The sequence below is a fragment of the Pantherophis guttatus genome, chromosome 10 (genome assembly GCF_059756535.1).
Source record: "Pantherophis guttatus breed Tessera chromosome 10, ASM5975653v1, whole genome shotgun sequence".
Taxonomy (NCBI): domain Eukaryota; kingdom Metazoa; phylum Chordata; class Lepidosauria; order Squamata; family Colubridae; genus Pantherophis; species Pantherophis guttatus.
The window spans coordinates 16,737,070-17,004,544 of NC_142072.1; the positions used below are offsets into that span (position 1 = coordinate 16,737,070).

At 41.2% G+C, this 267,475-nt stretch overlaps 9 protein-coding genes and 3 long non-coding RNA genes across 35 annotated transcripts in view; 8 read left to right on the forward strand and 4 right to left on the reverse strand.

Moving 5' to 3' along the window:
• KDF1 (keratinocyte differentiation factor 1) overlaps positions 1–2,556 on the forward strand; it is a 26,713-nt gene extending 24,157 nt beyond the window's left edge. For all 7 annotated transcript variants that reach the window (XM_060691470.2, XM_060691471.2, XM_087876949.1 and 4 more), the window contains one exon: positions 1,700–2,556. In XM_060691470.2, the coding sequence (XP_060547453.2) occupies positions 1,700–1,782 (83 nt within the window). In that variant the 3' untranslated portion in view covers positions 1,783–2,556. The remainder of the gene's footprint in view (positions 1–1,699) is intronic.
• A 9,616-nt stretch (positions 2,557–12,172) lies between these two features.
• Positions 12,173–25,841, forward strand: NUDC (nuclear distribution C, dynein complex regulator). Its single transcript, XM_034413581.3, has 9 exons — positions 12,173–12,315; positions 15,292–15,369; positions 17,672–17,875; positions 18,084–18,170; positions 18,550–18,663; positions 20,633–20,827; positions 21,089–21,172; positions 22,294–22,412; positions 24,449–25,841. Exons 1-9 carry the CDS (start codon positions 12,220–12,222, stop codon positions 24,498–24,500), a joined length of 1,029 nt encoding a protein of 342 aa, XP_034269472.1. The 5' UTR covers positions 12,173–12,219; the 3' UTR covers positions 24,501–25,841.
• Positions 25,842–26,020: 179 nt separating this feature from the next.
• On the forward strand, positions 26,021–32,149 carry NR0B2 (nuclear receptor subfamily 0 group B member 2). Its single transcript, XM_034413580.2, has 2 exons — positions 26,021–28,934; positions 30,903–32,149. Exons 1-2 carry the CDS (start codon positions 28,406–28,408, stop codon positions 31,142–31,144), a joined length of 771 nt encoding a protein of 256 aa, XP_034269471.1. The 5' UTR covers positions 26,021–28,405; the 3' UTR covers positions 31,145–32,149.
• A 3,086-nt stretch (positions 32,150–35,235) lies between these two features.
• Positions 35,236–43,707, forward strand: GPATCH3 (G-patch domain containing 3). Its single transcript, XM_034413579.2, has 7 exons — positions 35,236–35,620; positions 36,821–37,251; positions 38,043–38,220; positions 39,196–39,255; positions 40,080–40,201; positions 41,673–41,800; positions 43,330–43,707. Exons 1-7 carry the CDS (start codon positions 35,269–35,271, stop codon positions 43,541–43,543), a joined length of 1,485 nt encoding a protein of 494 aa, XP_034269470.1. The 5' UTR covers positions 35,236–35,268; the 3' UTR covers positions 43,544–43,707.
• Positions 43,708–45,173: 1,466 nt separating this feature from the next.
• GPN2 (GPN-loop GTPase 2) lies at positions 45,174–53,353 on the forward strand. Of its 4 annotated transcripts, none has more exons than XM_034413576.3 (6): positions 45,174–45,485; positions 46,701–47,138; positions 48,334–48,490; positions 49,646–49,806; positions 50,790–50,920; positions 51,617–53,353. In XM_034413576.3, exons 2-6 carry the CDS (start codon positions 46,722–46,724, stop codon positions 51,711–51,713), a joined length of 963 nt encoding a protein of 320 aa, XP_034269467.2. In that variant the 5' UTR covers positions 45,174–45,485; positions 46,701–46,721; the 3' UTR covers positions 51,714–53,353. The 4 variants fall into 4 exon arrangements, with proteins under 4 accessions (XP_034269467.2, XP_060547458.2, XP_087733077.1 ...); XM_060691475.2 differs by having other exon boundaries at positions 45,216–45,850; XM_087876951.1 differs by having other exon boundaries at positions 45,314–45,485; positions 46,701–46,844.
• Positions 53,354–75,027: 21,674 nt separating this feature from the next.
• Positions 75,028–76,454, reverse strand: SFN (stratifin). The gene has a single exon (XM_034413575.3). It carries the CDS (start codon positions 76,452–76,454, stop codon positions 75,714–75,716), a length of 741 nt encoding a protein of 246 aa, XP_034269466.1. The 3' UTR covers positions 75,028–75,713.
• ZDHHC18 (zDHHC palmitoyltransferase 18) lies at positions 75,028–108,633 on the reverse strand. 5 transcript variants are annotated; one of them, XM_087876948.1, is made up of 10 exons: positions 107,983–108,633; positions 103,542–103,702; positions 102,556–102,705; positions 97,430–97,567; positions 96,711–96,759; positions 95,824–95,926; positions 95,077–95,186; positions 92,744–92,843; positions 83,197–83,280; positions 75,028–76,587 (listed from the first exon to the last, which is right to left on the reverse strand). In XM_087876948.1, the coding sequence occupies exons 1-9, from the start codon at positions 108,234–108,236 to the stop codon at positions 83,242–83,244; spliced, it is 1,104 nt and encodes a 367-aa protein (XP_087733074.1). In that variant the 5' UTR covers positions 108,237–108,633; the 3' UTR covers positions 75,028–76,587; positions 83,197–83,241. The 5 variants fall into 5 exon arrangements, 4 of the variants coding, with proteins under 4 accessions (XP_087733074.1, XP_034269463.1, XP_034269461.1 ...); XM_034413572.3 differs by having other exon boundaries at positions 83,197–83,283; XR_004590688.3 differs by lacking the exons at positions 75,028–76,587; positions 83,197–83,280 and adding exons at positions 85,990–87,662; positions 89,136–89,231.
• LOC148112412 (uncharacterized) lies at positions 78,855–81,280 on the forward strand. The gene is made up of 2 exons (XR_015729551.1): positions 78,855–78,999; positions 80,322–81,280. It is a non-coding gene; the product is annotated as an uncharacterized LOC148112412 (long non-coding RNA).
• Positions 108,634–110,978: 2,345 nt separating the features above from the next.
• On the reverse strand, positions 110,979–128,259 carry PIGV (phosphatidylinositol glycan anchor biosynthesis class V). 8 transcript variants are annotated; one of them, XM_087876943.1, is made up of 7 exons: positions 127,626–127,660; positions 125,318–125,407; positions 124,322–124,404; positions 122,996–123,106; positions 120,795–120,955; positions 116,411–117,571; positions 110,979–114,111 (listed from the first exon to the last, which is right to left on the reverse strand). In XM_087876943.1, the coding sequence occupies exons 5-7, from the start codon at positions 120,879–120,881 to the stop codon at positions 113,809–113,811; spliced, it is 1,551 nt and encodes a 516-aa protein (XP_087733069.1). In that variant the 5' UTR covers positions 120,882–120,955; positions 122,996–123,106; positions 124,322–124,404; positions 125,318–125,407; positions 127,626–127,660; the 3' UTR covers positions 110,979–113,808. The 8 variants fall into 8 exon arrangements, with proteins under 8 accessions (XP_087733069.1, XP_060547446.1, XP_087733071.1 ...); XM_060691463.2 differs by lacking the exon at positions 127,626–127,660 and adding an exon at positions 127,063–127,160; XM_087876944.1 differs by lacking the exon at positions 125,318–125,407 and adding an exon at positions 123,215–123,347 and having other exon boundaries at positions 113,662–114,111; positions 127,626–127,695.
• Positions 128,260–132,735: 4,476 nt separating this feature from the next.
• Positions 132,736–219,199, reverse strand: ARID1A (AT-rich interaction domain 1A). Its single transcript, XM_034413557.2, has 20 exons — positions 217,540–219,199; positions 187,616–187,828; positions 186,365–186,823; positions 184,716–184,829; positions 156,101–156,341; positions 154,704–154,793; positions 154,123–154,290; positions 151,885–152,200; positions 150,931–151,076; positions 150,726–150,835; positions 147,111–147,320; positions 146,475–146,679; positions 142,554–142,686; positions 142,224–142,396; positions 141,769–141,910; positions 141,097–141,222; positions 140,598–140,694; positions 138,550–139,426; positions 137,865–137,995; positions 132,736–135,774 (listed from the first exon to the last, which is right to left on the reverse strand). The coding sequence occupies exons 1-20, from the start codon at positions 218,677–218,679 to the stop codon at positions 134,056–134,058; spliced, it is 6,810 nt and encodes a 2,269-aa protein (XP_034269448.1). The 5' UTR covers positions 218,680–219,199; the 3' UTR covers positions 132,736–134,055.
• A 2,295-nt stretch (positions 219,200–221,494) lies between these two features.
• On the forward strand, positions 221,495–226,700 carry LOC117663410 (uncharacterized). Its single transcript, XR_004590687.3, has 3 exons — positions 221,495–221,634; positions 222,578–222,753; positions 225,309–226,700. It is a non-coding gene; the product is annotated as an uncharacterized LOC117663410 (long non-coding RNA).
• A 26,170-nt stretch (positions 226,701–252,870) lies between these two features.
• Positions 252,871–254,987, forward strand: LOC117663503 (uncharacterized). 4 transcript variants are annotated; one of them, XR_009622508.2, is made up of 2 exons: positions 252,871–252,898; positions 254,180–254,987. It is a non-coding gene; the product is annotated as an uncharacterized LOC117663503 (long non-coding RNA). The 4 variants fall into 4 exon arrangements; XR_009622510.2 differs by having other exon boundaries at positions 252,871–252,892; XR_004590724.3 differs by having other exon boundaries at positions 252,873–253,948.
• Positions 254,988–267,475: the final 12,488 nt, after the last annotated feature.

Below are 267,475 nucleotides of genomic sequence, written 5' to 3' on the forward strand. Positions count from 1 at the left end.
TCTCCACGCGGCCTGTTTTGGATGCCAGGTAAGTACAGGGCTCGCCTGGAGGCTCTGGGAGGGCGAAAAATGGGCCTACTGGAATTTCCGGAAGGGCAGAAACAAGCTATTTCCAGCCTCCGGAGCCCAGGGGAGGCCATTTTCACTCTCCTGCAGGCTCCAGAAAAGCCTCCGGAGCCTGGGGAGGGTGAAAATGCCCCCCCCCACCGTGGTGCAGGAGGCCAACTATGCCACACCCACCATGGCCACGCCCCCCCAGCAACCAGGCAGAGAACCCGTTGCTGAGATTTTTGAAGCCCACCCCTGGAGCTATACCCTCTCAGCTGGACGTGGGAATGGCTGGGTGAATTTCTTTGGTTTAACATGGGCTCTTGGGGCAGGTATAAACAGGGCTGGGTATCCATCACCACGGCGTGGTTAAAGCTGGCTGAGAATGTGAGCTATTCATCTTTCTGGTTTTAAAGCATACATCCCACTCTCTTGGCTACAGAGAGTCTCTTACAAATGGGCAATGGGAGGTCAATGGAATGTGGTTCAAGGTCTTGGAGTTTCTGAGGCTTTAGTGTTCTTTCTCTCGACAAGCAGAAATGGGATTTTTAAAACGCTGAGAAGGGTTTTCCTTTTCAACCAAAACAAGCAGGACCATTTTTCTCAGCATCTCAGTTCTTGAATGCAGCACCTGGATTACGCTGCTAAAAGAACAGAAATCGAGGACTGTACTATGTATTTCTCTTGTCCATTATTTCAACTGTTTACATTTGTTGGAATTTGCACCGTTTGACTGTTGTTGTTTTTTCCTCTTCGCTCGCATGAGTGGCTTCCTGTCTTATCGTGTGTGCATGCGTGTGTGGGTTATTGAAAAAGAATTTTACGTAAGATTAAAAAGTTACAAAAGGGTAGAAAAAAAGAAAACAAATTAAAAAGAATGGGAAAAAGTGAAGGTCAGCAAAAAGCAAAGCAAAAAAGAAAGAAAAGATGTTTAAGGAAGCCATTTCTGATCTCCTTTTTAGCACTTATAAACCTGATAGTTACCATTTGCAGTCCAGTGGTGGGATTCAAAATTTTTTACTACTGGTTCTGTGGGTGTGGCTTGGTGGGCGTGGCTTGGTGGACGTGGCAGGGGAAGGATACTGCAAAATCCCCATTTCCTCCCGATCAGCTGGGAGTTGGGAGGTAGAGAATAGATGGGGGCAGGGCCAGTCAGAGGTGATATTTACCGGTTCTCCAAACTACTCAAAATTTCCGCTACCGGTTCTCCAGAACTGGTCAGAATCTGCTGAAACAGGTTCTGAGACATTTTTATTAGGGGGAAATTATATACGCAGGAGGAGTGCTATTTAGCAGGTTCTAGCAGGTTCTGACAGGTTCTGGAGAACTGGTAGCGGAAATTTTGAGTAGTTCGGAGAACCGGCAAATACCACCTCTGGCTGGCGCCAGAGTGGGGTGGGAATGGAGATTTTGCAATATCCTTTCCCTGGAGTGGGGTGGAAATGGGAATTTTGCAGTATCCTTCCCCTGCCATGCCCACCAAGCTACGCCCACAGAACCGGTAATTAAAAAAATAGAATTTCACCACTGATATTATGCAGCCATGGTTACTTTATTGTTCCATCTTACCCTTTCAGTATGCTTTTTCCTAGCTTTTATTTTTTGTATGTCTATAACTCTTCTCTTCCTGTTTCCTCCCGTTCCCCTGCAGGACCCCCATTAAGTAGAGGTTCTTCTTTCCAAGATACAGAGACAGACTCCTCTGGAGCCCCTCTGCTTAAGGTGTATTGCTGAGAAACGTGGATCTGGCGAATCCCCAGAAGCAGTGAGGCCTTTTAAGTCAGCCTCACTAGAGACCAAGTTCAGAAGCGATGGACAATGGATCCTGATGCAAGCCATCCACAACTGGGCCTTCCAAGGAATTACTTGATTTCTCTTGCCATTTTCCAAGGTTGATCCTGCTGTAGACTTGCTTTTAAGGTGACCATTGGGGCTTTTTGACAATTTCCTAGGCAATGTTGATCTCTGCTTCAGAAGTGAACAGAAATGATGTAGCAGTTACAGCTTTTTGCACATATCCTGTCCTTTAACCATCCTGCTCCCCACTTACCCTTGGCGAATAAGGACTGACCTCTGCATTTTTCCTTTCCAGAATAAAAAGAGATCTTCTGCCTGTCAGGCTTATTCATCCAATAGACTTATCTGTTACTGACTTGCCATTTCGGAATTCAGACTTGATTATTCTCAGGCAGTTTAAGGCCTAGGGCCTTAAAATGTGCACTCTTCGTTGTAAATAGCTCGTCAGAACTCTTGAGGATGAGACTTTGTTGATTTAGGAATATGACCATTCCTCCATTGAAATCTTCATAAACTCTCGCTGCCTTTCCTGTTGTTTCGTTTTATTCTCTTTTTTTTTCCCCTGCCTCATTTGAACCATAGGGGTGCCTACATTGAAAATGCAAAGTCTGGGGGTGGGGAAGCTGTTACTGCATCTAAGGTATTTTGATTCCTACTGTGCTTTGGTGGTGCTGGGTTTTTTTTTAAGCAAATAAAATCATATTTAAACAATTGAATGTTGAAAAGTCACCCCCTTTGTCTCATACAAAGGGACTAATTTAATGGCTAGTCATTGTGAGAGTTGTAATTCCAACAAAACTGGAGAACACACCAGGTCGGAGAAAGATAATTTAAAGGATGGCGTCTGAAGAAGGAATAGAATGCTTCCCCCCCCCCTTTTTTTTTTTTTAGTAAATAAAGATTTTGCACAGCACTCTAGTGGTTGCTTCTGGCTCCATTGGGAAATAAAATGTGGCTCATGTATATAAAAATGTCATTTGGCATCAACAGTATTGCTATAAAGAAGTGAGGTATCATTAATGTGTTCTTACTTGAAAGTTGTTTAAGAAATGTTTCTGCTGTGGCCTAGAGGTGTAGCTCTTGCCTCATAATCAAGAGGTTGTGAGTTCAATCCTAGGTAGAGGCAGATGTAGGATCTCCTGCTTGGGCAGGGGGCTGGACTAGATGACCTACAAGGTCCCTTCCAACTCTGTTAATCTGTTAAATGTTGCCTGGTTCCTTTTTCTACCAAAATGATGCATGCAGCCCATAAAATGTGTCTTACAGGAGCAAATGAACTCTAAATAGTCTAACATGTGGTTTCCCCGACGTAGGAAGCCCACGACTAGCTGACTTCCTTCTTGCTTCCTACTTGTTGTTATTTAGAAGTAGACAGGGGTGATATTCACTTACCTTCGCTACCGGTTCGCAAATGTGAGCATGCGATCATGCGCAGAGCATCAAAAAACGGGACGTGATGGCGTCCAGGCGGGTGGGCGGAGCCTCCCGCAGCCGCCGCTACCGGATTGCGCGATCCAGATAGAACCGGCTGAATACCACCATTGGAGGTAGATCATCTCAAATTCTTAAAAAAGCAGACATAATAATTGTTCACTATAATGAAAAGCTACTAAAATAACTTATTGGTATTATTACACAACTGCTACTATTCCTTCTCCTGCCTTGAAAGGAATTTGTTCTGTGAACATCTTCATTGCCGGCAATTCTTAACACATTAGAAAATCCCGTAAGACAGTCAGCAGTCGTTCCAACTAATCAATAGCAAAGAATGGCATTCAGTCGATATTTCTCTTCATCCGTTAGGTTTAACTCATGTTGTATTATTGCTTGGTAATCTTAAAACAGCTGAATGGTTAGCTAAATGTCTATGAAGATTCTCAGTCATCCATCTTCACGAGCTGAAGAAGCTTCTTGGATGAGAAGCGAAATGTCTTCAAAGAAAAACAAGAAAGTCCAGTTGCCTCTTGAAAAAGCACTTTTGGGACAGCTGAGTGGTTACTATGAGGGGAAGATGCAAAATAACAAAGCTGCTATACTTCTTGGCACTTGGAAGACCTATTTTGCCTGACTCTTTCAGGATTGGGTCAGAACCCAAAATGAACATAGGAAGCAGATGAGTAAAGTTTCTACCAGGGGGAAAGCAGCCCACTCAGAAACCCTGCAAAGATGCATTGTTGCAAACAAAAACATTACTTGGGGGGGGCGGTATTTTATTTATTTATTTATTTATTTTTAAATTTGTATACCGCCCTTCTCCCTGTGGACTCAGGGCGGTGAACAGCCAAGTAAAAGCATAAACTACAAACATTAAAATACAATTAAAAAGATATATATAAATTTGGCCCCATGATTAAAAACAATGCCAACCCTGGCATTTAAGATACACTGCAGCTTCATACCTAAAGCGGGACTAGAATTCACAACCTCCTGGTTTCTAGCCTGATGCTACTACATCAAACCGGCTCTGTAGTGTAGCTGAGCCAGAAATAATATGATTCTAGTATCAAACACAGACAATCATATGAGATTGTCTGCTAATTCTGGAATGGTGGATAGATTGCTATTTTGGCTTGAAGATTTGGAAGTGACCAGTGCCAATTATTTGCAGGGGAATGATGCTGGACCCTACACTGCTCCACAGAAAGTCAGAAACTACTACAACTCCACTATCAAATCTAGGATGAATAAAGTATTAAATATAATTGTATAATATGATTTTAGCAACAGTGGCCTGAAGTGGTGACTAGCAGTCAGAGGGAGCTACTTCTCACGAAGTTAACATGCCTTTTCTTTGAAAGTTTGTTCTGAAAAAAATGGAAGTATTTTGGACAGCAATTTAAGAAAGGAAGGAATTGACTACAGTGCAGGCAGAAATGTGTATCTTCTTCAGGAACATGCTTTAGGGGAATTCAAAGCTTACAGTACCACAAACTTGAAGAACCAGTTTTCTCCCTCTCTATTGCTAATCATATACACACAGACACACACAAAATGACCACCGCTATCAGTATCTCTGTTACTAATGTCTATGCAAAAAGGAGTATTATCAAAGTTCTTTCCATGACGGACACCTTCTTGTCTAAGAAGAAAAACACTGGTCCAGATCCCTCTGTTCATTTCAAATATTGAATTATCACTTTGATAGAATAATGCGGAGGCCAGTGTGATTTTGCTCCCCTCCCAAGTCCTGAGTCTAACTGATCTCCTAGGGCAGGGGTCTCCAACCCTGGCAACTTTAAGCCTGGCGGACTTCAACTCCCAGTATTCCCAGCCAGCTTTGCTGGGAATTCTGGGAGTTGAAGCCCGCCAGGCTTAAAGTTGCCAAGGTTGGAGACCCCTGTCCTAGGTTACATGGGAACAAAACTGGAGGAATTACAACAAACTGCTGAGTCTTTCTTAGTAGTAGCCCTACTTTTTTTTTCTTTTTCAAGGTTGCAGGGTAATGATGCATTCGGAGAGCAAAATGTTCAGGCACCAAGGCCTTGGCTGGACTCCATGCAAACAACCTGCTCTCTCTCTCTCTCCCACTACCATAAAAACAAACACATCCTATGAAAATGGACTTCAACCTTAAGTCCAGCATAAATGTATTTGTCGTTGCTCTCAGCTGCCAAAATGGGTGGAGTGACAGCACTGATTTTTTTTTCAACATCAGGCTCTGAAGAACAAAGAAGGGAGGCGATTTTGACGTAAACATCTCCTTCAGGTAGACAATTCTCCCTGGAGATTGTCCAAATTGGGGGCGGGGTGAGTGATAAGCTGCTTTTTCTGTGTCTTAATCACATCAAGAGGACACTGTCCGGTAGGACTTCTTTTTTTTTTTTTTGGTCAATAACCGGTCAAAAATACACAAGCTGGACTTTGATTCCCATGGACTCTTTATAAAGTTCACCAGAAGAGAGGACTGTCCTGCCTGCTTGGTGCTCTGGGAACAAAATGTTTTATTTTGTGAAATCCATTCTACCTCTGCCCTAGTCTAGGAGAAAGGTTTTAAGTTCCAGGAAGGACCAACACCACATGTAGGGCCATGAATGGCACTGTAGATCTGGGGCACAAGAGCCAGTTTGACATCGCCCCTTCCCAAACTGGAGAAACAAATTAACAGGACATCATAACGAAAACTAGAGAAGTAAATATTTTACCCTGGGTCACTCTAAAAACTTGTTGAGTCTTCGTGCTGTAAAGATTCAAAAAGTGCCTGTTTGAATATACGGTATTTTTCGCAGTATAAGACGCACCTTTTCCCCCCCTAAAAGGGGGTGAAAATTTGGGTGCATCTTATACACCGAATGTAGCCCTTCCCACTGGCTCCCACCCTTTGGCCTCTGCCTCCCAACAATTTACCTCCTTGCAGCAAGCTGCAAGAAGAAACAGCCCATTTCAGCTTCAGCACAACCTAATTAGCACAAGTTGATCGTCCCTTGGATCAGCCTCCCGACTCTCAGCTGTTTCAGGCTGCAGGGATTGCCATTGCCTATTGCTGCGCAGGCCTCTGCTGCTTGCTGCAAGGAGGTAATTTGCTGGGAGCAGATTTTTTTTTTCTTGTGCTAATCAAGCTGCTGAAAACAAAAATGAAAGTAAAGCAGGCTATTTGCTGTTTGCTGCAATGAGGCAAAATTGCTGGGAGGCAGAGGCAGATTTCTTTTTTTCTCACCAAAAAAAGGTAGGTGCGTCTTATAGTCCGGAGCATCTTCTACTCCGCAAAATACGGTAATTCTATCATTTTGTTCAGAAGTCCTTTCTTCAGAATCTATATATACAGGTAGTCAAAGCAAAGTATTTATAGATAGAATAGATATAATTCTTTATTGCCCAAGTGTGATTGGATACACAAGGAATTTGTCTTTAGTGCATATGCTCTCAGTGTACATAAATATATATATATATATATATTCGTCAATATATATATATATTATGAGCATCCTGAAAAACCATGCTAGGACTTATTTTCTGGTTGGGTCTTATTTTGGGGAAAACAGGTAGTAATATAGTCTTAGTAGTTAATTTGACCATGTTGTCAGTGTTGTGGGAATTGGTTGTTTAGCAGAGTGATGGCATTTGGATGGCATCCTTGTGTCTTGTTGTCTTGTTGTCTTGTTGTTCTGGTGTGCAGAGCTCTATAGCATCATTTTGAGGGTACCCTGTTTCCCCAAAACTAAGACATCCCCTGCTAATAAGCCCAATCAGGCTTTTGAGCGCATGGCAATAAGGCAAAGCGCTTATTTGAGAGTTCAAAAAAAATATGAGACAGGGTCTTATTTTCAGGGAAACACGGTAGAAGTTGAAACAATTTATGTCCAGGATGTGAGCTCTAATAGCCAACCTCCTCCAGATCTGTTGAGACCTATAACTTCCAGCATTCCCAGGTAGCATAGCTCAAAACAGCTACTGCTTTTGCCTTTATGCATTAAAGGTCTATTTATTGGAGGGTGTCTTAGAGTTTCTTTTAAAATTGCATTCAAATTATTGTTCCTCGGCTAGGAAATTCCTCTTTTTTAAAAAATGTTAAATTCCTCCAAATGAAATGGAGAGATGGATTCAGCATGGATATCCTTTGTGGAAGTATTCTTTTGGTTTGTGAATGTTTCCCAATCATCAGAATGAGACAATGTTTCTGATCATCATTGGATTTAATTGGTTGTTAAAGGGAAGAGTGTATTGAACTTTACAGATGAAAGACATTCCATCTTGATCTCACAGTCAGGCTTTACGCACTATTATGGCTAAATTAAAACAAAGTAACTCATGTTTTGTGTATTATGTGAACCAGGAATTCATGTTAAAAGATAAGGTAACTTAACATATTGTTTGGATGCAACCTTGTGGATTCTTAACTGGTTTATGATAGAGACAAAAAAAAAAGCAATGATGGCCTATCGCCACAAGGTGGCAAGCTAGAGGTATTTCTGCTGTTTAATACTATTGGGTTTGTGGTAGGTCCAATTAATTACATTTAAATTTAATTTAATTTAAAACTTTGTGGACTATAATACTCCATGTAGACATCTGAAATCTGGATTTCTCTTTAAAAGTCTTAAAACAACAGGTTTTGTCTAATTGATCATACAGTTATGGATAGTCTGCTTTAGGAAGGTTAGATATCCTTATGATTATTTTGACTGCTAATTATTATTCTGACTGTCTTTGCAATCAAAAACTATGAACATTTTAAAAAGTGCCAACCTGATTTATGATTATGTTTCCTTCCAATTTTATGTTATTCGCAGAAAGTTTTTCTGCTAGAATAAGGGATGTTTCTCTCTTTTTCTTATAGGTAGTAAATTACTGTATTATAATTTTATAGTTTGTAAATATTCTTCCCCCTTTCTTTGTTTACATTCTTAAATATGCTTTACTGAGAGTCAGGGAGCCTATAAATCTAATAAATAATTATTATCATTATTAAAAAGTAAAGTATTGCCATGAATAACTTGACTACATTACATTACAATTGAAGAGGTAGGAATTACTACTTTTGTCAGTTTTTTAAAATGTTGCTTTATAGATATTAAAAGTTGGGTACAGTTAAAGTGTGAAAAACAACTTTTTGCTTCTTCATTCCTTACTATACTATTCTGATTTACCAGGGGGAATAACCCCTTATAAATCACTGCTGGCGTTTTGTTTTAAACCATGGACTTTAATCTCGTGAAGTCACAGGACCAGGTGTTTCTCCCTAATGACCTTGCCTTGTACAATTCTTCCTCTAGTGATGACTATTTAATTAAAAAAAAAATCATTGGAAAGCTGTTTTATATTTGCTGTTATGCTCTTGGGGACAAAAGATTTTTCGGAAATTGTACTCATAACAGATTGGACAGAAGAAAACTACTGCAAACTGCAAAGAGGCACTTAATAGCTTCTGTCAATATGCGCTAAGGAAAAAGTGAAGGTATAAAGGAGTCCTTTGCCTAGTTACTCTGGCAATAAACACCATTGAACTGAAAAGGGCTTTTGATGAGTTTGCACTTTGTTAGTTTGTGGCAAAGATTGTGATTTATGGATCCTTCCTAATGCCCTTTATTGGAAACTTTGTCTTTGCCATATCTTTCCATCAGCAATCGGTTGTCTCCAAAGTATAGGTCCGTGAAGGCGAACCTATGGCACACGTGCCATAGGTAGCACACAGAGCCATATCTGTGGGCACATGAGCGTTGCCCTAGCTCAGCTCCAGCACACATGTATGCGCTGGCCAGCTGGTTTTCAGGCCTTCCAGGCTCACTGGAAGTCGGGAAATGGGCTATTTCTGGCTTCCAGAGGGCCTCTGGGGGCATGGGGAAGGCCATTTTCGCCCACCAAAGACTCCTAGAAAGCTTCTGAAGCCTGGGGAGGGCAAAAAATGTGTCTGCTGGTCCCACAAGAAGTTGGGAAACGGGCCATTTCCAGCCTCTGGAGGGCCTCCAGGGGGGTGGGGAAGGCAGTTTTTGCCCTCCCCAGATTCCTAGAAAGGCTCTGGAGCCTGGAGAGGGTGAACAATGGGCATACCAGACCCACCGTCCCATCGCGTGCCAAAAGCAGGGGGAGTGCAGCGGGGGTCGTGCATGCAGGGTCGCATTGAATTATGAGTGTGGGAACACGTGCGTGCGACACCCCCATCCACACTCCCTCTGCTTTTGGCACGTGATGGCAAAAAGATTAGCCATCACTGGTATAGGTGCTGCAGCCTACGGATGTACAAGACAATTCATCAATCGTTCTCTCTGACTCTGGATGAGGTACCAAGACAGACTTGGTGCATAATTGGGGGGTCCTCCAGGATTTGTTGCACAAATTCATCTTTATGACAATTTATTTATTTAGAAAATTTATATTGCTGTCTACTCACACATGGTGACTCAAGGCGGCTTACAAGGATATAAAAACAGTATGTAAAAGAAATAAAAAGAATAAAAAGAAAAATAATAAAATAATAACACCCCTCCCCAACCAGTGGTGGGTTGCTACCGGTTCGCCCCGATTTAGGCGAACCGGTAGTAGCGGCAGCGGGAGGCTCTGCCCATCCCAGACATCATCAAATACGCTCTGCGCACGCGCAGAAGAACCGGTAGCAAAGGTAAGTGAAACCCACACTGTCCCCCACCCCCGCATCCTGGCGACAACGCACATTCATACTAGCCATTTAATGGGCTCCATCCCGTTCTGGGTTCCCCAGGCATACTGGCAGAACCAGGTCTTCAGCGCCTTCCGGAAGAGTGTTAGAGGTGGCCATTCTAATCTCTGGGGAAATGATGTTCCAGAGAGAGGGAGCCACCACGGAGAAGGCCCTTCTTCTGGGCCCCACCAGGTGTATCTCCCTCAGGTATGGGACCCGCAACATTCCCTGCCTCCCTGCTCCAGTGGGTTGGGTAGATATGACCGGCAAGAGACAGTCCCTCAGATAACCTGGTCCCAAGCCATGAAGGGCTTTAAAGGTTACAAGCAGCACCTTGAATTGCACCCAGAAGCAAATCGGCAACCAAGGCAGTTCCCACAGGAGAGGTGATACATGTGCATACTGAGGTCTGCACAAAACCATGCGGGCTGCTGCAATTACACCCATTCCTGGACAGGGGTGGGGGAGTGCTTGTTCATGAACATTCATGCCTCAAGTCATTTTCTAATTAGATTAGTGTGAGATCTAGTCCCATCTTAGGTGCAAAACTATCAGGGTGACCTTGGGCCACTCATTCTTTCTCTCAACCTTAGGAAGTAGGTGCTGGTAGTAAAATCCAGTCTGGTTCCAAGCTGAGAGAAAGACACAGGAGCCAATGAATTTGGAGGCAGGTTGCAGGAAAGTTCTCCATTTATTTAGGAATTAGAAGCAAAGTGACTCAGCATCGGTTCTGGGACAGTTGACAGCCTGGCATGGGTAGCAGAGTGATTTTTATATCCTTTTGGAGTCTTGAGATTGAGATGCCTGGTGGAGTTATTTGATTAAATTAATAACATGCCTTTTTGTATTCTAATGGTCCCTATTTGGTTTCCTGGGTGGTGGTCAGGGTCAAGGCTAGCCTTGGGGAAAGGTGGGGAATGTAAATTCTGTGTGGCTTTGTGTCTTCTGACTTAATCCTGTCAATTCAGCCTGTCTCAGTCTTCTAACCAGGGTTACTTGAGGCCATTCTGGCTGGGAGGCAGGGATTGCTTTAGCTTCTGTGGATGGTTTTTCTTTGCCTTCTCTGGGGGCATGGAAATAAAGGGGGGGGGTGTCTTATGATTCTTCCTACACAGCCAATGGAAAATCACTTCTGGAATTCTGTCAAGAAAACTGCAGTGACTAATCCTGGCAATCGCTAGGAATCAACAATGATGATTTGAAGGCACCCAAATTAAATGCTCTTCATGAGGCTGCTCTCGAAGACCATCCAGAAGCTGCAATTGATTCAGAATGCAGTAGTACATGGACTTTTGGGCACCCTAAGGTTTGTCCAAGTAACACCATTGCTGCATGAGCTGCACTGCTTTCTAGTTGCTTTCCAGATACAATTCAAGGTGCTGATTGAATATTGGTGGAAATGTATCTCCCTGAGGATATCTGTTCATACCACTTGGTCATATATGGTGACTGAACTCCAAGTCTCTTTCCTTATAAATGTTGTCATCTAATCGGGCCTTGAAGGCACACCTTCTTCATAGCCACCCCACCATGGTCCAATAGTCCTGATACTTGAGGAGCCCCTAACATTTAGCCTTCCATGGCTAGAAAGTGGCTCTTTCCTCAAGCATTGAGCTAGGGTGGAGATTGAGTCAGGAGCTTAATAATTTGGTCGGTTTGACTCCTGAAATGGAAGAGTTGATTTGGTTTTATTCTATTGTTGTTATTGTTTACATGAGATCACTCTATTTGAGATGGATGACCATATACGTTTTTAAAATAAATTGTACACAAAGCTTCTGGCTGAGGAATTCTGGGAGTTGAAGTCCACAGGTCTTAAAGTTGCCAAGGTTGGAGACCCCTGGCTCTAATCACTTTACAGAGATGTTGGTGGCGGGGAGCCTAACATGGGGGAAAGAAGCGGGGAATAAAAGCGATAAATTCAAAGCTTCAGTCAGGTCTTTTCAGACATTTTGCGAAGCTACCGGCCGCGGACGTGTATTTTGGAATTTCCCATCCCCCCCCAACCCCATCAGAGGCGGTAACCGTAGCAACCGACGCCAAACATGTGGGGGCGGGGCTAACGGGCCGTCTTTGACTTCCTCTCGTCGCGGATTGAAAGAGCCGGCTGCCAATCAAGGCGGGCGAGTTCGACGGTTGGCCAAAAGCTTTCCGGAACGGGTTGGCCAGAATGCGCTTTCTCTTCCGTTTCCGGCCACCGTCCTCGGGGTGCGTGCTGAGGCGAGCCGAGCGGTCCTTGAAGGGAAAAAGGGAGCGTCTTCAGTCAAGCGATTCCGGGCGTTATGGGGGCCAGCGGGGAAGAGGCTGCCGACAACGAGGAGCGATTCGACGGCATGTTGCTCGCCATGGCCCAGCAGCACCAGGGCGGCGTGCGTGAGGTAAAATGGAGGGCAGGAGAGCGGGCGGTCTTTCTTTTCTTCCTAACGGTCTTCCTTTTTTGGAGCCCCTTCGCCTCGGAGGCCTTCCCTCACGGAATCACAGCAGGAGAGAGATGGGGGTGATGGTTGTCCCCCTTGGGAGCCCCCCGAAGCATCTCACGTGAGGAGAGGGAGAAGGTTGGTCTGAGTCGGCATCAATTGCAGGCCTGCAAAGATCTACGCCATGGCTTGCTTAATTTTTATTTATTTGTTATTTTATTTATTTTGTCGAGTACATATTAGATAATATATATAAGTATAAGTATATTACATAAAATGAATACAATTAAAGGGGAAATTAAGACAGGGACGGTAGGCACGCTGGTGCTCTTATGCACGCCCCTTACAGACCTCTTAGGAATGGGGTGAGATCAACAGTAGACAGTCTAAGGGTAAAGTTTTTGGGGGTTTTAATTTAATTTTAATGATGGCTTTTTTTTTTTAATTTGATTTATATGCCGCCCTTCTCCGGAGACTCAGGGCGGCTTACGATGCGTTAAGCAATAGCCTTCATACTTTTGTATATTTTATACAAAGTCAGCTTATTGCCTCCACAATCTGGGTCCTCATTTTACCTACCTTAGAAAGGATGGAAGGCCGAGTCAACCTTGAGCCTTGGAGAGATTCGAACTAGCAGTAATTGCAGGCAGCTGTGTTAATAACAGGGTGCTTAGACCTCTGTACTATCAAGGCTCTTGCAAGATTTATTGAAAGATTCGGAACCAAACACGCCAGGCCATTGAGGAATGGCCTGTTTCTTGATATGAATCTGCATTCTTTGCTTGCAATTTGTATTATATAGCTATTGAACCCTTTTGGTTATTTATTTATTTTTAATGCAGGTTGGAATTTGCATAAGCACGCCAGCATGCCTACCGTCCCTGTCCTAATATTCCTTTTTACTTACTCTTTTCATGTATTCAAATTATGTTTATACTTTTACCTGTTATCTTATATATGCTTGACAAATATGATTATGATTTAACTTACTCTGTGTTTGTGTACCGCAGGGGTCATTGGGAGCCCTCATGGTTTACTGGTGAAGGTTTGGACATTGACTGGGAGATGCACGTTCAAGTCCATCCTTAGGCATGGAAGCTCCGTGAGTGACCTCTGACCAGTCATATACTCTCAGCCTACCTCACAATTAGGGATTAGATGAAGTATGCCTCCTCAGCGAAAGGCAAAAATACAAATTTAACAAATATAATACAACTCTCCACTGGCCTTTAGATGTATCTGCCATCCTTCCAATAAGGCGCCCTGGGCTATGTGAGATTAATGGGAATTGCAGTTCAACATTTGAAGTATATCCCATTAAAAACACTGCTGTTATTTATTTCCTAACCTCTTCACTGTTGATATTTTGGTGTCCCTGAGTATGTTTCTGTGCTACTCAATTCCTAAAAGATCTGAACAGCTTGCCTACAGTAAAACTAAAACAACATAATGATCATCACAGTGTAACCAACAAATCCATTGACTATATCCCACCCAGTGAAGGTAAACTGTTCTAATATGTATACACACAAATACTTGTTCTTATGTACTGTACATCCCATACTTGTGGGTGTATAATTCATATACATTCCACAGAGAGAGAGAGAGAGACTTTATGATGGCTTCATACATTTAACAAAATAAATTAATAAAACCTGTAGAGTGGGAAAAAATTACATAATTTTGTAAATACGTTTTATATTTCAACAGTAACATAATAGGTTCCAGCTAAAGTCTTCTGGCACCTTTTGCAAATGATGGAATATGCATGAATTCTATAAATTTGACAAGGAAATCTTAAGGGAAAATATGTCACTTTCTCTTATTGCCTAGCACGTGGGGAACTTCCCTCTGCAATACTAGGATTTGCATTTAACCTCACTAAAGTCTTGATAATGATTAAAAGAAATACCTCTTCATGCAGCAATAATGCTATAGAATATCCCACTGCTGAACTTCTAGATAATTTCTAAAAGGCCTGAGGTTAATATAACAATAAAAGTTGGCCAGTGGCAGACATGGAATTTCTTACAGATGTATAAATTAGAATACTAGAAAATTCAGTTCAGAAAGGCCTTACAAAGTCCTTTTCTATTGACTTGGTTCCCCTTACCAGTGGAAGCAGGTTAATTAACCAGGAGATGAAAACCTAGAAACAGCTACATTTAAACAGTGATGTCATCTACCAGATAGGATAGTCAGCCTACCAGGTGGAAACCATGCTTGTTCTGACAGACCAGCTGATCCTTTAAACTGTTGGCTTTAATTGAAAAGGTATAAGTAAAAGTAGTATTGTGCACAACTTTATTAAAAACTCAACTGGGGATCCATTATTGAGATAGCTTGCTCAGAACATTAACAAGCTATTTCAATAATGGTCTACATTATTGTCTGCATTAAGGTGGACTATTGTAGTAAAAAAGTTTGCAAGATGATGTTAAAAATGTTGATTGGTCATTGCTCTAACTTCCTTGAATGGATATTTGTTCTAAAATAATCGAGTCTGGAGTAGTTTATTAGAGGTTGTATCCTGGGGGAGCAGAAGAATAACTAGTACCAAAATAACATTGCTTATATTATCTAGTCTATAATATTTGTATTCTGCCTTTACTTTTGTACGACTCAGGGCAGGATGTATAATGCTCCTACCTCCTATTTTTTTTCCCAGCACAACCCTGTGAGGTGGGCTGAGCTGAGAAAGAATGGCTAGCTATTCCAAAGTCACCTAGTCAGTTTTCCTGCCTAAGGGAGGACTAAAACTCACTGTCCAAAAAGTCAATTTTGATTCCAACACCTTAACCAGTACACTGAACTGGCTGTCCACAAGCAACCTGGGTAGTGGGTCACTTCTATGTTTTTTATGTAAAAAATATACTCATCATGTAGGCTGAAATGTGAACTACTTATCCTTGATTATGGTACTTTTGTTCCTTACAGCTTGTGAATACCTTTTTCAGTTTCCTGAGACGCAAAACTGATTTCTTTGTGGGGGGAGAAGAAGGCGCTGCTGAGAAGGTATATGCTTTGGTTTATAAAGACATTTTTCTGTTTAAGGAAGATTGAAATATTTTCCACAGTGTGCTTTTTAAATCTCCCCTTTATTGTTGATTTTGTTGTATTGCAATTCCATCCCATTCAGTTGCTGGCTCTGGAAAGAAACTGGAGAGGCCACATTATGTTATGTCTGACCTTAATTGAGCAGGTTTATTGCAGAGTATGACAATAATAGATGTTTTGGGTTATTTTGTTTGGTTAAGCTTTGACCAAAGGCTGGTTGGAAAGCTAGCATGTCAAAAAATGTATTGGTCTGACTCAGACACCCGAGGATCAATAATACCATTTTACTTTATTTGTTCTCTTCTGGAAAGTACTAAGTCCACTTCTTCAACAGTGGTTGTTCCCAAAGAGTAGAGTTTTTCTAACCTGATTTTGTTAAATGTTCTACATGATCCACTCTATGCCATGTCACTCTCTATTTTACTGATAGAGTAATGGGTCAGTATGACACATCATTTTTAAATTTTTATTTTAACAACTCTTCTGTAAGTGTTCCAAACAATGTTTTTGAACTTTTTTGGGGGTGAAAGAGTACTTTGTAATCCATTCAGTATGAGTGAACAGTTTAAGTAGAATATTTAATTTATGAAACTATTTAGATTTTAAAAATATGCTCAAGCCATTTTATATATTTCTTCTAAATATTATAATTACTTACAAAGCCTTTCAAAAGTGGCTGTCACATTCCCTGAAGGATGTACAGTGTTGACTCACACCTTTTGTCTTCAAAAGTCAATCAAAGTCTGTTTTTAATGGTGATACAGTATAGAAAATTGAAAAGTAATTCTTACAAGTGTACATGTATATAGTATTTAAATCTTGTGGAGTTAAGTAAACCTATAGGTACCTTAGTACAGCAGAAGTTAGGGAATAGAGGATACTTCCTCTATTGTGCTGCAATAGAAGAAGTATCTAGAAGAGTGCTGTTTAAAATCTGTTTGTTCCTTAAATTAGTAAAATGAGTATTCCATGAAAGGAATAAAACCATTAGAATCTAAACTCAGATTTTGTTAAATGAGGAAGCCAGCAATTACTGTGTTTCTTCAAAAATAAGACCCTGTCTTATATTTTTTTGAACCCCAAAATAAGGGCTTGGCCTTATTATCGGGGGGGGGGGTGTCTTATTATTTTCGGAGGGTGCGAGGCATGTAGGTTGCGTCGCTTGGTCTCCAACTTCTTTTGCAGCCACAATTGGCTGCAAAAGCGGCCGTGCTTCCTGTAGATGGCAGCCTAAGTGGCACCCACGAGTCAGCTGTGAATGGCGGCCTGAGCAGCTCAGTTGATCCTATTAAGGGACCGAGAAGGCCTGAGATGACCAGGGAAGGGAAAGGCTGCCTCCTGTGCTGGACCAGCCCATCCCGTCACCAGGGCTTATTTTCGGGGGAGGGTGTATATGCCCACCCCAAAAATCAGGCTTGGCTTTATTTTCAGGATATATCCTATTTTTGGGGAAACACAGTACTAAGCTCTTATATAAAGGCTAAGATATCCAGTTGTTCACCACTTAAAGAGCATGCTTCTTCGGTCCCTTTTTTCAAACTAGCAGCAGTAGACAAGGTCAGAAGTTGGCATGCGTCTCCAACATGTCACCATCCAAAGGGCAAAATAGATTATGTGTTACCAATTTCAGCACTTCTGTTCACGACCCTTGGCTGCTGCAGTAGCTGTGAAGGTCACCCATCACTGGGAACCCTTGAAATTAAGCCGGTTGTGCAGTCAAATGATTGTGTCACCACTTGGAGCAAACACACTGTAGCCCTGACCTCAGGACTTCTCTAAACTGTGGACAAAGGTGGCCCCTGTTCTTTCCTACTGTGGACACTTTGGAAAGGAGCAGATCTGTTTTATTATTCTAAAAAACTTTCAGCAACTATAAGTTTCCTGTTACAGTCCTTTTTGGAGGAAAAACAAAATTTTAACAAGTAGTGAGTGTGAATCTTTGCCTTAAATAAACTTTACAGGTCTGACACCCTTAGCTCCCTGTAAAAACAAATGGAGAGTGGGGAGAATAGTTTTACAATGTGGGCTACAGTTTTAATTTTTTATGTCTCAATCCTGATTTCCCTCATTGGAGGAATGGGGGGGGGAGCAGGCCTAAACATTCTATCTTTTGAAAGAGATCCCCCATTTGTTTTTTTATCTCTGCCAAGAAATCCACATGGATGCGGTCACCAGCTGTGGAGCTTGAATTGAGATAATTTTTACTGCTTGTGTAATTGAGAACGATTGTACCCATTATATTACTTTTCTATTCTCTCAGTTAATCACAGAAACTTTCAGTCGCCACAACAAACTTGCTCTGAAAGCCCAGAAAGAGAAGAAAGCTCGTCAAGAAGCAGAACAGCGGGAAAAAGCGGAACAAGCCGCCAAACTTGCCAAAGAAACTAAACAGGAAGACAGTGAGCCAAGGATTAAGGAGCTGACAGATGAGGAGGCAGAAAGATTGCAACTGGAAATAGACCAGGTGTGAATCTGCTTCCCTCTATTGGTGGGGCATAATACAACTGCGGTATATTTGGAAAATCCCCTTTTTAATTTTTACATGGCCCATTCAGTGCTACCATTTGTATTGGATATGAATGATGATTTGGGATTACTACTATTGCTAAGCTGCTTAAATGTGCATATCACAAATAAAACAGGCTTATAGAGGTGCTACTCTTTTGAAACAGAAGAAAGAGAAGAAAGAAAATGATGCAATGAACATACCAGTCAAGTCTGCTGAAAATCAAGTGGAATCTTCCGAATCCAGCAAGCAAGTAATGTATTTTTCAAGATTTTAGCTGCTGGCACAAAAGACAATTGCTGATCTGTTTGCTATTTCATTGCTTTAAGATGGTTGAAAATAAGGAAGATGTTAGCCAGAATATTGTAACTACAACATGAAATTCTAGCATTTTTTCAAGTACATGCCAGAGGACACCCCATCCCCACCCTGTCCCCAGATTGGCTTTGGGCAAAAGGACGTTTGCAGTGTATTTTTAAACCTGTCTTAAGCAGAGAAAACTTTTAAGAAAGTTGAACCCATACATGTAGAATAGCTGAATTGCCATCTCTATAAATAATGCAGTAAACAGAAAATATCCATCATTAAAAAGTTCTGATACATATTTTATGTACATTCCTATATTATATAAGGATACCGATGAAGAAGAGGAAGATGAGAAGGATAAAGGCAAACTTAAGCCAAACTCTGGAAATGGAGCAGACCTGCCAAACTACAGATGGACGCAAACTCTTTCTGAACTGGATGTAAGTTGTAGATTTTGAAGTACATGCTACATCTCTGCTGCTTATGAGGAAAATGAATCTGTGAAATATTTAATTGTGATCCATAAGTCTATTTTGGATAATAAAAAAATCTGACTATGGGAATCCACGAATTAATGAATAGCTGCTTCACTTTCTTTTAGAATTGGCCACAGAATGTTCTTCTATGTCAGGAATAGAACAATAAGCAGAACTGTAATGAAATAGATTGTTATAAGTGTAGAGAAGAACAACAAAGATGGTGAGAAGTTTACCATCAATGAAAAAGTTCAGTAACTGAGTATGTTTAGGCTAAAGAAGAGAAGGCTAAGGAAAGACATGGTACAGTAGAACCTCACGACCATAATTCATTCCATAACTTTGGTCGTGACCCCAAACCTAATTTCGAGACATTGCCCAAGCGACACAGCTCCTTCAGATGGAGCCCCTGAGGCTGCGGTCCCTTCCTTGGACTGAAGGCAGCCTTCTGTCTTGCCACCCCCACACCCCCAGCTGCACCTCCATTCCAAGCTGAGGATTGCAGCCAAACTCTCCGAAAGGGGCGGCTCGGGGGTAGCAGGGCTTCTGCGCGAGCAGATGAGTCGGCAGGGCGCTGTCAGAGCCAGTTCCTGGTGCTCAAAGGCCCTCTTCCTCCAGCTTTGGGACAGGCGCCACTTCCTATTCTGTTTCCCTCTGTCTTTCTCTCACACTCTCAGCGCCTCCTGTTCCTGGAGATGCCTGCCATTGGCCTCTCCCTCTCCGAGGTCTCTCCTGCATACTTGCGGGCATCTCTGCCTCGGGCGTGCATTAGTATCTGCTCTGTGGATCCGAGTCTGGAACAGGCGCAGCAAGCGCTCCGTGCCGGCTTTCTCCTCGGCTCTAAGCATAGCAACGCTGTTCACAAGCCGCCCTTCCCTCTGGCACTCGCATCGGCTGCCCAAGGGTTGCTTTGGTGCCCAGAACCTGGGTAGGGCTGCTCTGGATTCGCATGGGCAAGAGGAAAGGGCACCATCACTCATGCCACCGCCAGTGACACCAGCGCTGTTGTTTTCAAGCCTTGGAGAGCCTGGGGCTCTGGGTCTACCCCCCTCCCTAGCTGGCTGGCTCACTTTGTCCAAGCTGGCATTGTTCACTGCACTGAGAAAAGTACAGTGAACCAGTGCCTGGGGCTCAAAGGCCCTCTTCCTCCAGCCTTGGGACGGGCGCCGCTTCCTATCCCGCTCTGTGCACCACTGTGGGGAAGCCTGGACGGGCGCCGTTTGTTGTGTGTCGTAGAGGACAGGGAAATGCCACGCCCTCCCCCGCTTCCTGAAGTGACTGCTGGCGAAGCGCCCCTCTTGTGCAGCCGCCGCTGCAGTTGGGTGCGTGAAGGGAAGAAGTTCCACGCACAGGCTAAGGGCAAGACCTGCGAGTGGGCTGAGGAGGAGAAGATCAGCGGCAACCTGCTCTCCAACCTCAAGCCAAAACAGGGGGGCAGAGTAAACGCATCCAGGGGAAATTGGCTGCGGCCGTGTTTGATCCCCACCTGAGTATGTGTTCATGACCAGATTCAAAAATTTTGTGAATTTTTTTAGTCTGAACCCGATTTGTTTGTGGTCAGAAGCGTTAGTGACCAGAGGTTCTTAAAGGGCTGTCACAGGGAAGGATCCTCTGATGCTTGAGGGTAGGACAAGAACCAGGGGGTGGCAGCTTTACAGAGCAATATTGAAACTTGAAGTAAGGAACACAAGAAATAATTACAGTAACAGTGGAACCGTTTGTCTTGTGAATCATGGGTGCTTCATCGATGGAAGTGTTCAGATAAAGCCATTTATCTGCATTGGTTTGAGGATTCCTGGCCTGGACAGGAGAGTAGATAGAAGACTTCCAAGGTCCCTTGCAATCCTAGGATTCCATTAATAGTGATTTGTATGTCTTCCCTGCTTGAGGTTTTCATGAAGAATTCCTTGTTCTCTTTTCCTGTTTTCTCTAGTTGGCCATCCCATTCAAGGTGAGCTTCAGACTGAAGGGAAAAGATATGGTGGTTGATATACAGAGGCGTCATCTGAAGGTGGGCTTAAAAGGCCATCCCCCCATGATCGATGGAGACCTGTACAATGAGGTGAAGGTGGAGGAGAGCTCATGGCTGATTGAGGATGGAAAAATAGTCACAGTGCACTTGGAAAAGGTACAAAGCAAATGTTTCTGGATTTTAGTTAAAGGATGATTTTGTAAGAGTTCTCATATATGCTGATTGCTTTATATTTCATACTTGTTTAATAGAGTATAGCTAACACCCCAAATAAGATGTATGCAATAATATTGTGATGAGACAGAAGAATATGATGCATCAGGATCCATAAATCACAAAAGTTACATTCTTATTGCATATGCCACATCCAAAGAAGCTGATATATTCTACATAATAATATTTCTCTCTTCACTGTAGATCAACAAGATGGAATGGTGGAACAAGTTAGTCCAAACAGACCCAGAGATTAACACCAAGAAAATTAACCCTGAGAATTCAAAAGTGAGTGATTCTTTGGTCAGGTTTTGTTTTAACTCAAAAGAGTGTTGCTGGACCATTTGTGGCCCATATTTCACTTCTGGAATGGATTGGTGGATGTGGGTGTGACCCATGCAGGCACACTCTTCACATAAACACACGTTATCAGGGATCATTGCATGGCAGAGAATTTTAACTCTGCCACCTCCTCCAACCCCCCCAGCCTCTGTAATTCCCACTGGAAGTAGGAGTTATCCTAGCTGCTTACATGAACTAGGATAGAGCAGATCCCTACTGCTCACCTGGTATGAGTTAAAATGGGTCTGCACCCACAATTCAGAAAATAGGCAACCATACACTGTCTTTACCCTCCTGTGATAGAGAAAGATTAGGGTCACTGCATTTCACAGACTGTTGAAATATTTAATTGTTAGAAGTAGGATGAAATCCGTTACTTTATTGCATTATAACCACAGTCTGTTTCAACAAATGGCAGCATCTGACTGACCGTCCCAGGCAAGATTCCTTTTTCTTAGCCCTTTGAAGTAGGTCAGGGGAAGAAAAAAACACTGGAGATTCCAGGAATTTTATGCTATTGTAAGGTTTATTAACAGTTTGAAAGCCCGTATAACAGCTTACCAGCTCACTCATATCTTTTTCAAGGTCAGCTCTTAATTCGTTGACAGCTAGTACTTGGATGGGAAACCTTCCCAGGGCATAGTTTCCAGACACCCAAGAAGAAAGGAGCGGCAAACTGGTTTTTTTAAAAACAAAAAACTACTGTACAATCTAATGTGTGTTTTCCTAAGCAAGTCTTAGTTTCTTTTTTATATGCTGCTCCTGGCAAGCAAAGACTTCCTCCTTCAAACGTTGAGATAAGTTTCAACGGCTGTCTCTTTGGAGTTCTTGTTCAGTGGCCTTGACGAGCTGCTGCTGCTGAATATACAGCCCTGAAAACTAAGAAATAGAACAGAAGACATTTTGGGTGGTTGTGGAACCAAAGGGGGGGGGAGGGAGGAACAGTCTTTCCTTGCTATGTATACCAGTGTTATTCATGTGACTTTATTAAGTGGTATCTAGAAAGTGAGCCACAAATGTGTCAAATCCATATAAATTTCTCTAATACATTTCTCTCAATTTCCAAGTTATCAGACTTGGATAGCGAAACGCGTAGCATGGTTGAGAAAATGATGTATGATCAGCGGCAGAAATCAATGGGGCTTCCCACATCGGACGAGCAAAAGAAGCAGGACATACTGAAAAAGTGAGTAAGGCCAGTTTTACACTGTGAGGAAGGGAGCAACAACTTGTTTTCCAGACTTGCCTCCTAATGGGGAGGGAGGGAGGAGGCCCTACGGCATTTATAAGGACATCCCAGCAAGTAAGTGCTTTGTGGAGACTATGAAGCCAGGCAGTACCATCTCGGCCTGAACTATGACGTGGTGTCTCTGCCTCTAATCTCCATGTGCCTCCAAGTCAGATAACACGACTCACTAGACAATCATGCATTTTATTGTTTTATTGCCCTGCTTGTCAGAGATCTCTGTAGAAGCTTCTGTGAGTAATTCCCCTTTTAAGGCCAGATAGGGTGATGCGCATCAAGTTGCAAGCAGGGTAACTAAAGGTCAAACACTTTTCATCAGTCATTCTAAATAGCTCAAGCAGAGAAAAGGGATAAAGCCAGAAATGGGGGAAATTTCTGTCTTTTCCTGACTAGTCTCCATAGGCAAAGTGTCACAGCTTGGATATGAGGCCTTTTTCTAGTGTCAGTAGTGGCGTATTCAAACAAGCAGTGTTTTTCAGAAACTGTATAATTTTTGTTCCGGATGTTGCACCGCAGTTTAGCCCTGTCAGTCCACCAAGTTATGAGCTGTTTGCCTTCTTCCTCCTTCCAAGCTCTCCACTGTGTCTCTTCTTTGGGTCTTAGTTCTTCCACTATATGTGATATCATTAAGGTTGTTCTTAGTTAATAATTCAGCTATTTTACAGATTGGCTCATTAAGAAGTCTTGGAAAAGTGCCATTCGGTCCCAACAATATTCTTAATTTGTCTGTTAGCTCTAAAACTTTACCCTTTGCCCTTCTGCCAGGTAACGTTTTCAGATAGTGTGGAAAAAGTGACCCCATGAAGGAGTCACAGGTGTCCTCTCCCAATAGGTTGGCTAAATAACATATCAGTAAATAAAACAATTTGGAAGTGGGGGGGAATGGTGCGCTTTTAGGTGATCAGTGTGTGCTCTGAGCTTAGTAAGTTAAGAGTCAGTTTTGTGAGTTACTCCGTGCCCCTGTTTCTATGTATTTCAGTGGAACAGTTAGTGGGCAAAAGCCTTCTTTCTATAAAATGGGAACTTTATCGTGGTCTTACATGAGTGTAATTGTATGAACTCCACCAATTACATAGACTTCAAGAATGTTAAAGCTTGAAAATAATACTAAGCACTAAACATGATCTAATACTGCTAACTGGCTTCTGCTGAGATAATTGTAATGGGAAAAGTGCTATTTCTGAACAGTATGATTTCCAAAACCTCTAGTAAGAAATGTTCCATTCAAGTGATGCACAAACAAGAATATTTGCTTGCATTGGAAAATTTGTATTTGACCTTGGAGCTAATCGTTCCTAAGGTCAATATTTGATTGATTTGTCATTGCTGGTTTACAACTGTTGGGTTCCATAATAGGACAGTTTTACTGATAGTGCGAAGGACAGAGCTGATGTGATTCTACATAAGTCATGGCCAGTAATGCCACAGTGATGGCTTAGAAATTTGGTACCTTACAAAATGGCAATTTCTGTATTTTATTATTCTATATTATTATAAATAATAATTAAATTATTTATTATTACTTTTACCTGGACTGATCACTTCCCGTTTTTTGAAAGGTACATTCCTTCCGGAGACTTGTGTTTGATTAAAAAAGAAGAGTTGTGTCTGCAACTGGATTTCCCTTATTACCTAATGATGTTTTAGGCATTATCCTTTTAAGGCAGGGCTGTCAAACTCCTGGCCCACGGGCCAGATGCGTCACGTACTGGCCACACCCAATTTAGCGAAGGGGGGGTACGTCCCAATACGTCACATTATGCCACCATGACAACATGAGTTTGACACCCCTGTTCTAAGGTATCTTTTCTGAGATACCTTCTTGTTTTATATGCAGCAGCCAAACTACCTAACATCAACAATTAGAAACTCTTTCTTTCCAATTTAGTGCTGGGGGAGGGAACTGGGGCTGAGGGACATAGATGCTGGTATTCTTTATCCCTGTCAACTAATGCTTATTTCTCTCCTTTTTGCAGGTTCATGGAACAGCATCCAGAAATGGATTTTTCAAAAGCAAAATTCAACTAATACAATTTCCCCTATTTTTTTTCTCTCCTTTCCTGACAAACATTCAAAATTTAAAGAGCAAGAGATACCTTTCGGACAATGCATATACTCACTCCGTTTTGGGGTTAAAAAGTAATTGTACTAGTAACTCCATATAGAATACTGCTTAGACTTCTGGATTTTCAACAGCAGCATCAGTTATCAGAAGTCTGTCCTTCATCTTTGTAAGGCAATATTTTAGGGAGATGAAGGATTAAAATAAATGGGAGCTCTATTACACAATAATTGCTTTCCCTTGGGCTTCTCTTAGTTTTGGAAAATCTGGGAAGGTATCATTTTAAAAAAAAAATTTTTTTAAAAAATCTGGAGTTGATATCCATCCTTGATCATACTCTTGCTCCTAAATAAAGAGCTGGAAGTCCTACCTTCAAAATAACGTCACTCCTTTGTTTCAAAAACCAAGCAACCATTATACAGATATAACTCTGCATAACAACTGGGAACGGCTTCAAAATCAATCAAAGCACTGACAATCTTTAAATCTCTTTGGGATATTCCCTTTGAGCCATCACTCCAAGGTGTAGCAGTGCAAGAGTGTGTGTTCTGGGTAGATACAGGCTGCTATTTAGAGGTTACAGTTAGGAGCAGCTTCATCACAGATCCATGTATCTGACACTAATTACTATTTGTTACTTTCAGAATTAACATGGCAATCATAAGTAGTGAAACCTGGAGTACATTTGTCCAGAATTTGGGATAGATTGCAAGAATGCTCAGATCTTTTAACGTGATACGCTGGTTTTATTTTCGTTCCTGTCAATGTTATTGTCCTTCACTGTTTCCCCAAGCCATTTTGTAACTTATCTCAGAGCTTTGATGGGAATAGACTCCAAGGTTTAGGAAGCTACAAAATGCTTCATTGTTTCTGTTGCAATGTTGAAGTTGGGGAGTTTCAAATCCAGTCCGCATCCAAGGAAAATTAGGGTTATTATATCACTGATTCCACCAAGAAATCTAAGGAGTTATGCTCGTTTTAAGTCAATCTCATGAATGACATGAGAAAATGAGATGTCAACAATAACTCAGGCTCTTTGGCTGTTAAAGGGAACGAAATGAAGAAGCAGCAGGTCCCTGGCTTGCTGAAAATGAGCTGTCCACCTTGTCAGATCTGGTTTTTCCAGAATTGGACATGTCAGTCAAGAACATTTTGTTCTGTTTCCTTGCTTACAAATAGCTCTTATTGTGCATGCACGATTAAAAAGGTGATGCTTTCATGCATTGTGAAACTCATGATTATCAGGGTACCCAGGAGCAAGCTATCCAAGACGATTGGCAGCTCTAAATAAACTCTTCTGTACCTTTCTGCTCTCTTCAGTTAATATGTTTGTCAGTTGTTTGACTCCACTGAAGAAAATGAACAATAATGGAATATAAGGCTACTTCCAGAATGTTAGATAGCCTCCAGCAATGTGCATATAAAGTGGAGATGGGGTGTATACTTTGGGTTTTCCATAGTAATGTCTTTTGGAAGTTTTGGGAGCAGAGATCCCAGCATTTCAAGTCTCCATGGCTGGGAGCTCTGAACCTTGCAGTTGTGCCACATGTGGAGCAGGGGTGAAATTCACTTACCTTCCCTACCGGTTTGCAAATGTGCAAAGCCTTCTGCACATGCACAAGGACTGAAAATCATCACAAAAAAGGGATGTCATGATGTCTGCACGGGTGGGCGGGGCTTTGTGCAGTCGGCCCTACCGTATTGCATGATCTGGATAGAACCAGCTGAATTTCACAACTGATCTGCAGGATTGAAAACATCTGGAAAAAATAGTCGATATCCATCAGCTCTAGACTATCAGATGTTTCAAACACTTTAATGTTTCTTCCCTGCTAGAAACTACACAGTGTTACTTTCTTCTCAGGCTGTGCAGACTAATGACCCAAGGGGGAAAATGTGCTGGATTCATTGGCATGTCAACTGAGGTGGTGTACCTGCTCCAAATTCCCATTTTCTCTTGAATCTGGATTGCTACAAAGCCTTATTTTCTGCCATGGGGCACTGGTCTTAATTGCCTCTTCTTGTGCCATATCCGTGATCGGACGTTGGCGATCATGTTGGCCATCCTATTTTTGTCAACAGCCATATGAAAAAGTGCTGCTGAGTTTTGTCCAAACCAGTCCCTTAGGTTTTGAAGCCATGACCACCTTCTGCCTGGACCTCATTTGTCTTCAATATTTCCCTGGAGGATTAAGTGAAGGTGTCAGCTTTGGAAGCCATATTAGGCCAGAAGCTTCAATGCTGCCACCTTCTCATGTGTGGGAAAACAGGAGGGGGGATTAAGGAGGAGGGTTGTTAGTAGACATAATAGCATTCTTCCTGTCGGTCAAGGTCAGGGTGATCCAGCATCTGGAGAAGGAGTGGTCGGGGCTGGGTCGAGATGGAACGGACGTTGATTGGAGCATGTGATCGATGGGGGGGGAGGGATGGTTTTGGGAGCTTTGACTTACTGAAGGAAAACCTGGGCTTTTTAGTTTCAGGTTTTCCCAGATGTGCCAGTTTGCCTATTCTAGTAAAGAGAACTTTGGGGAAAATGCTTGCTTCTGCGTCTTTACTTGGAGCTGGGGTTTTTCTGGAATGCTGACAGAAGGATGCCATATTTTTCTGGGTGTCACATCGCATGTCCAAAATATTCTAACTCTCGCTTTTTAATGGTTTTGATGATTTCCCTTTGCTTTCCCAGGCGGCTTATGGTCACCACCTCATTTGTACCTAAGAGCCGTCTGTAAATCCACATTTCAAATGCTTCTAGTTTCTTCAAGTGGTTTCCTGTCAGAGACCAACTCTACTCCGTAGAGCAGGATAGAAAAGGTGTAACATCTGACAAGCCTGATTTTCAGTCTTAGGCTTATGTCATGACTGCAGAAGACCTTTTTCATTTAATTGTCTCTGCACACTTGTATTCTTGTCATCTGCTCAACTTTTAGACCACCCTAGCCAGCTTTCCCCAACATAGTCATGTGTATAAATGCTACATGTAGAAAAACAGATTGTGGAGCATTAAGATTCTATGGAAGCATTGTCTACTTGTTTGATGTCTTGCAGGGGAGCCAACAAAAAAAAAAAATGGGGGGGAGGGAAAACCTGCCTGTAACTTTGCCCCCCCCCTCCACCCAATTAAGTTTGGAAATGCCCTCTGTTCAACCTGAATTTGTATTAAATAGAAAACAAGCATGCCACTTCCAGTATCTTTCCAAACAAGACAACTACACCCCGCTTTTAGGCATGGTGAGCCCGTTAGCTCTTTTTTTCTTTTTTTTTTGTCCCTTGCCCTCTTCATTATTAACCAAGAGCAGCTGTCTGAGTTAAACAATCTTCAGATTACATGACTTCCAGGTTGCTTATTCCAAGGCTAAAGCTTTATGAACTGTTTGCATAGGACTCTCTTTGTTGGACTTGGTGTGTGTGTGTGTGTTTTGTGAACTCCTTGGCAGTGACCCCTATCATTTCCTGAAACCTGATTACAGACTGCAGCCTTGGTGCCATGGTACAGGCTGGGTTAATGACTTTGTTTATACTGATACCAGCGATGCCCGTTAAGGTCCAAGTCTTCTGGCACCTTCATTGAGAAAATGGTCCTCTGAGCCACGTGGAGCCCTCACTTCATGCTGACCAATCAGCTCAGGGCAGCCCTTGTTTTTCAATGAACTGCTGCCGCTCATCAGCGGGAGGTCAAGGCTGCTGAAGTGGGTGGATTTATTCGCCCATTCGGGAGCCTTATAAGCAGAGATGATAGCAGCCAAGGAGAGGGCGCAAGAAGCCACAGAGTAACCAGAGCTGTAGCTGAAGGGGGTTGGACGCTTGGCGAAGCAGCAGGCGGGAGGAAAGCACTTGCTTTTGATTGTGCTGAGTGAGTCAGCGTGGCTCTCGCATGAATATGGAGTGTGAGAAGTGTCCTTGCCATCACGAGAACCGTGGAAATGCCATTCTCTACACCCTGCTGAGTGAGAACTTGACTCACCACAAGGGTAGCCGTGGCTCTTCCCAACAACGCTGCTTGTGCCACAAGCGCCGTACCGTTTGCCTTCAGACCCCACAAGCTACCTGCCAGGCAGCTTCTGACGTCTTGGTGAAGACCATCAGCTTCATGAAGAACCTGCCTTCTTTCCAGCTCCTGCCTTGGGAAGACCAGCTCTTGCTGCTGGACAGCTGCTGGGCTCCCCTTTTCCTTCTGGGCTTGGTGCAGGAGATGGTGACCTTTGAGGTGACGGAGACCCCTGTACCCAGCATGCTGGAGAGGATCCTCCTTGATGGCCAGTGTAAGAGACAGGAGTTGCAGCGGGTGCAGCCCACCATGGCCAGCGTGCAGCGCCTCCAGCGCTGCTTAAACTCTTTCTGGAGCCTAGACTTGAGTCCTAAAGAATATGCTTATCTGAAAGGCGCAATTCTGTTCAACCCAGGTAAGTGCCGTGTCCCCATGCACGGAAGGTCATCAGCGGGCCACACTCCATGCAATTTTCCTTATAACTGATGGGAAAACAAGCAATATTCTATAGATTCTCAGCCCTGGCTAGTTTCATTCTTTTTAGTGAGTCAAACAAAAAATTAAGGGAAGAGCATCATAAATTATCCTGCTAGAGGATTTTTTTAAATCCAAAGATTATAAACTTTACATAACCAAAGCAGCATCAACTATTGCCATTAGAACAGTAATCCATCTGTTGAGGCTCTTTCGCCATTCGGAGTCACTTTGGATAATGAGCTGGGCAGTCTAAATTTTAATAAATTCTCTGCTACAGATACATAGCAATACGCACTTTAAAAACATGGAGAAAAACTACGAAGAATCTTGAAAGTGCCCAACAGGACAAGAGTACGTTCACTGATTTGTAAATTAATGAATTTGTGGTGTTGGATCTTTGAGGAAGGGGAGCTTTTCATAGACAAAAGCACTTGATGCTTTATTAAAATATGTGCAAACTTACAGCAAGGCAAAAACTTAGGAGAAGGAATTTTTCTTGTGGATAAAGGAAACTGCTTTTTAATTCTGTGTTCAGCAGTGGAAGTATTAATAAAATACTTGATTGCATCAGGAACATCTTTTTATAGGATTAGAATTTTTAAAAAATAAAATTAATAAAGCTCCAGATTTCTTGATCTCGTTTAAAAACAGTTTCTAGTATTTTTTGAGAAGCAGCCCAAATAAACCATCTTTAAACTAGGAAGTACAGTAGTTTGGGGCCTCCCTTTTCATAGCATGGTGGAAATTCTGAGGCAGCCTTTTAGAATCAGTTTTCTCTTCTAAGAAACCAAGTACTGCATTAGATATTAGATATGAAAATCTGTGAGCATTTTTCAAGGCGATATAAAGATACAGAATGCAACAGTTCACAGTATCAACCACCAAAAAAAAAAAAAAAAAGCCCAGCCTCCCAACCCTTTTAGTTGTCAGCTTCAAAAATCCACAGTACTTTTCCATTTATTTTAGGAATAAAACTTTTCATTCTGTCCACCCACTGAATGGCAAATCTTAGTCATCAGCTCTTTCCAGCTTGAACCCAGATATCACCAATCAAGCAATCTCATTAGTGGACATTTGTATTTATTGCTGTGATATTCTGCACCTCCAATCAAAAAAAGACTGAGGTGGCAAATAGCATTCTTCTCTGTCTTCGATGTCACTTTCTTCACAATATCTCTTGCAGATTGGTTACCCTGAGACAGATGGCAGGCAATACCATCTCTCATGAACTTCATGACTAAAATTAGAGATGCTAGAACCTCTCTCAAATGGGCATCTGATCCTTCTGGACTGTAACTTCCCCATCAGCACTGGAAGATCTATCATTCCTAGAATTATAAGCACTTCTATTTCATTTGAATTCAGCTTTGGTTTATTAAGTTTATCCTTCATTTTTTATCCACCTATAGGCATGTTTTTTAGGAGGGCCCTAAACTGCTACATGGAAATATTAATAGGAGTCAGACAATTACCTGTAACAATTAATCAATCTGCAATGGCTTCATAATGATGTTAAAAAAGCAAGCGGACCATGACAGAACTGTGATAGGTTTAATATAAAAACTTCTATTTTGTGGGGCTCCTTCTTTCAAATGTCCCTATCAAATATCTGTTGGCAGGATACTGTTTCTTCCTGAATAGATTTGTTTTTTTAGGAAGGAAACGACAGAGAAATTGAAAAGAATTATAAGATGGAGGATAATATTAGCTGTACCTCTCATAGGAGAGGTTGAGGAGTAAATAATGAGGAATAAATAATGAACACACTTTAAATCAAATGGGTTAACTTTGCATAATTTAACCTTCTATCACAGGCAAATGAAGGAAATCAGTTCACCTTTTCAAGGATTCTGTGATTAATTTCAGATTCTCTCTTTTCTCTCCCCCTCTCTCCCCCTCCTTCCAGACATTCCAGGTCTCCGAGCTTCCTCGTACATTGAGAGCCTCCAGCGAGAAGCTCAGCAAGCACTCCAACAAGTCCTAGTGCTTCTCCACTTGGAAGATCAAGGTCGATTTGCCCGAGTCCTGCTGAGTTCCTCCTCCTTGAGATCCATTCCCCCAACTCTCATTACAGATCTTTTCTTCGAACCCATCATTGGAAAGACAGACATTCTTGAGCTTTTAATAGAGATGCTGCTGATGAAATAGTTGAAGTAACCATAACATCCTCGCGCGGTTGGGTCAGGGAACCCATACTTCGCTTGGTTTTCGATCACAAGAGATTTAATTTGGGAACACATGATGGACGAAGCATAACATCTTAGCAGACGCTCTGCAGACAAAGAAGGTGCTAGTGGGTGAACTTGTATTTTCTTCCTGGACAATGCAAGAATGCAACGTGTACCCGGGCCCTGTGAAGTATTAGGCTTGTAATAAGGTGTTTGGAGTAGGTAATTCCTGTGCTAACATAGCAGCATTCGTAGCAAATGTATTTGGCACCACAAAACTGTGCTGAGTCCTCGGTGCTCGGTGTCATCAGTTGTAGTTGTTCAAACATGCCTGCAACTCCAAAGTGAGGCATACAGTATTGATTTTTTTTTTACTTCATTTATATTGGCTTCAGTTTCAAAGTTCTATTTCTATAGGAATGTCTTGCCTACAGAAAGATTCCTGGGAACTGCCATTGACTGGAAATAACCCACAGCCTCCCTTCCAAAATATAACCCCAGGATTTCCTAGTAAAAAAAGAGCCAGGAGGTCTTTCAGAATACAACCAACCTTCTCCTAGTTCCTAAAAAAAAGGATATGCATACAAATGCAACTCATTTTTCCAAACAATTTTTAAAATAAGAATAGTGACCTGCATAATCATACATTCCAATCTTCAAGTGCAAACACTTTGCTTTAAGGTATCCTGACTTTTCGTATAGATTTGTGCATTGAGGAGAGCTAAGGTCAGAAAACGTCAATTTCCATTATTCATTTTCCTGCTGGACGGGGGTTTCCCTTCCCTCCAGCTTGCTTCGCATAGGTTGCCTAAAGCAGCTGCTTTTCTCCTCTGCCGTTTATAGTCTGTGCTGTTCTATGCTGGTTTCTGCCCTCTTTGCACAAATTTCCAATGTTAGTATTTTGGGAGGAGGTGCTTCTTGTGATTTGTACGTAGTGAGAAATTTAAGTTATTGTTTTTTAAAGAAAAATAAATAAATAAAAGCATTCAGTTTGTTCCGTGACTATTTATTAATGAATGCTGAAAAGATCTATCTATCTATCTCAGTGGTGAAATCCAAATTTTTTTACTACCGGTTCTGTGGGTGTGGCTTGGTGGGCGTGGCAGGGGAAGGATACTGCAAAATCTCCATTCCCACCCCACTCCAGGGGAAGGATCCTGCAAAATACCCATTGCCCCTTCACCCCTGGGGGAAGGATACTGCAAAATCTCCATTCCCACCATCGTAAGAAAGCCAAGATTTCTTCTCTGCTTTCTCAAAGGGCAGGAATATATGGAGGAATGTTAGAAAGCAGATTGATAATGAAGTGACTACCCTTGAAGTGGTGACCTCTTACTGGCTGGAAGTCTTTCAGGATAGCTGGACATCTTGGATGGAGAATTTTCTACTTCTAGATTTCTAAGAAATGGGCCCCAAAGCCATCTCCAATTTATAATAGTTTCTGTATTGTACCAAACTCTATTTGTTTAATAAAACACCAGCTGGCTGAACTTAGAATTCTTCTACACATTAGCTTAAACATGCTCATCTCATGCAAAAACTGGATGTCAGACCTGGAAGCTATCTTTTACAGTTGGGCCTTCAGGCCTGCCACATTTTCTACTGTGGGAAATTGGGTGGGGGGATTGTATAGAGTATGGGTGATATGTAGTCAAAATAACATTCTTTTCTCAGAGAGTCAAAGCCACCCTGCCCTGCAGCTGCGATGTGGTGACTGGGAGGCATCTTCAGTTTTGGATGGTGCCTGATTGCATCATGTGATGGACATGTGGGTGCTGGGCAGGGACTTGAACTTTCTTTTGGGTGGGGAAAACCTGGAAGCTTTCAGATTCGGGTTTTCCCAGATGTGCCAATATGACATCTTCAATAAAATGGAACTTTGAGGAAATTAAAGTCTTCTTTCGTTGGGGGTGTTACTTGGAAGCCTGACATTGGAATTGAAAGTGGCTTAAAGAAACTGCTGCTGGATTTCAATCTATGCCGCACTGACAGTAGGCAAGAGTTCTGTCTAGACAGACATTACCATAGCTGCCAGCTGGTGGGATTCCTCTACTTCTTTACCTCTTAATCAAGATATGCCAGGAAAGCAAGCACCAATCTCTATACTTTCTGAGAGCAAGTCTGGAGAAGTAGTTTCCATTGATGGTCCTTTCTCATTAGCCCCCTCTGTGATTTGTCCAAGAAATCCACGTGGGAATTGGTGAGGTGGGGGGAACATAAATGTACTATGCTATTATTCCTCTTATCAGGTGGAGGTAAGGAAACTGGCAAAACTCTTGTCAGTTTCACCTGGCTTAAATAAATAGTCCATTGTGGAGGGGAAAAAATCCTTCATTACAGGTAGCCCTCAACTTACAGCAGTTCATTTAGTGACCATTTGAAGTTACTACCGGTATGGCACTGCAAAAAGTGACCTATGACCATTTTTCACATGACCACTGCAGCATCCTCAGTCATGTGATGTTTGGCAACTGACTTTTATGATGGTTGCAGTATCCGGGGTCATGTGATCGCCATTTGCAACCTTCTGAATAGGTTAATTGGGAAGCCAGATTCATTTAACAATCATATTGCTATCATGTTACTATCTTTTAAAAGCTGCAGTGATTCAGTTAGCAGCTGTGGCAAGAAAGGTCATAAAATGGGGCAAAATTCCGGTAACAAATGTCTCACATACCAACAGAAATTTGGGACTCCATTGGGTTGTAAGTCAAGGACTACCTTTATTCCTCTAACTATTGTTTGCCCGAATAATTTAACACCCATCTGGCGAGGAGCTGCTTTGCAGAAATGTGTATCCAAGACAGAGATGGGATTCAAATCCCGGCACTACCGGTTTGCTATTGGTAACGCGTGAGCGTGCAGCACTTCTGTGCATGCACAGAACCTTCTGCGCATGTGCAGAACATTTTTGATGACGTCTGGGCGGGTCGGTGGAGTCTCCCGCTGCCGCCACCGCTACCGGTTCACCCGAACTGGGGCGAACCAGTAGAAACCCACCCCTGATCCAAGATAACAGAAGGAGCCCCTGTAATGCAAAGTCTAGCTAGATACACCTTCTTCTTCAGATGCAGCCCCCAGTTTTGCATAATAACCAATAGGAAGGCAGACCTTGCCCAGAAGAGGCCAGAGCCTGAGCGTCTTAATGGCCAAGTAATTGTAGGAAGTTAGCACTCACCCTTCTCCTAGAAGAATGAAATATTTTAGGAAATATTAAAAAAGGCAGAATATTATATTTCCCTGGATGAGAAATGGAGAAACAAGTTTTAAAGACAAAGCAGCTCCCTGCCTCCCCCACCAATTGTCAATGGGCCATTAAGGCATCACTAAGCTCACTCAATGCCCCAACCTTTGTCAATGGGCCATCATCTGCAACACAATAGGATCCATCTAGCAACAGAAACTCACCACATGGCAAGACTCAAGCAAGCTTGAGAGACAACCTACAAAGTTAGCTAAGACCCCTAGATCACCTGGCACTTTGACAACCAATCAGGATACATTTCCTATACAGGAACAAGAAACTCAGAGGTGGGGCCCAACAGAGGGCATAAAACTAAGGCACTCCCAGCATCTGGAGCTTCTTTGTTTTCTACTCAGGAGCTCAAGCCGTGTGATCCTGTCCACCATTAAACCATCTTTCCAAGCAGTCTCCATGTTTCCAGTGTCTGATGGACATTTCTTCCAACATAATACATCTCAGTTCAGAGACTGCAGTGCATTTAATATGTTATTCAACTCCCAGCCAGTAAGGGTTGCCGCTGAAGTGGAATAACACTAATCTAAATTCAGTCGCTAAGTGAATACTTCCCCAACTCTGAATTCCACCCTCTGACATTTCTGTAAGGAAAGCCTGATTTATTGAGCGTCACAAAGCTCAGAGGATCTAAAGCTCGAGTTTTCTGTAAGCCAGAAATATGTTTGCAACCAAAAAACCCTTAAGATTAACATTGGTGTCTTTTTTTTTTGTCCTATGGACTTTTCTGTACGTTGGCCTTAAACCTATCTCTATGGCCCGTTTCCGTTCAGTTGGTGACGCCATCAATCCGCGTCGCAAAGCCGGGCCCGCGCGAGTTCACGTGACTTATCCCAGGTGTTTGCAAGATGGCGGACGTAGCTCCGGCTTCTTCCTCCTCGGAGCGCGGCGACCGCTACTGCCTGGTGAGCTGCGTTCCAGCCCAGCTTCGCTCTGCCGATCTCCGCTCCTACTTCAGCCAGTTCATCGAAGCCGGCGGCTTCCTTTGCTTCCATTATCGGCATCGCCCTGAGCGGGAGGAGCAGCTGGGCGGCCCTTCAAGGCCAGGAAGGCGGACCTGCTGCTGCCTGGTGGCGGTGAAGCCCGGGTGGTCTCTCCGCTTGGTTCGCATGTATTCAGGCAAACGGTGGATCGACGCGCAGGGGGAGACGCTGCCTGGGCGGTGCGTCATACGAAGAGTCCGGATTTCCCCAGACAGAGGTATTAAGAAGAGACCGAAGGGTCCTGCGACAGACGTCGCACCAGAAGCGGGTTTCGTGTCACCGTTTCTCCTGCTTTGTGTCTAGAACAGGGACCCACAAACTGCGAGTTTGGGAGATGCACAGTTTAGTTAATAATCCACTTTTCGCAGATTGTCACTGTATTGTTTTCATCGTTTGTGTCAGCTCGGGATTGGTTTTTTGGGAGAGGTGTGTACATTGTCACACTAAAGGGAGATGTGATGACAATATGTAGGAACCACTGGTCTAGAAGAAAGGAGCAGGAAGAGGATTTAAGGATCGGATGAATTGTCTCTCCTTGGTTACATCTGCTATGACATCACATCTTGGGATAGGCTTGTTGTGTATGGTTCCCATCTACTAAGGCAGGGGTCGGCAACCTTAAACACTCAAAGAGCCACAAAGGTCCTAACCAGAAGCCCCCGTTCAATTCTGGAGCTGACCGGAAGTCCAGTTCTCCCACCATAGAGCTTCCTCTTAGCACGGCGTCCTTTTTCCTCTACCTATCCTAACTGAAAGCCCTATCAATTGTGGAGCTGACCAGCAACAGGGAGCCACAGCAGAGGGATGAAAGAGTCACATGCGGCTCCAGAGCCACGGATTGCTGACCTCTGTATTAAGGGATGTCACCTGATGGTACCCAGGAAGAAAGTGTTTCCTGCTCTGGCACCTGCCCTTTTGGGGCATTATTACCTAGAACTTAAATTGGCCTGGTTCTTCTGGCCTTCACAAAGGGCCTGAAAGCTTGACTTTGCTGTCATGGTTGGGGATTTGGCAACGGTGGTGTGGAACCTGCTAAATGACTACATTGTTAGTAAATTGGATTACACCCTTGCAGATTATTTTATGATTTTAATAATGTTAGTGTTTGTAATGGTTTCTGTATGTTTGTTTGGGGAGGGGGATGTCTGTTGTTTTTTTCTGTTAACTTTGTGAGCTGTTCAGAGTCATGTATGTGAGATGGGCAGCTATACAAATTGAACAAATAGAAGTTAAGCACAGTGTGAGACCACTGTGCAAACATAGTAAATACTAGTGCTGTTAAATATGGGCTGAAAAAGCTGGAAGACAATTATCATCTGGTGTTTTTTTGCAGCCCATATCCAGTAGCCCTAAATAATGCAAACTGTTACTGTACTAGCTTGCTTTCTTACTTGTATATTTCTGTGTATATTCACAGAGACCGGCTTATTTTGTTATAAAACCAAAAAGGAGTGCCATACTATATCAAGAGACACTTTCACTCAGGATGATTTTGAACGAGTCCCTGAACTGAATCCTCCCGCTGTAATGCCTTATGGAAATGTGGGAACTCCGTTGCGAGTCTTCTTAGAGCTTATCAGAACTTGCCGAATGCCCAGCCGTGTCATTAAAAAACTGCAGTTACAGTTCCCTAAATCTGGCTCATCTCGCAGGTATGGGAATGTACCCTTTTCGTATGAGGGAACTAATATTATTGTAGAAGAGGAGCGAGTTTACACAGCTACAGGAGAAGAAATAACAGAAGGAGACTACTTGCCAAGTGTAGAGTTAAATCAAGATGGTGATGCAGAAGAGGGAGACCATGAAGATCCAGAAAAGAAGGAAACAGATGACTCCGAACTGGATTGCGTAAGTAGTTTCTTCTAATTGTCAAACACAGAGCTATTATATATGTTATTACCGATATCTAGTTAAAGTTGCTAGCTTATTTCTTTTGGGGGCGGAGGGGGGGAGAACATTATTTATTAACGTGTACAAGCTAGAAAGGCATGTGGTGGCTCAGTGGCTAAGATGCTGAGCTTGTCGATCGAAAGGTCAGCAGTTCAGCGGTTTGAATCCCTAGTGTCGCATAACGGGGTGAGCTCCTGTTACTTGTCCCAGCTTCTGCCAACCTAGCAGTTCGAAAGCATGTAAAAAATGCAAGTAGAAAAATAGGGACCACCTTTGGTGGGAAGGTAACAGCGTTCCGTGCACCTTTGGCGTTGAGTCATGCCGGCCACATGACCACGGAGACGTCTTCTGACAGTGCTGGTTCTTCGGCTTTGAAACAGAGATGAGCACCACCCCCCTAGAGTCGGGAATGACTAGCACATATGTGCGAGGGGAACCTTTACCTTTTTACAATCTAGAAAAGATTCTTGTGAATCTAAAGTCAGAACTGATTAGCCGAAGCAACTAGAGTTGCTTTTCTGGCCTTTGGCCTAAGATTTTTTTAGTTTTTATATTCTCAGGAGTGTCTAAGATAATTTAATGGTATGTATTTGAAGTTGTGTACTGTAATAGAAAGATCCTTTCTTTTCACAAAATACACAGATAAAAATAAAAATAAAAAAACCAAGGGGAATGTTAATTCAGACGGGGGGAGCCAAATTTTAACTGTATTATTCTTCTGTTCCTGATCATCTGACTTGTTGCTACAGGAGGATGATGATAGATGTGAAGAGTGGGAACGGCATGAAGCCTTGCATGAAGATGTCACCAGCCAGGAACGCACAAAGGAACGTTTGTATGAGGAGGAAATTGAGCTAAAGTGGGAGAAAGGAGGCTCCGGGTTAGTCTTCTACACAGATGCACAATATTGGCAAGAAGAGGGAGCAGGTAAATTAACGGAGGTCTTAATTCTGTGTTGCTACTAAAGTCTGGATGCTTTTTTTCCAATGATAGCTTTTGTAAATACTTGGCCCCTTCTCATGAATGAAACATATAGAAATGCTGATGCCTGAGGTATGTAGAAATATCAAAAGTAGGGTTAGTTGCTGGCATGCATTCAAACATCTTCCTTTATTTCACAGTTGAGAGCCTTTTAACAAACTGCATCACTGTTTGGTTTGGTGGCAGCAGTGCCTCAGTAGGAAGTTTGCTTCCTGTTATTCAGGATATTGCTTATTACCACTATGTGCTTAGAGCTCAAAGCGTTGTTAGAGACCCCCACACACCACTTTACGGTCTGTTTCTGTTTCTCCCCTCTTGGAGGAGGTTTCAAAATATTTCTAGCAGGACTACCAGATTCTGTAACAGCTTTGTTCCCTATGGCATCCATCTGGTAAACTCACAAGATTCATTTTTCTTGCCATGTACATGTATACATATGAACTACACTGTGTTGTTTCTCTGTGTCATATAACATATGTGGGTATATGTATAATTTTGTATTTATTTTGTCATGTTTATGTCGTGTACATTGGAGGTGGTGACCCTTTGAGAACTGTTTGCAACAAAATTGCAGTTTAATGTATGCCAATTAGTGTACAAAGTGACAATAAAGTTATTCTAAGTTCTATCTTCCTCTTCCTTGCCCCTTCCCCAAAGATTAGGGTAGAATTAGGGCAATTAGAGCAAAGACTCAATAAATATTATTGGTACAGGGCAAACTCATAGAGGAGAGGATATCCTTTTTATGTTCCCATTTTATAAAAAGCTATGAACGAGACAGGATATAAGATCTGGCTTTGCTTCGATACATGGAGCGTTTATAAAGCACTTGGATATTGTAAAGCAGGGGACGGTAACACAGGAAGAGCGGTGGCAATGAGTTGCATATACTTTCTTCACACAGAATTTTTCTTTTGGCAGATTTTGATGAAGAGACAGCTGACGATTGGGATGTCGACATGAGTATCTACTATGACAAAGGTATTGATCTATGTTGACAGGAATAAATGCAATCTGTATTCCAGTGTAACTGGAAGCTTCCGTTTAGCAAGAATTGTACTTGCTCTACTAGCAGGGTGAGATATTACTGTGTTTCCCTGAAAATAAGACCCTGTCTTAAATTTTTTTGAATCCTGAAATAAGCACTTGGCCTTATTTTCGGGGAGGTCTTATTATTTTGGGGTGCGTGGAGGAAACCAGAGGAAATGGGGACCAGCTGCGCATGCGTTTAAATATTTTTGGGAAGGGCTTATTTTCAGGGAAGAGCTTATTTTAGTGCATGCGCTCAAAAGCCCGATTGGGCTTATTATCAGGGGATGTCTTATTTTAGGGGAAACAGTCATCTTGCCCTGGCATTCTGTCAAACACAATTCAAAATTGAAAATATGAAAGTTACCATATTTTTCGGAGTATAAGATGCACCTTAGCTTTTGGGGAAGAAAATTGGGGGGGGGATTCTGCCTCTGCCTACCAGGTATTCATCTGGCTAGCGTCCTTAGCCTGGTCAGCTTCAGCCCATTAGTTCACTGGTTGTGAGTCGCTTTGCTCGCACGCATCTTGTTGGAGTGGATAAGCAAATGCTGAGCATCTAAAGCTGCCTTTACCTAGACTGATACCTCCTTCACTAACTGTCCAAAGTCTTGGTGGACATTTTCCCCTTGCTTTTCTGCCTGGTCTCATTTCACCAGAAGCATCCAGGCCTTCATATGCCCCATATGTAGACAAAGCCTCCCTCCTCTATATCCTATTGAATTTTCTCTTTTCTTGTGGCAAAAAAATTTATATGGGATTTCCATTCGTTCTAGATGGTGGTGACAAAGATGCTAAAGATTTGGTACAGATGCGGTTTGAACAGAGGCTTCGGGAGGGTTTAGAAGATGGGTCTATCCTGGGTCAACGAATTGGGAATTTTGAAAAATATACCAAGGTAAGAACTGAAGTTGGAATATACTACTTGTTACCAATAAAGGAGAATATTTGTAGTTCAGGGTTGAAATGAAGGGTCCTCAGTGCTCTCTGAGCTTGATTGTTTTCTTACAGACGTTTCACTACCCAAACTATGAAATGAAACTGATGATGTTATGGAACACCTGTAAGAAAACAACCAAGCTCAGAGAGCACTGAGGACCCCTCATACTACTTGTCTGAAATAAAATAGATCAGATATTGAAAAGTCATTTGCTGAGATAATAATTTTGCTGCAGATGTTAATGAAATGTATGAGTATAGCACAAGAGGCAAGGAGAATGACAGCTGTTGTATGATGCTAAAGCCACCCCCAACTGCAGTAGTGGCCAAAATTTTGGAAACCTTTTGGGGAAAGTGTATTTTCCTAAAACTAGCTAATAACACCACTTTTTTTTCAGTAGTACCATAAAATTATACATCAATGGAAAGATAATTTAATCAAGAATGTAATGCAGTAACTTTTATGAAGGATTTGCTATTAGAATAGCAGTTATAGTATAAAGAAGAAAAGTGAAACACAGAAAAAACAAGATATACAAAAATGATCACCATAGGAAAAATGAGATATAATTACCACCATGTCAGTTAATGCTTAGCTGAGTAACCTTTAGCATGAATTACGGCCTTACAATGTCTTCCCATGGAGTGAACCAAGTCTTTTAGTTCTGCAGCTGTTATAATGTGAAACCAAGATTGAATGATTGTTTCTATTAACTGGGTTTTATTGCTGGGTTGCTTCTGACTAACACCTTTCTTTAGTCGGCTCATAGATTTTCAATTGGGTGAAGGTCTGGACTATTCCCAGGCCATTCCAGCAGTGGAATATGACTATCTTGAAACTCCAAAAAAAAAAAAGGGGGGGGAGTTATTAGCCATCAAAAATACACTTTTTCCAAAAGGTTTCCACAATTTTGGCCACTACTGTATATTGAACCAAACTAATGGTTCAACATAGAGCCATTAGTTTGGTGACCATTTGAAGTTACAACAGTAATGAAAAAAAGTGACTTATGACTGATTTTCACACTTACAACCACTGAAGCATCCCCATGGTCACACAATCAGAATTTGGGCACCTGGCACGTATTTATGACAGTTGCACTGTTCCGGGGTCATCTGATTACCATTTGTAGCCTTCCCAAGCTAGTTTCTGACCAGCAAACTCAATGGGAAAAGCCAGATATGCGTAATGACCACATTGTTCACTTAACAACGGCAATGATTTGCTTAACCAGTGTTTCCATAAAATGGAGCAGAATTTACTAAATTGAGCAATGGAAATTTTGGGCTCAATTGTGGTCGTAAGCTGAGAACTGCCTATATGCTTCTGAGGATGAGGACACTGTTTCTTTAATTAAAAAACCTGGTTCCTCACTTTATTCTGGCGTCAGTGCTTTGTTGCTTTAGAACTGATTTTCTTTCTGTGCCAGGGCATTGGCCGAAAAGTGATGGAAAGACAGGGCTGGAGCGAAGGTCTTGGCTTGGGAAGCAGCAGTTCAGGAATGGCTGAAGCCTTGGACAATGAGGGACGGAATCCCCGATGCAAGAGAGGTTTGGGGTAAGTGATACGGGTCTCTTTCAAAGTAAGTGCAGCTAGTGTGATATATGCACTAAGTTGTTCGACGTAGTTCTTTTCTCGTATGTAATCTGCGTGAAGTACGTCGTGTTGGTCTCGTAGTGGTGCAAGCAGGCCGAGTTGCAGTAATGTTTTATTGATCATGGCCATACATTTGTCCTCAGGAATAATCAAAGCCTTGTTGAAAATGTCAGGACCAAACGTAACTTCTAATGTTGGATTTTCCCCCTTACCAGAGGGAGCCCCCTTGTGGAGTACTGTGAAATCATTACCATGGCAACTCCACTGTGCTGCACAGTAGAAGCCATTTTAAGGCAGTACAGTAGAAGCCATTTTAAGGCAGTACAGGCTGTTAACAGAACACGCACCCCAAGAGGTGTTAGGAGTGTCTTACCCCCACAGTATTTTTTTCCAGAGAGTAAGTCATCTGTGTACCAAATTTGGTTGAAATTGCTCGAGACGTTCCAGAGTTATGCTGGAACATAACGTACACACACCTAGCCATTTTTATATAGAGAGATTTTATTGAAAATAATTTCAGTAAATATGAAAACTAATACAAACTAAGATGAATAAAAAGTTGACCTATAAAACCCTGGGTAGCTTGGCATTAAGATATCTTCAGATCCTCCTCCTTCAGCCCCATGAAGGACTGGCCAAGAAGAAAAGCCTCCAAGGAGAGACGCCTCACTACGGTAAAGTGAAGGAAGTTGAAGATGAAGATGCTGTTTCTCCATTATGATCCCAACAATGTGAAATAATTCATAATATTAGATTGGCCAGCACACTGCAGGCTTTCTGGAAGTTTGTTAATCTCAAAACTATATTCTATAGGACTTTTGATGGATGACTGTCCCTTTGGTTGTGATTGTTGTCCGTGTGATTCAGATACCATAGTTTGGTATGTGCTGTTAGGATGAAAGTCTTTATACTGTGAATGTCTTATTATTGGCTTTTTTTGTGTGTGTGGATGTTTTAACTGTTGGCACCAAAGATGCTTTAATATTTGAAATGGCTATTTCCATGGACCTTTTAATCATTCTTGTAGTGGTTGTAAATTGAGTTTGTATGAGTTTTTCTTCTCTCCCAAATATGCCTAATTGAAACTTACAAGTATCCTTGTCTCTTCACATCAATTACTGAAAATATTCACACACTAAACATACTGTATATGCATACTACCCTGTTTTCCCCAAAATAAGATATCCCCTAATTATAAGCCCAATCGAGTTTTTGAGCATATGGCAATAAGGCCAAGTGCTTATACAAGACAAGGTCTTATTTTCGGGGAAACACAGTAATAAGCAAAAGCGTTTCTGCCAGATTTCAGAACAGCAGCCCTATAAAATATTTGCGAGGCTCACAAAAGAATTGCATCAGTTGTATTCCTTTTTATTTGCTAGATTTGGGATTTTTTCCCCCTCTAATATACTTTTTATATTGTACAGAGCTGAAAGCAGAATATCTCTGCTTTGTCGCTGAAGACCGACTCATTCTCTGCTCTTCTTTAGGTATCATGGTGAGAAACTCCCGACTTTCACCAAACCCAAGAATCCACGTAGGGACGGCTACGGCCTCATTTCTACCATTTACGATGACCCTCATCCTGTGGACTCAGAAGATCAGCTTCTTCGGCGTCAGCTGCCAATCAGTATGAAGTACCGGCAAGAGGTGTCTTTTGTCCATGCCAGGCACGGCATTCAGAAGAATTCCAGTTCTACATGAAGGATTGGCTAGGAAGGAAGGACTTTCAGATTCTGTCAGCTTTTTCAATGGTCAATTTTTTAATATACAATTTCTATTATTACTGTCTATTATTAAACAAAACATGTATTATAGCAAAGCCAGAGCAGGTTTTAATTATTTATATTAAAAGAAAAATTACCTGGTTCTGCTTCTTGGTACTTTACTATAAAATTAATTGAAGGGTAATTGTTGATCCCACCTCTGCATGTCTACAGTTCACATAACTCTAACCTGTAATCAGTCTATATGAAATCTTCATTTTCATCCTTGATTTAAGGTGTGTCCTGCATACGCCTTTTTTTTTTGCAGTGAAGGGTATTTGGCCGAGCGTATGGTGTAATTAAAGAGCAATGGTTATATTCTGACTAAAAGAGGAGTAAACTTGACCAACAAGATTGAACTCTAGCAATTATATATTAACAGCAATGTTTATTTGGTTAATGACCAGCAAAATTTTAAAAGATACAACACAGAAGTAAAATCAAAAGGATATAGGTTGTTTCTATGTTTTTACTTAGCAATGCTACTCTTACATTCTGTCTCTCTAGCCCAGGGGTGGACAATTAATTTTTCCAAGAGGCCACATGAGAAACTGGGGCTGTTGTCAAGGGCCAAACCAGTAGGGCTTTGAAGGTGCATAGGCATGTACCCATGCATATACATAAATTGGAAAAAAAATTGCCTTCAAAATAAAAGCAATACAATTTTTCTTTTATTGGCCAAGTGTGATTGGACACACAAGGAATTTGACTTTGGTGCATATGCTCTCAGTGTACATAAAAGAAAAGATAGGTTCATCAAGAGTCATAAGGTAAACACTTAATGATAGTCGTAGGGTACAATTAAGTGTTGTACCTTCTTGATGAACGTATCTTTTATGTCCACTGAGAACATATGCACCAAGACAAATTCCTTGTGTGTCCAATCACACTTGGCCAATAAATAATAATAATAATAATAATAATAATAATAATAATAATAATAATAATAATAATAAAAAATAAATAAATAATATTGGGTACATGGCGTACACTTATTTACATTTGATTTTTAATTTTTGATTGATGTCCCATGGGCAGGGCAGGGCAGGGACAGTCAAAGGACCTGACTGCTTTACAGTTAATGACATAACATTAAAGCATAGAAAACCAGCAACCTAACCACAAAACAAAACTGATAGGAAATGATTACTATAATTGCAATATAATAATTGTTTAGCCCAGTGTTTTTCAACTTGGGTGACTTTAAAATGAGTGGACATCAACTCCCAGAATTCTCCAACCAACTGATCTGCCCATCTTTAAAGTCGCCAAGGTTGAGAAACACTGTTTTAAACCATTATTGCTGTGGCAAACTACCAACACACTTCTTCCTTTTGTGACTTGCTGCAGTAGCTTCAACTTGTCATTCCTTCGTTTTTATTACCGTGTTCCTTCTTGTCTGGTCGTTGCTATTCCCTTGGCCCACCCCTAGAGGGCGCTTAGCGAACAAAAAAAAAACACGACGGTCTTCATTCCTTGGCCACATCTCAGCACATCCCATCCTGCAGGGGGCGCCGGCCGGCCTTTCGCTTATACAGTTATACAATAACTCAGAGGTCTTCAAATTTGGCTGCTTTAAGACTTGTGGACTTCAACTCCCAGAATTCTTCAGCCAGCATAGTCCACAAATCTTAAAGCAGCCAAGTTTGAAGACCTCTGAAATAACTACATCACGCCTTCCGGTTTCCTGCCTGGTTAGACGCCACTTACCATCGAGGTAGCCCGAGATAGAGCGGCGGCAGCAAGCCAATGGCAGCTTTTGCGGTTGTACTGTAGAAGAAAGAAAGTGCAGACAAGCCCTCTTTCATGCCTGGAGGAGATCGTCTGCCTGCGTAATGAGTGAAAGCGGCCGGTAGAAGGAACCAGGAGGGGAATCCCAGGTGAATCCTTTATGGGGCTTTAGGATACGCGGATCCCAAGCGGTCGCCAGGCGGATCTGCTGACGGAGGAGGACTGGGACCGGGAGGGCTTTTGCACCGTCCGCCTCCAATCTGCATGGCGTGGCGTTTCCCCCGGTTGCAGCGAGTCCCGCTTTTCTTCTTCTAAGCCCGGCGCGGCGCATTGAGCCGAAGGGTGATTTAGAAGCGGTTTCTTTTTTTATTATTATTTATTTATCAAACACGTATAAGAGTCTTGGTGGCGCAGCTGACTAAAGCACTGTTAAAGTAACACCAGCTGCCTGCAATTACTGCAAGTTCAAATCTCACCAGGCTCAAGGTTGACTCAGCCTTCCATCCTTTCGAAGGTAGGTAAAATGAGGACCCGGTTTGTGGGGGCAATAAGCTAACTTTGTATAAAAAAGAACACTGCTTGGGGGGCCCCGAAAGCCCTACTAAGCAGGTATATACAAAAGTATGAAGGCTATTGCTTAACGCATTGTAAGCCGCCCTGAGTCTCCGGAGAAGGGCGGCATATAAATCAAACCAAATAAATAAATAAATAAATAAATATAAGATTATAGATATAAATATAAACATAATTATGAATACAGGATAAGGATACGAATAAATGGGGACATTAGGACAGGGACGGTTAGGCACACTGGTGCGTTTATGCACCCACATATTCTTCAAATTAATATTCAACCTATTATATTCTTCCTCTGCAAAAAGCGGGCCGAAGCTCTTGCCCTTCCCGGCTCTCTCCAATCCACTCTTTTTTTTTATTTTTTTGCAAAAGGTTTCGTAATGTGGGAATGTAATATGAGTTTATTCAGGGGTGAAATCCAGCAGGTTCTGGCAGGTTCTGGAGAACCGGTAGCGGAAATTTTGAGCAGTTCGGAGAACCGGCAAATACCACTTCTGGCTGGCCCCAGAGTGGGGTGGGAATAGAGATTTTGCAATATCCTTCCCCCAGGAGTGGGGCGGGAATGGGGATTTTGCAGTATCCTTCCCCTGCCATGCCATGCCCACCAAGCCACGCCCACAGAACTGGTAGTAAAAAAATTTGGATTTCACCACTGAGTTTATCATACAAGCGTGTTTGTTATGCATGCTGTGAATTGTTTTTATTTCATGTGGATAGCAACGGGTCTAAACAGCATGGGCTCATCCCTGCCTAACTGGTCTTATTCTTTTTGGTGTCTTGTTTTTTAGGAGAAAGAAACCTTTTGCAGCATGTCAAAAAATGACAAGCAGCCATCGCTAGCCTTCGGGCAGGTAGTGATTGGGCCTCCCGGTTCCGGGAAAACCACCTATTGTCATGGCATGCAGGAATTCCTCTCTGCAATTGGGCGCAAGGTAGCTGTGGTGAATCTGGACCCAGCCAATGAAGGGATTCCATTCCAGTGTGCTGTGGATATCTCTGAACTGATCACCTTGGCTGATGTGATGGAGAATTTGAAACTTGGCCCCAACGGTGGCTTAATTTACTGCATGGAGTACCTAGAGGCAAATTTTGACTGGCTACAGGAGAAACTGGACCAACTGAAAGGACATTATTTCTTATTTGATTGCCCCGGACAAGTGGAGCTCTGCACCCATCATAGTTCTTTGAGAAACATCTTCGCTCAACTTGCTAAGTGGAATTTCAGGGTATGTTTGGTCCAGAACAGGGGTCTCCAAGCCTGGCAACTTTAAGCCTGGTGGACTTCAAGTTGCCAAGGTTGGAGACCCCTGGTCCAGAGGAAGCGAGAGCATTCCTGAAGGCCAAACCTCAACCTCAGTCTGTCCCAATTCACAGCGACTGTATGTGAGAACAGCTGCCTTTTCAAACTAGTTCCCAGTGACAAAACCATGAAGCTGTTGTAAAATATGGTGCATTTTATGTGTTTGTAATGTTTGGTAAGAGGGACGTGGTGGCTCAGTGGCTAAGATGCTGAGCTTGTTGATTGAAAGGTCAGCAGTTAGAATCCCTAGTATCGCGTATGAGCTCCCGTTCCTTGTCCCAGCTTCTGCCAACCTAGCAGTTCGAAAGCACGTAAAAAATGCAAGTAGAAAAAATAGGGACCACCTTTGGTGGGAAGGTAACAGCGTTCCGTGCGCCTTTGGCATTTAGTCATGCCGGCCACATGACCATGGAGACATCTTCGGACAGCGCTGGCTCTTCGGCTTTGAAACGGAGATGAGCATCGCCCCCTAGAGTCGGGAACGACTAGCACATATGTGTGAGGGGAACCTTTACCTTTTAATGTTTGATGGAAATTGCCTGAGCTTGAAAAGAAGATGTATTCAATTAGAGAGCTGATCTGGACTTTAAAAATCCAGACAACCACTAGATGGCAGCAAAAAGAAAGAGAAACCTGAAGGTCGATTTGCTAGCCTGTATTTAACTGTCGGTCTCTATTGTCCATCGATGATGCTATTGATATGTCTAATTTAATGTGTTAATTTGTGTTATCACCAGAGTCCAGGAGGCTTTCAGGTTCTACACTTCAGTTTCAATTCGAAAATCTTCCTTATACTTTATTTTCACTTCACATGAAATACTACTAGAAACTTACATCTCTTTTAGTAGGAGGTGTAATGTAGAGTTTGTACTCTCTAATTATTGCTAAACCATGGTGTGAACAGTATAAAAGGAGTGCTTTTAATTCAGGGTCATCTGAAAGACTACAACTTTCTATTCCCATTCCTGACAAAGAGTCCCGTTTATTGTATAGGTGACTTGTCTGCATATATTAAACCAGGGTTTCTCAACTTTAGCAACTTTTAACACGTATGGACCTCAACTCCCAGAATTCCTCAGACAACATGCTAATTTCTCTGTCCTTTTGTTTGTTCTTTGTAGTTGGCTGCTGTTCATCTGGTAGATTCTCATTACTGCACAGATCCTGGCAAATTCATCTCTGTTCTCTGCACTTCCCTCGCCACAATGCTGCATGTGGAGTTGCCCCACGTCAACATCCTCTCCAAAATGGACCTCATTGAGCAGTATGGGAAGTTAGGTGAGAACAGGCAATCCTTAGAGCAAGGGTCTCCAATCTTGGCAACTTTAAGACTTGTGGACTTCAACTCCCACAATTCCTCAGCCAATCTTAAAGTTGCCAAGATTGGAGACCCGTGCCTTAGAGAACTGTGGGACTGATTAAAGTAACTACTAAGGGCCTATTACACATCGGATCAGGTGTATGTAATCCACTTGGGTCAGCTGAGGGTAGCCATAGTTCATTTATAGTTGAGTGGTTGCCGGAGAAGTTGATCCAAGATCTTGTCAGTCAGACAACCGCTTAGATGAGGGGTCAGCAATCTGCGGCTCTGGAGCCACATGCGGCTCTTTGGGCCCTCTGCTGTGGCTCCGTTGGGCAAACCCACCACTGGCTGGCCCCGCCCCTCGCCCTCCCCTCACAGTCCCTCCTCGCCTGGCCTGAGAAGGTAAGGGCGATAGCGGGGGATGGAGAAGCATCCAGGGCAGAGACATAGAGAGATACAGAGAGAGGGGGAGAGAGAGGGAGGGAGGGAGGGAGGGGACAGAGAGATGTTAAAAGGGTTTTGTGGTTCCCAGTGTTTTTTAACATCTGGTTCTCTGCCCTAATGACTGGCTGGGTAGGAGTGGCTAGGGGGGGTGTCATGTGACTGGTGGAAGTGAGTGACATCGAGTTTGCCACGCCCACCCAGGTTTTTTTGGCTCCTGGTGTTTTCTGTGGGAAATGGGTCCAAATGGCTCTTTGAGTGCTTAAGGTTGCAGACCCCTGGCCTAGATAAATTACTACTCAGACTGGAGTAGTACAAATAAGTCAAGCCTTTATAGCAGAAATATACTTGTTTTGAAAGCAGGGCTAACTATTCTCAAAGGCTGCCTGGACAAGGCCCTGCAATTTTTTTGGCAAGGTTTTTCAGCAGTGCTTTGCCATTGTCTCCTTCCTGGGGCTAAAAGAAAATCGATTGGCCCAAAATCACCCAATTGGCTTTATACCCAAGTCAGGAACTAGCCATAACCACTACACCAAACTGTCTCTTCCTCTTTTAATTGCAACAATTCAGTCACTGGAGCGTTTTGCATTCCAGAAAAAAAGACCCTGCTAAGAAATATTCCAGATTAGCTTGTTCCTTATTCTTTGAATTTACTGAAGCTTTCCTTCCCCCTTTCACTTGCCTTACAGCATTTAATCTAGATTATTACACAGAAGTTCTTGATCTGTCCTACTTGGTGGATCATTTGGCCTTAGATCCATTCTTCAAGAACTACCAGCGCCTGAACAAGAAGCTGGTGGGGGTGATTGAAGACTACAGTTTGGTCTCTTTTGTTCCTCTCAATGTCCAGGTAAGCAAATCAAGGAGCGGAATAGATGAAGCTTTGGTAGTGCCCATCAATTTCCTTCCACCATTTTTACCTACACTTGAGCTGCAAATTACTATGCTTGAGACAAGTGTGGCATGCGCCTGTTAGTGCAGGGGGAATGAAATTAAGAGGTAAAACAATATACAAATGCAGGCAACGAATTCTGAAACTGACCAGTTGCCAGGACAGTACTTCACAACTGGTCAAAACACAGTTGAAAAGGTCTGTGCCCAGTGGGTGTGCATCTGACTAAATGCTGTTATGGAACAGAATAGGGACACGGTGGCTCAATGGCTAAGATGCTAAGCTTGTCAATCAAAAGGTTGGCAGTTCAGCGGTTCGAATCCCTAGTGTCGCGAAATGGGGTGAGCTCCCGTTACTTGTCCCAGCTTCTGCCAACCTAGCAGTTCGAAAGCACGTAAAAAATGCAAGTAGAAAAATTGGGCCCACCTTTGGTGGGAAGGTAACAGCGTTCCGTGCGCCTTTGAGGTTGAGTCATGCCGGCCACATGACCACAGAGATGTCTTCGAACAGCGCTGGCGCTTCGGCTTTGAAATGGAGATGAGCACCGCCCCCTAGAGTTGGGAACGACTAGCACATATGTGCGGGGGGAACCTTTACCTTTACCTATGGAACAGAATGTTTAAGAAATGGAGAATAGTTTGAAGTTAATAGAATGATAATATAAACTGGCTGATGATTTGTTTATTCTAGCATTTGATAACTGTAATCTCATGGCAATGTGATTGCGTATATGGACACTCTTTTGCAATCTGTTCTTCCTAAAGAAAACTTTCAGATTTGAAAGTAAGATTGCTCAGAGGATTCATTTTATTAAAAAAAAAAAAAAGTTAATCTGTTGCTGAGACTTGCCTGCCAAGTAATCAGGCCAGTGAGTAACAGGATGAAATACGGCAGAGCAATCAATTTGGGCGTGACATGTTTCTAATGGTTCCATGTTTCAGGACAAGGAAAGTATGCGGTGCGTGATGCAGGCAGTGGACAAAGCGAATGGTTACTGTTTTGGGGACTCTGAACACAGAAACCTCAACGTCTTGATGTCTGCAGCGATGGGAGCTGATTTTCAATTTACATCGTATCCTTTCTCCTTGCTCTCCTTCCTCTTTGGTACTTCTGTGCTTTAGGAAATGCAGAGGTTTGGGAAATCTGCTTATTGTGATGATGTCATTTATAGAGCATTTTAGACCAGTGGTCGCAATGGGAGGATTATTTTGTGTGCTGCACGCCTGGCCCTTTTGCTCCATGGAATAAATGATTCCTTTTTATCCCATCCGCCATTTTGGATAGTGCAAGTAGTCCTCGATTTACGAGCACAATTGAGGCCAAAGTTTATGTTGCTAAGTGAGACATTGGTTAAGTGAATTTTGCCCTGTTTTTATGACCTTTCTTGGCCCAGTTGTTAAGAGAATCACTGCAGTTGTTAAGTTAGTAACACGGTTGTTAGGCGAATCTGGCTTCCCCGTTGACTCTGCTTGTCACAAGGTCACAAAAAGATGATCATGCAACCCCAGGACACTGTGCAGCCGTCCATAAATAGGACTCAATTGCCAAGGTCACGTGAACCTGGAGATGCTGCAATGGTCATAAGTGTGAAAAATGGTCATAAATCACTTTTTTTCAGTACCGCTGTAACTTTGAACGGTCATGAAATAAAAGGTTGTAAATTGAGAACTACCTGTATGTTTCTCCTGCAGTCAACAGAAGCAGATGGACCAGCTCGGCTTTCTTTAATGCTTTTGGGCTTCCTTTCTCCTTAACTCTCACTCATCAGGACCCTGGCAGTCCAGGAGAAGTATGTGCAGCCACAGGAGAAAACGTTGGAGGAGGAAACTTCAGACATTGAACATGCCAGTTACAGCAGTCAGTGAAGAAGAATAGATCGGCCTGCCCAAAATGGTCTCTCAGGAAGAGCAGCAGAGGGGGAGGGGGTTGCTTCTGCTCCCTCTGAGGTATTCCTGGGCTTGGTGCAGGAATGAACAGGCCACCATCACTGCGTTCCTTCTAATCGTGATGTAATGAGGAGCCAGATGTTTCTGTTAAGAAACTTGTACAGCTGATGACCAAAGAGCAGTTGACAAGGTGATACGATCTGGCACCTGTTAGTTGCCAGAGATGACTATTCAGTGCTAGCAAAGTTGTGGCCTAATGTGTCTCCTTCAGAGCGTTATCCTGCTTTATTTCGCTGAGAAGCTTTTGATAATTCTCTCTGCTACCATTCCACAATTTGGGTGCCTTCCGAATGTTTTTGGGGGGAGGGCCTCTTGCCAATGATATGCCTTGGCCATCATCTCAAAGGGCCTTGTCGGGAAAGGCTGCTCTGTCTTGTCACAGATCACGTTCTTTGTGATCTGTTTGGTGGTGTGATCTGCTTCTGGCCACTTTGAATTGTGATACTGAGGAAAAGCATGGAATCTGAATAATAATAATAATAACAACAACAACAGCTTTATTGTCATTGTACATGTATACACAGTATACACATACAACGAAATTCACTTAACACCCAAAGACCAGGTCCAACACACATAACAATCCCCAAACACACCCCCACTCACCACAAATTCCCCACCCCTAAACCACCCAAACATCCACACAACAGACCAAGTAATACTGTCCAACCGCTCACTGACAGTGGCCCCTTAGTTCATTGTTGAGTGCAGTTATAGCTCTGGGATAAAAACTATTCAGAAAAAGTGTGGTCCAAATTTTAATTGTTCTGTATCTTCTGCCAGAAGGCAACAGTCCAGAAAGATTGTAAGCAGGATGGGAAGAGTCTTTGTTGAGAAGAATATTGTTGAGAAGGGTATCTGCCAAAGATTTTGGATTTTGGAGAGAGGAATGCTAAATAAATAAGTTTTTGAACTTTCTTTTTCCAACTTTGGTGCATTTGTAGGATACTTTATACAGACAGACAAGCTTGGAGCAGGGTGGCATTCCCTCTCTGCAGTATATGGGGCAGAAGAGAAAAACAGTATTTGCAGATGTTTTAAGACTTCAGTGTAAAACACCCAGACTGAATCAGGCCAAAAACATCGAATACCCATGGTTATTGCCATGTTTTCCACGTTGGTGGAAACTTGGAAGTCAACAGCTACTGGCAAAGTCAAGGCATTAACTTTTCAAGATAGTGCCACACCAATAGTGAGTTGAAGTCAACACATCAAAGTGTCCAAGTTCAAAAAACATTCATTTAAAAAGTCCACATTGGTATGTAACCTCTTCCTACACGTGTAGTAGAATGTGAAGTGTTCACTCTGCTGGATTGGTATAATTTGTTTAAAACCTAAATTGCTGCCATTGTTAGACCCACTGATTTTATGCACAGATGTGAAGAAGCATTTCTTTAATCCATCTCAGATTTTTCACTGCTGCTGAACATCCCTAGATTCTCATTTTGCAAGAAAAAGAAAATACCGTAATTTGAATTACTTTCTTCCCATGAAGCATAGTTTGTGTAGCACCATGTCCCTCCTTGCCATTTATTTCTAAATAAAATAGCTCTAAAACATTTGTAATTTTTCTTGGTAGGGTACTTAAGTCCTACAGTATGTCATTCTTTAAAGGTTAACAAGTGTTACTAAAGCACAAACTGGGTAATTATTACACACATTTACTTATATGAAGTGCCATCTAAGGAGACAGGTATGCTAACAGATACAGAGAGGAGAATTACAAATATCAAGCTCAAATAGAGTTATAAAAGAAAGAATGTAATAGAAACACCGTGCTTTTAAATAATGAAACACGCATTCTATCATTGCAGTGAAGCAGCTTACAGGATAGAACTGCATGTAATTTATACCAAATTGACAGAAGGAAGAAACACCTTCTGGTGTTATGTCTTGTTTGTGCAACTATAGCTTATGAAAATTGGTGCTCTTGGCATTTTATCATGAAAGGGAATTTAAATTGCTTTGATTCTAATCTGTAATTCTGCAGATATTTTTATGGTTGTTTTTTTAAAAGATCCAAACCTCATCGAGTACTTTAATAGAATTCTTCCCTCCTTGCTTCATTATCTCTTTTGAAAGATGTTCAAAGGAGGGAAGGTAGGTAGTGAAAGTGTCTAGAATCCCAGCCCTTGAGGTAGTAGGAATCTACTACAGCACTGACTGAGGGCCCCAACACCAGTTCAAAGTTATGGATCTGTAGTCCATGTCACTGGCCCATCAGGAAGATGCACCATTTGGAAGATGAAGGGATAATCACTAGGAAGAAATCTGTTTGGCTGGCAAGAAATAGCAAAACACTTCAGGAAGGATAGAAATGGTGAGGAGATATACACTGCTCAAAAAAATAAAGGGAACACAAGCAGAAGACATCCAAAATCTGAATGAATGAAATAGCCTTATTAAATACTTTGTTCGTTACATACAGTAGTTTTGTGTTCCCTTTAGTTGTTTGAGCAGTATATAAACTACTGTATGTAAAGAACAAAGTATTTAATAAGGCTGTTTCATTCATTCAGATCTCAGATGTCTTCTGCTTGTGTTCCCTTTATTTTTTTGAGCAGTATATTTACCAGCTCAGCAATGCAAGGTGGATTTTATGACAAATATCTTTTTGTATATGCTCATGAGCGAAGGAAGATGCTCCATAAGGATAACTGATCCCCCCCCTCCTAGAATTTACCTGCACACAGTGCAGTTCTCCACCCTGAAAGGTATGGTGATCAAGCAGGAAAACAAATATGAAATCAAATAAATCTATGATGAAATGCAATAAACTTACAGGCGATCATGACCGAGTTACATCTACATTTACAGGATGGCTCTCCTCTGGTGAGAATATTGCTCCTGCAGGCATCCATCAAAACAGCAAGAATATTCTAGCACATTCAGCAACCTTTCTCAGTCTGGTTATGCCCAGGCTTTGATGCCTAGAATCTAGACATTGAGTGTACTAGGTTGGGAAGACTGGAAAATAGCTGATATATGCGGAAAAAGAAAGTTTTGTGTTTCACTGGGAAGAAGTGTGGGATGAATGTTACTGAATGCAAAGAAATAGATGAAATTACAGTATGTTCTTTCGACCAGTGTTCTTGCTTTGTGTTGCTAAGGAACGTGGCTGTGATCCACTAAAATACTTGCTTTGCATTCTGGCTCGAACAGCTTCGCTTTCTGAGGCTGTGTGCTTTGTGTCCGCTATGCTTCTGGGGGATCTCTCAGATCTGTACCAGGAATCTGGGTCTTAAGATGATGGCTAAAATGGGCCACCAGGCAAAGAGAAGGTAGACCTGATCGTTTTTTTTCCAGTTGCCGCCATGAGGTGCTGCTGATACATCAGCAGGGCAACTAAAAACCGTTCTTCTGCACTATATTTCCCCATTAAGAACTATTCCATCAGAGCCACAAGGGGTTGCTCTTAATGCAAGAAATAGGCAAGATGTTAACTGAGTGTATCTTCTTTGATGGTGGAAAAAGATGGCCTTAAGCTTGTTCCCACAGTCTCAGTGTTATTGCGAGTTATCCTGAATAGGGATGGAGGGGGAGAGAGAGAGGGAGAGAGAGAAAGAAAGAGGGAGGGAGGGATGGAAACAGAGGGGGAGGGGAAGAGACAGAAAGGGAGGAAGATAGAGGGAGGGGAGGGAGAAAAAGGGAGAGGGAGACAGAAAGAGAGATACACAGGGGGAGAGACAAAGAGGGAGGGAGGGAGCCGGGGAGGGAGACAAAAAGAGAGAGAGAGAAAGAGGGAGAGAGGGAGGGAAACAGAGGGGGAGGGGAAGAGACAGAAAGGGAGGGAGATGGAGGGGAGGGAGAAAAAGGGAGAGGGAGACAGAAAGAGAGATACAGAGGGGGAGAGACAAAGAGGGAGGGAGGGAGACAAAGAGAGAGAAAGAGGGAGGGAGGTGGGGAGAGACAGGAGAAAGGGAAGGCAGAGGGAGACGGAAGGGGAGGGGGGAGAGAGAGGGAGGGAGGGAGAGAGAGAGAGAGAGAAAATTGAGACAGTTTCTTGTCTTGATTCTCTCTCTCTCTCTCTCTGGGATTTTTCTCTTCTTTTTCTCTTCTTTTCTCTTCTCAGCACTACCCAGCACTTATATTCTGGGCTACTGGCTGAATTGATCCTCTGGCAGTCCTGCTATGATACCTTGCATAGTTTCTGGCATGATCTTAGAGTAGACTTAGCCAAAGTTTCTTTAAGACGATCCAGGTTCCCGGCATGGACGTGATTGTGAAGGTCTCCATAATAGGCCATACTTAGCTATGGATGCCGACTGAAGGGTGGCAGCCCTTAAATACAGTCCCTGAGGCATCCTTAGAAGAATGAGGGTCCCTAATCCTGGAGGATTAGATGCTGCCTAGAAGGACAGGAGAGTCAGTCCTTCAGCTCACCTTTCCTGTCCAGGCTCCTGAAAACGCTGCCATTGATTGCCTTCTCTTGCCTGCCCACTTCCATTGGGTGAACCTTGTGCCTTTGTCTCGGGCGACACATGTTTCCTCGCAATGCACCTGGCTGACCAGTAGGCAGGCCCGTCTCACAGCTGCCGCTCTGCCAGCCTTCAGCAACTTCACTGCAGCTTCAGCAGTGAGGTGGGGCAGGGCTGAGCCCTCGTAGGCCTGAGGCTCTAGTTTGCTTTCTCTTTCTTTCTTTTTCACACCCGTCATGTTCTGTTGCAGCCTGCCGGGCAGGCACTGGGTTCAGCCGCAGCTGGGGTGGGCAAGGCATTAGCGAGCTACTGGCAAAGTCAAGGCACGTTCCACCCAACAGCAAAGGGAAAGGCATGACTTAGGTGGGTGAAAAGAATGTCTGAAGGCAGACGTTTCCTGGGTCATCTCGAGGGAAGCCGGCTATGACTCTGGGTCTATGGAGAAGGGGGGGGGAAATCCCCATGCTTCTCCTTTGCTAGCCAACCTGCAGATAACAAAAGGATGCTGAATACGGGAGATTTGGATAGGGACAATTTGGGTGCACGGAAACAGGTTTCTAAGATCCAACACCCAGAAACAGATTAATTGTAATGCTTATCTTGGCACGGGAAGCTCTTAATCTCTCACAGTTCCACCCTTTCAGAGGTTCCTCCCTAGCTTGTCTTTTTTTTTTTTATGCTATTCCTTCTTTACCTTTTAGCAAGCGTGCAAGACCAGCCATTCCTAATCGGGGGAAACCTATCGCTGCACAAAGGACTGGTTCAATGCCTTTTGATGCTTGTCTCATCTCTGTAACACGTCACGATTAGTCATGTGTTTCGCATGATGTGTAATTAGTGGCTCTGGGGCGAGAAAGTGTTGAGTTCCCCGACCATTATCACATGAAAGCGCCGAGAAACAATTCCAAATAAGGCCACGTAATTCTGCTCTGAACCGAAAACGGCAAGGAAAATGACTATTGCCTTAAGAAACCCTCCATAAATATTTGCTTTGACCGGCCTGATGGGATCTGCCAGGTAACCTCTACTGGGTGGATCAGAAACACACCTGGAATGTCTTGGGAATGGGATATGGGTGTTGGTGAGACTTTCAAAGGCACCCATGGCTGTTACCTTGATGGGAAGTTTCTCAGACAAGGTGGAGCTCCACCATCCAGACACACCTGCTCAAATCTTCTCTTCCCCGGCCTTCCTTCTCCACCCAATCCATGCAGGCAGCTCTTGGCACAAACAGCTGTGTTAGCAAAGCTGCAGCTGCTCGGTGGCTTGTGGGACAAGAACCCCCACCCCCCCCCACCCCGCCCTGTTCCTCCACCCTGCCCAAACTGCTGAGTAATGGCTTTTCCTGCGGGGCCAAGTCCCCCTTCAGTCCTCTTAACCAAGAAGCAATGGAGCAAGCTTTGAGCTTCTGGACTGGCAAACTCGATGTACTGCTATGGGGCTCCCCCCAGGGGTGAAATCCAGCAGGTTCTGACAGGTTCTGGAGAACCAGTAGTGGAAATTTTGAGCAGTTTGTAGAACCGGTAGCGGAAATTTTGAGTAGTTCGGAGAACCAGCAAATACCACCTCTGGCTGGCCCCAGAGTGGGGAGGGAATGGGGATTTTGCAGTATCCTTCCCCCAGGAGTGGGGAGGGAATGGGGATTTTGCAGTATCCTTCCCCCAGGAGTGGGGAGAGAATGGGGATTTTGTAGTATCCTTCCCCTAGAGTGGGGTGGGAATGGAGATTTTGCAGTATCCTTCCCCTGCCACGCCCACCAAGCCACACCATGCCCACCAAGCCATGCTCACAGAACCGGTAGTAAAAAAAATTTGATTTCACCACTGGTCCCCCCCCCTTTATTTTTCAAAATTTGGCAAGTCAACCCCACACTACTCCCTGAGGTAACTCTTCATTGCCTCTTAGCTTTTCAGCTGTGTAAATGTATACAGGTACTCCTCGATTTACGACCATCATTGAGCCCAATATGTTCTTAAGTGAAACGTTTCTTAAGTGGGTTTTGCCCCATTTTACGACCTTTCTTGCCTCAGTTGTTAAGCGAATCACAGCAGTTGATAAGTTGGTAACCTGATTGTTAAGTGAATCTGGCTTCCCCCATTGACTTTGCTTGTCAGGTGGTCGCAAAAAAGGATCACGTGACCTTGGGACACAACAACGGTCAAAAATATGAACCAGTTGCCCAGCGTCTGAATTTTGATCCCACGATCATGGGGATGCTGGAAAAGTCATAATTGTGAAAAACGGTCATGAGTCACTCTTTCAATGCCATTGTAACTTTGAACGGTCACTAAATGAAATGTTGTAAGTCAAGGACTACCTGTATATCGCTTCTTGGAAGAAAAAGGCTTACAAATGTCTATGCAGATTCTCAGTCATGGTTGTCCTAAAGGTGCTTTTTTTCCAAGAGGCAACTGGACTTTCTGGTTTTACTTTGAAGAAGTTTCACTTCTCATCCAAGAAGCTTCTCCAGCTCTGACTGGATGGTGGGGGAATGGAAGGATTCAGTCATCCATCCAGTCAAAACTGAAGAAGCTTCTTGGATGAGAAGCGAAACGTCTTCAAAGAAAACCTAGAAAGTCCAGTTGCCTCTTAAAAAAAAAAGCACCTTTGGGAGTCTCAGCTTACAAGTTTCCCAGCTGGAAAGGCCTCTATGCCAACGTTCAATAAATCAAAGGTGCCACCTTCTGATCTGCACATTGCAGCTGTGGGTACCATCTGCATTTCAAGTGGTGAACCACCAAAACCAAAAGAACAGAAAAAGACTAGAAAAGGATAGGCACACTGGTGGCCACAAATTCCTCAAAGGCTCTTCAAAACAGTTCAAGTCTTCAAAAGTTTCTACAGGACCAAGAGCCACTGTGATATTTCTGGGTGGGCGTCTTTTTTTTTTTTTGACACAAACAAACCTTGGTAGACACTCTTGATGCTTCTTAAACCCCGAGGGAAGTCATGACAGCTAGGAATTCTGGTTAATTTTCTTTACAGTACTTCTATTTGGGGGGCATTTTCAAATGCATTTCTGAGCCCATCTATTATACTTTACCTATAGACTTCAATTTGATGTACATATTGGCTTTTTTGGGGGTGGGTGGGAAATGCACTTTTACTTAAAGTGGTCATTCCTGTTTTGAAAAGAAAGCAGTATATCAGAAGAGAGACGCTGGTGGAGGGTCTGGGGCTTTTTTGTTACTGAAAACGTCCCCCACTCAAAGGCCATTTTGAGACAGTTGAATTGTTTAGGGCAGTGGTGAAATCCAATTTTTTTTTACTACCGGTTCTGTGGGCCTGGCTTGGTGGGCCTCGCAGGGGACGGATACTACAAAATCTCTATTCTCACCCTACTCCAGAAGAAGGATACTGCAAAGTCCCCATTCTCTCCCCACTCCTGGGAGAAGGATATTGCAAAATCTCCATTCCCACCTCAATCTGGGACCAGCCAGAGGCGGTATTTGCCGGTCCTCTGAACTGCTCAAAATTTCCGCTACCAGTTCTCCAGAACCTGTCAGAACCTGCTGGATTTCACCTCTGGGTTCGGGCAAATAACATCGGTGTGTACCAGAGGTGGTATTCAGCAGGTTCTGACCAGTTCTGGAGAACTGGTAGTGGAAATTTTGAGTAGTTCGGAGAACCGGTAGTAAAAATTCTGACTGGCCCCAGCCCCATCTATTCTCTGCCTCCCAAGTCCCAGCTGATCGAGAGGAAATGGGGATTTTGCAGTATCCTTCCCCTGGAGTGGGGAGGGAATGGCGATTTTACAGTATCCTTCCGCTGCCACGCCCACCAAGCCACGCCCACAGAACCGGTAATAAAAAAATTTGAGTCCCACCACTGGTGTGGACAACCCTGAGAAATCACAGAAATCACAAACTCGAGCATATTCAGTGTAGCATAAATACACTGTGATTTAATAAACAGAGTCATAGTGCAAGGGCCAAAAAGTGCAAATAGCATATGGGATAGAATGACTATTTAGCAGTACGGTAGGGGAATAACCCTTCCTCTTCACAATGTAGCTCTAGCTTTGCCCATTCCTAGTAGCTATTGGTTTATCAAAAATTAATCACGCCAAACCAAATGACACATGGATAAATTAATAGTAACCTGAAAGTATGAGATGAATACAATTGATTAATCTAAATCCCCAATCCTCTTTGAAATATCAGCCCTGTTTCCAAAATGCTCTGCTTTGACTGCTGTTATAAGTGCAAATACCAAGCATGGGTCACGATTAGCTTAAGTGGCTCACTGATTTAATCTTCTATCCCTGATTTTCAGTGTCTCCTTCAGTGATGGGATTCACTGCCGGTTCTCTGGGCGTGGCTTGGTGGGCGTGGCAGGGGAAGGATACTGTAAAATGCCGTCACAATTGCTGAATTAAGAATGGGATAGTTTTTACATTATCTTATAGGTGTCAGTACAGCAGGACTTGGAATGGAAGTGCAGAGGTTTCATGAAGCAAAATTAACTTGAGTATCTTAAGGGTCCCCAATCCCCGGTCCGTGAACCAGCACCAATCCGTAACATGAGAGCAACCTCCCCATCCATGGCGTGCAGGCAGCATGCAAAGCCACGCCACCTCCAGTCCGCGGGAAAACTTTTCTCCACGGAACCGTCCCTGGTGCCCAAAATAGCAATAGCACTTAGACTTATATACCGCTTCACAGTGCTTTAAAGCCCTCTCTAAGCGGTTTACAGAATCAGCCTATTGCCCCCAACGATCTGGATCCTCATTTTACCGACCTTGGAAGTATGGAAGGCTGAGTCAACCTTGAGCCAGTGAGATTTGAACTGCCAGATTGCAGGCAGCGGACAGTCAGCAGAAGGAGCCTGCAGTACTGCACTCTAACCACTGCGTCATCGTGGCTCAGTGGCTCAAAAGGTTGGGGGCCACTGTCTTCAGTCATTTCAAAGTGCTACCTAGGACAGTAGTTCTCTACTTTTCTTCACCACGAACTTTTTGTGGCCACGGATCATGGGTAGGGACCACCAAGACTTAACTCAAGACTGAAATAATCACATTTCTTCAAACCCCCTGTGAGAACCACTCTCTAGTCTAGGACATAATTCAACCACCCCAATCCATAGTCCTGCCTTCAATCTCTTACCTCACAGCTGCATTGACTATAGGGGAAGTTTTACCTTGGCTGAGAAGACGGAACACTAGCCTAGCAATTGGATAGTTCCGAACCAGCATGATCAGATCAAACATTACAGATGAGTGAAAGTTGTCAAGATGGCTTCACTTTGGGGGTGGGATTCAGCCGGTTTGGATGGCTTCAGGCAAACCGGATGTTAATTTTACATCCAGCTTGCTGAACCGGTAGTTGCAAGGACTGGCTGACCCCGCCCACGCTGCCCCATCCCTCCCAGGAGTCTCCACATGGCCTGTTTTGGATGCCTATCCGAAGTTCGGGAAGGCCAGAAATGGGCCGTTTTTGCCCTCCTGGAGGCTTGAGGACAGCTTCCGGAGCCTGGGAAAGGCAAAAACACACCCCTCCCCTGTGGTGCAGGAGGCCGACTAGGCCACGCCCACCCAACTGGGCAGAGAACCCCTTGCTAAAATTTTTGAAGCCCGTTTTGGATGCCAGGTAAGTGCAGGGTGCACGTGGAGGCTCTGAGAGGGCGAAAAACGAGCCTCCCGGAAGTCCAGAAACGGGCCCGTTTCTGGCCTCCAGAGGGTCTCTGGAGCCTGGAGGAGGCCATTTTCATTCTCCTGGAGGCTCCAGGAAAGCCCTTCCTGTGGTGCAGGAGGCTGAGTAGGCCACACCCCCACGGCCCCCCCACCCCCCCAGCAACCGGGCAGAGAATTGGTTGCTAAAATTTTTCAATCGCACCCCTGCTTCACTTGCCCGTTCAGATTCCACCAGGAGGGTTGGCATTCCCTCTGAGAGCAGAGGACCTAACGGGTTACGTTGTGACTACGTTTTGTGGTCACACTGACAACCCCAGGATGGAGACTAGGGTGCGCTGTGCCTCGAGTGTTGCAAACAGGGTGAACAGGTTTAGGCTTGAGCAGCCCTGCCTCCCACGACATTACATCAGACAAAGGGAGACCAGGGTGTACTCCCAGGAGAGTCAGTTTCAGAAAAATGCCAAGAGTCTCCTTCCACTTACATCACTAAAGAGACACCTCAGCAATCTGGAGCAAGCACTGAGGTCATTTTTCCAATTAGGGTGTGATGAGTGTGGCTGGCAGTGCTGGCAAGAAAGAAGGAACAAGTGGGAGCATCTTCAGGGATGCCGGCGGAAAGAGGAATGTGGTTTTTAGCACATCAGTTAAGGATGAGGGATCTCAAACCCTGGATAGATCCAGAAAGTCTCCTGCACTGTGGTCATGGAAGGTCTTTGTCTGCACTGACAATCAGATGTGTCTGATTTATAGGAAATCTTCTAGCCGTGCTCTTAAATCCATGTTTTATTTCTATTAGCCACATGCTAGATATGGATATTTGCTAGGGATCTCCAAAGCTGAGCCATCAATGGCCTTCATTTTCTGGAGACCTCATAACAGACATGAATACGTTGGGTGGGTTCTACTTTCCTTTACTACCAGTTCGCAACAGGAGCATGCATGCACATGCACACAAGCTTCTGCGCATGCGCAGATCATCCATGATGACATCTGGGCAGGTGGGCGGAGTCTCCCGCTGCTTTTACTACCGGTTCTCAAGAACCGGACAGAACTGGGAGCAACCCACCACTGGAATACATGCTATGATGGTCCTACCACAAATTATGTATCATTCACAAATAAAAGGCTGTCATCCAGGGGTGGGCTGCTGGGAGTTCGCAGGGGTTCGGGAGAACCTCTAGCTAAGATTCTGTGCAGTTTGGAGAACCCCCAAATCCCACTCCTGGCTGGCCTCACCTACCCCTCCCTTTCCCGGAGTCCCCATGCAGCCTGTTTTGGATGCAGGTAAGTGCAAGGCATGTGCAGAGGTTCGGGGAGGGCAAAATACGGCCTACCCGAAGTTCGGGAAGGCCGGAAACAGGCCCGTTTACGGCCTCTAGAGGGCCTCCGGAGCCTGGGGAGGCCATTTTTACCCTCCCGGAAGCTTGAGGAAAGCCTACGGAGCCTGGGGAGGGCAAAATGCCCCCCCCGTGGTGCAGGAGGCCGACTATGCCACACCCACCCTGGCCACGCCCACCCAGCAACCGGGCAGAGAACCCCTTGCTAAAATTTTTGAAGCCCACCCCTGCTGTCATCTACTACAGGAAAGAGCCTTGCTCAGTTACACAGCAGGGAAAAATCCCCAGTTCATGGGTCCCACCAGGGTGGAAAAGAATTTTTGCCAGATGCTTCTTTACTAGCTCCAGCTCCACCGCAGACATCTGAAAGACCAAGACGTGGATCCTTAGTGCTTCTAAACAGAGGGGAAACATCCTCCCTTGCCTGGGACCAGTGAAACAGCTCAGGTCAAACCAGCATTAATGGCAGCTCCTGATTTTCCCAAGAGATAGCAAATCCAACTTGCTGATTATCCACACTGGTTCTACTACCACAACGATTTTGCCCAAATGAGAAATCAGGGATTAGACATAAACGCCCATTAAAAAAAAAATTAACCTCTGCCATTGCTCCTCAGACCTGCAGCTTCCCAACAGGTAGGAACAGTTAAAGACGGTCTTTCGTTTTGTTGTCACAGCAGAAAATTTGTTCGGAAGAAATCCAAGAGGGAAAAGGGAGCCATCTTCATCTTGGGCAGGCTCTGTTCCTGTTCAAAATCACCCAGGGGGGCTGCTGTCTCCTGTCTGTTCCCCTGCCAGGAACCTGCAAATTAGGCCCCCAAGCACACCCTGTTCCCGCCGCTGGCTCTTATACGGGTTTTTAGGGTGAATCTCTTGGCCAGAGCAATTTCTGTTGTAAAGCAGATACTAAGGGCTGGGACAAGTACCACTGGTTGCGCAGGCTGGAAAAGCATAATGGGAATCTTCCTCCATTGAAAAGAAAAAAAAAATGTCAAAAGTTAGGATGACGCTGCGCTGCGCTTTGAAATGTTTGCCAAGGAAAACAGGCTGTGGCACACCTGGCCCATACCGAAGCATGGTGTGTGTGTGTGTTGGGGAGAGAACAGCAGCCGTTCCCTGGCAGCCAAATGAATGTCTGGGTGGGAAATAAGCAGGGGTGAAATCCAGCAGGTTCTAACAGGTTCTGGAGAACCGGTAGCAGAAATTTTGAGCAGTTTGGAGAACCAGCAAATACCAAAGTATTTAGTATTGGTCCCAGAGTGGAGTGGGAATGGAGATTTTGCAGTATCCTTCGCCCAGGAGGGGAGGGAATGGAGATTTTGCAGTATCCTTCGCCCAGGAGGGGAGGGAATGGAGATTTTGCAGTATCCTTTGCCCAGGAGGGGAGAGAATGGGGATTTTGCAGTATCCTTCCCCCAGGAGGGGAGAGAATGGGGATTTTGCAGTATCCTTCCCCCAGGAGGGGAGGGAATGGAGATTTTGCAGTATCCTTTGCCCAGGAGGGGAGAGAATGGGGATTTTGCAGTATCCTTCCCCCAGGAGGAGAGGGAATGGGGATTTTGCAGTATCCTTCCCCCAAGGAGGGGAGGGAATGGAGATTTTGCAACATCCTTCCCCTGCCACGCCCACCAAGCCACACCCAGAGAACCGGTAGGGAAAAATTTTGGATTTCACCTCTGGAAATAAGGATGGACTCCTGAAGCTTCCGTGAAATGCGGAGAAACTGCAGAGGGAAAACAAAATATTGGCCTTTCTGGTTCTCCACAGGATTCTTGACTGGACCAAAAGCTGCGGTCCCCACCCTCCACTCCCATCACTGCTGCCTGCAGCCATGCAACCTAATTGTCTGGCCCAGGTTTGGTTGCTTTCCCAAAGTCTCACAGTGCCAGGATGCCTCCTTGCCTGGTTGGAAGCAGAACGCAAGTCGGCACTTGCTCGCTCTCTTCCAACACACGTAGATCTTCTTCTTGCACAGCTTGTAATATGTCCCACAGTGTATGGGATGCTCACCTGGGACGCTTCGAAAAGTTCTGTGGGAGGGGGACACCAGGGCCAAGCCCCACGACAGCCTGCTGAACAATTTCTGCCCTGTTTCTAGATAAAAAAGATTGTTCTCGAGGCTGAGTTGAGGTTCTGTTTGCTAAGTCCTCCGAGATAGACCAGATCAAGAAACAGGCATGGAAGGGATTCTAGGGTGCTATTTCTTGTTGTAGGGTGGTAGAGTAATACAGTCTTTAAAGCCTGTTTGATTTTTTTTTTCTATGCCCCATCTTAGGCTAAAGAAAATCAAGTTGTCCTGAGTTTTATATCAAAATGTATTTTATTCTTTCTACTGTTTCCATCTTCCCTTAAAACATTAACAGATTCAGCGAAATGTTGGAAATGCCATCACATACCAGGATCTTTTTATCATATGCCTTCCATCCTTCCGAGGTGGGTAAAATGAGGACTCAGACCGTTGGGGGCAATATGCTATTTAGTAAACTGTCTTTGGTGTAAACCGCCCAGAATCCTCGGAGAGTGGGCGGCATAGAAATAATAATAATAATAATAATAATAATAATAATAATAATAATAATAATAATAATAATGAGAAGGAGAAGAGAAGGAGAAGAAGAAGAAGAAGAAGAAGAAGAAGAAGAAGAAGAAGAAGAAGAAGAAGAAGAAGAAGAAGAAGAAGAAGAAGAAGAAGAAGAAGAAGAAGAAGAAGAAGAAGAAGTAGTAGTAGTAGTAGTAGTAGTAGTAGTAGTAGTAGTAGTGGAGACATGGTCAGAAGCTAAAGTCTATTGGAACAGAATTAAGATTTGGTTAGAGGAAATGACCCAACAACATATTGATTTAAAACCGGAGCTGTTCCTACTGGGTACCCTACCACAGAAAATCTGTAAAGAAAATGTATATTTGATTATTCATATAATAACTGCAGCGAGGATAATATTTGCGCAAAGATGGAAAGGGGAAAAAATCCCTTTGGAAGGGGAAGTAATTAAAAAAAATTTAGACTGTGCAGAAATGAATAGATTAACCTTGATGATTAAAGAGAGAGAAGATACAGAATATTTTAAGATATGGGGGAAATTTTATGATTGGTTAGAAAAGAGAAATAGATTTTGATAACGAAATAGGAGAATATTACATTAAATGTATTGTATTTGGGGGGAAATATTGTAATAGAGAAATGGAAATCATAAGGGAAGAAATGAAGGTAGGAGAAGTAATCAAAAAGAGGAAGAAGTTACTGAAGAAACACCGAGATGACACACGGAAGGATTGATGTATTATGTGTTTGTTTGTGTAAAAAATAAAAAAAAATTACAAAAAAACCCAACAACCAAACAGATTCCATAATGGACTGAGAATCAGTTTCTCCACTAGATCAGGGGTCTCCAACCTTGGCAACTTTAAGACTTGTGGACTTCAACTCCCAGAGTTCCTCAGCCCACCATGGCAGTTTTCCTTCTTTCCTTATCCTGAAGGTCAACTCTAAATTCCCCCTTTTTTTTTTACTACTGCAGGGTTGGGGTTTCCCATGTTGGCTGGGGAATTCTGAGAATTGATATCTACGTATTTTAAAATGGCCAAGAAACCCTGCTCTTCTATATATTCTTCTTCTTGTGCCATATCCGGTAGCGGAAATTTTGAGCAGTTCAGAGAACCGGCAAATACCACCTCTGGCAGGCCTCAGAGTGGGGTGGGAATGGAGATTTTGCAGTAACCTTCCCCCAGGAGTGGGGAGAGAATGAGGGTTTTGCAGTATCCTTCTCCTGCCATGCCCACCAAGCCATGCCCACCAAGCCACACCCACAGAACCAGTAGTAAAAAAAATTGATTTCACCACTGCACCAGCCCCACCTTCTCCCCATCAGATTACAGGCTCTCTTGTGCCTGTACACTCACTCTGAGTAAACTACAGTGATTGTATCAGCGGATAGATCTAGATCTTGATCTATCCGCATCACCTATAAAGAATTGGTTGCCACATCCCTTCCTATCTCGCAGACGGATTCTGAAGCAAGAAAAGAGCAGAGAGAGAAATAATTGGGTCTAGTCTAGCTTTCCTCATTCTTACACCTTCCCAGGTCTGGGAATTCAGCTCCCGTAATTCCTAATCAAGGATGGACCAGGTGATGACGTAACAATAGAAGAGACTCAGGGGTTAACTGCGGTGTCCTTGGTGCTCTCTGAGCTGGGTGACGATGTGTTCCAGGTGTCCCAAACCCCTTTTCATAGGCTAGGAAAGAACTTAGCTACACAATGCACTAACACACTACTTCTGAGAAGCAGCCCCTGGATGTAATAATGTGCCAGTTATTCTTATGCACATCCGTTGTGGCAACTGGAATTTTCCAAGGGGAAAGAAAATGGAGGGCCATACAAGCTTCCTGGGGTAGTGCAAGGGAACCGAAAAGCATCTGCATTGCTGTGAAAGCCCCACAAGAGAGGGCATTTCCCCACTAACATGAAAGAGGCAACAGTCTCTCAGTTGTAATGAAAACAAAAATATTAGGCAAAAGAATCTAATTTACTATTTTGCTAGTCAAAAAAAAAAAAAATGGGATCGTTCTTTCTTAAGTTTCCAATATAAAGAATTAAGTGAAATCTATGCAAGGTTTAGTACATCTTACCTTGTCCTTAAAATCTCCTAAACTCCTACAAATACAAATATTATCCAAATGGGGCTTTGGAGAGTCTCCAAATAGATGCTGGTGAATACACCCTACAAATCCCAGGTTTACACTCTGCTCCAAAATATGGGAAAGACTTGTAAAACTGCCTTTTATCAGATTAAGCTACCTCTGCATCTGGGACTGGTGTGGATCTGTGGTTAGGCATTTGTGCTTTGATATTACTGTTTATTAATCCTTCATTAAATTAAAACTGGGAGTGTTTTACAAATTAAACTTTGGATTGTCTACATTCACAATATTGGTTCTGCCAATAAATCTTCACAATTGCGAGAACCCAACTTGAAAATATATTAAAAAGTAAGCTAAACTAAGCTAAGCTAAACTAAACTAAACTACATTAACTAAACTATTAGTTCTTCTCTATTGCTACAAGTAGCAGCAGTTCAGCAATAAGTTAAATAATTTAATGTTGTTTGCATTATAGATTCTGCAACATTTTTCAAAAGCCTATAAAAAATTAATATTCTAAACAGACTGCAGCATTAATATTTTCATTGGCACAGAACTGGGGCTAATTTAGTGAAGAATTATGGGTGTGGTATTTTGACACCAAGTGCCCAAAATCCATCTTGAACATTGAAAAATTGTGCCATCTGAATGAATGTTAGAGAATCAGCAGAGCAGGATGGAAGTCTGAGGGGGAAGCAATGGACTAATTTAAAGCCAGAGAAACTTTTCCATAATTCCCCACCTAATTTTCTCGCTGCAACCTCAAATCTCCCTCTGTAGCCAGGCACACCTCCCTCTCTTGCTGGCTGAGACGAGTTTGTAGCCGCAGGTGGATGACTGGATTTTGCTCCAATTAAGTGGTCAAGTTGAAACTCGTGAGAAATCCCAACGCAGTTGAAACTGTTGAGCTCCACCCAGGTTTTAAGAGAAATTAAATGGGAAATGGGCCAGTTCAGAAAGTGTTCAGCAATCCCATTTCCCAGAGAAACAGCAGAAAGTGGGTGTGGATCCCTTTTGGTATGTGCTAAATTTTTTGATTCAAGTTTTTTTTTTCCCTGAGCCGCAAGGCTTTAAGCTATTGCTTGGAACTGCATTAATCAACCTGGTTTTTGTTCCATTCCCCTGTTTGGGATGCATAGTTGAGTCTGTTACAGGCCAGCTAGTTTGCATAAATGTCATTTCTTAATTCCTAGCTGAAGTGCCTGTGCCTTCAAAGGCTTACAGTGCTTTCACTGCCTGAATCAAAGGACAATATGATGCGCCTCTCTAGTCCACGTACAGGAAGTGATTGGCGCTCATAGTGTTGGCTATGGATCAGTATCTACAATTCAAGCAGCCAATGGGTTCAGCTGTTTTAGGACCGTTCAGTCTTTCACCAGTGAAGAACCTTTAAAAAGCATGTGTAGCAGGGGTGGGCTGTTGGGGGTTTGCAGGGGTTCGGGAGAACCTCTAGCTAAGATTCTGTGCAGTTCGGAAAACCCCCAAATCCCACTCCTGGCTGGCCCCACCCATCCCATCCCATCCCATCCCTCTCACCCCACCCCACCCTTCCCAGGAGTCCCCACGTGGCCCGTTTTGGAAGCAGGTAAGTGCAGGGCGCATGTGGAGGCTTGAGGATGGTGAAAAACGGGCCTACTAGAAGTTTGGAAAGAGGGCCTCCAGAGCCTGGGGAAGCCGTTTTCACTCTCCCGGAGGCTCAAGGAAAGCCTCCGGAGCCCGGGGAGGGCAAAAACGCCCCCCCACCATGGTGCAGGAGGCCAATTAGGCCATGCCCACCATGGCCACACCCACCTAGCAACCGGGCAGAGAACCCCTTGCTAAAATTTTTGAAGCCCACGCCTGATGTGTAGCCATCACAACCTTCCAGAATTTGCCCCGAGGCAGCCATCTCATTGTGCCTAAGGAAAGGGTTGGCCCACATATCTCGTGAGAATTCCTCCAACCTAATGACCCCAGTTGGGCTATTTCAAGATAGTCCAGTTTTGTCAACTGGAGTATGTCAATCCACACATTTCTTTGAAATGACAAGAACAAACCATGGACCTCTATCCCACTTAATATGGAGAATATATCTAAGTGTGCGGATCATGCTCTACCCAACTGTTCCCCAAAAGGAATGGTGGGAAAGAATTCCAAGTAAGGTCAGTAATTCTATGGGGGGGGGCGTTTCCCCCCCAATCGGTAATAGCCCCTCTGCTCTGGGTCATGCGACCAGGAAGGAGGATCACTTACAATGGAGAAGACAGCAATTTACAAGCTGTTGCCCAACTGTCTTTCCCTCAAGGGAGCACTGGAGGGGAGGAATTTTTCTGGATTTTTTTTTTCTGTAGCGCTCCCAACCCATTTCTGAACTGGATGGTTTTTTCACCAATTTCTCCCTCTGGTGCAAACTGGATCCCTTTCTATCCAGTTTCTGAAGAGCTATTCTGTTGAGGAAGACAGTCAAACCCATCCCAAACCCATTTACATGACTTCTAACACTCTACTAGGTAGCAAATACAAAAAGTACACATACACAACATACAACATACAAACGTACGAAATATAAGGATAAACTTGCCTGCATTCTGCAGGGATACCAGTGTTTCCCCCCATTTAATTTTAGTAGCTAAAATGAAGTAGATGGTAAAGGAAGGAGTAGAATTTGCCTGCTAAATATCTTCTTCCCAGATTGCTGTTAAAAGCATTGGCTCAGGGCTACCGGTAGGAAGAAAGCTTATTTAATTGAAAGTTTTAAGAAATTGTCTTTTTCATTAGCAATTCACCCCAAAGCAGGTATTATTATTTTTAAATGCATTTGTTAGATTTTAATCTCACCTTTTCTCTGAGAGCTCAAGGTAGCTAATAAGGAGGATGTCCATTTTATGCATGCCACAGTGGCCCCACAGAGCAGAAGTGGCCCAAAATCCCCAAGGGAGCTTCTGTGGTTGAGAAGAGACTGGGCCGTGGGTTGTTCCCCAGTCTTAGTGTAACTATCTTAACCACTATCCCTCGCTGGAAATATAACGCTGCAAGCATCACTCCAAGCAGTTTCTCAAGGCTGACCTCACTAAAAGGAGTCTAACCTGTTTGCTTCTTCTCTCTCCAATTCCCAGGGACATCCTCGGGGTGTGGTTCGAAAATTCAGGATGGTGGTGGCCTCAACAGCTCATTGAAACGCTGATAAAGGAGATATATTTGTAGCTCAGGGTTGACATGAGGAGTCCTTGTTGTTTTCTTGCAGACGTTTCAAGGTATCATCAGGACTAGCACTATTTATTTATTTACCTAGTTGGGCTCGTGAAAAGTCTGCAAGAAAACAACCCTGCCCTAAGGACCTCTCCATTGAAGTTCTTCTTGCTTTGTGAGCATTCGCTACATGTAGAAAAACAGGCCGGGCATTTGATTACCCCAGCAGCTGCCCTTGGCTTCCTGCACCATCCCTGGAATGAAACCAAATTGGTCACAAAGTCAGGAGCAAGAAATGGAAAGGCTCATTCTGCTCCTATGCGTTCTGGGTCCTGCCCACTGGGCTTCCCTACTTGTCAACGGTTGCCCTTCCCATGCCTCAAATAGCGTTAATTCCTGCCCATCAAGATGTGCCCATGTGCTGGCATAGAACAGTATGCAAACCAGCTGACACAGGCAGAGAAATAAAGATGATGATACTGGATGGAGCTTATCTTATCTGAAAACGCCATGGGAGGAGACATTGCTTTAATCTACGTAATTGCACAGGTGAAGAAGCCAGATAAGAGCCGAGGTGGCGCAGTGGTTAGAGTGCAGTACTGCAGGTACTTCAGCTGACTGCTAGTTCAGCAGATCAGCGGATCAAATCTCACCGGCTCAAAGTTGATTCAGCCTTCCATCCTTCCAAGGTGGGTAAAATGAGGACCCAGATTGTTGGGGGCAATATGCTATTTAGTATACTGTCTTTGGTGTAAGCCTCCCTGCGTCTTTTTATCCTCTTCTCACCCGGTTTATGAATAAACTCAAGACCCACTTCAATTAACTTGAGAAGAGGTTGACTCCAGGAGGAGAACTAAGCAGGGCACCACCCAGAACCTTAAGGATTATATTTAAATGAAGAAGCGGATGGCTTATCATCCTACACACTGACAGTTTGTAGATTTCTTCAGTTTCCTTTCCTGCACCTGTGAGTTATTACTGATTCGGTTGCGACACCAGTGATCATTCATCTTGTCCGTATGTTGTATTCAGCCCAACAGGAGCCTTGCAATAGAATAACAGGCCCGTATAAAGGACAGTTATTGTACTGAGTCAGCAGTTGCGTCCTTGTGAAACTTTCCATATCAATTTTCCCCTTTGCAGTTAAGAATGTTTAGTGAGCAAAGGCATTCTTTTTCCAATCGGCCACGAGATGGTTGGGAGGTAGGGTGAGGAGTCTATTGCATCAGCTTCTCCAACAGCTTCTTTTGAAAAAAATAATAATATATATATATATATATAAGATAGTTGCAAGATCTTTGGATACTTAGATATTTTCAAAAACTGAATAGTTAGCCCATTTGTGATAGTGACTTCCAGAAATTCAGAGGTAGAGAGAAGATGGCCAGTGATTGTGTGGTTCCACAGAGGTCAGAAGTGTGAGAAAGATGAAATAAGGGACGGATCATTCGAGACTGTCATGTTGTTTTCCAGCCCCCATTTCATTTTGGTAAGGTTTATGCAGAAGCAGGGGTGAAATCCAGCTGGTTCTATCCGGCTCTGGCAAACCGGTAGCGGCGGCTGTGGGAGGCTCCGCCCACCCATGCGGACATCATGACATTGTTTTGTGACATTTTAAGCCTCTGCGCATGCACATTGGCGAACCGATAGGGAAGTAAGTAAATTTCACCCCTATGCAAAAGACCTCCCTGGCACATATGCACCTATTAACCATCAGGTTCCCCAAGTCCTAGAACAAAAGGGAGCCATCTTTTCAGCTACAAGGATTATATAAATTGATATATGTGCATGCTGCTCCAAAACAAACATGTGCAACATTTTTACCCTATCTGGATTCCTTGCTAGAACTCATCCCATCTCCTTTCTCGTATGCTCAAGCACCTGTCCTGCCTTTATGGTTGTTCTTAATAGTGTAGCAGGCGCACATCTTCTCCAGCCTGCCAGAAGAATACCAGAACATTGACTGCTTTCTTATATTGAGCCAGGCCATTGGCTCATCTAATTCAGGTTGGTTGAGGAATTCTGGGAGTTGGGAGTTCACAAGTCTTAAAGTTGCCAAGTTTGGAGACTCCTGATCTCATTCAAAACCATTCACAAGCTTTTAAGGAGAAAGAAATCTCCCAGGCTGCCTGGAGATGTTAGGGAGTAGACTTGGGAACTTTTGCATGTAATCCCGAGACATCAAGATGAAATGTCCCAGTTTTTAACTGCCTGAAGTGAGGCACACCCTTTCCAGTTTCACACAAGCAAAAGCTGCCAACATTATTGTGTGTGTGTGAGTGTGTGTGTGCATTTTATAAAGCAACTGTGTAAAGGAAGGAAATAAAGATTGAGAACGCTAACATTCTATAAGTTTCTCTTGCAAATTGAGGGGGGGAAATCCCTTGCCCTATGATAGAAGTGGTGAAGTTTCTTCAAGCTTGTCTTAGGTCATGATACTGATCTGGGATTGGGCTCAGTTCTTCTCGTAGGATCACGAGCATCTGAAGGTCTTCAGTACCTGAGCTAATTAACTTCTAGCAGAGTTCCTATTCCCAAATAAATATGTGAGGCTACTTTGGTAGTTGGGTGGTTTTTTTTTTCTTGACCTCAAAAATAAATGCCATCAAGGACAGGTGAAATACTTGCTTTCTTCACTTGGTCTGCTAGAGAAAGTCCTAGCCTTTGTATGGGCAGCAGAAGTAAAAATACACTTGCATGATTTCATCATGTATTTCTGAGATTGGATGTTCAAAAATGGATGGTGCATGAAAGATTTCTAAGAATGAAGTGAAAGCTGCATTTTTTTTAAAGCAGTGAAATTAGAACTAGCCTTGATAATCCGTACAGATGTTGGGGAATAATATTCCCCAATGATTCTTTGCATAATAAAAGATTAAGTTTCTCTTAAGAGGAGCTAGTCCATAGTGATCATCTTAAAACAGGAAACTGTCTTAAATTAAATCAGACTGTTGCTCCATCTAGATCAATTAACTCCTGAGGATGGGAACATTTTTTATTATGCTTTATATATTTTTTATCTTGCTTGTTATATCTTTATCCTTGTTTGATTTCTGGCTAAGCTTGGGCAATTATTTTTTTTAAAGCCCTCTTCATTGGCTGGTTCACCAGGGACTGATAGAGGAGTTATTCCCAGCTCTACCTAGAGGTTGAAGGACAGAACATGGGACTTCTTGCATGCCTAATATGTGTCCTCCCATAGCCCACCAGCTAGGAACAAAGAAATCACTCGAAGACCAGTGGTTCACCTTTCTTTGGCATGAAAGATAGATGCTCTTCAAGGTCCCAAATAGACCTTGAGATCCACCTGGAAGTGCTAAGGAAATTAAGCAAGAGGCATATAGATTTTCCTGATACTTTGTTTCCTGAACAATCAAAAAGAAAACTAATTACATTCTTAGTAACAAGTTTTTTTTTTTTAGGAACATCAATAGGCTTTCCTGGTGTTTAAAATAGACCCAATGTGAGCCAAAAGAGCACATATCGTCATAGAACATCCCAATATTCTCTAGTCTAGTGCATAGGGTTGATCTGCATTAGTGTAGGATGTAAAAAAAAAATCCTGATCACACCCAGTCCAAAAAAAAATGAAAGAAAGCATCCATGACTGGGATTTGATGCATGGTTATGTGCTTCCTGAATAAGGGAGCAGCATTTGTGGTCCTGGAAAATACAAGCATGTGCTGCTTTTCTCTTGGAGAAGGGGGAATGCATCCTTTTCAGCTCAGATCAAAATATTCCGATCCTTAAAGCCATTCCTCAGGGCTGCTTTGCAAATTCCGCCCTCCTCCTTTCCTTTCATTGATGAAACCTACACAATGCCGTTCTTGCTTCAGACATACTGTTCTCCCACCTCCACCCCACCCCAAAGCCTGCAGGAGAACCTGGGATTTCAGAAATGTCTAACAGGCATCAACCTGCTCACCATACCTTTTGCTTAGACTTGTGTTCCCACCTCTGAAGTGGCTCTAAGAGGGGTCACATTCTCCCCTCTTACCTGGAAGCAACCAGACATGGAACTGAAGACCAGAACTACGAAAGGCAGGCATAAACGTGAATTTTTATTGGGGAAGAGTATTGCAGCAAACCACCACAGTAAACACCACAGTAACAAGAGGCTCTCTTGAGATTGCTAGCTTTAACCCCTTAGAAGAAATCCTCCCTCCCACATTCACACAAAGGCCCCGTTTCCAACTTCTGGCCCGGAGTGAGAAAACCCCACAGAACAAAAGCACTGGAGAAAGCAAAGACAAGTATTTTTGTTTAACTTGGTTTGGCTACTGTTTTGGTACCTTTGCCATGCAAAATAATGTTTAAGCTTTTGGGTTTTAGTTTTGTTCACAGTTAAACATACAAATTATATATATATATATCCATCCCATACCAGGAGAACACTTGTATTAACCAGATGCTGTACCAAACACAAGAGTTTATGAAGAAGGAAAAAAAAAACAACCCCAAGCAAGGAGTTCCAGGCTGCGGTGAGTCTAGCAGATGTCACATACCAGGAAGAACGGGGCCCATGGACGAAGGTAATCCCAAAGCTGTCACATTGAGGACGAGCGGATAAATGCTTAAGTCCTTTATGAATCCATCCCCTTTTGCTGTCAAAATCCCGTTGAAACTTTCAGGAACTGGAGATGCGTCTTATAAAAAATACCATGTGTTGGAAAAAGAACAAGAGGAAGGGAGATGTGGAGTTACCATCATTCTATTGTCTAAAAAGTTCAGTTCTTTGGCTCTTCGCCCGCTTCTCCACCTTCTTCTCCTGAGCACTCTGCTGTCCATAATGTGAGATTGTCCCTGAGAAGCTGCATGATGAGAGTGCTGTCTTTGTAGGAGTCTTCACTGAGCGTGTGGAGGTCACCCATGGCTTCATCGAAGGTGGTCTTGGCCAGCTTGATTGCCTCTTCTGGAGCATTGGCAATTTCATAATGGAACACGGAGAAGTTGAGAGCAAGGCCCAGGCGGATAGGGTTTGTGGGTTGCATCTCCTTCTTGCTGATATCCATTGCCTCTTGGTAAGCTTTTCGGGCATTGTCAATTATCTGCTTTCGGTCGTCCCCAGCGGCCACCTCAGCCAGGTAACGGAAGTAGTCGCCTTTCATTTTTAAATAGAACACTTGGCTTTCTGCGTCGCTAGCTTTCTGAATGAGATGCTTGTCTAAGAGCCCCAAGACCACATTGCAGACATTCTTCAGCTCCTTCTCAATCTTCTCCCGATATTCATTGACCAGCGGAGCTTTGTCATCTCCTTCCTCCGTCTTGTGCTCAATGCTGGAGACAACTCGCCATGCCGATCTCTGACAGCCGACTACGTTCTTGTAGGCAACCGAGAGCAGGTTGCGTTCTTCATTAGAGAGTTCGGCTCCATCCTCTACTACAGACTTCATGAAATCGGCCATGTCCTCGTAACGTTCAGCCTGTTCAGCTAGCTTGGCTTTCTGTACTAGGTGATTCCTGGCCATTGTGAATAAGCAGTGATAGGGAGCGCTGGGCAAGGAGGCCGATTTGGAGAGGAATCAGGCAGCTGCTAGCAAAGCTGTCGGAATCTCTGCTGAGTTTAGCTGCTGGGATCAGCTTTTGGCTTGGCGTCTCAGCCTGAAGCAAGAACAAGGCGTGGTGAAGAAGCTTCTCCATGAACCCTTCCCCCACTTCCTTTCATGCAGCCTCTCCTTAAAAGGAGTTGCAGTGATTCACCTTGGAGCCAAAGCGGGAGTGAGTGAGTGAGTGAATGAATGCATACCTGCCTAGGATGTGGAAATGCAGCCTTTTGGAAACTTGAGCAAGAGGTTGCTTGTCTAGGTAGAAGCTTTGGCAGGACAGCGAACCAGAGAGGAGGATAGGACTATCCTTCCCCTCCAGGGGGCAGCACAGATATACAGTATTTCTTCAACCTGAGCTGCCTCTGATCCTGATCCTTTCTGTCTTTGCATCTCCTCCACCCTGTGTGTGCCAGTATTCTAGGGAATCTCAAACTTAATTAAATTACTCATCTTAAATTATATTGCTTGTGAAACTGCTGTCTTTCTAAAACATAGGGAACCATGTATATAATGGAATATAAGAGTCCATAAAGTTCAGAGAAATACAGTTAATGGGATGTTCAATTAAAGACCTCAAGTATTTTTTAACCTCAAGGATGAATTCAAATTATTGGCTCAAATTTAAAACAGAAAAACAGTATGTAAAAAAAAAAATCCAGTGCTGTATCTAACAATTACTTCACCAGAATGAGGGTAATATTCTTTGGAGTGGACTTTTTTGAGTATTCTGTGCTGCATGAACATCTGTACAGACCTGCTCACTTTACTGTCTCAAGTGATGATCCATATATATGAAAGACTAGCACCAGATCAAATTGCTTAACGCACTGTAAGCCGCCCTGAGTCTCCGGAGAAGGGCGGCATATAAATCAAATTTTAAAAAAAAATAAAAAATTATCACATACAAAATCTCTCCTACTTATAGGTAGTCCTTGACTTACACACCTTCATTTAGTGACCATTTGAAATTATAATGACACCAGAAAAAGTGACGACTGCTTTTCGCACTTACGACTGCTGCAACATCCCATGGTCATACGATCAAAACTTTGGGTGGTTGGCAACTGGCAACTATTTATGACTGTCCTGGGGTCATGTGATTGCCATTTGTAACTTCCCAGCTGGCTTCTGACAAGCAAAGTCAATGGGGGAAGCCAGATTCCTTTAACAACTGCTATGATTTGCTTAACAACTATGGCAAAAGGTCATAAAATGGAGCAAACCTCACTTAACAGAACATTATCCTACACAACATCAGACTACTGTAAATAGCTGGTCCTCTTCAAGGGGAGACATTAAGTCATCATTCCAGTATATTAGACTGCCACAGTAAGATGGTCAAGAACTAATTTCTATTACCACAGAAGTTAGGGTCATGAATAATTGCTCAAAGTTGCAGCTACTATAAGTTTAAATATACCTCTCAAGAATGGACTGATTTCCCCATAAAATACGGAGTTAGATGGGATGATTCTTGTGGCCCCTTTCCACTCCACAAGTCTATGGTTCAGGTTGCAGTAATCTCTCATTTTCACATTATTTGTTATCTGATCCTTTGATTATGGGGATTTTGAGAGATAAGATCAAAAAATATAATTCAGTATAGTCTCAGTTTGTTGTTCAAAAATCCATAATAAGTTGCATATATAAAATCGTATGTTGGTATATTTGATAAGGGAAGAAATGCTTATTGTTCTATACCGTAATACTGCTGTTGTTCTTTGGTGTGTGTGGTTTTCCCTTGTTTGTTTCTCTTCTTTCCCTTTTTTTTCTAATTTTACATTTTGGTATTCTAGGAGATAGCTTGATTAAACAGTTTAGACTGAAATGTGTAAGTAGTGAATTACATTGGTACCTTGGTACCACTGATATTGGTACCTTATATACCTTGGTACCACTGATATTGTTTAAATAAAGCAATTAGAAGGGATGTGGGAACTGAGTATTAGATCACTGTGAAAACCATGTGCTCTAGAATTGAACTGCGGCCCTTCCTGACTCAACAGCAGCTTATTTCCCAATTTAAAGGATTTGAATGTTAAAATGTGAGTCACACCAAGCCATGCTATTTTTTCAATAACTCATTATCATGCTTTCCCCAACCCGGCACCATCCAGATGTGTCAGATAACAATGGCTATTCTGGCGTGGATTTCTGGGAGATGCATTCCCAATTCATTTGGAAGGTGCCTGGTTAGCAAACATTGGTCTATTTTCCAGATCCCAAGGGAGAGGGATTTACAGCCCTGAGGATCTTATCTTGTAATATAGTGGTTCTGTTACGCAGTCATGACTATCCCTTCCTCCCTCTGTGAATATTCAGTTTAGCAGGAAGAAGAATACACGCATAACTCAAGAAGCAATAGGCTAAAGTGAGACGTTTGCTACCACTCAGGTATCATGTATCATGAAGCTGGCAAGTTCAAGAAAAAAGAACCCCCTGGATTTCTAGAAAGAGCACTACGAAGGTGACGTAACAGAATTTTGAAAACTTACTGAAGTGATTCTCCTATGTAATTTATATCTGGTAAAATCAAGCTGGAATTACTATGAGACTCTTTCTTACACCTCCTTTCACCTCTGGATTCAAAAATAAAGGGATTGTTTCCCACCTTAAGTGTCCAACTGCCCACGTTCCACAGCTCTGTTGAGCATTCCATTGCATCAGAAAAAACTGTGTGAAGCTAAACAGATCAATGATCTGATGGTAAAGGGTGGTATCTTAAAATAGCAAAGATGTTTAATTCATAATGTGGTTAATAATTCATAGAGTAGGGCCTTTATGTAGAGCAGGAGTGCCAAACTCAATTTCATTGAGGGCCTCATCAGGGTTGTGTTTGACCCTGGGGGGCCACGGGGAGCATGGCCAGGGTGGGTGTGACCAGCTCAACATCACTCGTGTCGGGGGCACCTGTGGTGGCCCAAGCACTCTGCCAGTGAAAACAGGATCCTGAGCTCTGTTTTCAGCTGTGATGGCCCTCTGCAACCCACTCTGCCAGCGAAAATGGAGTTCAGGAGGGCCACGTGCTCCATTTTTGCTGGCAGAGGCTGTGCGGGCTGGTCCTTTGCTGTTTGTAGGGTGGCCCCCCAGGCGAGATCTAAGCACCTTGTGGGCCAGATCCGGCCCCTGGACCTTGAGTTTGACACCCCTGATGCAGTGGTGGGTTGCCCCCAGTTTGCACCGGTTCTATAGAACCGGTAGTAAAACCGGTGGGAGGCCACGCCCACTGACCCTGACATCATGAAAATGCTTCTGCACATGTGCAGAAGCTTCTGCGCTTGCGCACGGCCCCGTTGCGAACCAGTAATAAAGGTAAGTAGAACCCACCCCTGCCCTGATGTAGAGTCTTTGGATAGAAGCCTAAGGTACCACCCAAGAATAAATAAAAGTGAAAAGGCCTCCACAACGTTTAGCATTGGCTTAGCACAGCTGATTGCAATTGAAGTGGGACAGAAACCTGAATGAAAAAATGTGTTCAGTTTCAAGATAAATATGTCTTGATTCTTAAAAAGCCTCCCCATAAGAAAGGGCAGAGTTTAAATTACCTAACTACTTGGCTACTCAAAGAAATATGTCTTTTCACTTCATGCCCCACTAACAACAAACATTCTCCCCCCAAATGTCCAAAGCTAAACTATTGGCTACTATTTGCATTCACTGCTTTTAAATAATAGACATATTTGTCTTATGTCTGTCATCGACATAAATGTCTATAACTCTACGGACATTTCACTACAAAAGATTTTAACCAATGTTTTCTGCAATTTGTCTCTGTTTCTTCTCTCTTAGGAAAAAATAAAATAGTTCAGGCTCAGGATTCAAGCTGCTTTCTTAGGAAAAGACCTTCTCATTTCTACCGAGATTTCCATAAAGAAAGGGGTACGGGGTAGGGGAAGAATGTAACACTATGACAAATTGCTTCCAAGCACAGCCTTAGGTGAAATCTCTGAATATGTGCAAGGGATGGGCGAGGCCGATAACTCAGCTGATCCAGTTTGAGAGGAAAGTGTTCCATCAAGAGTGACTCATGGCAGATCTACACCCGGAAGATGAGCAAACCCGGTGTCAGCATCGTAATTCTTAGCGTCTTAAGTAAGTGATTGAGATCTGCGCTCTGATGAGTTTCCCCACCAGAGCGTGAGGAGGAGACAGGAGGAAGGCTTTGGAAGGAAAGAGCTGAAGGCTTCTAATATACCTGGCCACCTCCAATGGCCTTTCAGGAAACATCTTTTCTGTAAGGAATGACCAAATTCACAGATGGATGGAAATGGAAGGACCATGAGACAATGGCTCTCCAGCTTAACATGAAAAATCTGAACTGTAAACATCCCACGGATGGCTATATGCCTTCTGTTAAAGATTTCCAAAAGGACATAAAATGGACAACTCATGGTCTGGCCCTCTCAATTCCTGGCAAATAGATGGGGCAGAAATGGAGGTAGTGACAGATTTTATTTTCCTGGGCTCCAAGATCACCGCAGATGGGGATTGCAGCCAAGAAATTAAAAGATGCTTGCTCCTGGGGAGGAAAACTATGGCAAATCTAGATAGCTTACTAAAAAGCACAGACATCACTCTGCCAACAAAAGTGCATATAGTCAAGGCTATGGTTTTCCCAGTTGCAATGTATGGCTGTGAAAGTTGGACCATACGAAAGGCTCAGTGCCTCAGCCTTTGAACTATGGTGCTGGAAAAGACTCCTGCGAGTCCCTTGGACTGCAAGGCGATCAAACTGGTCAGTCCTAGAGATCAACCCTGACTACTCTTTAGAAGGCCAGATCCTGAAGATGAAACTCAAATACATTGGCCACCTAATAAGAAGGAAGGACTCACTGGAGAAAAGCCTAATGCTGGGAAAGATTGAAGGCAAAAGAAGAACGGGACGACAGAGAACGAGGTGGCTGGATGGAGTCATTGAAGCAGTAGGTATGAGCTTAAATGGACTCCAGAGGATGGTAGAGGACAGGAAGGCCTGGAGGAACATTGTCCATGGGGTCGCAATGGGTTGGACACGGCTTTGCAACTAACAACAACAACATGGTCCATATATTGTGATTATGGTCAGCTTTCTATATTGTCAACATAGGTATTGTGTTAATATTAGCAATATTATAACACAACACTATCACTAAAAGCCTTTGCGGCAACTTGTGGCATGCAATGCTGGCTTTCAGTTGGAGTTGATGAGCAGCTATGTGGCCTAGCCACAGCTATGATTGCAGTCAGTTAAGGCTGCAGAGCTAGGCAACAATTGATGAGAAGCACGGGGGACAGGACTATACAGGTAGAGATCACCAGATCAGCCAGTTACTATCAAGTGAATTAAAGTTATGATCCTATCACTAGTCCCAAAATAAGAGTCAATTGCTGGTGTGTATTAATACTGCCGAGCCTTTTCTTCCGACAGCAAAAATCTTGGGACCTAACAATGGCTTTCCAAAGCAAGCCTTACAGTTTTGCAGTATTAGAACCACTAACTTGATTTTCTCTGCTGATGATCCCCTCTCTTTTCTCATCTGCATCACGCAGGAAGATGCTTATAAAATGTCAAGGTGACACTCAGCTACAGTATTTGATGGCAGCCATCCAAAAAGACAAACAAAACACCCTATCTACATCAAACTTATCAGGTTCGGCAACATGGTGGAAAAATAGGTTTCACTGGAAAGTTATGTTTTAGCCCATCAGCATTTTCATTCTGGCCTTGGGGAACACCTGAAAATATTGCGGGCCCAATTGTTGGTGCCTGAATTACAATTTGGAAAAAATATTTTATATTGTTTATATGAAGCTAAGCCTGTGATCCAGAAACATCAGCAACTTGGCAAGAAAACAACAACAATCCTGCACAATAGGGCCTATAATGTTGCTTAATATGGTTGTGAGGATCAAGAGTAGCATTGGGAATCCTGAGGGTCACCAGATATTGCTAAATTACAACATCTAGCAGTCAATCTTGCATATGGGTAGTCCTCAACTGACAGTGGGCAAGGCAGGATTCACTTAATGACATTTCATTTAACAACTGCAGTGCCAAAAAATATAAGATAGGGTGCGGCTCACTTAACAACTGCTTTGCTTAGAAATTCTGGTCCAATTGGGATTGTAAGTCAAGAATTACCTGTTTACATTCCCCCCAAGTCAACCTCTACATGGGAACTGCTGACCAGTGTACTATTTAATCTTCGTTCCCGAGATCAAGGTGAGGCTCTCAATGTGCTAAGTTAAAATGAGGCCTTTAGGTACTCCGTTTCCTTGGCTAGTTTGGTTTCTCCCTTCTGCAGCTAAAGAAAGGGGCAGAAGAGGTTGGAAGCTGGACAGGATCTGGCCCTTCCCCACCCCAAGAAAACCCCCAACAGTTCTCAATAGGAACACTTCAGGGTTTTTCCTTACATTTTTTTCTCTAGCTTGGAGTAAAAAAAAAAGAATAAAAGAAAGCGAGTTAGGAAGTAACAGCCTCCTTTTAGGGCTGGGCAGGCAGACTGTAAAGATAGCAGTAAACATGAAGCTAGCTATTCCCAGTTTTATGCTGCTAGCCAGTAGAGAGAGGTGACTAAGATGATAGCTTGGTCATTGGCATGCTATATACAGAGCCTTTTGGAAATTCTGTTTGTGAGGTCAACCTTCTAGCCTACTTACTACAATGTGAAGATGTCCCACTTACCATTTGCTGAGGACAGGTCCTCCCAATGGGTCTTCTATCTTGGAGTCAGGCATCTACTGAGGCAGGGTGGAGCCAGGCCAAGCTCTTCTAGCAAAAAAGCAGTGTTTTCCTGAGAAAAATGGAAGATAACCTCCCATCTCAACAACCTGTGGCACATAATGGCCGTGGCTTGGAAGTGATAATCTGCTTGGCTATAATTGGCCTAGCAGCTGTGCTGTGAGACTGCTCGTTGCCATTTGGCCTCCAAGCCAGCACCTGTTTGCAATTTGGGCTGTGAGAGGCACCAGGACTCAATAGTAGTTCCTTTTTGTTTTAAGTGAGTTGACCAACCATAAGATGTGTAGCCTTGAAATTGATTACAATTATGGCTCAATGTATACAAATGGACTTGACTCTTATACTTTTGTAGCAGTGCAGCAATGGCCACTATTTTGGAAGAATCACTATGGGCTCTTCACATATTTTTTAAAAGTGTATTTTATTGTACAGTAGAATATGACTTGGTATAAATAAGGCCTCAAGACACGTTTTTTTTCCTTTTTTGAATAATCAATATGCTGTGATTTGATACAAAATTCAGCAAAGAGTTTTCTCAAAAGCTACCTCTTCAACATTTATCTAGTACTTGCAAGCACTGATGATGCTACCTAGCTGGGTTATGAAATGCCTGAAAGAAAACAACCAAGCTCAGAGGGCATCAAGGACCTCACAGGTCAATCCTGAGTTTCAAATTTTCTCTTATAGTAGTTGCAAATGAGTTGTACAAATTCATTAGCTTGTATGCCAAGAAAGAAAAGAAAAACTTGGTTGCCATCTAAAGATGAATTACTGTAAGTTGACTAGTCAACAGATCAACAATAATTCTAGAAAATTTATGTGGTGGTACTGAGAATACTCCATAGCTGATTATTTCTCTGTCAGATACACAAGCCCCTTTCTTGAATTCCAGCTTCAAGAACACTTGTGTAACAACTTGGCTATACAAATGGCAAACTATTTGCTGCCACCTAGTGGTTAATATATTGATAAGAATATATTGGAACATATTGATATACAGGTAGTCACAACTGTTAACATTAAACTGGAACCAATGCATGAATGTTGCTTTATGAGCAATCCCTCTCCAGATGGCCACTATACAACATTTGCATGACGTAGTGTGAATTGTAATTAATCATAGTTGAAGCAGCCATCCAGAACACATATAGCTTATACCCTAATAGGCTTCAACTATTGTTGACTGTTCCATTTTGATGACAGCCATTTACAAGATCTCGACTTACAACCACAATTGAGGCCAATATTTCTGTTGCTAGGCAAAACAGTTGTTAAGTGAGTTGTGCTCCATTGTACGACCTTTCTTGTCACAATTGTTAAGTGAATCAATGTAGTTTTTAAGGTTAGTAGTGCAATTATTAAGTGAATGTAGCTTTTCCATTGACTTTGCTGGTCACAAAAAGTGATTAGATGGCCTAGGGCAGGGGTGGGTTCTAATTTTTTTTACTAACGGTTTTGTGGGCGTGGCTTATTTTGTGGGTGTGGCTTGGTGGGGAGTAATGTGACTGGGTGGGCGTGGCCATTTTTTTTTTTTAACTTTTAAAAGCATTTTTTCTACAACCTTAAGAGGTTGCAGAAAAAAATGCTTTGAAAAGCCTCTGCCAACCAGGCAACTCGGCTGAGATCGTTAGAGGCTTTTCAAAGCATTTTTTTTACCACCTCTTCGGCCGAAGAGGTTGTAGAAAAAATGCTTTTAAAAGTTTAAAAAAAAAAAAAAAGCCTCTGATGAGGTGGGCGGGGTAAGCGAGCGGCGACTGGGCCAGTTCGGGGTGTGGCCAGCCAATGTTATTACCGGTTCTCGGAACTACTACAAATTTTTACTACCGGTTCTTGCGAATCGGTGCGAACTGGGAGCAACCCACCACTGGCCTAGGGATATTGTAACCATCATAAACACATGCCAGTTGCCAAGCGTCTGAATTCCAGTCATGTGGATGCTACAATGGTTGTGTGAAATAATGGTTATAAGTTACTTTTTAAGTGCCGTTGTAACTTCAAATGGTCATTAAATGGATGATTATAAGTCAAGGACTACCTGTATTTGCTGATTTTCCATTTTTCTTTGCGAATACACACGAAGCCCACAAAAATCCATATTTAGAGATGATGGCCATGGGATGAATAAGGGATGAATATCGGATGAATAAACCTAATCCTTTCCCAGGGCCTTTGCTTTCAAATGTAGCCACAAGGCATGAAAAAGGAAAGTAGAACAGCACTACAGGAGTGGTTCCAGTTTGCCTCACATTCTAGGCCTGGGCTGCTCAATCATAAAATAATCTAAATTAAATCTATAGCTATTCACAAAGTTTTGAGATTTGGGCAACATGACAAGTAAAACTGTAGAGCTCAAACATGTCCTGCAAATGTGAGCACAAAACTTCTAAAGGACAAATTCAGTTCTAAATTGCATAGGACATTTACACAGATGGAAGAGATTTCCCACTTTAGATGGTTAGACTCTATTTCTTAAAACAATGAGATTTTATTGGTAGAGGAATAAGTAGAATGTGCATCTATCTCCAAACTTTCTCCTTGTGCATAGCAATTTCATTTTTAGAATGATGCACAGGAAACTGACACTTGCAAAATCACATAGACACAGACATACAATCTTCTATTACACTGTTACATTCCAGTGTCAGCATGAAAAGGGGAACTAATAAACTACATGCGCAGAAAGATATGGAGAATATGTTTCAATGGATTTGATACAGAAACCAGAGAGTCAGAGAGTAAGATAGGAGAAGTTTTATTGTTACAAAAGTGAAAGGCATAAATGGATTTCAAATTCCAGAAAAATACGGTTGAAGAGGTCAAACAAGTTTGGTTCTGTTGTCTAGAGGGAATTAATCTGGGGAAGTTTGTGCCCTATGCAAAGGTGTTAGATTTTCAACTCTATTTCCCAAGCGGCATGGGGAATGGAATGATGAGAGCTGAAGTCCAACATCTCTGCAGAGGACTTCAAGTTGGGAAAGGCTGGAATAAGCCTTCCTATAAACCCCTGTTCTGATTTACGTCTTGTCCGTCCTAGAAATTATGTGCAATAGGTGAAGCAAGAAAAGAATTCTGATCAGAAACTGTTACCTAATACTACAAAACACTAGTGTCAATAGATTGGGGGAGGGGAGAAGCGGAAGAGAAGAAAAAGGTAGAGAAAAATCTAAGCCACTTCTAAAACTCAAGTTCAGTTACCAGTATAAACACTAAATTAACTATATTCAGAGGAGTACACATACCCCTTTCTCATCTCTTATAGAGTTTTTAAAAAAGTTTTCAATTCAGACTCTGCACAATCTTGCCCTGCTGGCTATAGCAGCTTGAATTTCAGCAGGATAGGTCTATATAAACTGATGTGATCCAGCCCGAACTATCCTCTCGTGATAGTTTGAGGACACCGCAGACCCAAACACTTACGTAGCAGAGCTGTGAATCGTACTGTGCTTAATACAGAAGGAAATACATGTCACGCAAACACACACATACAATTTTGCATCTAGGTTTTGCAGAATAGAAAGGAGGCAAGTTGACTTATTGTACATAAGTTTATAAAGTTGCATAATTCTCATTTTGTAAAGATGGCGAGTGCTAGATCTCCACTTGGGTCAATGGAAATCTAGGTTCATCTTACTTCTGAGATTTCAGCAGAAACTGCATAGACACTTGCAAGCGTACCTTCCAAATAATAATGTTTAGAATTCGCTTGGAGGAGAAAAATTAAAGCAAAATAAAAAGCATACAGTCCCAGAAAGTTCTAGATCCCTTATCCCGTATTTTGTCTACGTTTCTATAGAATCATGCAAGCCACACACGTACGGACACACAAACACACGCATACACAGTCCTGAATACTGGCTCACAGTGCATTGCATTGTTTTTGAAAAGTTGCTAACGTTGACCAACTGCATCACGTTTGGCGCAAGCGTAGTGTGCTTTGGAAACACTGATTCTAGACAACAGAACTGGATTGGGATCGGTGTCATTGATTAGTACAAGGTACCAACCTAGATAACTGTATAAATCGCCCAAGAATTCTGAAGGCTTGGGACATCCCTGAACCAGGTCTGAAATGCAGGAGCCAAAAGAACTTCCTCTAATTGCACTCACAGCAGATGAATTGATTTGTATGGCTTTAAGCTTCAAACCCCAGGGGTAGCAGGAGCACCTCCACTCCAGCCTTGAGGGCTTGGCATAGCTTTTTCCTTGTGCATGGTGGCATCTCCCTATTTTTGCTGGGACAAAGAAAGTGATGCAGCAATAGAAAAATTAGATAGCCCTGGAGGGTTGAGAGGCACAGGTGGTGGCAACGGCTGTATTTTCAGATATTTGACAGGGGTCTCTTGGGTTCGCCTTGAGTTTTGCCACGAGGCGCAGAGGGTCCTCAAAAGATCTTTTGTGCCCTGGACATACTGGATGTTCCCAAGAAGTGGACGGGATTGGGAGAGGGAAAAGGAAGAAGAAAAGAGAGGATTAGTAAATGAAAGCAGCAGTGAAAGAAGGATCATCACAGGCCTAGCATTGGCAGGCAAGCTAGAGAAAAGGAAAGTATGGGAAAAGGAAAGTTAGTACAATGCAGGTAAATCTGGAATATGTCTTTTTAAAAATGCAGCTTTTGCTCTGAAACACTTGAAGAAAACTCTCAGGAGGGGAAATATTAGATGCATCCAACAAAGAAAAGGGAGGATGAAAAAAAACAAAATAAAAGGTTCCTGAAGAATGTTACATGGACATATAAGAGAATGAAAGACAAAAAAAAATACCTTCCCCTGTGATGAAACAGTAAAATTCAGATATATGCCAAATACGACACATACTCCCAAATCTTTTCATGACCACCCATAGCATCCGTTGTAACAATAAATTCTATTACTACATTAGAAATGAGAAATCATGCCCAGAGGTTGGGGGGGGGGCTCTTAAATCACATATGATGTGGATGTTCTAATGGGTTTGGGTATGCATATAGTCAACTTTCATTAGACATGGAAGAATATATGAATGACAGCCCCCTTTAGACTACTCCAATCACAATGACATATTTAAACATGCTGGACTGGCTGTACATTAAGGTCACATGAAAACATGTAGCACCAATTTCTGTATGTTTGCAATGAAGCCTCTCTTGTGCTTCTGGGTTTTTTTCCCCCCCAGCTGGGAATATAGGCAGATGGCTAAAGGTCCAGAATTCTTCCTTTGCTTTGCCCTATGCAAATCTGTTTACGACACCAAAGAGAAATAGTTAGCTTTACAGATTGCTTGTTGTCCCAGTTGCTTCTCCTTTAGATGCCTTCACTTAAATACCAGTAAGCAACAATTGCTTTTTCTATGCAAGAATATAAGAGATGTAAGGCAAGGAAAGAAGATTAATGAGTAAAGTAACTAAAAATATTCTCCAGCTTTGTTCTTTCTTAAGGGGGGAAAGGAGAGGCGGCAGATCTGATGACATGTACTTCCTCACCAAAGATAATAACCTACAGGAATTAATCTCTTGGAGACAGTAATAGCACAGCCATAGCCAAATATATATCATGGCTCGCCAATGACAAAGCCAACAGATGTCTCTTGTGCTAAAATTTAACATTTTCACCCTAGCTCAAGCCTTCCCAATGTTGAGTGCAGCCTTTCATAATGTCCACCTCTTCATCCTGATGTTATTTAGTTATTTATATAGTGTTTTATCTGCCTTGCTCCACAGGTTCCTTGTCTATCCCTCAAGTCCTTCTTGGCACTTTATAAACCTTAGAACCCTCCTTGAAGCTTAAGCCATGGATGGATGATTGACCCGTAACCATGGAGAACAATTCAGACTGAGACTTGGAACACTCATGTGGTGAGAATGAGATGAATCACTGGGTGATGGCGAGGAAGAAAAAAATTCTTACCAGCTAACCTTCAGAGAGCAGTACTAACCCATCCTGTGGGGAGGGACTATCCCATCAGGCAGTGCAAGATATCGCAAAGTCCTGGCAGGCATCCTCCTGAAGAAGATACCAGAGATTATGTATTGTGGCAGGCTTGGGTTTGGGGAACAGGTTGGGATGGTAGGGAAGTGAGAGAAGACAGACATAGCACACAGCTGCTGTGCGAGAGCAGTTAAATGCATTCTTTCTGACTAGCTTTAGTTACAGCAACTCTGAAGCAATACACTAAAACAGAGATCTTCAAACTTGGCAGCTTTAAGACTTGTGGACTTCAACTCTGGGAGCTGAAATTCACAAGTCTTAAAGCTGCCAAGTTTGGGGACCCCTGCACTAAAACAAAACTTCCAATTAACAGGACACAGATTCATCTTTCTCCAATCTCCACCTTTCATTATAAGGAATTATGTCCAGCATCCGTTTCTATGCCTGCTGGGTTCCAGAATCAGCAGCCCTGAAATTGCCCAAATTCAGCTTCTTGGTCTAGAAGATATTCAAATACTAATTTGTCTTAATTTAACAAATAAGGAAAATGGAAACATAAAACTGAAAACAATTAGCTCTTTAAAAAAACATTTTTATTACAAAAGATTTAGTCATCGTAAGAGTGTTTCCCACACAAATGGAACACTTGCTTACAATTTCTTTCCCCGCCAAGTTATACAGTAATGCCTTAGAGAGCAACACAAACTTTTCTTCAATAAGAAACAACTCTTCTCTTTCCTAACAATAAAAACTCTTCCAGAATTATCTTCTCCCCTTCCCTTCTGATTAAATTTCTGAAAGAAATAAGTTATGAACAGCCTTCTGGAGATCAAAACCACATTATTTTGAGCACCTACTGTAGCTCCAAGATCCATTTGGGTTCCATTAGCCAACTTCTCACATATAAGTGATTACAGATAAGGCTACCTCCAAAAAAACACCAACCAGTTGAGAGCCATGGAAGTGGCTGCTCTGGGAACAAGAGCAGTTCAGCTGTTCAGAGACATGCAAGGTGATAGAAACCAGGAGAGACAGATATTGTCTCCACTGAGTCCAGGGATCTTAAAGGGCAGAACCGATGATGTAGCAGACTCAATCTTTAAGTTTAAGCCTACTATTATTAAAATACCCCAGCCTTGGCACTTATCTAAATGGCACAGAATAAAAATACTCTCCCATACATCAGCCAGCATACCATTGGAAAAGACCTCGTAACTGTCTCAGAATGAGAAGTATGCTCTACAGCAGGGCTCTCCGACCTTGGCAACTTTAAGACTTGTGGACTTCAACTCCCAGAATTCCTCAGCCAGCTTTTCTGGGAGTTGAAGTCCACAAGTCTCAAAGTTCCCAAGATTGGAGACCCCTGCTCTACAGTGATCAGAAAGTGGAGTCCTCAGATCAGCAATACTTCTGGAGATTCTGAGAGTTATACAGAGGCTTTCTTAGGTGTGGCATGCATCAGAATATAAATACAATTATATCACATATCACAGCAGCCATATTTAGCTGTTGGAAGCTGCTATGGAAGCTTCTGCACCTCATCAGAACATCTAAGTGGCTTTTGCCTAATGCCTCAGCTGATTTTAAAATCAGACTCAAACTTCAGAAAGGGAGCACCGGTGATATGTACTACCCATTCTTGCAACTTTAATTTATCAGAAAAACTAACCAAAATATAAAACAGGCAAAGAAATGCCAGAGCAGTTAATTGGCTTTGTTCTTCTTCATGAAGTGCTCCAACTTAGAACAGACATGCTGAAGATACAGCATTATTCCTTCTAGTAATGTCAAACATTTTAGGAAGGGTACAAAAATATACCTACAGATGAGCAACCTTACTTCAGATCAGTTGTCATGATTCAGCTTAAAGGATTTGGACAACTTGCTTCTCAACTCAATCTTCCTATCAAAGTCAGCCAGATGCCCAGAGCAATGGTTTCCATTGCTGAATATGATGGAGCTACTCAAAACACAGCCCACAACAGTGAGTGGAATATATTGGCAGAAAGGTGAGAATGGTGGGAAACTCCTGACCACAGTGACTGCATTTTTTTTTCTTTACACAAAAAGGGTGCTTCTCAGTTCTTCTGCAGAAGCAGGATGGATAATACACTTATGTGCTTATTCTTTGTTTTCTTGGAAATATAAAATCCTATTCAATTTCTTTTAAACCCCAGTTTTCAAAGGTCAGTAGGGAGAATATTACTGTTGCATAGCTGATTAACCCATCCAGGCAGTTTCTAGATGTTTTCGACTACAGTACAAGAAATGAAACCTAACACCTTGGATGAGCAAGTTCTACAGGTTCCCCATTTCCTCCTACTGGCTGGTAAAATCCAAGAAATAAGATATAACACTTAAAAAACACCTTCTGGGCACAGGTTTACAGATAGTAAAAATGATCTCTTTAGAAGACAAAATAACATTGCTAGAAAAAAAACTATAAAATTTGTGCAAAAATTCCCAGCAGCTTTTAATAAACACATTTCAAGTATCTAGTTTCCCCCTATAGGCAAGGGCTCTCTCATGCCATGGGATGGGAACTGTGGGACAGTAAGAAAATTCAGCATGAGGAAGCAGGATCCCTCCTAAGAATCTTTAAGAAATGATCAGAGATCCAAGTGAAAAGACTTCTTATAATAACTCTGTTTTGGATAATGCTTGTATACATGAAGGTTTTGCTGAAATGGCCTTTAGTCCACATGCCTTACTTATACAAATCTCCAAACCCAATACAAAAGTGGCTCAGCTGTCCAGAGGCACCAGGTAAATACAACTCATCTGGAATGACATAATTTAAGAATTTCCAACTGATCTCTTTAATTTCATTCCTACTATTAAATAAATAACCTCTAGAAGCTTAGTGTTCTGATCCTGATTCAGATGAAATAGACAAGGACAATCCTGAGTCAATTCCCAGACTGAGAAACAATTTTCTGCTTCTGATTTTGTAGACTTTCTTTATAATCATTTCTAGGGAACTTCTATCTTCTACCCAAAACAGCTACTCAGGCTAATTTCCTCAGCAAGCAGTATTTGCTGGTAAAGCAAGGTAGTGCTGGGTCTTCAAATGATTCATGTTACAGTTTAAGAAGCATCAGTTATTCTTTGCAATATTCAGGCAGAATGGCAGGACAAACAGTGTAACATTAATATTGTTGGAACAAATAAAGTATGCAGAATACTTTAGGAGACAATTCTGTTACAACACCTCCATATGCAAAGTAGCTATGCCTTTTTCTACCAATCTTTTCAACAAAACCTCCAATAAAAGATATTTCTCATGAAGCTGGAATCTCCCAACCAGCTGTTCTAAGTATTTTAACCCTCAAGATGACGGCAGGTCCTACCTAGACCTTAACTGCAGCAGTGAAAAATGGCCGGTTAAGTCCCAAAATATTAAAAAAACCAAACCAATTAAAAATCAATGCAAGAGAAAGTGGCCTCTGGTTTGAATAAGAATTCTGGAGATTCTGCTCCATGAAGCTGTCTGCCTGAGCCCAGATAATGGTAAAAGGTAGGAGAGGCACCAGCTGGAGGTAGGCATAAGATACGTATGTCAGCGTTGCTAAAATGTTGGCTCATACCATGCTGGCATCAGATTTTGTTCCAAAGGAAGGGATTTCACCCTTAGGAGTAGAGGGAGTCCCAGCATCTGCCTGGACAAATCCTCTTCTATCTATTAAACTAGACAATTCAGACAAGGAGGGGAAGAAAAAAGGAGAGAAAAGGTTAGATTACTAATTAATTATGCAAATAAGAAATAATGCTAAAACAATTAAGCAACAACAATTCTCTCATTTACCCCATCAGTTCATTATTAGAGATCGGATGAGAATTCTAACTGGGCTTTCAATCACAAACAAGAAATTTGATATAATTTAGTGAGGAATTACATAGAAGTACAAAGGCAAGTGGTCTATGTAGATTGATCTGATTGTTGATCAGAACTTTTAAAAGTAAATACTATAGTAGGCAGCTATCAAATAAACTCAACTTGTCAAATGCCCATGGGATTTTTCAGGAAAAAGTGATAAATTGTGAGTTGGGTAGCCATATAAATAAATAACCAACATTTGAAAAAATTAATAAAATACCTTCAATGCTCCATTTAAGAGGCAAAAAAAATTGAATATGGTTCAACTCTGCCCCACTTGATTTATACAGTACAGCAGTCTACTGAAATTACTTTAAAATTGCTAAATACTAAACACATTTTGCAGGGTTCCATCAGAATATTATAACTTATTCTCCATTACAATTCTAGAAATAAATGATATATTAAGGTCAACCAGGAAAAATAGCTAGACAGAAATGTAAAACTTCATTCAAATTATCCTTCCAAAATATAAAACAGGAAATCTCTTGCTCAACAATTTTTTGTACATATTCTCCATATAATTTTTAGTACTATCTCAAAATAAGTGTTGAAATAATAATTTGTTTTGCCTAATTCTGCTCCTTGCCACTAAACAAGGATTTATGATGAGATTACCTAGAATATTTACGTTTAATGCTGCATCTGATCTCAAGGAAACTGTATCCTAAGTGAAAATTCCTCATTGCAATTGTCAAATATCAATTTTGCTTAAAAAGCTATAGCCGAACAAGATGGAAATAGAATATTCCATCAGCTCTATTCAAAGATTAGTTCTAAACAGCTGATCTTTCTGAACTGTCTCCATTCCAGCAGGTCATTATAAGTACAGGTAGTCCTTACCTTACAATCATTTGTTTAGTTATTGTTTGAAGTTATGACACCAAAAAAAGGGATTTATGACCATTTTTATTGTTATGATCGTTGCAGCATCTCTGTGCTCACACAATCAAAATTTGGATGCTTGGCAACTAACATGTATTTATGAAGGTTGTAGTGTCTTTGGATCATTAAACACACCTTTTGTGATTTCTGACAAGCAAGCTCAATGGGGAAGCTAGATTTATGTAACAACAGTGCTGCTAACTTAACAACTGCAGTGATTCACTTAATTGTCTTGCTTAGCAACAGAAATGTTGGGGTCAATTGTGCTTGTAAGTAGCGGACTACCTGTGCTATTTTATAGGAGTGTTGAAAATAGTTTATTTCAGAGGTTGATTATACTGGAATGTTCTGGATCACTTTGCCATTCTGGGGATTATAACGTTTGGGAAATGGCCAAACAACTCCAGGAACAACCAGATCAAAGTGGTCTGGAGAAAAACAGAATATTCTATCTCCCAAATTCACACCTGCTTTTATTGTAAGATCTGATGCTTTTGTTGTGTCTCTTCAACCCTTTTCTTTCTTATGGTCTAAACTGTAACTTCACTGGCAGAAATGGCTTGTTTTTATAAAGTCTATGTAAGCCATTTGGCAGAATGAGGTTTTCCGATGAAGACTGACATCATTACATTGTATCCTAACCAATTTCAATGATTAGGACAACCATTAAGCTGACAAAGATAGTTGCCTCAAGAGCAGGCATTAAACTGTAGAAAATTATATTTTTTAGTTAGCGAAAAAAGAGTGAATTTAGAACTTTTGTTTCTGGCAGACAAACACTTTCACCCAGCAATATGTATGTTTTAAAACTTAATTTCTAGCCCTGTCGTTTCCACTTCCTTAGCTCTCTTCTTTCCCCCTTTTTCATTTCTTTCTGTTTTGGTTTTCTAAGTCCATAATTTGCATTGTTTTACACAAAGGGAACTATTTTGTATCAGTCAAGACACCAAATTCCCCCACTTAACTTTCATTTTTACAATACCTATATATTTCTCACTGTGTGAATGAAGGGTCATTCTCATGATCATAAAGTACTGGCTGCTGTTCTCTTTTTTTCTACCTGCATGAATGGCTGCAGAAAACAGGAACAAGAGGCAATTGCAGGATCATTCATCAGGCATTTGAATACAGAGTCCATCTAGGAACATGTTTCCTTACCTGGGGTAAAATGGCCCACAGAGCACTGCACAGCAGTTGTTTAGGACACTTTTATGGCTATAGGGGTTGGCAAATTCAGAACCTCTCTTATTTGACCATGCCCCCTTGAGCTACAATCCAAAAGAGATTAATTGGTTAGGAAAAATCCAGAAAATCTTTTGCTGGTTTGTCTTTACTTAGATGAGAGTCACAGTTAACTATACATCAGATAAAACTAGTCCCATGATATATTTGCATATATATGTGTAGGAAGTCAGGTTACAGAACTGATGCCATAGGTGTCTGCTATAAGGTCCCCTCCCCCCAAAAGAAAGACAAAACATGCAAACTCATATTTGTATCCTGATTATCAGATACAGGTACATAAATGACTGGGTTGTGGTATCGCTTGCCCTTCCCACCACAGATATCTTGAAACATTTATTAATTTAAGTAAAGGCCAGCTGTTCCAAATCATTGGCTATACCACCTAGACATTATGGGAGGCTATGAGTTGTCCAATCTAAAAATTAGAATATTATTCAAATCTTTTCATTAGAAATAAAGGCCCTTTTTCCTTATTTTGGAATGCAGAAATGTCTCTCTTTTCACCAACGATAAATGTTATAGCCACTGTGCTTTAGAACAAAACAAAGCAAGAATATTTTAAACATAATCTTGTGCCTTTCAAGAAACCGATTTAAAGCTGTCATGATGGCTATTTGGAATGTTAAACTTCTATTCACTGAAAACAATATTTTTACTCACATCCTCATTGGTTGTCAAATTGGAGGCAATTAAGTAAGTGTGAAACCCTGAGAGGCCAAAAATAGACCAGACTGAAAAAAAACAAATCACCAATTCCAACAGAGTAAATTAGGAATTAAGGAATAATACTTGTGACTGAGGAGCATTCATTTTGCTGAAGTTCTGCCAAAGTTTTACTCCTACCAGTAGTCACCACCCACCAAATGCATCTGAGCCACTTCAGCATAATTTTTTAAGGAAAGATGATATACAAATAAACCCAAAGACATAATTAATGATACAATAAATTCATCAGGGGAAAATGTATTCTGCACTTCAGGACAAAGAGTCCCCAGCTGTTTTAATACTTTGCTATTTAATCCTATTTAAAAGATTTTCAAAACGGATTTACAGACAAAGCTAAACCATGAGCAATAAAGCAAATGATAGCCACAGAGTGAAACAGTGCAACAACAGCACAGCTACAAGTCAAGTTAAAACACAGATTGAAAAAACCTTGGGGAAATCAAAAAGTCCCCATCTGGCTTTGAGATATTAAATTTGAGACAGGCCTGCCTCAGCTAATCATCACTAAAGGATGACCTCTACAGAGGGCACTGGATTTTTATTTTTACGGTTTTTGAATCACCAAGTTGCATGGACCAAATGAATACCAGATTTTAGGAAACACCTGCCAAAAGGGAAGGGGGACAAAAGGTCTGGGAGAAAGTCTTCTTCATTCCCTAGATCAGCCAACTCCCACTTTACATTCTCTACATGTGTTAGGACTGTCACTCCCACGAACTGCTCAGATTCCCATTTATGATCAATTCTTGTTGAATACATTCAAAAAACACTATCAAGGATTTTTAAGTGGAAGAGGGAAGAAACAGATATTGAAAGGATATCTTGCTGGTGTTGTTTTCAAAACAGTGAGGAAATCGTTTCCCTGGGAGCCTGCAAAGCAAACAGACATTGAGATAAAGGAAGGAATTTTTTAGAGATTTTTTTTTCATCTTGCCTTTATTATTGTTATAAATAACTCAAGGCGGTGAACCATATCTGATATTCCTTCCTTTTCCTATTTTCCTTCTCTAACCACAAAAACGTACAGAAGATTAAACAGTGCTGATCCCCAGCATCTCAGATAGAAAAGAGGTTTTGAGCCATACAAGTAACTCCCTCTTGAAACTGATTTTGTGAACTAAAGATGTTGTAATCCAACATGCTTAGATTGGGAAAGGGTTAATATATAGGATTGCTCAAATTTAGTACATTAACAAATCTATTCAATGTTATTTTTGTTACAGATATTTATAGTAACATCTTTGTTTGGCTACTGTATGGCACACATTCGTTTTTTGATTTATTTATTTATTGTAGGTATTATTATTACTTTCTACATATTTAATAAATGCCCTCATTAAAAATACTATTTGACAGTTTTTCAGGAGATTCCTGGGTTTGTATCTGAGGGTTAGGAGGGGCCAATGTAGATTTGGAATGGGAGTTCATGCATATCTATTCTAAATAATTCTTTCTTCAGTTGTGACTTAAGACACAGTGAACTTCCTCACACTTTCCTAGAGCTCTGTGACATTCAACTTTGACAACAGGCTATACTTACGCAGAGCAAGGTGGGTGATGACACAAGCAAAGATGAAGGCAGTTAGGAAGGAGAGAGAGAGGATGAAGGCATAGAAGAATCGATAGTTCCGCTTCCCCACACAGTTGCCTACCCAGGGGCAATGATGATCAAATCGTTCTGAGGGGAAAAGGAACAAAAACACAGTATTAAAGGGAATGACATTTCACATGCTCAAGGAGGATATATACCGGTACTTGGACTGTACATAATATGCCAATCTGGGAACAAATTGTTCTAGGAATTCAGAACTCTTTGACTGTTTTATTTCCATCTTCATTCACTCCAGAACATGGCACTGCAGGTTTATAGTTTGTTAATCTCTGAAAGCAACTTTTCTGGATCATAAGTAGTTTGAGATGTGCCAAGGATGGTTTGGCTCACTTTTATTTGGTCCAATTTTATTTAGAAAATTACATTCAGAACATCAAGAATCACTTCTGCTCCAGAGAATTTATTTTAAGCATTATACAACTGCCAGTACAACAGTATGGTCCAAAGGAGGTTCACTGTGACCTGGAAGGAAATGAAAAGTTTTGGAATTCCCAAAATGATATTTTCCCAGATCGACACTCTTTGTACACATCCCTCATGTATTTTACAAGTGATGCAGAAAACAATTTTAGAGGATGAGGGTAACCAATGGTTAGTGCTGGATTCCAAAGGACCCCATTCAGGTCTACGGTCAGTCAGTCAGTCAGTCAGTCATGAAACTCACTGGGCGACTTTGGGTCAGTTATTTGTCTCTTGCTGTCTTACTTATTTCATAAAGTTGCTGTTAAAATAAAATGGGAGGGGGACCATTGTATATGTTTTTTTGAATTCTTAGAAAAAATGAAATGTAAACATTGCAAACAAACAATACATTAGGATCAGGCTCTCTTTTGGTAATGTGTATGTAATGAGAGTTCTAAAATATTAAATGAGCCAATTTGGTGTGATTAAGACCTCATGCTAGAAACTGGGAGACTGTAAACTCTAGGCCCACCTTAGGCACAAAATCAGCTGGGTGACCTTGGGCCAATCATTCTCTTTTAGCCCTAAGAAGAAGGCAACGGTAAACCATTTCCAAAATCTTGCCAAGAAAACTGAAGGGACATGCCCAGGGACCCACCAGAAGTCAACACTCACTCAAAGACACAAAAAGAAAGGAATATGAAATAGCCTGTGGTTTTTAAATTTTCTTTTCGCTGATAGCAATCAACATTAGCTTTTCTGCTGAAATATCAACAAGAAGTTTACTGAATTGAGATCTGACTACTAGCTTTAGGGAACTGGTTACCATTGTATTAGAATGAGAGACACATAACTGAATGAAAAGGGAATGAAAAGTTCATTCGCACAAGTCATTCAACCAGAGTTAACGTGTTTGTTCAGAAATTAGGATGCCAGATTTACTTGTAATGCATATAATACTAGCTTCCCTCCAGTATTGAACTGCCAGAAATAGACTGCAGAGGACACTGGGGACAGACAAGATAATAGGCAGGAGGATCAGTTCTAATATGCGTTTCTCCAGAAACCCAACTCGCAGATACGTTCATCAGATTTGTTGATGTAGCAAACAACTAGGAAACTAATTATTTGCAGCTTACAAAGCTATGCATTGGCAAACCTTTGGGGCTTAGGAGTAACAAAGAAGGACTAAGCATTTTAGTAAAATGGAAGCATTCAGGATGCTGAAACAATAAAGTGAAATAATTCTTTTCACTAAGTAGGGAAATGACAGTGTCAAGAACGAGTTGGCAACTAAAGGTAAATAAACTAGGAACTAGAAAAGCATTGTGGTTCTTTGGGCCATGGTGAAATTTTTCCCAGAGGATCACTTTGGAAAAAATGCAGAAAGGCAGAACAATTTCGAATACATCCAAATCAATTCAATGCTGGGATACAGCAAAGAAAGGTCATTCATGAATATCAAGAAAAGGATATATATCTACCGGTATACCTGAGTTATTATTCTACTTTTAAAAATAGATTATCTTAGCTCCCTGACATCTCCCCTTTTCCTTGACACTCCTATCCACATATTTGGAAAAAATCAAAATGCTATGATAAAACCATTAGAAATTTCAATCTGCTTGACAACTGCCAACATTTTGATGGGAATATTAATTCATTTATTACATTAATTTATTAATTTATTTATTTGTCACCCATCTCATTGATACTTGGCGGGGGGGGGGGGGAAGAGGCTTATAATATAATAAATGTAAAAAAAGATCTAGAAAACAATTAAAATGAGAAAAATGGAATAGAAAAACTAAAAAGCAAGATGATAGGTGGCCTGGAGCTGATCTTCTCTGCCTGATCAGCAACCCCAATGCAGCAGGCACCTATCAGGACCCCAGGCCAAATAGCAGAGTCACATTTTTAGGCTCTTCCAGAAGGCCAGGAGTGTGGGGGTAGACCCCACCCCAGGTGGGAGAATTTTCTAGAGGGTGGGGGCCACAGCAGAAAAGGCTTATCGCCTGAACCCTGCCAGCTGAAATTCTTTGGCTGAAGAGATCCAAAGTAAGTCCTTTCTTCTGGAATGAGTGGGATGGGCTAGTCCCATCAGGGTGAAACAGTTCCTCAGATATCATGGACCCATATGAAGGATGAAAGCAATTATCCTATTTTTCGGACTATAAAAAGCTCTGGACTATAAGACGCACCTAGCTTTGGGGGAGGAAAACAAGAAAAAAAAAATCTGCTTCTCCTTTGCCTCCTAGCAATTTGCCTTCTTGCAGCAAACAGCAAACAGCTTGGCCAGCTTCAGCACAGCCTGATTAGCACGATCAGCTGATTGGCGGTTGGATCAGCTTCCTGGAATACCGCCTATCAGCTGTTCCAGGCTGCACGGATCACCACCTATGAACTCATAGATAATTATTCAAAGTCCTATTTCCATCCCACAATTTCACCTTTCAACAGGTAAATTATTAGGAACTTGATCTCAAATCAGTCAACATTTGGGTATTATCAGCTCTGTTAAAATGTGTATTTCTCATTATATAGCATTATTACAGCCAGGCAAATTGTTTCAAGACAAACATTAGCTATCTTACTTATTCAAGAAATGTCAATGCCATTCAAATTGTATGCCAATGCTATCCAAACTTTAATTTTATCCGCTCTATTTGCAGTTTATTGTGTGCTCCCTTAGATACTCTCTCTTCCTTTTCACGATCTGCTTAAAGTACATTGAAGAAAGATATTATACATGTGCCTAAACAGTTTACCATTTCTCATAGCAAAACCTTTTTGTTGGCTTTGTCAGATATGCCTGTCCTCTCTTGCTAGGCAATTTAATCTAACATAGGTGTAGTCATATAGCTCTTGAGTCAATAACTGTGTTCGCTCTATTGTTTAAAACCATGACTATACATGAAATTGGCTGATAAAGTAGATTTCTATTCAGATTGGATTCATTAAAGATAACTCACTGCCCTCAAAAAGAGGGGAAAATGTCAATTCAAGAATGCAATGATCTACTTCAAAAGTAGACTGCCTCACCCACACCTTCCCCTTGCCCTAAAGAGTGATACATCCTGGCAAGGTTTAGTTTTTTTGGGTGTGACCACACTTTGGTTCATGTCTTGATATGCCTGTAACTATTTTCCCCAACTAACATGTGCTACAGGAATATTTCATTATTACAAATGCTTCAAGAATGAAAGAAATGAACATCTCCTTAAAAGTGGAAATGGCTTGCTACTTCTTTGCTCTTTAAGTTTTCAGTAATTCTCATCATTCTTAATATCTGCCTGTCACTTATCCTTGCTTGCAGCCACCAAATATACCTTAGCACATTTAAAAATTCAGTTACCAGTGCCATACATTCATCCAGTCACCTTTTCTTCCCAGTGGAAGCTCTTTAATTAATATAATATATTCATATTGTGACCATATACCGTTTCCCCGAAAATAAGACCTAACCAGAAAATAAGCCCTAGCATCATTTTTCAGAATCCTTGTAATATAAGCCCTACCCCCCCAAAAAAGCCCTAGTTAAAATGTTTGGTACTATATTTCCCCCAAAATCGCATTGTAAGCCACACTGAGTCTCCGGAGAAGGGCGGCATATAAATCAAATCAATCAATCAATCAATCAATCAATCAATCAATCAATCAATAAAAATAAGACCTAACCAGAAAATAAGCCATAACGCGTCTTTTGGAGCAAAAATTAATATAAGACCCAGTCTTATTTTGGAGGGGGGGGAGAGACACGGTAGAAAAGCCAGATATACCTTATATCAGTGGTGAAATCCAAATTTTTTTACAACTGGTTCTGTGGGTGTGGCTTGGTGGGTGTGGCATGGCTTGGTAAGCATGGCTTGGTGGGCATGGCAGGGAAAGGATACTGCAAAATCTCCATTCCCACCCCACTCTGGGACCAGCCAGAGGTGGTATTTGCTGGTTCTCTGAACTACTCAAAATTTCCGCTACCGGTTCTCCAGTACCTGTCAGAACCTGCTGGATTTCACCCCTGCCTTATATCATGTACTTTCACCATTACAGCACCTCAGCAGAGAGACATAGGCTTTCCAATCTGAAGTAGGTACTCTTTTTCAGAGGGATGTTTATTGGGGTGGCAATTTGTTTGACAGACAAGTAGAAAGAATGGTGATTGGGAAAGAAAAAAAAGAATTAACCAAGTCTGAAATCTTGCTGATCTTGAAGCAAAATCATACTCAGCGCCCTTTATTCTTCATTGCTCAGACTTTTCTAAATATTCTCTTGCAGCTCAAAGAAGGCAAGATTCAAACTTTACAATATTACACTCACGCATCCAGGCATATTTTTGAATAGCAGGCACCTTTGGATATTATCACAAGAAACCTTGATAATCCTCTTTTTGAATCACTGTATGTGAGTTTGGGAAGTTTCTACCTGAATAGGAAATCTTTCTACTTAGGAAATACTCCTAAGCACAAGCAGAATGAGAAACCCTCTCTATTATATTCAGAATTATCCTCTGAGGAACAATCAAATTTAAACAAAGAACATACAACACAAAATGTGAACTCAAATGCTTCTGCATTCAACAAAAGCAGAAAAATAACTTAATGGAAATGATAATCCTGATTGTTCACAGGATAAAAGTCTCACTCTGATCTTACCAACACAGTTGTCACAGACACTGCAATGGGAAGTCCTGGGTGGACGGAACATTTTACACGTGTAGCAATATTTCAATTTCACCATATACTTGTTTATTACAACTTCCATGGTTCGGGCAGGTGGCCGATAAGTGGAAGTGCCGAGGTTGTCTGTGAAATCAAAAATATTCACCTCTTAGACTCATCCAAGATTTGACTAATACCAGACTAAAGCAAGGATTGAATGCATATTGATAATCTTCTATCAAGTCTCCATCTAAACTAAGATCCAAACAACCCATCCACATCATTCATTGCTGTCTTTCTGAAATGATAGCATGTTATCTGAACTGTAGCAGGCCACAAATGAAAAATAGAATTCACTCCTGAAGCAATTCTTTCAGACTAATATATACAAATATGTTAATCCTCATATCTAAGCACTGTTATTATGATTTCTGAGATGCACTATAGTGGGATGTTTCAAACAATCCGTATTCAGAATCATTCACTTAAAGTTGGTGTAAATCAATTTTAAAAAGGCCAGGAAAAAGGATGTTTAAAAACTACATTACCTCAAAAATTAAAAGGACAATCCAAACGGACCTTTCTTCATTGTTTCTGTTAATATCTCTGTAGCTACCACTTTAAAAATATGAAAAAGTTGACTGATCATATGTCATTTTGTGAATATGATATCTCTAGGTTCTATATACTATGGTTATATAAGCCTGCTGTAAAGTTTAAGCAAAAGAAAGAACCAGGATATATAAAAGTTTCAGAAGTAAAATGTGTAACTATTAGATTATGGATTCCTATCAACTAGTCAAAGACTAATTATTGGAATTAGTCAAAGACTAAAGCATAAAATGGCCCTGATCTGACACGACATGCACACTTTCTATAGATAATTTCAAGAATGAAAATGCCAGGGTGACAATTCTGGATAAATACCATTAATAGCATCCCTTATATATTTTTCCATAAAGAAATGCAATAAGCCTCACCAATCCATTTCTCCAGATCTGCAGCTTCACTGGGGGTGGCTCTGGGCAAAATACCGGGATCTCTGAAGCTGGTTTGTAGCAAACAGCTGATGACAAAAAAGAACAGGATGCCAGCAATGATAGGAATGGCCATGGTCAAGTTATGAGCCAGGAATGGACAGCTGAAAAGTAAAGAAAACATTATTTAAACTGAATTTCCATTTGTCACACTAATTTTCCACTCATTGCTTGGTTTCTTTTCCTAGCCAAGCTGCTTCCTTCAACTAACAAATATTATATCATAACCTGCTTAGCTCTCTTAAAACTTTTAGGAAAAAGATACAAAGATACCTATCTCACAGACAGGATTTATAGCATATTTCTGGGATAAAACTTGCTAAATGCTTTCAGTATATACTTGTTCAATGATGTAAGTCTTTCTCAAAAACAATACTATATAGATAGCACTTAGAGCATTTTTCCCTTAACACTGTGCCTAACCTAGAATCTCCCACATTATAGTTTAATTTCAGTTCACATAGTCAACTAGGGTTCTATTGATTTTGCAACTGGGTTCTTAACAAATAAAACTAGATCTGACTGTATTAATAAGAGATACCATTCTTTGAATTGGCTATGTAAAAACAATTTTGTGCACAAATCTGAGGAACTCTACTACTAGCCCATCCACCCAGTCAAGGAGTTCAGGCAATACAAGTTTATAACAGCCAACAGTTTCAACTGAAACGTAAAGCCCAATTTAACAAGCAGGGGTCTCATGCCTAGTGTTCTGTGGGGCAGTGCCCCTAAAACTTTCCCAAATATGTCAAATGACAACTGCCAATTCTCCCTACCCAAGGTTGTTGACTCCACACCTGAAACCTTCTTGCAATGCAAGATGTCTTCACTATACAACATTCTAAAACTGTAAACTTTAGTTTTTAAACAGCAGATACAGTATCTTTCTCCAAATGCTTTTTCTCTAGAGGGAAAGAAAATATTTGTTTCTTGTTTTCTCTCCATGTTTGAAGTGAAACATTAGGTATTTTGGTGACATGCTCTAGGGAGGCCAAACAATACTAGAAGATGTCAGCTTTAAAATTTAGACTCTAAACATTTTTTATGCTGTTTTTAAGATTTACTTATGTGATTGTAATGCTCCCCATCTGTCATATATTCTCAAAGTTACAGCCAGAATTGTGGTTCTACCAATCACTTAATTTTAGGATATGACCAAAGAAGAAATGTCAATGTTAAAATGTTATTTCCAGCTAAATGTTGCTCTGAAAGGCTAGTCTTGTATCCAACTAAAATAAACTGCAATTAAAAAATATTGTCTGAAAATTCTAGTCTTTCTTAATCCTCCAGATTATAAAATTAATCACAGCTCCACCCAATTATATGCTGCCATTCTTTCATTATGAACTTTGAAATGTATTTCTTCAAATCAAGAAAGATTTGCTTCAACCAGTTAGTCAAATCAGCTTGGATGCTGTTTTTTAAATTAGTTATAAATTATTTAAACCCTTTGGAGTAAAAGAAAACCTAACATCAATGGTTGTATTTATTTTTTATTGTCCATTAAATACTTGTACAATAAAAATTCGAAGTTCTGTTTTTGCAAGATTAACCTGAACCTATGACTAAAATTCTCGATTTTAGAGACCTTAAAATCAAAGGTTTCTAAAATATATAACTAGAGTTTTGGAACAATTAATGCTATATCTTTAGCCAATAATTTGCTGTAACTTAATGATCCTCTTGATTAACGATGTCCACTTCCAACTGTTTCACATAAACAACTATATAATGGGATAAGATGCCTTATTTTGTCTGAACAGTCACTTTCCTCTTAAATTATCCTTAATTGGAGGACTATTCCTTTCAGGTTTGTTTATTTAAACAATTTGTATAGCTGCCCATTTTATAAGCAAACTTCTGGACAACTTGCAACAACCATAAAATTACAAAAAACAAACTAAAAAGCTAACACCTCAATCATCCTCACAAGGTGCCCCAGCAATCAACCGCAGACTCCCATGACTCTACCTGGATGAAGAGCCAGGTTTTTATGGCTTACAGGAAAACTAAAAGGGTGGAGGCCTGTTGGATTACTGGGGAGGGGGCAGTTTTCCGTAAGATAGGGCATGGTTCTTAAGTACCAATAGATGCCAACATTTCATGGAACGAACCTGGAATCTGCCACTTATCTGATCTAATGGGAAGGGCAGTTACAGTCTAGCAAATAACCTGGTCCCATGCCACTTAAGGCTTTAAAGGTAATAATCTGAACCTTGAATTGCACCTGGAAGGAGACTGGAAGCCAGTGCAACTTGCACATCAGGGAAGTAATCCAGGCAAATGTAGGGGCGTAGAAAGCTGTGCCTGCTTCTACGTTCTGGCTCAGTTGTGACTTCTGGCTCAATTGTGGCTTCTGGGTGGTCTTCAAAGGTAGTGCCATGTAGAGCACATTGAAGTAAACAAAACAGAAATTGCTAAGGTGTGAGTGACCATGAGGAAAGGCATCTTGGTCCAGGAAAGAATACAACTGGCATACAAAAGAAGTTTGTGTAAATGTCCCTCTAGGCAGGACTTCCACCTGCTCTTTGAGCAGGAACCATCAGTCCATTGTGTACTAGAAAAGTCCAGGGGAGTGTAAGTCCATCGACAATCAAAGATGATATAGAACCTTGGGGACAAAAACCCCAAAGTCACTCTGTCTTGCCAGAGTCCAGTTGAAGTAGTTGAAGTTAGTTCCTGCCCATCTAACCATCACAGCATCCAGGCAATTGGTCAGCACTATGATGTCAATTGCCCAGTGGTGGAAATGTATAACTAGGTATTATCAGTGTACTGATGATGCAGCATCTCTTGCCAGCAAACAATCTCACCTAGCGGTTTCATGTAAATATTAAAGAGGAGAGAAGAGAGGCTTGAGCCCTGAGGGTTCCTGTATTACAATGGTATTGGGCTTCATCTCTCCCCCCGAAACACCAAATGCCCACAGACAATGGTTGAGTTTACTAAATGTGTAAGCTAAGACCAAGCAATCCATATTGCAGGTAGTCCTCGACTTACAACAGTTCATTTAGTGAATGTTCAAAGTTACAATGGCACTGAAAAAAGTGACCTGTGACCATTTTTCACAGTTACGATTGTAGCAGCATCCCCATGGTCAGGTGATTTACATTTGGATGCTTGACAACAGGTTGCAGTGTCCTGGGGTCATGAGATCACCTTCTGCAACCTTCTGACAAGCAAAGACAACGGGGAAGCCAGATTCACTTAACAACCGTGTTACTAACAACTTCAGTGATTCGCTTAACAAATGTGGCAAGAAAAATTGTAAAATGAGGCAAAACTCCCTTAACAAATGTCTCATTTAACAACATAAATTTTGGGCTCAATTGTGGTCGTAAATTGAGGACTACCTGTACAGCTTTCCATGTTGCAACGTATATGATTCCAGCTAGAGTAGCAGGTGCCAATTACTATACTGAAATTTCCTTCCTCTTGAAATTATCAGTTATAATGATTGAATATAGGGTATATGTGAAAGGCTAAAACAAATCTAACCCCACTGCAATTCAATTCTAATGTAATATATTTACCACCGAGGACTAGATTCTAATCTGAAGCAACAGGTTCTAGTCCACAAAAGCGTATACCACTAATCCTTCCATTCCCCACCATCAGTCAGAGCTGAAGAAGCTTCTTGGGAGGAGAAGCGAAACGTCTTCAAAGAAAAAAACAAGAAAGTCCAGTTGCCTTTTGAAAAAAAAGCACCTTTGGGACAACCATGACCTGGATGCCTGAGAATCTCCATAGACTTCAATTTCTTCCTGCTTTCCTCCCTCTCCTTCCTCCCTCCTTCTCTTTCTCACTTCTTTCGTTCCTTGCCCACCATTCAGCCAGAATTGAAGAAGCTTCTTGGATGAGAAGCGAAACATCTTCAAAGAAAAACCAGAAAGTCAAGTTGTCTTTTGAAAAAAGCACCTTTGGGACAACCATGACCTGGAGGACTGAGAATCTTCCTAGACATATGCCATTAACTTAGCACCTTACTTAAAAGCCTTATTGACATGACAGGATCCTGAGTAAAACATCTGCAGCAAATCTGGCTACACTCTTGTTATGACCTTACCTAGGAGGAAGTCCCAGAGAATTCCCTGTTTGCCAGGAAACCTTTCCTTGCAGTAACACATTTCAGAATGTGGGGTGCTGTGCTGTCCATCCCACTTTGGTGGCTTCCAGATGGGCGGGGACCACAACAACCAGCATCCCCGGCCGCGGGAGGGAGCCTTTTCGGGGAGTTGCAGTGCCCACCGATTTGGAGACCACCTTATTGGGGAAGGCAGGAAAAAAGGAGGAGGGAGCGACCTGAGGGAGGCATCGTCCATAAAAGCGACGCGGGAGAAGATGATTCACGCGCCCCCCACCCACCCACCCACCCGCGACTCACTCGAAGGCGAAGAAGAGGCCGCTGGTGACCACAATGAGGCCGACCGTGAGGAGAAAGACGCTGCTGTGCCGCGCCAGCATGAGGCGCCCGCCACAATAGAACCGGTTGCGCCCGGGGAAAACCTCCCATTTGCGGCGGGGCCGCGAAGCCAGAGTCGCGGGGGCGGTGCTGGTGGCTACGGAGCTCGGGGGTCCAGATGCGGTGGGGGCAGCCGGGGTGCCCGGCGGGATCTGCCGATACTCGCAGTCCTTCATGGCGGTGATGGTGATGGTGATGGCAATGGCGGCGGCGGCGGCGGCCTCCCCCGCGTCCGGACCCCCGCGGGCGGCGCTACCACAGCGCCGGGATGGCAGAAACCGGGCCGCTTTGCCTCTCCGATACAGAGAGAAGGAGGGAGCCGAGCACACACGCGCTCCCCACACCCGCCTTCCCAACGCGGCCCTCCCGGCGCAGCGCCCCCTCAAGCCGGCCGGGAGCCCGCACTGCAGGGCCGCGACCCTCACCGGGCCGCTCCCGCCAATTCCCCTCAAGAGGCGGGAGGGGAGGTGGAGGGGGGGGGGAAGATGCGCGCCACAGAGAACGCACGCGCGCGTGCCCGCGCTCCGGCCAGAGCGACCGGCAGGCTTTCTTCTTCCCCCCACCTCCTACGTTGAGGTACCTCGCGGACGCCGCCGAGATATAATCGGAACTCGTTTGCTGGGAGGACCGACGGGGCCTTCGGCCTTCCGGATTTTGTAAACTCTTGGTTTAGAAAAAATCGGTTTGGGAGGGAAATGGGGGTTCCGTTTGCAGGATTCGTTGCTTTTGATGGAGATGGGAGATTAGTCTTCCCCCCCCTTCCAATATTTTGAAGTTGCTTCCAGAATAAAGAAAGATGAGGCACCACATCTAATACATATTATTTCACTGCTTATTTCATAGACCAGGGGTCTCCAACCTTGGCAACTTTAAGCCTGGCGGACTTCAACTCCCATAATTCCCCAGCCAGCAAAGCTGGCTGTGGAATTCTGGGAGTTGAAGTCCGCCAGGCTTAAAGTTGTCAAGGTTGGAGATCCCTGTCATAGATCACTGTACGCTGTACAGGTAGCTTTCATCTTACAACCATTTCTTTAGTGACTTTACAATGGCACTGAAAAAGTGACTTTTGACTGTGTTTCACACTTGCAACCGTTGCATCTCCAAGGTCACATGATCAAAATTCAGATGCAACTGGCAACTGACAGGTGCAGTGTCCTGGGGTCATGTGATCACCTTTTGCGAACTGACAAGTCAAGTTAATGGGGAAAGCAGATTCATTTAAGAACTATGTTAGTAATTTAATAACTGCATCGATTCACTTAACTGTGGCAAGAAAGGTGATAAAATGGGACAAAGCTCACCGAACTTGTCCTACTTAGCGACAGAAATTTTGGGCTCAGTTGTGGCTGTAAGCTGAGGACTATCTGTACACACAACACGCTTGTCTTATTTTGGCTGGTTGTGTATCTTGCATTGTGAGAATTGTAGCTTACTGAACAGCTTACTTAGAAGAGCCTGTAGTACAGTGGACTAAAGCACTGTTATTAACATCTGCTTGCAATTACTGCAAGTTCAAATCTCACCAGGCTCAAGGTTGGATGGGGAGGAACAGGCTCAAGCTCAACCCTTCCAAGACTGAGTGGCTGTGGCTCCCGGCATCCCGATATAGTCAGTTGACTCCATCACTGACTATTGGGGGCGAGTCATTGGCCCCCACAGAGAGGGCTCGCAATCTGGGAGTCCTCCTGGATATGCAGCTGTCCTTGGAGGAACATCTGACGGCTGTAACCAGGGGGACCTTTTGTCAGGTTCGCCTGATTCGCCAGTTGCGGCCCTTTCTTGATCGGGATTCCCTGTGCACAGTCACTCACGCCCTCGTCACCTCTCGCCTTGACTATTGCAACGCTCTCTACATGGGGCTCCCCTTGAGGAGCACCCGGAGGCTCCAGCTGGTCCAGAACGCAGCAGCGCGGGTAGTGACGGGAGCAGCATGGCGCTCCCATGTAACACCGCTCCTGCGCAAGCTGCACTGGCTCCCAGTTGTCTTCCGGGTGCGCTTCAAGGTGTTGGTTATCACCTTTAAAGCGCTCCATGGCATAGGGCCTAGCTATCTTCGAGACCGCCTGCTGCTACCAACGACCTCCCATCGACCCGTGCGCTCCCACAGAGAGGGCCTCCTCGGGGTGCCATCAGCCAGACAATGTAGGCTGGTGACCCCCAGGGGGAGAGCCTTCTCTGTGGGGGCTCCCACCCTCTGGAATCAGCTCCCCCCAGAGATAAGGAGAATCCAAGACCTCAGTGCCTTCCGTCGCGCCCTTAAAACCCATTTATTTAAACAAGCCGGGCTGGCTTAAGATGAAATTTTTAACTGTTTTTAAATGTTTTAAACGTTTTTAATTGGTAAATGAGTTTTAATTGGGCCAAATTTATATATCTTTTAATTGTTTTTAATATTTGTTCTGCATGTTTTTTAATCTGGCTGTACACCGCCCTGAGTCCTCAGGGAGAAGGGCGGTATAGAAATCCAATATAAAATAAAATAAAATAAATAAATAAGGTTGACTCAGCCTTCCATCCTTTCAAAGGTAGGTGAAATGAGGACCCAGATTGTGGGGGCAATAAACTGACTTTGTATAAATATACAAAAAGTATGAAGGCTATTGCTTAACGCATTGTAAGCAGCCCTGAGTCTCCGGAGAAGGGCGGCATATAAATTAAAGCAAAAAAATAATAATAAAAAAAATTCAGGATTTGGCATGAAGAGCAGCTTACAATCAATTTTTAAGATATTTTCCGTTCCTATGCTGTATAAGTTCTCCTTTGTTATTCCGGCTGTTTAAACACTACTCCAATGATTTCCAGTACTTGGAGTTGTCACATTATTGTATAAGGCAGTATTGAAAACAAGCTTTGTGTTTGTTAAAATTATCACTTTGCACTTTAAAGAGAGAAAAAAAAGGAGAGGCTACACAACAATCTGTCAGGATTGCTTTAATTTAAATTCTGTAATGAGTTAGGGACTGAATTTAAGTGTACACTTCCAATTCTATGTCATTTTTGTCACTGACAAAAGTTGGAACAATATATGCTGTTTTTATGTATTTTATATGATGTTGCTGATATATAAAAGCAGCAACTGCAGGGATATACAAAGTCAAACGGTGGTTACTCTTCATGTATACTGAAATACTAATTTACCCCATCTTTCTGTTTAAGAATATTCAATACTGTTTTGGTTAAACATTAAAGCAATAAAAGTAAGAAAGAAATGATAATCACTAAACATAATAAACAGTATCGCACAATTTGATTCTCCCATAGAGTTCATAAAACATTTAGCCTAGTGCAGGGGTATCAAACTCGATTTCATTGAGGGCCGCATCAGGGTTGTGTTTGACCTGAGGTGGGCGTGTCCAGCTCAATGTCACTCATGTCTGGGGCACCTTTGGTGGCCTGGACAATCCCGCCCAAGCTCGGTTTTCGGTTGGGATGGCCTCCTGCAGCGCTCTGTGGCAAAAACTGGCACTCCTCAGCTCCATTTTCGCTGGCAGAGGGCTGCAGGAGGTTGTTGCAGCCAAAAACCAAACCCCAGGGGGCCAAATGCAGCCTCCGAGCTCCATTTTCGCTGGCAGAAGCACTGCGGGTTGGTCCTTCACTGTTTCCAGGGTGGCCCTGCGGGCCAGACCTAAGCACCCTGCAGGCTGGATCTGGCCCGCAGACTTTGAGTTTGACACCTCTGGCCTAGTGGATCAAATACTTGCTGGAAAGAAGAGACTGTCCCTTCACAAAATAGTGGGGGAAATTGCTGAAAGGAGTGAAGTCAGCTACTTTGGACATGGAGTTCCATAGCAAAGATACATAGCATGCTATTCCCTAGATTCCCGTTAAACGTACTTCAAATATTGGCAGGATGGGAAAATGAACTTCTGTATTTGATCTTAGTGAGTAGGCAGCTGCTGTGGCTCAGTTACCTGAGCCTGTGTCATCAGCAGGACTCCGAGAGTGAAGGAGAGGAGTTGGCAAGGCCTCCTTCTCCAGGACCCTCCTTTTTGGCAATGCCTTCGGTGTCCGCCGAAGGGCAAGAGATAGGGCCGGGGCCAAGCACGTCCACGCAGCCACAGGTGGACAGTGATGAGAGTAATGAGTCTTGGCTGGATCCACGCCAGTGTCGCAGAGATAAGCGCGCGCAACAGAAGAAAAGGCGTGCCCGAGATTAGGCTGAGTCACTGGACCACACCCCACAGGGTATAAAAGGGAGCGTGGTGGCCAGTCAAACCTTGTGACGAACAAAGCTGAAAGCTTCCACACCATTCTGCATTGCCGGACTTTTGCTATAGACTTTGCTGGATTATCTTTGGACTTGATTGACTCTGTAATTATTGAGCTGTTTCTTTTGATGTACCTGAAGCAGGGAGAAGTTATCTCTCCTCTTCCTAAGTAATAAACTCTTGGCAGGCAGCCACTAGGTTGTTGCCAAGTTCCGTTATCATAAGGAAAAGGATTTTGTCGGCTGGTTTAGTCTTTAACTCTTGGACGTCTGTTGGTGTGTGTGCGTGTGGGACGGGGACAGAACAGCAGCCTCAGATAGGAGACAGTCTCAAAGTTCTCTACAAATGTAAAGTTAGTGTGCGCTACTTAAGAGGTGGTTCTGAAACTGAGGCTCCCACAAAAGTTTCATGTGCTCACTTGACAAGATCAACAGTAGCATTAGCTACCATTTCAAGCTGGCTCAGATGTATAAATAGCTTTCAAATACAACGTCATGCACAGCAGACTGAGCTCAATATTGATTTTAACTGCAGCGTGCATTAACATATCCAGATTATGTCTGCTCTATTTTTTTTTTTTTAAAAGTGGCTTTTCCATCATAGTCTATTCTGGTCAAAAGCACAGCTTATCAATATCCCCAGGGTACTCAAGAGTAAAATGATGAAATTTAGAACTGTGACAGAGGAAAAGTAGAAGGTTGGAACAGACCAAATTGAAAAAAAGGAATCAGTGCTGCAAGGCTGGGAACCAGACTGAAGTTGATCCGAAAATTTAAGCCTGAAAACGTGTAAGCTAAGGCAAGAAGAGTCTACAAATCTCAGTTGACCTAAATTGATTTCTAAGAGCCAATGGAACTAGGACCCAAAAAGAAAAGAAAAAAAAACTATAGATAAAGGTTAAAAAAATGATACGGGTAGTCTCTGGGGTGAAATGCTCCCGGGGTAGCGATGGCAGCTAGTGGTTTGGAGAACCGGTAGCAAAAATCCCTGCGCCCCCCCCCCCATTGTCCAGCTGAGCTGCGCAATCATCAGAGGCTTTTTTTTTATTTTTAAAAGCATTTTTTCTACAACCTCTCTGGCCGAAAAAATGCTTTTAAAAGTAAAAAAAAAAAAAACGTCTGATGATCGCGCAGTTCAGCTGGGATCATGAGGCTTTTAAAAGCATTTTTCTACAACCTCTTTAGCCGAAGAGGTTATAGAAAAAATGTTTTTAAAAGGAAAAAAAGCCTCTGCCGATCAGGCAAGTCAACTGGGATCGTCAGAGGCTTTAAAAAAAAGAAAGAAAGCCTCTGCCGATCAGGCAAGTCAGCTAAGATCATCAGAGACTAAAAAAAAAAAAAGCCTCTGCCGATCAGGCAAGTCAGCTGGGATCGTCAGGGGCTTTAAAAGCTTGTTTTTAACAGCCTCTTCAGCCGAAAATGGTTTTAAAAGTAAAAAGAAAAAAAAGTTGGCCACGCCCACTGTCATATTACACCCCCCACGCACACACCAAGCCATGCCCACAGAACCGGTAGTAACAAATTTTACATTTCACCACTGGTTACGTCCAAGGAAAGAAATTACAGTGAAGGACCAACCCCAGAAGCCAGTAGGAAAGTACATATCCCAAAATACATTTTGTGAGAATCCTGCTCTGCTTCCATTTGCTCAGGAGCATCAACACGGGGTTTTCATGTCTGCTGCAGGTAGAAAAGTAATTATCCACTGAGGGCTTCTCAGCAAGGGATTCTCTGTGCTTGGATGGGGAACCTCCATCCTGCAGCAAAGGCTCATTGTCATAGAGCAGATGAGCACAGAACCAATAAAGGACTGGGGAAGAAGAGCCCAGAAATCTGGTAAGTACCTATTAAAGGAAGATAAAAGGAAGAGATTTACATCCATATCCACGTGCTCAAGACACTTCAAAATAATTCTATGAAACGTACCTTCATTCCAGCTACCAAATGTTTCATAAAAAAAATATAAAGCAGATGGACGCAAAGGCAAAATTTGCTAGCAGGTTTTCCCGTAATAAGATTTCTATTATATTTAACTATTTCTTGGTGTTGATCAATTATTCCAATTGCCTTGTCAATGTCAGCCAGTTTCTAATCCTACTCACAGTACTGTACCTAGAAATTGGGTGGATTTGAGTTATTCTCCAAGTCAGCTTCCCAATCTCCAATATTAGCCTAACTTCAGAAACTGAGGATAAGAATGACTGAAATATGCACATAAAATTATTTGAATGTCTTAAAAAAGTAACATGGACCATTCTGATTAGAATAGCTGAAAACGATTATGGTCTAATGCAGGGATCCCCAAACTTGGCAGCTTTAAGACTTGTGGACATCAACTCCCAGAATTCTCCAGCCAGCTATTATCCAGAATTCTGGGAGTTGAAGTCCACAAGTCTTAAAGCTGCCAAGTTTGAAGACCTCTGGTCTAATGGGATGAATTTTGGACTCCTAAACATATTCGACCATATGCCATCGAGAACATTATCCAGAATTACGTGATGAAGATGGCTAAGGAGTCTACAGGGGTTGCCTCCTTTTTAGAATCTGAACTTGACATGTCATTTTAGAGCTGTGACTTTTAGCCTAAAAAGATTGCCCGTTTTTGATGTGTGCCAACACTAATTATTTAAACAATAATAAACATATAAAATCGAGTAAATATGTGTTCAGTTATTCCAAAAATAAATGCAACATCTGTCCTACTGTTCCAATTTATTCGTACTCATTTATTATGTGTATACTTATACCTGTTTATACTTATGTTTATATGTTATGTTCATACTTATAGTTGTTTTCTCATACATGCTTGACAAACTAAATAAATAAATAAACATGCATGTGAAAGAAAGTAACTAAGAAGAAGCATACCGATGACGTGGAGAAGCATACAGATAATGTGATGGCATTAGCAGAAAGATAAACTCCCAAACTAAATACAAAGATGATTTTATCCCAAACACAAGTGTGTAGAGTAATATCTGATGATTAAGAAGTAACCTATTGTTAAAACCAAAACAGACAAGTCCGATATTATCTATAATTTGCTTTAAAAATTTGATGTATCATTTAAATCAAGTCCCAGGAGAGCTACGATCCAACTTGTTGCTTTCAGATAACACTTTCCATATTGACTTAGAACTGCACATTGCAATGGATATGTTCTACAATACACCTCTGCATGTATGAACTAGAAGCTAGGTAGCACACTTACAGATGAATGCATTTACTATGGGAAAAGCTTTAGTGAAATAATCAGTTTCCTCAGATGCACAAACACAAATGTTTAAGATACCACAGACTATTTAACATGCCTTGACTCTGTTGATTTATGTCAAAACTGATTAATATGGCTACTTCTAGGGACTTGAAGAGTCTTGGTGGTGCAGTGGACTAAAGTGCTGTTAAGTAGCACTTAGCTGCCAGCTGCCTGCAATTACTGCGAGTTCAAAACTCACCAGGCTCAAGGTTGACTCAACCTTCCATCCTTCCGAGGTAGGTAAAATGAGGATCCGGATTGTGGGGGCAATAAACTGACTTTATATATAAAAGAACACCGCTTGGGGGGGCCGAAAGCCCTACTAAGCAGGTATATACAAAAGTATGAAGGCTATCGCTTAACACATTGTAAGACGCCCTGAGTCTCCGGAGAAGGGCAGCATATAAATCGAACCAATAAATAAATAAATAAACTTGCCCCTCCATCATTCAAACACTGATCTGCATCATGCAAGCTTCACTGGTCCTGCCTGAATGCAAGCAGGAACTCTGGCTGCATACCGAAGATCAAAAGTGGTTGATGAACTGTCATGCAGTGAATCTTGTCATTTTCCTCCTTATCCTACATGTTCCCATCTAGGAGATGCTCTGAATGTCCTATATCTCAGGATACTACCAGAAATCTTCCTACTCTAGATATTTTTGTTTACACATATATACACAAAATCCTTAATTTGTGTATGAAATAATTATCTAACGTAATCTACAGCTAGTCAGGGCTATAGTTCCCTGATATTCTGCTAATAACAAAAAAAAAAGTGCCATAAAGCATCCAGTATCAACATCATGGTAGGAATAAATATATCTGCTCAGGAGTTATACCGTTGCCCATTACTTGATCAGTGTTCAATATTTAACAAGACTCACCTGGACGTGCATGAAAAAGGTCCCAAACACCAACAGAGCTGCTGCATGGACCACGTAGACTAATAAACCAGGAGAACCAAAACCTTCTGCTGGCTTGTGCGAGTCATGGCCTTGCGTGGCTGCACTCTTCCTTCTCACCAGACCAAGTGTTAGACAGTGCCAGGGGTTGGCAGTGACGTACCACCAGATCGCCCAAGAGCCCAACACAATAACAGGAGAAGCTAGCAGGAAGTTTGGGATCTGTTTGACTTCAAAGTATCGGAGGAAGCCGACATTCCAGTAGGTATCTTGTATATAGGTGTAGAGCACAGGAAAGTTCCAGGAGCACCATGGGGGCATCCCACCCTCCGAAGCTGCTACACGATAGCCCTTGGATTCAGCCAACTGCAACAGCGGCTTTGGAACGGCGCCTCCCAGGCCAATATCGGGATGGCAGAATTTAAAGTAGGCGTAGTACTGAAACATCGCAAAAGGAAGAGCCACCGAGGCAGACATCAGCCCCAAAGCAGCGGCCAGTTTTAGAAACGGGCCTTTCTTCCGCAACACGTTTTCACTCGCTCGAAACCTGAAAGCGAAGAGTTTTGTCTGGGAATAAATGAGAAACCCTGCATTGATTAGCCCATTGGAACGTACTCCGGTGGCTAACGAAAAGAGGAGGAGGCTAAGCCAACGGTGCCCTTTCTCTAGGCTCCACAAGGCAGCAAACACCAGGAAGGCAAACATGCTTTCTGAGTAAGCAGCTGCCATGAAGATATTAGCTGGAGTGAGGCAGAAGAGAATGGACGACAGGAAAGCCCTCCTTCGGCACTGCAGGACTGCACAGCTGAGCTCGTACAGAGTCCAAGAGGCTAAAACAGAAAAAACAGCATTCAGGAGAGCCGCAGACAGGAGCAGGCAGCTCCGGAAACAGAGAAAGCCTTGGAAGGGCCAGAAGATGATGTTTGCGGCTGCTTTTAGGGTTAGGGGGAAAAGCGGGAAGAAGGCACAGTTGTGCTCGTATATGTAGCCATGCTCAGCTATGAACAAGAAGTGCTCTGCATCCCAACGGGAGAGGCCTCCCAGGAGCCATTCCAGCAGCCGGTCCAAGAACCCGGGGTCAGAGAGGCGCGGGGGAGAGAAGGCATCCGCGGCATGATCGGGAATCAGGAGATTGAAAAGGGCCTGGGTGGAAAAAACAAAACAAAACAGCAGAAAATGGCAACTAAGCAAAGAAAAGGCATGAAAAGATCTCTCTTGTTCCACAATATTCTCATCGTTCCTATTACCCATCTCCTCCCACTTATGACTTATGACTGTAACTTGTTGCTGGTATCCTTACGATTTGTATTGATTGCTTCCTAATATGATTTGATTGCTTATTTGTTCCCTATGACTATCGTTAAGTGTTGTACCTTATGATTCTTGATGAATGTATTTTCTCTTTTTATGTACACTGAGAACACCAAAGACAAATTCCTTGTATGTCCAATCACACTTGGCCAAAAAAGAATTCTATTCTATTCTATTCTATTCTATTCTATTCTATTCTATTCTATTCTATTCTATTCTATTCTATTCTATTCTATTCTATTCTATTCTATTCTATTCTATTCTTTTTTATGTACACTGAGAGCACATATGCACCAAAGACAAATTCCTTGTGTGTCCAATCATACTTGGCCAATAAAGAATTGAATTCTATTCTATTCTATTCTATTCTATTCTATTCTATTCTATTCTGTTCTGTTCTGTTCTGTTCTGTTCTGTTCTGTTCTATCCTATCCCTATCCCTATTCTCTTTTCAAACCATGTAAGTTCAGAGATGTTCATAGCCATAAAAAAAGCAATAAACGGAGATGTATATTGCAGATAGTGGGAAAGTGTCATTTTACACTTCTTAGATCTCACTGCGTTCAGACCCTATTTGATTGAAGTAAGGAAGGCACCCAGTCAAACAGGTAGTCTTCAACTTACAACCATTTGTTTACCGACAGAACGAAGTTACAACAGTACTGAAAAAAGTGACCTATAACCGGTCCTCTCACAACCATCGCAGCATCCTACAATCATACATTCAAAGTTCAGGCGCTTGGCAACTGACATGTACTTGTGACGGTTGCAGTCTTCCAGGATCATGTGATTGTCATCTGCAACAAATTTCCCAGCCAGTTTCTGACAAGTAAAGTCAATGGGGGAATAATAATAATAATAATAGTAATACTAATAATCTTCACTTAACGACCCCCCGTAATCCCTTGCGGGTTGGAATCGGAACATCTGAATGGAGCTAGCAGAGTGTTTTAATGGCCAGATGCCTTTCCTGTCGCCAATGCGGAGTTTTGTTCAGCAGATATATTCTCAGTGTGCTCAGAGAGAGAAATATCTACCTCTACCTAGGATCGAATCAGAGCCTCTTGATTGTGAGGCGATAGCTCCACTTCTAGGCCACCGCACCACTCAATAACTGTGGCAATAAAGGTTATAAATTCAGCGATGAATCACTTAACAACCACCTTGCATTTAGCAATGGAAATGCTGGTCCCAATTGTGGTCATAAGTCAAGGACTATCTTTATTTGTACCGTATACGGAGAGACTGTTAAAACAGAATCTTATGAATATAAGACTTATAAATATAAGACTTATGAATAGACATGCTTGCTCATCATTTGGCCATTTTCAACTGAATGTGTTAATCTTTGCACTCCAGCACGCATGCATGCGTGTATCGTAAGTAGTAAATTTCTATTTTTCACAGTGAGAAGTTTATTGTGAAATCAACTGCTAGGTTTATGCATAATTAATCCCTTGAGTCATAGTCATTAAGCATCATCCAAATTAGATCTCCATATGCCTTATTCTCAGGTAAAGTGGACAAAGGGAAACGCTTCTTGCCTTCACTTGCACAAGTGAACTGTGGAGTTCAGTGCAAGATGATGCAAGGATGGCTGTTGGCTTCGGTGACTTTAAGGATGAATAGTGACTATCAAAAGGTAGGAGCAGCAGGTGGGCAGATCTTTATAATTAAGCTTTTGTTAATATCCCACCTCAAAATTTCCACCACAACCACCATATTGAGGCAGGCTGGGGTTGAGAGAGACAGAGAGTGGGGCCGAAATCATCAGGTCAGCTTCTGCAGCTGAAGCTAGAATTGAATCTGGTCTCCTAATTCAACTCATTAACTACTACACTGCACAGGTAGTCCCCACTTAATGATCAGTTGCTTAGCGACCATTCAAAATTATGACAGACAGACAGACAGACACACACACACAAAGATATTTGTGACATGGTTCTGGAATTCTGACAGCGGAAACCCCTTACACCTGAAGTCACAGGACCAGCATTTTAGGCACTTGGCAACCAGTTCACTTTAACGGTCAGATCAGGGGTGAAATCCAAAATTTTTCCCTACTGGTTTGGTGGGCATGGCTTGATGGGCGTGGCAGGGGAAGGATATTGCCAAATCTCCATTCCCACCCCACTCCAGGGGAAGGATACTGCAAAATCTCCATTCCCTCCCCTCCTGGGGGAAGGATATTGCAAAAACTCCATTCCTACCCCACTCTGGGGCCAGCCAGCGGTAGTATTTGCCAGTTCTCCGAATTTCCGCTATTGGTTCTCCAGAACCTGTTAGAACTTGCTGGATTTCACCCCGGGTCAGTTGCAGTTGCAATTCCATTCACATAATTACAATTTATGATTATTATTTTTTTGCCATTGTCCAGCCTTTTCCAAAAAAAAAAAACCCAAACCAATTATAGGAATGAATGGACTCTACAACTGCCACACAAAAAAAATCATAAAATCAGGTCAGTCTCATGAGTGCCTCGACTTATGACCATCATGACTTATGGGCTCCATTATGGTTGTAAATCGAGGACTCTCTATACTAGCTTTTAATAGGATAGCTCTTCCTGGATTGGCCAATGTGGAATTTTAGGAAACCCGCTGACTGAATACTATAGTTATGGCCCCTCTTAATTTACAACATGTAGATTCTTTTCTCAATATTTTAAGCAGAGTCTAAAGCAGTGGTCTCCAATCCTTCAGGCTTTGCGGACTAGCGGGGGGGGAGGGGGATTCGGGCTGCAGAATCAGTGAGTGAGGCATGTGTACGCGCAGCTCCATTTGTGTGAGTGATAAGCCAGCATGCACGCAGCTCTGTTTGCACGAGTGTTGGGCTCAGCAGCCACTTGCACAAGTGGAACTGCGCATGTTTGCTCGCCCGCCACTTCCGCAGCCCGGTTCCGAACAGACCGCAGCCACGGCCCAGGGGTTGGGGACCCCGGATCTAAAGAACATCCTGATCTGTGGATGGACAGATAATATTACAATACTATTACTACTGATTATGCAGTTATAGATTTATAATTGATTATTTTATTAATTATTTGGGGACTTGCCTGAAGCAGAAGTGTAACAATTCTGCAAAATACTGCAAAGCAAACCACCTCTTGGCAACGTGTGTCTCTACAATTCTTTAGTGGCATCCTGACCTTGAAGCCTGTTCATCGGATCACTGTAAACATCCATATAGGGAATTTCAGTAAGAAATGTTGAAAGCCTAAAACCAGAAAATACAATCAATGATACGAAGGCTATAATTAATTGCCACATTTACAAATTGGGCATTTGTGTCTGGTATTTCATTTTGGCTGTGTTGGAAAGTTCTTTCTGTGTGGCACGACTTCATTGTAGCAGACCTTGGGGCTGGCCGTCCTGGAGATTTGTGATTGAGAATCCTGATCTAGAGTTACGGTTGGTATATTTTTTCAGAGAACTGTCTAAAAACTCATTTACAAAATATTAAGGAAAGACCTCTTTTGTACCTGAAGTAGGTACAAGCAAGCATTTCTCAAAAACTGAGGATTAGATAACCTTTCCTTTAAAAGAAAAAGGGGAAAAAAACCTTATGAAAGCTAAACCAGGCCAATATGCTCCTTATTTCTAGCCAATTTATTGATTTTAAGAATAAACTGCCCCAATTATCAGGAGCTAAGTGAAAAAAAATCCCTTAAAATGGAAAGATTTAATGGTTTGAAATTCCCTGCATTTTAAACTGGCTGCCACCAGAGGGAAGCAAACGCTCACTGTGTTCAGACTCCATACAGTATATCAGTGTTTTTCCATCTTGACAACTTGAAGATGTTCCCAGAATTCCCCACCTAGTTGGATGAGCCTAAGGAATTCTGGGAGTTGAAGTCCACACATCTTCAAGCTGCCAAGGTTGAGAAACACTGCGATGTACTGTTGTGATAATCAAAGTGTAAATACTAAATGCTATAGCACAAAATTGCTGTCTACAAGAGAAGCTTCTCCGTTTATGCAATTTCTTACTCTTATACATTCTGTGACATTCTATTGATTGGTTTTGGGTATAGGATAAAAATTGCTCTGTTTTTCTAGGTTTTGTGATTATACTACTGTTTTTTAAATGCTATTAGTTAAGATTGTGTTGTTTACATTATCCTGTGTTATCTATGATGATGAAAATATTGAAAATCAGGATTAAAATATTTAAAATAAGTACAGAATAGGAGTGAATAAAACCACATTGCTAGCTTTCAAGAAGCTCAGAAATAAATCTTAATTAAGTCAATAATTTCTGGTAAGGTAAAGGTAAAGGTTCCCCTCGCACATATGTGCTAGTTGTTCCCAACTCTAGGCGGCGGTGCTCATCTCCGTTTCAAAGCTGAAGAGCCAGTGCTGTCCGAAGACGTCTCGGTGATCATGTGGCCAGCATGACTAAATGGCAAAGACGCACGGAACGCCATTACCTTCCCACCAAAGGTGGTCCCTATTTTTCTACTTGCATTTTTTACGTTCTTTCAAACTGCTAGGTTGGAAGAAGCTGGGACAAGTAACGGGAGCTCACCCATTACACGGCACTAGGGATTCGAACCGCTGAACTGCTGACCTTTTGATCGACCAGCTCAGCGTCTTAGCCACTGAGCCACTGTGTCCCTTTCTGGTTTCTGGTAGATGTGTCTAATTTCTGGTAGATGTGTCTAAATCAAGAATGAAGCTCAGAAAAATCATATATAATAATGTAACTTTAATACTCCATACTCTTGCATTCAGTTTTTAAGATCTGCCATTTTTTTTCTTATATTATTTAAGCAAATACTGTCCTCTTCCTCAAAACATGGGAGAAACGGCTTTCATTCCTATATATTTTAATCTATCAGTGGCAATAAGACTAGCTATATATAGTTGCTCTTAAATATCTAGAGAAGTTTGCCATTATGGTTGCAAAGTTGTACTTGCATGTAAAGCCTCAAAGCTCCAGTGTTAGGTTGATACAAAAATGTTTTCCAATCTATTAGGTAATATATCCAAAACTGCCAGAATGTGGAATATTTTAAATTCATAACCACATGAATAAATATGTTTACTTTACACACATAGAACGGAGATTGGTGATTTGGCTTGCCCAAAAACAACTTGGCAAATCTAATTGGATCAAAAACAGATCCACACAAGCAAATCTATTACTTTTCTGTTGTATACAGCTTCTTTCTGATTTAACCTACTATATATACATACATATACATGCCTTTATTATTTAAAGAAAATGATTTATATTATGAGAATAATGACTTACCTAGCTCATTTGAAACCAAGGCAGGAGCTTGCCAACAAACCTAAGCAAAACTTCTTAAAATGGTGCCCAATACTGTTCAGTATAAAGTCCATACACCTCATTTCCAACGTTCTGCATTTATATACAGAAATGTGAAAACACAAGATAATTTTATGTATGAAAACTAAACCTGAGGACAATATACCTATGTATCTATATCAAAACAGAAAGACAAAATACCTTCAGAATTGACAGAGGAATAAACAGTCCTAGCCGCCAAATAATTACGTTGTTTGCATGGATTTTACTTTTAATATCTATTGTTATTTTACCTCGCATCATACATAATCTTTGAAAAGATGATTTCAGGTTTCTGTAAACAGAAAATTGTAATGCTAAGAAAATGATAGTGAGCAAAATACTGTACTTAAAGGGCTGTGTACATCATAAAAAGACTTATTATAATATGTAAACACAGCCTATAACAGTGTTTTTCAACCCCAACCACCTTAAAATTTAAAATTTGAGACTGGTCTATATATCCTCTGACATTCATTTCCCTCATCTACATATACAAATTTCGGTCATCCTTGTTCTGACCTAGGCTTCCTGAGTCAGTAAAACACACGAGTAGTCCCAAAAACCTGTTTTATTTTAACAGCTATGAATTCTGTTCATTCACAGATGAGTCCCAAATAGTTGTAAAGAGTCCTCTGGGATAGGGCTGATAATCACCCACCTTTATCTCCCTTGACACGCTGCCAAAGACCTAATTGGCAAAGCCACATGGGGTCCAGAATCAAACAGAGCTTCAGACTTTAAACTGCACAGAATTAACAATGTTGCTTCCTACAAAGGCCCATGTGCCTTTGCTCCTCTTTTAAGTCTTATAGGAGGGGCCAATCATCTCCAAGCCCTACTCCCGAGTCGTCCCTTTTGTTTTAACTGTTCTTGCCTTCTGGCAGCTCTGCACATGCGCGCACTGGGAACAGGCTCCCCCTCTTTTTCTGCCTCGCTGAGGTGAGACTTTGGAGGCTCCGGAGGCAGCACGTACCTCCCAGATGGCTCCATCTCTGCCTCCGATGCAGAGCCCTCGTCCAAGCCTTCCCCAGACTCCAGGACTGGCCCATGGTCGTCCCTAACCTCCTCACTGTCCGACTCTGCTGCCAGCTCCACAGGCTGCTGGCGGACCACAACAATCCTCAAATCTTCTTAGCTTTCTTACTGTGCCTCCCCCACCCCACCCCTCTAAGTTGCTCTTTAAGTAGTGCAACTACCTGTTCTGCAGTCCTTCCACAAAAGGCAATTCTCCAGCAAAGAACTTCAATTTCATATTAGCTTTCTTACCAGTAAGGATGAAGGGAATTCATTTAGGAAAGTTAACAAAGAAACAAACTGCACCATCACGTTTTTTGTTTCTGGGATTCAATCTGAAAAACACGAAAATAAATTTGGTATTTTCAAAAGGAAACCATGATTGCTTGAAAACACATTTGAAAAGATTACATGGGATTAGACTGACTCTGACTCACTTGACATGCTAAGCAACTCAGATCATATTTTATGCTTGATTTCATATTATCTAAGCCTTTAAGTACAGACTATAATGCTGGATTTACACCAAGTACAGTATACAATATAGTAAAAGAGATAGTACAAAATAAATAATGCTATTTCTGATCTAACCCTTTTTATTATCAAACCACTGTGGCATTTTTGTAATTTATTTAGGAAAATACTGGCATTAATAAGCATTCAACAACATGTTATAGAAACTGATATGGATCAACAAAAGCAAGCTAACTGTTTTTATGTAAAAAAAAACTTTATTTTTAAAAAAGGAATATCTTATTCTGGATTGATATGCCAGCATAAACATTGTTTATTATTTATTCAATTTACAAGATGCCTAAAATCATCGTAACGAATCTAGGCAACATGTAATAAAAGAAGAGAGTATTTAAAAACAAAGGCAAATGAGAAAACAGTAACCATAATAACTAAGAAATCACCTTGGGGACCCTACAAAGATAAATACAATCAATCTATCAATCTATCAATCAATCAATCAATCACAAAAGCTGAATCACAAAGCACTCTCTTTGAGCACTGCACCGCTTTACACTTTTAATAATTTATTCAGCAAAATAAAAATTGTTCAAAAGTGAAAAAAGCCATTATAATTACATAGGGAATATTATGTTAAAAGCCTCACAAAAAAGCTGAATAATTGTAGAAGCCACCCCAGAGTCTAAACTGCATCATACACAGCCATTTATTTATGCCAATCTTTGATTTTAAAATATAAAACATGAACAGAAGCAGAAATTCCTATTACTTGACCTTGGATCAGGTTTTAATCTTCCTTTCACACTTCCGTGCAGCAGCTTGCATACATGTAGGAAACTGTCACTACTGAATACATTGAATCAGCTGTGAAAAGTGGCACAGGTCAATTCCAATTTTTAAAAAGGACAATTCTATGAACATTCACAGACAAGCACGTTAACTGCAGAGTTTCTTATTTCTAGCAAGCTTGTACTGTATTACAACTACAAGTTTAATTAAGTCCAATAGGAGAAGGGCGGTATATAAATTGAATAAATAATAATTTTAGCAGATAAGACCAAAGCAGATTTTCTACTGTAGGAACAAGTTACCATAAAAAAATGCCACAACCGTTTGCATATTTACGTTCCTGTTGTATTTAAGCATTCCTAGTTTTAAAAAATGTCAGCAGATCCTGAGAAAGCATATGATTTAAATGTACTGGATTGCAGATCTAAATTTCATTACAACCTTCCTAAAACTCATGCTTTCCACATATGTCAAGTTCTTCTCCCAGCATTTGACCAAGAAGGGCCACTAAAGATGCTAAGTTATAATTAATTCTTTGAGCAAGAATCCTAGTACATGCTCTACAAGTTGCCATACTGGAAGAGGCGGTATTAAAGGGGTGTTAGGAAACAGGGTGCAAGCCACTTTTCCTGAGACTTCACACTATTAGATGAACCAAGGTTTTGATGTAAAAGGGTTATTTATTTTTTTATTTATTTTTATATGCCGCCCTTCTCTGGAGACTCAGGGCGGCTTACAATGCATTAAGCAATAGCCTTCATACTTTTGTATATTTTATACAAAGTCAGCTTATTGCCCCCATAAACCGGGTCCTCATTTTACCCACCTTAGAAAGGATGGAAGGCTGAGTCGACCTTGAGTCTGGTGAGAATTGAACTCGCAGTAATTGCAGGCAGCTGGATGTTAAATGCTGCCTTAGTAGGAGGCATTAGCCTCCTACGCCACTTACACTAAGTCAACTTGTCTACCTATCTTATCTTTTCCAACTAGCAATAAGGACCTAAGAAAGTAATTTTCAGAATGCTAATTACATCCTCTTTCATTAAATTCATCCCTTTTTCCTCATGTATAGAAATTACTTAGCTCCACCTTTTCTCTAACTCAGAAATGCATGTGAATTATTTGTTATATTTTCTTTTTTTTAAAAAAGGACAAACCCAAAAAATAAGGGGGGGGGGGAGAATCTGAAACGGTTCATAAGGATATAAAACCTAATTGTTTATATTTATAAATTTGCTTTGCAAAGAAAAATATATAGTGTTAAACTTTACAAAAACACTCTCTATTAAAAATATCTATCAAACAATATTATGTAATTTACTTTAAAAAGACCATTCAATTTCTGTATTTTTCACATTGAATGTGAAAGGCATTGTGTGGTATTATTTGTACGGTAAAAGTTCAATAACCCAACTAAAGGACCAAAGTGAGTTTTTGGAAAATAAATAGTCTAAAGGACAGCTTTCTGAAACAAAGGGCTGTTCCTTAGAATAAAGGACATACGGTCACTGCATGTACCTCCCATGTATATCTATGAACCCAACAAGTCCCGTGTGCTAACTTAAAACAAGGTAGATTCATTGGTTTTCAAAATACACACAGAACTACTTCACCGTATTTTAGTTCAATGTGTACTGAAGCCTACCTAGCCCTTAGCCTGAATGTCAAAATGTCACACATAAACTCAGGAAAACAATTCACCAGGTTGAACTGTATCTCTGAGCAAGTACCTAAGACTAGGTGGGCCATAAGGCTGTCCGGGTGACGTTCTCTGAGCCCAGGTAGATCAAGGAGTCGCCCCCACCCCCGCTCCTATCAGCCTGACTAGGTGGCTCAGTGGCTAAGACACTGAGCTTGTCGATCAGAAAGGTTGGTGGTTCGAATCCCTAGTACAGGTCTCCTGCGTGAGCAGGGGGTTGGACTAGATGACCTCCAAGATCCCTTCCAACTCTGTTACTGTTAAAAAACCCCCAAAGGAGTGGGAAAGCAGGGGCAGCTTCTACTGGACCAGATGGCAGAGAGGGCCAAAGGGACGTGAGGGAGGGAAAGACCTGGAAAGGGAGGGGCAGATGGGGGCTATAGCTACAGGTAAGAAGAAGGGAGCTTATAGGATAGACCTGTAGCCAATAGGAGGGGCCCATACGGGGCGGTGCTTCTGCGACCAGACCGTCCGGGGAAATGTTAAAAGAGTCAAACCCGTCCCCCTCCCCCCACCGCCCGTCCCTGCAGGGAGGTGGCGCCCCCGCCCCACGCTTGGACTTCAACCACACATCTCGCTCCCCTGCACACTCACAGGTCCCCATTCCTACTTCCGGATTTCCGGAAAAGCACGGGGCTCTCGGCGCCTGCGCAGTAACGGAAGGTAGCCGCCCTTCCGGCGTGAAAACGCAGAATCATCGATAATAGGAGAGAGAGGGGCAAGACGAGTTTCACCATAGAGTTTCTATAGTGGGGGAGATAGATAGATAGATAGATAGATAGATAGATAGATAGATAGATAGATAGATAGATGTTCGACTTTATATATATTGTTCCACTTTAGTATATATATATATATATAAATAAATAAATATATAGTATATATTTATTTATATATATACATATTATATATATAGAGAGAGATATAGAGAGAGAGATATAGATATATACCGTATATATACGGTATATAAAGTGTTCGACTTTAGTTAACTCAACTCATGGACCTTTTAAGTCGCCTTTTTGAGGCTTTGGCTGATAAAAGTCGTTGAAGCCAGATTAGGCGTGGGTCTTCCCAATAAGGACACAAGAAAAGAGTCGGTCTAACCTGCAGTTGCCCTTAGGGTTCGTTTCCCAATACTTGCTTGCCCTGCGGGAAGTTTACGATGCGGCCCGCACTGAATGTATTTATTTGCGGGGTATGAAAGGACCACCACCACCGTTCAATAGGCTTGCATAGGGAGGTGAAGCAAGAGACGCCATATTTGTTAAGGGAGTCAGGGCCGACCTTGCAAAGGGCCTTTTCTGCCGTAGGGAAAGAGGGAAACAAACGGTTATTGGCTGGACTAGGTTTCCTTCCGCGGATTTAAATACTGCAGGGGAATTGTGTGAAGCAGATACACGTGGGCTTTCTTCACCAGCGACTTCAATACAGAAGGGTTTCTTGTGTAAAAAAAAAAACAAAAAACCTACAATCACATCTGATGCCCAGCCCTTGTATGGACTGATAGCACTGGAGCCTATGACTTTCAGAGGTTTATATTATAGTTCCCAGAATTCCTGAGCCATTTGCTAGGTAGTCCAAAAGAACTAAAGATGAGCAAACGTTAAATCCTGCTTTAAGCTGCCGCAAGACAAGAGCACTGATACACTTTGTTAATTCTCAAAGGTGAAGCTAAGGAAAGTAGAAAGACCTCTTCCCACCCCTTAACAGAATAACAGAGTTGGAAGGAGGTTTTCATTTGACAAATGATTGTCCAATCTCTTCCTAAAAACTTACTACAGTACAGCTGTATTTGACCTGCAATTCTCTATTCTTTGGAGCATTTTAAACTACAGTAGGCCTACAGTACTACCTTCTCAGTATTTGAAATATACTTTGTGTCTACAAATTTCATTCCCAGCTATTGTTTTGGTTGTCTGTCCAACCCCATCAGGAATACCAAGAGACCAATATACATATTATTCATAAAGATAAAATACTCCCCCCAAATTCTTTCAAACTAGACTTTTAAAAAAGCTGAATTGAGCTTTTTAAAAAGCCAGGTGGCGTAGTGGTTAGAGTGCAGCACTGCAGGCTACTTCAGCTGACTGCTAGCTGCAGTTCAGCAGTTCAAATCTCACTGGCTCAAGGTTGACTCAGCTTTCCATCCTTCCAAAGTCGGTAAAGTGAGGACCCAGATTGTTGGGGGCAATAGGCTGACTCTGTAAATTGCTTAGAGATGGCTGTAAAGCACTGTGGAGCAGTAAGCAGTATATAAGTCAACAATACTTCTATTGTTATTGCTATTGCTATTTCTCCCCTCCTTTCCTTGGTCCTGATGGTGCAATGGTTAGAATGCAATGTTGCAGGCAAACTCTGCCCACAGCCTGGAGTTCGATCCTGACTGGCTCAAAGTTGGCTCAGCCTTCCATCCTTCTGAGGTCAGTAAAATGAGGACCCAGATTGTTGGGAGCAATATGCTGACTCTGTAAAACCTCTTAGAGAGGGCTGTAAAAGCACTATGAAGAGGTATATAAATCTAAGTGCTATTGCTATTGAATTTACTTTCCTCTGAATGAGTGAAAACTGCTGAACGTGCTAATGTATAAAACATGGCATTCAGATTTGGGAAACAAATCCATGCTCGTAACAAAGTTTTACCTGCACAAAAATCTTTTTTGTAAAAAAAAACCAGCTATGACATAGTTGATTCATACAGTACTAAGCCAGAATTTTTTTAACCAGTTGAATGAGCATATTATCCATAAATGGTGAAAGTTTCTCCTATGCTAAATATGCAAACTAACTAACCAACAATTTTGTGGCTTTGCATTTTCTCAATCTTAGCAACTTTTAAGATTATAGAACTTCAACCCCCAGAATTCCGAGAGTTGTTCACTTCGAAGTTGCCAAGGTTGAGAAATACTAAATGAGCTTTCCCCACACTGATGCCCTCCAAGGGCTTTTGATTTCAATTCTCATAATTCCCTGTTAGCATGACAGCAGTCAAACTGGCTAAGAAATTATAAGCACGAAGTTCAATGTACTGTATCTGGAAATCTTCAGGGTGAGGAGGACTGCTTTAAATACTGCTGACTATGGCAAACTGCTGTGATCAGCAACACAGCTATTCCTCCCCAAAATCTAGGTGAATTCACACAATTGACAAAGAAACCACTGCAGCACTTAATTTCTAGATTTCTGTAAGAATCTAAAAATAGAATCAAGCCAAGGCTCATCTTAGCCCAACATTTTGTTTCTCACAGCAGTGTCAGAGATGAAATGCACATCACATCTGCCATTGTTCCCATGTAACTGCTACTTGGAGGCATGCTGACTTCTGACCTCAAGCTGAAACTTCTCTCCTGTAAAGACCTAATTCTCAAAGCCACACTGAACTGTTGCAATCTGTTGATGAAATAAAATCTACCCTATTAGAGCAGTGTTACAAACATTCAAATGTCAAATCTTCAGGCAGAAGATAAGTGTACTTCATGAAAGAATAAGCTGCTGACCACAGAGGCATCGTATTTTAACTGCCAAGGAGAAGAAAAACTTGACTGACCTTAGGTCCTTACACAGCGATGGTAGCAAGGCGATGGAGGATTTATTCTTCTATTCATGCTACAGATTAACTTTCTTTTTTCTTTTTATTAAAAAGTTTTATCAAATACAACAATTTTTCTCCCCATCCCTCCTCCCATCCCTCCCTCCTCCCCCCACCCTCCATCACCCCTCCCACCTCTCCCTCCAACCCCCCTCCCCCCACCTCCGACTTCCCAGATCAAATACAGGATGTAACATTTAACAAACATAAACTAAAATATGCTATTTTCTGTAAATTCTTAATTCCCTCTTGCTCTTTAACTCCCCTTTCCACTAACAAAACATAATTCAAAAAGAAATAGTTGGTTTCATTCATAAGCTATTTGAAGCTTTTTAGTCCGATATTTGTTTTGAATATAGTCAATCCGTCTTCTCCATTCCGATATATATCTTTCATTTGAATGATCCTTCAAATACGCTGAAATTTTAGCCATCTCTGCTAAATTCATATTAACTTACTTGAATAAGCCAGAGTCTCTTCACATTGCTTAATTGAAGGTAACGTAAAAGCTACCTTTATGCTCCCAAACATAAAGCAGTGCATAGCTGTAATAGTTAATCAGTTATAATACATCCATGAACATTTCAAATTTGAAAGCAGTCTTCAGGCCCTTCAATGGGGAAGAGGCCTGATCTGCTTAAATCTTGCTTGTGGGTGTCCAGAGCATCCTACTTGGCTCCTAGGTGGTGAAACAAGGTGATGACTAGCAGAGCTAGAGGGCAGAGTTAAACGAGGAATTAGCTTAGAGTCACCACACAGCCACAAGAGGATGTAGCTCAACCCATCTTGAATGCTGTTAAAACCTTATCTAGCTTACCCAGGTGCAAACTGTTAGTATGAGAAGATTCCTGTGCATAGGTTTTAGCAATAAATCCTTAATTTGGAACTTCTGCGTGCGGTTCTGGTTTTTCCACGCCTTTCCTAACCTACCCTTTCCATACGTTTTAGATTCTAACTTTTCCCAATCAACCAGCATGGTCACTGGTTGTGGACATTTTAGTTCTAATCCTACCTAATAGCCGGGATAGGAAATCTTGATTTGAGAAGGACTAAATCGGTTCTTCAAATGGTAGCTTCTTAAGCAGATGATCAAAACAGGGTTGCGTTCAGACATTACAGTAAATTGGCTGGACTTACTCCCACTTCAGTTAGCAGGACTTTTAAGTCACAAATTTTCATCTTGATTTTATGAGACTTCCTTATAACTAGCACTGCTCTTCTCTAATTAATACTTATTTGCAATAACTTACTATCGACGTACATTTGCACTCTATGAACTACTTTATTCTGCAACTGTTAATTACTTTATGCAAGTAGAATTATAAAAACAGAAGAGGTCTAAGAACACAGCCCATTTTTGACACACAGCTGACTACTCACTACTCTTGAGTGGGGGCTTTCTATGGTGGGGAAACAGTGAAAGTTAATGCTGTTTGGTACACATGTGTAACATCAGTTGATTTATCAGTTGGGTGTATAAATCAGCCTTTAACTCTCCTTCTTTCTCAAATTGTTTGTCTCTAGGAGCTTGGTAGTCTTGCCAGGAAAATATTGATTTGGCTCTTTTTCAGCTCTCAATTAACAGAGGTCTGCTACTTTTGACTTTGCACAATTAAATTGTTACTTATCTGGCAAAAGGTTTACCATGCTCTTGTTAATTTTGCATTAAGGTACCTTATTATTTCCTACTGAGCCAATATCAAACTATTTCAAAAATAGCAAGGCACCCCCCCCCCAAAAAACAGACCAGTTTTCCATGTTGAGTAGGCTAAATAAGTTGTCCTAATATTTTCTACACATCCCCCTTACCCTTTCAAGACAGTTGAAGATTGAGCTTTTAAATTGTGAACAAAGGACTAGCAACTACTAAGGATCAGGGTATTATATTCAAAGCAACTCTTCCCTGATTTTACAAACAAATCCTAGCCATTTATGTATTCAAATTTTAATTGTGCATTTATTTATGCTAAATAAATAATACATCTTTATACCTTTGAAAATGAGTATTGTTTTAAAAGTATTTTTCCTAGAGAAACATCTGGATTACATCTTGTTGATAATTAGGATGCCAAAAAATGGCTTATATGATCATTGAGAATGAAAACCCTCACAAACATCTTACCAAGATTTAATGTACATTTATTCTTAACACGTGGAACATATAGTATAAAGATTTCATACTGAATAAATGATATTCATTAAGCCAAAAAAGGAAAAAGGGAGGAATTTACATCAAGTTTTTAGCTACATCGTCTGAAATACAAATATGCAGAATTCATCACTGAAAAAATTTAATTGTGTTTCTTCATCAGGAACTTCAACTGAACCTAGAACTTTTTCACACCTCGATTAGAAAGGAAAAGAAACAAAACAAAACAAAAAAACCCCAGGAAAATAAAACTATAAGTTGATTGGCTGCTGAGACAGCAATGACTTTATACACAGACCTGTACAGCATCCTCCAGAGGCAAAAGAAAGGGGGTGGGGGTGGGGAAAAGAGAGAAAGAGAAAGAAAGAAAGAAAGAGTTCTGGCAAGAGATTAAATAATTGGTGTCTCGCTTTTGCAGGTCATCAACTTGTTTAACTCGTCATACTATAAAGGGGTGGCAGGGAGAAGGGGAACAAAACTGCAAGGAATCTGAGGGCATGTGCAATGTACAACATCATATATATATATACACACCTGGCAGCTGTCAGGCTGCAGCTAAAGGTTAAAACCAGTTCTAAGAGGTGATCTCAGGGTTATTCATACAATCAAGGAGGAAGAGAGAAAGAGGTCAGGGTGTTGTAGGTTCACACATGATACTTTGGGGGAAAAGCCTTTTTTTCTCCTCAACATTAACTAAAAACATTTTTAAAAACTACAGTTTGCTGCTGATCCAGCTTTTTTTTTTTTCTTCAATGTGAGACATTATTACAGTATGTTTACAGTTTAAGGTGTACAGTACATGAAGTTCTACACTCTACTGCACAGGCCTCCCATTGGACAAGGTCTGTTAACAACTGGTAGCTTCTTGGTTCCTGCAAGATTGTGAATGTACAACGATAAACCACACAAAGAGTTCAGCAGTCACTTTTTGTCCTTCAGAGTTTACCATTAAAAACAGTTATGAAAGTAGTGCCTGTCGGTGCGTTAACAGGACAAAGTTTTTTTTCCCCAAACTCACTGTAAACAACAGCAACTTTGGTTAAAATAAAAAAAGTCTTTTTTTTTTTTTAAATGTAGGCAGAACTTTTGTCTCCTTGAACAGGGGTTAGGATAGATCTGAAGGGCAGAGGTGAGGGCAGGGGGAATATCTTTTCCCCAAGGTAGAAGCAGGACAGCGCAGGGCAGACAGTGGATTCTGAGGTGGTTTTGCATAAATAAAGGGCAACAATCAGTTTCTAAGTCCTCCATTCACACACACACACACAGGGGGTATAGGCATCCCACGGCTGTCATGATTGGCCAATTAAAAACAGTACATCACAAATAACTTGTGAAACCAATGAGTTCATCAGAGGTGACACGGAGATGTCCAACAGCCGTGATTCGTATAACGTGAACTCCGAGTGGTTCTCGTCCACTTTGGCCAGGGCGAGCAGCGCCCGAGCTGCCCGACGCATCATGTCCACACTGGTCGGCTCAAAGGGAGGGTTCTGCATGTGCATCAAGCTGGCTTGGCTCTGCTGGAACTGAGTAGCTGCCAGGCTATCCTCCAAAAAGCCCAACAAATTGCCAATGCTGCCCTTCTGCACGGCAATGGCTCTAGCTGCCAAGCTGTCACCCTGTGCCAAATTGGCCAGTAGTACCACAGCCATCTCCCGACATACGGGATTCTTTCGGTCACTAAGAAAGCGCACCATGGTGCTGTAGAGTTTCTCCAAGCGACTAAAAGGTGGCGTTGCAAGGATCAAATCCACATTGTTGTCCTGGATGCTGAGTTTGCTGAGGGTTTCCAAAACCAGTCTCTGAGGGGAGAGGACAGCATTAGGCCCAAGGGTTGGAAAAGGGTCTTGGGCTTCTGCTGAAGGACACACTGCCCAATGAAGAAGTCCATCCAGTACAGGCAAACAGATGCTCTCTGGATAGGGAGAAAGGTCCAACTGGCCAGAGATGTTGGCCAGTGTGACCAAAGTGTTTTCACGCAGCATCTCCAGGCAGTCCCACCACCACTCCACTTTGTTGCAGCTCACTCCTTGGTCCTGCTCCTCTTCCTTCTCGTACGTCAGGGGTGCCTGTTTACGTTCTGGGTGCTTATGGTGCAAGAGAATCAGTTTCCCTAGGATCAACAGCAGACCAGGATGTTTTGACATCTCAAAGTCATTGCCTGGCACAAACGACAAACTCCTGATGATGTTAGATACACAGACGCAGCGTTTAGACAGCGAGTCCTGCCAGTCCAGAAGCGTGCAGAGGGGCGTTTCGTCTTTACTGTGAGGTTCGTCCTCCAAGATTTTAATATTCCTGTGGCTCTGAGCTGGACTAATGCCAAATGGAAATTTGCTGCTTTCCTTTGTTACCTCCACAGTTTTGACTTCCTCTTCTTCTGCCAAGGAGCCTGGTCGGGCTGAAAGCATGTCATCCATAGTAGCTGTTATCCTTTTCTCGGGAGGACCATCAGGTGCAGAGGACTCTCCCTCCCGGGTGACAGGGTTGCCCTCAGCTGCAGAGCGTTTTCTCAGAACAGAGTTGCAGGAAGCTCGTTTGTGAGTCAGCAATAACTCCAATTTGCTTTCAAAGTGGGTCTGGATGTGTTCAGTGGTGTCTCCCCCACCAATCCGCCAGTGCAACAGTCCACTCTCAAACTCCTGTACCCGACCAAGCTTATCTGAATAATCTACCACAAATGGATCGTTCTTCTGCACTATCTTGACTGGAAGTTTATCAAATTTACTGACTAGCTTCTCCTCGTTGCTTTCTAGAGGCGCCGAGACTTTATTTGCAAAGGCAGCCTCTTCCTCCCCTTCCTCCTCCTCTTCCTCCACCTCGCAGTTAGAATTCTGTGGCTCTTCTTTCTCCACTCCTTCAGGAGAATTTGAAGATTGGCAACACTTTTCAGGATCCAACAGAGTCCTTTGCCCTGGATCACCCACTTCATATTCCTTCAGGATTCCAAAGATTTCAATGAGGCAACGTCGGAAATATTCCACCAATAGTTCCAACAATCCTGGCAGCTGGAAAATAAATAGACATCCGAGCAGGTTAAGAGTAGCACAATATACACAAGTAAGTACAGAAATTTCAGACTGTTAGATGGCCACCTAAAGAGCCCCCCCCCTTTTTTTATTCAAATAGCGTTATTACTACCATTTGAAAATATAAATTCCATTTTCCAGATGACTTTTCAATGCTTCTCTAATTTTCATGTACCTCTCTCACACAATGCATCCATTTTGTGGTGTTCACAGCTCACTCAAAATAATCCCATAGTGGGCCTTAATCCTGCCCCAGGTCAGAAAATCCTGTCCTTGCACATTCTGGTGACTTTGTGACTGGCAACTCCCCCACCCAAAGACTAGAAATTATAACCCCAAAGGAATATCCCATGCCACAAGTCTTGCCCACTGTTGTTCTAAAGAAACTTCAGTCAGATGAATCCTCTTACACAGGGTTGCCGATAGTGTGAGTTGAGAACAATGAGCTAAATGCATCAAGAAATTGAGGTAATTTCACACACTCAAGCATGAAAAAACACAAAAGCCAGATCTTCTGAGCGATGGCTCAGAAAATAAATCAGGTAGTGTTCAATCTGCTTCAGCTTCTTTGGAGGTAAAATAAATCTTACATTTATTTATCACATTTTTAAACTGTCCATCTCCCTCACAGAACGATTGTCACAGACCGGAATATATTGCTGGAATATGTTGCTTCCTGATGATAATCTAAGAACCAGCACCTAAAGTGAGGGATTATGTTTTGACGTACCTAAACATTTCCCCTTACAGTAGCAGAGCAGATAAACCTAAGTTAGTAGCACTCCGTAGAATTCAATCTAGTTCTTATGAATGAACCGGGGCAAACTTCACTGGTGACTCTACAGTAAACTTTGCCTCATTTTTGTTATTCATTCAGTAGTGAATCAAATATCACAACAAATATTAAAAGACTTAGAATCAGGTGTTGTTGTTGTTTTTAGAAAATGGCAGATAAATGATTTCCAAGGAGTTTGCTGGATCAATTGTGCTGAACCTATCATGGTGCAAACCTGTACAGTTCGTTTTGTGAGACGCATTTCAGAAAGTGAAAGCAATGTAATAAATAGATAGGGATTCTAAGGTACTTCAAAAGTTCCTTTGTTCTGCAGACAGGACAGCTGATTGAATATTACCTGATGTCTTTATATTCTCAATGCGTTCTGAACCAAGTAGTTTTGTTTTCAGAAGGCTTTGGGCTGCACTATAACCAGTATTTATAATGATGCCCAGAAAACTTTGAACTCTCCTGATCCATATCAAGGCAAATTTGCTCAGGTTACTTTAATTTGCAGAATTTCTTTCTAGTTATTAAAAAGCAGCCAGAATGAAAAACTGTTATCATAGCTTTCTTCCAAGTAGTGTCATTCAGAAGTAATGGATTGCAGTTCCTACATTTTCAAGCCAGCAAGACACTTAATAATATGAGCTAGGAATTCTGGAATTGCAAAAAAAAAAAAAAAAAAAAAATCAGTAGGTAAACAGAATTGATTTGGGGGTGAATGGATAACTGAAATTTCTTACTTGTTTCAACCTGCGAAGGCTAGAAATTTCATTTTAAACCGCTCTCAAAATGCTAAATTTCATCCTGGCTGGATCTATGCTATGCTTGTGCATGATATATATCTTAATTTGTAGCAGGCTCTATAAATTCTGCTAATTCTGGTTTATTCAACATACATTTAAGTAACCTGTGTGTGCTTGAATATAGACAGGCAGGAGAGCTCCTTCCCAGGGGGCAGAGAGATAAAGGAGTTTGGAATGACTGGTAGGCAGGAAAAGAGCAAGCTTGAACCCTTCCTAATAATCTATTTATCTATAGCTATTGCAGATAATTGTTTCAGTATGGCAAGATACTATTGTAGGCGAGCATCAATAAAGGAAGTATCTCCATACATTGTCCTTGGGTTCTTGACACCATGACTTTGTATGAAGCAAGTCAATGTTCAGAATGCACACTATCTTCCTCCCCCCACCCCCATGTAAGAGGCAGACTCCTGTATCAACTTTCCCATACCTTCTAATCTATTTTTTGACTTTTAAAGCCCTTTTATCAGAAGTTGTCAACCCACCTGGCTGAGGTTGAAGGTCATTATGCTGTTGTCATCATAGAGTAGGATGTTTATGGTATCTAAGGCCCACGTACTTTCAGCCAGTAACCCAGACTTTAGAGACATCATCACTCTCCATGCTTCAGGAGTTCCTGCAGTGTCCAAAACCGAATTTGATACTTATCAGTACCCGAAATAAAATGAAACTATACCAAACCCTGCTTTCCAACTTCTACAAGAAGCTAAAAGAATCTCACTTAATTGGCTAGACCAATCACACCTGTACGGATAGTCCTCATTTAGCAACCACAATTGGGGGGGCAGCAGCTCGGTAATGAAACAAAGTGGTCACTAAAACTAAGTGAAACAGCAATGGTGCTCTGGCTTTTCAGTTTTCCTTTGCTTTATAGACTTGTGAGGGTTGTAAATGTGAAGACTGATCATAAAGTTACTTTTTCATCGCCATCGTAACCGTGAACAGTCATTAAACGAGGACTACCGGTACTCACAAGGAATCTTTGTGAACTAATCCCAACATCCACCGAGACCTACTGGGATTCCCACAGCATGAATCTAGGCACGGTAGCCATGAACAACAGTTGTTCAATAGCCTATCAGGCTTTGCTAATCCTTCCTTTGATAGAAGAGTCAGCATCACTACTTGTAACCAGGAACCACCTCTCGTAAGGATAAGCGACTCAATTACCGATATCTTTCATGGTCAGGCGCCGCCTCTGCTTCAGCACTGGTTGTGTAGCTTCCACTGAGCCAGGTGGGAAAGTGATGTCGCGTCGTATCATGGGAGGTTGGACAGCTGCTGGTGTTACGTGTGAGGCTGGAACAGGAGGCCCTGCCTTCTGCATCTTCATTCCCGAATGCAGGAATGGAGATTTACTTGGAGAGGTGCGGTTTTCTACCGGCCTGGGAAGAGGTGCTGGACTAGATACCTGAGGAATGTGATTCTGCATGCTGGGTTGGGCCTGGTAGTTAGGCTGGGGCGGCCTTGTCATTGGGGGCACGGGGGCAGAAGGACCATAAGGAGGCTGGCGGTTGCCATGAGAAGGCCACGGTCCCTCGTGGTTAACTCTCTGATCTGGATGTAGCATTTCTTCGGTTCGATTCACTCCATGATAGGCAGACCCCTGGGGCGCAGAGCCAGTGCTCTGCCGATTTGGATAGCTGTAACCCATATCGTTACGCCCTTGCCACATGGTGCCCTGTTGTGGGCCTTCCGGAGTGGACTGTATTGGGCCACCTATCATCTGAGGAGGCATGCTTTGCTGCGTACTGGAACCAGGGGGAGCAGAGACCCTCTCTCTGCCAAACTGGAATGGGAACTGGTTCTGAGGCCCAGCAGCAGGCCGGCGATCTGCAGCAGAGTATGTATTCCCAGCATACTGGTTATACATTTCCTGCTGAGGGGAAGGTTGAGCTGTTTGGGGCTGGCTTGTTTGTTGTGTTTGTGCTGGAGGGAGCTGTTGCTGGGCTTGTCCTTGGCCTGTGCTATATGGTACGTTGTATATCTCTCCTTCATGTCTTTTGGCTGGTGGACCATAGTTGCCATCCATTGTTCTCTTGTAGTTCTGAGGGGGGAAAATGAGAATCAGCTATTCACAAGCAGCTCTCAGTCCTACAGTACCCATCATAGCATCCGTAAGACAGTCTATGAATACTCTCATTCCTCCTAGAAGAGCATTCTAGTGAACCATATGATTGTGTCAAGTGGTGATACTTGAAGGCCTCAACCTAGATTCTCTCTTTGGGCCAAAATGAACTATTCCTCGCAAAGGGGCACCTGGTTGTGAAATCCTCTATGAAGAATGAGAGGAGGTGTATGGGCTGGAGTGTTGGGCGTGACAAGTACTAGATTCAAAGGAGACCATCCTAAGCATAAAGCCTCATTCTGTATCTTCCACACACACTGAAGTCTTTTGGGCTGAAGAGCTGACAAAATCCTTTAAATATAAATATATAGAAAGGCTGAATTCAAGGTAGCACCAAAGTATTTTTGAGATTTATGTGGCTTCCTTTGCATATTGGGATAGTTATAAAATCTCGAACACAGTCTGAGAACTGGTTGCAAATTCTATGATTAAATTATGCTGCTTATTTTCAAAACCTTTCCCACCAGGATACAAGCATACTTGATCCACTCGGACACTTTGACAGCCTTGTCCTTATCCATGCGGCTCCAGACAAGACAAACAATTTATGGCAAAAACAAAATGTGTGTGGAATTATGGCAGAAACAAGAAAAAAGAAATATCTCCATGGCAAACAGGAAAAAAAACCTTTCAAACAGGAGCTCTGGTAGGAACTTTTCAGTCTTCATAATAAAGCATTCCCATGGGAAAGCCTTCTGAGTAACTAAATCCTGGTTTAGTGGGACAGGCCAAGTTTGATGATCATAAATATCCCTGCATCCAAATGACGTATTTTAGATCATTGATTGCAAATCGGTACAAATGTCCGTTATGTATACTGCTAGCATGCAAAGAATTACTATAATGAGTCAAAGGTTCTTTGTTGAAGAATGCTATTGTTTTGTTTCCTGTCCATAGCATGAAACATGAAAGCTTCAATTAAGTCCTACAAATATTCCTCCTGGTCTTGACCTGAGGAAGCCTGGTCTTTGTGACACTAAACAACAGTCTCTTTCGCAAACGATATTGCCTTCCACTTTACGATTCCTCATCAGAACACAACTATCAAGGCTCTCTTTTCAAACAAGCTTTGAAATTGCTGGGAGCTCACCTGCTGCTGTGGCTGATATAAGGTGGACTGTTGGCTAGGAAAGGGACTGCCAGAGGATGTACCTTGAGTAGGGAAATGATTGCTAAAGGAATCATGCCTATACAGGAAAAAAAAACATTTTTAAAATCTCCAGATACAACAAATACCGTGTTTTCCCAAAAATAAGACCGTGACTTACATCTTTTTGAACCCCAATATAAGTGCTTGGCCTTATTTTCAGGGAGGTCTTATTATTTTGGGGCGCGTGGAGCAAGGCCGGGCTCCTCTTGCCGTCTTACCTGATTTCCAGCTCTGTCTCCCTAATCAGAGGAAATGGTGGGGACCGGCTGCGCATGCATTTAAATATTTTCAGGGGGGGCTTATTTTTTGGGGGGGAGGGGGAGTTATTTTAGTACATGTGCTCAAAAGCACGATTGGGCTTATTACCAGGGGATGTCTTATTTTTGGGGAAACAGGGTAGTATGAAATCCACCTATGGAGAACGGATGTTAGAACTTACCGTTGCTGTGGCTGTTGAGAATAGCGGCTTGGAGAATACATTCCTGAATCCGGAGTGGAAGGCAAGATGTTGGGCTGGGGTGTTCCAGTTCCCAAGCTGGCTTCAGGTCCCATACCTGCTTCGGTTCTATAGCAAGACAACATCTACACTTACAAGAAATAATTTTAGCCTTCCTTTATGGAAGTTAAAGCCTCAAGGAGAGCACTGCTACTAGAAATAAAATCTTATAGGCTACACAACTCTTGTTTACACCCAGGTTTTGCAACTTTAGGGATAATTTAACAAGTCACTTGGATGTTGAATATATTAGGGGTTTTAAAGACCTTTTTTAGACTCTACATTTAAAAGTCTGGGGGAGTTCATACTTGCTCTCTCAGGAAACAGGCAAAATAGTACCTGATCTTTTACAGCTTCTAGTCATATTAATGTAATAGTACTATCCTTCAAACCTTTATTTGCTTGTAATTCAGTCCTCTTACCATTTACTTGCTTTTTACAAACACCTGCAAGGCTAATTCTCAGGTATGCAAACATTGGAATTTGAAAGGTTTTCTTTCTTGCTGATGGTAGTGGAATTAAAATGAATAAACTTACCCCAAATAAGAACATCTGCTTAACTAAGAACTATGTAGTACAGCAAGATAGAATCAATGCATTAGAGCAAATACTAACCTCACTCTTTCAAAATGGCTGTATGGATAATGCTGCCTCGGTCCCATAGCCATATTACTCATTCCTGGACCTGTAGCACGATTATAAGGATCTCCCATACCACTGTTGGGACCTTGTCCTGAGGACATAAAAGGATCACTTCCTAAAACGAGAAAATGTAAATGATCAGCCGACAAAATCCAAGGCCCAAATGCAAGATGAATAAATATGATATTTTACTGGGCAGAGAATTAGGAGATGGGTCAATCTCAGAGGTGTTTTCATTGCTTTAGGACAGGGGTCTCAAACTTGCAGCCTGCAGGCTGAATGCATCACGAGCTGGCCCTGCCATTTTTAGCAAAGGGGAGAGAAGTCACGCTACGTCACATGACGACGATGTGAGTTTGACAACTCTGCTTTAGGAGGCTCAAGCAGTTTTAATGGCTACATGCTGGAGTATAAAAGATACCAATCACCTTTTCTCATAGTGCCATATGGATCCTTATTTGGCTCATAGGACATGCGACCCATCATGTCGGAAGTATTCATGCTGGGCTGGTACCCTGGATTTGGAGTCATGGAGTTCCTCTTCTGGAAAGTAGGGTCACTGCCGTCGGGAAAGGCATCCTGAAGGCCTACTGAGTTACTCCTGATCCAACAAAAGGAGGAACGTTTTAACTTAAAAGTCAGACACCACTGCAACCAATTCACAATTCCATACTTTGGTACTCTATTACAAAGGCTGTTAACAAGTTGGCCAACAGTTGTTACATTTGTTGGTATAACAGTAGAAAGCAGAAAGTTACCTGATGCCTTGCAAAGGTGCCATCTGACTATGCGGTGTAGATGCAGGAGTTGGGGGCTTCAAATCTCCTCCTTCGGCCATGGAGCTGCTAGTGGACTGAGGTGTCTGAGGACCTTGCATGGAGCCTGAACCCGCTGCAAGAAGAGAAGGGAGGCATCAACACCACATGGTGATCTGAAGGTGCTATGCAAAACCCCAAACACAGTGGACATATTAATAGGAAAGAAGAGATTACATGCTATACAATTCCCTATGCAAACTCATTCACAGCACCTTGGAATCAGTTAAATTTTAACTGATTAAGAGATCAGGCATTCCTAATTTTAACTAGAAAACGCGCTGCTCAAAAATCTTATTGTGCACAGACTGTTACGTACAAGGGGAAATAACTTTTTAACAGTGTCCACCAATAGGGCAATGAACATTATGATCGTCTTCTGCAAAAAACAAAGAAGAGCAAGTTGTTGTCTTGTAATACCTTGTCAGTAGGTATTATTCTATAACTTCGAAACATAGTCCAAGTCAGAAGAACCCACAAAATTTGCTCCCAAACAAATCTACATGGCAACAAGACAAAAGAGAGATTGGAAGGGCTTTTCTTCATGCAAGACAATTTTTTAAAAAAAGTCTTGAAAACTGGAGATAGCAAAGAACCCATCGGCTGCGGTGGTTCATCTACGGCCTCAAAGGTAGCCTGGCTGAGGTCTCTGTACTCCTAGCAGCCAGCCAGAGTCAAACTCTCAATTAAGATTTCCATTAGTTACCATTTCAACACTGATATCCCTCGCCTGGGCTGGCAAGTTGATGAGTCATTTCAGCTTTTCATTAAAATCCTCTAGAGGTCATGTGCAGGTCATGTTTGTTTATGCCCCACCTTCAGGGCACCCTCTCCCTCTGCTCCCTCCCAGTCTGGGGACCTCTCCGGAGAAGGCAGGGCAGCGGGCGGAAGCCCAGCAGGGAGCTTCATTCATAACCCCTCCCCCACCCTCTCCCCATTCATTAGCCTTTCAGCTCCATTCCTTTCCCCTGGGAATCCAAGAAGCAAAAGTCTCAGCTGCATTCTAATACACTCACATCAGCAGGAAGAGGTTTCAAGGCATTCCCTGCCTCGCTGCCATTTGTTGTTCCTCCCCACCCCACCCCCCCTGCGGTCCCCCTCCCAACTCACAAATTTACAAACTGCTGGAAGGGTGCCAATTCCACACACACTGCACTCGAGTCTAACTGGCTGCACTTCCCCAAGGCGCATGGGGGCTATTCATTCATAACCAAAGCCAAAAAGTCTGAAAGCGGTGGCAGGCTACAATAGCAAAGCGCTCAAGCTACAGGAGTCCAGGAGACCAGATCTAAACCCACGAAACAGAATTGATCTCCCTGCTGTAAAGGAAGCCAGTTTGGCATTTGCTAGAACAGGGGGTCTCCAACCTTGGCAACTTTAAGCCTGGAGGACTTCAACTCCCAGAATTCCCCAGCTAGCAAAACAAACCTGGCTGGGGAATTCTGGGAGTTGAAGTCCTCCAGGCTTAAAGTTGCCAAGGCTGGAGATCCCTGTGCTCAGGGGTGAAATGCTCCCAGTTCGGACCGGCTCGGGCGAGTAGGTAGCGATGGCGGCGGGCAGTTCGGAGAACTGGTAGCAAAAATCCCTGCCCCTGCCCCCCCCATGTCCAGCTGAGCCGCGCGATCATCAGAGCCTTTTTTTTTCTTTTAAATGCCTCTGATGATCCAAGCTCTGACGATCCCAGCTGAGTTGCCTGCCGATCAGGCAACTCAGCTGGGATCGTCAGAGCCTTTTGAAAGCATTTTTTTACATGGTTTTACATGTAAAAAATGGTTTTAAAAGTAAAAAAAAAAAAAAATTGGCCACGCCCACTGTCACATTAACCCACCACCACAAAGCCACGCCCACAGAACCACTAGTAACAAATTTTAGATTTCACCACTGCCTGTGCTAGAATGATGCTTCCATCACATGGCCTGACTCCGGATACCCAAGTATTTTTCCCATATAAGGATGTTCTTCTGACACGTACTTCAGTGCACCGATCAACTCTATCCAAAAACTAAGGCGTTCTTAGCCATGTATTAGCAGCAATTATATGAACTGAAGCCCAATAGGACTTCACATGAAAGAGGCGTGCAGGCGTCAGCAAACTCAGTAATCAATCTTTAAAACGGGCAGAAATATCCTGAATAAGCAATGATAGCTCAAGCGTTTATCATAGAGTAGGAAGTACATGTATAGTCTCCCTGGCACCCCTTAGTTGACACAAACGGATGAGAGGAATTTTTGCCTAACAATCCAGAAAGCCAGCAGCAAAATTAAGGTCACAATGCTAGGCTGGATTGACTCAGCCAGGTGGACTCGTCAGCTCCCTTCTGGATACAGGAGTGTTTGGTTTTTAACTTTATCCCCAATTTAGCATATCATATCTAGAAACACCACAAGCACATAAATAGTATTGCTTAGCTGTACATCTTTAATATACCGTCTTCAATTTTCACCGAAAGAATCGCTCAAAATGCTTTGCACCACTAAAATGCAGAACCAGAGCAAGATGGAATGGGAGAGGCATACGCCCAAGGGGACAAAAAATGTGAAGGACAGGTCATTTTGGGCTGAAATAACAAAGCTTACTAGATATCCTGAGATTGGAACAAGAAAGAATAGACTGTACCTACTGAAAATTATCAAGTATTGATGATCAATCATAGAAAGCAGGATCCTTGGCTCAACATCTCTCTCCCCCCCGCCCTTCTTATGAATCTGTCCATTCAAGCCTTCACTTTTAATCCATTCTTTTAGAATTTGGTCCTCCAAGCCCCACCCTATGTCCTCTATCTGGTGGACATTATTCCCTCACTTTCATCTCTTCTTTCTCTATTATTAGGAACAGTTTTTGCTGGTCGACTGCTCAGATAATCAAGAACATTTCTCTTCTAAAGAAACCCCTTGTGATAAAAGTAGAACTACTATTCCGTCTGAGTTAATTTGGAAATATATTGGTCTCCCCCAAATCACTGCAATCACTAAAAGAAGACTCCACCATAGAAAATAATTCACTCTCTCACTACCGACACTGCCCATTAACTTAGTTGAAGACAAACATTATAAGCATGAAATAAACTACATACGTTGAAATAATTTTGTATTCAAACTAGAGGCTCACGATGAATGGCTTTACATTAAATTCATCACTGTAACCCAGGAGATTATATACATTCTGGGTCTTAAAATACAGGATGTCATATTCTACACATTATAATATAGCTGAAGCTAATGAGAAAAATCTGTTGAATAACTTTGTCACCTGTTTCTAGCTTAGTGTACAATTCCAATATGTCATTTCTTTCCCTACTTGAAAAGAGACACTTTGTCTGGAGCAGGGACATCAGGGTTGTGTTTGACCTTGGGGGGCCGGGGTGGGTGTGGCCTGGGTGGGCGTGGCCAGCTCAACATCACTCATATTGGGGGTGCCTGTGGCGGCCGCAGCACTCTGCCAGTAGAAACAGAGCTCAGGAGGGCCGCGAGCTCCGTTTTCACTGGCAGAAGGCTGTCGCAGCCAAAAACGGAGCTCGGAAATGCCGCATGTTTTCACTGGCAGAGGCACCGTGGGCCAGTCCTTCACTGTTCCCAGGGCAGCCCCGCGGGCCAAATTTAAGCCGGAACTGGCCTGCGGGCCTTGAGTTTGACACCCCTGGTCTGGAGCAAGGAGAAAGCTCTTTATCTAAAGTCTAAAAATGAAATCCATGAAAATAGCATGCACAGAGATTTATATAATTAGTTTGAAAATGTTCCAATGGAAATTAGGCATCTACAGTTGAGCGTCTACAGTTTATTCAGAGACGCTGCCGTCTACTGGAAATTTATCTGCTGTGGAACAGGCAAAATACTCAGTGGGCTGTAGAAAGCAACCTGACTCACCTGGAGATGGAGGCTGTATTTTGGTCTGTGATTTCTTGTTATCCGTTGCAAAGATGTCTGGGGGCGGGTCTTCACCTCGTTCAATCTTGCACTCGAAAGCATAGAGACACTGGATATACTGCTTCTTCAGAGAGCTCGCTGCACTGCTAGAGGTGCCCACATTCAAATTGGTAGCTAACTCCCGCCATTTCTTGTTCTTGTTCACCTGCATAAAGCCAGAAGTGCCAAATAATTTTATTTTCCTTGAATCCAAATCCCACACCCCCTTCCTTCCGAAAGTGTACAATAAAAGCAATAAACAAGAGACGGCAATAAAGCTTTTTGGAAAGGGGAGAGACAACATCCCTATGGTAGGTCAGCTTAACAATGGAATAAAAGGAAATCATTATTGATTTAGCCACAATTTGTTGCAATGAAATGGGAAGTAAATTTTTTTTTGCATATTTCTTTTCTTTTTCTTGGCTGTATACTTATTTTTTCTTTTTTGTTTTCGGTACCTTCTTTTATTTTTAATTCTTTTCTTTCTTTCTTTTAGTTTGTACGGTGGCATCTTTTTAAGTGGAACAAGAGGGCTCAAGTGTCCACTTTAAGTATCCTTAAAACTGCTACAAGGATATCCCATTGTGCTTTACCCACCTGAGTCAGCCCTCCAATTTCCTTCACAGAAATGTAGAGTCGATACAGGTCTAAAGGTTTCCTTCCAACTGCTGGAAGATTGGTCATTCCCATTGCTTTCTCTTCAGCGAAGGCTAAATAACGATCTACCCACATCTTTCTCTCTGGCTCACCACCCAGCTCATATAATTTAGTAATCTTTTCGTTTGTAGTGGTGGAGGAACTGGATTTCTAGGGAAAGAAGAAAGGAAGAGACCAATTAGAAAAACGACACAACAGTTTAACACACGATGAGAGGAAATCTAAATCTCCTGAGATCCTCTCATAAAGCAGAAAAAGTAGTAGTATTCCATCATAGCACACACCTATTGCACTTAGCCAGCATAATGAAAAAAGAGTATAGCAATAGCACATAAGACTTATATACTGCTTCATGGTGCCTTATACTCTCTTTAAGCGGTTTAAGAGTCAGCATATTGCCGTCAACAATCTGGGTCCTTATTTATCGACCTCGGAAGGATGGAAGGCTGAGTCAACCTTGAGCCGCTCAGGATCGAACTGCTGGCAATCAGCAAAATTAGCCTGCAATACTGCATTCTAACCACTGCGCCACCACGATATAAGTTTAAGGGGGGGGGGCGGGGAAATGTTACAATTGATGTGTTTCAAAGGTACAAATAATCAAGTTATTGAAGTCTGATAGAAGAAGAAAACACTAACACAAAACAAGGAAGAACCAATCTTATCTCTCATTGGAAGAAATTCCACAATCAAGGTACTGCTACTAAAAAGGACCTACTTCCAGGATCATATACAGACAGTCCCCAGATACAAATGTCTTTAAGTTAAATTTGTAAGTAAGTCAGAACAGTTATTTAGAGTTAGTCAACACAGTGTTAACAGCAACATGATCCAGCTTAAAATGGCAGATGGCATTTTCCTTCCTTGAACTGATTTACCGCTGAAGCCGTGCAATGTTTTTATGAGTGCCACAATGTTTTCATGTGCATGCAGTCATTATTTATTAGGTAGTTAACTCAATTTTTAATATAATAGGTTTTGTAGCAGTCTTTCATAAATTTGAGTTATCCGTAATTCAGATGTTCTCAACCCAGCAGCTGCCTGTAGCTTTTTTTAGGTAAAGAGACATTCAGTACCTTCCTTGAAAAACTGTTAAATTAGTATCTGTTTACTCTGAATTAGAAGAAGCAGCTATCAGATTTCCCAATCATAAGTTGGTTAGAACTTTATAGACCAAAAGCAATATATGGAATAAATTGAGCCTGGAAATATTTTTTTCTCTGTTAACAGAACACTGTATTATCTGAAATGCACTCAAAATTATTATGGAAATATAAATATTATTTTTATTATGTAAAATACCCAATCCCACAAAAGTAGCATATTTCTGGGGGAAATCCTGTAAATGCTTTACTACTTCACTGAATTTAAGAAACAGCAACCAAAATAATACCTAAAACCTGTTGGAATTGTCATATTATGTTTATATTGAAAAAAAAAATTCTTCTGAGTGTTTTCCTATGGACATCTGAGTATTGCTTTTTACAACCTCACACCATCAAGAACAAGCAGTCTAAGGATTGTCACTTCCCATGTTAGACATCCTTCTTAAAAAGTGGCATAACTGTGAAGCTAAGCTCTAGCCAGATAAACCTGCCTAACACAATGGTCATTTTTATGCAACAGGAAGGTTTTCCCTTTCCCCAATTCATTTTGGGCAATTAATGATTCTGCGTTTATACTAACTGGTTTGTTTTTCTGGGCTTCATTGGGGCTTTTCTATTCAGTTTGAGGAGCTTCTTTCCTGCTTTGTTGACAATTCAAAATGCTCTTCATTTTCTTTCATTATGCCAGCAGCTGGTGGCACCCATTTTATCCATCAGCTTATTTTTTTTTATTTGCTTTTTAATATAGTATCTTGAGGATCTGTAAGAATCTGAGTATGATGGGAGGAGCAAGGTAGAAAGCTTGTGAAAAGTTTTTTTTAAAACTTCAATAAAATAGCATCTGTATAAATGAGCATTTAAAATAAACATAGGAATGAATCTAAAGAATCTATGCTTCAGGACACATCTAAATAACATGGTTCTGAAAGTAAAGCCAATTTCAAAAACATAAGGCAGAGTCTCCAACGTTTGTAAACTGAGGAGAGCACCCTGGGAACTTTGAGAATATGGTAGGAGTACTTTCACAATATGGCTGCCACGGAGAGGGAAAGTTCTGCATTCACAAAATGGATGCCATAGTAGAGAAAGACATAGCATCATCTGACCACAAGGCAAACTAGTAAAGGTACTCCATTCTACTCAAAAGATACCCAAAAGTTCTGTTCAAGTCAAGGGATCTCTTTCCCGGCCACAGGATTCTTCCTATTATCCACTTTATCTTTTTCTGGGAATGCCCCCACCAAAAAAAGAATTTTACCTCCCTAACATTTTTAGGTTCTAAAAAAGCGGGAGAGGATAAGGGAATTCTACATTTTTAGAAATTAATATTTGATACTGGGAGTTTAATTTTTTTTAACATGACAATTTTCTGTTTAATTTTAATTAACAATATTTAATAGGTTTTCACCTAAATTTCTGAAGCCTGATTTTACATTGATCTTGAGCTGTTTTCATTAACCAATGTATTTTTAAAACTTTACAATCTGTTAATGCTGAGACAGTTTCCTAGTCTTCTCTTATTAATATTATGGCTAATCTATCCTTCATATCAGGGATTGAGTTGTTAAATCTCATAGAGAAGCTAAGATGCCACTGATATCCTGAAAAACTTCCCATGGAAACTAGACAACCCCAAAAACCATTCATTGCCTTCACAAAAATTAGAATGTGATCACTAGGTCACACTGATTAAGAATGAAATAATATCAAAAGGAAATATGGTTATCAGGCAGGCCAGAACACTTCAGTCCCATGGATGTGCCACAACTTGCAATGGAGGCAAAACCTCTCGTCAAATCAAGCTATCTCCTGCCAGGCTGCTACAGATGAACCTTTAAATCCCGGCAGGGCCGGATTTAGATGAAAAGAGGCCCTAGGCTATTCCACTTATGAGGCCCTTTCACCTATAGTGAAAGTGTAATTTTAATTTTGCTAACAATTTGAATGTAGGCCCCTCTTGATCTTGAGGCCCTAGGCTGAAGCCTAGTTAGCCTATAGGAAAATCCGGCCCTGAATCCCGGTTGTGAATTTAACCACAGAATCCCATGTTTCTCCTCTCTTGACACCCAATCCCCATTTCTTGCCTTACATAAGAAAGGCTAACCAGAACTATCAGGAATATGAGTTTTGAAATTATGTGCCCTTTTGGTTTCGATAGCTCTTCCAACACTAAATTAGGTCCAATTTATACTGAAAGAGGCACAAGAAATGGGAGTTTCGGGGAAAAAAACAATAACCCCACTGTTAATGAAGCTTTAAGTTCCAAGTTGTTCACCAATATTTTGAGTAAAGCTCAATTATCAGTTATAAAGGATATCCTAATCAAGAACTTCTTTGAATTCCCAACTTTGAAATAACTATTTTATGTGACTTTAAAAACCTAATTTGTCTCACTGAGATACAAGTCATTTTTATTTAAAATCAGTTTGGTTTGGTTTGGTTTTTTTACCTTTGACTTGGATTCAGCTTTTGGTGTTCCATCTGCTTTATTGTTCATTTTAGCTGCAGGGGTTAATTTAACATCTCCAAGTCCCATCATTTCAGGACTTGCAGCCATCCCTAAAGAGAATCAAGACATCAACATAATCATGTTTTATTAGTGGATCATCACAAAATTCAGAACACTTGAGAAGTGACTGAGTAATATGCCTCACCTGCAGAATTGTTGGCCATATTCCCACCCATTTGATATGGCGGACCCTGGGGGTTCAGCATGCCAGCCATGCTATTAATTCCTTGGCCATAAGGAGGACCAGTTCCCATCATTCCTCCTTGGTTAATGTGAGGGTAACCAGATGGCCTAAAAGCAACATGACTTGATTATGTACTATACCGAACAACATTCTTTTATTAATTAACATTGGATGGGGAGAAATGAATCCCTACAGAGCCTGACAGTCATTGATAGAAAATTTTAATTGTTATCTCTCCTGCCAAAAGATCTCCAGGAAAGAAGGACATTGTGTGCAAAGAATCATCAGGAAAATTGTGAACTCTTAACTCTCCTGTGATATATTTATTGCACAAATGCTGATGAAGCCACAGACAGGAGCCTGGAGTCATTTGCTTTGCCTCAGCTATCCAATGGCCCCATCCAAAACTACTATTCCTTCTTTAACGGAAACTACTGAAGGAGAACACATTGACACACACTCTTCATCAAATTTCTGCAGTCTTCAGTTCTGAAAATATCAGGTATTTGACTCTGTCCCCTTTCATACCCAAACTTCATTTTTAAAATAGGGCAGCTAACATGCCTTAGCCTGATTTACAGATTATACAGAACAATACAAAATTCAAGAAACATTGCATTAGAACAGGGGCCTGCAACCTATTTGTAATTGGGCTGTGTGAGTGGTGGGCTGGTGCAGGCGTGCACTTGCAGCTCTACTCGCGCTCATGGCGGACAACAGCGCTCATGCCCACCACTCCCACAAATGAAGCAGTATGCGTGCACGCACGCAAGCAAGTGCCCACCTCTCACACAAAACCATCCCCTCTCCCTCCCACCCTGTGCTGGACTGCCAACCTGGAAAAGTTGAGGGACGCTGCTTTAGAAAGATTATCACCCGGGAAAGAACATTTCAACCTAGCCCTCACACCCTTACCTATTCTGGATTGAGTTGACAGCAGCAGCATGCATAGCAGCAGCAGCGGCTTCTTGTGCTTTCCTACCACCTGGTGGAGGACACATCCCACTTCCTACTTGGGGAGGCATGGCGGTCATGTTGGGTCCATAAGGCCTATTGCCCATGGCAGCATGGCTCAGTCCTCTCCCTGGTGGAAGTCCAGGGTAGGGTGGTATACCGGTCTGACCATGGATCTGATTCCCTCCTCCCATTGGGTTCATGGTGCCTCCCATTCCTGGGCTGGGGTAATTTGCATTGGGCATCGCATTGTAGTTTGGCTGCCTGGGATAACCACCTAGGGAGAAAAAATAAAGCACTGAGTAACATGCCAGTAAATCTGCTATGTCTATCTGTACATTAAAGGCATATATATATATATATATAAAGCGGGGCGGGAATTTTGGCACTCCAAAAATAGATGTTCAAGTTACTGATTGTAATTCCTATCAGCTCTCTCTGGAAAGAGATCATTGAAATGAGAGAACATTTTTCTGTGAATCTTTTCACCAAAGATCTGTGGACTCCACTTAAGACCCATTGTCAAAGACTGAAATAAAATAAGATCTAACCGTTCAGATGACTTCAACAACCACACTGAAACTAATTATACTGATCAGACAAATGTTATTTCCTGATGTTCACACATGCTCTATTTTTAACTAAGGGCTTGCTGAAGAAGTCACAATTACTACCCACATTGGAGAAATGGCTGGTGAAGATGACAGAATTAGCAGAGATGGCAAAGTTGACTTGTCTGATCAGAGATAAGACAATAAGTACACCCTGGAAACCCCTTATGTACTTGTTGCTGGAGAAAGAAAAAAAAATGAATTTATGATTGATGGATTTGATGATTAGAAAGGGTAAACTATGGAAAAAAGAAAACTGTGTTGTAACCTTAGAGAGGGTAAAATATAAATGCACCTGGCACTGTTTTTAAAAAGATGGGAAGGCACTTCTTGATAACATTTTCTTTTTCTTTGTACTTTTTTCTCTTATTACTTTTCTTCATTTTTTCTTTTTAAAGTAGTCAGTTATGGGTGCACATATATCAGTTAGCCAGAGGTGGCAACATACGGCCCTGAAGACTGCAAAAGCAGTGCAATTCAGGCTTCAGAAGAGCCAGCCCCCCCCGAGAAATAAGAGCTCAGACAAAGAGAAAAGGAATAGGGTGCATGTGGGCATATTTTTGCAGCTTTTGCACAATCACTAGCTTTGTTTCTGTCAATGGCAGATAGAGTGTACAGCCTGCCTAAGGAAATGTGGTCTTCAAAAAGAAAAATCTTTACTCTCCCTTGCACAAAATCATAATGGTTGAGTTGTCGCCACATAAAGCCAAAATGAAACACAACACATTATGTCTTAGAATGAGGCAGTAACCAAAAGTCATGAAGATTATCAAAAGCAGTATAGAGGATGGGCCTCTCACTAAACCATCCTGTGGTAGTCAAAATGTTGAAACTGATACTTCTGCCCACGTTTTATGATTATGCTGAAGCAGTGCAAATTTCAGTCCCAGTGATGAAGACAAAAGTCACCCAATATACTAGATCTAGCAAGCAATTCATTTCATCTTCCAGCAAGATAGTAAACAGGTAGCTTTTATGACAACAGACAAGAACTTTCATGTTCTCTGTCCATTAGTTTAAGTGGGTGATTTGTGTGTAACACTAAGCTGAGTATCTTTAGGACAATCCACAGCAATCCTTGGGCTTGTGTAACACCCAGATGCATAGTCACAAGATCAGAAACTTCCACTTTAGATTAACCACATATTGAATGAGGTAAAACCTATTTTTCTGAAATCCTTGTTGGAAATAGGTTTCTACTCAACAAACTTAGTTAATAATGCCCATCAAATTAAAACCGTTATGTTCAATTGTGCAAAATCTTCTGCATTCTTCAGTGCTGTACTACAGGAGTAAGAGGAAGCAGTGGTGAGACATTAAGTGATTGCTGCAGCTTATCCTCCTAAGAGTAAACCTGTCCTCAACCATGGCAACTTTTAAGATGTGTGGACTTCAACACCTAAAATTCTCCAGCCAGGATGTTGGCTGGGAAATTCTGGGAGTTGAAATCCATACATCTAAAATTGCAAAGGTTTAGAAACACTGCAGTAAATGATGGTTTCATTACATACCAGTAATTCATGATTCTGTTTTAACTCACAAACAGTTCCAAAATATGTTTATTGTTAGCGCAAGAGCACACTCTCACCTTGGGGCCCGTATTGACCGCCCTGAGGCCCATAAGCGCCCATAGAATTTTGTTGGTATGGTCCAATCCCAGTGTGCATCTGTCCTCCAGAAGACTGACGTGGAGATAAGGCAGATCCAGGCTGAGGAGAATTATACTGGGGAATCTGTGGATTCCTCTGTATATAACCTAGTGAAATAATAAGTACGTTCTATAGTTAGGAAAACATGATTATGTAAAAAGGAATACGTATTAATGTACCGACACAACTTAGGCATGCATTCCTGTAAGTTCAGGAAGCATAGCAAAGGCTTAAACCATGAAATTCCTTCGTGGCAATTTCTTACTCTTTGAAAACAGCAGCATGGCACAGTGTTGTTGCTATATTAACTCTACTTTACTTCAGAGAGGAAGCAAATCGCTTGGCTGCTTCCGATTATTGAACAAATTACTTGATTGGAATTCAATACAAAAGGATCATTGGGCAAAAAGAATTAATACTTCCAAACAAAGTAGTCCAGTGTGGTACAAGCTTCTGAGTACTTCCAGTCACAATCATACAGACATATCCTGAAAAATCATAGAAAATGTGGCATACACACCTCTATCTGGAGCTATGGTTGACTGATTAATGGAGGAATGCAAGAGGCTATCTGATTGGCCACTCGGTGGTCGAGGTGGCATTTGGTTGCCTAGGACAAAAAAATATATAAATTAGTTAGAGCAGTATTTCTTAATCGTGGCAAGTTTAAGGTGGGTGAACTTCAATGATGGCTGGCTAGGGAATTCTGGGAGCCAAAGTTTACCCATCTTAGATTGCTACGATTGAGAACCATTCAATTAGACATAGCTGTATCTCTTCCAATGAAGAATTCTATATTTTGCCATCTTCCACAAAATGAGCTGAAATAGACGCAAACTTACAGACGTAAATTAGAATGAGTGAGAAAGACACTCCATTTTAGTTAATGTCCAAGTAATTTGGGATTTAGATTTGAACTCTATTTACTGTCAAAATCTATAATCTACATACCCTAATGAAGGATAAGGTAATGTGAATATTATACTGAACAGTATGAGCCAGGGGTGAAATCCTACCGGTTCGCTCTGGTTCGGGCGAACCTTAGTGATAAAAACTAGCTTTAAAAAAGCTACTGGTTCCTCTGAACCGGTATTTCCGACGATCAGCTGTGCTGCATGGTTTAGCTTTGCTAGAAAGCAGGAAATCCTGCTTTCTAGCGAAGCTACATCGCGCGGCACAGTTGATCCCCCCCCCTTTGCTGTTCTACTTACCCAAGCCTCCTTTTGGTGTGTATTGTGCAGCGCATGTTTGGCTGCACTGCGCATTTGCGCGCACAGTGCACGCTTGGCACGCAGCACACATGCATGGCCAGCGACCCGGTAGCAAACCGGTTCAGATTTCACCACTGAAGTAATTCAGTGTAATATTACACCATAGATGGGCAGCAGTGGTGATTTAAGAAAATTCTGCAGCCCTTCTCAAAATTAGAACTTCCAAGTGGAGCCTTGATCCTGGGTCTTGTTGCTATGACGACTCTCTAAACTAGGGGTGTCAAACTCAAGGTCTGTGGATGCTTAGATCTGGCCGGCGGGGCCGCCCTGGAAACAGCAAAGGCCCGGCTTACGGTGCCTCTGCCAGTGAAGCTCAGGAAGACCGTGCATGGTGGCCCTTTTCACTGGCAGAGGCCATCACAGTTGAAAATGGAGCCGAGGGGGGGGGGGGGGGGCATGTGCTAGCAAAACAAACTACTAGCAAAAGTGGTGCTCCCAGCCCCGCCTGGCCCACCACAGGTGCCGACACGAGTGACATTGAACTGGCCATGCCCATCATGGCCACCCGGTCACACCCACCCAGCCCCCCCAAGGTCAAACCCTGATGCGGCCCTCAATGAAATAGAGTTTGACACCTCTGCTTAAACACTCTTGTACAAAATAGTCAAAGTAGCTTTAGCGTCTTGTGTCACCAGAGACATCTTACCTGGCACTGCAGCAGGAGAAAGTGGACCAGAGCGGGACTGAGCAACACTAGCCGGTGACCCAACAGGTGATGGGGAAGGTCCTCGAATGCCTGGCAAGTGCGGAGAGGTATGTGGAGAGAAAGGAGACTGAGCTGGGTTACTCTGCTCTCCTTGACTGCTGGAAATCCCTGATGTGCTTACGCCAGGACTTAGTGCTCCTTCGGTACCCATAGGCAAGTCATCTATTGAACCAGAGAGATCCTGCAGAGACACACAGGGAGGTATAAGCACGTCATAACAAAGAAGATGGATATGAATGCCAGTTATTTAATAAAGAATTTAAAGAGCCTGCCTTCTAAGCAGACAAATGTTATGCTTTTAACATTTCCAGGTAAAAGTCACTTACTTAAAATACTATTTTCAGCAAGCCACTTTCTGAGAACTCCAGAAACCTTAAAATACCACATATTAAATGTTTACTGATTATCTAAGTGATTGGCCAAGGAATAGAGATGCCATTCTTCTATTATTTCCCCTTCCTATTTGTCAAACGTTCTTAAGAACAAATAAAAAACTTCTTTCATTTTTATCCTTTTAAAGGAACTATTCCTCTCTTTAAAACGGTTGCCACCATCTATGGATGGAATGCTCAACCATTTCATTGCATTCTTTTGTACCTAAGAGTTTGTTTGCTATAGCTGGAGGGCCTTGGATTTGGGTGGGCCTCCAGTTTTATAGCCCTTTAGGCTCCAGTTTCCTTTACTGGAGCTATTTGGTGTTTGGTATATAGCATCAATCTATTCCAGACTGAGAATTCTTATTCCTTTTCAAATAATGCGCAGAAGCGTGCGTGCTCCCGCTGAGAACTGGTAGTAAAGGTAAGTAGATCCCACCCCTGAGATGGAGGGGCTGAGGACAAGCATATATATCCACTTCCTGCTCACCAATTTTTGCATAGCTGAGATAGTTATAACTGGTCTATATTAATGGTCATTGAAGCTATGAAACAGCAAGGGATGAGACAAGAATGAAAAGCAGTAATAAATCTACCAGGAACATTTCATGAGAAAAGGGAGTTGATCTGAATGGGACTATATTCATTCAACCTTAAGCATAACCTGATTTGCCCTGATGTCATATATCAATTATCATATTTTTAAAAGTCATATATTTTCATGAATTGTAAGAAGCAAGCAAGAGAACCAAGGCTGTATTTTGTACGAACTCAAAATCTGTGATCCAAGAAGTTTCAAACTAAAGCGCCAACAGTTAATATTATTTTCATCTTAGACACTTGATATGATAGTTTAATTTCTATTTGCAACACAAATTAATTTTTTTTTGTAAAATAATAATGGATACATTGAGGATACCATCGTAGGAAAAGCTGAAGGATCTAACAAAATATATGTTAATAAATTCTCAATTTAATGAAATCTTGTTTAGTCATTGCCAGTATAATGCTCCAAGTTTCTGTGCTGATACCCCCCCCCCTTGTCACCCTCTGAAATAATAGGCAGATCCATTCCAAAACAAATAATCTGGACAAAGCAACTGCATTTTACCTGTTTTATCACATCTGTAGTGATTTATCTCAGGTATATAATTTGATTATTACACAATAACAAAAATAACCATAATGACATGCTTCTGTGTTCAATGAACATGCAAGAGCAATACAATGGATACAGATGATCCAATAACAAAGTCCTGTTACATATCAATACTCATACTAATAGCAGTGTTCCAATATATGAGGGGATCCTACAAAGACGAGAGGGTCAAACTATTTTCCAAAGCACCAAAAGGTAAGACAAGAAACAATGGATGAAAACTAACCAAGGAGAGAAGCAATCTAGAACTAAGGAGAGATTTCCTAATAGTGAGAGAAATAAACCAATGGAATAGCTTGCCTCCTGAAGTTGTAGCTGCTCCAACAATGGAGGTTTTTAAAAAGAGATTGGACAGCCATTTGCCTGAAATGTTATTGGTCTCCTGTTCAAGCAGGGGGTTGGACTACAAGACCTCCAAAGTCCCTTCCAACTCTATTGCTCTATGTTCCATCAATATGATCATGAAACAAAGATTGGTATTTTACACTTCTGTTCTGGCCTATTTCTGAAGATGTCCTTATCCTTCCCCTACTCCAACACACTTAAGGAATATTGGAGCAACTATCTCGGGAAGGAAACTGCAAGTTAGCAAATCTAATAAAAAAAGCAGAATGGAAATATCAAGAAATCCCACTTGAGCTGAATTCATTCGAGGAAGGTTTGAATAGCAAAACAGAAAGCGCTAAGAACATTTGCGTCCAAATTCAGTTGATCCTAAAAGAACATTTACTTGTTGCAAAAGTAATTTTATATGAGCCAGCATTATAAGGATGACTCTAGTGTAAGATCTCATAAAAACCCATTCTTCTCTGGAAAGAACCTCAAGTCATGTAGGTCCTCTTTCATGCAGGCAGCTATCTTGCTGTAATTGTATTCACCATCGCATCATTAGAACAATGACCATGGGGCTCCAGAAGTCCTCCGTCAGGTGAGTTAAACTGGACAACAATGTTTACCACTGTTTATTAATGCATCCCTTGGCAGGCTCTTATCATCCGTAATTTGTCACCAGTGAAATTGCAAAAGGAAAAACCTTCATCAAAATATTGTTTCTCCAATGAGCTATGGAAAAGTAAAGAATTTGGGGAGAATGTTTGAGTTCCATCGCTGAGCAGGCCTTATTACTATCTGTAGCCAAGCAGGATGTCTTTCTGCACTTTATTCTGGATCAGCATAGCAGATAAAAGACGGGAATCCATCATTGGAAGTTTCTAAGAAGAGACTGGACAACCAGTTGTCAGAAATGGTATAGGTCAGTGATGGTTAACCTTTTTGGTGCCGAGTGCCCAAAGTGCAACGTGAGCGCCCCCCTGCGTGTGCCCCGCACATGTACCCTACAGCCCCGCACGCCCTGTTTTGGCTTCCAGGTTGGTGCAGGAGGCTGTCCAAGCCCAAAACGGAGGGCGGGGGGCCTCACACAGCCCTCCCATGCCCCGTTTTGTCTTCCAGGTGCAGGCGGCTTTCCAGGCTCAAAATGGGACACGGGAAGGGCGTGCGAGGGCCCCCCCAGGTTTGTGCCTGGAAAGCCTGCACTCCCCCCATGTGTACGCACATCCCCTGCATGTGCCCCCCCTCCCCCGCATGTGCGGCAGAGACCCAAAGACTAGCTGGCCAGCAGGAGGTGTGCACGCATGCGTGGTGGAGCTGAGCTGGGGCGACAGCTGGCGTGCCCGCAGAGAGGACTCTGCCATAGGTTCGCCATCACGGGTATAGGTTATCCTACTTGAGCAGGGAACTGGACTAGAAGACCTTCAAGGTCCCTTCTATCTCTATTATTCTGTTTCTGTTAAATCACAACTTTCTAAATTTGGAAAAAATGAGATTTATAACAGTGGTCAATAAAAGAGTTCCCGACTGTTGAAACAGTTGTTTTACTTTGTCATCTGTAGGGACATTCATAATGCCTATATTCCAGGGGGCCGCAACCCCTGGGCCAGAGCCCACTACCAGGCCGTTACCTATTTGGAACCGGGCTGCGTGTGTGGTGGGCCTGCACGTAGCTCGACTTCCGCAAGTCAAGCTGCACATGCATGTACGCCCGGTACCCTGCTCACGCAGCCCTGTTCCCCTCTCCCCCCACCAGCCACGACGCCAAGGTTGGGGACTGCTGCTATATTCTGCCCCTTTTGCATCAGTATCCTGGATAATACAACAATATAGTTATTTTTTTTTATTGTAAATCATTTATAACCGAGATCTAAGCAAAATACTGTAAAGCATCAATTATTGAAAGACCTCCTATGGTTGTAACATACTTTTTAAAGCAGCTATTAAAATTGCCTGTATTAATCTACTTTTTTCAGGTGCTTACAGTACACTTTCTATCTCTGCCCTTTGGCAGTAATAAAGTTCATTCTTAACCTACAAGGGTCCTTATGAAAATATGCAAGGCATTGAATTTTTTAAAAGCTATTTATTACAGGCCCCAAAAGCTTGTAGTGGTTTTAAGTTTTTCAAACCTTTTCGAATTCAAAGCTATAACCCAGAAGGATGCAGCTGGTGGGCAGCAGAACTATCCCTTGAAAGAACATCTCTGACCTGCACAGTGCACAGCCTAATTGCTAAGAAAGCTCTTTTCCCTCCTCCTTTGAATATAGTCAGTAAAGCAAGAGAAAACAGGAGGTAAAAATCAACAGCAGTAACTCTGCCAGCATGAAGGAACGTCTTGGTCTGGATAATTTCCCCACGTGTTTCCAATGTGTTTTTTTATGCCTTTTATTGCTCATCTGCCATGCAGATCAAAAATGTTGGAGGCATGCCAACTATTTCACACAGAAATCTCACACTCCAGGCTGGCTGCAACCCCAAAGCCTTCATTTCTTCACTTGAAATACTGCCCAGTGTTATTTTGGGATGTGACCCGATAGCGGAAGCCCACAGGGACTCTGAAACTATAACTGTTCCAGCTGCGATTGGTTGCCCAATTCAACCTTATTGCCAGCAGGAGTTTGTTCCTGCTGCTTGTAAAAAGGGAATCAGCCGCTAGGTTCACCTTTTTCATACCAAAACAAAACCATGCTTGAAATTAAAAAGCCTGCAAAAAAGGGGGAATTAAAGAGACAGCTTCCAAAATAAAGCCGATATTCTTAACACACTTGAAAGTGAGAGAATATAATAGTCTTAGCAAATGTCATAAGGATCTGTGTATCTGTCTGTTTGAAATCCAAGTATCAGGAATCTCACCAATATTCGTATTAAATATGGATTAAAAGGTGTCTGTTAAATTATTTTGCTCATGATTATGAGGATTTTGGCTGATATGGTCCCATATTGCCTAACAATAGAAATGAATCACCAGATATATGTTCAATTGCTTTAAACTTTGTACGAATGGACCATATTGGTTATTCTTCCTATTGTGGTAGAGACACTACTTTTTTTTTTTGCTGTTGTTACATGCTTAGAATTTTCACAAAATATCCCCTTATCTGGAGGATCCTGTGCTAGGCTACAACTCATAAAAGGAAGATAATACTTTTTGCTAAAATATTTAAATTTGAAAGAGATGCAATTACGATAATATTCTTCAAGTGAGAGTCTTTGGAGGCTTGGAAGAAGATATGGAAATAAAGGGAAGAAGAAAACAAGAAATCTGATAGAAAGTTAGGAGAGAAAAGAGAGAATAGTTGTACACAGCCAGAATTAGCAAAAGGAAAAAATTCCATATGAATTTGAAGCAGCCTACCCGATCACTATTGTAACATAGGGTTATACAATGTTTAACTATAAAGTAGTCATCAAACATACAGAGAAAAAGTGTTAGGACAGATTTTTAGCGATAGAGAAATCATGAATCACCAAACATTAGATATCTAACACTTCAAAACTGTTGTATTTGCTTTAAATAGTTTTAAGTCAATATTTTTCTACAGATCCCTGAGAATGAACATGACTATTCTGGTTCCTTAAGATTAGAATCGAAAAGGTCAGTAATGAAATTCAACTGTCAAAAATAATGCTGAAATAAAGTTAGTCCTACATACATAGAATATTATAATTATGAATCTTCTTCCCTAAGATTATGAACCGTACGCAGGCTTCCAATGTAGCCTACTAGAAGTACCTTTGCTAAGAAACAGCTGCCAAAGAGTGTCCTTGCAACTACTCTCTTGAAAGGGTGATTGGAGTGTCTAGTTTGATTACTAAAATGACCATACAATGTAAACCTTTGGCCATATGGAAATGCATAAAGAGAAAATAGTAATATCCTTCACCCATATACTTTTCCCCAACCTTCCTAACTCTTTTGTACAAAATTCAGTTATCTCTTCTGCAAGAACCTCTTGTGTAAATACAGTAAACAATTCTATTCACAGCAATCAAAGGCACATTCAAAGTATCAACTCTTGGTACGTGTTCTACATATTCTTCGACTGCTAATTTAAGATGGCAAAACCATTTCATTATCTTAGGTGTTAGAGGAAAAATTAATTTTGAATAGAGATGGGAAAGGAATAGTGGAAACAGTAGTTTCAATGACTAATATTTGAATTTCATAATCCCACTTACACTGGATCAGTAATTAAAATTTTGTCTCCTAAACCAGAGTTACACAAAACAAGTTTTCAAAATTTTATTCAGGAAGATTAAACGGTGGGAATAGGATTTTATAGAGAAATTACTGTCAATCGCAATTAAGTGACTACTCAGTCCTGTGCCAAGAATGTCTAATGTTGATTATTTGAATTAAATTATCACTTTTTAGTGATATCGCCAAAGTAACTAACACGTTAGCTTATTTTAGGGTTTTGAAGTTCACCTTCAATTATTACTCTGAAGAACTATCTTTACAAATTTCCAATTTGGGGTAGGTTACTCAAAGAGTTGGTTACTCAAAGAGTTGGATCTGAAATTAATCAAATTGAATTTGTACACTGTAGTGTACCCTGACTCCCAGACAAAATTTTTCACCAATTTTCAGAAGACCCATAAATCTTACCCTTGACAGAGGATCTAAAGTAAAGAAGTAGTGTTTGTTTGTTTGTTTGTTTGTTTGTTTATATTTCCTATTTCTAAACCACCATCTCCCTGCAGTTCCTTGCCCTCCTCATCTCAAGGAAAGGAGAGACTGTTGAAAAGACTTTGCTAGGGTCCAAACACTAGGCTGATTATTTTTAAGTGGAGAAGGCATCCTATAACCATCGATAAGCACCAACCCATCCAAGACTTACAGCACTTACTAAATCAACACTCTGAATTGTGCTGGGGAACCTACTGACAGCCAATGCAACAACGACAGTGTCAGTGTTACACAATTATGGCAACTGTGATTTGCCAACACACGAGAGACTACATTTTCAACCAACTGCAGTTTCCAAGAGGTCTTCAAAGTTAATTCTAGATAGAGAAGATTGCAGTAAACTGAATAGGATGGTGGTAAGTGCATGTCACTGTTGCCAGGACCAAATTTATGAGAATATGCAGCCTTTAAGTTACATTTACAAAATTAAAAATTAGCACGGGGTCCCTACCCTGATGGCTTACCTCAATCTACACAATGGATCTGTTTCAAATGGTTTGATTATATAACTTTATGCTTCATGTTTTACACCCAAAGCTGTTTGTATACATACACAAATGTCACATTTTTGGTTCCACCGAACTCAATTACGCCACAAGTTATGTCAACTAGTTTGAAGAAAAGTGGTTTTTAATGTGTGTTTCTGAAAATTTGAAAACAAATCCTAGAATTATGTAAAGTAATATTGCACAAATATTCCTTTTGATATCCTTTTTATCACACACACACACACACACACACTAATAATGGAAGGAGTGTGTGAATTCATTAAGCTTCTAGTTTCCATTTCTCCCTCTTTCCGACAAGAGGCCCTGGCTTTCTACTGTTTTCTGCCACAGAATGCTTCAGAAAAAGAAGACAGAACATACAAAGGTTCAGAGCCTGAAGGAGAAGTAAATGTTCCTTCTGGTCAGGGTTTAGACAGAACTGGTACGAGCTGCTTGCTGTATCTGCAGTGCAGGAAAGGAGGACTTGCAAAGAGGATCTGTGGAGGAGGAGCCTGGAATGTGTGCTCACTATAATTGTAAAAAAATAACCATCTAAGCAAGTTACAGAGGAGGAAGAAAAGGGGGTGGGGGAGAAAGAGAGAATGCATGGGCTCTTCAGCTGTTATGGTGAAACCAGGGGACAGAAAGGAAAGGAGAGGCCAGTTTTACACCACTTCTTCAACCAAAGACCTTGAAAAACAGAGGTGGGGGGGGAGAGAGAGAGAGAGAGAAAGGGAAAGGAGAAAGTCAGCCCTGTTACTGCAGCAGCCATTGATTTTTCAGAGGTCGATACTACACTCCCACAGATCTGCTCAGTGGGCGGGTTAATCACATCCAGTGTTTCTGCTCAACACCATTTCGCCCCCTCTCCTCCATCCTCCCCCAATTTTTGCTAAATAAACACTTAGTAAAATACATCCTCAAAAATCCAGCAAAAAGCAGAGCCACTGGTGCCTCGTATTCTTTCCTTTCCCTATAATAAAGGGAATGTTAAAGCTTGTGGTTGAAGACATAAAGTGAGGGGGGAAAAAGCTTCATGATTCATGCACTCAACAAGATGTCGCTAGAGGGAAAAACCCACCAAGCTTTTAAAGGACTGTTGTTCTCCTCTGTTTCCATCATCCTGTGTACCTGGAAATGAATCTTTTCCAGTATTAACCATCACATTCCAAAATTAATTCCTGGTTAATCTGTCAAGGGCTCCAATATTTTAAAAGGGTAATATTAAGGGATTTCACTTGTAATAGAATGTAATTTAATCTCAATATTGGATTAAATTTGCCAGGAACTCTTAAAGAGAGTGTCAACCGACCTGGTCTCTTGTAAGAATCTGAGAAATATAATAAATACAAATAAATATATGGTTGGAGAGGTTGGAAAAGAGAAAGTGAAGAACCTACTGCTCCAAGCACCTCAATCACTAGGTTTCTCAAAGGCATTTTAATTTGTAACACCTTAAGAATCAACGTATTACTTATTATGCATAAACTTCCATGGACTAGAATCTAGGTCAGTGTTTTCCAACGTTGACAACTGTGGACATCAACTCCCAGAATTCTCCAGCCAGAATGCTAATTCATTGCAAACTTAGCAAAAGTTATCCTAATTGAGGAAAATTTAATTTGTATTAAAAAAAGAGTGTTGCTAGGTGATTTTGGAATGTGTGTAAATATGAATGAAAATGCAAACATTCCACCATTGGGCAAACTATAATATATAAACACATTCCTTTAAAGAAGATCACATAGAAAAGAATTAGATAACTGGATATTCTATCTCTTCCCATCCATATTCTAACTTTCCCACCGAAACATTCAACGACATTAACTTAATGACTGCATGATTTATTTTATGATCGTGGCAAAACATCATAAAATCAGATGTGACTCATTTAATGACCACCTCGCTTAGCAACGGATGTTCCACTGATAAGTTGAGAACCACCTGTACAGTCTACCATAATACAGTTTACATAGCAGAAAGAAATTTAGTCATTTTGGTATGTACAACCCATGCAAATAATCAAGAGGACCCAACAATCTCTTTTCTCCCATATAGCTAGCACAACATATGAGTTACAAAGATATATTAAGCATTCATTCAAACACAACAAAAAATCAAAGCAAGTAAATTAAAACCTCCAGATCATTTTACACTACATAAAAGAGGGAAAAGAAACTGAGAGTATACTCCCAATCCTTTAACCATTTATAATATTCATGATACACCAAAAGCCAATATATTGATGATGAGCTCTGAAAAGAACTCCAAGCAATTTAGGTAGGTCTACTAATGCTTCCATTTCTGATTTGATTATCAGAACAATCAACTCTTTCAGTCTTGAAACACTGAACAGAACACTGTGGTTTATTGGGCACATTTACTGATTGAAACAACGGAACAGACAACCTGTGATAGAAAAAGCGAGATCAATTTTAACTCAGTACAGTTTAGAACAAGTGAATGAGAAGATAGCTTGGGACGTATTAATAGATCTCTGGGCATTTGTAGGTTTGATCACTGCACCTAAAAAATTTCCCCAATAAAATATTTGCTGTCAAACACTGAGAAATCAGGAGATTCAGGCAGTTCAAATGAGTATAAAGATTTATTGCAAGCTTAAGCCCTCTACAAGAATCTGACCAACTAACGGTCAAGAGAAATGAATGGGAGAGGAGAGGCATTCAAGGTGGGCTGAATTTTGATTTCTTATGGGCGTACAGGGATTCGTGACTTATGATGCATTTGACCCCCCTCTTGGGCTCAGCTTGGTCATCTCCTACATAACTTTTTTTAAAGGTGCTCCTTCTTATGGTGTTACTAACATACAACATTAGAAAGATAATTAGCAGTCATGGCGTTTTCAGTTGCATGTTTGCTGTGAAACTCCTGGCCTTACAAGGTTTGCCCACTATCTTCAACAGGACACTTCAGTTCAACTCCTGGGATACATTTTAATAGTGGTATTTGTATTTTATTATAGTTTTTAAACCACTGTCTGTCTGTCTGTGTATAGAAAATGAAGAAGTAATGGATTTCATGAAAAAAAAATGGTTTTCTGATACTATATAAAAGCCTAGCATAAATATCTTAGAGGCATTATTTAACTGTTACGGTATCTCTGCCTACATTATTACAATGCACCCAGCACTGTTCAGTAGATGGATTTTGAGATAATAATAAAAATCATGAAATCTAGAAGCCTGCAGCCAGTCTTATGGCTTTTTCTATGAAGTTTACTACAAGTAAACCCTTATTTTTGGGGGGTGTCATTTGTTTTGTTAAATGGAACTGCAAAAGTGTTTTGTACAGTAAAACTTTTTCTGCAGTAAAAATCTTCTAATAAAGCATTCTTAGTATGGTATGGTGATTAACGTCCAACAAAAAAGGTGCACATTCACAGTGGTGGCAGTTATGGGGGAGGGTGTAATGTGTCTAATTTTATGGACTCAGTTTCCAATATTATTGCCTGAAGAAGTGCACATGTCCTTGGAGAAATATATTCAGCCAACATGCTTCACTGATCTTTTAGTGAAGAATAGCTAGAAGATTGTTCAAGTAAATTTGACTGACCATCCCTAGGAAAGCTTTTCTGTCAGCTTCATCAAAAGATAGAGCAAATATGAACTATAAAATATAAGCCTTCATAAACCCAGCCAATTAAGTAGTAATAATTTGTTAGCATCCTAATCTGGACAAAACAATGGATTAAGAAGTATTGCCAACGAATCCTTGAAAGAAATTTTCTTGATTTAGGACAATAACTATTTTAAACACAATATACAGACAATCTTGGCTGTATTTATTAATCAATGAATGAATGAATCAATCAATCAATCAATTAAATCTTTGGTCACACACCAGATTATTTATTTATATTTCATATTTCTTAACCAGCCATCTTCTCCCTCAAGAGAGCAGCTCTGGGTAGTGTACAAAATAAATAAAATTAACATTAAAATCAGAAAAGATGAAGTTGAGAGGTTATAAAATTATAAAAATAACATAAAATTTCAAAAGGTGAAAAATTTCAAGATGGGGAGTGAGCAGTTGATAAAACGAATAGGGGGACTATATTAACAATTGCTGTTATTAGCTGAACAATGAAAACTAATCATGTTAATAGAAACTTTCAACCAAATTTGATGTAGTTGGGTGGCAATGGTGGTGGAAGGGAGGTTTTTTTAAAATTAAGCCCTTGTTTTGCCCTAATTGTAACATAATTACAATTAGATTTTTGTTTTACTAAATGGTTCAAAACAACACTATGCAGTATTACTGGTCATCTTCTACAAAATATGAGAAATTCATCAGTATTCCAGTATCTAGCTTAACATCTATATGTATTTATTTATCAAATTTATATACCCACCCACCTCACAAAATACTCCAAGGTTATCTAGCAAATTTGCTTTCCTTTAGCAAAGTAAAATGACTTTCAAGTTCATCTCAACGGCTTTTGATATACAGATGCATCCATGCAGGTTTTTTGGCATAGCTAAGCAGATCTTTCACTTTAAGTTGGAATGAGGAAGTTTTTGAAGTAGAACATTGCACTGGTCCGTTCTATAGAACTCTTTTCTTCCACTTAAGGAAAAAAAACCCTACTAATTCTAGACAGGTAAAGAGAGAGGGGGGGGAGAGAGAGAGAGCGAGAGAGCACTACCCATACAACTACTTCGATACATTTTTTGCATCTAAGGCATTCAAGCAGATGTTATTTGCTGTTTCTATACTTCATAATAATTTTCCAGTTTAAGTTAACAGCATATTTATTTAGAAAAGACGTTATTGTTTAATCTGTTGGAAAAGCAACAGAAATTATAAAACAAAAAAACTGTTCTTCGGGCAGTTGTTCTTCTGAATAACCTTTGCTGTCTTTCATTGTGACAATGAAAATTCACATATGCTGAATTTTTTTTTTTTTTTGCTAAGTAGTAATAATGTAATAAATTGTGATAATTGTTATGAATCAGCAATTGAGATTGAAGAAATAGAAAAACCATGAGCAATGGATGAAATTAGCTTCTTAAAGTTAATAAGTAGGGACCTGCGTTTGAAGGAGTCATACCTTAATACAGGCAAATCAGAGGTGGGTTTCAGAAGGTTCTGACCAGTTCTGGAGAACCGGTAGTGGAAATTTTGAGTAGTTCGGAGAACCGGTAGTAAAAATTCTGAGTGGCCCCACCCACATTTATTCTCTGCCTCCCAATTCCCAGCTGATCAGGAGGAAATGGGGATTTTGCAGTAACCTTCCCCTGGATTGGAGAGGGAATGGAGATTTTACAGTATCCTTCCCCTGCCATGCCCACCAAGCCACGCCCACCAAGTCATACCACACCCACCAAGCCGCACCCAGTGTTAACCAGCAGTAAAAAAAATTTGAAACCCACCACTGAGGCAAATGTCACTAAGGCCAATGTCAACTGAACTAAAATGAAGGTTAGGGACCACTAGGCCTTATTTAGGATCAAGCAGAATTGGGGGAGAGAGGCAACTGCAACTCAGCAGTAATTTTCCTCAAATGCAGAAATCGCCATCTTCTCCCTATTTTGGTTCAAAATCCCATATACACATCCAAAATACTATTGACAATCCTAGATTATCTGTTTTTCAAGGCAGTTCAAGTATTCTGACTTCTCATCATTGAAAGATGCCAGGTTATGCAATACAAGGTTTAAAACGATACTAGGGCATTGTATTTTGTAATTTACAATAGAAAATGATTTGTTTACCTGTACTTTTAGACTGAAGAGGACCAGTTCTACTTGGGATGCCTCATATGCTGTTTGCCTAGTGTCTGATTTTGACTAGATTGCCTACACCAAGTTAGGCAACATATTTCTCTTTTGATTTATGACATAATGTGTTCATATAATCTGCAAAATGATTATCCTAATATGGAAAAAAGAGTATTGAAGTTTATTTTGATATTAACAGGTCTTGCCTTTGTGTTCAGTATGGACTAAATAGGTCTATCAAAGCCATAGACCCAGCAACCTTATATTTAAACAGCTGGATATAATGGAACAGGTTACTTGGGAAATATTCCCAAGAAATCTTGTACGTAACTATGGTAACCAGTTTACAGCTGCACACATTGACATATGCTAAGCTAATTATTAGCCAAAATAGGTCAAAAGTGCCCAGGTAAGTCATTTATGTATTTCAAGGTTTTAATATTCAATGTCTTAGTACGGGGGTGTCAAACTCACAGTGGTGTCACGTGACGTATCAGGACTTTTTCCCCCCTTTGCTAAACCGGGCGGGGGCGGGGCCAGCACATGACGCATCCAGCCCATAGCCCGCGAGTTTGACACCCGTCTTAGTAGTATCATTACTCAGCAAGATCATCCAACATCACTTGCCACGATAGTCAACGGCTGGTCACAGAAATGAAGATTGCAAGCCACGTGTAGTTTTGTTGCTTCAAATAATTCTTCCACAAAAAATAAAATGCTAAGCTCCATCTCAATCTTTCCTACTAAAATAGCACTATCCAAGTTGTTGAAACTGTCTTGTTTATAACACATCTATGGTCCAAATCCAAGCTTCTGAGTGTGTCTTTCAACAGAAACCATTCATAAGAACATGTGTACAACTAATAAACTATTTAAGACTTAGCTATGTAAATACATTGAGATCCATTCCCGAGATCAGTGTCCAAACCAGAATCAGGAATATTTGTTAGTTCAGTCCCTTGTGTGCTAGATCAGAGCCACTCCTGGCTGGTCAATGCTTCTTCCTTGAGGGAGGGTGTGGTCCTGTTAGTTCTTGAAGTAGTGCACCCTCTTCTCAAGGGGCCATAGCTCAACCCAACTAGTGTGGACAGTTTCCTTTTAAGGAAGGTTGTGGAGAAAGTCATCACATGGGAGCTTCAAAGGGCCCTTGATGAAGCAGATTATCTGGACCCCATTCAACTCAAGCAAGACTGAGAACTTGGGCCTTCGAGTGTCCAGATTTGTTAATCTTTGGCCCTGGATGGGGTGACATTGCCTCAAATGGATCTGGTACATAATCTGCAGGTCCTCTTGGACTTGTGGCTTTTACTATAAGAGCAGGCAACAACTGGGCTAGGTAAGATCTTTGCACGCCTTCTCACTGTGCGCCAGTTGTGCCCATTCCTGGACTGGGAAGTTCTGCTCAGTCACTCATGCCCTTGTGACCTCCTGTCTGGATTTCTTAGTCCCAAAACCTAATCAGAATCTTCCAAGCTGACTTCTTTATTGTTTTCACATCTACGGTATAGACAAATCTTATTAGATTGAGGACTGTCCTACCTACTTTTAAAATATATTATGTGAACTATTAATTAGGGACTATTTTCACCCTCTTTCTCTACATGTAACATCTGGATAGAGTAGCCTCTTACTCCTCTGGAATGTACCCCATCCTTCCAGGGAATCCACCTCCTTCCTACTTCCACACAGAATTACTGTAATATGTTCTTCATATGGTGCAGAATGCAGCTGCACAGGTAGTAAATGATGTTGGAGATTCGATACATGAAACACCACTGTTTCATTAGCTGCATTGGTTGCCAATTGTTTCTGGATACAACTTAAAGTGTTGGTTGTCATCTTTAAAGCCCTTCATGGCTTGGAATCTGAGGGACCATCTTCTCCCAGTTGTTTCTATTCATCCAATCTGATCTGGCATGAGTGGCGTACTCCAAATCCTGTCAGTCAAGAAGTATCAGCTGGCTGAGACTAGGAGTCATGCCTTCTCTGCTGTAACCCATGCTCTGGAACATTCTCTCTCCAGAAACTTGGGTGGCCCATGTCCTGTTGGCCTCTGATAAGGCCTTGAAGACCTAGGCCTGGGATACCAAGTGTGTTAAGGGCCATTTTTCCTGGCTATATTAACTTCTACAGTTATGATTTTTTTCTTGGCTGCTATGCATATTTTTGGATTGTGTTTCTGTTTGGTTTTAATTGATTTTATGATTTCACTGCTCAGAGTCACTTGATTGAGATGGCAGCCATAGAAATTGAATGAGTGAATAATATAAAAATCTTTAGCCAAATGGAACAGTTAATTTCTAAGTGAGCCTGAATTTTTATTATTCCTGAAGAACAATTAACTGTTAAAAGCCCCTTTCCCTAGTTTTAATTTGTATGTCTCAATTTTAGAGAAAGAATTGAGCCACTTTGATCCATCGCTTATTTCATCTCCTTTTTAGATTGCTTGTATGAGATGGAGTTGCCCTTGGGAATAACCTTAACAGAAGATACATTACACCAGTTGTAGATCAACTTCCACAGAATTTGTTTTGTTTCAGAGACAACTGTTCACTTTTTGTTCTCTTTTTTCACCAGTGAAGGTTTAAATAGTTAAAAGCCAGAGTATTCAAAAATAATCTCATATCGACCTGTTTTTATTTATAATTATCAGACGAATGGAAATAGCCTTTCAATACAAGCATTATGGACTTTCTTCTTGGACAAGCACAGGTTTGCATCCTCTTTTATTATAAATAAAGTCCACTTCGTTCAGTGTTTTTTACTGTTGTTTCATCTGTCACTTGCTCTAATTGTAGCTCTTGGATTGATTGATTGATTGTTTACTGCTTTATTATGTAATATTTAAATAAAACACTTAATTTTGTTTAATGATCAGTTCATATACTACACACACACAAAATGATATAACTTAGCATAATATAACCATTAAAGCAAGATAAAGTTATTTCAAATTGGAAATTAAAAAGAACTAGGGAAGGTGTCCTGTGCCAATCAAAGGGACAGTGATTTTCATCCTAATCTTATAGGACACTGTATAAAAATTGACAATATTTACGTAACTCCCTGTGTCTGAAGTGATAGGCCAAAAAAATTTATTACAATACAAGTACACTACAATAATACTAAGACAAAAAAACTGGAAGAAGTATAATTCTACTGTTGGAGCTTATTTGATCTACAAGAGCAAATTCTGTTTTACAATATGGAATTTCCATATCGCTATGGGAAAAGCATTATAGTTCATCAGTATAATGTAAAGAATCTTCTTTAATCAGGAATTCTTATGCTACTGGCTTAAGGAATGATCTATTTGGCTTCAGAACGCAACTTGATATTATCTAACACAACAGGAAATAATGCCATTCCAACTGACGATTCCTACCCGTGACTCTTTGCTTAACATTGGTTCCGATGTTCTCTAGTGCCAAGAGTGCCCCTGAAGAAAAACCATAAAGTTAGAACTCTGAACTCTATAAGACAATTCCAGAAAGATTGATTCACATCTATTTTTATAGGAGAGAAAATGTACCATTCTTAAAAAAAAGAAAGAAAAGAAAAGGTTACGGTATGCTGCTTAGGTGTAAGTTGGAAAAATGATGAAAAAGAGTAGCATTTTAAACACTGCATTTTGGAATCTGATTTTTAATCCCTCTTTCACATGCATTCACTGATAGAATCCAAAGCCTTACCACAATATACATTTGTAAAGCAGTAAGTCAGCACGCTTGTAAAGAGCAAGCAACAATGCTATCGAGGCCCATTCAATCCCTGTGGTTTTCACAAGATTAACAACCCACCCTTGGAAATCTAAGCTGGGCAGTGAGAATCCTCTAGCAATTTCCTGATTACATCCCAGCTTGCCTGGCTACAACAAACTGGACTCAAAGCAGAAAGAAAGAAGTGACAGAAGAAAAGCTCAGTGCGCGTGCGCCGATTTTCTAATCTGCTCCTATCCCAGACCCAGCTGCCTTCACATTTCAGTTAATTTTCTAACTGAAATTGTTCCTAAGAAAACAAGAGCTGCCATCAGGGGAATCGGTAACGTATACAGACAGGAAGCTGTGCTGAGCCACCAACGACCAGAATAGAAACAGGAAATGGGCCCTGGATCTGTTGCAAACACAGCCTCCTCCTGCCTGAAGCACAGGGACAGCAAACGGCATCGGTGACTTCGAAGCAGCCTGATTTATAAGGCCGATTCTGATTGGCTGTCCTTCCAGGGAGACTCAAGCATATATCCTCCCCTGCTGCTCGGAAGGGCCATGACTGACACGGCAATGGGGGTGGGGAATTTCCTTCGGAGCATCAGGTTAGACTCTTGTAGTTCAGCAGTGGGAGACACCAGGACAACTAAGCAGATCAGTTCCAAGAAACGAGTCATGCCCAGAAATCATTTCACTGGAATAAAAAAGAGATTCCCAGAAACAGCCTTTCCAACAGTGCTTAGAAATAAAAGCGATTCTGTAGCTTTTTTTTTTTTTTAAAGCAGACACTCAGAATGAGATTGGCCTCCAGAGGAATAAAATTAAGATGTGGGTAATCGCACGCATGGTTTTGTTTTGCTATTAATCTTTTCATGCAAATGAGCACAGTCATTCAACAGAGAGGCCTTACAGGAACCTTCCTGCCAGAACAATTTGGGAGGCACTGATCCTTCAAATGCCATATGGATCTCTGGCACGGTGTACTCTGGGACCATTTACAGCAATGCCTAGACAAGTTATAATTAGCAAGCAAATGTTATTTTCCCATGAATTTACAAATTGTTGGGCCAAGTTCCACACTGTGAACTGAGGAGAGAGAAGGATAAATATCTTGGTTAAGAAATGTCTTCTCTTCATATTAGTAAACAAAATCACTTAACAAAGTCTGTGTTATTGCAACATGAATCCTAAACTGGTCGTATGATACTGCTGTCACTTAATATGCAGGTATTGGTCTATTGAAGGCATTGGCATTGGAACAGAAGCATACAATTTACTCTGATAAACTGTGAAATAGCTTTTCAGACTACCAACTGAATTCACTTACACCTTTTATTCATGAAATGTATGCCCTATAAACAGCACCACCGCATTTATAATAATGATCTCTCATACAAGGAGAAATCGATCGATGTAGCTAACGGCTGGACAAGTGGATGTTTAATCTTGTGGGAAAGTATACGGTTAGCAAGTAAGCAGAGAATCAGGGGGAGAGTATATTCCTGCATCCCTCCTTAGATGCTGAATAATCTCTTCAAGAGTTTTGTTTAACATCCAACACTCTCCGTCCTCATTAGTTATTTGAAATCAGTAATATCATGAAGAGACAAACAAGCATATTTTCATTCAGCAGAAGCCAAAAAGCTCTTTATCAAATCACACTTCAGCTAGAAGTTCACTTAGTAAGTACTTAGTCTTGTGATAAAAGAATAGATGTAGCTGCACGCCTAAGATACGTTTTCTATCTTACAAGTCTGAAATAGGACATATTTTGAAGGATATAGGTAGTCCTCAATTTACAACAGTTCATTTATTGACCATTCAAAGATACAATGGCACTGAAAAAAGTGACTTATGACTTCTTTTCACACTTATGACCGTTGCAGCATCCCCATGCTCATGAGATCACCTTTTGCGACAAGCAAAATCAATAGGGAAGCCAGATTCATTTAGCACATGTGTCCCTAATGTAACAACTGCAGTGATTCACTTAACAATTGTGGCAAGAAAGGTCGTAAAACGGGGCAAAATTCAATTAACGCCTAACTTAGCAACAGAAATTTTGGGCTGAATTGTGGTCATAAACCAAGGACTACCTGTACTTCTTTCTTCAGAAAATGGATACATGAATAAATCATAATTAAACATTTTTATTTTATAAAGATCTTTTATACACTTACTAGACTATATCTTTCCGGATTATTTTCTCACAGTCAAGCATTTAACTGAATTTATTGGAAAGCTAACAAGAGCAATTTTAAACAAGTAACACCGCTAACTTTATAAATATGTAGTTGAGATAATAATGATTGGGACAGATTTAGACCAGAGGTGTTAAAACTCGCGGCCCACGGGCCAGATGCATCACGCGTTGACCACGCCCACCCCGATTTAGCAAAGGGAGAAAAAGTTGTGATACGTCACGTGACAACATGTCGTCACGAGTTTTGACACCCCAGCATTAGACTGTCATGATTGGTTCAATCAAACACTAACCTACTTCTCAAGTAACTAAGGTCTATCATGAAAAAAAATTCTACTATAGCAAACAGATCTTAATTTAGCAAACTTTAGATGCAGCAGAGAAAATCTGCCATTATAGCGTGTTTCTATATATGCAGAAAATCTCATTCTGTATTTTGTATCTGTGTAAAATGTCTAAAGTATTTGTTTAAAATTCATATGCCATCTTACACATACATAAAGACTATTTGGATTTAATAGATCCTCTGCTTAAATTTCAATTAACTTGAATGTTTACGGTTTACTGTTTTATAAATACCTTGTATAAACTTATGGTAAGCTTGCCCAGAGTCTTTTTGAGTGGGTGGCCATAATAAAGTCAATATATAAGTAAATGGAATATTGGGTACAATTGAGATGGAATGTGCACCTGGAGAAGCAGTGGAGGGGAGTCTTGGTAGCACAGAGAAGGCGGTGCATTTTATCAGAGAGAAGCTGAAATTAAGAGACTGTGCAGCAGCTGGATGAGGGAGGATGAAAAAAGTTCAGGATAGCCACACCTTAGAATCCCTCAGGGCATATCTAGTAGGTTAGAAGGTGATAGCTTTAGTTTGGCAAGAGTCTGTCCATTAATGCAAGCAAATAAAGAACTGAACTTAAATGGATTTTGCTGTTGTCTTTGGGCTTGAGTCTTTGATAACTAGAGTAAAACTGTCTTCTTCTTGCTGATGAGTCGTGCACAACCAAGTTGCTTGGACAAGATCTTCAAACAGTGTCAGGGAAGCTTTGTGTAGCTTTGCAGAAGGCTAGCAACTGCCTTGGTCAGGTGTGCTTGGGAGGGCCGAGATGGCAGAATGCAGGCTGGCCAAAAGCGCAGATGAAGTGGGAGATAGGTGGGTGGGGAGAGTTGAAACAGAAGCAAACAAGACCAGGAGGAAAATGAGATCCTCACCTAATGACTGCAATCAAGCTACCACTAAGTGGTGCGCTCATATTAGGTTTCATCTAATGACCACTTTAGTGATGGAAATTCTGATCCCAATTAGAGTTGTTAAGCAAGGACTACCTGTACCAATTGATGCTTTTCTTACGTAAGGTCCACTGTTACAGTGTCAAATCTGCTATACCAAGCTGTAGGAGTTGACCGTGTAAGCATATGTCAAACGAGTACCTGCTTACTTGTATTACCATTTTAATGCTAGTTTGATGACGTTTTTAAAGCTGGCCAAGTAACAAATTATTCAACTACCGAAATATGATACAAATGCTAAAAAGTAATAACATTTCATTCAATAAAATAAGCTTAATAGGCAAACTGGTAAACAAATATTTACAACAAAGACAAACTGCACACAATTATGCATTTTAAAACATTCATGCCATATGATTAAGTATTTAATAAATTCATAATTTAAAAAAGGTATTAACTGAACAGTCAAGGTAAATAAGGTGGGATCTTATACTAACCCACTAATCAAATAAAAAGTTTTAAAAACTCTTTTTAAAGGCTATTTAAGATTCATATGTTTAGTAGCTGTTAAGCAAGTTGTATGTACCGCGTTTCCCCAAAAATAAGACCGTGTCTTACATTTTTTTGAACCCTGAAATAAACGCTTGGCCTTATTGCCATGCGCTCAAAAGCCCAATTGGGCTTATTATCAGGGAATGTCTTGTTTTGGGGAAAACAGGGTAGTTGATTCTGTGAGATGTACAGTACATTTGATTTATAAAGTATTTCTTAAACTATTCATGGAGATCAGGAATAAAAGTCCAAAGAAGCTTATTCCCACTGTTGTTTGTTTGGTTGACTGAATGCCATCAAATCAATGTCAACTCTTAGTGTCTACATACATAGATTTTCTCCAATAATCAGCCAGCAAAATGCACGCCTGATTGAAGGCACGTGTTTTACTGCCATTTCTAATAAGCTTCACTCCTTTTTTTTCTTAATGTCCTCCCTTCTTCACCTCGCAGTCCTTTACTCCTGACCTTTCTTCAAAAGATACATTAGTTACTGCTCTCCCTGTAAGTCACTTGAGAAGCAACTCTGATACCCACTGGTAGGTACATTTCCTATTAATGCTGTGACTGAAAATCGAGTAGGCAGACTGGTTCAAAGTGACAGAATTTAATTCACATTTCTCAAATTAACAGGCAAAGTGAAACATCATAATCTTCTGTTTTCACAGTTCTGAATTATGCACATATACATCTATCAAAAAAGAAGTCCATGCATTGCTGAAAATATTTTCATGAACAGAATATACAGTAACCCTTGCTTAGTGACTCCCTCAGACAATGACCATTCAGTTATAATGGTGGAAAAAAAGAGTAAATTTGAGACCAATGCCTGTGATATTTGCAGATCTGTAAAGCAACGGAAAGCTGAACTAAGATTATAAGCATAGTTGTAGTCGTATGGTTTTTCACTTAGCGACCAGGTTGTGGTCACTAAATAAGGACTATTTGTATATCTAACTTTCTACAGACAGTAATATGTATTAATTCTCAGGCAGATTTTAAAAAATTAAAAAAACAATTCAACAACAAAACACAACAAGTGTGTGCTTAAAAGTTGGAAACATAGAAAATTATAGAGTTGTATTAACTACTACCGTGTTTCTCCGAAAATAAGACCCCGTCTTATATTTTTTTGAACCCTGAAATAAGCGCTTGGCCTTATTGCCATGCGCACAAAAGCCCAATTGGGCTTATTATCAGGGGATGTCTTATTTTGGGGGAAACAGGGTAATTGATACTATCAATTTCTGATCCTTTAACATTTATAATATCATGTTTTAAAAGAAACACCCTAGAAATATTAAAACTTATGTGCTTACATCTAAGTACATACTAAGTATAGTATGGTTAATTAGACCTAGGCCACAGGAGCATGCATTTGTTGTTCCCCATATTTGCTTCTTCCCACTTTATCAATTCTTCCTATTTTATGTTACTATTAAGCGTTTTATTGACGCCAATAAGCGTCATGGCTTGTACAAAAGAGCCCTTAAAAGAAATCATGAATCAGTCATTTAGTTCAAGTGGAATAAGTGCTATTTCCAAACCCCTATGGGATTCAAAAATTTTTACTACTGATTCTCTGGGTGTGGCTTGGTGGGCGTGGCAGGGGATGGATACTGTAAAATCTCCATTCCCTCCCCACTCCAGGGGAAGGATACTGCAAAATCCCCATTTCCTCCTGATAAGCTGGGACTCAGGAGGCAGGCATTAGATGGGGGTGGGGCCAGTCAGAGGTGATATTTGCCGGTTCTCCGAACTTCTCAAAATTTCCACTAACGGTTCTCCAGAACTGGTCAAAACCTGCTGAATACCACCTCTGCCCCTATCTCTACATAAAACATTATGAGTGTACAGATTTACGAGTTGAATCCAATATTCAATGAGAGAATCTTTGCTCATGCAATCCTCTCTCCCCAGCCTGATAAAGCCCCCGACTCCACCATGCCTACCCATCCTTGGAGCCGGAAAAAAAGGGAACTCTATGATGGGAGGGTTAATTCAATCCACTAGTGACCCCAATGTGAGATTTCCCCCCCAAAGAGTTGTGAATATTAATTGCTTTGGATATTGAAGCAAATTTGAATATACTACTTAGGATTCCCAATCATAATTAAATATTTAAAAATTCTGGTTAACTGGAAGCTGAGTTAGCGTACATTTATCTCCTGCACCAATCCCAGTACAGCAACTATTAGCTAGCTTGTATGAACCAACTGGAAATAGGTTGCCCTGCCTGAGATTGAGGATTTACTGTTATTCAACAAACCACAATTAAACTAAATCCTGATTTAGCACGTATAAACTCAGTGTAAGTCTTAGAGGATCAATGTTAATATCAATTCAGCTCCTGACTACAATTAGGATTGGTAAAATAAGATCTACATTTCATAACTGAACAAATGACGATATAATGCAAAAGCTCATTCCCTGATTAAGAAATCAGAATGATTATATTCGTAAATTGTTAAATTCCTATGGTCCAATATTTTTAGTGTTTTTTACTTTTACCACTGTAATCTAAACAAACCCTTAAAATTATCAGCATGAAACTAAAGACAGATTAGACAATCAAGAGTTACTCAAAGTAACTCTTCAAGAGATGAAGCAGAAACTTTACTTGATATATACATATTGGCTCCACTCTGCCAAGAAGTAGCTAAGGTTGTAATGACTAAATTTTGGAAAATTTATCTTGCTCATAGCTGATCTATGTATTTTTACAGCAGTACCCATTCTGAAGTGGCCTCTTAGTAAATAGCCTAAGCAACATATAGTCTGTTTCTGTCCTATATAGTAGTAGTCTTGGTACTGTAACTGTGCAAAATATGACTTTTTCTTTACTCCTACTTTTGCACTGTTCATATTAGAACCATATGTCAAATGAATCACTTAGAGGAGAAATGCTTGTTATTCTTGACTTCAAAGCAAGATATTTTCATATTTTAATGTGGAAGTTGTTCCACAGAAAGATTCTCTCACAGATGTACTTCTACAGTCTCAACATTTTATTTCATGTGTATCATTAATAAATTATACTGTCAATCTCAGAAGAGTTATGTGCCATCATACATCTTTTAAGCAGGGCTATATAACCTTAAGTGAAATCCAGTCTTTTGAGAAGGACTACAGCAAAAAACAAAACAAGATGGGTAAACCTAATAGTGTAATAATAAAATATCTTAGGGTCATATTTGGGCTGCACAAATTGGGTTTTTCTCATTTATTCAAATAATTTAGAAAAAAGGGGAAGGGGCTCTAAATACAAACCACTGAACTACTGTAGTTTGCTGCAAGCCCAACAAAGAATCTAAAACAAACAGGAAATTGCAAAATATTCTATTCTAGTTATAATCACAAAACCGTTTTTCAGCCCTGACAAGACTCCTTGAACTGATGAGGCACATCCCCCAAATCTAAATTTTTAAATATCACATTGCGTGTATTTTTGAAGATTTCTAGAAATTATGTTGTAATACAATACATTCTGCTGACCCTGAATACAAAGGTAGTCCTCATTTAACAAACGTAATTGGGTCTGGAATTTCCATTGTTTAACTCAGGGGTTCCCAACCGGGGGTGCGAGACGATATTCCAGGGGGTGCAAAAACTTGGGTTTCGAAGTTTCAAAATTATAGTGTATATGCATAATTATATACATGTAATTATTTACTTTTGTAAGGGGTGAGAGAATATATCAGAAGCATTCGAGGGGCGCGGGGTATAGACAAGATTGGGAACCCCTGGCTTAACTGAAGGGCCAATTTATCAGGAAAAATGCCATGTGACCACATCAGTTAGCAAGGCAGTTCCAGTAGTGATGGTTGTGGTTGTTAGGCTAGGACCTCATGCTTCAACTGTTCCCTATCCCGCTATCTCCTCCCATATATCTCTGCCCTTTTGACTGGCTCTGCACTCTGCCACCTCCCACCACCTCCTTTTGACTTTCACTTTCTTCCTCCTAATTCAGACGTGTCAAAGTCATGGCCCGCGGGCCGGATGTGTCACACACTGGCCACGCCCACCCCAAGTTTAGCAAAGGGGGGGGGAGTCATGATACGTCATCACGTGACGACACGAGTTTGACACCCGTCCTAACTGAGCCTTCTTTAGCTGCTAGTCCTGCAAGGCTTTGCTCTTTTTTTTTTTATAGCAACCAAAATTCAGGTCTTAAAGAACTTTCCAAAAAAGGTACCTAGGTTTATCTGCAGTGGGAGGCTATTCTATAACTGAAGGGAAGCCAGCAAAAATGATGTTTTAGTGTCCTCATCAGCTACATTTGTGGCACAGGTAAAGCTGACTACCCCTTGGCTGTTCACTTATAATGAGATAGGTAAGCAAGCAATGAAGACTTTACTAAGTTCTCAGAAAGAGAACTGTGTCAAACCTGGTTGTAAGCACATAGCCCTTTTGTCATCATATTTGCACAGTTGATACAGGTAATAGTACTATCATCAATGGAAAGTTAGTCTGCTTTTCACCATGATTGCCATATTCTCAAAAAAGATGCTATCTTAATTATATACCACTGACACCCACCATTTGATAGGCAGGAGTCTCCTATACAATTGAATAATTTCTCATTTCTAAATGTGGTGGAAGTATTATTCAAGTCATTCATATGCCATTTTATTCTGTGCATGATGACTTAGACAAATTACTGAATATCAATATGACTAAAAATGACTGCTCCATTCTTGAAGAGATTCAGAGTGGAGAAGGAATTCCAAATTCCATAATTGTATTCCCAGATTCTTTCCCCTCCTCCTTCATTTATAAAGAGTGCTTTGATGCAAACAAGCACCAACAAAACCTCAGAGTGCCTAACTATGGAAGTAGCAGTATCTATGGGCACTTAAATGAAATAGGAACTTAATCGCAAGAAAGGAGAATTCTGAGTTAACTGATGCCTCTAGGAAAAAGCCTTCCTGCCTTGTGCAAGCTCACGTTACTACAACGCACATCAATTTGGGCAGGCTGGGTTTTTCTGTTACATTTAAAGAAACATAGTAAGATAGAGAAATCTAGACATATGAGAAATAAGAAATGTGAATCCCCAGGGCACAGCCATTTACAATCTAAATCAGGGGTCTCCAACCTTGGCAACTTTAAGACTTGTGGACTTCAACTCCCAGAGCAAAGCTGGCTGAGGAACTCTGGGAGTTGAAGTCCACAAGTCTTAAAAGTTGCCAAGGTTGGAGACCCCTGATCTAAATGATAGCCTCAATGCACCAAGTATTTCCAGGGTAAATTTGGGATGAGCAAAAGAGACTATCACCTGAAAGATGTTGTGTTGGGCTTGAAAATCCTCTGCATGCTTACTGACCATCTGGGCAATGAGATACAGAGTTGTGTCTTTTAACACTCACAAAAACTCAACTTTTCTCTGCAGATAAAATAAAGAAAAAAAATCTTTCCAACTCAGTGACTTTACGATTCAGTTTCCTTTGTAAATCTTTTCGGAAATCGGTTGTACTATGTAACAAGTATTGCATACTCCTACATAAATGTAGTTATTTGGGCTTATCGGAGAGCTTGCAGTGCTCCAGAGGTCTGAGGGTTAGGTGGATAACACTAGGATTGGCCTGTGGGAGAAAGAAAGGCCTAGGTTCATTTGGGAAGTTGGTAGCAAAAGCTTTCCTTACCTAACAGCAAAAGAAGCCCTGATATTGCCCCCCAAAGAGTCTGCAACTGGAGAAATGACACAGGAAGGGAGCTGACCTCCAAATTACTTTAATCTAGCACTATTATTTTGGGACCCTTCCTGCATTCATTTCCCAGGATCCTACATGCAGTTATGAGTGGAGACCTCTATAGATTCTTCTGATTTCTCAAAGAAAGGATCCACACCCAGGGGTGGGCTGCTGGGAGTTCACATGGTTTTGGGAGAACCTCTAGCTAAGATTCTGTGCAATTCGGAGAACCCCCCAAATCCCACTCCTGGCTGGCCCCGTCCCTCCCCTCCCTGGAGTCCCCACATGGCTCATTTTGGATGCAGGTTAAGTGCATGGGCGTGCAGAGGCTCAGGAAGGGCGAAAAACGGGCCTATCAAGTTCGGGAAGGCTGGAAATGGGCCCGTTTCCAGCCTCCAGAGGGCCTCCGGAGCCTGGGGAGACCATTTTAGCCCTCCCAGAGGCTTGAGGAAAGCCTCTGGAGCCCGGGGAGGGCAAAAATGCTCCCCCTGCCACGGCGCAGGAGGCCAACTAGGCCACGCTTGGCCACACCCACCCAACAACCGGACAGAGAACCCCTTGCTAAAATTTTTGAAGCTCACCTCCGTCCACACCCCAACCCTGGTGTTATCCCCCTAACCCTCAGACCTGCAGCACTGCAAGCTCTCAGGTAAGCACAAATGACTACGTTTATGTAGGAGTGAGCAACACTTGTACATAGTGCAACTGATTTCTGAAGAGATTTACAGAAATATTACACTGGAAGGAAACTGAATCCTAGAATCACTGAATTGGAAAAATTATTTCCTTTATTTTAATGAGGATCAAATAACCTGGTACCTCTGCATATACTATGTATTAAATCCTATTGAAGTTAACAGGATTAATAACAAACGACTAGGAATTATAGTCCAAAACATCTGGAGTGCTTATCCATGTCCCTGAACAGCAAGGAATTAGGAAATTTGTTCAGCAACCAATCCTGGAAATAATTTGGAAATTCCAATAGATTATGTAATGTTACCTACCATTTAGATATACAAATCTAAATGCACAATATTCTGCTTTAAATGGAAGTCACTCCACTAAGAGAAACTTAATCCCAACTACAAGCAACTACTCCCAACTACTATTTTAGAAGAGGAATAGGAAAGAGTAGAATAGAGTAGACTGGAGTAGAGTAGAGTAGAGTACAGTAGGACAGAAAACAGAGTTGGAAGGGACCTTGGAAGTCTTCTAGTCCAACCCCCTGCTTAGGCAGGTACCATTTCAGACAAATGGTTATCTAATCTCTTCTTAAAAACTTCCAGTGCTATTTCATCAGTCTCTTCTGTAGTCAAAACTAGGATATACAATGACTATTAGCTATGCCAACTGGGAAGACTATATAGAGAACGAGGTATTGTGAAGCAAAGCAGCTGATCATGGAAGAAATACTTTCTTTTTAGTAAGTATCTAAGAAGGATGTTACCTGCCCTTCATTCCATTACTGGTATGAACATTAAGCTTCTCTGCACTCTGCATCCCTCTAAAGTGAAGTGTTTTATCTAAATGACTGAAATGTTCAATGTTGACTACCTTTCCAAAGAGGCTCCTAGTAAACCTTTTAAACATATAGTAAGGGGCTTTGCAAAACACCAAGCTCTTTTGCATTTTGTTCTCAAAACTACCATTGAGAGGTGCACTATTCTGAAAGCCAAACACTCTAATATAAGTGGAAGAAACCAATTCCAGGTCAGCAGCTTAAAACTCATTTGAGATGCTGGGGGTAATCTCTTGAGGAGAAACTTGGCATAAAGCCGAGGCACTAAACAGCTTTTTCACACATTACAAAGGCTGTCCTTTGAGGAGCAGGAAAGAACTATACATATGAAGCCATTAGCCTACTAATTATTCTCTTCACAAATGATATAGTGAGGGCCATAAATAGGGAACTATATATGTGATGGTCCATCACCAAAATATGAATAGTATAGCCTCTTCATCATAATTTAGGTGCTAGGCACATACCGATATAACTTTATCATTTAGAGACTTTTTTAAAAAACTAAAGATGCAACAATTGACCACATCTGAATGAATTTTCTCATCTGCAAAAAAAAAAAATCAAGTTAACCAGGTTAATACAGTTAGCTAATGGAGTTCGGCTCTAGCAGAAATTAAATCAATTGTACAATGCAATAGAAGTTTCATACTGTGAGCTTAATACAAAAAATAAATAAATAGCAGAACCAAAAGTTAACACATACCTCTTATACTTCAGGCAAAATTCTTCCACTTAAGTAAAAAAAAAAAAATTCAGTAATCTAGAATTCCATGGTGCAAGAGGGTTTTTCCCAATTTTTCCAAGATACAGTAATGCACAATAAAGTATCCCGTTTTGCCTCCCTTATCTAATTTTTTGACTCACCGGTAAGCTAGAGGGTCTTGACTGCAGATTCAAAGTCACATCTTCTTGCCCTTTACTGGAAGCCATTGACGTGGCAGACGACCCATGGGAGCCAAATGAGTCCTGTGACAACTCCTAGAATATAAGAAGACCAACCAGTGGGGGGGAAAACCCACAGAAATATTATTTTTACCTCAGTCTAAATTATGGTACAGTCATCTGTCTTCCTGGGCTCTCTTCAATCGCCCCAAGTGGTGGCAACAGTTAGAAGTAAGTATTATAAACAACTGCAGAAGTTAAAAATTAGTGTAACCCAATAGTGCTAAAAACCCTTCCTAACTTCCCATGTTGGGTCACTATTTCTTGCTCTTGCATAGTAAATGACATCAGTAAGTAGCCCAGGAGCAAAATATTGATGGTACATCCAATCAACCAGATAAGACAGATTGTCAATCAATCCAGGATCAGCAAGCATATATTTTTGTGTTTTCTCTCTGAGCCGCCAATGTGTGTGTGTCTGTATTTTTTTAAAAAAACCTACACACAATGAATAAAATTTAACAAATAACCTGCCATTTTGTGCTTCTTGGAAACACAGCAAGCATTCAATGGTTAACTCACTGCCCCCTTCTGATCCCTACTCCAGAGATATGGTGAAGACAGTGCAAATGCCTGAATCTTTCTTTTTCTCTTGCCTTAAAGCTAGAGGTTTTGGAAGACCTACTCAAGACCTCTGCTGCAACAATTCACCATGCAGAGAAAACTAATATGCGGTGGTATTAGCCTTCCCAAGCTTTATGCCTTTCAAGGTCAGCAAGTACAGTGTTCCAGAAACCGCCCTAGTTTGCAAAGATGCACATGGAAGAGTTGAACAGACAAGCTCCAATTTCTTCAAATCACCCGTTTCATTTTCCTTCATTGTGGTTTTGCATTACTATAAGAATCCTCACTTCTCCTCACATTAAAACTGTGGTGTTCCAATTCAAGTACTTCTTTGCTACTTGTCATGTAACACCTCTCTTTGAAAGTAAGGTAAAGAAGGACAAGTGTCACATGGTAAATGAGGAGGGGAAAAAATGTTAAAAATCCCCACTCTGCCCCATCAAAAACTTGGGAATCATCTCGCCTGAATTGCTTTACAGATATGTTTGACAGGATAAATTACAGCTGTACCAGGTCAGGAGACGGTACTAAAAGGAGAACAATGTATGCCTCTTTGAGCTCCTAAAAGAAAAGGCAGGATATGCATTGATGTATCTAAATCAGGTTGCACTTGATAGAGTACTTTTTGCCTGTGGGCTATCACAGACGAACAGTGAAAGGTGGTGTTTTTGTTTGGTGTGTGTAAATTGGCTTTCTGCCTGGTTACCGACAAATGGACTACTCAGGTATTGATACGTAACTCTGCTCTCAAATATTTAAGGCAGTGTTTCTTAACTGTGGCAACTTTAAGATGTATGGACTTCAACTCCCAGAATTCCCCAGCCAGCAAAGGAGTAACTCATCTCTTTGCCAAGCTGCATTTCTTTCTATTTCCACTTGAAGAGCAGAAAAGGTATTAATAGGTCTGACCCAGAACCCGAGCTACTGTGTAGCTGTCTAGTTTTCCAGAAATACCTATCAAAGGATTGGGGCAGAGGAATGGGGCAGTTCATGGAAGACAAACCTACCTGTGGAGGTGGGAAGCGCTGCTGAGAATACGCCGCCGGCTGCTGTGACTGAGACGGAGGGTATGTTGCCGATGGCTGGGCGAGCGCCGAGGTAGCAGACTGCTGAGCTTGCTGCTGCTGCTGCTGGTAAGGGGACTGGGACTGCTGCTGAGAGTAGGGAGTCTGACCCTGGGGGTGTTGCTGCTGGCCTGGGGTTGGCTGCTGGGGATATGGAGATGGGGACTGCTGGTGGGATGGTTGTGGCTGTGGCTGGGAATAGGGGGGCTGGGATGACTGAAGCTGAGGAGGCTGAGACTGAGTTTGCGTTTGCTGATAAGAGGGCTGAGCATGTGGGGCCTGAGTGGGGGGCTGCTGGGCATAAGAAGGCTGTTGCTGGGGGTGCGGACTCTGCTGGTTGTAATAAGGGGTCTGACTCTGCTGCCCGTATCCAGTAGGGCCCTGCTGTCCATAAGGCGGTATCTGTTTGGGAGAGAAACCAATGTCGATCAGGAAGATGCTGAAGAATAGAGCTGAGAGAGATACATTACAGGGAGTCCTTGACTTATGACCATTCATTTAACATCAGTTTGAAGTTATAGCAGCCTCGTACTTGATTTATGACCCATCCTTGAAGTTACAACAGTGCAACCACGTGACTGCGCTTGGCAACTAGCTCGCATATACAATTGTCTTCCGGTCATGCGATCATGGTTTGCGACCTTCCCAGAGGTTTTCCAGCAACTTAATTGGGGAAGCCAGATTTGCTTAATGACCATGGTAAAAATGGTCATAAAATTGGTCCCGGACATGTGATGACTTGCTTTAATGACCGCATCACTTAAGTGACCAAAATTCCAGTCCCAACTATGATGCCAAGTCATAGACTATCTGCACTCTTGCCTGGAAGTTTTCAGATATTAGTTATGACTATTAATTTCATTATGATCATAATATTGTAAACAGGATGGTCACAACTGTTCTATTGCAGGGACAGGAAATATTCTGTCCTATTTAGCGCACCTGCCTTTGCCCAACTGGCACCTTCCAGATGTAATTTCTTCATTTATTTGCTTACAATAATGTAACTCTCTTAATTCAGTCATCTTAACTGAAAGCTGCACAGTAATAGTAAATAAATGAATTTAGTGACACAACTGAGATATGATCATTTACCAGCCTGTTCACTCAAAACCAATATTTAAGGTTCTGAGATCTAGTCCGTTTATGGAAAATGTGCGTATGTTTTCAGAGGACTGCATGCTCCCTCTTTACCTGCTGTGCATAAGAGACGGTGCCCATTGCAGTTTGCGTCCTGCTTAGAGTTCCCACTGGATATCTCTGGGGAGTCTGTGGCCCATATGGCTGTCCTGGGTATCCATGGCCTTGTTGCTGCCCTGACTGAGGTCCCTGCTGTTGTGTGTATAGGTTGTTTCCTCCATAAGGCTGAGGTCTCATCTTCCCCATCTGATCCATTGGACTGGATGGCTAGGAAAGAAAATCAGAGTAAGTTATAAAATATCCAATTGCTGTAGAAGCTATCTAATAATATCGTCACTTACTTGTGAAGAACTCTAAAAGAGCCAACCAAAAGAAAAATAAAAGAAAGGTAAACAAGCCTTTAACCGTCATTAAAATTCAACAGGAAAGCAGAAGAAAAAATATACCTTTTGAAATTTTTATTTGTTCTGGAGATATACAGAGCCCTAGAATAAGTTACTATGGCACACCTTCTTCGACTTGATGCCCTCCAGATTTTGAGGGTTACAATTCCTAGCCAATAAAAATCAAAATTCCCTGGTGCTGCTGATTGGGAATTAAAGGAGTGGTGGAAAGAAGGAATAGATACACATAGCTGCATTCAATTTTTTTTGGCCCTGGAAGTTAACTGACTTCTAAAACCATGAGGACAACCAGTATCCATCAAGATTGGCCAAATGGCAACTGTGCTCTTATTTTATAGTTTTTCGATTAAATACTCCTTCAAGTCAAATTCAACTTCCAGTGATTATACAGCCGTGTCCATTCTGCTTTCTTAGCAACAATGAGGAAGCAATTTGCTACTGTCTTTTTTCAGGTTGCTTTTTGATTTCCCACTCTAGTCTTAGGGCCCTGGGGTTTCTTAGTGGTTTCCTATTCAATTGCTAATCAGTGCCAATCCTGTTTAGCATTTTTGAAATCTGCCAAGGTTGACTGTTGCCACTAGCTGTAGCACTCGGATGCTAAATAATACTTCATTATGAGAAGATGCTTACAGGTTAAGAAAGCTAGGTCAAAATCAAAACTCTGAAGCTAACTAGATTGACCAAAAATATTGGATTTTATTAGTTTCCAGCAACCACACTAAGATATAGTCTACCCTTTTTTTTTGCTTTTTTTTTTTTTTTTTAGAATCCTTTCTCCTTTAATTTGGAAGGATCATCAATATAGGAGTTTACCAACAAATAACTCTTCTATCTGTTCCGATCTTTTAGATCACTAAGTTGATGTGATTGATCAAAAAAACACAAAACTTTTCTATTTGGTTAAAAAAAAAATCTACTTTTTCTGTTTCCTAAAGAAAACACATGAGAATTATTGTTGTAGAATAGATTAACATATCTTTTCTCACTTCTGGGTAGTATTAGTACAGTGTTAAAAAGCTGGATAATTATCACAGATTTAGGTTTTTATACATAACTTGTATAAAAGCTTCTAATATCCATGGTAAACTGACAGCTTCTGGTTTAAATTGAAACCGTCAGGATAGGAAGGATCCAAACATTCAATATTTAATGTATGCCACACATTCCTAAAATTGTCTATAGATTTCACTTCAATTATCTCATGTTGAAAAATTGCAACTAAATATGAATTTAATATTTAAGAAGCCCTGTCAAAACTGAATATGGCCTTATGTTATACAATAAGTTATTATTAAGAGAAAATATACCAACATATTTTAAAGAGTAATCCAAGATAAAATAAATTTTAAAGTGTAAAGGACTGGAAAGTCTTTCATAGACTGATATGTGGTAAATTATTTCAGTAAATCATGATTGCATTTCATGTGTTAATTTTACACTGATAAATATAAGAGGAAAATACTGGTCTAGAATAAGGAGGCGGGACTAAAGAAATGATTAACTCAGCTTCAAAGCAAGGCAGTAGAGGAATACCCACAAATTGTATTATCCTATCAGCAAGACGGAGAATCCGGATCCTTTTTTATCACTAACAACTCTTACCACTTGCTAAATTTAAAGACATCAGAAGCAATTTCCAAATTGCTGTTCCCCAAAACCTAACATGAAGTAAACAGCACAAATTCCAGATTATTATAAGGAGGAAAATAGCCAGTTTTGAAGTTATGGTTAAAGCACCAGGCTACAAAGCAGGAGATCATGAATTCTAGAATCCTGCCTTAGAAAGCTGACTGGGTGACTTTGGGCTGGTCACTCTCTCAGCCCAACTCGCCTCACAGTGTTCTATGTGGGGAAAATAGGAAGAGGAAAGTGTATTGGATATATTTGCCACCTTAAATGATTTGCAAAAATAATAAAGGTGGGGTGTAAATAAATTAATAAAAATAACCCCCGACTTAATTTATGGTGAATATTTGGATCTAACCACATATTTTTCTTGGTAAGAGTATGAAGTGATTTGTAATGTTTGCCTTTACAGAATGTTTTATTGGAAATCCACATTAAAGCCAATCAAACACTTTGAATAATTAAAGTTTTTTACTCATCAGAATATCATTCATGCTAATTTAACAAAAACATCTAAAAACCGTGGAAATTTGCACATTCTGCTCTGGTTCCAATGAAAATGCTGCTCTTTCGCAAATGATTACCCTGATCCAAGTCAAACTCCCATTTTCAATCCACAAAGCAAGGACAGACAAACACTTGCTGTCAAGATACTTTGGATTACGATTTTCACAACCATCAGTCCTTTGAGGTAAAGGTTGGGAAACAAATACACAAAAAAATACCCTGTTTCCCCCAAAATAAGACATCCCCCGATAATAAGCCCAATCGGGCTTTTGAGCGCATGGCAATAAGGCCAAGCACTTATTTCAGGGTTCAAAAAAATATAAGACAGGGTCTTATTTTTGGGGAAACATGGTACTGGGACTTATTTTATAGATAAAGGCTGTAATAACAGAAACGTATCAGCAATGATATGATGATAAGAAATGCCTATTAGCATTTCTCCCTCCTTCCCTTTTATACCCAAGAGTCAAAGCAGGACATCCTAACTGTATTTCTCACACTTTCCTGTGTTCCCATGCTAAGTTCCTGTTTTCCCAATGGATGCTGTGTACTCTTCGTACTCTTCTACAAGACTGGTTAGGGTTGATGGGTACTGATTAAATTTAAAATATTTAGAGGTGTTTGTGCCTAGAACTATCTAAAAATGGCTGTGATATTCTCAAGAAAAGAATGACAAGTATCTCAGAGCAACTATACCCAAGCTGGATCTTCCAGATGTGTTGTGACTACAATTTTTATTGTATCCACTCTGACAATTATAGTGTAACACAGCTGGAGAGCATTAAGTTGGGGAAGGCTGCTGTGTGAGTATAAGTAACCTTTAAAATGACATATTTAACATTCAAGGGCAAAGCATGACTTTTTTTATAGGTAGTAATGCTCTCCTTTTACATTCCATCAATTTATGTTAACCTGTTCTGCTCAGTTTGCATCTTATTTTCTAAGGACACGTTTCTCCATGCACCGCACGCCCCATTCTAAAGAAGAGCCGTATCTCTATGAAGTTTCTTAACTAATAAGGTTTTGGCTTAGAGCACACCCCTTCTTTATCTGTGATATAATATTGGGGAGGTTTTGTCGAAGTTTTAAGGGATACTGGGAAAACATTGGCTACCTCTGACATGAGTTACCTCTGCACTGAGCTGTTTTGCAAATTTGGTCTCTTTCCAGAACAAGGCAAGATAATCCATGTCCTCTCCTCTTGGTCAACATTTGAATAGTAGCCTCAAAAGTAACCTGTGTCTGTCTGGCCATAGAACTTTTAACTGTATTACTGGTATCATTGCTTTTTGGGGGGGGGGGAGTTTCAAAACAATGGTTTTCTAGGAGTGCAAATTGTTATGGCAGCACTGCAGAATCTGCAAATTCAGTTTCTAAGACCAAAATAAATTGGAAGGACATTGCTACCTTTAATGTTGTAATTAATGCTACTCCTAATTGCAAAAATAAAGGCCGAAGACTTCCGATGCACTTTCAAGATGGTTACACTGCAGAAGTCAGAAGTGAAGTCAGAATCCTTAACAATATGGAGAAATTGCAAAGCCTACCTGGGGTCTCGATTTTTTTCCCCCCTCCTGGCCAGCTGTGCCATCAACCTGATAATAAAAATTACATTTTTGGTGGGGAGGGGGAGGAGGAATCTCACTGGCTCTTTAACCGAGGGAAGCTCTAATTGATTCCCACAGTAATTAACCTGCATTTTACCTCAGAGTGTGCTAGTTAAGGAAGTCAGTGCAGCTATTTATAACTCCTCTCAAATTGAGGGCAGACTGCCTAAAATCTAACACATCCCAGCTGTACTCCTGTTTGAACTGGGGCCAAGGGAATTTTTTAAAGCAATCTTGGCACTGAATGAATGACACCAACACGATGAGAGCACAGAGTGGTTGTGTTGTGGTGACGTAGCAGTGGAGGTGGAATGGGAAGGGGGGCAACTGCATGATAATCCCTCCTTCTCCGGCGTGCTCTGAGCTCATAGGCCCCAACCCTACTATCCCTATACAGCCAAGTCAGGAACCACTACTGAGATCAAAATACAGGAAGTGTCTTTTCCCTCTGAACACACGTGGCTGATCTGCTCAGACTGGAGCCACACCATCCCTGCCAGGGAGGTTAACTCTCATAATCTCTGACCATAACCCAGAAAGAGTGGAGGGAACAGATGGGGATGGGACCCCAGCAGCAGGATAGGTCATGTGACACTCCACACGGCCTTGAAAGCACAAGCTATTGTTTGGCAGCTGGGCTCTGGTAGAAAGCCAGCGAAGACCGTTTCCACTGGGCAATTCAAGGAGAAGCAGCAGCTGTTGCTGCCTCTTCTTCTATTGCACCCTGCTTCGCTCAAGCTACTCAATGAGGACCGAGAACACGGAGCCCCTGGGACCAGAAAGCCACCAAGCAGATGAAAGCTTGCACCAACACTGCACAGATTTAATACAGCTTGGTAAATGCGCAGATGCCACCTCCATCATCTCCCCCCAGCTGAACCCAGATGGGCTCACAGACAAATGCAAGAAAGAAATTAGATTTCTGGGGAGAGGATGAAAGGAAGGATTGTCTCCCTTCGCTAAAGCATTCTATTACTTAAGTGTCTATCTGACCCCTCCGGAGAAAATAAACCACTTTTTAACCTCACGCTACTAGTTTTAAGATGAGAATTCTTTAAAAAAGAGGGATAGGTGGTCACTGTGGGAACAGAGGCATTATCTTATTTCCTTATTTGAAAAGTTCTCAGGATTTTGGTCACAACATTGGCTAGATTCAAGCATTATGCTGTACCATGCTGTTTCTTCAGTTTTTGATTTAGCATTTTGGATAAAACACACCTTACTGCAGAGAGTTAACTAGGCTCCACAAACCATTCACAAAATGCTTAAAAGGCAATATTAGCCCCCCTCCATGGGCTCACTGGTTCTTTCTGTGGGTGGTTGGAGGGACATAATTTTGAAGGCACCCATTTCTAGTTCACCAAGACTGTAGTTAAGCGTATCATCCAAAGGTGGGACTCTACTTTCAGGGATTTTATTTATTTATTAAACTTATATGCCACCACCCATCTGACTAACAAAGTTGACTCTGGGTGAAGCAACTCTAATCATGATCATATTCAGTGAATATGAGGGATATGGTGGGATTCAGCCGGTTCGCACCACTTCGGGAGAACCGGTTGTTAACTTTCTGAGCAGTTTGGCAAACTGGTTGTTGGAAGAAATCATTAGGGCAGAAAACCAGTTGTTAAAATACTTGAATCCCACCACTGATCATATTATATTATTTCTGATGGCCAGAATATGTTTGGGTAACATGATTGTTAGTTTGAAAGCTGGATGGGTAATTTCAAAGTGAAGCCTCTCCAGCACTTTCAAAACAAGGCAACAGACAGTCAGCACAGAATGTTCACCTTAATTCCATTTTATAATTAAGGATGTATAGAGTAAGACAACTTTCAGAAAGAGACTGGCTAATCTCAGTTCTATGTAAAGTGGAAAAATAACTTCCAAATTTCATAGCATGAATGATTTAAAGATTGAAATATTATTTGGTGTTAGAGGGAAAAAATTACCATATTTTTCGGAGTATAAAACGCTCCGGAGTATAAGACACACATTAGTTTTTGGGGAGGAATACAAGGGAAAAAAATTCTGCCTCTGCCTACCAGCATCCTTTGGTATTCATCTGGCTAGCTTCTTTACAGCAAACAGCCTGGTCAGGTTCAGCGTGTTATCGCAGCCTGATTCAGCACAAGCAGCTGATTGGCGGTTGGACCAGCTTCCCAGAATACCACCAATCAGCTGTTCCAGGCTGCAGGGATCGCCACAGTCCATCGCTGCCTCCACGCGTCGCATTTTCGGCCTCTGCACGCTCAGTTTTAGACCCATTCCAGGCTGCTGGGATCATCACAGCACATCACTGCTGAGCGCCGCATCCGTGCGTCACATTTTCGGCCTCCGTGTATCATGTTTTTGGCCTCTACATGTCGCATTTTGGGCCAGTTCCAGGAGGCAGGGATCGGCAGCAACAGTGATCCCCGCTGCCTGAAACTGGCCAAAAACGCAATGCACGGAGGTCAAAAACAGCTGAAAGATGGGGGCTGGCAGGACTTCGGCAACATTCGTTGTATAAGATGCAGAGACATTTCCATCCACCTTTTTTTGGGGGGGGGGGACTGTCTTATACTCCGAAAAGTACGGTATATGCCAATGATGGCTAACTTTTTTGCCATCACAAGCCAAAAGCGGGGGGAGCATGGGGGATCGCGGGTTCGTGTGCTCCATCCATAATTCAATGTGCCCCACCCTCCCGCGCATGCACACATCACCCCCCACACTTCCCCCTGCTTTTGGCACGCGATGACACAGTGGGCCCAGTAGGCCTGTTTTTCCCCCTCCCCAGGCTCCAGAGGCTTTCTAGGAGCCTGGGGAGGGCAAAAACAGCCTTCCCCATCCCCCCCCCCCCCGAGGCCTTCCGGAGGCCAGAAACAGCCAGTTTCCCGACTTCTGGTGGGACCAGAAGGCCTGAAAATAATTTGCCCGGTGCACGCATGTGCGCTGGAGCTGAGCTAGGGCAACACTCACGTGCCCACCAATATGGCTCCGCGTGCCACCTGTGGCACCCGTGCCATAGGTTCGCCATCACGGGTATATGCTATCCAAATTCCAGATTTGGATTTGCTAGGATTCCAAATAAATAGCAAAGAAGCATTTTAAATTAAATGCAAAAATTATACACCACCATATTAATATGATAAAGACAAAAGGCAAAAGGGGGTATTACAATCAAGGAGAAAATTCATCAATGTTAACTTCATTTTTAACTTCACCATTTTGAAAACCATGGTACACCAAGAATTTTTGTTGCATCCATATAGTTGCTATGTTCTGTCTATGAAGATAAACTATAATTCACAATAAAGAAGTATAATGAATAAAGTGGCTGCAAATAACTTCCGTCATAAAATGTTGTGCCCCTCCTGCAGCCACATGACATTTTGGGTGGTTAGCAAGACTCACATGTACAACCATGGGCAGTGTCTTGTGGTCACATGATTGCAATCTGTGATGGGGTTTTGCCAATTTCTGGCAGAAAACTGCAAAATCCGCTACTTGCTAGATTCATTTAATGACCACAGGGTTCACTTAACAATTGTGGTGATTTGCTTTACGACCTCCCTGACTTACTACCAAAATTCAATTGTCATAAATTGAAGACTACCTATATGTCAGCTTTTAGAACTACATGCTTCTGTAATTTTTGCACCTTGAGAATTGACCCATACATTAATAAAGCAGAAATTACTTATTCAAGAAGTCCTTTCTTTCAACATAAGCTTTCTAACTGAGCTAAGTCTGATCCTGCACAGCTACAAAGAAAAGGTGAAAGTCTACAAAGCTAATAGTTGGCTGGAAGATAAATAAGGCTGCAACTGTACTTTTCAGCGACAGTAAACAAATAATTTGTTGTTATTCTGTGTAACTTCTTTCAAATGAGCTCACTCAAGCCATTCTTTCCCACTTTTTAAAAATTGCATTTTTAAATATTTGAAGGCATTTTACCTTAAAACATAGATTTTAAAAAGCATATTGATAATTATTTTAGCGAGAGACCACATTGTAAAATACGTAAGTCCAAACTCCAATGGAATGATATGCACTGGTTCAGGATATACAGGTCATGTGGAATCTTGCCACATTCTAGGTTTGAAAAAAGTAAACGTGGTTGCAAGAAACACCAAGAAAAAGAATGTAAAAATATGATAAAACAGAGATTCTCATATTCTGGCTAAGATTTTTTAAAAAAATCTCTGCCAGATTAGATAGATCTTTTTTTAAAGATTTAGTTAAAAGAATTTTATTAAAGAAAATTAAAACTGAATACTAAAATTGCATTTATTATTCCAGACACAAACATGTCTTTCTTCCAGAACAGTTTACTCCCTGTGTTTCTAGATATACAAGGCACAACAGTGTAACTTTCACACTGTTAACAATAATGAGAAACACAACTCATAAATATTGCCCCCCATCCTTTTATTTTGTCTCCTGCCTTTAATTTATTTTGTTCAATATTCTTAGTTTTTTCTATGCTTTGTATATTATTATTTAGCCCAAAAGGAATTGCATGATGGGTATGAATGCACATGGAGGTCTTACTACTAGATGTAACATCTCACTAATAATTTGTGGCATTGGAACTTCAACTTTGGTAGCACAGGCTTTCCCATGATCCTTAGTACTGGTTCATTAATGCTAGATGGTTTGTGTAAGACCTCTGTTAATACCAGAGTTATAATTACTGGGGTGGAGAATAAGGAAGAGAGAACAATAATATGGAAGTCATCAACAAGGATCATGTAAGCTTGCTGATAACTTTAGATATCTTACATTCAACATCCATCTAATGCAATGGCCCCCAACCTTTTGAGCACCAGAGACAGGTTCCATGGAGGTTTTTCCGTGGACTGGAGGGGGCGTGGTTTTGTGTGCTGCCTGTATCCTGCGGATGGGGCTTCGTTTGTTTCTGTGGCCCGGTTTCTGGCATGCCGCAGCCTGGTGCCAGTCCATGGACCGGGGGTTGGGGGACCCCTGATCTAATGAACAGTGATTTTTTTTTTCTCCCAGACATGCCAATAAATTTGTGTTTTCCTAGTAACTTTATTTAATTAGTTCATTGGAAAAATTGCTGATTTGTTCATTTTCCAAACTGGCTGATTTCAAATTGCAAGTGTTCTATCAATATATATCAGTTGTGTCAAACTCAAGACCTGGGAGCCGGAGCTGGCCTGCAGGATACTTAAATCTGGCCCATTGGGCCCTCCTGGAAAAGCGAAGGACCGACCCGCAGTGCTTCTGTCAGCAAAAACGGAGCTCCGTTTTCACTGGCAGAGGGTTGCAGGAGACCGTGGCAGCCGAAAAATGGAGCTTAGGAGGCCATTTTCACTGGCAGAGCACTTGGGACAGCACAGGTGCCCCCGACATGAGTGATATTGAGCTGGCCACGCCCACCCTGAGGTCAAACACAACCCTAATGCGGCCCTCAATGTAATCGAGTTTGACACCCCTGAAATATACCAAATTAAATATATCTATATGGAAGTTCACCCATCCTAGAATATAAGTCATCCCCTAACATAAAAGTAAAATCCTTTCAAGTTACTAAGAATCAGGAAAGGAAAAGGATTGAACCCCTTTCAATTGGACAGGATTGAAGCAATAGCTCTCTTTAATAAATCCTGCCCCCAAACACTAACAATGGATCAATCACTGTGGATCAACTACAGTGATCTCATATTCTTTGGCCAATAGATAGTCATACATATCGGGAGAGACCTTAATTTTACTACCCAGCTCTAGTGCAGCGTAATCCTCTGGGGGAAACAGACAAACAAGAGCACTGCATGCCAGTTGTGGGATTAGCCAGACAAGTGGGATTGTAAAAGAGCAGACAGCTAAAGCAAAGGGACTAAAGAGGGAGGAGCTGAGGACAATTAAATAAATAGTTAAGAGGCAGGGGAGAGCACAAATACTTCTGAGAAGAGTCAAAATCAACTTTTATGAGAGAAAATTAAAACCAGGACACCATTTTCTTAAGCCTTCTCTGGGTATATTGGAGTTCTGAGATTTTATTTTATTTATTTTATTTTTTGCCATCCTACTTGAGAATGATGGCAATTGGAGTTTTTGGAAGAGAATTCAACCGAGATATAACATTGGATATGGTTGTTTTTCCATTTCATCAAAACACTGAGCAGATAGAAATACTTTGTCGTTCCCAATATTAAATATTTGTGAATGGAGGAAAAATTGCCAATTCTGTTCTTCCCTTCTCAAATATTGACATGTTTGGGGGTAGGGGAAGAAGACGGTATAAAAACTGGGGGAATCAAAAAATGGTTTAGCACAACCTACAAAACCAGGTCTTTGAAATAAGGACAAGTGTGAGTTACCTCAAACTTCAAAACCATCACTTTAGAAGTCTCCTTTCCCACCTTTTGGCATTAGTTCTTGAAAAAATGTTTACATTGCAAATCCCACTTAATCTCCTCCACCCCACCCCCACCCCAATCTCAGGAGTACCTGTGAGTAAGAGAATAGCCCATACAAGACTACAACAGTGAATTTAATATTAGTAAGGCTTGGGCAATGCTTCAGATACAGTTGGAAAGAGGTGCTTCATAAAATGCAAGAGTACAAAAACAGCAGCTGCTTGCTACTCATTAAAGCACCTGCATCTGTTTTCAGGATCAAGCAGTCCAGGAAAAAAATGTGTCTGCTTAACAAGTCGGGTGATGCAATGGTGCCCTTGCACGGCCCAAAGCAGCTCTTTCAAAGAGAATCTGAAGTATTAATTAGCTTTAATATAAACTAGTTCCAGCCATCTCTAAAAATAAGGCAGAGAAAGCGCAACTCTCAGAATTGGCTGCAAATGAACAACAGGGCTGTGCGATCTGCTCTTCAGTAATTAGCTGTAAATCCTGATTGCTCCCACTGGCTGATGGCCGGTCCAGAAAGACAAGCCACTATATGCTGCAGAAGAATAAAGAGGACAGTTATTGGTTAAGGTTCTATTTAGAGATCCCCCAATTTGCATCCTGTCCCTGCCCAGACTTAACTCACCTCTAAACCAGGCAAAGTAACTCCAGAAAGAAGCTGGGAACTAATTGGTAAGAATAATGGAATGTATATTTATATATAAAAAGGCTTTGTAATTAAAAAAAAAACAGCCTCATAGACTTTAGTGCCTTGAAATTAAACCTTTACTGCCCACTGAAGTCCCTACTATTTACATATATTGTGGCTCAAAGATACTCTATTACAAAATTCCTAATAACCAACAGGGGTGAAGGAGAATTTATCTCTGGTTGGTTGGTTGGTTAGTGTAACAAGGAATACCAAATCAGAACTGGTTTAAGTCCAGTGTCTTAAAATCTTATTTTTATATACTATTATTGGCAGGTTATCCTCTAATAGTTACTGGAAGGTGGAGATAAACTAGCATCTTTTTCCTTTTTCCTGTTCCTTAATATGGTATGATATAGCACAAGCTCAAAGAAACAGTATATGTTAGGTGGATTAATTGAACTGCTTATAAAAAGCAAAGTTAAAAACACCCAGATTTGTTTAGCTGGTGGGGGTGGGAAGAAAGAGAAGGAAAAAATTGAGATTGCTGACTGCAGATGAATAGTTACAGAAATTCATATTAAGCCAATGCCACGGGGAAAGGAGGAACAGGCATTCCTGAAAACCTTTCGGTATAGTTTAAGAACAAGTAGAGCAAGAAACCGTAATACCAGGTGGTATACCTAACTAGAGTTATTATAAAAATTGTTTCAGAACAGAACACAGCTTCCTCACTGAGTTTTCAGACATTTTGGATTGTACAATAGTCCTCGACTTACAACCACAATTGAGCCCAAATTTTCTGTTAAGTGAGACTTTGTTAAGTGAGTTTTGTCCCCTTTTATGACCTTTCTTGCCACAGTTGTTAAGTGAATCACTGCCGTTGTTACGTTAGTAACACGGTTGTTAAGTTAACCTGGCTTCTCCATTCACTTTGCTTGTCAGAAGGTCGCAAAAAGCGATTAATGTGACCCCCGGACACTGCAACCGTCATAAATCTAAGTCAGCTGCCTAGTGTCTGAATTTTGACCACATGACCATGGAGATGCCCCAATGGTCGTAAGTGTGAAAAATAGTCACAAGTCACTTTTTTCAATGCTGTTGTAAGCCGAGGACTAACCATATCATACAATAGCAATGATTGAATGGTATGCATTGGTGGCGAGTACGAAAGAGACAAGACCGACGACACATTTCAGTTCTGATACTCCCCACCTTCCACTTCACCCTGCTTTAATTCCTCTTCATGCTGAGCCATGGTTTGCTTAATCATAGCTTGCCAAGTATTGCGGCTAAATTCACAACACTGAGTCACAAATAAGGAAATTTTGGAGTTATGTGTGTATGTAGCTTCTGCATGACAGACAGTCCTCAACTCACATCAATTGAGACCAGACTTTCTGTTGCTAAGTGAGTTGTGCCCAATTTTACAATTTTGTTGCCATGGTTGTTAAGCAAATCACTGCAGTTAATTGAACTGGCATGGTCAATTTAAGCGAATCCGACTTTCTCTATTGACTTTTTAGTTGCTGGAAACCAACTGAAAAGGTCACAAATGGCAATCACATGATGACAGGACAATGCAATCTTTGTCAATATATGCGGTTGGCAAGCAGCCAAATTTTGATCCCATGAGTAGACTATGGGGATGCTGCAATGGTGGGGAGTAGAAGGACTAGCTGCAAGTCACTTTTTTCACCACTGTTGTAACTCTGAACGGTCACTAAATGAATGCTTTTTGAGAACTCCCTGTATCTTAGGTACATTTTAGGATGAAATAAGACAATCTTTCGAAGGTTGAGGATTGTATTTCTCGTTTTGGGGATGGCTAAAAGAGCACAAGATGGACAAGGCGTCTTTTAGAGTTTTGCCTTGTGCTTTTTTTAAACCTGTTAATCTTAAGGCCTTATGCCACAGAGATTTTTTATTTGATGTTTGCCATCTCAAAGCAAAGGAATCTATCTCACTAATATTCAACAGTTGTATTCAGAGCTGAATGTGGGATTACCAAAGGGTTTTCTGGAGCCATATTCAGTTGTGGGAACTCAACACTGCTCATCCCTCATTAGCTCGGGTCAGTTAATATACAAAAGGGAAGTGGGCAGTGTCAGAAAAAGGCAAGTCTTCTGAATAATATTGCATCAGAGCCATTAACTCCCAAAATATTTTAATATATTGATTTTAAAAGGTACAAATGGATTTTAAAAGGTACAAATGCTTTTTTGCAGTGTTTCTCAAACTTGGCAGCTTGAAGATGTGTGGGCTTCAACTCCCAAAATGCCCCATTCTGGGAATTCTGGGAGTTGAACTCCACACATCTTCAAGCTGCCAAGATTGAGAAACACTGCTTTATTTCAATATTTATTGCCATAGAGCTAAAAGGCCACTACATGTCGGGAGGAGTAGAAAGCAAAAAAAAAAAAAAAAAAAGCCTAAAATTACCAAATGGAAATGTGGTGATTGTTTTTTTTTTTCTAAATAGAATTCTGAAATTGCTATTGTTATCAGCTGTTGAAAGGATGCAAGTTCCTGAAGAAGTAAAACAGTTCAAATTTTTTAATTCTGATTACTGGGTTATTATGGTATTTCAGGAGAACTGACAAGCACTAAAATCCAGAAGGCTGCATCCTTTCAATTCACTGCACATCACGGATTTCAAAAAAACAAAAGGGAAAACTTTAATTATATTTTAAATCATATTTCACTATAACAGTTTGTTAGATAGCCTTCATGTTCCTGTATTTCGTTTGTGTTTTTTTTCCCCTTCGGCTTCCTTATGAAAGAAAAAGTGTGGTGTAAACATTATATTGACATAGAATTAAATACCACATACACAGTGTTCCGAAATCAGTTCACTTTCTACAACTGTAATCACGGACACCAAAGAACAGTAATTATTTCCAACTTCTGCAACAAAACAGAACAATGAACTCTCAACTTAACGGAGTTAAGAAAATCGCCATGTTCGCACAGCACAATAGGCTGTAATTCTGATTTACTGTGAAGGAGCAGCTAATCTACTGCCCATGAGAGCAATTGAATAAACCAACAGTAAGTTCTCCACTGTGAAATGCAAGCCCAATCCTTGTTGTGTCTTTCCCAAAAAAGCCAGAGATCTGAAGACAAGAATAAATCATAGCTTCAGCACTAGCTTACTTCCTGTGGAACAAAATTCCCAATTCCTCATTTCACAGTGAATTCGTGGAAGAAGCGCCCATGATTTATTTAGCTACTGCCACTTAAACAACCATCTTCAGAATCCATGACTTTTCACGTTAAGCAGCAAATCTACTGGCTGGGTCCATGCTCTGTGTTATGATAATGTTGTTGATGCTACTGATAAACATTTGTGTGCTAGGAATCCCTGTCAAGTCTTATTCATCATTTGGAGATTAGACAAGATTCAAATCCATCTCCAACCTGGTCCCAATAACAATTACTGTTCAATTGACATTTCATTGTATTTACCTCAAATAGGCTTAGGCATCTTCTTTTGAATACAACACTATTCCAAAGCAAACTTATTGAATAACATGAAAAGATTAGTAAATATCAAATAAAATTTGATACCATTAAACTGATAAAAATACCAATTAAAACAAATATCCTTTTCTAAAATACTACAAATGAGAAATCATTAGAGTGCTGCAAAAAATAAGGAAGCCCCTCAGTGGTGCAGTTTAATTTCTTTTTAATTCGTAGCATATTTCAAAGATAGGGAGCCACTGCAGAGAAGACCTCCTTTTAAAGCAGAGGTGATCTTTTTTAAAATTATGAGCTGTATTCCATGAAGGGGGAGAACACGCATAAAGGCTGCCTGCTATAGTAGGCGGAAAAATAAGGCGTAGAGGGGAATGGCTTCCTATTTACAAATATCCACTGCCCCCTTCACTATAATTTAAAACCTCGGTCTCCTTGCCACTCCATTTCTACTGCTCAGTGGGGAAGCCCCACCAATTGCAAATGGAGAAAGAAAGTGAGCAGTTCTTCCACTGGAGGTCGTTTGACTTCTGTGCTATGCAAGGAAAGACTTCCCTTTCTCAATACACACCATGGAATTGCAGAGACCAAAAACAAGAGGAGAAAATTGTGGCTCCTTCTTCTTCTACCCCTGCTTTCTATCTGGTAGTTTTGGTGGAGGGGGAAAAAGAAGGGTGGGACTGAAGATTCCTAATACCCATTTTCAAAGGAGCTAGCAGAAGAAACACAGTAGTATCTTCAGGTTTCTTATTTCACTGTAAATCCCTTTCAGAAAAGAGAATCATTAAACAAAAGTGTTCTCTAAACCAGGGGTCTCCAACCTTGGCAACTTGAAGAGTTGTGGACTTCAACTCCCAGAATTCCTCAGCCAGAGGAATTCTGGGAGTTGAAGTCCACAACTCTTTAAGTTGCCAAGGTTGGAGACCCCTGCTCTAAACTCCATGCAGCCAATGGTTGCCTGTTAACTAAGAGTCCAAGACGTGCATCGCTCACGTACGTTTCACTCAGATCCCACAGTGGTTATGAACTCAACTAATCTGATCGGTAAAGTGAAAAAAGTGACCCAAGGCAAGGATGGACAAGATAAGAACAATAATGCGTTTTACCCAGGACAATTGCTCAATGCGGCCTGGCATGATCATCGCCGAATGAAAAGCCAGAGAGAGAGAGACAACACTGGAAATATTTGCCATATTGATTGTTTAAAAGAAACTTACTTTCAAGAGTTAAAGCCCCATTATGGAGAAAGACAGCCTTTGCTCGGTATTCCTGTTTAATTATTTACGTCAGGTTAATTCATTCCAAGTTTTCTTTCTCTCAGCTATTCAGGATAGAGTCCTACAGTGATTTGGAAGAACTTTAATCGTCATTCATGAAACATAACTTACAGAGGAGTATTAAAGAAGACGGCTGCATGGCCAGCACTTTCTGCCATATACTTGGATCAACTGATAGGCAGGCAATAAATTCCTTCAGCCAACACTTCTGGGTGTATTCAGGACTTTTCTCAGGGAATCACTCGGACTGGATGGGTAGGCTGCTGGGGGTTCGGAAGAACCTCTAGCTAAGATTCTGTGCAGTTCAGAGAACCCCGAAATCGCACTCCTGGCGATGGCCCCTCCCATCCCACCCCTCCCAGGAATTCCCACATGGCCTGTTTTGGATGCAGGTAAGTGCAGGGCGAGCGCGGAGGCTTGGGAAGGGCGAAAAACGGCCCTACTGGGAGATTGGGAAGGCCGGAAACGGGCCTGTTTCTGGCCTCCAGAGCCTGGGGAGGCTGTTTTCGCCCTCCCGGAGGCTGGAGGAAAACCTCCTAAGCCAGGGGAGGGCAAAAATGCCCCCACCCCACCCCCCCACCCCGCTGGTGCAGGAGGCAGACTAGGCCACACCCTCCCAGCAACCAGAGAATCCCTTGCTAACATTTTTGAAGCCCACCCCTGGGCAGGACCCTTGCCCCAGTATGCATTCCCAGGATCATTTCCAGTGAAGGTTTTTACCCAGAGAGGTTTAGGCTATCGCAAACACATCTTTTAATAGTTACTAAACAAAATATAATTGAAAAGTAATTAAAACTAGGAACCAGAGCTTGTTGCTATTGTTGTCAATGTAAGTACATTCCTCTAAGTAATACCTTCTTAACTATTTGAACTGTATGGAAAATCAGGGCACAATAAATATAGCTAAATTCATTGTATTTCACCACTGAGGGCAATTGTGTTTACATACCCAATATAAATGGTACAGAAACAGAAAACGGACGTTGTCTTACCTGAACGTCCCTTTTGGGAGTGCTGCTCCCACTGTCCATAGCTGGGATCTTCCCTCAGATCTTATCAGTAACTGGGTGATAGCTGCAGAAACTCTCTCTCCATTAGGCACGCCTCCTGTCCCATAATCCTCCAGTCTATCACTCAGTTACTGACAAGAACTGAGGTGAATTTTCGAGCTGTATGGAAAATCAGGGCACAATAAATATAGCTAAATTCATTGTATTTCACCACTGAGGGTAATTGTGTTTACATACCCAATATAAATGGTACAGAAACAGAAAATGGACAGGAGAAAAAGACCTAGTGGTCCATAGAGCCTATCCTTTGAGTTTGTTTTTTTTTTTTTTAAGTTACTTATTTTTTATTATTATTTTTTTTTTTATCAAATGATGGATGTTTTTATCCCAAGCATGTTTAAACTCAGGTACTGATGACTGACCCACTACACCTCCACTGGAAGTTGGTTCCAAGCTTCTACTAGTCTCTGACATCCCCAAGACTACGGCAGAAGGCCATCATGGCTGAAAATGGAGCTCATGAGCCCGTTTTTGCTGCCTGAGAAACCACAGGCACCCCCGACACAAGTGATGTCAAGCTGGCCGCACCCACCCCAGCTCCCCGAGGTCAAACACACCCCTGCCCAAGACTGTGTAGCGTAGCAGTGCTGGGCACTGGCAAGACAAGAGCCAGGTACCAGTCCACCTCAGCAAAGCTCTATTGTGACTCTGAATTGATCACTCCCTCCATACCCTTCCACTGGGCTCTACTGGGAGGAAAGAGTACTTACATATGCCTTCTTAGGTTTCCAAATGAAAGGCAGGTTATAAATCTAATAAATAAATCAGCTCAGCAGGCCTCCTCCATCTTTAATGTCAATAGCAATTTTCTTTTAACGTTTTATACATTTTAGTTCATTGTTTTTCTGTTCTCTCGTTTTCCTCATTTAAACATCTTAATTATAAGAACGAAGTATGCTGGGTGAGCCAAGCATGAAAGTCAAGAATTGAGACAGAGAAGGGAATAGAATTTGATGGGAAAAGATATAACTGGCTGATTGGAATATTTAAAACAACCCACACAGCTTTTTATAGGCTTTGTTTATCATGTGCTATGCAATGGATGATGAAATCAATTATTGACATTTATGTGTAACACTAAACCAAGACTTCTTACCAGAGCTTGCTGAACAAGCCTCAGTGGCTCGACTCACATATAACACCAGGCCATCATGGATGAATCGCTCATGTTAAACCAAGGAACCCCAAGTGAATCACATTATAATATTATCATTGAACTATGTCATTAATTATTACCGGCTCATTGGAGAATGCCAACCTGTCTCTCCCCAACATTTCCTACTGGCTCTATGATCTCCCCACCACTATTTGTGTTTGCTCTTTCTAAATAGACAAATTGCTTATGGTCTGAACTGACAAGCATTTGTATCATTGGAAAACACTGATCTGCCCTGAACCCTTGTAGCACCTGGTTTCTGGGACACTTGGGACGTTTGTGTCTCAATTCATTGCTTCAGTCATAATGAATTCAAATGGGATTTGCTTTTAGGCTGACAGCTTTACTCTTCAAACGAAGGGTAGTGTTAAAGTGGGGTGTATGTACTCAGCTTCAAATTGAAATTCATGAATGGTATCTTAATGCAACGTGACACTGAAATGAAGTTGTAAAGAAAAAAATCAGTATGCAACACACATGCTTATTCTCAGATAAAAGATTCTGGGTGGTTTTTTTTTTTTTTTTAAACTATCCAATTAGAAGTAAACAGGAAGTTTAAAATCTACTTTCACTGAGTAAAAAGAATGCAACACTCTTTTTGATCGTTAGCGCTTGAGAGTCTTGGTAATTGAACAGAACCAGTATGCACAACCCACTGTCCCTTTCTTTTGCCCTAGACTTTCTAGACAAAGTCACCAGCAAAGTACAGAGACAATCTGCAATGGAACCATTGTTAAGAGTCAGATTCAGCTCCTAGGATTATTGCCAGATTCCCCCAGCAAATTCAAGAGACGGGAAAGAAGGTACAACTGCTAAAACAAACAAACCATACAAAAACCATTCAATGATTAAAACTCAAAAGAAATTGGGATACTAAGTAGGTAACTGTATTGACAAATCTCTTTCTGAAAGGCCAGAATTTTTTTTTTTTAAATTGTCCTGATCTATTCTAGAAAAGTGATTTGCTGCTGAAGTTGCATTGCAAAACTGCTGAGCAATGCCAAGACCTGCAAGCCCAGGTGCACAGGGAAATATGAATCCTTCTCCAACCATGCCTAATTATATCACATGGGCAGATCGCTTATACCTTTTTGCAGCGAGCAATATATTAATCCCCAGAGAAGCAGTTCTTCCTGTTCCAGCCCTGTTGGTACGTTTTCCTCCCTCGGTGTGCCTCCCAAGGCAAGTTTGGGCACTATTACTTTAAACACAGAGAGCATAAAGAAAGAAAGGAGTGCTCCACAGAGGAGGAGGAATAACCTTGTAGTTAAGCATAAGGCTAGGAATCAAAGACTGAGCTTCTGTCTCAACAATTGCACAGACTCCTTTTATCACACTGGAAAATTCAGGCCTCTGAATTTCCAGTTTCCCTTATGTAGATGGGCTATGCCAAAGAAGCAAGGCAGAGAAAAAAGCTTTCACAGGCAAAAAGGCCAAAGTAACAACTTTATTCAGTCTGATATTTAAAGTTAACTCTACATAGTGCTGAAAGAGCCGCATTGGTTTGAAAAGAACACGTCTATGGGGGAAATGATGCATTTAAACCTGCTGAAAGTTTTAAGATTCCATCTCCTATATAGCAGCAATTTGAATTATTAGAATTTAAAGCCATTAATCAGCTGCTTTGCTGCTCTAAAGAAATGAGAAGATACAACCCCATCTCCATACATTCAAATAATTCAAGCAAAAACCAAAAACCTAATCACCCTCGGTTATTTATGATTGCCTCTTGTTCAGCAACACAGTTTGTACATTTTAATATTTTAATTTATCAGAAGACTCATTAAACACAGGATTTGGGTAATATAAGTGGACCTGCAACAAATACTAAAGTACTCCTATTATAGTTTCTCTGAGTCTTGCTTTCCTCCAGAATAGTTTATATCCTTAAAACTTGATTTTTATTTTTTATTTTTTTTTTTTTGGTTTTTAACTCCCCAGCAACATGTGGCAACTGAACATGCTCACTGAGCTTTCAGAGAGTTTTACGTAGCACAGGGATTTATTTTCTCACTTCTGAAAACCTTAAAACTTGTCATACTTCCTGTTGCATTTGGTACACTTTAGCTATGTTAAGTCTCACTCTTGAAGTTCAAAAATTTCAGAATGGTAAATATGTATATTTATCAATAACAAGAGTTTTTAAACTCCTTGCAGAATGCAGTATGTGTATCTTAATACCTAGTGTGCCTTGGCTTTCCTCTTAACAGCTACAAGTTTTCAGGACACACGGAAATTAAAATTATAATAGTCATCTTGTTCGGAATGGCACTGCATTTCCTCTTAGCAGACTCATAAGTTTAGATTGGCCGTTTCATTTTGTTATTGTTTTACCCTGTACATCACTAGTGATACAAAACATCTTTTCCCCTTTTTGGTAGATCTACCTATTTTCTTCTAAATAAAGGGTACTAAACTACCATTACATGCAAACTAAATCAGTATATTTTAGAGAAAATTGGGTTCTTTGGAAAACTATCATTAAATATTGGCTGGTACATTATATAAGCCAAGTGTTTCTCAACCTTGGCGACTAGAAGATGGGTGGACTTCAACTCTCAACTTCAACAGCTGGTTGAGGAATTCTGGGAGATGAAGTCCACCCATCTTCAAGTCTCCAAGGTTGAGAAACACAGATTAAACTATTAATTAGAGCTAGGCCTCATGGAGCAATCTAAAAGGTATAAACAAGCTATAGAAGCTTTCAGTGCATATTTTGGAGCAATACAGAACATGGGTCTTAACCATCATATGACCCAAATCCAAGTGTCAAAGACAACCTATAAACCTACATGATTTTGCTCATGTTATTTAGCATATCGTTGAATGCCATTTTACAAGTGCCTAACTCTTGAGGAGTTGGAAAGCAGTCTTCTGAATTGTAACACCTAGTACCTAACTGTCAACTGGCCCTGAAGGGGTTGAACTAACACTCGTTTTAGTTAGGAAATTATTTTTTCCATGTCAGTTAGGACAATGTGGCAATGCTGCTTCTTCTGAAGTTACATATTATTGGTTCCTATTGCTGCTTGCTGCTGCTTTTCTATTTTTAATTACAATTTTATAGGTTCTTATTTACATGACTTTTTTTGAATTGGGACTAGAAGACAGGAAACATCTTTTAAGTAAAAACAATAGGTTTACACGTATCTGTGACCATTCTATTATATAAAAATAAACCTGAGTTTTTCTCCCTTCCTCCGCCTCAGTTTTAATAGCATGTGAAAAGCACAATTACTATTAATGAGTTTCACATACAAATAAGAGATAATGTGGAGCTCGACAATCACATTTTCTTATAATTAATACAGAAAAAGTGAAATAAAGTAGTGATTGGACAGTATCGGATCAGAAAGCAAAAACAGAAAGACAAACAAATTTAAATACCTCCCAAAACATGTAACATTAGCATTTAGCCCAAAATCACCATTCATCAAAACTTAACAGCATGTTTCATGGAATACACTACATATATTAAATACATCCCTATCTGCAAAAGGAATAGAATCTCATTCAAACCGATGGCTCTATAAAAGATTTTTAAATACAGCTAGTCCTCAACTTACATCAGTTTGTTTAGTGACCGTTCAAAGTTACAATGGCACTGAAAAAAGTGGCTTATGACTGTTTTTCACACTTATGACCATTGCAGCACCATGATCACAGGATCAAAATTCTGGCACTTGGCAACCAACTCATATTTATCAATGACGGTTGCAGTGTCCGAAGGTCATGTGATCATCTTTTGCGATCTTCTGACAAGCAAAGTCAGTGGGGAAGCAAGATTCACTTAACAACCATGTTATTAACTCAATAAGTGCAGTGACAACTGTGGCAAGAAAGGTCATCAAATGGGCCAAAACTCACTCAGCAACTGTCTCATTTAGCAACGGAAATTTTGGGCTCAATTGTGATAAGTTGAGGGCTACCGTAACTGCACCTTTCAGAATTCAAAACATGAAGATGGGGACACAGATCAGACTGAATGTGGCAACAGTCTATTCTTGGATTTGCTGTTATAATAAATTTTAAAAACTAACGTTAGGAGAGTTCCTCATTTTATTCCCACAAATCAGAATGAACTTTAAAAGCAGTGCAATTTATTTAGTGGGGATACAGCCTAGAAGCATACTTTTTATCCTTTCCCCAAAAAAAATCCCAAGGCTTTAAGTGACTTAAAAAAAAAATTATCTTCCAGTTTATAGAAAGCTCCCTTACACCCACCAGGAAATGCTACTTATTCATCTTGCAAATAGATGAGTGTGTTTTATAAAGTGGTTTCCTCCACGTGTCAGTATGCAACAATCTTATCTTAAAGGTTTGATATGAATTTCTTGTTTTGAAAATAAGTGACACTCTGTTTCCATTCCAATTCTAGCACAAATCTTGAGCAAAGTATTAATCCAGTACACATCGTATTCTCTCCCGTGTAATCCCGGATATAGTAGAAAAGAATGTCACAGGCTTTCTTCCTCTTTTTAAGGTTGTTTTGCCGGCACCAGTGACAAGAGATTCTGGCTTGAATCATGAATAAAGAGAAATTGTAGTTAAATCTGATAGTATACAATTTAGTTTTTATGGGATAACATACACATCATCAAATGACTGATAGAAAAACAATGACTTCTTCTTCAAGGCATTTGTTGAGATCACAAAATTCAGGTAATGCTAATCTGTAGGGATAACAAAAATTAGTTTTCTGGTCTCCTCATTCTTTATGTTACAATTACTAAATTATTTTACAAAATGCCTTGTTTCTGATGGGCAGGCAACTGTGAACCATGACAACTGCAAGTCCTTAAGGTTGTTGCTCTCTACAATTAAAAGAAACCTCATGTTCTAATTTGAATTCAAGTGGTTTGAAAATACAATAAGGGGTGTTTTTTTTTTTCCTTTCTCCAACAAATTTAAGAACTTCTGATGCCAGGGAGATCTCTCAGCACTAGTCACAATTTGTGAATGAACTATTATAACATTACCATTGACATTAAGCTTTAAAAAAAAAAGATGAAATGACAGTGGAGACTGATTAGCTTAGAAAATTGGCAGGAGAGTCAGACCAGAAATGGTTCATAAAGCAACAGTCCCATTGGCTCCTCAGTACATAACTCAATCAAGAGCCTTGACATAATATTATGATAAGACTTACTATATAAATTAACACACACGGAAGGGAACAGCCCTGCACTAAGAAGAAAAAACCAGCATGTGCAAGACAATACATTATAGACTATGTTTTAATATATAGCATGTTATTTTAAAGATTTAATTCCAGGACAAGCAACATAAAGCTTCTACATTTCTTACAAACTCTCACATAGGAGCATCTTGTCTTCACAACAAGAAAAACCTCATATATAAGGGAGATATAATATGAACATGAAACAAAAGGAAAGTTAAAAAGCAGCCCTATCTTTTTAAAGAAAAATACTCCTGCATCAATGTCAACTTCTACATCTACAATCTTTCAATCAATTTAGAAGAAATGGCTTTCAATTTTTCTAATGAACTCAAAATAATCACTGTGATGATCAGAAATCGTGCCAAACCGTATTTTTCTAACCACAGATAAGAACTGTTTCCATGGCTTAAGATTCCAGCCTACCATTCAAGTACTTAGCTCCCTAAACTGGTTCCTACTTCATGGCACAGCAGTTTGAAGTGAAGCACAACAGCTCAAACTCTTATCTGAGAATTCAGATATGACAATAATACAGCTCATACAAATCAATGTCAAAGTGTTCTTTTTCCCGTTTCAAAAGCTCCTCTAATGAGTCTATAAAATGGCTTTTGTTCAAATCATGATTTCATTTGTAACGTACATCTCCATTTCCCTGTATAATAACTTAAAATGAGTTACATTAAAAACTAAAAAAAGAGTACACGTGTAACAGCAAACAATATAAAGACAACTTAAAAGGTGTCTGTAGTAATGAAATGTTGCCTGGACCTATACATATCATTAAGCCAATAATAGGCTTTAACTGAACCATGTTCAACCACGGTGACCTGTTTCACATAAAATGCTAAATGTGGGCAAAACATCAATGCAAGAGGTCAGTTCACATGGCTGATAACTGTTCTTTCCCTAGCTTTAGCTATGAGAAAATAGGCTACTCAAAAAATACTTTTAGCTCTGGCTACAGCCATGGTTTCTTTCAGCCCCATCCACAATATGGCACCAGCAAATTATTCTGAAAAATTGTAGCTTTTGACTGAGAAATGAGTTACCCATCAATTTAAAATTTAAAAATCACACTAGCTAATTTCATGTATTAGGCTAAGCCAAAATTAATCATATGACCCCATGAATCTAGAACTGAGTTTAAGAATGTCAATGAAGATTATATTGTTTATATGTGAATTCATTTAAGTGCAGCTTTCCAAATTTACAGTATTTTCATTTATGGACACAGTTAGATTGCCCTCTTCTGCACTGGTAATTTGTTCCTAGCACTGTATAGAATCAAAGTCACCTTACCCATGGAAATTCTACAAGCATATTTTCTTCAACGTCTTATTAGTAAAGACATTCTCCTATATAAGAGGAATGGTCTATAGCAGGAATATCCAACATTTTCCAGGCGTATTTGGAAGGGGACACATTTAATAAGGTGGATGGAGTTAGGACAAAAAATAGAATTATTTCATTTTCAAAATTAAGGGAAAGTTAAATATAAATTATTACTCCTCGGTCACCTATTATGGCACATTAAAAACTAAATCAGGCTGCCAGCTTTTAAAGGTCACAGAATATTACATCCCAGACTTTTGGGGTCCCTATATAGCCCTGTGTTCAGTTTGTATATTTTAATCAACAAGATTTCAATGATACGAGGTTTCTAAAAGCCTTGTTCTAGCATTCAGAATCTCATATAATTTTCCTGACCCAGATATTTAGTAAATACACTAAGGTCTCTTGGCAATTTCCATTTAAAATCAAAATTAAAATCTAAGATATTAAAACAATTTAAAGCAATACTTAAAAGAATATCAGTAATTACAAACTTGTTTAGATGGTGTGTTTTCATGCTTTTTAAAAAAGCCAACAAAGAGGTCAGCTCCTTTTAACTCAGCAAAGCAGGCATTCCAAAGAACTGAGCTAGCAATAGAGAAGGCTTGTTTTCAAGTCACAGCAAACTTCCTCAAATGATCTCAATGAGTGGATATTGGCAGGTGTGCTCAGGGCACTGTGTTCATTCAGGAAGTCCAAATGCAAGCCATACACAGCTTTCAAGATAACCCCCAGCAATGTTTTTAGTACAGGTAAAACTCTGGTCTGAGGTTTTTCCAGACACTCTTCGGTCTTTGGGAAGATAGGCTCAAAAATATGTAAAGCATTAAAATTATGGAAACCGTTTTTCAATGAAATACAGTAACATTTTGATCACATGGCCTTAGAATCATAGTGCCTAGTAGTACCCAAATGAGACTATGATCTATAATATGTGGTTATTTGATTTTTTTTAACAATAATTATGTGTTTATTAGTCAAAAGCCAAGTACCTATCAACACAGACCAATACTGAGAATCTTCTAACTTTAAACGCAAAAGTTATATCAAAGTTACTACACTGCTGGCAGTCTGTGTAGCCAAATACCAATTTAATGAAAATAAGAATTAAAAAACCCAATAAAATCCTATTATCATTTCAGACACAATTTCTAATTCTAAAGGATCAGTGCTTATTAGTGTACAGACACTCTTAGTACCAATTTCATTCGATTCACTTTTAAACATTTCCATGTTTCCCTTATTAAGTTTAGCCTCAACACTAATAATACAGAACAAGTATTGAGTCTAAAACGAACATTTTATTAAAGCATCATTTTAAACGAATTCTAAGCTAATAGCAGCCAGTTTTGTAAATTCTGTTTATGAAATGCTATTTAAAAAGTTACAAGATATGACCTACTTCAGAACTGTTTGTATTAACTATTCATTCTGAAATTATTTTTTCTAGATGCCCTACAATTTCTGTGAAAACCATGCAAGAATTGATCAAGAACTCTTAAATTTCTAGATTTGGCCCTGTAGTCAAGGCCAAAAATCTGCTATTGTTACTGATGTTTACTTCCAACCGAGAAATCCCATGGTATGTGATATCAATATTGCATGTAAGAGTAGGTAAGAATTCATAGATCAGGTTCAGACACTGCACTGAGCCATCAGGCTCAGAGAATAAACTAAAGCAAGGGTGCTAAACTCAAGGCCCGGGGGCCAGATCTGGCCCGCAGGGTGCTTACATCTGGCCCGCGGGGCTGCCCTAGAAACAGCAAAGGACCGGCCCGCAATGCCTCTGGTAGTGAAAAAGGAGCTCGGGAGGGCCACGCATGACGCTCCCAGGCTCCGTTTTTGGCTGCAACAGCCTTGCCCCCCACCTCACCCCTGAGCTCCGTTTTCACTGGCAGAAGGCGACAGGAGGCCGTCACGGCTGAAAATGGAGCTCGGGAGCCCATTTTCACTGCCAGAGCGCTTGGGCCACCACAAATGCCGACACGAGTGACATAAAGCTGGCCACGCCCACCCCGGCCCCCAAGGTCAAACACAACTCTGATGCGGCCCTGAATGAAATTGAGTTTGACACCCCTGAACTAAAGCCTAAGCCATTCACCTGGTTATAAACCACAACTGCTACTTTTACTAAGTAAAAGTAAAAGTAAAACGCTTTACAGATAAATGTGAAAAACAAACCTAGTCACAGATTGAATTCATGTACTGCTGAACTATAAACCACAATTTGTACATCACAATTGTTATATACACACGTTAAGTAAGTCAAAACCAGTCTACATTATTAGCATGTTTGTGAATTTTTTGTATTGTTTTTAGAGTTCTGTTAATTACTTTTAAGTCTATTGTAGCCTCCCTAGCCCCACACAACAGTCGTTAAACTGTGTAATGCTTATATAGTAACTGCACATTAAAGGTAGTGATCTTGGTTTCTTTAGCATGAGACAGATAAACTAATGAGTAACCACAAATACTGCCAAGTTAATCAGACATTCTTCTAAGTCTCTAGATCAGGCCTAGCAATGGGAACCAACCAATTATGCAACGCAATGCTATATGAAAACAGGAATTAATCTATTTCATTTCTTCTTTTTTGTACTACCATTCCTTTCTAAACATCCCAGTCATTTATCACTTGAACCTAGAATTAGATAAGATAAATAATAAAGTTAAGCCTTACAAATAAATACAACTTAAAAAATGTTAACTTTCATCTTTATTTTTCAAATCTTGATAGAATGGAGGAACGTGTGATCTGAATCTGAATCTAATCCAATCCCTTCTCCTTCATTTCAATATGCTGACATGCATATCAATTACCTGAATTCAAAAATCATTTTTATTTACATACCATCTTAAGTATGTCCCTCTTAGAAATGTGGAATAAAAATGTAGTATTTTATAGTGTTTCATTATCCCTAAAGGTGGTGTATGTGTATATATATAGATATATAGACAGATATACACACACACACAAGTATAATTTGCATATACTTGCTCCTAATTGTTGTCATAAACTTTTCAAATAAGATAATTAGTCTCCGCCATTAATGAAATGCTAAAGAGTGACTGGTTTTTGCAGCAAAAACATATGTGAACCAATATGGTAAGCATTTTCAATTTTTGTTAACACCTGCTGTATGGTGAGCATCTTTACAAGTGTGAAGTGTAATGCAAACATACATTACCCAGGTATTTCAGGTTACCAAGACCAATTATAGCTCTCTGATGAGCATATCTTTCAGTGTATTAGCAGCTCTAAGAAATCTCTGCAGTTTCACCTAAATATACAGAATTGTTCCAATCTGCTCCAAGTTGAATCAAATTTGGAAAAAAAAATACAGTTCTATTTCAGAAGAATTAATGGAACAGTCGGCTTATTTCTATTTGTCCTATTCTCCTCTTGTTTGTCTACCATCTTCCTAGAATTGTAAACCCATTTAAATAGATTATTATATTACAGCAGCAGATATGCTGGCAACATTGCATAAAATAAGTAGAGAATTTTTATAATAATGTAAATGCATTTTTAAGAAATAAAGTTCAAGAAGTTAATCTCGTTTTGCTCCTAGTGCAAAACTATCAAATTAAAGTATTGCAAACAGTGATGAAAAGTAGTAAGAACTCAGCAGATAAATGAAATACATTTACCTTTTAATAGACCAACATAGCAAATACCAGATCAACAATACAGCTTAATATGTGTTTATTACCTACATTTTTAAAATAAAACTACAAAGTCCCGTTATAATTAAGGTAAACTGAACTCTCATTCCCTCAATTTCTGTTATTACACATAACACGTTTTTATTAAATGTCCCTACACTAAAGCAGAGGTTCAACTTTCTCTTGCAAGAAAATAATTTTATTTATTTGCCTTGTAGAATAAAATGGATTGTTTAAGCAATAAAAAAATGAAAAAAATGAATTGTAATTATTGTATTTGTTTGTGCAGCCAGTGATTCAAGATGAAAAAGGGTCAGGTCCTGTTGGAAACAGGCGCTGTATCAAACTTGAAAAGAATCACTTATTCTCCAGGAGTCACAGAAACAAAAATAAATGTATTTGTCTGACAAGGTGGGGGTGGGTGGGTGGGAATTACACGACACACAGTATTGTGTCCACCGAATCGACTTCAGGCTTAACCAGCAAAATAAAATCCGTGTTAGCACAAAATGCACTTCTGCCTCTTTTGTTTCAAGGCACAATGCATCTAGGGCAGCCGGTCTGCGAGATGATCTGCTCCTGCTGAACCTTGCTCAAGGTCACAGCCAATTTCAGCTGTGGAATCCGAATAATCATCAAAATAATAATAAAGATTTTTTTTTAAAAAAAAAAAGTCAAAAGTGGCAGGGATGCGCTGGGTTAGGGCTGGTAGGAAAAGCAGAGTGTAAAAGTTTATGAGCTCATCAGGATTGTTGTACCATTACATCAGAGGCAATTATAAATGGCCAAGAGCAGGAGATGGGGAGCCAATCAGATCACAGATAGGATGTCAACCTAAGACCAACTGTCTCCTGGCTTTGACAGAAGGATTTTACCTCCATAATTCAAATCCCAAACCAAAGCAATCTGCACTTACTACTCCCAATCACTGAACTGTTTACCAGCACTGCCAGGCAAAAGCTGAAGGCACCTGGCGATCTCAAAAGGTTACCCAGAAAATGGCTCCGGCCAGCCTGGACAAGAGGAAGAGTGTCCAAGGAGGTCCCTTTGCCCTCTTCTTTACCCCCCTGGCACCTCGCAGGGCGCTCAAGCCGACCCACCCCAAGTGGGGGGGGGAGAGAAAGAGGGGAGATGGCAGAGAGCAGAGCCCCACCGACTTCGCCAGCCCCCCAAGCAGCTCCACACACCCTTTTCTTTCCCCCCCAAGGCAGCAACAGGGAGCTATTTTTTGCCACCCCACCCCTCCCACCCCCAGAGGTGGCGGCGGTCAGCCTTGCCTGCCTTCTCCCCCCCCACCCCATCCCCAGGAACCCCCACCCCCGACAGGCTCGCGGCGAGGAACAACCGAACAGAAGGGCCCCCCCTCAGAAAGACCTGCCACTAAGGCTGGAGAAGGGAGGAAGGGAAAGGCAGAGAGGCAGCCATTTTAGAGACAGAGGAAAGAGAGGCAGACAATGGCAGCTCGCTAGCGATGTGGGCCTGGGAAAGCCCAGACGAGCCCGGCCCCACGGAAGAGGCCCCCCCAGCCCCGCAGAGAGGCAGGCTCCCCTCCTGGCTTTCGCTCTCGGCCCTCTCCAGCCGCCGCCGCCGCCCCCACCCACCCCCCCAGCCGACGGCCCAGGGGCGCCCCGGCACCCCCTTCTCCCCCGCGCCCGAGTTTTACCTGTTGGCTCCTGGCGAGCGACTGTCCCCCGGCGGCGCTGCTGCTCCCGGGGCTCATGGGCGCGTGGTGGCTCCTTTGTTGGCTTCCCGGGCCGGCTGCCGCCCAGCCCTGGCCGGTGCCCCCGCTGTATTGAGAAGCAATGTCCGGTGCGGCCGGGGCCTTGGCCGTCGCTCCGCCGTCCTGGGGGCCGCTGCCGTAATCGGCCCCTGGGTACCCTTGATAACCCCTAGTCGAGCTAGGGGAAGTGAGCAGCTGGTTGAGGGTGGGGGTCGACGTGGGTTGCGGGGAAGGGCCCCCGATGCTGCCGCCTCCTGCGCCGCCGGCCGAGGGCCCCATGGCCCCGAACCGCTGCTGCTGGAAAACCGAAGCCGGCGGTTTCGCCCCGGCTTGAGCGGGGCTTTGAGCGTTTCCCCGGGGGGAGCTCAGGGCGTAGGCCTGAGGGGGAGGCGGGTAGGCGCCGGCGCTGCGTCCGGCGGCGGGGTAGTAGTTGTTGTACTGGTGGTTGGGGAAGCCGTGCTCCGCGCTGCCGACGCCATGCGAGTTCTGGGGAGGGGGCGGCCCCTGGGGGGGCCCCGCGGGCCCCGAGTACGGCTGCTCCAGGCCTCCGCTCTGCAGCGCTGCCATGCCAGGGCTTTGTTGTCCGCCATGTTGGTGGAAAGCAGCGGCCGCGACGACGGCCGCAGCCGCCTGGGCGCCTCGACCGTAGGGTTGCCCGAACCCGTAGGCTGGCGGGGCTAAGGCGGCCGGATGAGTCGGGGGCGGCGGTTGCTGCTGCTGCTGCTGTGGCTGCGGCGTCCCCACCCCGTCGCTGCTGTTGCTACTGCCGCCGCTACCACTACCGGGCGGCTCCGGGAGGTTATTGTTCAGGGTGGCGACGGGCCTAGGGCCCGGGTTCCCGTTGGGGCTCTTCAGGTCGGGCTCGGCCCCAGCGCCCCCGCCATTGCTCTCGGCCCCGTCCTGCAGTTCCTTTCCCGGGGGACCTTCACTTTCCGACTGCTTCTCGCCGCCGCGCTCCGCCGCCTCGCCCCCCGCCTCCTCCGACGAACAATCCCGCTGCTGCGCCTCCGCTTTCTTCAGCTCGGACGGAGCCGGGGCACCCAAGCTGCTGGCGGCGGCGGCGGGGGCCACCTGAGCGGCCATGATCCCCCCTCCCCAGCCAGCCAGCCCACCCCCCCCGCCCGACCTACTCCCCGCCTGGCCGGCCGGCCGGCACAAGGCCTCACCGCTCTTCTCCTCCTCCTCCTCCTTTCGTCCTCCCCGCTCAAGCGGCGGCGGGCTCCGCGGGACAACGGGGTCTCATTCCTCCCCCGGCGCGGCGAGCTCCGGCGGGCTGGACGCGGGTGCGAGGGGCCTGGCCCCGCGGTGCCTCCTCGCTCAGTTGCAGCCGGCGAAGAAAGGGGAGAGGAGGAGGAGGAGGAGGAGGAGGAAAGGGGGAGGGGAGCAGGACGGGGCTCCCGGTGGGGGAGAGGAGAAAGGGAAGGGGGGCACAGCGGGCGAGGAGACGCCGGACGGAGCCCCTTGCGCGGAGCCGGGCCGAGAGGCGAGACCGAGACAAGCCGAGTGGCGGCGGCTTCCGACTCTCGTCCGCCGAGTCCTGCTCACTCCGACACGAGGCTCAGCACTGCCATTTTACCCAGCGCCGCGGCAACTTGCCAAACCCGGAGTGGAATCTGGCGCGGAGCGGAGCGCCCTTTCCCCTCCCCCCTCACAAAGGAGGAGCTGCCAGGCCCTGGACGCTTTCAACTCAGCACGGCTGAAGCTGGAAGCGAACAGCCCGCCGGCCGCTCGCAAAACCTGACACGGAATTGCCGGCGGAGGAGCCGAACTCGAGCTTTTCGAAGCCACAAAAGGAAGCTTCGCTGCTGACAAAACAGCCAAGATGGACCGGGGGAACCTTCGCTTCGGAGGACAGCGGAGGCAGCTCCGGGCCCGCCCGCTCCCAGTAACCCTCCGAGGGAAGCGGCAGCCGCTTGCTCTCTCTTTTTTTGCAAAGCGCACAAAGCCTCCCGTCGCTAGGAAAGTCCAGGACTTGGTAGCTTTAAGGGCAGGAGGGATTAAGAGACGCCGCATAAAGGCCGGAGAGATGAACTGCCAGAATAGATCAAAACTTCAACCAGAGCCCTGCTGGATGGAGCAGGAGTGGGAAAGTTCACTCTACTTGTGATGCTCACTGTAATAACTTGGGAAAACCGGGTGATGGGTGGCACTGTTCCTTCAGAAAAGGCGGCAGGCGTCGAGCATGTTCAAAAGAGGATGGATTTTAGTCGTGCAATTAATACCTTTTGGGCCACTGGTGTTCGTTTGTATAATTCGCAAGACAGAGTGAACTTCAGTTAATCACGGGGCAAGTTCACACCAACAGTGTGAGCCAAAAACGTTAACTGCCAGCCTAGATGGTTCAGTGTATTCTGCAAACTGGATCTTGGGGAACAATGGTCAAGGTTTTAATTCAAGTAAACACACCAAGAAATAAATTTACATTTCTTGTGACTATCCTTAATGCTGCAGGGAGCATGCCTTGTGCAGCCTAAGTTTCTTTCACCTGAGCAATATGCGGGTCCAGAGGACAACAGAATAATAAATTATGTGCAACATGTGCGGTCTATATCTACTCAGTTGGTGTTTGATGCCCAAATGTGTACCCTTGTGCTGAAGGACCATGCACCACCAAATCTATTAGGTTACTTATATGCCAAGTCCAGATTATGGCTGAACTTGCAGCAACATACAAACCTAAAAAGAAGTTGGATCTGATTGCCTTGATTTCCACCAACTACTAGGCATTCAGTCCATCAAGATTCAGTGATTCACGGGTTAGCTCATTGTATGAACACAGCCTCTGTGATGAATAGCAGAAATATACAGATTTAAAATTTACAATTAATAAAACAAAAATTCCAATGATTCTAGCAAGCATACTGGTGGCACAAAAGAAAAAGGCAACACACGTAACATGTTTAATCGTGCCGATATGAACATTCCATTTAAACTACCAAACAATGCAGTAAACATGAAACCAATATCCCTTCATTAAGTTTCCCAAATCAAATCCACCCACCCTATAGGTGTTATTTCCAGTTTTGGCCTCAAAATTGCTTACTGTTTTATCTTTCATTCTTTATCTTACATTCTACCTTTGTGGCCTACTTCATTTTTGATAATTCTTAACTATTCAGTTGATGAATCACATTCTGTTAGCCACACGCCTGAAATACTATGACCTGTGCAAGTAATTCCAGATGTTTGTTCTTCTACCCATTATCTTATGAATGAAAATATTGTAACTTGACTCCTTTTAAATGTCAAGTTTTGAACTGCAACCCTGAAGGACTTTCCATACCTTTGATTCTAGCAGCCCAGAGGTGGATACAATAGACCACATACACAAAACAGTTTCCTAAGTTCTCATTTGTTTTGTGGCGTGTCAAATTAACAACCCAATTATTTTATATTCAAGTAAAATTATCTCTTCCACTTGCCCAATCCATTCCTTTCATGCAAATATGTAAACTGTAGGATTCGAAAATCCTAAAACAACCTTGGGAAGGCATGCACAAATTGACTAGTCAAGGTTTTTGGTCTTCCCTTTTCAAAACTGTTGATTTCGTACACATGCATGCAGAGGGTGACAACAGAGCACTGTGTGTGTGTATGTGAATAGATAGCATAAAAGTCAGGACAAGAACTTGAAGAGAATTGGTAAATCAGACAAAGGCCCTACAGTGCCCATCATCTTGTTTTCTACAATGCTGCCCCTCGCCAGATGCCCATCCAAAAGCACGCATAAAGGCAACACTCCCTTCCTATCTTAATCCCCAGCAATTGTTGTTCAGGAGCAGGCAGTCTTAAGATCTTTGGTGGCAATATATAAAACCATTGTCATGGGGATGGGAGGAGATGCACTGCTCTAGTGATGTCATAAGGAGCTTGCCAATGCTATACATCCCTTCAACACTAGTGCACCCATAGTCCCTATTAGAACTGCCTTGCTAGCAGCAGTGTGCATCAGCCAGAGGCTCACAGTTGAGCCCACTGGAGAATTGGTGGTAATGGAGAGAGATTTAGAGACTTAAAAACAACAGTAGGATGACACAGGTATCAAAATAAAATTACTATCCAGAAGAAAATTAGGAAATGAGCCCACCCTTCAGAACAAATGTAATATTACCAAACGTCTTGAGAATTGCCATGATAGCATTAATTGATGTTTCTGATCAGCTGACAAACCAACCATCATACCACTCTAATCAGAACTTCTATTAATGCTTCAGAACTCTTGTTTTCATCAAGTAAGCGGGCTTGGCTATTGACACTCCATAATCCTCTATATTTTGTAGTCTTGTTTAAATGTTAGTAGATTCAGATCTTTCTCCCTTTCATTCTTCATTCTTTAGACAAGCCATCAAGGGATGTAAGATACTTTCATCAACATTCTAGAATGTAAAAGTTGCATTCTACTCAGCTCTCTCAAAGCCTCATCCATATTATCTTTAATTTATTTTTTATAAGCTGTAAACAAATAACTGGTTAATCTTTTGTTCAATTTTTTTGCACTTGAAATCCTACAATTAGTAATTCTTACTTCCCTCAGGACTTATTTTTCAAGCAGTACCTTACCAACCTGAGGAACAGGCTGTTTCTTCCTTCCTGGGGCATTCCTCGATCTGCAGACAATGGCACTTCCCAAATTACTAACCCAGCAAGGACTGGGGTTCAGTGTCAAAGCACATGCTTTGCACACAAAGGCTGGGTGCTACGGCATAATGTGGTTTGTTTGATTTGGGCTTGGTGTGGTTTACAGCTAGGAAGGGATTGTGAACCCAGCTGTGACTTACTTAACAAATCATGGTCAACCCATGTGTTGTACGGGAAGTTAGGTAAACCCATCCCACATCAGGGAAAATAGGCTTATAGGAAACCTTGGGAAGCTAACTTGCTAGGGTATTAGTATGAAGCAACTTTGGTGCAAGACCATCTTTTCTATTTTGGGAATGTTAACTCTTACCTGATGTTCAGCTATAACCTTTTGTTTCTCCAGACCCAACTAGCGAGACAATTCCAAGAAAAAATATATGATGGAACAGAAGTTTTGATGTCATGTATTGACAAACGCCTGCAACAATAGCTATATATTACCACCAAGATCAGAGACCTGGCACCAATGAATAACAGTTGTTGAGGGACAGCATCAAGAAAGGTCCCATGTCCTGCCAGGTGGGCACCTAGTATGTGTGCAGGACTGTTAAAAACAGATGCAGAACTCAGGGATGGGTTCTACTTACCTTTACTACTGGTTTGCAACGGGGCCGCCCATGCGCTTTGCTCGCGCACACTCTTCTGCGCATGTGCAGAAGCATTTTGATGACGTCGGGGTTGGTGGGCTGAGCCTCCCGCCAGTTTTACTACCAGTTCTATAGAACCGGTGCGAACCAGGGGCAACCCACCACTGGCAGAGCTAAAAGGACATTTACTGATCCACAATTCCAAGCACCCAATCCCAGTAGAGCATGTGGCTGCTTTAAAGAACTGAGGCAGATGATACAGTCATACACACTCTGAAGCATTACAGGTTTTTTTTGGGGGGGGGGAAACATTTGTACTTGCTTTGTATTAACTAGATTCTCACATGCTAAGTTATGATGCATTTTTTGTCTCTGTGTTGTATGAATTCACTCATAGATTTATTAACTACGGTTCATTACTTCATGAACTCACTGACATAAAGTTCTTGATGCAGTTACTTCCGTATTCACAATTTCTACTTTGATGGTATTAAACCTTATAATTTATGGGGCTTAGCTTCAAGATGAATAGAATAGAATAGAATAGAATAGAATAGAATAGAATAGAATAGAATAGAATAGAATAGAATAGAATAGAATAGAATATTTTTTTATTGGCCAAATGTGATTGGACACACAAGGAATTTGTCTTGGTGCATATGCTCTCAGTGTACATAAAAAGAAAAGATACGTTCATCAAGAATCATAAGATAGAACCTTGGAACTACACGGTCAATATACTGGGATGTAGCTTAACTTGGATCAGGTTGTAACCACAATCCAGCTATACAAAATAATAACTCTATCCAGATGCTTCCATCTGGGAAAGCAAAGGGAAATCATCAAAGCCATTAAAAAACAAAAGTTAGAATATTTTGGACATATGATGCGAGACCCAGAAAAATACGGCATCCTTCACTTAATCCTCCAAGGAAATATTGAAGGCAAAGGAGGTCCAGGCAGAAGAACAACATCATGGCTTCAAAACCTAAGGGACTGGTTTGGACCAAACTCAGCAGCCCTTTTTCATACGGCTGTTGATAAAAATAGGATGGCCAACATGATCGCCAACGTCCAATGACGGATATGGCACAAGAAGAAGAAGAAGATGCTTCCAACTACAGGCCAATAATCCCCTGTGAATATAACCCTAGTGAGGTGTACTTCTAAGACACAGAGTCCAGAGTACCTGAAACAGAAGGGTGTCAGGATATAATTAGCTGTCCTGACCCACCACTGAAGACTGAGGGTCAACACCAATTATGGCTTTCCAAGGTATCAACCCCAGGCTGAACGTAGCATGATTTGTATCTTTTAAGACTTATTTCTGACTTTGGTGAGCTGTATTTTTGTTCTTTTGCTGGTGTACATTGTTAAAAGCGTGTGCAAATTGCATTTTGGGTCAAAGGGAATTTAGAAATACTTCAGGCAATTTGAGTGGGAAAGCCAGCAGCTTAAGAGCGGATGCGAAAGATATTGAAGGCTCTGGCTCCTCCTTTCTTAGGACAGCCAGGTCTCGAATGCAAGGCACTTCGTTCTCCTCTCCTTTCATTGGATACTGAGCACATGGCCTCCAGAGCAATGCCAGCTCCTGCTTTGCTTTGATACCACAGTTCAGTTCGCTTGTGACTCCCAGATGGCAATACAGGCCACCACCACTAGGTTGGCTCCTATTAAAGTTGAGTTTCATGAAAGTGGTCCTGCCACTTAAACACAGCATCAAGGCAGTTTAGGAAACCTGGTCTAGATTAGGGTGCTAAAAAAGAGAGGAACAGGGTTTCTCTCTTTAAAACACATTTTGCCAAATGTGTGATGGCAAATGTGGACTGAATCGTTGACATGGAAACGGGATTGGAACACACTCCTGACTCCCTCCTTCAGTGTGGGCAGAGGGACAAGCACAAGCCCTTGTACACACACACACACATATACACACACACAGTTAGAATTATCCCTGGCCCCTAAGCAGGCTGCAAACATGGCATGGAATCCTTACTAGGAATAGGGTTAATGTTTCAGAAATAAATGCTTCTAACCCTGAAAACAAGAGGAGGGAAAAATACAGTATTAAAGAAGGTTATGAAAAGAAGTGGGGTTGGGAGGGGGGTGGAAGGAGGGAAGAAAACTAGAGAGGTATACTTAGGAGAGTGCTGGGTGCTTTTTTTTCCTTTTTTTTTTTTTACTCAAAGGCACAGCATTCTGAGATAGCAGCAGCACTGAGGAGGAGAGCCATCTATTATTTAGAATAGAGTGACTTACAAAATGTGGAATGGAATCCAGGCTCACTTGGATTATGTACTAACCCAAAATACTTTGGGGGGGGGGCAGAGAGGAATGGCAAAAGTGCTGAGCTTCAGCTAATGCTGCCGTTTCCAATGGGTTTGTGTTTTGTGAATTTCCTTTCTTCCTTACTAGAATCCTGACACTTAATTCTTATTTTTTTTTTTGCTTTCTCTTCCCAATATGCTTCTCATCTTGCTGGGAAAGACCAGCCTACTGAGCAAGTAACATGGAATGTATTCGACTCTCCACTGGGGCAACAGCAGCTGCCAGCCTTGTGTTTCTTTGGGGGCTAAATCCCTCCCCACCCCACCCCACCCAAGATTTTTCAACCTGCCTTCTCTCCCCCACATTGATACAGTGCTGGGTTTGGGGGAGGGGAGGGGCAGGATGAGAAATTTTTTAACAGCGCAAAACTGATGTGGAGTTTGAACATAAGGCAACGATCCATTTGCGGAACGCAAACTGTAATGCTCAAAGAGTGACATGGATTTTCAAGGTGAGGGGCAGTGCTGGCCCTGAAAACGTAACAAGAGGGTTTGGGGAAAGAGACCCAAGTTAAAGACCTGTCAAGAAGGTTCAAATGAATAACCGTGTTTGATTTAAGATTTTACAGTGACTGACTTCCAAAACTTTAGGCTTCATATTAAAAGACAAGAAAGTGGACTGAGCCGAAGTCAAGGAAATCTATTATTTTACCAGTCCTAGACTTGAGAGAGTCAAAACCTGGAACGGATCACGGTAAAGACAGATGGAGTGGAACCTAAGGTACAGCACATTCTGTTCCTGTAATATAAATCTCAACCTGCAGGGGTTTAAAAAGGGAATGCAAAGGAAAAGCAGGGAGAAAAGTAATAGAAGAGATCTTGGGCCAAATGTGAGAAACTCTTTTTTTAAAAAGCTATAATATATTGGTTTTGTGGCCTTCTGCATATTCTTGAAGATAGTTGTTCAGAAATAAGATTAGTGCAACTGCAGAGGCATGTATAGTAAACACCTAGATCTGAAACCAGTGAACCTGGAGAAAAAGGGCAGCTCCGACATTTCAGAATGATAAACCTGACTAGAACAGTAAATACAGGACCAAGAGCAGACTTGGAAAATATTTTGAATTTTAAAGAGCAAACTTATGTGGCTGGTTAATTTAATTTTTTTTTTTTACAACGACGTATTTGAAGGTTTACAAAACTGGTGCTCTGGATCAGAAAATGAACACTTTTAACTTTTTTTGTTTGGACCACGTATTTCTTACCAGCACACCACCCACCTATCCCAAACACTATTCTGTTAGAACTTGGGAGTCTCGCATCACCATCCAATAGCTTCAATCACCATCAATCCTGGGGACCATCACTTGCCATGGAATCCCATATCATGAGTTATAAATCATTACTTTCAACCATGCACATACGGTATACAACAGTCTCCCTTACTCAGGCCTGTCAAACTGCCGGCCTGTGGGCCAGATGCATCACACACAGGCCACGCCCACCCCGGCTCCGCAAAGGCAAAAAACCATCACGATACGTCACGTGACGCGATCAAGTTTGACATCTGTGCCCTTACTGGTGCATTCTGTTAATAAAATCTTATAAATCGGATCTCAGTCTAAGCATGCAGAATAACAGATCTTTCTTCCAAAATGTTTACATAACTTCAAAACAAGAGAAACAGAAAGCGAGAGATGAAGCTGCAACTCTCTTAGTGCATTTTTCTACTAAAGAATTAGTGTTCTCCATCCAGTCTTGATATTCCAGGCCCCGATGACCCTCCAAGATAATGGGTTATCAAGCCTAACCTATTTTATGCAAGTTGATGTCTGCTCTTGCATGGTGTAATACAGGGGTCAGTAACCTGCAGCTCTGGAGCCGCATGTGGCTCTTTCACCCCTCTGCTGCGGCTCCCTGTCACTCAAAATGTGTGTGTCACAACCGCCAATGTGCGACACCTGCCAGCACGCGATTTATTGAGCTTTTCAACCCCTGGTAGGCCAATCATGGATAAATCCAAGAAAACTACAAGAAACTACATATTCAACTACGTATGCTAATTTTGTGGCCGTTCAAGAAATAGTCAGGCATGGGAAGGGTTTTGTGGCTCCCGGTGTTTTCTTTTCTGTGGGAAATAGGTCCAAATGGCTCTTTGATTGTTTAGTTGCAGACCCCTGGTATAATAAGAAGAGGATTCAACATGAATACTCAAAATACAAAGCATGAGATGAAGGCTACTTCATTGAGACACAGTTGTCACGGCACATACATGCTTTGTTACATGCAAGTGCAAGTGCAGCTGGGCACACTTACAGTACAGGTGGTCTTCCACTTACAGTCATTTATTTAGCAACTGAAAGTCATTTACAACCAGTCTTCGCAGTTTCAATCGTTGCAGCATCCCCAGAATCACATGATCAAAATTTGGGAGTTGGCAACCAGCCTGTGTTTATGACGATTGCAGTGTCCCAGGCAGAGGTGGGTTTCAGCAGGTTCTGACCAGTTCTAGAGAACCGGCAGCTGAAATTTTGAGTAGTTCAGAGAAGCAGTAGTAAAAATTCTGACTGGCCCCGCCCCCATCTATTCTCTGCCTCCCAAGTCCTAGCTGATCGGGAGGAAGTGGAGATTTTGCAGTAACCTTCCCCTGGAGTGTGGAGGGAATGGAGATTTTACAGTATCCTTTCCCTGGAGTGGGATGGGAATGGAGATTTTACAGTATCCTTTCCCTGCCACGCCCACCAAGCCACCCCCACAGAACCGGTAGTAAAAAAATTTGAAACCCACCACTGGCCAGGGTTATGTCATCAGCAATCTTCCCAGCTGTCTTTTGACAAGCAAAGTCAATGGGGTAAGCCGGATTTGCTTAACAGACACAATTCGTTTTAACTGCAGTGATTCGCTTAACAACCTTGGTAGTACAGTGGGAGCCTTGGTAGTACAGTGGTTTAATGCACCCTGTTATTAACACAGCTGCCTGCAATTTCTGCAGGTTCGAATCTTACCAGGCTCAAGGTTGACTCAGCCTTCCATCCTTTCTAAGGTAGGTTAAATGAGGACCCAGTTTGTGGGGGCAATAAGCTGACTTTGTATAAATATACAAAAGTATGAAGGCTATTGCTTAATGCATTGTAAGCCGCCCTGAGTCTCCGGAGAAGGGCGGCATATAAATCAAATTAAAATAAAAAAATAAAATAAAATTAAAATAAATAAAATAAACCACAAGAAAAAAGTTTGTAAACTTGGGCATGGCTCACTTAGCATCTGCCTTGGCTAGCAATGAAAATTTTAGTCCCAACTGTGGTCGTAAGTGGAGGACTACCTGTACTTTATCCATATAGTAGGATCCACAATCTGGGTCGGTCACTGGGACCAGAGGTTTAGTCTTCCCAGCTTTTGGAGTCGTGCTGGAGCCCATCCTCAGGGAACTTCTCTCTCACCAGAATGCCATTTAGCCATATATCCTGAAACCCTGTAATTAAAATGAAAGCCTTTTATCATTTTCAATACAATGGTATTTCTTCTTACTGTTACTGATGTCCACTACTTTGTGAGAGAAAGAGAACCTTTTTATTGTCAAATAATTACTTTCATTTCATTTCCTTTCCACATTTTATATCTTATTGCTACTTATATGCAATAAGTAACCTGTACAATAATATAACTAAGGAGGTTTGTGAATGTAAATTTGAATTCTTTAGAAAAAAGAAGTATATGTTCTGTTGCACTTAACGTAAGATAAAGCATAACGTTTAATGATTGTAAATTTTATACACTGAAATATGTAAGGTTCCAACTTAACTCCAATTTCTGACTTCCATTAACAGAACTGATGGTAGAAAGAAACCATATTCAAAAAAACACACATTAAGACACATAGTAATGGTTTGACTATATGTACTACAAATAGTTGGGATAAGACACTACACAAAGCTGTAAGCCACATACTATATATTAAAAACACAATAGTTGGTTCATAGGACTATGACTGCACTTTTAAAGTCATGATTTAGTCATGGTTACTAAATAAACTAGAATTGTCTCAATTCTTACATTAAACCATGTTCTATATATCCAATGATTAGACAAAGTATTTTAAACCCAACTTATCAAAATATATTATAGCTTAATATGACACAAATCTAGTTCATACTTGGGGTATAAAAAAAGTTACCCAATTCATTCATCGCGCTAAATCTACCTGTTATGGTTTATAATTCATGATTTGTAGCTTAGCATTATTGGGAACTACAACCACTGCAGCGTATGCTGCACGTGGTCATTAAACAGGGCCTTAATACAATACGAAGCAATGTTGAAAATGTTATTGTATGATCCCAACATATCAATAGAGTTGACTAAATGACTCTGTCACATTCCCAGCTTAACAAACACGTTGAGGGGGGGAAAATCTGTATTATCATTCTTTATATACCATCCTATAGTCAAAGTCATTCAGGTGGCTTTCAGTTTTTTAAAACCAAATGCAAATGTAACATGAAACCCAGGAGAGGATGCAATTGTCAATAAAGACAAGCAAATTAAGAAAAATACAGCTGGTGTCCACCAGAGGGTTTTTTTTTAATGTTTTCTTTTGCCACGTTTGAATATGTTTGCAAGAAAGGATTTCCCCTCCCCCAAGATTAATTCATGCAATTAAAAAAAAAAGCCTGAATCCCAGCACTGAGTGATGGTAGTCATTGACAAATAAGAATAAATTATGATAGAATAGCCCACCTTCATCTTCTCTACCAATATTTTGGCCAACTCAGTATCTGATCTGGACTCTTAACGTATTGGCTCACTCAGTTTCCTCTTTCAACATTGCTTTTGAAGCACGGTGTATAAACATCCATTTGAACAGAAGACAATGAAGAAGAAACCCAAGCCACACTATATGCTGTACTAAACTGACTGTATTTCACCACTTTATTTTTTTTTTCATATTACACTACATGCTACATATGCGAACATCCAGAAAAAAAATAAAGCGTATTTTCAGTTATAAGAAAGACAGTTGTTGCTTAATGGAATGTCTAATAATAGATGAAAACTAGCATTACTTTGTAAAATGAGACACCAATTTGAAATCCCCTTGAAAGCAGACTTGCTGCAGATTGAAGTGCTGAACAATTTCACACACACTAGACCAGGGGTCTCCAACCTTGGCAACTTTTAAGCCTGGCGGACTTCAACTCCCAGAATTCCCCAGCCAGCTTTGGAAGTCCGCCAGGTGTTGAAGTCCGCCAGGCTTAAAGTTGCCAAGGTTGGAGACCCCTGCACCCAACCACCATATTGGTTTAAGGCAGTATTGACTACTTTTATACTATTTTCATAACTACTAAGTTAAATGGCAATGTATGGATTCCAAAACAAATCACACTGTGGCCATTTTAATACCAAATATATAGAGCAGTGTAATTAACTAATGATGTGCAGTCTGTACACATTTGGGAGGTATTTTGCATTGCCTTGATTGAACATGCAGAGGAAACTGTGCCACCTAGTTTTAATTTTTATCCTCATAATCATCCTATTAAATGGATTAGGTCAAAGCTTCCCAACTGAAAGTGAAAACATGAATTAGTTTTCCACATTTTGCTTTTAGTGGAATAGGAAAAGTCACGTATTTTTCTGCTGGAAATACTGTACTTTTAATGTTAATGTTGAAGATTAAACCTTCAACAGGTTTGAAGTTTCTCAAATAAGCCTTGGTGAGTCTTGGCGAAAGTAATTTTATACGCAAAATTCTTCCAAATATATCCATTCCTCATATAGCGACCTCAGTGGGCAACCATTTGCAAATACAACAGTAATAAAAATTAGCTTTCTGATCAAAACGTGCACTTACGGTTAAATTTTGTGCTCTTGACAATACATGCCAAAGTGAGAATAATGGTGGCAAAGCTTTAAGAGAGTATTTATTTCAATGAAATAGCAACAAAATAGCCTCCCTCCCTCCCTCCCTCCCTCTCTCTCTGTCATGTATTCATTTAGCATACTTCACTTAGCCATCTAGTTTTTGGAATGGAATTCAATAGCTAAAACAGTTAAAGTGGTCACAATGCAGTATTGCAGGCTAACTCTGTCCACAGCCAACTGTTTGATCCCAACTGGCTCAATGTTGGTAAAATTAGGACCCACAATGTTGAGGGCAATATGCTGACATTTGTAAACTGCTAAGAGAGTGCTTTAAAGCAGGGGTCTCCAACCTTGGCAACTTTTAAGACTTGTGGACTTCAACTCCCAGAATTCCTCAGCCAGCTTTGCTGGGAGTTGAAATCCACAAGTCTTAAAGTTGCCAAGGTTGGAGACCCCTGCTTTAAAGCACTATGGAATGGTATATAAGTCTAAATGCTATTACTAAAGGAGTGAGCATGCAGTGATTATGGAACCGATTTTCGAAAGAAAAAGGTTTGCCCAAAGTAGCTGTATCTAATACGTAAGATTTCATATTATAAAAATAAAAAAATATTCTCCAAATGAAATAATTTTTTAAATATCCCTTTAAAGGATATTATACAAACTTTATGTTCTAATGGTGCGTGTATGTATGTATATATGCACATAGGTAAATTACCGCAGAGGAATTGTTTATAATTCTTTGATTTATTTTAATGGGTATCTGAGGCTTTTGAGCAGCAGCTGAGCTGGACTGAGTTGAGAGCCAGAAAACCCTGGATAAGCTATGAAACGAGAACATGTCAGAAGCGTGTCAGAAATAGAGACAACATGGAACTGCACTCAACTTTAAGCACTCAATTTTATCCTGAGTGCAATTCAAAATACTAGTTTTGATGTATAAATCTTTGAAAAGGCCTCGGATCACAATGCATGTCAAAGAAAATGCTATGTAAATTATAAATGCTTGGTATCAACTTGAACAAACACATCAGCAGAGAGCACAACACATCTGGCCTTTGTGGCAACATAATACTCTTATAGAATGCCTTTCCCCAAGCAAATGCATCAAGTTTGCTTTTTTACTACTTTCAAAAGATTAATGAAGATATTAAAAGATAGTTATGTTATTCCAAATTGGAGCCGAGCATCTTGAAGGGGAATATACTGTATGTCAAATATTTTATCTTTTCAAGCCATGTCTATTTGTTGCCAGCCACCATATTAGAACCACACCGGTGGCTGGAAAGCTGACAACCTAGGTTTGTGACCTGAGTGCCATGTGACAGGGTGAGTTCCCGTCCTCATTCTAGCTCCTGCCAACCCAGCAGTTTGAAAGCATGTAAATGTGAGTAAATAAATAGGTGCCACTTCGGTGGGAAGGCCTTGAAAAGAACATAAGCACCACTCCCTATAGTCAGCAATGACTAGCGAAGTAAAGTCCAGTGTTGTGGTCCGCCAGCAGCCTGCGGAGCTGGCAGCGGAGTCGGACAGTGAGGAATCTGGGGAGCAACATGGGCCAGTCCTGGAGTCTGGGGAAGGCTCGGACAAGGGCTCAGCATCGGAGGCAGAGATGGATCCAGGGCCATCTGGGAGTTATGCGTGGACTCCGGAGCCTCCAAAGTCAGACGTCAGAGAGGCAGAGGAACAGGAGCCTGTTCCTAGTGCGCGCATGCGCAGAGCTGCCAAAAGGCAAGAACAGTTAAAACAAAAAGGACGACTCGGGAGTAAGGCCTGGAGATGATTGGCCCCTCCCATAAGGTTTAAAAGAGGAGGAAAGCAATGTTGTTAATTCTGTTCCCAGTCGGCATCTCTGTTTGATTTTGGACGTCGTGTGGCTTTGTCATTTAATTCTTTGGCAGTGTGTCAAGGGAGATAAAGGCTGGTGATTATCCCGAAGGACTTCTCCCGAATTAGTTTTTGCAACTAATTGGGACTCAGCTGTGAATGAACGTAATTCACAGCTGTTGCAATAAAAGAGGTTTTTGGGACTACTCGTGTGTTTTAATGATTCAGGAAGCCTAGATCACAACACGCAGGGACTTTTTTACCTTTTTTACACTAATAGTGTACACTAATAGTAGGGATGCGGTGGTTCAGTGGCTAAGATGCTGAGCTTGTCAATTGAAAGGTCGGCAGTTCAGCGGTTCGAATTCCTAGTGCTGTGTAACGGGGTGAGCTCCGTTACTTGTCCCAGCTTCTGCCAACCTAGCAGTTCGAAAGCACGTAAAAAATGCAAGTAGAAAAATAGGGATCACCTTATTGGTGGGAAAGTAACAGCGCTCTGTGCGCCTTTGGTGTTTAGTCATGCCGGCCACATGACCACGGAGACGTCTTCGGACAGCGCTGGCTCTTTGGCTTTGAAATGGAGATAAGCACCACCCCCTAGAGTCGGGAACGACTAGCACATATGTGCGAGAGGAACCTTTACCTTTACCTTACACTAATAGTGGAAATGTTACTCCAACTGATTTAAGTGGAAAGGGAAAAATAGCCCACTTTACATTGATTCTTGACTCACCACCTTTTCATGACATAGCAATTGTTCAGCAGCTCACAGTTTATACTAGTACCGTCTTCATATGTAACTCATAACTCAGATTATACTTTAATGTTATATATATATATATTCTCTTTCCTTGGCCTCAAATTTCTGACATTTAACGTTCACAAGGGGTGGTCCTGGGGCTGGAAAAAGGACACTTTGCGTAGCAACTGGCTCAAAAAGCCATGGACCGAAAAATACAGATGTAAACAGCAACAGGCTTAATTTGATTACTGAACTCGCTCATTATTAGGTTTACACAATGCACTGATTCATAAGCTACACAAATGAAATAGGTTCATTCAACATGCTAAAACCACACGAACAGAACACAAACCCAGCCAAAGTTAACACGAACAGGCTTCCTATATTGTGTGACTGCAACTGCTAAACAAACCACGCCTTTTTGTAGTATAAATTCAGTCAATGGAATTTATTGACTAGAAGATATGCTGCAGATTATACTGTTAATCCAATTTATAATGTCAATACAACCTTTTATTTTTTTAAAAAAATAAATGATCTCTTGCTGTTTCTGTTTTACATAAATATTAAACATGGAACTAACAGTTTAGAAAGGGATCTCAGTGACTACCAATATAATATATGCTTATTTGCTTAAAAATAAGTCCCACTGTGTTCAACAGGCTTAGTCCCAGGAAGTGCACACATATTTCCAAACAGAATTATACAAAAAATGCAGTTTTATCATCTTCTGAATTGATGAAAGAGCAGTTTAATCATATCAATTACACTGATAATGCATTTACACTACTAGAAAAAAATATCATTTATCTCTGAATATATTGTTTTATGATAAAGCAAAGTCATGTTTTATTCTGGATCATAAAATGGTTCAGTCTTTAACCATGCAAATGTATACAGAGGCCTCTGTTACAAGCTTTTTTAAAAAAAAGAAGAGCCCAGATGTTGGTCAGGATTAAGGTTATACCAAACACATTCTACTCTGCCATATTCCAAACAAAATGAAGCAGACAGAAAATATGGACAAGGAGATAACAGGAATGGAACATTAGGGAAGAGAATTTTTACACAATCCTACTATATTCAGATTTACTTAGTGCAGGGGTGGGCAAATGTGGCTCTTTTACAACCTGTGGACTTCAACTCCCAGAATTCCTGAGACAGCAAAGCTGAAGTTCACAGGTTGTAAAAGAGCCACATTTGCCCACCCCTGACTTAGTGTATTTAGAACTGTACCATGTGAAAAAACACCTGGATTCAAAACATTAATAACTAATTTAATACTTGAGGTATTAATACCGTAGCACTATTCCTTAGATTTTAGAGATAAGAGCATCGGATGTATTAAGTGAACGGGAGTGTTTACGTTTCAAAAGTCATTAAAAGGAAGTGTGAACTATTCCATAAGAGTTACTATGTACATAGACTGGCTCTAAGGGAAAAGGTTTTGAAATTATGTATTCATACAAATTAACAATATAGGAAGATGGGTTGCAGGTGCAAATTCCAGAACACAAAGATATAAATTTAAGGAATAATCATAAAGGAAAAGAGTTGGGTGCTTTGCCCACTTGATGTCAATCCATTTTCTGGCTTTGTACATTAAACTTTATCCCAACCATGCTTTCCAAAATGTCATAAAGAGAAAACAAGTTAAAATATGGCTGGGGGCTGGGTAGGTGGACAAAGACATATTTGCATATTTGCAGTACAAAATTATCAAAGAGGCGAAAAGGATTAAGCCATCCCTCCTATCCATTAATCTTTTTTTTTTAAGTCCAAATCTTTAGCACTATGAGAAAAAGTGAGTCTATCTCAAATGTGCAAATTCTAACATTAAATGATTATAATTTGGCTTAAACATTCAGGTTTTTTTCATTTAATTATTATTTAATCATTGACTGGGTATCCTGTAAAATTCTATGACTAGAATGATAGTGAAAAGCCTTATCTGTTATCATCTTTTTAAAAAACTGCACACAGTGAAAAGGAATAAGAATGTTCACAGAATCCAGATTAAGAAAAGACCTATTTTAAGGAAGAGAATCTCACCAGAGTCACATACTTATTTACTTACTACAGATTTTCTATATCTCAGGTTTTACAAGACATTAGAGATATAAAATGCAATGATATAATGTTAAAAAGGTTTGATTTGTGATGGATTCTGAGTTTTTGATGTTTCTATAAAACTATAATATGGCAAACTCCCTTCTATGAATATGTCCTGTTCTATATTGCCATTAAATATACAGTAGTTGTAATACAGTAGGTCTGGCTCCAATTTCTGAAGAGAGCAAGCAAAAACTACTCCGGAATATGAAAAATTTCTGAACAGGATAACTTAAGGCAAATTTGTATTTATACAGATTAAACTGGCATAATTCCTTATTCAGCAATAATTAAAGGAGGCTATAATCAGTAATAAAAGGAATGAACAATCAACCTGATTCACAACTGAGCTGCAACTTAATTTCATTGAGAACAACCTTTACCACGGGTAAAAAAAAAAACAGGAACAATTTAAGGAGCTCTGAATATAATGGTCCTAATGCCCATTGTCTATCAATTAAACCCCCCCAGATACAGCAGCATTTACTTCCAAAAAGCATGCAAAGAATAGGATTGAAAAGCTATCATAAATTATTTAAACGTTTAAGTGATAAGGTCATGTATACATGACATCACATACATATGGCAAATAGATTGAGTAAACAAAATATTACCTCTTCCTAGGGGGAAATCCAGATGCTATGTTATTGAAAGCAAGATTTGGAGTCCTAATTCAGGAAAAGATCATAATTACTCCCAATTTGGAACTTGGCTTCTTGAGCCAATCCAATAGGATGGCATGTGAATCAGTGGTGAAATCCAATTTTTTTTACTACAGGTTCTGTGGGCGTGGCTTGGTGGGCGTGGTGTGGCTTGGTGGGCGTGACTTGGTGGGCGTGGCAGGGGAAGGATACTGCAAAATCTCCATTCCCACCCCACTCCAGGGGAAGGATACTGCAAAATCCCCATTCCCTCCCCACTCCTGGGGGAAGGATATTGCAAAATTTCCATTCCCATCCCACTCTGGGGCCAGCCAGAGGTGGCATTTGCCGGTTCTCCTAACTACTCAAAATTTCCGCTACCGGTTCTCCAGAACCTACTGGATTTCACCCCTGATGTGAATGTCCCTTACCACTTTTTGGTCTTTCTGTCCTTTATATGACTATTTCTGGGGAAGTCTGAACTGCATTGCATATAATGTAGGAAAATCAGCAAGATGACACTTGGATTTCCTGCATTGGTGCCAGTTTTCCAAAAGTCAATTGCTACTTTCTAGCATGTACATAACAAACAATGCAAACAATAACCAAAGTTTTTACTATATGAGCAGGGTATAGTAGTGGAAAATTTACACCTATAGGTTGTAAAAAAAATGCTTTTAAAAGTAAAAAAAGAGACTCTGACGATCACGTGGCTCAGCTGTGATCGTCAGAGCCTTTTTTTTTACCTTTTAAAAGCATTTTTTAAAAGAAGCAGCAAGCGGGCGACCAGGTGATTAGGTGGGCATGGGCGGGGGGGGCCAGGGATTTTTGCTACTGGTTCTCTGAACTACCCGTCGCCATTGCTACCGGATCGGCTGATCCAGTCTGAACCGGGAGCATTTCACTCCTGGCCCTGTGCCACATCTGGCCTTTTGCCTGTCCCTATCTGGTCCATGTGGATTGCTTTTATTTTGAAAGCGACTATTTGTTTTCAATTTATGTATGTGCATGTGTCCATGCCTATACACCTTCATGGCCCTACTGTTTTGGCCCTCCATAACAGTCCCAGTTTCTCATGTGGTCCCTTGGGGAAATTGCTCATCCCAGGACTGGAAAATGCGCTCTTGTGTTTTGCAAGGGAAATGCTTGTCTTATTGATAAAACTCCCTCAAAATGAGTCTTTAATATTCTAGCTTTATGCAGTGGTTAAGCCAGTTTTCCAGTTCAGATATCATAGGAAAATATAGTTTCATAAACCAGAAAAAAGTAAACAAGATAAGCAAAGCAAGGAGGAAAGGAAGAGGCAAGAAGGCAACAGTGATTTCTTTGCCCAAAATCACATTAAAAGGAAGCAGCAGCAATAGCACTAAGACTTATATACCGCTTCATAGTGCTTTTACAGCGCTCTAAGCATATTGCCCCCCAACAATCTGGGTCCTCATTTTACCTACTTTGGAAGGATGGAAGGCTGAGTCAACCTTGAGCCAGTGAGATTCGATCTGCTGAACTGCAGCTAGCAGTCAGCTGAAGTAGCCTGCAGTACTACACTCTAATCACTGCATCACCTCGGCTCTTTAATGCTCGGTTCATACATTGAACCAAATTATAATTCAGCTTGGTTTAAAACTCTTGTCAACCCAACTACTATAGCTGGAAAAGTGTTATCTATTAGCATAGGGGTCCATGTTTCACATGTTCTTGGCATTCCTGCAAAAATGGTTCTGGGGAATGGCTTTTCCCATTCACAGAATGGGCAGCCATAATTAGTTACAAAGCACCTATTTGCCAGAATGCTACCTACATTTCCTCTAAACTCCTCCTTCTGAAAAACATTTTCTACTCTCCTGTTTGCCTTTGATCTTTTCTTGGACACATGGGTGTATCTTCAAAGAAAGCACTGGGCTACAGGTATTCATCATTTTAATACATTAAGAAAACTTTTGGGCCCAAGTAGGAATTTAAATAATTTTTGAAAATAAAAAGGGAAACTATAGGCTGTCACATTGCTTTGTGGTGTATTCATTTCCTGTTTCTTAAATTACAATAATTTTGAATGAAGTAAAAGTTAAGTGGAACAGAAAAAATGGCAGACATGAAAGGAGATGTTTGTAAGCACCTTGGCATCCTAGGGCACCTTTTACTGGAGACTTCAGGCTTAGCATAATGTCTGCTTCAGTGGTGGGTTTTTACCGGGTTGGGCCGGTTCGGGCAAGCTGGTAGTGGCAATGGTGAGCTGAGAGTGAACCAGTTCTCTCTGACGGTTAGCTTGGCCCGCCCCTGCGTTATACCGGGGTACTTACGGGACCACCTTCTGCCACCAATTGCCTCCCACCAGCCAGTTTGCTCCCACAGAGAGGGCCTCCTCAGGGTGCCGTCGGCCAGACAATGTCGGCCGGCGACCCCCAGGGGGAGAGCCTTCTCTGTGGTGGCACCTACCCTCTGGAACAATCTACCCCCAGAGATACAAGTGATCCCAGACCTCCGGACTTTTCGTCGGGCCCTAAAAACCTATTTTTTTCAGTTAGCCGGGCTGTCCTGATTTTATGGTTGGTTTTAAAATTTGATATGGATTTTAATTGAAATGTTTTAAATTACGGGCCAAATTTATTTAATTATTTTAAACCCATTTTAACTTTTGTGTACAAATGTTTTATCTTGGCTGTTCACCGCCCTGAGTCTGAAAGGAGAAGGGCGGTATAGAAATCTAAGAAATAAATAAATAAATAAATACCTTATATTCGGTCGTTTCTAGCCCAGCTGAAAGGCGCGGCAGAGCGGATTGCCCCGTCTCAGCTGTTCCGTAATATATTACGCTTGTGCGGAGTGCGGGCAAAGCATGACACAAACCGGTGGTAACACCGGTTGAAACCCACCACTGGCTTGCTTCCTATAAAGATTAACCTATGAAATTGTTTAAATGCAGTTAAAATATTAAGAAGCTATAAGTGACAATATGCAATATATTTATCATCAATCAACATTTTGCAATTGTTATATCCACAACAGAAAATGCTCTATTTCAAAAGATAACAGATGTATTAATGGAAGAGCTAATTACTTTGGTTTAAAGTAATTCATTAGATAATTACTAGAGTTATGATACAGCTGAAACATGACAAAGATGCAGAAATGCTACAAAATCAAACCAAAATATATTGTTGCTCTCCATAAATCCAACTAAATCACAAGAGTGCAAAGAATCACAGAATACACAAAGCTAGCTATTCCTAGCTGACTTATTCCTAGAATACCGACATGTTTTGGGTGATACAGTATCTGGAGCACTAAGCTGCCACTCTAATGAAATTTGAGCACCACAGTGCCAAATAATAATAATAATAATAATAATAATAATAATAATAATAATAATAATAATAATAATAATAATTTATTATTATTAATTATTATTATTATTATTATTATTATTATTATTATTATTATTATTTGGAAAAAGTTGAAACTTCAGGCATTTAAGGACAAATTTAATGTAATGCAATATTAAAAATGATTTGTCTGTTCCTCATAAAAAGAACTGTCTAAATATCAAATTCCACTTTTCATAATCATCACTGTGGGGGAAACTGGCCTGTGTGCTTATTGAGTATACTCCTATATCTTCTGAGACATCCATCCATCCATCCATCCATCCATCCCAAAGCAAGTTTTCAACCTGTCAAATCTAGTGCGTTATGGGTAAATTAAAAAGAAAGTTCAAGAATGGGAGATAGTGACAGAACCAAATGAGTCAAATTTTAAATGGATTTTAAATTGGAATGTTTTAATCACGGCCAAAATTATTTAATTATTTTAAACAGTTTTTAGACTTTGTATGTTTGTATGTATGTCTTGTTTTTACTTTGGCTGTTCACCGCCCTGAGTCCTACATTGGAGAAGGGCGGTATAGAAATTTAAACAAATAAAATAAACAAATGTTCCTTACCACAAACATAAATTCCTAAATATATTTATTTAAAACTGTATTTATATTTTAAATAAACCAGGGGTGAAATGCTCCCTGTTCGGACCGGATCACCCGATCCGGTAGCAATGGAGGTGGGTGGTTCGGCAAACCGGTAGCAAAAAATCCCTGCCCCCGCCCCCATGCCCAGCTGAGCCGCACAATCATCAGAGGCTTTTTTTTACTTTTAAAAGCATTTTTTCTACAACCTGTTCGGCCGAAAAAATGCTTTTAAAAGTAGAAAGAAAGCCTCTGAGCATCGCGCGGCTCAGCTAGGATCGTCAAAGGCTTCTAAAAGCATTTTTTCTACAACCTCTTCAGAGCGAAGAGGTTGTAAAACAATGCTTTCAAAAGGCTCTGACGATCCCAGCTGAGTTGCCTAATCATCAGAGGCATTTAAAAGAAAAAAAACCTCTGCCGATCAGGCAACTCAGCTGGGATCATCAGAGTCTTTTGAAAACATTTTTTTACAACCTCTTCGCTGAAGATATTGTAGAAAAAATGGTTTTAAAAGTAAAAAAAAAATTGGCCACACCCACCCAGTCACATTACCCCACTACCACCAAGCCACACCCACAGAACCGGTAATAACAAATTTTAGATTTCACCACTGAAATAAACAAATTATCTCAGCAATTGGGTTTAAGTGCCCTTTGAACTTGAGGTTACATGCTGCTTAAGGCTGCAATACTATACCACAGTGAATTCATTGGTACCTGATTTAGTGTAGGACAGTAAGAATTGAATTGGTGATCAATGGCTTATATTTAGACTGCCCAACTCATAGGGACTGGATGGCATACAGTTAAAAACACAATGCAACAAAAAGGCAATCATCCCTTGACATTTTTTTCATGGATATACTTTCATTTCCATGTGATTTTTTTAAATATATATTTTACTCAGCTGCCTATTTTTATTAACCCAGTATTTAGCATCTTTTTGTTACCTTTGCTATTTCCTTGGCAATCGTTTTTTAATTCTCATCTCTGCTATGGACAGAATTATTTAGGATCAGACTAAAAGCTTATTGTATATATATATATATCATTCCTCACCCCACCTCACGGCTAAACCAAATGCCTACAAGCAGGATATACAGTATAAGACTGAATTCCCCAGCAAATGGCTGATATTTAAAGGCAGTCTGCTTTTACCACTTGGGCTATGCGTTATACATATCCACTCAAACACAGACTCCCTTGGGTTCAATGAGAATTACTTCCAAATAAGGGTGTGCTGGATTTCAGCTGAGGAGAACAATCTTTCCGCATTGATGAAGTGCAGGAGGATGAGATGGAAAGATCCCCTGCAGGACAACCTATTGTCCTGACATAGCGTCAGCAATTCTATTGCACTGCTGTTCTGCTTTAGCTACCATGGGGGTAGCTGTGCCCCTTCCATTAATTGCAATTGAAGAGAAATTGCTATGCTATGGGAGGTTTACACACCATTTTTTAAAAAAAAGTCAGATATATAAAAGGTTGAGGGTACATTTTCACACTGCCTCTAACATGCTCCATGCATATCCAATTCCCTCCAGTTGCTGGAAAGTGTAATAGTTGCTTTTTGGTGGAGCTCATGGCCGGACAGTATTTTTATTTATCTTTTATGTCACCTTTGCTTCCTCATATCTTGCTAATTTCAGCCTACTAAGTAATAAAAAAGAATCAGGAATATTTTATAAACATAGATAGTACATTTTTGGAATGTGCATTAGAGCCAGTCTAGCTGGAACTAGCAAGCAAGTCATTCCATTTGATTACAGAATCTGGCCATAATACTAAACATATGCACTTAAATCCCACTGAACTCACAGAAGTTAGTTATCTCGTTACAGTTGCTCAAGATTGTATTATCAGGCTTGTAAAAGTTGTGCTATAAAGTGTGGTATGAATATCCTGCAACTGCTAAATATTTTATTGATTATGGAAAGATATAGTTCAGGTAAAACAAGAGTATAACTGAAATATATATCAAAAAAATTGGACAAAAGATTAAGGTAACGTAAGCATGAGGGGTAGCCAAATTCAGAGAATACAGTAGTTTCTCTTTAACTTTAGTTTCCTACTATCGTCTTTTCTACATGGAATAAAGCTGCAGAAGCTTATCCTCATTTGTATCTGGTCAAATGTATTAATATACAAATACACATATGCACAACAAGGACATTATTTCACTGCAGATTTTTGCATTTACATTAGAATTGCCAATGCAGTTTCTAAAGGTATTATGAAACGTGTTGAGTCAGGATAGATTCAATAAGCAATTATGGATCTTATTTTACCATAGACTACCAAACACTATTATTAAATCATATTCAGTTTTGCACAATAAGCACATTAAAATGTACTTGTAATGTGCAATAAGATATTAATTTTTAACAATAAAAAAGAACATTCAAATAAGAGTTACATTTGAGAAATGTGATACACGAAAAGGTGTGTTGGAGAAACAGATTCGGTTCCAGAAAGAATATGTGCAGAAATTAAATGCCTGAAACACATAAACTGAAGCCTGTAACTGTTACTTTTAGTTTACCGTAATATGCAATATGTTAATTATTCATGGCCTATAATATTTATTAGATTTTTATCCCACGTTTACTGTAAGTAACTCAAGGTGGCAATCATACACAATACTCCTGCCTCCTATTTTCTCCACAACATCCCTGTGAGGTGAGTTGGGCTGAGTGTGAGTTACTACTCCATGGTCATCCAGTCAACTTTCATGCCAAAAGTGGGAATAGAATTCACAATTTCCTGGTTTCTAAGTAAGCATCTTAATCATTATACAAAACTGGCTCCTCAATTTATTATTTATTTATTATGGTTCACTGTGCAGTCAGCTAGATGTTTAGACTGGATTTGGCATTTTTATTACTACATATTAACACAGTGATCAGGGTAACAGGCAAAGAGGCACATCAGGGCCATGAGTACTGACAAGTATGAGGAAGTGCTAGGCTATTTCTGCAAGAATTATGCTACACAACTTGATCATATTGTCATAAGATTAACATGTTCTTTGTACAATATCCAAAGCTCTGTTAATATCCTGGACTAGCTTGTTATCCTGTCTAGACCAGAGTATAGATTCCAGCAAAGATTAGATCTTGACTGGCCCAGAACAATCCACACCACTCCTTGATTGGGTTATGCCGAATAGCCAGGCTCTATGCAAAAATGCGTTTTCTAAATCATTCCAAAAAATTAAATCGATGCGATTCAACAATCCGAAATAGTTTTTTTTAATTGAAACATTGCAGTGTTTTAAGTCAAAACATTATGATACTTTGAGACAAAATATAATTTCAGATGGAAAGAAATTAACATTATGAATCAAAAGGAGAGTTTGAAGTACAGCTGATCCACACATGTTTTGCCCTCCCACCATAGCAGGCTTCCCATGCTATTCTTCTATGGAGGCTTTTGGACTCTGCTTATGCTTTAGGCTGATATTTGAAAAGGGATAAAGGTGCAAAAGGGGGAGAAAATCAGTTTAAATCCTTGTTGGTGTAAAAGTTTCTGTTTCATTTCATTATGATCAAAGATCAGCCAAAAACACCATTCAGTACAAAACAAATAATATATCCCAACAAGTACTACTGTTACAAATTAAAACCCTAAAATCTTGTGCTGCCAGTAAACAAGATAGTGGCACTTAGCAAGCCCCAGTTGCCCATAAGTGGGAACTCAATAAACCTTACAATACTTAAAAGAAAGTTTGCCCTCCAGGAAGGTGAGGTGTACCTTTGAAGGCTTTCACAAATGGATCAAGTTTAATATAGAAAAATGAGTTCTTTTTCAAGTACAGGAACAAATGTAACAGAGAGCCTTAAACATATGGTAGGCATGGAGTAGGAAACTGTATGTATTCGATTTACATGGCCACCCACTCAAAAGGCAACTCTGGGCAGCTATCAAAGCTTAAAAACACAGCGTACAAAGGGAAAGGATAAAGTAATAAAACACCCTGGGGGACAGACGGGTAACTCTTACTATGAGGTACATATAACTGTGCTTTTTCCCAGATACGGGCCAGATACACTGCTAGGAAGTCCAGTCTTCATAGCCTACTCAAAGGCCAACCCAATTTTTGGGAGAATGCTGTTCCACAGGCAAGGCACCACAATAGGGAAGCCATGCCTCCTAGGTTTCGTAAGGTCACACTGTCTAACTGATGGAACCCAAAGCATACCAATTGTGCTGGATCTAGTGGTGGGTTGCTACTGGTTCGCCCCAGTTTGGGCAAACCGCTAGCGGTGGTGAGAGGCTCCACCCACCCTCCCAGACATCATCAAATACAGTCTGCGCATGTGCAGAAGCTTCTGCGCATGCGCAGTGGTGCACATGCGAGCTAAGTGAGTGCACATGCACAAGCGAACTGGTAGCAAAGGTAAGTGAAACCCACCCCTGGTTGGATCATATAGGACCATGATGGCGAACCCATGGCACGCGTGCCACAGGTGGCACGTGGAGCCATATCTGCGGGCACGCGAGCCATTGCCCTAGCTCAGATCCAGCGCGCATGAGTGCACCAGCCAGCTGATTTTCAGTTGGCCCCGCCCATGCTGCCCCTCCCCTTCCAGGAGTCTCTACACAGGCCATTTTGGATGCCAGGTAAGTACGGGGCTTGCGCAAGGCTCTGGGAGGGCATTTTCGGCCTCTGGGGAGGGTGGGGGAAGCCATTTTCGCCCTCTCCAGCCTCCAGGAAAGCTTCAGGAACCTGGGGAGGGCAAAAAACGAGCCTACCAGGCCCACTGGAAACAGGCCGTTTCCAGTCTCCGGGGGGCTGGGAGAGGCCGTTTTTGCCCTCTGGAGGCTTCAGGTAGGCCTGCTAGATCCAAAACGGGGCACGAGGGGGTTGTGTGCGCATATGTGGGGAGCGTAGGGGGGTCACATGCACATGGGCGGGGCATGGGGCATTGAATTATGGGTGTGGGCACATGTGCACATGACCGGTCCCACACTCCCCCCCCCGCTTTTGGCATGTGACGGCAAAAAGTTCAGCCATCACTGATATAGGGTAAGCAGAGGTAAATGATGCCACAAATATTCATGCCATGAAGGGTTTTATAGATAACAAACAGCACTTTGAATTGCACCCAGAACATTGGTAACAAGTGCAACTCACAGAGTAGCAATGTTACATGGGCATTTTGAGATGTACCCATAGCTACAGATAATCCTTGATTTACAAGAGTTCATCAAATGATCGTTCAAAGTTACAATGGCACTGAAAAAAGTGTCTTATGATCGGTTTTCACACTTATGACCATTGCATGTGACCCTTGGTCACATGATCAAAATCCAGATGCTTGGCAAGTGGTTCCTACTTATGACAGTTGCAATGTCCCGGAGTCATCTGATCCCCTTCTGACAAGCAAAGTCAATGGAGAAGCCAGTTTCACTTAATAATCATCACAGCTGACAAGGAAGTCTTAATTTCTGCAAAAACCCTCTTAGCCACAAGTGTTACCTGCTTTTCTTACAGGATCCAGGTAGCAACCCCAAATTATATACCAATCCTACAATCTGATCAGGAACCAATGATGAAAGATCTCTGGACTTGGGTCGCTCACATCCCCAGCCATTCAGTCTTTCTAAGGAAAAATTTAAGCCTATTTATTTCCATCCAGAATCCCAGAGCCATCAGACACTAAGACAGAGCCTTGACTTTGTTACTTGCTCAGTCCAGGGTTGATACAGTATACTGGTGATATCTAGCTGGTGCTAGCAAATGTTCTCGCCCATTGCAGCCTCATGTAGATGCTATATGGAAGTCGGGATAACATTAAGCCCTGAGGCACCCGATAGCCAGTGGCGGGATTCAACCCATTTAACAACCGATTTGCTGAAAATGTGAGTGCACGCATATGTGCAGCTTCCATGCGGCGAGGGTTGACCGAGCAGCCTTTCAGGGCCTGCCCAGCTCCATTTTTGTTCTCCAGGGCAGCGGCTGCTTCGCTGCTGCTCTTGCAGCAGCGGAGAGACGCAGCTACTGACCCAGAGATCACATGGGGTGTCTCTGCGAGTGACCAAGCCTCAGCAAGGGACGGCTGCAAGATCTCCGCTGCAACCAGCTAAGAAGAACCATCCGGTAGTTTGAGGCCAGAGGTGAGCGGGCGAAGGCTCCGGGGCAAGGCTGGAGCTGGGGAATGGCACGTTCCCCGACCCGACCAAGGCGGGTGGAGGCTCTGGGGCAAGGCCAGAGCATGGCATGTCTCTGGGCCCCAACCTGAAACGAAGGGCAAGCGGGCAGTATGCTTACCTTTGGTGAGCAGAGCACGAAGACGCAGAGGTGAGGTACAGAGATTAGCTAGACCGTGTGGCGAAGGAAATATAATATATAGGGTGGTCGATTTTACCGGTTCTCTGATCTGCACAAAATCATAACAAGTTCGCCCGAATCAGTCCGAACTGGCTGAATCCCACCCCTGCCCATAGCTAAAACTAGATCATGGAGATGAACTGTAAATTTGGTATTAACGAAGCAACTGAGTACAAAGTAACCTTTAATCCTACCATTTTGTAATGACAGAATGTAGGAAATCTAAATGTGACTTTATACCTCAGGTAAAGATACTTGTAAATTAAGCCCAACTCCTAATGCCTGCATGTATCCTATATATTTGGGGTAGGAAAGTTATTTTGAGGTTGTTTTGGTAAAACATTTGGATTCAAACCAATCAACTGCAAATAATCCTGAATCAATTAAAGTATCTTCATCTACCTGCCATCTGCACTTTTCTTCCATGATCCCCGTTTTTACCGCACGTAAATATATAATTTCTTAATTTAATTTTCAAACTATAAAAGCCAAAATAACACAAGATTCTCATAATAAGACATAAACATCACTGCATTAAGTAATTAAGCCCAGACTTTCTGGGATTCTGGTGATGTATAAATAATAGTATGTTAAAAGAAGTAATGGTCTCTAGCTATCAATGTTCAATAAGCATTCTACTATGGAATATTTTATCCATATTCTCCCTAAATATTCTTCTAAGACCTGGACAAGATTAACTAGAATATGATATTAGGATATTCACTGACACTCAAATCACAAAACAATTAAGTTTACTATTACCTCACTTCCCTTTTCCATTAGATTATCCCAGAGTATGTATCATCACCTCCTCCTCCTACCTTCTTCTCCCTCTCATCCTAACCAATGATTCCTATGTCTCTCATTTTAAATCTCAGATCTCTTAATTTTAAACTATCTAGTCCTTATTTCCCAGCTGTAAACTAGTGATGGGGCAAAATCAATCTATGGACCCACTTGGTCCCATACGTATTTCTTTGCATTCTCTTAAATTGCCTGTAAGAAAATATGATGATCTTTGTGACGATTTTGTCACTCCTATCCTTAAATACATATATTAAATTATTATTACATCTAACCACCAAACTGTGGTTAACCATTTTTCTTTGACGTATAAAAATTAAAATCAGAATGTACAAAAAGCACTGATGAAGTAAAATACATGTTGCTCATTAATACTATTTTGAAGGGAATATTTTACAGACCATTGGCCTTCGTATTGTATTCATGACACTCACCTAATTGGGATGCAGTATGAGAAAATAAGCTTTTCTAACAATACTAATATAGTCAAAAAGTAAAACAAACAATTCTGCAAAATGCTCTTATGTATCTGTAAAGCCTCAGTGCATTTGATCAAATGTTCAATCACTCCTATGACTGTTTAGTAAAACTATATCTTGCTAGGCTTAATGTAGGGCTGGTTGGTGCCCTGAAAAGCCTTCCCCCTGCTTTTTAATAAATTCCTTGTCTCTTTTAAATTTTACATATTGTTTTTATGTTTTTAATATTTTATTGTACACTGCCCAGTCCCTGTGTAAGGGAGATGGGTGGTTCTTAAATATGACAAATATATAAATAAATAAAACAAATTTATATGCATAACTAGAGGAAAGTCATTTTCAACTCAGTTCTGAAAATTCACACAGAAGAGTGACATCAGTGATAAGGTTCACATGGATAATATTAAGCAATAATGTTTACTAGGTTTAGCGAATTGTGTAGATTTAGCCATAGTTCTTTGTAAGCCAGTTTGATTTAGAATAATACATGAAACCAAACAACTGTGGGTTAACAAATCATAGTTCAGCAAACAGTGGTTTAACGTAACAAGAAACTAGATTCACCTCAGACTTCAAAATTGTAGTTAAAGTCTTATAAAAACTATTTTATCTCTTAGGTCATGGGTGTCAAACTCGTGGTGTCATGTTGCTGTCATGTGATGTTTCATGATGTTCTTTCCCTTTGAGGAGCTGGAGTGGCCATGGCTTGCACGTGACACATCTGGCCAGCAGGCTGCCAGTTTGACACCCCTGTCTGAGGTAATAAATATTATAATTCTAGTATGGAGCTCTATTCATGATATATTTCACCTGGTTATTGAATTAACTGATTTTCTTGGTTTGCTCAACTCACTGAACCGCAAATTAAAGCAGGCTGAGATTGCACAACATACTAAATCTTAAAAACAGATAAAACCAAAATGAATATTAATGCTTAATACGTAGTTGCTTGATCCTTGCATAATTTAACATATATAAATAGATCCTATCTATATAATATATAAATACACTACCATTTCTATCATATTCATCTTGAAGATATTAACGAGGTTTGTGTTTCAGCAAATAACAACTGTATTACCTAAACTATTTTACAGTGCAATCCCTTATATCTTTTCTCAAAAATAGCCTCACTGAATTCATTGGGATTTACTTCCCAATAAGGGGTTTATAATTGCAGCTCCAATGGTGATTAAAAAAATTGATAGAATTTATGTGTCCACATGAGCATTAATGGCATGAATGGAATCTCCTACTTCGGTGTTACCAAGTGTAATCTGTCTGCTGAGAGAAAACGCAAAACTGGTTAAACATTCTCTCTAGCTACGCATACATAACCTGCAAGCATTTCATTAACATTTATGATTCTAATCTGTGTTGAAATAACTTCTGTGCTTCAACAGATGGGGGAAGGGGAAATAATTGAAATATACCAAATATGCATTAAGAAACAAAAAGCCTATCTCCTATTTCTGACAGATTTTTTTTTTAAAGAAAAGGTTAAATATTTGGTGAACCAGAAGAAATTATAAAGATAATTGCAAAGGCGGAACTTTTTAGCAAGGGTATTCTATACATTAACAGTATATCTCAGGAACAACACATTCGATACAAATTAAGAACCACCATTGCTAATTGTTGTGAAGCAGCTATATGTCTGTTTTCCAAAGCAGTGAGCAGTTGTGTGTGTAGTGAGCTGTTAGATGTGACAACAAAATCAGCCGTGCAGATGCAGGGTTGGGTCTGGGAGTTTTTGACTGGTAGAGAAAACCAAACATAGAAAAAGCTGGGAGCTTTCTTTTCAGGACTAATGGGAGGGAGGCAAGTCATGGGAGCCTTGCTGGGGGATGGGAAGAGTGGAGGGGGAGGGGGAAATGCAGAGCAAGGCCTGAGAATTATCCTCAGTCCTCTGTTCAGCAGGACTAACAGGAAGATGTGAAGCCTTTGTAGCTACAAATGGGAGGAGAAAAACCAGCAAGAATCAACTTGAACATTCTTAGGGGGTTTGCCCTATTTCTCAGGGTTAATAGAGTAAATAAGACATACTAAATCGGTCGAAAACAAATCTTCCAATCATTGTCTTTGCCCATCTCCTAGCTAGTTTAATTGGAGGACATGAAATTCTGGTAAAAATCCAGAGTTAGGATTTGTGGAGTCCTAGTGCTATGCAATGGACCTGAACAATCTTAATTTTATTTAACTGGGAAGCAGACTCAACATATAATTGTCAATGGGAATAAAATATCCAAGCAAGAAGTGGTACCAGATAATTTTATTAGGAAAGGGAAATTAATTAAATCCAAGATTTTGATAAAAAAAAATCAGTATGTATAATAATTTTAATTCAGCTTGATTCCCGTAAAAGGATTCCGTGAAACTGTATTTCAAAATATGACAAGATTAGACTTGCCTGTTTAAACTGGAATTTAATGAAGAAAGCAGAAATATAAACCTATGAGGGTTTTTTTGCAGAATTAATGGAAAGAAAGGTATGCTCAAGAGGAACCGCAAAATACATTAAATAATCATAAACTAGTCAACAATTTACAATGGTAGTGTTTTTACAACATGCTAAATCAAAATAAGCATTAGGGCCAGATTCACACAAATACTAAGCTATACGTATGTTTGTATGGTATGTTAATCACAGGCTTATAGTACTTAGATTTTACTCAACCTAATTTCCGGAGTCCACATAACATGTAAATATACTATCTCTTCACAAAGTGCTTGGCTAAAATGTGATTAATTACTGTGATTCAATGCATTTCTGCTCAGCTGTTGTGATTTGTAAAACCATGGATTACAGTTCAAGCACACCTTGTGAACAAAGCCTCATTCTTATACATTAACTATGTCTGCAAGTCTTTAAAAACAAGACTGTGTTTTAGAAAAGTGTGGTTAAGTGAAAATCTAGAAAGCCAGATTTTACCCTTTTTATAAAGTTTTCCAGCTTTTGTCCAACAAAACACCTCTGAATCCGAAGACACTCATTCTTATTAAGCATTTCAGCCACCTTCGCCAAAGCTGAGCCATAGCCCAATAGTTTACAATTCTGGGCAGTTGAAAACTCTGACAAAACCCTCCCTTTATTATGTATCTCAGTTGCTGTTCACTTAGCCAAGATACAGGGAAACAATAATGAGCCACTGACACACCTAAAAAACGGGCTCTGCCAAAGAAGCCTCTGTGGGAACAATGCAAAAAAGTCTCTTTCCCGCTTGGCTGGTGGTGAAAACGAGTTCACGGGAAGTCGCCGAATCTCTTTGGAAATTTGGCCCCCATTTAAGCAAATAAACTCCTACCTGAATTCTGTAGGACTTTTGTTTCCCGAAATATGCCTAGGTTCTGTCTCTCTCCGCTCTCCCCCCCCCCCACCTTCACTTTTTCTGGCTGGGTTGAATTTGGCTTTCTCAAATTCCGTTGTTTCGACTTAAGACGAAACCCCCGAATCGTTTCGTCTATAAGTCAGCTGCGAACTCAGCCTGCGTGTTGGATTGCGATTTTTAAAACCTTTAATCTGCCCCGGATCCAAGGCAGAAAAATAGCCGCAGGTGAGACGGTTCCCATCGGTTCCTTCTCGTGGCTATTTTCTCACGTTCACCTCCGTCTGACCAAGGCCGCCCCCCCCTCTCCATTTTGGGGAACCCCTCCCTGCTTCATTCTGCTACAAGCAAAGGTCTCTCTCTCTCACCCCTTTTTCCTAACTTTTCACCTCCTCCCTGCCTGGGCGTCATTTCAATGCTTTTTTCCCCCATTTCCGTCCGACCGTCGCTTTTGCAGCAGGGCGACCTTGCTGGACAACGTGGAGGTGGTGGTGGTGGGGGGAACGGACGGACGTCGGTACCACAGGGAAGGAAAGCGCCTGAGGGGGGGGAAAAAAAGGACTAGGCGCTTTCCCTCCCTCCTCTCTCGGATCGGAAGGGTGTCTACCCTGACTCACTTCCAGAGAAGCTCCGGCCATGTGAAACGTCTCCTCTTAGGGAGGAAAAACGCGTTTGTTTCGGTCAATCTGTGGGGGCAACTCTGACGTTGAGCCAATGTTTGCACTCTGCGATCAGGTGTTTCGCGAGTGAATGCCTGCATTGGGAGAGGGGGGTGATTTATTATTATTATTATTATTATTATTATTATTATTTAAAAAAAGAAGCTATCATTAAAACTACTCCAGGCGAAGGAAACACCCCCGAGACCGGTGTAAAATAGCCCGCAGGTCCACCGTGGCGAGCTGCAGATAGCTCGTTATTTCCACGCGCATCAGGAAAAGTGGCCCTCCGAGGCGAGGCTTCCTTGCCCGAAAGCGGAGCCACGCGGGGGTGCGGGGAGGGCTGCCTGGAAGCGGCCCACCTTGGGGCTCGTGGCGAGGAGGAACGAGGCCGCCTCCCCCTGGCTCTGGGCGAAGAGGAGGGCAGGCTCGTCACCGGAGCTCGCTCGCTGCCTCGGCTGGGGCTTGGCGTCTCTGAAACTCGCTTGAGAAGCGCCCCCGGCGAGGGAGCGGAGTGGGGGGGGAGGGGGGGAGGCTGTTCCCAGCTCCGAGCCGCGTTTTCCCGCTCGCTAAACGAGCTCTTCGGCTCTCTCTCTCTCCTCTCACGAGCCGCCCCCCCCTCCCCACCGACTTCCTCGCGGGCCTCCGGATGCTTCCGCCGCGGCCGGGACTCGTTCTTTCCCCTCCCCCCTCCCTCCAATCTAAAACGGGCGCATATTTCCCCCCCCACACACACACACACCCTCCCCGCTAGTAAAAGGCCGTCTTGAAGGGGGTGCCAAAAGCCAGTCCGGACTCCCAAGCGGGCTTTTCCCCTCGCCTGGAGTCTCGGGAGGGGAGCGAAGTTAAAAAAAAAAAGAGTTGGGTCTCGGGAACTCTTTGACGTGGTTGCCACAGGCTCGGCGGAAGGTTCTGGCGAAGAAGAAGAAGAAGAGGCGGCTGAGCGATACCGCCGCTCGGCGCTTCCTGGAAACTCCCGCTTAGGAGCGGGTGGGGCCGTCAGGCGCGGGGGCGGGGAGAACGTCCTGCCCTGTGAGAGGAGTGGGCGGGTAGTCCGTCAGGTGAAGGTGAAACTCAGCCCCGGGCCGAGGACGGAGCTCCGGAGTAACCAAGCGTGTGCTTGTCCTACGGGGGGAGGGGGGGCGTCGCTTTGGGAGTATATGTGGGGGGGAGGGGGGCAGACAACCGACCCCCCCTCCATTTTGAAGGGGACACGGTTGACACCCCCCTCAAAGAAATCCAGCCCCAAAGAGAACTCATCTCCCATCCTCCAAAGAGGAGCGCACAAAGACCCCCCCCTCTCTACACCCCCCCCCCGGGAAAATGCTTGTGGAGCGGCACGTCGCCCCCCCCCCACAAGGAGTCTCGGGGAGCTTGGCTTCATCACAGAACTGCCCCTCCCCCCGGGGTGGGGGCCGTGGGGGGGGGAACTCCCCCCCCAGTTCCCAAGATTAAAAAAGAGGCTGGGGGGGAGGAAAGAGTAAACCTGAACCCCCAAATCAGCCAAGCGAAGGAGCCCTTCCTGCTGACCCCACCCCCCAAAAGGAGGCTGGACCGCCCTTCCCAACGAAGGGATGCAACTTTTCCCCGCGCGCCTCCATCCCCAAAAGAGTTAAGCAAGCAAACAGCCTCCCCCTCCCCACCCCCGAAAAAAGAAAAAAAAAAAAGCGGGGAGGAGGAGAAGCAGCAGCAGCAGCAGCCCCGCTTCCTGCGGATTTGGAAATCGAGCGCAGGAGCGAAAAGAAAAAAAAAAGCTTTTGAAAGCGCCCTCCCCGCTTTTCTCTCTACGTTTAGTTTGCTAGCTCTCCCTGCCTCCCCCCCCCACCTTACACACGCACGCACTCCCCTCCCCTCCTTTCAGAGACCTTCAATTTATCCCATCGCCAAGCTGCATGTCAGCTGGGAGGTGGGGAAGAAGCTGGCTGCAAACTGCAGAGGGTTAATGGCAGAGAACTGCGCTGGGGGGAGGGGAAGGCCGCCTTTGCAAATGGAAACATCGCTACAGAAGCATTTAGCACAACCGAGAGGGAAAACGGCCCAACTGCAAGGAGGGAAGGAAAAAAACTCCCTTTGCTGCCCTCTGGTGCCAGATCTTGCCAAAAGGAAGCGAGAAATGGGTACAGTAATATGGGTACCTAAACTGGGGGAAGCAGGCAAGGGGGTGTGGCCCTTTTTTTTTTGGCTTTGGTGGGGTGGGGTGGGCGGAAGGCTAATTTGGATTGAAATACAGATGTATATTTTTGGAAGGCAAAGGAGGTTAGCTCAAGTTCAGCTGAAGTTTTGCTGCCACGGACTGCATCTCTCTCTATTTTACATTTCTGTTTTGTAAGTTTTTAATTCCCTTGAAGGCTTTATCTGTGAAGTTTGGATGAGGAGTTGAATTAGGCAAGGAAAAAGCCAGTGGAAGGTTGTGAAAGTGGAAGGTCAGAGACTCCATGGTTATTCAGGGGGCTGTGTGGGCAAGGCATCGATTGATTACACGTTTACCCAGAATCAATTCTTAGCATCAACACAGATGGACCTTTTCCAGGATGAGTTTCCTGGCTTGTACTTTAAGGTCTCCCTGTAATTCAGTTCATTCACTTGGCTGCTGGTTGTATATTTCTTTTTCCTTTTATCTTTCCTGTCTATCCATAATATTCTCAGGAATGAGCCTTACATCATCCGGTCTACCAAGTAGCCTTGTGTGACCAGTTGGTGTTCCTTGAAAAATAATCCATTGCCAGCAGACTTCACCACCACCAGGAAGAATCCACCACAGATAAGATTTTGGCAGCTGTTTTCATTACAGAAACAAGACTGTACCACAACATCTGCAAGTCTCATGGACACTGCCAGCTCCAGTGCTGCTGCCACGCCTTAATTGCCAAACAGCTGATTGGCACACCAGGATTCCTTTGCTGGTGTCTATAATTTTTAAAGGATGAATATGATTTTTTGCCCTCTTAGCACATTGTGCAACACCAACATTCTGTTCTGCTTCTTCAAAGTCTTGCTTTCAATTTCGTAGTGTGTCATAAAGAAAATCATTGCTTATGTATTTCTGATATTTGTGAAAGCTAGTTGTCAAACTTGTGTGCCACTAATCTCACTGCCTCACTTGAGGCAGTTTTCAGACATTGAAGAAAATCCAGAATAAATCATTAAAACAATAAAGATCTTTTTTTTAAATTTGATTTATATGCCGCCCTTCTCCGAAGACTCAGGGCAGCTTACAATGCATTAAGCAATAGCCTTCATACTTTTGTATATTTTATACAAAGTCAGCTTATTGCCCCCACAATCTGGGTCCTCATTTTACCTACCTTAGAAAGGATGGAAGGCTAAGTCAACCTTGAGCCTGGTGAGATTTGAACTTGCAGTAATTGCAGGCAGCTGATGTTAATAACAGTGCTTTAGTCCACTGCGCTACCAGGCTCCTTAATGATAGACATGTCATGGCATCTTTTCCAAGGCCTTGATTGTTAGCTTACCAAGTGCTAGTTTGCAGATTGCTGATTCTGGATTGCTGATTCCTTTACTATTTGTTGATTTGATTTATATCCCATCTTTATTCTTTTTACAACTCAAGGTAGTATATAGATAAAAGCAGAAACTGTTCATACTTCAACTTCTTTGTTATCACTGTTAAGGTTAGTTGCTGACCCATTGGCAGTAGTTTGATCTTCATGTTTAACCTTAATGCCATTTTTTCCCCACTGTGCTCCTTGCCTTTCATTAGTAGGTAATTTGCATTTTCAGCTATCAGAATAGTGTAATCAGGACAACATTCTGATATTTCTTCGTCCAGCTTTAAGACCATGTTCGTCTTCCACTCCAGCTTCCCTCAGTGCATATTCAGCATATACGGTAGGTTTGTGAATCTGGATTGTAGCTTCCTGTCCTGTGTATAGGTTTTGGATGAGATTCCCATTTTCCGAAAGGCATTTTACACTATTGACACAATCCAAGACCTACCTGTAATCAGTGAAGCACATTTTTCTTTTGGGTATTCTTTGGTTTCTCAGTTATCCAGCATGAACCGGAAAAATATATTTTGTTCTTTGTCTGTTTTACCTAGAAAAATCTACGGCAGAGCATACTGGTCTGTAGATCAGCCAGTTATATTTTAGGCAGATACATTGTGCAAACCCAGTTCCAGTATGTTGTGCAAACACAGGAACTTTGGTTCAGTCAATGAAATAAGCATTCTGTATGTTCACAGTTACTGTTAGGGAAGGATTTACCTGGTATTTACCATAGAAATTAAGTTCTGGTAGAAGCTGTTACAAATGGATCATCCCTCATTCATCGCCTGGATATAAATCAGAAGCCCTAGCCTAGCCCAAGCAGAGGACAAGTACTATAAAAAGATTCATGTAGAGAGAAAAAAATCTAGCTTAACCAAGTCTTTCCAGCTACAGTAAATCCTAATTTAGTACGATAAGTTGCTATTGCCTTCAAGACATTCCCCTTTACATAAAGCAAAAAAAGGAATTAGTACTATATACTGTATTAGCTGGATACCGGTGCTTCGCTACGAAACTCTGATTGGGCATGATAAATTGAACTAACCAGTTTTGGAGTAACGCCTGGGTAGATTCCACAACAGTCTTGTATTATTTTGAACCCTGAAATAAGCGCTTGGCCTTATTGCCATGCGCTCAAAAGCCCGATTGGGCTTATTATCAGGGCAAAGGTGCTTCATATCTGGCATCACACTGGATCCAATGCAGATTTCTCTGCTTTAGTCCAAATAGTGCACAGTAACTCATGGTTGGCCTTGGTTACCATGGACATCCAGCCAAGTGCTGGTGTAATTGATAAAGCCCTATAGGCTTGGCTCCTACTTGCATGGTTACTAGCCATGCTTTTTTTCATGTATATCATTATATGCTCCTCAATTTTTCTCTGTGGTCATTAAGTATTTTCAAGCTCAACCATCTTCCTTTAAAACTTCTTTCATGATATTTTTATATCACTGGAACTCTTTGAGCTCCTCTAAACTTTTTAGTACTTCCCTCATATACAGTATAGATTTAACCACTCTAGCTACATATATACTTAGAGTAAATTTAATATTTATAAATAATATGTGGTAGTATTTATACTCTGTATTGCCTTGTCTTTTTCAAACACTTTCCATTGTCTCAGTATTTTTTTTAGGCAATAGAATACATATGTACACATATTACATTTTTAAACCGATTATGTCAAAATAAGGACTTGATAAACTGCTGATATCTAGTCAATAAACTGATTAAGCTGCAGGAGCTTCCCCTTCAGTCACGGAAGCGTACTTATATTTAGGCCAGGGACTTCTTAAAAAACAGTGTAATACATTACATTACTTCTCTTCAGACGCAAATGCATAGGTACACATACAAATCCAACGTGCTTAGCCTAGTAAGATATTGCAAGACATAAAGATTGCTCTTTATGCTTGCCTTTATACTCCCTCAATTTAGTCTGAACGTGCAAGACAATTGAATTTGGTGAATGGAATATTACTGATGCATTCTAAAGTTGGATTTGTTTCTATCTAATCTTAGAACTTTGATCTCTTAAATGTGCACTAAGGAAAAAATGTTATAAGATTTCCACAGTGAAGGCTGAAGCAGGATGAAAAAAATTAAATGTCCTTGTTGTAATTGCAAGGTAAATGTGTATCTCTCTGCTTTCTACTTCATGCTTTAATCATTTTGACACCAGGCTGTACAGCAGTAATTTAAAATTAATGTGATTGACATTCGATGGATAGCAAAGTCCAACATGGAGCTCCACCTCCTAGACAGGATGGCTCAGGTTGAGGTTTCAATTGGCTGCTAGACTTAAGACAGCTGACACAACACCTAGCAAAACACGGCAAACAATTAATCTACTAATTTCATTTTCTCTTTAATTTGAAACCAGAAAATTGTTACCCATCAGCTCGGAAACATAGCTGTCTAGTCTCATGTTTCTCTGAAGAAATGGCGCTTGTAAGGTTGGTCAAAGCGGGAGTGTGTGTGTCACAAAAGTAGATACGGCAAAGCATTTTTATTAACCAGATTGTGCTTCTTAAATACCAGAGTCAAATGAAGTTAGTGGGCTACATTTGGAGAAACAAAAGATTTTAATGAAAGGGAACGAGGCAATACTATAATGTGGTTAGCTTTAAATAATCTGTTAAAGGTTATTTGTGTACCTTTAAAGTGGCTTGAGATGATTTAACATTGTTTTAGCATGTATTTTTCTCTTCAAACATATTTTAAATTGAAGACAGACTCATCCTGACTGCAGATTAGAAAGGAGCTCAAAATGTATTTATTTCCCCAGCCTTCAATTTTTAGTGCAAAATAGCCAAGAGATAAGCAACTGGTGCTTTTTTAATATTTTCAATCAGCTCTAAAATGTTCTGGAACTCTTCCATCACTGTGGGTAGTGATTAGATACTTACAGATAGTCCTCAATTTATGACAATTGATCCACAAATTTCTGTTGCTAAGCAAGATAATTAAGTGAATTTTGCCCCATTGTATGATCTTCTTGCCACAATTGTTAAGTTAATCCTAGCAGTTGTTAAATTAGTAAATGAATCTGGCTTCCTGTTGACTTTGCTTGTCAGAAAGTCGCAAAACATGATTACATGACCAAGGGACACTGCAACCATCATAAATATGAGTCATTTGCCAAGCATCTGAATATTGAACATGTGACCATGGGGATGCTGCAATAGTCTTTTAAGTGTGAAAAATGATCATAAGTCACTTTTTTCAGTGCCGTCGTAACGTTGGTCACTAAACGAACTGTTGTAAGTTGAGAAGTGCCTGTAGTAGCAACAATCCTAAATATTTGAAGGATGTGAAAGTTGTCTGAGCTTGGAATAGCCAACTATATATCCCAGATGTGGAAAAAAATCCAAAATCAAGGTTAATTCCAGTATATCCATGATAGTAGATGTCAAGAGCAATTTAGCAATTCAATGCCACGATCTTCAATTTTTTTTCCAACTTACCTTTGTCACATATATCCTTAAGATTTCCTAGTAGATTCCCATCTAAGAAGAAATAAGTCTGAGTGTGTTTTGCTTTTTTATGCAGACCTAAGCATTGTTACCTGCTAAGGACATTAGGCCGCCTTAGATATCTTCTCACAGTTCACAGTGGACAGCGTGGCTTCCATGTGAAAGGAAATTTCTCACCTTCACCTTGCTGTGAGAGAGAAGTCAAAATGAGAGTATTATCTTATTCTATTCAAGAATAATTATACTAGTTAATGGCTAAAGTTTTCTCAGTTATACCTGGGAAAACTTTGTATGAAATTTTGTTTTTATAAAAAATAGTTTTATTGGAACTTTTCCCATCCTGTTCGTGTTGGAAGCATTGTTAAAGGTGACTCCGGGCTGAAAGGCTTAGTGACATCATTGTTGCCAGGGGATGCCCATGGAGCTCCCTTCACGTCTCCATCAGGAGCAAATGACAGGAGCTCACCCTGCCAGGCAGCAGCACTCAGGTCACAAATGCAAATATATATTTATACATACAAATATATAGATACATGCGTGTATATGTGTGTGTGTATACACATGTATACATATATATACATACATACATACATACATACATACATACATACACAAAAAGAAAAAAATAAGGTGCAGGAAAGCAAAGAAGAAAAAAATAGAGAAAAAACCCTAAGAAAGCAAATTTCACCTTCATTATGATAGGTATAAACAATTTTACTATCTCTTCACCTTCTCTTGTTTAACAAATATAAAACTCTTCATCCCATTGTTTATCTCTTAACTCTTAACATCCAATAAGTAATGCCCTTTCTAATCCAGCAAAAGTTCATACAGAGCCCTAAAATAGTATAATTAATTGACATATATTAAACTCAACACTCCATATCTCAACTTTGTAAGGAAATTCACATTTAAAAGCCATAAAGCAGTCCCATTACTCTTGTGAATAAAAGACTAAAGTTTAACATGAGAAAGAGAGACAATTTCTCTCTCTCTCTCTTTTTTTTTTTTTTTGCTTTAATTTATATGCCGCCCTTCTCCGGAGACTCAGGGCGGCTTACAATGCGTTAAGCAATAGCCTTCATACTTTTATATATTTGTACAGTCAGCTTATTGCCCCCACAATCTGGGTCCTCAGATTTTAAGAGAACAAGATCGCAAACATTTGTTAGTGTACCTTAAGTGAAAAGAAAATTAGATACAAAGTTAATTTAAATGCTGACATATTAGAATATATAAAGTAACTGTAAGGAAAAAGGCTTAAAATGTTAACTGTAAACAAATTCAATATACATTTTCCCAGCGTAGATATTGGCAAATCTGAAAAGAACCACCTCAAATAACATCCCTTTCAAAAAAACATTCCATATCTCATCTATAATCAAATCCATATTTAGAGGCATAAAGTAGTTCCAGTATTCATTTTTCCGGTCCACATATTAGCAAATCCAAAAGGAACTATACAAAAGAACATGTCCCACTTTAACCTTGATCAAATAAACTGACTTTGTGCTCCTTTTTGCATGAAACAATCTTGTTCTTTTCATTCAGACAGTTGTTGATCCATGTTTTGAACTTCTTTAATAGTTTGAACATCCTTTTTTGTAAATCCAGCAAAAAAAAAAAATTGCTCACTGGGATTGTCATTTTTAATTCCTTCTTAATTATTCTCAGATAAGACTTTGTTGCCTATTTGCATCTTCTGGGAACAGACTTTTTCCCAAGAAGACACAACTCCCAATGCAGTTCTTCAAAAATATCTCCAAATGTCATTATAAATGGTTTGTTTTGTTATGTCTCCAATATCAAGAGCGGTTTTCCAGCAAAATACTCTTACTCTATAAAATTAATTTTAATATTCAAAATCCAATATTCCAACATTTTCTGAAATCCTAATCTGTTTAAAACTTTCTATAGCCAAAACCTTTCTATAGCCAAACCTGCTATTTGTTTTAAATTCTTAAACATTATAAACATTATAAAAATACATCTTCATTTTCTTATATACAGGATTGAAGTCACTCACCTGGTGTTTCCAGCCTTGTCATTTTGAAGATGTCTAACTTCTTAAAGAAATTAATAGGCAATTGCAGAAAATAATGAGCAAGGGAAATACAAACTTAGTGTGCTGTAAAAGGCTTAATTTGTGGCTGAAGCAAATATATTTCTTTGCCCCTGGTTCTCCCAAACTCCAGAGATCCCAACTTTGTAGTCTACTCATGAGAAACAACCATATGGAGCAGTGGTGAAATGTAAAATTTGTTACTACTGGTTCTGTGGGCATGGCTTGATGGGTAATGACTGAGTGGGCGTGGCCAATTTTTTTTAAAAAAACTTTTAAAACCATTTTTTCTACAACCTCCGGCTGAAGAGGTTGTAGGAAAAATGCTTTTAAAAGCCTCTGATGATCCCAGCTGAGCCGCGCAATCATCAGAGGCTTTACTTTTAAAAGCATTTTTTCGGCCAAAGAGGTTGTAGAAAAAAATGCTTTTAAAAATTAAAAAAAAGCCTCTGATGATTGAGTGGCTCAGCTGGGCGGGGGGAGGCAGGGATTTTTGCTACCGGTTCTCCGAACCACCCGCCTCCATCGCTACCGGATCGGACAATCCGGTCTGAACCGGGAGCATTTCACCCCTGATATGGAGCAGAGCTTGGGTGATCTCCCATCCTGCTTTGTCCAAAGAGGTTTGAAGGAGCTAATCTATTTGTTAGCTGCCCGTTCAAAGCAGATATCAGCTTTGCTTTTTGCAGAGCCATCTTCAATCCACCATTCATTCTAGGAAGCAAACGTTGTATGAAATTTTGAAGGTATAATTATATTTGTTGTGACTTTAATTTTGCATTTGGTATTGGTCAGTCTCTGGGAAATATCTAGAGATCTAACTGGTCCTATTTTATTGGATTAATTTTAATTTGGGGAGGGCTAGGATGGACTACAAAGTTTCCACCTGATCCTTACTTCTGATGATTAACATCTGATTGTGAGAAGACCTGTGCGCTACCTCAGAATTACAGGGTTCTATCTGACACTTTTGTCGAAAATGAGTTAAGAGTGTGACAAGGTTCTATCTACCATGACTTAATTTTTTAACAACTTATTTAGTAAAATTTCTAAATAGATTTGCCACAAATAGCAAAATTACAAGGTTCTATCTACACTATCACATGAAAACTCAGAACTACAGGATTCTATATTTACAGCAGCCAATTGTCGTGCTTGGCTGCTCCCATGTGACAGAGCAAGGATGGAGCCTGCAGCGCCTAACGTTGCCTCCGTTTCTGGACACATGAATACCGAAATAATGTCTCTTTTCCATGATATGGAAGCAAGTTCAGACTTATATGAACCGAGTGGATCCGAGTATGTTCCAGAAACTGAAGATTATCAATCGGATATGGAACTTTTAATTGAAAACGAGTGAGTATCCTATGCTTTAAGTCTATACCATTCAGTAACACTATTGCAGTGCAAGCCTGGAACCCTGCATTTTGATCCTAGTAATAATTGTGGCTATGAGTCACACTTGAATATACATGTTTCAGGGCACTGAATTCTGAATTGAGTGAATCAGGGCAATTTGTGTTTGCAAGGATTTTTATCTAGGAACACTGGTAATCAGTCAAAAGCCAGTGTACAACTACCATAGCCAGAAAGATTTAGTAACAGATACCCCACCTACAGACAAGATGGGGAAACACCCTCATAAGCAATTCTTTGCTACAGCCAGACAAATAGTAATTGACTATATTAATTCATTTCTGAGGGTGGAGTTATTGTCGTGCTAGAACTAAAAAAAGAGTACCTCGAATCTTCATTGAATGTAAATATCATGTACAAGCTGTATAAAGAAAAAAGCAGCGAAACGGGAACTGAACCAGTCAAACTCTCTTACTATCAAACTGTATTCAACAATGAATTTAACCTGGCATTCCACGTACCCAAAAAAGATCGCTGTGACCTTTGCGAGGAACATAAAATTGCCACTCCATGTGTTCAAAGCAGTTTCAGTACAGTAATGTGCCGTATGCTAAAATTTCACAACTAAAATTCACCCAGACCCATTCAACAATAAGGTTCAAGACAACCTTCGCTGTGGAAAATTGGAACACGGTCACCATCCGTGCCTTTGAAAAGAAGACAAGGAGTGTTTGTGGAAAACCTGGCTCACCAACACCGCCTGCCACTCTATCCAAAGCAAAACAAGATGAAAGTATAGAAAGTATAGAAAGTATGCTCAAATGCATGCCTAAAGTTGATAATGACTATTACTGCACCATTTTGAAGAAACTGTAATGCAAAACGGGTTAAATAGTAATTCTCGGTATTAAGACATGCATTTACATTCTTACATTTAATGCTGTACCTTCAAATAGTAATTTACAAGCATTTTATGGTCACAAAAACAAATTCGAGTTAATATCAAATTGAATTCAGTGCTTTTTTCAATTTTTTTTTAATTAAACTTCGTAATTCTCATTTTTATGGTGTAACTTAGTGTGACAAGGTTCTATCTGATATTTGGAGCCTCCAGTATGACCCCAAGATGAGTCACCACCGGCCTCATTTTTTTTTCTTGCATGCACTATTTGTTGGTAGGCTCACATACCAAAATTTTTCCTTCTACAATGGGGTAACAGGTACAATTTTTCAGATGTTTAAGGCTCATTTCCCAAAAAATGGTCGCAAGGCACACAGAACCCTGTAATTCTGAGATAGCGAGTGGTTGAGACCAGAAGGTTAAAACATTTCCTCTTTAAAAGAGGGAGCAGTCCCATCTTTTCAAAGGGACCAACAGAACAGCCATGCTGGAAACAGACATGGTGGAACCTAGCAAAATTTATTAATTATAAACCAATGCCAAGGCCCCTTTCTTAAGCAAAGTGCTTAATATGGTAGTGGATTTGATTCTCTTCAATTAATTTTGTTTGCCCAGTGGGAAAACTGTTACTGGGGAAAGACAGAAAGATGCAACACCAACCATTCTACTTGACCTGTTAGTGCAGGGATATTCAACTTGAGGCCCTTCAAATCCGTATTACAGACCTATGCTATGCCTTTGATAACTGTTGCAAATTGTTGAGCTAGGAAATGCTTGAAAACTATAATGAGAATCTTATAATAAGTTTTAAAGACTAAGGACTTCCATCCACAAAGTAAAAGCCATCCTCAAATAAGTTGCATCATTGTATTGCTTACTCTGCTCCTCAGGATTCCCAAAACTGTTAAGCATAATCTCTTGGCTCCCAAAAGGGAACTGTCAAGTATTAATGGTATACTGCAGAGGTCTTCAAACTTGGCAGCTTTAAGACTTGTGGACTTCAACTCCCAGAATTCACCAGCCAGCTATGCTATGCATAGCATAGCTGGCTGGTGAATTCTGGGAGTTGAAGTCCACAAGTCTTAAAGCTGCCAAGTTTGAAGACCTCTGGTACACTGGAACCATAACCCATATTAGGAAAGTGTGGAACTGCCTTGTAGTGTGTTGCTTATCCTAATTTACAGATGGTGGTGGTGCTGGAGGTCATCTGATAGATCCTTGGATAAGGCCTACCAAACTAAAGCTCAATTCAAAAAACATGAAGATACTATCATTTAAATGGTTCCTTTAATACGGAATGTTTTTAAACCACTTTGGTGAGTACCCTAGTTATGTCTATATTTGGAGAAAATTTTTTGGATGTAATAATCCATGTTCTAAACTGACGTTAGAATTATTATAATACACCGTCCTTACCTTGAAAACAGACTCACGGGGAAATAAATGAGTAAAATACAAGGCACAGAAAAGAGTATTAACTGAAAATTGATTTCCTTGCTGTATTTTAAGCAAAAGAGACTGCAGAGTAACAAGGTCACAACAACATATTTTTTATGTACCTGGACTTGAAAAACTCATAAAATTTAAAAGGTATAAAAATATTTGTCACTGTATTTTCCAAACAACACTGCCTGTCATTAGTTCCATGGAAACTTTTTTTTTTTTAAATTTGCAAACTAACAAAAACCTAGTCAATAACTCATCCACAGTTAGCATTCCAATTCTAACAATGGAGGAAAGCCATTTCATTTCCGCAAAAGAGCACCGAAATCTCTAATTGATATAATTGAGCAACTGAGCCACTGGACTGATGGAATAGAGAATGGGAGCAGGTGTCCTGATGGAGAAAGAAATGGAAACCCAAGAGGAAATATTGCTACAGAAAAGATAGAGGTACTGTTGCTATTAAATCGCTTTGTAACAATTGTAAACACTTACCCACACCCACCAGTTTATTTGCAATGTATTTTACAATAGAGTAAGATTGACAGAGGTTTCATAGGCAAGGCTATCTGTGCAGCCTCACAGACCAAAAGCATCCAAAATACAGTTGGGTAATTGAAAGAATTAAAATGCTGGCTAGTACAGTTTTTTTGTCCAAACTACTTAACAATATTTAATAATCTTTAATATGAAAGTAATATAGGATTTTCTCATTATTAGCTTATATATTAGCACTTTGTATGCAAGAAGTTTTTCATTCTTTCCTTTATTGGTTCTTTATCCTGAAATAGATCAAAGAATCATCATTTTCCTAGCCTAAGTATGTTTTAAATTTGAATAGCAAATCCATCAGGTTAGCATCTCCTGCAACCTCAAGGAAATATCCCAAAGTAATGATACAAGAATGGGAATCATGTAGCCAATTAGCAGATTCTAAGTAAAAATAGCAATCATTTAGTCAATAGATTTTAAGTAAATATATAAACAAGCACATTTTAATTTTTCTGTTATGGCTTAATCTATGGACCTGTCATTTAGTGTATATTATCAGCCCATCTTCCCAATTTTTTGGACTTAAAAGAGCGATAATAATAATAATAATAATATATAATATGGAGTTCAATTAGCATACTATGGAGTCCCATCTACATATTTTTGTTGCAATATCTCCGTGTAATCCCACTGAGATACGAGGAGTTTCTCTGCTTGTGGAAACACTGATGTGTTCTCAAATAAAATTTTATATCCCATCAAACAGAACAAAATCTAACTCAAGCAGATTTACAACAATTTAAAGTAAGCCACATAACAATTGTTGTTTAACAAACAGAAAACCCATCAAGAGAGCACAAACTGTAAAAACCTCATTCTGAATTTGAATAGTAATATTTATTATAAAAATGTTTTGAAAGCAGGCATAAAAATGGGCAATTCTTTGTTAGGTGGCAATGCCAGTAAAATGAGAGGCATAGAATATAAAATAACTATTATTTAAATACCTCCAGTTATATTGGACTACAGCAGGGGTGTCAAATTTGCAGGCTGAATGCGTCAAGTGCTGGTCACGCCCACCCCCAGTTTAGCGAAGGGGGAAAAGCCACGATGTCACATGATGTGAGATTGACATCCCTGGATTACAGCTCCCAGAATTCCATGCCAGCAGAGCCAAATGTATCCAGCTGACAATTAGTAAAAATAAGACTCCAGAATTAAGAAAATCACTGTTGCATGATAAGTTTCCATTCGTTTGCAAAACAAGTTTTTCTCTTGCAGAGTGATGAATTCCCACCTGTCCTGCTCCTAAGCATTCCTGGTGGCCAGACACTAAGCCACAGACTTATCAGTTATGCTTCTTTTTTCCTAAATGGAAGTAGCTTTGAGTTCCCCCTATTAAAATGGCTCCTACTCTCATAAAAGCTTCTAGTTACTACAAAACCTGGATGGGCGTGGCCAACTCGATGTCACTCACTTCCACCAGTCACATGACCCCCCTAGCCACGCCTACCCAGCTGGTCATTAGGGCAGAGAAGTAGTTGTTAAAAAATACCAGGAACCACAAAATCCATTTGACATCTCTCTCTCTCCCCTCCCTCCCCACCCTCTCTCTGTGTATCTCTCTCTCCCCCCCTCTCTCTATCTCCCTGTCTCTGCCCTGGCCACTTCTCCATCCCCCACTTCTCCACTCACTTCCACCAGTCACATTACCTTCTCAGGCCAGGTGAGTGATTTGGGAGGGGAGGGCGAGGGGTGGGGCCAGCCAGTGGTGGGATCACCTGACAGGGAGCCACAGCAGAGGGCCCAAAGAGCCACAGGTTGCTGACCCCTGGGGTAGATCAACTAGTAAGAGTTCCCCAATTTAGTAAGAGTTAAACCAGCCACCCAAATGCTTACCGTTGACATCAAACAAGTCAGCATGATTACATACTTGAAAAACCTAAACATCAGTCAAGCCACTGATGACTATTATACAGAAAAATGCTTTTCAAGGGTAAATTGTTGTTGGATTCTATTTATCAGTCTTCTATTCGTGTTATGTAAAAAGGGCTTTTCTGAATAATCACTTAAGACGATTTATATTATATACCGTATTTTCCATTTCTATGTAAAATGTGTTCTGTCCCATTAGGCAGGTTATTTGAGGGAGTAGAAGGATACACTGCCACATTATAACATTTTAGCTGCCACCCCACTGCAGTCAGGGTACATGCTTTCCTAGTGATAATAAACTGGGGAGGATCAGCAAGCTTTCCTCAATATTCCCTACTCCAAACTTACGTTCATATTGTGGTAAACCTATATCAGCAAATCCAGAGTAAAGAGAGTTAAACATATGGATAGAGAAAGACAGGAAGGATAGAAAAAAATAGTGAACAGCAACAGCAGAGTATTCAATAAAT

Bases quoted from the DNA above. Each gene is read 5' to 3' on its own strand.
- NR0B2 (XM_034413580.2), top strand. From the start codon at position 28,406: ATGAATATGGAGTGTGAGAAGTGTCCTTGCCATCACGAGAACCGTGGA. The intron at 28,935-30,902 runs GTAAGTGCCGTG...CCCTCCTTCCAG, and splicing joins CGCAATTCTGTTCAACCCAG to ACATTCCAGGTCTCCGAGCT.
- SFN (XM_034413575.3), bottom strand. From the start codon at position 76,454: ATGGCCAGGAATCACCTAGTACAGAAAGCCAAGCTAGCTGAACAGGCT.
- ZDHHC18 (XM_034413568.3), bottom strand. From the start codon at position 108,236: ATGAAGGACTGCGAGTATCGGCAGATCCCGCCGGGCACCCCGGCTGCC. The intron at 96,760-97,429 runs GTAAGTATAGCC...TTTGCTTTGCAG, and splicing joins CATCACCCACCTTGCTCTGC to GCTCCCAGGGAAACGATTTC. The intron at 92,844-95,076 runs GTAAGGAAACAT...TGAATTGTCTAG, and splicing joins TGTGGGCCATTTTACCCCAG to TTTAATAGATAGAAGAGGAT.
- GPATCH3 (XM_034413579.2), top strand. From the start codon at position 35,269: ATGGCGGACGTAGCTCCGGCTTCTTCCTCCTCGGAGCGCGGCGACCGC. The intron at 37,252-38,042 runs GTAAGTAGTTTC...TTGTTGCTACAG, and splicing joins ATGACTCCGAACTGGATTGC to GAGGATGATGATAGATGTGA. The intron at 40,202-41,672 runs GTAAGAACTGAA...TTTCTGTGCCAG, and splicing joins ATTTTGAAAAATATACCAAG to GGCATTGGCCGAAAAGTGAT.
- PIGV (XM_034413559.3), bottom strand. From the start codon at position 117,679: ATGGGTAATAGGAACGATGAGAATATTGTGGAACAAGAGAGATCTTTT. The intron at 114,112-116,410 runs GTGAGTCTTGTT...TTCCTTTAATAG, and splicing joins CCTTTTTCATGCACGTCCAG to GTACTTACCAGATTTCTGGG.
- GPN2 (XM_034413576.3), top strand. From the start codon at position 46,722: ATGTCAAAAAATGACAAGCAGCCATCGCTAGCCTTCGGGCAGGTAGTG. The intron at 48,491-49,645 runs GTGAGAACAGGC...CTTGCCTTACAG, and splicing joins TGAGCAGTATGGGAAGTTAG to CATTTAATCTAGATTATTAC. The intron at 49,807-50,789 runs GTAAGCAAATCA...TCCATGTTTCAG, and splicing joins TTGTTCCTCTCAATGTCCAG to GACAAGGAAAGTATGCGGTG.
- ARID1A (XM_034413557.2), bottom strand. From the start codon at position 218,679: ATGGCCGCTCAGGTGGCCCCCGCCGCCGCCGCCAGCAGCTTGGGTGCC. The intron at 187,829-217,539 runs GTAAAACTCGGG...TTTCTTTCCTAG, and splicing joins CGCTCGCCAGGAGCCAACAG to CCATCCAGTCCAATGGATCA. The intron at 147,321-150,725 runs GTAAAAAAACCA...TTCTTTCCCTAG, and splicing joins AAGCTGAATCCAAGTCAAAG to AAATCCAGTTCCTCCACCAC.
- NUDC (XM_034413581.3), top strand. From the start codon at position 12,220: ATGGGGGCCAGCGGGGAAGAGGCTGCCGACAACGAGGAGCGATTCGAC. The intron at 18,171-18,549 runs GTAATGTATTTT...ATATTATATAAG, and splicing joins CTTCCGAATCCAGCAAGCAA to GATACCGATGAAGAAGAGGA. The intron at 18,664-20,632 runs GTAAGTTGTAGA...TGTTTTCTCTAG, and splicing joins AAACTCTTTCTGAACTGGAT to TTGGCCATCCCATTCAAGGT.